The 288358-nt window shown below is 45.8% G+C and overlaps 1 protein-coding gene across 1 annotated transcript; it reads right to left on the bottom strand.

Moving 5' to 3' along the window:
* Window positions 1-49124: 49124 nt before the first annotated feature.
* AGA (aspartylglucosaminidase) lies at window positions 49125-232062 on the bottom strand. Its single transcript, XM_085641874.1, has 9 exons — window positions 231844-232062; window positions 213773-213926; window positions 183174-183286; window positions 155016-155128; window positions 137498-137615; window positions 120497-120572; window positions 105563-105670; window positions 59629-59762; window positions 49125-49813 (listed from the first exon to the last, which is right to left on the bottom strand). Exons 1-9 carry the CDS (start codon window positions 231962-231964, stop codon window positions 49713-49715), a joined length of 1038 nt encoding a protein of 345 aa, XP_085498000.1. The 5' UTR covers window positions 231965-232062; the 3' UTR covers window positions 49125-49712.
* Between the last annotated feature and the right edge of the window lie 56296 nt (window positions 232063-288358).

A 288358-nucleotide genomic window follows, 5' to 3' on the forward strand; every position in this document is an offset into this window, starting at 1 on the left:
TAAGTAGCTGCTGATTAGTGTTCCTGCGCACTGCCATGAACTTGATGATGGGGTCAGACTGCCGTCGCTGTGTGAGGTGATGACGTTTCTACGTGAGTCCTGCCCCCTGGTATTGCTCTGATTACTTTTTGTTGTGCTGATGACAACCAGATGAAGAATTATCACAACTCTTTGTGCCTCAGTTGTGGGTGCTCCGGGTTGGAGACAGCCCCAGCGTTACCTACAGTGAGACACATCATTCTACACAAAGGCTGAGTCTGGAGAGAAGCCTGAGGAGAATATTTGAAAGGAGAACAATTCCAAACCACCTCACCAGTTTGAGACTCTCAAGAAGTTGTGTATAATAGTGGATCCCAAACCACTCCACATTGTTCCAGTTCCAAGTTTTTTATGACCAGGGAAAGGAGTGCTCTACAGAGTACTGCTGAGCGACCAGAGCTGGTGTCCTCCTGACAGTCTCCCAGAGATGAGAGGACATAACCTGAAATCTACACTTTCTCTTCTAGGAGCTTAGAACTGCCCTGAAGCGTTCAGGAGCCTGTTCGCAGGAGATTAGACTGTTCAGGAGCAGAGAGGACCAGTGAGTCCAGGGGGCTGTGGGACATCAGAGAGTGAAATGCATGAGTGTGTCCTGAGGAAGCCCTGGTCTCTCATCCAGGTTCGTGGAAGAAACCGCTACTGCGTGATCATCTTGGGTCCAGCTGGGGCTGCAGATGTGATAATGGCATTGGCCTGGACAGGAGCAGCAACTGTATGACTGAACTGCTGCGATGATCATAGGCCTAGACTGAGGCTACAGCTGCTAAACTAAAGGCTCACATGGGGCCTATAACTGCTGAGATCAGTGCAAGCCCAACTGGGGTTGAAACTATCTCTAGGTCCGATTAAGAATGAACTGCCATGACCACCTTTGGCCTACCCACAGAAGACCGCCATAAACTAGTCTGCTTTGGTGCTCTGGGCCTCACAGACAGAGGCTGAGAGAGCACACTGGTGGGGAATGGCCAGGCCAGGCTTCCTAAGTAGCCCAGCAGAGTTTTGGTTCACTGCAGAAGACACAGAGGGCGGTCACCTCAACAAGAGGTGAACAAGGACTCAAAACATGCTACTTGTATCAATAGGGGGTAACACTACAAAAACTGCATGTGCATTTGGTTCTACCTTTGCTTGATTCAGACTATCTCCTGCCTTCCAAAGGGGGAGGGGGTGTAGGGCAAAGCTCAGGGGACCACCCGGTAAGTAGTAGTGGGAGCGGGGAGGGTGTAGTGCCTTCCAGAAGAATCTAATTTAAGAATTCTGACCTCTATGAATATTCGAATTGTTCTGTATTTAGTACAACTGTATGATGAAAGTACCTTCTTTGTTGAAAAAATAAGCACTGAATTGGACTTTAAATTATTGTGTCTTTGAGGATTGTTGAGCTTGAGTACTCCACACTACCTCACTACGAACCCTATGACTACTTGTCCTTGTTTCCCTGCATCAAATGCAGGATGGGGTGTACTTGGTCCAGATAGCACAGCAATTGTAGGAGAGGCCCTGGGAAAACTATTGCAACAAACCTAAACTTCTATCTCACGATTCAAACCCACTGGCCACTGCCTGCACCATGGCCTTGAACAGCGTCTGGTAATAGGCTAGTCCTATTTTGTGGCGGCTTGCTTACCCTTTTAAAAATGTTATCCATCTCTATAAAGTCTGCCCCATAGGAAGATATTTTTGAAGCAGTTAGTGATTTTTGAAAAACCACAGAATCTCTTTTTGTTATAACTAAATTATGTAAAGTAATATATGCATTTTGACTGCACTTTTTCTTTATTGCTTTTGTGAAAACAAAAGCTTAATTATATATTAAAAACCATTAGGCTTCATTTACAAATGACTGTATGGAATGTTACTTACCCTGTAAGCATCTATTCGTAGCATGTAGTGCCGTAGATTCATATGCTTAGCATTTTACTCACATCTAGATTGGGCTCGGGCGATTACAAGTTGTTTTTCTTCTAAGATGTCTTCGAGTCACAAGGTATAGTGACTCCTCCTTTCGGTGCGTATTGTGCATGTTGCTTAGCTACTTTGTCAGATAGTTTTTGGCTCATCGGGTGAGCATCAGAAACAAGCATTGGCATAGCCAATAGGTCTTGCCTTTGGGACCTTATAATTGTTTAGCTTTGGCACTAGTATGAGTGGCAGAGCAGGCATCACCACAGTACAGGCCAGCTCAGTCACGACGACTCCCAGCCATACTATGCCCTTTACATGCAGTTGATGTCTTTGATAATAATTTGTAGGCCAGTGTGTAGATTTGAATTGAAATTTATAGTTGCAAGTAAGAAAAGCATCTCTGTGACAGAGCAGTAACCTCCTGAGCTAGCTACATAAAATACTGACACCCATGCGAGGAATGAGTAGTTGTTTTCAAGCAGGGCCGACCGGCACCGTAGTGGTTCACCCCAGGACACAGAAAGGGATAAGTGGGTCTGAACAACTCTGAAAACGAAGTAGTACAGTGAGCAGACACTGCAGTGTGGCAGTTTAGAATAAATGTCATAATGAACGTGAGGCACGCTAAGTAGTGTAAAAGTATATTTTTATTAGGCAGCATTATGAACTTTCAGATTATACCTCACTCCAGGATAGGAAGCGAGAGCAGCAATTTCGTGGCCTGCCTCCGCTTACGGTCGACTGGACTTCCGGCCTGACTTTTTAATTAGTGTTGTTTCAGGTGCGTGTTAATTCTTTTTTTTTAAAAGGTGATTCACTCAGCCATGTGGGGGAGGGTGAAGGGTGCATCTTCATTACTACGATGCAAGAAGCAGCGAGCTGCACAAGATTGCACCTTTCAGTGAGCAGACGTAGTTAATACATGCATACAAGGAAACTGACTCGTAAGTAAAGTTAACCGAGCCGTGCTCCAAAACTCCCGATCCATACATGCAGGAATTGACAAAAGAAATGTGTGCGGCTGCAATACTTAGATGAGGCTGGGGCGGCCGCCGCACTGATTACAATTAAAATGTTACCTGCAGGCACGGAGCCTCCTGAAGTGGCCTGGCGGCCACCATGGTTAGAGATGAGATTAGGTGCTGCGCTGATAGATGGAATCACTCGAATGTGCGTGAACAGCTGTTCACAGCAAGGAAATGGAACGAGGAATGCAGCTACCACCCTGCGCACCGCTGCTTGCTCCCGAAAGCAAAACGCTGTGGGAGTGACCATTACAAAAGAGGTGGGACATGCACCCGCCTTTAGCCATTTGCGTGCTTTCATTATTGAAAGACCCACACAAAAGCCAATCCAATTTCTAGGAGGAGTCAGACACACACGGAGTGAACACAAGAAGCCTCGCAAAGCTGTGCATGCGCACTGGCTCAGGCTCGACCTAAAAAGGAGTAATAAAGTGAGGGAATAAAGAAAAGTCTATAATTGGGAGTGTGTAAATAAGGTTTCTAAATATCATGAAGTAATGCAACCAAAAGCTTCCGGGGAGGAGGGTGGGTGCATATGAATCTTTGCCACTACACGCTATGAATAGATGCTTACAGGGTAAGTAACATATTCCACGATCCTAACATATTGCATGTGTTGGCCGTAGATGCATATGCTTAGCATCAAATGTAATGCAGTGCTCCTCTTTGCGGTGGCTAGCGATTGGTTGAAGTACTTGTTTGAAATAATGTTTTAAGTACAGCTTGACCTACTCTTGCTTGTTGATGGGTTAACATATCAACACAGTAGTTTTTAGTAAAAGTATGTGGGTTATTCCTTGTTGCTGCTGTACAAATATCCTCTAAAGGGATATTTCCTAGGAAAGCCATAGTGGTTCCTTGTTTACTTGTGTAATGAGCCCTTGGTGGCATTGTAAGCACCCTTTTGACTTTCTGAATGCATCTGACTATCCATCTAGCAATTCCAGCTTTCGATATTGGTGCCCCCTGGTGAGGTTTGTTCAAAGCAACTAAAAGCTGTTGTGTTTTTCGAAAACATTTTGTTTTGTCAATGTAGAACATGATAGCCCTTTTAACATCTGATGTATGTAGGGCTCACTCTGCTACTGTGTCTGGGTTAGGAAAAAACTCTGGTAACTCTATGGTCTGACTTGTGTGAAAGGTCGAGACCACTTTAGGTAGAAATTTTGGATCAGTTCGTAGTTCTACTTTGTTTGAGTACATTTTAAAGAAAAGTTCTTGCAGAGTGAGTGTCTGTAATTCAGTAATACTTCTGAAAGAAGCAATTTCCACTAGAAATTTGAGTTGACATGAATAAAGTGGTTCCAATGGTGGCCCCATAAGTCTGGTAAGGACATTGTTTAGGTTCCAGGTTGGGGCTGGTGAAGTGGAGGGCGGAATAACTCTGAACTTCTTCCATGAATGCAAAACAAAAAATTGGAGCTGCACCACTGACAAATAAGCTTCTGTAAATGCAATACATATGTTCATTTTCTTCTTAATTGATATTTGTTCTGTTCATAAAAAACCATCAGCCAACCCGTTTCATCCTTTCTACCATAGGACTTCTTCAGGCCTGTGAATTATTATTATTATTTTTTTACGAGATATATACACAAAATAAAATAACATTCCAGACATCACTGACTACATTAATATGTACAGGAACATATATATATACATATATATATATATATATATATATCTACTGGCGGTCGCAAGTAGATAGTTATAGTTAGGACCGTGTTTCCATAGGAAATCAGCAACATTCTATTTGGAATAACTTTGGCGCCGGTTGACGAATCTTCGCAAATTTTTCAAAATAGGTGGGGCGCTCCGCTCCTACCCTGAAAGTCTCGGGGGGGATTCGTCAAGTGGGGGCTGAGAAAAAAGGGGGGTCCCAAAACGCGTTTTCTCCATGCAATTTTCCATAGGGACCTTTAGTCCAAGGTACAGCCCGAACGGCTGAACAGAATTACTTGAAATTTGGCAAAGAGGTAGTCCTCAGGTCAGGCATGTGCCTTTTGCATATATGGTGTCAATCTGTTCAGTAGTTCCTGAGATAATCAAAAGTAAAATCACATACATATCTGGGCGGAGCCTAACCACACATCTCATCGTGAGATCTGATTGGCTGTCAGTACTTCATCCAAGAAGTGTTGGCAGCCATCTTGGGACCAATATACATGATAGCACCTCATTAAAAAGCATTGCAGTTAATAGAAGGTTTTAAGACTTTAGTTACATTATAAATCATTTGTTGATGGTACCATACTCATTTTAGGAATTGTGGTGTGTTCTAAGGTGATTTTACCATGTGAAAAAGCCTTCTGCTGTGATATCACGAACCATGTTTGAGAGAAAACTATTTTCTCATACTTTTCCCACAGAGGTTTGGAAGGTGATCTATAAGCTAAACTGAGAGCATATTTTCAGTAAATTCACATTATCTTTCTCAGTCATGTAAGAATGAAGTCTGACATTCTCAGTAAAACATGTACATCCAACAAGGGCAGAGACTGTCAGTTGATTCCTTTGTGTTCTACTGCAGCTTCCCAGAGTGCTCTAAAGAACAACTAGAGCGCTAACAGTCTTACTTATGACTACAGCATGGCACACCTGAAGCCATCTTGATTGGAATAAAGTGGTAACACTTAAAACATTTAATTTACAAAGGAACAAAATGAGGGGGTTCATTTTGCCATATAAATTATGATTAGTGCTGCAGAAAGAAAAACTAGGGCACATTTTGACTTCTGAAATCCTCTTTTATTTCATTAAAACATTCTGACATGCAGACTGAAACATGCACTTTGAATACCAGCAGCAGACTTGCCCGGTGAGCAGTAGCTTTACTACAGTGATCTATGAGCAACTAGAGTGCTAAAATTCAGAATTTATGGAAAATGTGTGACACATCTGAATGCCTTCTTGATGGAATCAAAGTAAAAAACTGAAAGTATTTCCTACTGAGGAGACTGCAGTAAATGAGGAAATTAGGAAACTTCATAACAAATAAATCTCCCAAGATGGCCACCAGAGACAAAAGAGCCCAAATGTAGCCCAAATATCACCCAGATGTAGCCCAAGTATAGCCCAATGACAGAATGTCCCAGAGTGTTCTTAAGAACAACTAGAGCGCTAACAGTCTTACTTATGACAAAAGTATGGCACACCTGAAGCCATCTTGATTGGAATAAAGTGGTAACACTTAAAACATTTAATTTACAAAGGAACAAAATGAGGGGGTTCATTTTGCCAAATAAATTATGATTAGTGCTGCAGAAAGAAAAACTACTACAGTGATCTAATGAGCAACTAGAGTGCTAACATTCAGAATTTATGGCAAATGTGTGACATATCTGAATACCTTCTTGATGAGGAAATTAGGAAACTTCATAACAAATAAATCTTCTAAAATGGCCACCAGAGACAAAAGAGCCCAAATGTAGCCCAAATATCACCCAGATGTAGCCCAATGACACAAGTGTGCAAAACACTTATTTTTTTGTATTTGCAGTTTTATATAGTGCAGACTTGTCAGGTATTGGAGTGCTTTACATGAACATTGGTTACATCACACAAGATCAAATTCATTTTGGTTGTAGACATAGGGAGATTAACCCTTTCCGTGCTCATGACGGAACCACTCCGTCATGAGCCACGGGTGCTGTGTGCTCATGACGGAGTGGTTCCGTCATGCTGAGGCCGTTGGCGGCCGCTCCGCCCACGCGGCGCTAATTCCCCGCCTGTGCGGGCGATTAGCGCAGTGGGCGGAGACGTGGGGGAACCACTCCGTCATGAGCACAGCTCACCCGTGGCTCGTGACGGAGTGGTTCCGTCATGAGCACAGCGCCACCGCAACTGCCCCCAAACCCACCGAGCGCCGCGGCGGAATTCCTGCCGCGGCGAAGGGGTTAAGCGATTTGACCAGAATCACAGAATGTTGAGCTGAAGCAGAAACTCCAACCTGGTTCCCCAGTTGCAAAGTCTGCAGCTCTGGAAGTAACACCACACCCTCTCCCCTTGGATGCAACATTTAATCAAGTGGTCAACTGGATAAAAAAACGAAGATTACAAATAATTTAAAAGTTCTTTGTCGCTATTTGAAAACTCAGAAAATATGTCCTCATTTTAGTTTTTTAGAGCACTAACCATAATTTTGATGCAAATAAGACCCTCTCATATATGTAATTTCTAAAGGAAATGCTCTAGGCATTACAGTTTTGATTACATCAAGATGACGTCAGGCATTCCACACTTTTGTAATAAATATAGAATGTTAGCAATCTAGTTGTTCATTGGGATACTGTTGAGAGGCAGAGGCCAGGGGCACGGACTTGAAAATTGAAGGCAGGTAGGAGAGTGCAGAGGCAACAATTTGACCACACTAGGCAGGCAGGAAGGGCAGTGGCAGCACAACAGACTATGGAGGGCAGTGGAAAGGGGGGCAGGGGCAACAAACTAACAATACAGGACTGGCAAGAGAGGCTGTGGCAATATAATAGACCATTGTGGGCAGAAGGAAGAGGCAGTGGTCATACAACCATACATGCCAACAGACCCGTTTCAGCCAGGAAACGTCCAATGTTTTTAAGCTCAAATGGGCTTTACTTGATCTGTTTCCTGTCTACAATCTTCTCTTTTTCAATGTAACTCAAAGGGGAAAATCAATACCCTAGTTTTATTTGAAAATCTCCCTCTTACCAAGTTCAAGTTCAAAATGTTCGCAAGTATGGTACATTGGATCATGGTAGGCAGGAGGAATTGGGGTAGGGACATGGACTCGGATAACAGAGGACAGGAGGGACATTGAGAGGTGCACCAAACTGACCCTACAGGGCAGGTATCAGGGTTTGCAGCAGCATAATACACCACACAGGGCATGCGGGACGGGAGTGCAGCACAACAATCCATAGAAAGCAATAGGGAGGGGACAGGACCATGCACATGGACAACAGAGGGGAAAGAGGCAATGGCAGCTAGCTGACCATAATGGACCGACAGGAGAGAAAGCTGCAGCATAACAGACCATAAAGGGCAGGAGGGACGGATCAGGGGCATTACAATGGAACCGACAAGCCAGGAGGGAGGAAATAGGGGTCTGCACATGGAAACAGAGGGCTGGGGGCAAGGGGGCAGGGCAGGAGCAGCAAGATGACCATGGAGGTCAGGCAGGATGGGCACTAGAAACAAGACACACCATGGAGAGCAACAGTGAGACTATGATGGCATACACACAGACCATGGAGGGAAAGTGGGAGGGGGTCAGGAGCAGCTAGCTGACCACACAGGGAAGGTGGGAGGGGCCATGGCAGCACAGAAGACCATGCATGGCAAGCGGGAGAGTTAGTGGCAGCACAATGGCTATGATGGGCAAGAAGGAGGGTGCAGGGGCATGCACAAAGGACCATGGAGGATAGAAGGGAGGGTCAGGACCTGGGCACAGACAACAGAGTTCAGGGGAAGGGGCCTCACAATAGACCGCGCGGGGCAGGCAGGAGGAGCAGTTGCAGCACAACAGACCAGGGAGGGCAGAAGGGTGTGGCAGTAAAATGGACCATGGAGGACAGGAGGAAGGGGATAGGGGCATGGCATGTGGACAGGCAGGGTGGAGGTGGCAGGGACAGGTTACAGTCATCTGACAATGCTAGGCAGGTGGTAGGGGAGTGGCAGCTCAACAGAACACTCAGAGTAGATAGGAGTGGCAGGTCCATGGAACATGGTGGTCAAAAAGGATGGAGCAGGGGCATGCACAAAGACATCGGAGGGCAGGGGGAAGGAGAATAGGGGCAGCAAGCAAAGCACAGAGGCTATGCAGGAGGTCAATGATGGGCCATAGAATTGGGCAATGGAGGGCAGGATGAGTGGACTGGTACATCATGCTAAATGCAGGGTAGTGGCAGCACATCAGACCATGCATGGCAGGAGGGAGGAGGCTAGTCCATGGATTCAGACAACAGAGGATAGGGAGGAGGTGGATGGGGCAGCAAGCTAACTGTTCATAGAAGGTGGGTATTAGGAACTTTATTGTTTTTAAAATGTGTGTCTGTGCGAACTACTTAAAATATGAACAAGTATGCATCATAATCTCACTTTTATTCAGGAAGAAGAGGACGTTTGGGACTGTGACTCCGGGCTCACTTGGCAGAAACATCTCCTGACCCTCCACCCCCCATCGCAAAATGTAATGCCCGTGAAAAGGGTAGGTGGACGCAGTGTTATATAGAACATAGTCCTGAGAGCACGATTAAAAATGAAAACTAGATATAGTATATGGTATAAACTATGCACCAAAAAGTGTGATATAAGATGAACCGGGGCGTGAAATATAATATGCAATACATTGTGCGCAATGACAGATTCATTGGAGAGCGCGAGATAGCACAGGCACTAGCGCTTGCTATGAGATATGCGCCTTGGAGTGTAATATGCACAGGGCAGTGTTGTGTAACCTAAGTAGTCTCTAAAGTTGTAATATAAAATATGTGCTGGGTAGTGTAACATTGCATATGCACTGTGACAAAGATATGGATCCCAGATTGTAATATGTATGGCATAGCGCTGTGCTTTATAACATAGGCATCGAGGAAGGCACGTTAGATGGGGCAATATAACCCGTGCGAAGGCAAGTGTGGCATGACATATTCACGGGGTGGTGTTACAGTGCACATGGGCTAGAGAGTGTCATAGCATACGCACTAGCTGGTGGAATACAACACAGAGGTGTGTGGCACTCGGCGGGCACTGGTGGGTGTAACACAGCATTGGGCTCAGCCAGGAGCACGCTGTGACTCTCAAGTGAGGTTTGTCTCCTTTCCAGAGTGTAAAATAAAAAGTATTACACATCCGGCGGTGGATGTGTGTTTTAGTAACCGTGAAGGGGTTTCTTGCATAGTTTGGTCGAATTTTTGTCGAATCCCCTTTGAATGGCTTGGTGTGCATGTGTATTAAATGTGCCCGTCAATAGCTACCCATGTTTGTATAAATAAACGACAAGGGTGTCTAATTGGAGAGTACCCACCAGCGGGGGCGCCGGGATTAGGCACGGTAGGGTGTCAGACATGTCAGAGCTTCACTAGTGGTGTGAATACATTCTACGTGGATTCATTGTATGCATAGTCGCCTTTTAATGAATATCACGCAAATTGTCATGGTGATAGGTACATACGGTTTGTCCAGCATGTCCTAGGTGTTTCTATAAATATATATTTTTTTTAAAAAATAAAAAACAAAGGCCGGCCCCGGGGGATGGGGTCCCCGGGGCCATAAGTGGCCTGAGGAGGGGGGCAACACAGCCCCCCTCTGAAGAATAAAAAAATGTAAAAAAGGCCATGACCTGGGGGTTGGGGTCCCCGGGGCCGATTAAGGCCTTGGGAGGGCCAACTTAATTTTTTTCAACAAAAAAAATTAGGGTGCAGGCCCTGGGGGATGGGGTCCCCAGGGCTAATAAATTAGCATAAGAAAGAGGGCCACACAGCCCTCCTTCTTAAAAATAAATAAATAAAAGACCGGCATCGCGCCGGAGGCCACGCCCCCTCCTTGCAGCACTCTGCAAACGCGCCCCCTGGCCAGTTGTAAGTTGAGGAATTAATTCCCCTTCAATACTGAGGGTCCCTGAGGGCCAACTAGCCCAACAGGTATCTCCAGTATGCGCCAGGGAGCTGCGTTGCAGACAGGTGTTCTGAGGCCACGCCCCTTTTTACACCTCCATGCAACGCAGCTCTGTGGCGCTTACTGGAGGTACCTAGTGGGCTACTTTGACCCTAGAGACCCTTAGGATTCAAGGGGACTTAATCTCTCAACTCAGAACGCCCACAGGCCCTGTGGCGCGTTTTTAAGTTGGGGAAATAATTCCCTTTCAATCCTGAGGGACCCTGGGGTCCAACTAGCCCACCAGGTGCTTCCAATAAGCACCACTGCTCTGCGTTGCAGAGAGGTGGTGCAGGCCGTGCCACTTTTTACACCTCTCTGCAACGCAGCTCTGTGGCGCTTACTGGAGGTACCTAGTGGTCTAGTTGGACCCTAGGGAGCCTCAGGATTCAAGGGGACTTAATCTCCCAACTTAAAACGGCTACAGGGCGTGTTTACACAGTGGGGAAGGGAGGGGACGGGGCATGAGGTGACGTGTTCAAACACGCCCTGTGGTGCGTTTTAAGAGGTAGTTTTAATCCCCTGCCCTATTATATACTAGGGGCTTACAGAGGAGGTCATGCTAATCACAGGGGGACCCCAACACATAGTGTGCCCTAGTGTATGTAGGTGTTTTCACTGTATTCTGAGTGTCTTTTAACATAGCACTGGCTCTAGGACTGGTTAGTCAGACTCAGTTACCACCAGTATCCGTCTGAAAAAGTTGAGGGTACAGGATGATTTTGCAACAAGGCTTGTTTCTGCTCTTCTGTTTGTTCTTTCTGCACGTTATACTTCTTCCTGCACTTTTCTTCGTCTTTGAGGACTTCTGTTGCTTCTTTCTGCATTTCTTTTTTTTATTTCTGTGCGTTTTTCCTTCTTAGTTCACATGTCCTATCTCTGTAGGCATAGCTAGAAATTAGCATTTAAAAAACCTTTGAAATTCACTGAAAAAAACATAGCTTTCAGGCACGTTATAGCTAGGAATTAGCATTTAAAAAACCTTAGAAATTCACTAAAAAACCATAGGTTTCAGGGGCGTTATAGTTAGCTGGACTTTTTACTCGTACAAAACCATAGAAATTCCCCCGTTATAGTTAGTTCAGCTAACTATAACTCGCGCGCCCGCAATGCACTGCTGATGACGTCACATATTACATCACTCATGACATGGTCAGTGACATCACTCATGACATCATCCTTGTGATAGAGTGGCAGACCTCCTTTCCCCCTAATATAACCTTTGATACACACATTCAAAAATAGAAATTAAAATATTCAAAACAATGGACATACCAATACCAGTTACAACAACCTATTCAGTAATTGTAAGATCCACATCCACTCATTCACCAACAGTCCTATACAGTCACTCATACATGTACTCACTCATCATATGTACTCATACACCTATACATCCTGTTACACAACGCCACTCATCCATAAAGTTACTCACACACATAGTCACTCATGCTAATAAAGAATCAAACATCCGTTTACCTGCATATACAGTTATACACACACCACCACACTTACTTCTACAGAAACTTACACATACTTAGTCTTTTTAACAATCACTTATAGAAACACATACTTATTCATACAGCAACTCTTTCAATCTCTCACTCTCACATATACTCACTTATATACACCAATAGTCACATATACTAGTTTAAAACATGTAGTTACTCATAGAGACACTATTGAGACAGTCATTCACTCACTAACACACCCATGCACACACTCATCCACCCATACAGTCCTGCACACATGCTGTCTTCAACACATACAAACAGTGAATCACTCATTCATGCACCTATGCACTACGTAATACCCCCCACCGAACAATACAGACATCAGACACTTATACTGATACTCAAAAAACCAACTAATAACCTATATAAACACTCATGTAGCTACTCACCAACCCATGCAGCCACTTATACACAAAGTGAGATACTGATACAGATATTTACATATTTAAACATTACTCACTAAGCCATGTTTTCACTAAGATACACTTAATCAGTCAGTTATACAATCAATTTTTCAAAAACAAATCATCCATTTAGACACTTATATACCCATTTATTCTTCCATCGACCTTGAGATATACATATATAAAACATATGTAATTTTCAGAAAAACACACATTCACTGGATGATGTCATCAGTGATGTCATTTGAGATGTCATCAGTGATGTCACTGACCATGTCATGAGTGATGTAATATGTGACGTCATCAGCAGTGCATTGCGGGAGCGCGAGTTATAGTTAGCTGAACTAACTATAACGGGGGAATTTCTATGGTTTTGTATGAGTGAAAAGTCCAGCTAACTATAACGCCCCTGAAACCTATGGTTTTTTCAGTGAATATATATATATATATATATATATATATACACAAAGAGACAAACCATAAAACATAATACAATGCACAATATACATATAAATATCACCTAGAGCAATATAAGTCCTTGGTCTATAAGCCCACTTGGGACCATACCCATTTAAGAGAGACAGCAAATGACAGGACAACTTAATTGTGTAGCAACAGTGCTTGGCTTAAAAACATGCATAGGGCAATGTGTACCCAAAGGGGTATCCATACACAATAATAGTACGAACACATTGTGTTCACCTATGCCCCCTTTGCCCTGGTGTGTGTGGTTCACCTATCCATGACCCGGTTCATATACAATGCTTTCAGGTGTGGGATAGTTTCGAGCATTTCTGGTTACTATCATGAGCACCTATGGTCCCTTCGCCCTTGTGCCCATGGTTCACCCATCCATGACCCGGTTCATATTCAATGCTTTCAGGGGTGGTACGGTTTTTCTCTGCTTTGTTTTGTATGGTTGATTATCTCATATATTGTAGAAATTCATGTCTGAATTTGTTTCCTTAGGTTATACGTTAGCCATCATTTACTAGGTTTTATTTCTTTTGTAGGTGCATATGATCGGGTGGAGATTCTCCACCATTGAGTGCTAGCCACAATTGGACTGGCACGTTCAAATCTGACACATGGTTATTAGACCACGTGGTCGACCTATATATTCTTCTGTTTGTCCATTGGATCACTAGAATTATTTCATCCTCTGTTGGAAGTGCTTTTCCTACATTTATACAGGTAGGCAGCACACTTGGGGTTGTTGATGGTTGTGATTCACACATTATGACTCTAAAGAATATACCCTCTCTGTTTTCAACATTAAGGTGTTGTGTTTCCCCCTCTAGAGGACAGCAGTGGATACATATATTGGAAAGTGCCCTTATCTTATGGTGCATTCTAGTGATTTTGCCTGGCGCTTCACAATAACATTGGTATGTCTCCTGTCACCTGACAGACCTCCTGAGGCGGAAGCCGGGAGTTAGAACTAACGCTCTATTGCTTATTTAAAACTGTGTATTGCTGCTTGTTTTAAAAACCCCATTTTCCCCTCCTCCCTTCCCTCACGTTTTTCAGGGCACCTACCTGCCTGTGGAGACGCCGCGCAGCCGATCTGAACGCTGCCGCGGTCCAAACATCTAAGGGAATCTTGCCGCCATTGCCTGCTCGATCGCGGAGGCCACGCCCCCCTTGAGGCCACGCCTCTCCCCCTTTGACGCTAGTCACAGCCTTATAAAAATGTGCCTTCCTTGGAAGCGCAGCGGACGAGCGCAGCGGGCGCGACGATGGCGCGCCGAAGGCGCGCCTAAGGCAAGCCCGTCTGCGCCCGTCCGCGCCAAGGTAGGGCCATGGGCCCCATATGCTGTCGGTTTTGATCCTTTACATCAGGGTCAGCTTCCGGCAGGGCCTCCTTACTCTAGAGAGGTGCTGATCCAAATAGGTAAACAATTTGCCGACAAAGGAATACTTTCTTTATCACCCTCCTCTTGCCCCCGAGCTGTTCTCTGTGATGATGTTTTGTACTGTGGGCTATTAAACGTCAGGTCTCTGCCCAAACACTGCACAGAGATCCAGCTTCTGATTGACTCACATGTACTTGACATCCTCTTCATGACAGAAACCTGGACGCGTCCGGACTGTCTGGTCGATCCGGGATTCGCCTGCCCCCCCCGGGTTGAAATTTATTCACATTCCTAGGCCCATTGGTAGAGGCGGAGGCGTGGGAGTCATTTTCAGAGCCTCTTGTAGCATCAAAATCCTTTCTCTTGACCCGATTTTGGGCACCGAGCTATTAGGACTCTCAATTCAGACCCACGCCGGTGGCATCGTCACAGGGATTTTGTGCTATCGTCCACCAGGGGCTTTCAGCCTTCAGCAGCAACAAGCACTTATCACTACCCTAACCAATATCGCCTTATCTCATCAGAAGCTGCTGATACTAGGCGATTTTAATCTATGGCAAAACGGCTGCCTTGATTTAGCTCTCAAGAACCTATTTTCTACCTGTGACAGCTTCGGCCTCTCTCAGCTGATCGCCAATGCCACCCATAGAGCAGGGCATAGGCTTGACCTAATATTTGCGGCACCTGACTTGGTGGTTATGGGTGAAACCCTGCCAATGGATTGGACTGATCATTCACTGGTTAAATTCTTACTCCACAAATCGACTGACCCTTTCAAGGCCCCTGCTCCGGCCAAGGAAATTAAATGCAGAAACTGGAGGGCTCTCTCATGTGCTCATCCGTCCGGGGAACTGTTCCATCTGCAACATCTTTTTGATGTGAACAAAAGCACAGTCAACAACTACCAATCTCTCGTCTCTAGGATCTCTAGGGTGGTCGACACCCACGCCCCCCTTAAAAACCGGACCTGTAGGGGCAAAGACCCTGCCCCCTGGTTCAATGCCGACCTAAAACTGCTTAAACTGGAATGCAAACAAGCAGAGAGAAGGTGGAGACGTGATTACAATAAAACTTGCAAAGACACGTGGAAAACCAAGGTCCACGCATACAAAACCCTCATCAAAAAATCTAAAGCTGACCATTACGCCTCCCTGATCTGTAACACCACCAACAATGCCAGGAGCATTTTCAGCATCCTAAACAGCGTCACTAATCCGGAGTCCTGTAAAAATGCGATCATCCCGTCCCAAGATCTTTGTGACAATCTGGCCATCTTCTTCAAGGAGAAAATCGAACTTATCCTTCATGATCTGGATACTCCTCTTAATGCTGGAAACCCCCCTCCCTCGAACACTGTCACCCTGGAGAATCCAGCACCTCACTTAAATGTGTCTCCAGAAGATTTCCTTTGCAAGTTTCCACCGCTAACACTCGAACTTTTCACTAAGATAGCTAGAGGGATCGTGTCTGGGTCTCTCACCAAACCAAAGGAGTCAGTATGGGAGCTTCAGTTGCTCCCACAATAGCCAACATCTATATGGCCTTGTTCGAGAAGAAATATATCTACAATGAAGTGGCTCCATTTTTCGAGTCTGTTTCCCATTGGTCCAGATACATTGATGACATCTTTTTGATCTGGACCGATGGGGAAGTTACTCTTGGAGAATTTTTGCTGTGGATAAATCTAACAGACCCAAACCTCAAATTCACAGCCCACACTAGTACACAACAGGTTGAATTTTTGGACATTCTAATAAAACATAAATCGGGAAAATTGGAAGTTGAGTTATTCACTAAACCAACAGCAAAAAATACTCTTCTTCATTTTAATAGTTTCCACCCACGGTCCCAAAAAGATAGCATTCCATTTTCACAATTCCTCAGAGTACGCCGCAATTGTACCAACCTGGCGGATTATGATACCCAAGCAGAAAAAATGAAAGAAAAATTCCTACTCCGTGGCTACCCGCGGAGACTAATCAGAGAATCCTATAAACGAGCACGTTTTTTTGATAGAGACCATTTGCTCACAAATAACACACGCAAAAAGAAAGATCAACTAGTCTGTATCACCAGACACTCCACTCTAAATGCCACCGTGAAGCAAATAATAAATGCCAACTGGCACATTTTAAATAGCCACCCTGAAACAGATAACAAAATTGCCAAACCTCTATTTGCACACCGAAGAAATAAAAATCTTAAGGACATGATCGTGCACTCTAGGTTTAAATCAGACACTCCTTTCATCCAAAAAACCATTGATGGCAAGAAACCAGTTAAAGGCACCGTGAGATGCTCCGCATGTAAATCATGCGCCCAGGTTTCAGAAGGTGAAACCTTAATGCATAACAACTACAAGATTCAAGCATCTGAACTATGGAATTGCAAAACACAGAATGTGATTTATCTCATTCTGTGCCCATGTAATCTAGGCTATGTCGGTGAAACATCCAGAGCAGCCCACATCTGCATAGCCGAACATCGCTCTGCCATCCGTAATGAAAAATTGTCTGCACCTCTAGTTAAACACTACTTGGATGCAAGACATAAACCAGAAGAAATCAAATGGAGAATTTTAGAAAAAATTCACATTCCGGAGAACAGAGGTGGCGAGAAGGTACGCAAGAAAAGGGAAGTTTTCTGGATTTTTGTCCTGAATACATTCCAATGCGGCCTTAACAACGATTTGCCATGGGAAAATGCCATTGGATAGGGTTATTTTCCATATCGTTTATTTATCTCTTCTGTCCCCCTAATTATACTATGAAGATCATCTCTATTCTTATATAATGTTAATGCCCCACTCGCTAATCCTATACATACCACATATACCACTTTTCACCAATAACATAATAAGTTAGTAATTATCCCACCCTATCTACACCATAGAGTCTAACCACAAATTAAAATGCTAAATTTTATAGTATCCATTGAATATACAACATTATTGTCGGTTTTCAGAAACTATAAACTATGAAACTATAAGCTTCATTGCATCCATTTTTTCATTATATGGTCTTCGTTTATCTATCTAACTACAAGATATCACTGCTAATATACGCAGATAACGTACTTTCAATAAATAAAGTTTCATCTAATAAAAGTAAATATTCACGCTTTTACGTAAAAAGTCACGTATTCCGTGACGTGTAACATACAGATCGAAGTCTTTATGTATCTTTTCGTCCTTTTTGGACGCAACTACACTAGCACACCCGTCACGTACGCGACGTACCGCCCTATTGGTTAAAACCCTACCCTTAGCCCTTCCGACATCAATGGCCGATACCTTTCGAAAGCAGCGTAGAAGAGAGTGAGGCACGTCCCACCTCCTGCGAGGATCTTTTATCAATAGGTAAGCGTTTGCTGAACCTTCCTGCTCTTTGTCACGCCGTTAGAAACATATATAAATTAGAATTGAAGGTCCCGTATCCGTTGATAATCATCACTAAACCCATTTGTTTTTTATCTGCATACTAGGGACATGCATATATTAGTAACATCACCGCCAGATTAAAATATCAAAGCCTCTCCATGCTTGTCATAAGTATCTTCTCACAACCATGTTAAGAGGAACGGTTTCAAAAAAGAAATAACACTGCTTTGTTTTAAGTAGTTCTGCCTGCCGCCATCAGGGTGGTTTGACAATGTATAATTATATCACCAAAGATATATTTATAACATAAGATATATCGCTAGACTAAATCTCTTTGGTTTTTTTTGCTAAATAGTAAAAGTATCATGTAATCTATCCGCCTAAACTTCATTATTTAGACCTTCTGGAGCAAAGAAAGAAAAAAAGAAAGAAGGAAAAAGGTCAAAAAGGAAGATATACACTTCAACATATTAAAGAAATCAATATAAGATATCACATACTGTTTGCTACCCTCGCCTCCGCATTTTACCGGGTAGGCACTCATCTCCCTCTTTTTTCTATTCCTTAATCATTATTATCACACAAATAATGTGATCAATATGCCAAATTATAAAAACGTTCATAATTATATCTCTGTAGAAACCATCGGTGTAATTGTTGCTTCATCAGTTGCTTGTGGAATACATCCTAGCTACCACAGTATCTCAGCTGATAAAAGTATCAGTTAAAAGGTAATTTATTGACATTATCTCACTAAAAAACATAGTCATTTCACCAGTAGCTAACTCTAATAACTCCGTTACCTCCTTTTTTTACTTATTTTCTAGTGACTACTTTATCAGCAAGCACTAGACCTCAACATTTTCTTGACCTTCTTACTCTCATTATCTCTATGAGTAAGTTTACCTATTTGTCTTTGTTGGTCATCTTGTGTCTACCACCCCTTCCACAAATGGTGATCATTATCTACTCTTGGGAATTTCAGACAATCTGTCATTAAACAGGTCTGTCTATCGTTAGTCTTACTAGAACTCTATCATTATTACTATGTTCATTTCACTTTGTTCACCTTGGACATTCTGTCCAAAGCACTTTTCACTTCTGTGCCTAGTCACCATTATCATCTATCCCCTACTACGTGGCGTATTCTCCATACCCACTTTAGCATGTAGTTGATGAAATTGGAAGAGCTAATTTTAATCCTATAGCCAAACACTTTGGTAACTATGTTATCTATATAATCATACTGTTCTATATTCTAAGCCAGTGTACCTTTGATTTTCAGGAAACATTGTGTGGCTTTCCTGACGAAGGCGCTATTGCGCCGAAACGCGCGTCGAAGATAATCTATTGCCGCAATTTTATACATCTTGAATGCTCACATTTTGGTTCATCCTCATCATTTTAGTTTGTGTTTATTGAATAACCTTTTTTTTACGTCATTGTATTTGCATTTCAATTTATATTTTGTTAAAGTTCTGTTCTTTTATAAAATCTGTGTATATTTTTTAGAAATTGTATTGTGTTTTAGTTTTATGTTAATGTAAACATAAAACATGATTTTATACTGACAACAATAATAAAAATGTTTTAATCTTCACTATTGTATGGTACACTGGTTCTTATCTAAAGTCTCTCTAATGTTTTCAGTTCTATATTATTTGACCTAGTGGCTGATACCTATATCTATTGTGTTTGCCTAGGAATATACTCTTCACTGTGGGTCTCCACTGGACCCAGTACCCCCGAAAATTTGGAAAGAATTTGAAACTGAACTTTTCCCCCCGCTCCATCTAATTTGTCAGCAATCCTTGATGACCGGCTCTGTCCCTATCCACTGGAAACGAGCGCTAGTCTCCCCTCTACTGAAGAAACCTTCCCTGGACCCTGACTGCTCAAAAAGTTACAGGCCCATCTCATTGCTGCCGTTCCCTGCTAAGATAGTGGAACGGGTGGTTAGCAACACCCTTTCCAACTACCTGGAACGGCATACACTATTGGATGGGGCCCAATTCGGTTTCCGGCCTGCTCATGGCACCGAAACTGCCCTTATTATCGCCTTGAACGAACTTCAAAGGCGAGCAGACAGAAGTCAGGCATCATTTTTGATACTGCTCGATATGTCTGCCGCCTTTGACACGGTGAACCACAAGATCTTATTGAGTCGCCTCTGGGAGGTGGGAGTGAGGGATACGGCACTGCAGTGGTTCCACTCTTTTTTGCAGGACAGGCAACAAGCAGTTTCTCTACCTCCTTTCCAATCTACTTTTTCCCCGGTAACGCACGGAGTCCCTCAGGGCTCGGCCATTAGTCCTATACTTTTTAATATTTACCTTAGGCCACTTATTCTCTTGATCAATAGCTTCGGCATCCAAACCATTAACTACGCTGATGACACGCAGATAATCCTCTCCTTGGAAGGAGAGGACTCTATCTCTATAGAGACCTTACACAATTGCCTGCGGGAGACATCAAGGTGGCTGAAGATGAATTCACTTCAGTTTAACGCAGGGAAAACCGAGGTGCTTTTTAACAGTGGCTCGAGGACTCCCTGTCTGTTCCCCAGCAACTTCTGGCCCCCGGAAACAGCTGCTAAGGTACAGCCTGCAGTCTCTGTCCGCAATCTAGGGGTCATGCTTGACCACCAGCTCAGCATGGAGACCCATGTTCAGAAAACCTCTGCCTGTTGTTATGCCATACTGCGCTCTTTAAGGAAAGTTCTACCCCTCCTACCCACCCAGGCTCGCGCACAAGTAGTCAGATGCACTATCCTGAGCAGGTTGGACTACTGCAATGCCCTCCTGCTCGGGGCCCCGGAGTATCTATTAGACAGGCTACAAAGAGTCCAGTCTGCGGCTGCAAAACTTGCCTTGGGGCTCCCGTCTAGATCCCATGGACCATCCGCCTTGGCACATCTACACTGGCTTCCCCTTAGACAGAGAGTGCAATTTAAGGCCCTCTGTATTGTCTTTAGGGCTCTCCACGGTTCCGGTCCTGCCCCTCTTCAATCCATGTTTGTGTGGTACGCTCCTACCAGAAAACTCCGCTCCTCGGATGCCAAACTGGTGGTCACCCCCAGATTCAAGAAGGTCAGATCTGGAGGTAGATCTTTCGAGGTGACTGCCGCTAGACTCTGGAACTCCCTCCCCGCCGACATTAGACATACCGATGACCTGCTTCCTTTTAGAAAAAAGGTTAAAACATGGCTCTTCCCGGGCTAGCCCTAGCCTCCCTGTTTCTTCCCCCCCCCCCCCCCCTCCTCCTCAGACTGTCAGCGCCAGGATGCCTGCCACGGCGACAGTTCGCGCTCTACAAATTCTTAAAATAAATAAATAAATAAATTGTGTACATTTTCTTAAGTTCATGATATGGTCTCCCTTTTTGGTTCGGGTCACTTATGGTGTGGTGCAATCCTTGCTTACTTTCTCTCTATTGCCTGTGTTGGGAGTTACACGGATGGATTGGTCACATTAGACTTAAGACATGGGTGGTTCTGGCTCATAGGCTCTCTAGCGTGTTTTGTGACATGCTGGATTCTACAAGACAGTTGTGTTCTTGTGTAAATATGGTGTCAGAATGTGTTCTTACTATTATTGTGTATGGATACCCTTTTGGGTACACATTGCCCTATACATTTTTTTAAAAGCCAAGCACTTTTTTGCTACACGATTAAGTTGTCCTGTCATTTGGTGTCTCTCTTGTATTGGTATGGTCCCAAATGGGCTTATAGACCAATGATTTATATTGCTCTAGGTGATATTTATATGTATATAGTGTATTGTATTGTGTTTGATGGTTTGTCTCTTTGTATATGTGCCCCTTTACATATTAATGTAGTCAGTGATGTTTGGAATGTTTTTTTTTAAATTTAGTTTGTGTATATATCTCATGTAAAAAAAAATATTTTTAATTCACAGCCCTGAAGAAGTCCTATGGTAGAAAGGATGAAACGCATTGGCTGAGGGTTTTTTATGTGTGAAACTGTTCTGCTGAGATGTTTTGTCCTTTTTGGGAATGAGACAATAAAGAGAGTATACTCCGTGCCTCTGATGTTGTAAGGGTACTATTTCTATTGCCCCTTTGTAGGAAAGTAGGATGTGCTTCTTAGGGTTACCCCCACGTTTTGCTTGAAGTGATACTGTTGTTGACTGGTCTGACTGGGATCCTGCTAATCAGGACCCCAGGCTATCTGCTTTCTCCCTACATTGTTGTTTTTAGTACTTAGGTACATCCAAGATTGGATACTGGGGTTCCCTTATAAGTTCCTAGTATATGGTACTCGGGGCATAGGGACCCCAGAAGCCTCCCATGGGCTGAAGCAGGTATTATGCCACCCAGGAGAGACCATTCAAAATGGAACTACATGCCTGCCATTGCAGCATGTGTAAGTTGGTCCATTCACCACTTACTAAAGATACTAGGTTTCCTATATCTAAGGGTCACTGCACATAAAACCTCTAAGTCACCCCTATAGCAGGCCTTATCAATCCTGAAGGTAGGGTGCTTGGTTCTATGTAAGAGGCTGACCCTGCATGAGCAAAACACCCCTGCAGCCTACAGAGTCCTTTCTCCGGGGTTGTCAGTGAAGCAGCCATATACTATATTGAGGGGCACCGCGTAATCGCGCGATGACCATCTAAACAAGCATTGGCATAGCCAATAGGTCTCGCCTTTGGAACCTTATAAGTGTTTAGCCATGCAACAGTTGATGTTGTTGGATAACTAAACACTTATAAGGTCCCAAACGCGAGACCTATTGACTATGCCAATGCTTGTTTAATGGAGGTGCTGGGAGACAATAAAAGAACTTGTACATCAAGTGGGGATTTACGGTTACACAGTTACAATAATTTCACATGTCTAAAATTGCATTTAAAATATTTATTAATTAACTAATAATTAATTAACATATAACTTTTTACGGCCAGGGAGAATAATGCAACTATACTTTCTTAAAATAAAGTACACCTTCCATTGTCATGGACATATTTCAAGACACCGGTCAGCCTGGATGGGGGCGGGGGTGTCTCAATGCCTACAATGCTGAGATTGCACCATGTGTTTTTTGGCTCTGTTTCTAAAAATGTTTTGGTTTTCTTCCAAAGTGGGAGTTTTGTTACAGAAAAATAAACAGGCAATGGCAGACAGGTCAGTGGTTTGCACTTGCAGTGCAAGCTGTGCCTTTGCCCACCGGAACCCTCTACCCTTAAATCAGAGACAACCTCAAGTTTGGCAACAGTTTGTTTGCTGCATGCCCCTCAGTTTGCACTGCTGAGCCATTTGTGAATCCGGGGCAATTTGTACTCCTGAACAAATGACTTCTCTTTAGTGGGATAAAGAACTTCAGGGGCAAATCATACTTTTGCAATCTAGTCCCAAAATATATCAGTTTTGTCCCTAGGTGACATTCAGCTAACTTAGGAGGCCATTACTGCTTTACGGTTTCTGATTGTTAGTTCTAGAACCTGGAACACAGATTTCTGAGATACAGAGATGGAAGATTGTAGAAGAAATACAAAAAAAAATACTCTTTACAAATGCCTGGCAAGTGTTCAGTACCCCACAGTGTGACTGAACAGACTGATGAAATACATCACTGGGTCGATATATCTTTTGAGGATTTTTGTGTGGAATCTGGCAGGGCCAAAGCAGCATGTATTCCTTCCGAGGTCAACAAATCGAGTAAGCTCATGTTAGGAACCTGTAACACCTGTTACTTAAAGCGCTACAAAATAGATCAATGTTAGCATAAAACCTATAAACAAGCTATTCATTGTTTGTGAAGTCTGCTCCATTGAGCCTAAATTAATATTGTTATGAAAAAAAAGAACTGCAAAGTACAATTCAGAGGCGACAGAAATAATTTACAAAAATAGAACGGAGAGTGAATAAAAGGATAAAGCAGACTGGGTATGCAGTGTGCCTTTGCTAAATCCTGTTGTACCTTGATGTTTTCAGTTGCTGTATTTGTGTTGAAGGGTGGGTAGAAGCAGCGACGGGCGCAGCTTATGTTTAAGGAAAACCCTGTATTTGTGTGGGAGGGCAGAAGCAGTGACTGGCGCAGAGCCACCATTTTTAAATAGTTACCAGACCCAACCCCCGTAGTCCAGCCACCCGCTGCTCATGTAAAGATAAATCCACGCGGCTCACAACATCTCACCTCGCACAAGTTTTTGCAGAGCTCAAACAAGCTGATCATTTTTCTTTCTGGAGAGCGCGGAATGCGGGCAGTGTACACTATGATCAGGAAACATCGCCCGTGAAGCACGTTGTACATGCAAATAGAATCAACAAGCAAAAGCGAAAGCACAGCGCGCCCTGTATTTGTGTGGGAGGGCGGAAGCAGTGACGGGTGCAGAGCCACCATTTTAAAATAAAGTTACCAGACCCACCCCCTGTAGTCCAAAGTTAACATCATTTATTAGAGTAGATAGTGCAGCGATATTCTTCAAAGTGAGGCGCAACGCGGGCCGGATCGGTCTGCGTGCGCGTTAAAGAGATGGTGTGGGACGGATGGCGGAGGGGCCGTGGAAGCGGGGATGTCGAACAGTGTAATAACAAGCGAAGGGGCGATAACACTCTCCTCATCCTCGCCGGGGTCTGCAGAGGTGAACGCGCGGGCATCCGCACTTTTAATTGGATTTTGATGGGTCTACGGAGGCCGAGATGCGACAGAAACTAAAAGAGTACCGAGAAGCGGTGTTCTCAGAGGGCGGGAGCAGAGTTTGCAGTTTCCAGACCTGGTGTCGCTAGCACAATCACAGCCTGTGTCGTCTTGGCTTTGTGACCGGTATCTCATCTCGCTTGTGAGAGAGAAGGGGGAGGAGGAGGTGAGCCCGTGAGAGGTGCGCGCATGCGCTGGGGAGATCAGTCTGCTCTTTTTGGAAGCACATACTCGTGCTTGTGGCGCGCTCCCGCAAGGTGGATGCCGCCACAAAAACGAGTATGTGCTTCGAAAAAGAGCAGAACAACGGCTAAAGTTCCTCCTAAGCAGCGCATGCGCGCTGCGTAGGTGAAACCTAAAAATGGCTGTAACGAATCCTATCAGGTTTGGTATCAAACATGTTGGAATCATACCGTCACAACGTAAACGGTGTGGGAGGTATGATTGCAAGTACTGGAAGAGCCCTCCGTTGGGCTCTCAGTGTTCCCGGTGCCAGCCTGCTTGACCCAGAGAGCACAAAATGGTTGCTGCCGACCAGAGACACGATTCTGTACTCCTGCTGCTGAGCCAAGCTTGATCAGGGGAAGGCAGAACAATAGGCTTCCTGTCACAGGGAGGTGTGACCACCTCCTAGACAAGATTTAGTGTTTTGGGAAAGGGTGGGTGCGCTTGCCAGCGCCACTCCATCTGCATGAGTGTCACATTTGGTGTCCCTGTGCATAGTCCAGTTCAAACCAGTCCTGGGGGCCGTTGGCTCCCGCTCTGGCGCGAAACTGGACAAAGGACATGGAAGTAACCTCCCCCCCTGTCCAGACCCTCCCCTGGGAGGGTCCCCAGAATCTTCCCAACCCTTTCCTTAGGGTACTTAAGGGCTTACCTGGGTTTAGGTCCCTAGATTCGACGTGGGATAAGATTCAGAATGGAAACTACTGCACTTCTACCGTCTGTGCACTTTGGACTTCGCTGAAATTATTTTGGGCCTGACTTAGTCTCTCTTCCAGTCTGCTGCATCGGCTGTGCCCGTGCATCATACAGGAACCTTCCAGGTCTGTGAAACATCAAGGACTACCGAAGTAATCACCCTTGGAGTGAAGGAGTCACTCCCCTGCATTCGCAAGCACCACAACTAAGTTGACTGGTCTGCAGATCCCGAGCTCCTCCGGACTCCGTGGGCTCTACAACACAGGTGGTGGTTTTCCCTAGCTCCCGAGGCCTGCTCTACCCTCTCACCAAGTTTGAGGCCAGTAGTCCTCCTGGGGGGTTGCAATAACCAAACCCCTGAATACTGCATCCCCTTTACAGTTGCAAAGGCTTGTTGATATCTTTGCAAGAAGATCTTCAGGCTCCAAGTAGCCCCAAACTCGAGCACCTCCAGTGACCAGAATCTTCGGCCACACCATGCCGTGTGCATTGTGGCCTGCATCTTTTGGTGAGCAGCTTGAGGTCCTCTTGACACTCCTGTGCCTCCAGCCTGTGGGTCCATTTGAGGGTCACCTTTGCTTTCCTTGGGCTCCCCTGATTACTCGGCGCCAGCCCTGACTTCCCTGCTTGTGGTGAGTCTATTGGACCTTGCTGGTCCCAAACATGCACCTTCTTGACTTTCTGCGTGGGTTGCATTTGCCAAGGTTCGTTGGTGCTCCGGCGTACACCGACTCCTCAGCACTTGACATCCTTCATGGGACAGCTCGTATACGGGTCCTGGTTGTCCTCAACGTCATCTGGTCCTCGCAGCTGCTGAGTCAAGGTCACCGTCATCTTACAAGAAGCACCCGACATCGGAGGGCATCCGTCTTCCAAGTCTCCTGGTCACCCCTGAGTGACATAGACTCTGTCCCCTCTGCTTTCAGGTACTCCTCTTCAAGAATTCACGTTTGGATTCCTCCGGACACTGTCTCCTCTTCCAGCAGCAGAACTTTCCTGAAATCCTCCATTGGGTTCGACAGCAGTTTCTGACGCCATTTCACACCTATGCACCCGGCTTCCCTGGAATAGGTAACTTGGGTACCACGGTATCCAAGGGTGGGGTGGCTCTCCAACCATCTGTCTTCAACGGGTTTCTTCAGGGTCCACTGGGAATCTTTAAAAATCCAACTGTGACTTGCACATAGACCTGTACAGAGCACGGGGTTGTGTTCACACACTGCACACGCTCTCCATGGGGTCCCTATCGCCTTACCTTGGGTGGTTCTGTGGGTCCCCAGCAATTCTATGTCCTCTCAACATTGTCTTGACTCGAGTCGTGGTTCTTATACCACTTTCTTATATGGTTTGTTCCCCCCCTGGGGCCCACTGTGTATTAGTGCGATTTACTGTGATTTCTTTGCTTTAGTATTGTGTGCTTTGTGTCTATCTCCGTGTGGGAGATACTTTAACGTACTAGATAGTGTTATATAATAAATACATATTTTTTCATAAGTACTTTGTGTGGTTCTTTTTCCTTTAATCTATACTCTAAGATTGCATTCTGGTAAAACAGGTTGCTTTACACTCCTCCAAGACTAAACCTGAAGGCTGCTCTCCACAGCTACCACTTGGATAGCTTTCTAAGGTTGTCTGAGACCTCTTAAATCACCATAAGGGTTGTCTGGGCTGGTGTAAGGTGCCCACTTACATTAGTGGACATCATATACCAGGCCCGCTTCTCACACCCTTTTTGAAGGATAGAAAGATCCTCGTAAGTGTAAGATGTTCCTTTGGCATATTTTGTGGTTTTGGTGGAATTGTGGGTGGGGTTTGTTTGAGCACTAATCAATACCCATCTTTCATTATGGATAGCACCCATTGCTCTGTGGTGATATGTTGCCATTGCAGGTAGAACTTTTGTAACCTTCCCCAGAAAAGGTTTTGGTAGTGGTTGAGCGTCCGCTACCCTAATTTTTATAATTATTTTATGGAAAGAGTGTGCTGTTTATTGCCACTGCCGAAGTCAGTGAAGGACCCTCCTCTGATTGCACCTCTGTATTGACCCCTACGAAATAAACAATGGTGTTATGTTTGTAGTTCCCCCATTGCTTTAGCAGTTTCAGTGTCTGTTTTTACCTTCTCTAGCATTTCATTCACTTGTGATCCAAATAGATTTTGCCCATCAAAAGGTAAATTGAGCAGGTGCTGTTGTACATCTGTTTTAAAACCGAAGACTCTGAGCCATGCATGGTGTCTGATGAGGATACTGGTGTTAACTTCGCCGACGCTAGTGTCCGCGAAGTCTAAGGCACATTGTATAGTGGCATTAGATTTGGCCTTGCCTCATTCTGCCAATTGTGTTGCATGCTGTTAGTATTGATTAGGGAGGTATTGCAGTAGTTCCTGCATTTCATCCCATGTGGCCCGAATGTATCGAGAGAGTAGCCCCACAGAATTAGCAATAAGTATATGGTTGGCTGCTTGTGCTGCAACACGTTTACCTGCAGCATCATGTTTTCTACTCTCCATCTGTAGGAGGCACATCAGTTGTGTCTTGTCAATTCACTGGTTGTTGAGGCCCAACTACGCTCCCTCCGCTGCCGAAGTGTTTTCTTTGACCGGAACGCTAAACACACCTCCCAGGAGGCCTCTTCGTGCTCTGGTGACAAACCTAGATTGCACATTTCATGGTGGTTTTGCCGGGAGTGCTTAGCATGGCAATTAAGGCAAAAGCTGAAGGGCGTGTTTTCCATTCCTTGTGGAGGTAGTCCTGTAGAACGGAGACAAACATGCTGTTGAATGCTGGGCCTGAGCCCGGGTAGGCGCCGTGAAGTGATCAAAAACACCCACTGCCCTCGTTTGGATATGAAATGTGTTGGACTGGAGAGAAAAATCTGAGCACCTGCAAAGACATCTGTGAGGAATGAAGCTTCAGTCCCAGAGTTGCTATATCGACATCCAAACCAGATGGCAGGAAAAAAACAATCTAACAAATGAGCCAAGCAACATGTGCAACACATACCTCGTGAATCGAAAATTTGTTTGAAGAAAAAAATCTTGTAATCGTCCGAGACCAACACTAGATGTCAGGATAATGCTAGTCATATGTATCTACGGCCAACACATGCTACGAATATGTATTTGTGCTTCTAAATGCACATTTGATCTTTCATCGTAGGTTTCATTTTGTGAGAAACTGACCCAAGTTAAACTTGGAGGTCCACATTTCATAGTTACATCTTTGATTCAGGTTGTTATTCAGATAAAAACAAATCCTTCCTTTCTGATGAATACTTTTAAAAGCAGGTTCACCTTAGAATATCGAATAGGCACCAGACTGGATCTGTAGATTTTTTTTGTAGCAGTGCTCCAGCACACTACTGGATGGCATCATGCGGCTCTGCTCTGACTCCATACCACCCTGGAAGTGACAGAGCAGAAATGCATACAAGCACCACCTGTGCTCGGTGAAGTCATTTCCTTTCCATGCCTTCCAACAAGGATCTGGAGGTCTGCTCCAGACTTTGTCAAATTTGCTGACAAGTCCAAACTTTCCAGTTTGCTAGGTAAGGTTGTCCTCAATGAAAACAGGATTCCAGCCATGCTGGAACTGCAAGCTGCCAATGTTGGTGACTCACCCCCACAAAGCCTTTGTGCCTTGGCTGAGGACACAATGCGAAGTTGTGTGATAAGTGTGCCGCATGCACCCAAAGGAGATTAGAGATTGGGAGGGAAAGTTGTATGTCGCAAAACACAAGAAAAATCTGCAACCTTCACAAAGATTCTGCTCCAGATCACAGCTAGAAGTCCTCGAACTCCTCTTTGCCTGCTACAAGAGGCACCAAACCACTTTAGTTTGCCCTAACTTCCCAGTGGGAGACAGGATCCAGCACATCCTCTCTGGTTGACAATCCATTACATCCCACAGATGGGTCTTTCAAATTGTTCAAGCAAGCTATGTCCTACTTTTTCCTTCCTCTGCCCCCAATATTCCTCCCACACCAGAATGAATTTGCTCACCAAGCGTACCATAGAGAGGCAAGTGAGATCGTTGGTCGCTGCCCCTCTTCTGAGGTCAGGGTCCTGTATTCTTGCACATTGGCACTGGCTGCTAAAGGAAGGTCTGCCTCAATCAGAACAATGGCGGGTCTTTTAACAACATTGGGTTTCAGTCTGTACGAGCCGTAGTCGCATCGGATTCCCTCAGAATGATATTCATTGGAGTGATCCTGAACATGAAGGAGTTCAAGACCTTTTCCCTGCAGCAACAAGTCTAGGACAGTTGGACTTTGTTCTGTGGCAGGTCACTATCTGTTTGCCACCCAGAGCTGACAGTGGCTGCTGGGTTGCGTGCAGGCCAGAGGGCTGTGGTCTACAGAGGATTGCTGGCTCCCAAAGAACCTACTGGTATGTGGTTTTGCAACAAGAAGGGTGAGGTGCTGGGTCCTGTGCGCCTCTGGAAGTGGCTAGAACACCAGGGTATCTTTCTGGTTTGCAACCATTTGACAGGGTCTCTGAATGGCTGAGTGGACAAACAGCGCATATGTTGTCTGGCAGATCATGAGTGGTGTATGTATTCCGAGGTGGCACAGGGTGTCTTGAACCAGTGAGAGAAATTCGGACTAGATCTTCTGGTTGGAATGGAACACAAGAATGAGACCTGAAGATCAAGAACGACCAGACACAAGTCATCCTGGTGGATCTGCATTAGGTCAGGAGAGTGTGGGGCCCAGTCTGCTAGAACTTGTTGGCTTAAGGGGTGCCTGTCCTTCGCATCTGCAACTATGGTGTCGGTGCATAAGTTCATCAAACATTACTGCCTTGACAGCCAGATCCAGCAGGAAGGACACTTTGCCTACTCAGTTCTGCAAGACTTCTTGGTCCGAGCCCACTCCACAGACCTTCCACCTTAGGGAGGTACTACTTTGGTTTTTATTCTAAGGCGAGGAATCTGCAGTTAGAAGTATCAGAAAGCCAATGTATTTACATTCGACAACAGCCTTTCTGATGGACACGAACCACAGATTCCTCGCTGTCCTTACTTCTCCTTGTTCAGTGGATGGCTTCTTTTTAACATTTTAGAAGGTCTCTAGTTAGTATTCTGCCCCCTGTGACTCCTCGGCGAGGTGTTGCGGGGGGTGAAGGAGGCCCCACAAGAAGTTTACTAAGTGAGTGGAGAGGAAACCAGAGACTGATCTTAAAATGGCAGCCGTTTCACTCCCTTGGAGCATCGACACGGTAGGCTCCCCATGAGTCCCTTGGAAAAGGTGGGGTGGTTCCTGAGGAGTCCCAGGCCCAAGCCTGCCACAAAGGGTTTAGACCACTGCAGTTTGAAGAGAAGAGAAAACCACTCAATACCTGACCCTAAGATGGTCCCCAGAAGTAGCCTCCTCCACTATTGAGCCACAATTCAGCAAGCTTTTAGGACAGGACGCATTGGGAAAGTTCAGGGGGGCAGCAAGACATCTTGCAAGGGCGCGCTATGAACCCCACAAAGGAGAGATACGGTGCGGGGGTGAGCTAAGAGAAAGAGACAACCTCATCTATGCCGTGACATAAGAGCGCCCAGCTGAGCTTCCGAGAGAGATACGTCTGCAGGGAGACTGCTCCGGCGTATGTAAGGGAGGAGCACTCCGAAGCACCCTGGGTCCCCCTACCACTGGGACTGTGCTCAAATGCCCCACACTCACCACTGCTGCTGGAAATGGGGAAGATCTGTGGACTTTGAAAATGTCCCTTCCACCTCTCCTCTCTCCGCTCTTGAACAGGGAGCAAGCTGGACGATGAGGCGGACGGCGTTTCTCAGCAACACCGTGACCAGTGCTCTTAATGGAACCTGGACGATGCCCCCTGGGCAGAAACCATAACTGTCTGTACTTACCGCGGTGCCCGAGCAACCTTGGCTGATGCCCGCTGTCCTCTGCAGCTGTAGAGGAGTTTGGCTCTGGTTCACCCCTCGGCAGGCACATACCCAGCCGGACATCGGACATTGTTTTCCTCGCGTCCCCGATGTATTTCCTACCTGCATTCCTCACCCCTGTTTTCCATTCCCCCTCTACCTTTTCACTCCTCATAAGACGTGTTTACGCACTAATAACTCACATTATTGTGTAATTCTTATTTCTTTTTCTCCTATGTCTATACCTGTCTATGTTAATTATGTAACCTGTAACTCAGTGATCCACATGTAAAGCGTTCTGATACCTCTGGGTCTAGCCAGCACTATATAAAACTTTGCAAATAAATAAAATGAACAATTGTTCATGCTCCGCACCAGAGTGCTCAGAAATTGTAAAGGCAAGAAAATTATGTTAACATACAGACGTGACGCTTGTATTCAGCTCCGCTCCATCACTTTCGGGGGACATGGAGTCAGTGCAAATCTACATGACATCACCCAGCGGTGCATGGGAGCATTTTTCAGGATCCAGCCTGGTGGATATTCTATGGTGAGGAATCTGTGGTTAGATAAAGTATCTACCAGAAGGAATATGCTACTTACCAGTATGCATCTGTTCTTGGCATGTAGAGCTGCAGATCTACACACTTGTGCATAGATCGCCATCTGGTGTTGGGTCCGGATGTTTGCAGTTTGTTTTTCCTCTTGGAAAGTCTTTGGAAGTCACGAGTTCGGTGACTCCTCCCTTGGATTGTATAGCGCATGGGCTTCGGCTCCATCCTCAGATTGTTTTTCGCCAGCAGGGAAAGATGGAGCGTAGTAATAACAGTGAAGATGCCCATGTGTGTGTTATCTAAATAAGATAAGCTGGAACAAATGCAGGTAGCCGGGGAGGCGGGTGGGCGTGTGTAGATCTGCAGCTCTACATGCCAAGAACAGATGCATACTGGTAAGTAGCATATTCCGTTCGAGGCATATGAGCTGCAGATTACACACTTGTGCATAGATTATATAGAAGTACCTACCGTTAGCGGCGACCACCCGCATCTGTTCCAGTGGTTTGAAATAATGTTTTGAGTACAGCCTGGCCCACACTAGCTTGTTGCTTAGTTTGCACATCTACACAATAGTGTTTGGTGAAAGTGTGCGGTGTTGACCATGTAGCTGCTTTGCAGATATCATCTAATGGGACGTTCCCTAGAAAAGCCATTGAAGCCCCTATTTTACGTGTAGAGTGGGCTTTAGGGGGAACGGATAGCGTTCGTTTTGCTTTATGGTAGCAAATTTGAATACATTTGACAATCCACCTAGCTATCCCTGATTTGGAGATGGGGTTGCCCTTGTGTGGTGGAGAGAAAGAGACAGACAGTTGTTGGGTCTTACGGAAGAGTTGTGTTCTCTCGATGTAGTAGAGTAAGGCTCGTTTGACATCTAGTGTGTGAAGAGTTCTTTCTGCAACAGTTTGTGGTTGCGAGAAGAATACTGGTAGTTTTACAGATTGGTTTAGGAGAAAAGGAGAAATGCCTTTGGGGAGGAATTTTGGGTTGGTACGGAGAACCACCTTATTATGGTGCATTTGTAGAAAAGGTTCTTGAATAGTAAATGCTTGTATCTCACTGACCCTTTTGAGGGAAGTGATGGCTATAAGAAAAGCGGTTTTCCATGTTAGGAATGGAAGTTCACATTTGTGTAGGGGTTCAAAAGGAGGTCCCATTAGTCTGGTGAGAACAATATTTAAATTCCACACAGGTGAGGGTGGCAGTCTGGGGGTAATTATTCTTTTAAGGCCTTCCATGAAGGCTTTAATGGCAGGTACTCGAAAGAGTGAGAGATGTTGCCTGTTTTGTAGGTAAGCTGCTATGGCTGCGAGGTGTAGTCGAATGGACGTATAGGCTAGATTGCACCTTTGTAGGTGGAGTAAGTAGCCTATGATGTGTTGAATGGACACATCTAGTGGATTGATGGTGTTGTTATGACAATAGATAACAAAACGTTTCCACTTGGCGGCGTAGCACGCTCTAGTGGTAGGGTGCCTAGCTTACTTGATGACGTTCATACAGTCAGGAGGAAGATTTAGGTATCCGAATTCTAGGATTTCAGGAGCCAGATCGCAAGGTTGAGCTGAGCTGGGTCCGGGTGTGTGATCTCTCCATGGTTCTGGGTTAAGAGGTGTGGAGAGAGGCGTAATTTTTGATGTGGTACTACCGATAGCTCCAGTAGTGTGGTGTACCACGGTTGTCTGGCCCAAGTTGGCGCTACTAATATTAGTGTGAGGCAGTGCTGTTGTAGTTTGCGCACTACTAATGGAATTAATGGGAGAGGCGGAAAAGCGTACGCAAATCTGCCTGACCAGTTCATCCATATCGCATTGCCTTTGGACAATGGGTGTGGGTATCTGGCGGCGAAGCTTGGGCATTTTTTGTTTTCGTGGGTGGCGAAGAGGTCTATCTGTGGATGCCCCCACATTTGAAAGTATGGGTGAAGAACTTGCGGGTGAAGTTCCCACTCATGGAGTTGTTGTGTTTGTCTGCTGAGTAGATCTGCTATAGTGTTTTGTACTCCTGGGACATGCTGGGCTAGGAGAAAGATTTTCTGGGGTATGGCCCATCTCCATATGCTCTGTGCTAATTGAGAGAGCTGTGGAGAGTGTGTCCCGCCTTGTTTTTTAATATAATACATGGCTGTCATGTTGTCTGTGCGGATCAGGACTGCTTTGCCCAAAATTTGTGTCTGAAAGGATTTTAGGGCTAGGAAGATCGCTAGTAACTCCAGATGATTGATATGGAGTAGCTTCTGTTGAGGTGACCACTTGCCTTGCACGGTGATGTGTAATAGATGAGCTCCCCAGCCGGAGAGCGATGCGTCTGTTGTTAGTACTACCTGTGGAACCGGGTCCAGGAACGGTCGACCTTTGGAAAGGTTTGTGGTAGCCCACCACTGCAGAGAGCGATGGGTACGACCGTCTACCAACACCAGATCTGTTAATTGACCCTGGGCCTGGTTCCATTGGTGCGCCAAGCACTCTTGGAGAGGACGCATCTGGAGTCTTGCGTGAGGTACTATGAAGATGCAAGAGGCCATCATCCCTATTAGTTGCATGAACATCCGAGCTGGAAGGGGTTGTTGTGCTATAAATTTTGCGCGCAGAGCCTGGATGCTTGCAATGCTGGCAGGATTGGGGTAGGTGAGCGCTTTTGAGGTGTCTATAGTGGCACCTAGATATTGTTTTATGTGGGATGGGTGGAGATGGGACTTTTCGTGGTTTACTGTGAAGCCCAGCTGATGAAGTAGCTGGAGGGTGGTGTGTGTGTGTTGTCCACACTGATTGTATGAACTGGCTTTTACTAGCCAGTCGTCTAGGTAAGGGAAGACATGAATGTGTTGTCTTCGCAGATGTGCTGCCACCACTGCTAGGCACACTGTGAATACTCGTGGTGCGGTTGTGACTCCGAACGGGAGCACTTTGAATTGGTAGTGGTGGCCGTCCACTCCGAATCTGAGGTACTTCCTGTGGGCCTTGTGCACTGGAATGTGGAAGTAAGCATCTTTTAGGTCCAAAGTGGTGAGGAAGTCGTTTTGGGAAAGTAGCGGAAGTACCTGCTGAAGCGTTACCATATGAAAGTGGTCTGAGTGTATGTATGTGTTTAGGGGGCGAAGGTCTAGGATGGGCCGTAGAGTTTCGTCCCTTTTTGGTATGAGAAAATACAGGGAGTAGACCCCCATATTTTGTTGGTTGGTTGGAACATGTTCTATTGCCTCCTTGTCTAGGAGGGAGATTACCTCCTGCTTGAGTAGCCGTAGATGTTCTGGTGACATCGGGTGTTGTTTGGGGGGGGTAGATGTTAGTTCTAGGCAGTAGTCTGACCGAATTATTTGTGTTACCCATTTGTCTGAGGTCATGGTAGTCCAGACCGGAAGGAAATGTTGGAGTCTGCCCCCGACCGGAGTGTGATGGTCTGGGGCAAGTGGAGGGAAGTCATTGGGGAGGCGCGGTGGCAGAGCGGGCGGTATTTGTTTTGCCTCTGCCTTTGTTATTGTTGCCCCTGTAGCCGCCTCTTTGGTAACCTCTTGTAAACGTGGACTGAGTAGGGGATTTGTATGCAGTGGAAGCAGAGTCTGAGGAGTAGCCTCTGGATGTGCTGCGAAAGGAAGAGCGGCGAAAGGAGTGTCTGGGAGGGTGGGATTGTAAGGCTCCCATGGATTTTGCCGTGTCCGTGTCCTTTTTCATTTTCTCCAAGGCGTCATCCACTTTGGGGCCAAACAGATGTTCCTGGTCAAAGGGATGGTTAAGGATGGAGGCTTGTACCTCTGGTTTAAAACCTGATATCCTTAGCCAGGCATGGCGGCGGAGAAGGACACTAGTATTGATAGCCCTAGAGGCTGTGTCTGCTGCGTCTAAGGCACAACGTATGGAGGTATTAGTAATGGTTTTGCCTTCCTGAATGAGTTCGTTGTCCCTAGCTTTATATTTATCAGGGAGATGGTTCATTATGGCTTCCAATTCGTCATAATGGGCCCTGTCATATCTGGCGAGTAGCGCCTGTGTATTGGCGATACGCCATATGTTGGCAGCTTGGGATGCAGTACGCTTGCCAGATGCGTCCAAGAGTTTTGACTCTTTGTCAGGTGGTGGTGCTTCGCCTGATGCCTGGAAGTTGGCCCTTTTACGTGCGGTGGAGGCTACTAGAGAATCTAGTGGCGCAGGCCCTCTAATGTAGGAGGGATCTGTAGGGGCAGATTTATATTTCATCTCGATGCGCGGGTTAATGACCCTGGCTCTGACTGGGTCCTTAAAGACCTCTGGCGCATGCTTTATAACGCCTTTGAGCATAGGCAATATGGAGGTGGTCCTATGTGTGGTGTCGAATGTATCAAGGAGGAAATCCTCCTCCACGGGGTCGGTGTGTAGATCTACCCCGTGATAGTGTGCTGCCCTTTGCAATAGATGGTTGAACCCCAATGAGTCTTCTGGTGGAGAAGGTCTGGAAGGGTAAAGATCGTCCTGTGGGACGTTAGGGACATTAGGGATATTATAATCGTCCCATGGGTCTGGGTATCCTGTGGAGGTGGGGTCCCCTGTAGGTAGATCTTGGGGTGCATCCCCTATGTCATCATATGGATCTCCCTGATCATCATCATCCGGAGATGGAGTTGGGGAATGATGAGGTGGGGGTGGAGAGGGCGGTGGAGGAGGTGGGGAAGTTAGTCTGAAAGGGGAGGTAGCAGAGTCCTTCCTCTTTGGAGGTGGAGGCAGAGCCGGTTTCTCCAATTGTCTCTTTTTGATAGAGAGCATTAAATGCTCAGTTTTGGGATCCTTGGTTAATGTTTTTTGTAAGGGATCCGGTGTAAAAAGTTCTGGTGAGGCTGGTTGGTCCGTCGGCGTCGAAGGCGTCGGGCCGTAGGTTTCTTATGTTTTTCTGTGCCGGTTCGCTGTTTGGAACCATGCTTAGGAAGATCTGGTTGTTTGGTAGGCGCCGAGATGGGTTTTGGCTTCGAAGTATCGGTGCCGGTGGCCTTGTGTGCTTTGGTCGGTATCGAAGATGGTGTCGGTACCGAAGAGCTGGGTTTCGACCCAGAGTGTTTCGGTGCGGGGCTCGGTGTCGAGATGGAGGCCGGTTTCTTTTTCGGTGCCGAAGAGTGTTTATCGGCACTGACGGTGGGCTGGCTCGAGCCCGAGCCGCCGGAAGACTTACTTGGATTCTTTACTGGGCCTGAAGGTGCGGTGTATGAAGCAGTATCTCTGGTCTTGCCTAGCCCCGGAGGCGAAGGCATGACCGAAGCCTTTTTTGGTGCCGGCGAGGGTGTGGGGGGGGGGGGGGTAGATTAGTACTTGCGACCCTCTGTGCCGGAGTGATGTCCTCCATGTCTGAGTCGTCGGCTTCGGAGGCGCTGACGAGTCCCTCGTCGGTGTGAGGCTGTTCTGGAGCGTCGACACCTTCTCCGAAGATGTCGTCCGGAATCGTTGTCGAGGAGTGTGCCATGGTTCTTCTGGCTCTTCGGTCTCCAATAGGACCGGAAGGACTTGCACGCCGGACAGTCTCGAGCCTCGTGTTCAGGGGAGAGGCAGAGATTGCATACCTCGTGGAGATCGGTGTGGGGGAATTTGGACCCACATCGAGGGCACCTTGTAAATGGAGTACTTTCCATTAGCCAGGACCGAAGCTTGGATAGGCCCGAAGGCCGTCGTCGACGACTGGAACTGAAGGTCTGTGCCCATGAGAAGTCGCGTCGAGTGGGGAGATCACGTTCGAAACAATACCGCGAATTGGGGTGAGGATTGCGCGTCGATCGTCGAACTGGAAGCTGTTCGGAACCGGAGCTCGACGATTACATCCGAGCCCGATGGCGGAAAAAACCAATATGAGGATGGAGCCGAAGCCCATGCGCAATACGATCCAAGGGAGGAGTCACCGAACTCGTGACTTCCAAAGACTTTCCAAGAGGAAAAACAAACTGCAAACATCCGGGCCCAACACCAGATGGCGATCTATGCACAAGTGTGTAATCTGCAGCTCATATGCCTCGAACACATGCTTTTGGGAGTGGCCTGGAATAATACCATTCTGATTGTTAATTTTTGGATGGATAGAGGCGAGATCTGGCAATGCTAGATATGGAGCGTTATGTGGCAGGGGTGACACAATATGAGCCTGATATACTGCTATTTTCTGGCTCGCTTCTGGAGAGAACCTTAGCTGCCAAAAATGTAGATCTAAGGAAGCTCAAGCATATACAAAATGAAAAGAATTATGTTGATGGAAAAATTGTTATGCAAAGAATGATTAATTAGAGACTGGAAAAGTGGTAACAGTTTAGCAGGAGGGTGAACAAGCAGATGTGCCATTGAGGCATGGTCTGACAGGTACCAAGTTTTGAAAAAATTATATTTTGCCTTTGTTTTAAAATTTGAACTTACCAGAGTCTAAAAATAGAAATTGCTACAAAATTCCAAGCTTCTTTAATTAATACTCCCTTTTACATTTTGTTATAGAACTGCAAACAAGTAGCAGCACCTTTTAGTTTTCCATTCAAGTACATAGCAAAGAAGATCAGCAGAGGGAGTAACGATAAGCCATATTTTCAATCCTGTTGAGGCATCATCCCCTACTGTGAGGCCCAAATCCCCTACTCACTGACCCCATATCTTTTTAGCTTTCTGGAGACATCCTCTGGCTTTACAGATTTGTAGTTCCAGTACAATGCACGTCCAGACCTGCTCTGTACTTGGGACCATTTGGAACCTCCTTTGTGCAGAGCCCCATTTTGCCAGAACAAAACCTGTAAACACTTAATACCTGCTGAGCACCAGATTTTATAGGGTCTTTAACAATGCTCTTTAAGGGGTGAGAATACTAGGTCTAACCGTTCTATAGCTTCCTGGAAAGCCCTAATAAGTCTATAATTCCAGACTGTGAAACAAAATCTCCATTTGTTTGATATCTAAAGCCTGTTGGTGAGGATTCTCTGTGCATGTGCCTTAGCCACTGACTTGTAAAGTAGACCATGTAGAAACTAGAAAACTATGATGCAATATACAAGTAAAGTGATTCCCAAGGCCTCCTGCCAAACTATGGTGCATATTTACAAGGCCCCTGCGACACTCCGGTGACGCATAACGCTGATTCATATTTACAAAGCCATACTGCATGGCTTTTCATGGTTTTCTAAATGTGGTCCCCTTTCACGCATTACTGTGCATGAAAGGGGCATTCCATAGGTGTTGCTGTGGGTGTTCCCACGCAATACTCATGGATTCTGACGCTTTATCAGATTTACAAGGTTTCTTAAACCTGGGAATGCGTCAGATTCTAACGCCTCCCCAGGAGAGGCATTAAAGTGGCACAATGAGGAGAAATACCTTTATTTCTACTAGGTTTTTGCTCTTTCTATGAGTGCTGCAACACACATAGGGGAAAAACGCAATCAATGATTATTTTTGTACAAGAATGTGTCCCTTCCAGCACAAAAACAATCATGCCTGTGTTGGCGCCGGGCATCCAATTGTGCACCAGCATGAAGGAAAGCACAGGAAATAGTTGTATTGCTGTAAACACGAGGCATCCCTGCACTTTTGTAATGACGCAGCTCGGCGCAATGTCAGGTCAAAATTCCTTCCTGAGAGAAGGAATATGTAATCCTAGGTGAGGTTATCAACATCAATAAGAAGAATGGCCAAGGGATCTAAGAACTTGTATGCTAGAGCCACAGCATTAGACACATACTAACAAAAAAACGTGTTGTGTTGTATATTGCTGCTTTTATCTTGGTGGACAAGACACTTTCATTGTTAAGAGGGTGTTCGCAAGTGCCTTGGCTAGTACCTTCATCTTTGTGTTATTACATTATGAGACACAACAGTTTGCTTTAAAAGTACAGTGATCCACATAAACCTCTGGGAAACTCTCCTTTATGCGATGCAGTAGGCATTGCATGCAAGCGCTTGGTGCCGATGAAGCATTTGAAGAATTCTTCTGAAATACCATAAGGGATTGAAGTTTTTCTGGTTAACAGTTGACAAACAGCTTCAGAAATTTCTTCCACCACGAGTTGACCATCCAGCAAGCATTGTACAGCCAGAGTGAGCTTGGCTATAGGTAGGGAGTCCATAAAAGTAGCACGTTTCTCTGAACAGGTGGCCGTATTTGTACCATATAATATTTAGAAGGCAATGGCAGACAAATGTGGTCTTGGTATTGGCTGTTACAAGACTGCTATGCGTTTAGCCAACCCCCCTTTCCAAAATATGTCTTCCTCCCTCTAGCTCAGTCAATGCAAGTTTCCTTAACATGATCCTACTCATGGAGGGAATTCCATTGTTCCTAGCTTCATTAAAGAGGTGCTGGTGATACTGGAGCTTCTACTTCAGTAGCTGCAAGAATGTCGCTGATGCAGAGGGTGAGGCATATACATTCATAACTGTTATGCACGCATAATACCTGATCACTATATATCAGTCAAGCCACCTGTGTGATACCTGAAATGGGAACTAAGACTTTAGCAGCACTGCTCCTCCTTTGGAACCATATCTGAAATATGCATGATATAGGGGCATATTATCAAGCCAGGCGATAAAATTATCGCCGTTTTAGCAGCAGAAAACTGCCGCTAAAACGGCGATAATGGGCTTGATAATATGCCGCAGAGAATTCCAATTAAAGTCCATGTTAGATGTCCTTCACATCTAACATGGGCTTTAATTGGAATTCCATAGAGCATATTATCAAGCCCATTATCGCCGTTTTTGCTGCTAAAGCTGCGATAATGTTATCGCCTGGCTTGATAATATGCCCCATACTGATTTAAAATGCATATCTACAAATAAACGTACAAATTTCAGAGAGCGTGTTTCTCCTAGATCAGTAAAACCCCCGGGCCACACTGACTTTTAATACTACGTCTCTTAACTGTGTCTAAGAGGCTTTTAACATTCCAAGAGAGATACTATAACTGTTAGAAATGGGGGTCTCTAGTTGGCACAGGTATGCACCTGTGACAAGCGGGGACTCAATTCTAAGTCAGGATAAGGGGATCACCCTTTCAAATAACCCCTGCTCACCCTTTAGGTAGTGTGGCGCAAGCAGTCTAGACTATTCTCAGGGCGCTATAGGTTAAGCATTTGTGAACACATACAGTAATGGAATGACACACCACAAATGGACACCAGTCAAGGTTTATATCAAAAATAGTTCTCTTTATATAAGGCTTAGCACAAGACCAGAATAACGATTAAAATGACCACAGTATTATTGTAAAGTTCAATGTTCTTGCAAAAAGGCTTAAAATGCAAAAATATGCTTCTGTTACTCAATTCTGCTTCTTTTCAGGCTTTGTACGGTTCGTACCTGGGTGTACGACTCGTCCGCATTAAAAACAAAGAAAGTACGAGTCAAACAATCGGTGCGGACTCCGGGATCCGGGACGTGCACACTGCAGTGCGAACAGAACAAAGTACCTTAAGTTCGGACAGTGCGGGACAAGTTGATGGGTCCGGGTCGTAGTTCGGCAGCGTACTCAGTCAGGTCCGGTCGCGGCGTTGGTAAGGGACCTTCAGGGGTACGTGCGGATGATCCGGATCAGCTTGCAGAGTCCGTGGCGTTAGCGGTCGGGCCGTACCTTCGGTGCAGATCAGCGGCGACACTTCTCGGCGCCGTACAGCGTACGGGGAGGATCAGCGTACTGCGGCTTCTCGGCTCTGAGTACGGCACGGTGCAGTACGTTGGCAGTGTACGGACCGTACCTGCGGGACAGCGAAGCTTGAGTCCGGCGTACAGGGTTCGGCAGCCAGGGATGTACGTCTCGAATCGGCGGGGAAGGTTAGGTGCAATGCAGCCGGGAGGGATACGGTGCGTACTAACGCTTTTGGGTCAGCGTAGACACACGGTGCCGGGCGGCAAAGACACGGCTTCGCGGCGGATGTAGTACGAGGCGTACTGGGGCCAAATCCAGCGGGAAACATTTAAGAATTGTCCAGGCAACTCAGTTTTTGAAGGGAGATGAGTCCAATGGTCCTGGGACTCAGTTCAGGGGGCAGGCTCTCTTCCAAGCCCTTGGAAATAGATGAAAAACAAAGTACAAAGTCTTTTTCAGTCTTTTCCTCTCCTTTCTCAGCAAGGCACCAACTGCAGGCCAATCCCCCAGGTCAGGGAAAGTTACTCCTCCTTCAGCTTCTTCCAGGTCCTTCTAGTCAGGCAGAGTTCCTTCGTGGTTCAATCAGGATCTGATTTCTTAGGAGCAGGCCTCCTACATTTATACTCAGTTTCTTTTGTCTTTACAGGCCAGGGGGGCCTTTGCATAATCCCAGTCCAGTTCTTTTCAGTGAGGAGCACTTTGTTGTTGAGACTCTGGCTTCTTCTTTCAGCAGGCAGGGCAGAGACATCAGACGCTCCCCAGGGGGTGGAGCCAGCATTGTGGAGGCAGAGCACTGTCCTATTCAGAGTCAAGGTGCACTCCTCTCACCCATCCTGGTGTAATCTTTCTATTCACCACCTGGCAGCCCCAGCCTGTCTCCTGGAACTTCCCAGCCCTGTCACTCAAGCTACACACAAAGAAGATAGCCCTCCCCTCCAGAGGAGGACTGAAATGGTTAAGCAAGCAAATGCTAACTTTCTAAAAGTAGCATTTTCAAACACAGGATATAAAATAAACTTTACTAAAAGATGTATTTTATTATTCTGAGTTCAGGCATACTAAACACGAATTTCTACCAGGCTTCCTGAGCCTGCTAGGATTATAGAGTGTTATAATCTAGCAGCCCATTCTGGCCTATGGAGAGCAGGTAGCCTTCAATAGTGAAAAACGAAAATGGCTGTAATTCACTATTAGGACATGCCACACACCTCAGGGCATGTCTTACCTTATCCTTACAATGCACCCTGCCCTAGGGCCTACCATAGGGGTGACTAATATGAAGGTAAGGGAAGGTTTAGGGGCTGGCAAGTGGGGACACTTGCCCAGTCAGCATGACAGTACCAGACTGCATGCAGGTTCTGCAATGGCAGACCTTAGACACATTTTACCCCGCTGCTTCTGTGGGTGGCACAACCAGTGCTGCAAGCCCACTAGCAGCATTTGGAAATACAAGCCCTTGGCACCCCTGGTGCACTCTACTAGGGACTGATAGTAAACCAAATAAGCCAAACATGGAAGTCAATTCACATAATACATTTTACCATAGGGAGCACTTGCACTGTGGCACTGGATGGCAGAGGCACAGTGCCCTGAGCAGCTAACACCAGCACAAAAATACATTGAGGCACAAACAAAAATGGAAGGGTGACCCACGCCAACGGTGCCAGGTCTAACAATAACTTTCTAGAGTTAATCTCCTATAGTGTGTTAGCCATTCTACTTATACTGGTTGGGGAAAAACAATGTAATGAAAGTGCTGCTTATCGTATGTGGATTCAAACAAAGGTTGTGCAAACCTAAATTAAGCAATCTCTAATCATTCCTTTAACAAAGCTTCTGATATACTTCTAACCGAGGATTCTTCACTTTTTTAATATTACCCAGGTGTTTGAGAGGATCTGAAAAGTTTGAGCAGCACCTCTGCGTGCCAGTAGGTGGCACTGTGCGACTCCACACTGACACCGTTCCGCTCCAGAAATGACGCGTGAGGCCAATATAGACATCACTTCCTTTCTTGACGAGCCTCCAGATATGGATCAGGAGCTACCTCTTGTCTCTTTGAGACAGTTTTTCTACCTATATTTTACAGTGCACAAAGGAAATGTCACCACCCCAGACAACAGGATTCAAAGCCTCCCCCAGGATACAATCGGAGCGTTTGCCCTTAGCTCCAGTTAGACCCTCTGAAACAGTCATCCGGCCTTCTCCAGCATCCATACTGACTCCTTCTTGGATTCCACGACTGATGCCGGTTTCTGGAACACCTACCCCATTGATACCAGAGGACAAGGTGTTCATTGTGCTCTCCGAGTTGGCACACCTACAATCTCCACTGAGGCCGTGCTCTGTTTCTGCTGAGCCTTCAGCCTCGGACCCGCTTTATGTCCCTCCACCACGTTACATTTATTGTTTGGACAGATTCCAATAACCACTATGATGCAGGTGATAAAATTGGCCAACTCTACTAACAACTGGTATGGTGACCTCCAAGATGCAAGTGGCCTTGACATCTCTACTGATTCTTACCCCATCTCACCCCCTGGTCTAGTCACTGACGAAATTGCCTCCTTTGCCACGGTCATGCAGAGGGCAGCCAACGTTCTTGACTTCTAGCTCCCCACCTTTGTGGTCAAATCTAATGTTCTAACAAAAGTAAAATGTCTACCTTCTGGGTCACTATCAATGTTCCGAAGTCATACCGCACTCCTTCTCAGACTTCACCTTCATTGCAGCCATTCTGGACACTGTTCAATTTCAAGCCTTACCACTAGAAAGGAAACTGCAACACTTTCAAGCAATGATCCTGATTTGTCAGCCTATGTCCTGGATTTCAGTGTGGTTGACTGAGGCTGCTGGGAATGATGCCTTCCTGCACCCAGCAGGTCAAGTAGGATCTGCGGGCTCAATGGACCCAACATCAAGGGCACCTCTATGATCACATCCATATTTCAGAGGAGACTGCAAACGGTCTTTAGTGGTGTTTGCTGGACTGCAATTGGGTCCCTGCCCCACCCAGAGCTGACAAGGAGTATGGATGTCTCATTTCTGGGCAGGGGCGACCACCTGGGAAAGGTGGAGATCAGAGGTCTCTAGTCTTGGGCAAAGTTCCTGCTCCTTTTAAATCTCCTGGAGCTGAGGTCCATCTGCTTGGCACTGAAAGCCTTCCTTCTATCCATCATGGGGAGGCTTGTACAGGTGCTTATGCACAACACCACCGCCGTCTGGTATTGAAACAAGCAGGGTGGAGAGGGGTCCTGGGCCCTATGCCAGGAGGCACTAAGCCTCTTGAAATGGCTGAACCATCAAGGGATTTTCATGGTTCAAAACCACCTTGCAGGCTCTTTGAATTTCAGGGTAGTCTAGCTCAGATGTTGACTCCTAACATATCACGAGTGGCAGTTGCATCCGGAGGTGATACAAGCTCTTCTGCACATGGGGAGTACTTTGGCTTGATTTATTCACCACTGCAGAGAACCCACAATGTCAACAGTTTTGTGCATTAGTTTCCAATGTGCCCCTTGCTAGGACACTCATTTTTCCTAGGGTGAAACATGTGCCTCCTGTATGCCTTCCCACTGATAGCTCTTCTGCCCAGAAACCTGAAGGAGATTAGGATTGACCAGACACATATCATCCTCATGGCCCCGGACTTAGAATGGTGTGTTTAGTACAGAGCTCTCGGGCTTGAGCATCTGTCCTCCAAGGCTGCCCCTCTAGAAGGACCTGCTGTCACAGCAATGGAGCAGGGTTCTGCACCCGGGTCTTCGCAATCTCCACCTTTGTGCTTGGAGATTGAGCGGTGACCACCTCTGGAGGTGGATGATGTCATCTTGGCAGCCAGGCGTCCCGCTACAACACCTGTATAAACCTGTTGGGACTAATGTATGGATTGGTGCAGTACATGCCAGATTGACCCCCCTTCAGCCCAAGTTATCTGATACTTTGTTGTTTGTTTTGCCCTAGCTCAGCAAGGCTTTGCTCTGGGCACAAATAAAGGGTACCTTTCAGCTCTTTTGGCATTTTTTACCATTGCCAGACCAAACATCATTATTTAAATCACCAGTTAAAAGGCATATAACACATTTCCTCCCTCTCTTTTTGTCATGCTTCAGTGGGACCCTAACTTGGTCCTCACATATTTGATCTGCACTCTGTTTGAGTAGCTTCACAGCTGTCCTTTGTGGTTTCTGAAACATCAAAACAACGTTTCTCATCACCATCACATCAGCATGGCAAATGTGTAAGTCTCAGGCTCTCTGCATTAACCTGCTGCACATCACCTTCCCACGCGAACCGGTTCTGTGGATGCAAGCATCTTTCTTGCTGAAAGATGTGATGCCGTTTCACATCAGTCAAACCATCACCCTGCTACTGTTCTATCCCATCCGTGTCACCCATCCAAAGAGGAGAGACTATTGACTGGACTCCAAAACAACACTAAGCTTTTACATCAATTGTATCACCGGCCCACCCATCTTCCCTGTTTTGTGAATTGAACTCTATTCACTGCTAAGAGCCCAAGCCTATGAAAGTGCATATTGGAAATTTGCTGTTAGGGCTCTGTAGCTGGGGGCAGACTCGAAAGCAACTGATGTCAGTGAGCTGGGATGGGTCGCCTATATAGGCCCCACAAGTCATTTACAAGCGGAATGGTATCTGGCATCATTGCGGAACCGCACCGCACTGCCTACCAGCACAAGGGTACGACTCAAAAGTTTTCAGATCCAGCCTGACCCCTGGGGAATATTCAAAAGGTGAGGAATTTGAGGCTAGAAAAAGTCTCTGCTAGAGAGAGTTTTACCAAAGGTAAATAACCTGTTCATTATTTCGATAACTATAGGGGTCTGGCCCATCCCCCGTACAGAATAGCCAGCTGCATTTTGTCCCCTGGTTCCAAACCTTGATGCCTGTCAAACAATCAACAGCAAAAATATTATACTTAAAAACCCTGCTCCCATATTTGGCAATATGTGTCCAAATGAATATAATGGCCACATTACTTATTTAGTTTCAGTTTGTTCCAGTAGTCTGCCAGGAAGAACTTCTGGGCAGGAGCAGGTCTGATGTAGAGAACACCTCTCCACTTGTCATGCATTTCTCGTTATTCTCCTGCTCATCAGTGGCGGCTCCTTCATAGGGGCGTTTGGGCGTCACCCCCCTGCTTTCTCGCAGTGCGAGAAGGCAGAAACATAAAATGGTAAAAACTACCATTTTATGTTTCTGCTTCTCGCACTGCGAGAAAGCAGAAGTGCCTGGTTGGGGGACGGAAGGGTGGGCGGTCGTGCTTGAAGGCAGGGGGGGGGGGGGGGGGGAGTGGCTTACCCACTGTTGTGGGTACTGACTGTTTGGTCGCCCCTGGAGCCGATGAAAACAGCCAGTACCCACAACACTGGGTAAGCCACTCCCCCCCCCCCCCCTGCCCTCCAAAGCGACTGTCCACTCTCCCTTGTTCTCTACGCGGGAGAAAATGACGCGGCTGGGGCGCTCTCCCCTGCGCCTCAGCAGCGTCGTGATTGGCGGAGGCAGAGGGAGGGAGGCTTCCGTTCCTGATGACGAGGTCACGAGGAGAGCTGCAGGAATTGACGTAGGACGGCGGGAGTCGGACCCGGACCCATCCATAAGTTGAGTAAGTACTTTTTTATTTGATAATTTTATTTAATTAAACCCCTCCCGCTTCCCACCATTCCCCCGCGACAACCCCATTTCCACCCCCCCCCACCCGCCCATAATTCCGGCCGTGACTGGGTGTGCGCAGTCTATTTGCAATTCGCATATGTATCGTAGAATGCATGTTATGGAATACATATCACGTGGAGGACGTTTGTAACTTTTTTGTTTTCATATTCAGATACTTGTATGTGTTTTTGTATGAGAGGGATTGGATGTGTGAAATCGTGAAATAATGTTCTTGCAGGTTCTCTCACCCTACGTCAATACTTTTGAATATTCACATAGTAATGTAGAAAAGGACCATAAAAACAGCATTTTCGGTACCTTTTTTGGAAAGAGGTCAGACAAGGTCGCTGTGAAGGTGCCGAGTAGCTGAGAAGGGGGTGGGAGTAGATTTGGTGCAAGGGGAAGCAGCACACCAAAAGAAAGGCAAACATTTGAATTGTGCTTGTCTCAACAAGAGTCTGATGGGCTTCTCTTGCAGAAACTCTCCCCTGGTACGAGATAAAACACATAGCAGAATATTCTTAGCACAGGAATTACTTTCAAAGGAAGGGAAACATACATTGGTTCTGCAAAAAGATGTTCTTACAAGACGTATGTCATCTATATTGTATAGGCGGGAAAGAAGCAGCCATTCCTTCCACACACAAGGGATCATGCGGCATCCTGAAAGCAAAACATGCTTGTTTAAGTGGAATAACACGATGTGCATGTAGCTGGAATTAAAGATGTGCACTTTTTTAACAAAGAATGTCACTTTAAAATATCCCATAATACCTGCTCATTACATAAGCAGATACCTATGTCATTAGCATATGAAATCTCTTTATTGATGTGATGTCATAACTACTCTTTCACAATTGCGTTATCAATTTCTTGCTTTCTCAAATTTACTTGGAATGCACCATTTGTCCACTCTTTTATTTAATTAAAAAAAAAAAAAACTCTTATGGTGGTCGGGGGTGCTCGCTACGCTTGCTCGCCACCGGGCAACCATACAGAGGTTTTACGCCGCACTACTTTCAAATGTCACCAGCCGCCACTGCTGCTCATGTCAATTATTTATTGGCTGCAAAGGTGAACTCCGACTGGTAGGAGGAGGGAATCCACTGCCTAGGATGTCAGAGATGCGGAAGGGACAACATTCATGTGCAAGTGAAGCTCAGTTGGGTTTTGTTGCTGAATGCAGCATAGTAACACCCCTTGTGGAGGGGGCTCAACCAACAGGAATGTCAAACGGTCTACTGAACCTCTCAGCAAGGCAGGTGGTTAGTCACTTTCGTGTGGTTACTCCCTATGTAATTTTCAAAAAAGGCCCATCCGTAGGGGAAGCGAGGGGGCATTAACTTATCCACAAATGTCCGATTCCGAGGTCTCTAAGAAACGCTACTCCCTCGGGGTTATGGCTACTAGACACCTTCAGCTGATTTTCACAAAACAGAGTGGGTAGAGCACGAGCAGTCCGCTCCTAGTAAAGGATATTCCTTTCCAGACAGCTCCATTTTGTGATGCTGGTTTGCTGCAGGCTTTACAACAACGTCTCACCAGCAGCAGGAATACTAACTTCCTGCAGCATAAGTCCAGATGAAACTCTTCCGCAACTGCGCTGTCTGTAGATGAGGATGCATAGGCCTTTGTCACTCGAAGTTGCAGCACAGAAATGCCATTACAAGCTTTGGCGCTGCCTCTCTTGCTGCATTCCTCGCAGCACCCCAACATCAGCCAGAGAGAAATACCATATCCTGCCACTTTTCCAACACTAGGATTGGGCCTGGCTTCAGGTCTGTCACCTTTCACCAATCTGCAAGGACTCTTGTTCACTTCTCACATGGTCCAAACATCAACAAGGTGCCTCTGGTGCAATGGGCAGCCCACATTCATTCTGAGGACACCATTCTAGCACAGCGAAGCTGATGATAAAATAGGATCCCAATGTCATCATGGTTGTGCATAATGGGCAGGATTTAGAAGCATGTCTGATCGCGAGGTCTGTTAATATGCATCTGCCATCCTGGCTGCTTCGTCCATGCGCCTTACAAAATTCCAATCCTATATTGTGTTATCATTTTGTACAACCCAGTAAAAAAGGAGGGAAACGCCTGGTGCCTTTAGCAGTTTTAATAATGTTTCTATATCCGTGGCAACGACATTAGTTTGGACTTTGGATCATTCATCAACAAAGGAATTATTTTTCAGAAGAACAATAAATTACTATTTAAGGGAAATTGTTGATTGTACAGAGCATGAATTTATCCACTACAGACCTGCAATTAAATTACTACACATTCCCTGAGTGTAGGTGGCTAAAACACAATTAAATCCGTGCACATCACTGACCTACCTCTCGTAAGCTATCTCAGGCCCAGTTGGGACCCAGCGAATAGCATTTACACGGTATTTGCTGCCTTTGTGGGGCATGTCAGCAACGTTCAAGTTGGACTTTCTTGCTTATAAGCCTTAAATCATTTACAAAGAATGAACATGATTTCTGTACGGAATGTATGAGCAAATGGACTACAACTGATGAAACTCACAGCAGTTTCACTACAAGGACATTGAAAATTAGCAAACAAACAGTAAAAGCGGTATTTTAAGTTATACGAAGATATACAATTGGCAATTTTAAATGTGCTTTTCTCAAAAGCGCTAGATTTGCAGTTGCCAAGACCATGATAATTGGTATTTTGTTTCTTAAATGCAGTCCACCACTTGCTCTACTGCTTTATGTAGCGAAGAAGTGTAAACCATAAAATGAAACTGCTTGAATCCTGGAGCTTTACTGCAGGCAGCACCTGAAATAACGAAAATAAGAAAATGGTATGGTCAACAACTACTATGTATTTTTTCGTAAGACTCCATCTTTAACACTACTACATCGATGAATCATTTTCTTCTGCAATCTATTTCATCTAAAACTAGGAATATTCACTATTTTACTTTGAAGCAGAAATCCAATGTCTCATTGATCATGCAGCATTTACATGACTTGTGCAGCACACTTATCAAGTCCTTTAAAGTGCAACTAAAAACTGCGCAGTTTAAATTAGCAAAAGTGAAACCTGTTACTGAATAGAGTAAGGAGTTCATCTAACTTTCAATCAAACCCAGAACTCTGAAGTGAAGGACCAAAGGAAAAATATGAATTGTATGCTAATAAACCGCACAGATTTGATAATTATACTCTCTAAAGATTGGTAATAAGAAAAAAAAAGAGCATTTTGTCTGTTCTCAAATTGCCTTGAAGTTGTGCAGCAGTCAATTTAAAGTACCCGTGTGCACATCCACGACAAGATTGATCGTTTCGCCCGAGTCAGAAAATAAATAGAAGACTCATTCATATACTACGTCAAGCCGACGTTTTTACATTAGTTAATAGCTTTTAATGCCGAAATACCTGAACACATCATTTCCAAAACTAAACGCATACTTGCCAGAAGTATCTTAGTTACTAACTAAATAAACATATAGTACAGATGTTTTAGGGCCACATCTGGGTGCACTGTAGCTATAGTAGCAGAACATACACAGAATGTTGCGGGACAGCTAAACGCACAGACACACATGCAGCACTTTTCTAACACCCTGAAAATCCCTCTACGCCCCCTGCCCCCCACCATGGTCAACACTGCATTGAATGAATTTACAAGGCTCCATAGCCCCAATTAAATGGTAACACGTTAATATAACTGTTAATGTTATTTAATTAATATATAGAATTGCACATATAGTATCTGTTGAAACAATAATGTCATGTTGTCAGACTCCTTCCGAACCTGAACCTCCAGGGAGGCAGTGTGGGATGCTCAAACTCAGAGCTCAACAATCAACCCACAAACACAATGTAGTTAATGTTGAGTCCAGAGCTTGCATTTGTAAGAAAGTACTTTAATCACACAGTTGAATGTAATGCTACTCCAGTAATCATATACTTAATTAGGGTCTCCTGGTTCTACTTCCTGTGGATGCTACACCCATCCTGCTTCCAGTGTCCCCTCCTAAGGCTCTCCCCAGGTCCTGGGTCCCCTTGGTTCAAGGACCATCAGAAGAAGCGTGAATTCGGCTCAGAGTCTCATTCAACCGTCCCAGGGAAAGACATATGGGCAAGCTTCGCCTAGAAATGTCCTCACCTTTCGCATCAATGTCTGCAGGTCCACCCCTCAAACCAGTGTTCAGGGAGTCTAAACAACAGCTTCTTGGTAACCAAAAGGCCTCATAGCCTATTTATCGGAGCCCTGTCTCTACTCCCATCACTTAATTGTCCAGATCACCTCCCTTGTGCTGCAGGAATACAAGTGATAATCGTCCACTGTCTTGGAACACAGTCCTCAACCTCCACTTGGGTTAGACAAGGCTGGGGGTATACAAAACTACCAAAGAGATCTTCGTCATTATGAAAGGATTCTCATCACTTTCCTAGATTCCTGGAAACAACCCCACCAACCTACGGCTCCTCAGAAAAACCTTCAGCAGACCCTCTGACCTTGAACAACTACAGGCCCATATCAGGCCCATATCCCCCCCTCCTCTAGCCAGCCAAGTTCCCATAGATTCTCATCAACACCACACTGGCCAATTAACTTAGTGTGAATAACTCCCTATAGTCTGGCTTATTCAAGTGCTACACTGGCAATACACATAACCATACGAACATGTAGTGAGGATGTCAGCAGAAGGTCCTGGGCAAGCGCATAGCAGCAGATCTCTACACAGGTGGGGCAGTAGGCCCCAACCCCAGTGACCCACATACAAATGTTTGGTCATACTTCTGATTCAGTTAACCACAGGATGATGCTGCTGCCACAGCTCTATATTTTAAACCCACGATAAGGAGAGGAGTCCACTGTCAACAATAAGGACAAAGGTAGTGCGCCACTGCAGATCACAGGACAGATCCAAGACCTCCTGTAGTCAGGAAAAGGCCTAAGTATATGCGCACAAATATAGATTAGCGTGACACTAGGGGCAAAGTAAAAAGTCAGGATACCAGATATACACACATATGTTCACTCAGGTTAGGGGAACCTGCCTGTGTACCAAGCAGGGTATACACCCGTTCAAACACCCTTCTAAATAGCTGAGTACCAGTCACCCAAGGCCTGCAAAACATTTTAGGTCAATACTTGCAAAATAAACTGTCTCAATAAATATGCCAGACTCCAAATGAGAACAAGTAAGTCACCAGCATTTAGCCAAGCAATTCTGTATATATGGTTTTACACATGTTGCATTAAACATTGGTCTCATTATGTTATAATAAGTTGGGAGCAATTTTTTTTTTCCTTTTTTTGACTTTCATGTTTCACAATGTTATGTTTATGTGATTATTGAAATGTATAGTCTTTCTGATGTATTTTTTTGTTGTCACTGTATTGTTATATGTTGAGTGTTGGTTCTGTACTTACATTAAATTATTGCATTATTTGTTCTTTTTCTTCTTTGTGTGGTGCTCACCTATTTTGAATCCCAAGCATGTACAGCTATTTTCACAACTACATGTACTATGAATTCTGATTTTATATGTACAAAAAATAGAATATATAAAAATCTTTTGTATTGAAAATGAATAAAATATAAATAATTTTCTGGTCTGGCTTATGTACATTTTAAATATATGGCCTTGTAAATTTAGATTTGGAGAAGTTTTTGTTTTGTTTGTTCACGTGATTATTCCCTGCCTTCTTCTCCAATCATATAGTTAGCCAAGGACCCCCTCTGTTATTTTGATGAGAGGGTGAAAGGCCACAGCTTGTAAGACTGGTTGTTCAACCTCACGTTTTCCTTTGATCCAGCAGGTTCCCTGTGGTTTTTGGCTTCGTTTGTGGGGAGGGGGGGGGGGGGGGGGGGGAGGCATAATCAGAGAAAATAAACATGCTCCAAATCTAGTGCTTTCTGAAAACACCCTTTGTATAAAATAATCTCCACATCCCACTTACCCATTACCCAAGTTTTGGCTAGTGGCAGCATCTCAATAGATATGGGTGGAGAAACTGCACCCAATGGGCAGAGCCAACTGCCTTCTTCCCCCAGAGTAAATTATATCCAGTGACCCCTGCATTCAGGAAATTCTTAAACTTTAGAAAGAAGAGGAAAAAAACAGTTAACGTCTATGATCATTATCTGTATGGATATTACAATAATCATTATAACATGGGAACGAGCCGGGGTGGCGGAAGGGGGGTGGGGAGAGAATGATGAGCTCAATCATCTCTGGTGCTCATGTAGTTACTGTTACCCGTGGAAAAGTGTTAACATTTTTTTTAACTGAATAGAATTAGTCTACTGCCCACAGAATCAGAAAACCTCAATGCTTTCTCCCTCTTGTGCCTTCATCCTCCACCTGTCTCGCGGGGTTTACGTGACATATAGCCATCAACACATACAATACAACATGGGAGGAAGCTATTTCCTTTGTGGAGGCAAAAGCTGTCCAAAAATGTTTAACGATAAATACAGTGGCAGTTGGTGACCCACAAAAATTATGAGTCAACATAAATAAAATTAAACATGCAAAAAAAATATACATTTAAAAATGAAAATAAAATTAACTTACCTTCTTAGCCTGCAACACGTCCTCAGTGTTCTTCGGCCGACTCCAGACACTTCCAGCGCGAGGTCTCGCAGCTCCTTATCCAATCCAGACACTGCTCTCATGTTGCATGAGAAAAGTGTCTGGATTGGCAGGAGCAGGCTTTTTCATCGCTCCAAAGAGCACTGAAGGCCTGTGCCTGCTCTCCAATCCCACTGCCTATGACACTGCCTAGAGCGGTTGAATTAAGCATGACCATTTGGCTGTAATAATGTAGCCGGCCAAACCGACATGCGCAATTCACACAAAAAGGGCCACTCATCATTGCTGCCAATCAGCAGCAATGACGCACTCTTCTCGCCCTGCCCTCTTCATTCGGCAGAAAGCTTGGAAATAAAATGGTAATACAAGGATTGTATTACCATTTTATTTTTCCAGCTTTCTGCCGTACAGAGGGGGCAGGACGGGACATGCTGAGCAAGGACTGATTTACCACTCCCACCCAATAACGTGCCAACTGTGGTCATCTGGTCAAGCTGGACCAGGACAAAGTCACAAGTTCAGGCCGACCACGATGGAGTGTGGGCCACTACAAAGACCAATTTAGGGCCAGCTGAACAAAGTACCTTGTGCGCAGTTTTCGCAGCGTTGCTTTGCCAGGCTTCGTGTCATTCAGCGTCAGTTTTGAGAAGTTCGAGGTCCACGATAATATTTCATCCATCAGGGGAGTCTCACTGCGCCAGTTCCGCTGAAGCTGTACACCAAGGTTTATGATGCTATGCATAGAGTGACGTCTGTTCTGATGGTCTGGCAGTTGGGTGGCGAGGTTTTGTGTCAAACAGGAAGCGAGGTCCTGCAGGGCTCCATGTCGAATTCGATGAAATTTGTAGCTGTGTGACGGGGCTTAGCATCGCATTTAGCGACTGCCACAGCTAGGCTGGCAAGGCACCTCTATCCCTACTTCCAAGGGTCTATGACTGGAGGGGCACCACTGGTGGGGGGGGGGGGGAGAAAGGACTCACTGCATGCAGAGTCTAATTGCAGGGTTCATGAGAGTTGGAGTCTTTTATGTCCCTGAAGCTGGATCAGGAATCCAGCCAACTAGCACTTGGGGTCCCTCAGGTGATCCTGGGTTCAATATGAATGTCCAGTCCTTTTCACGCAGGCAGCAGAGCAGCAGTCCCTTTTGCAGCAGAGCAGCACATCAGTTTGTCTGTGTATTCCACAGGTCCAGAGGTGTACTTAAGAGATGAGTAAGAGGTTCCAATATTTATACCTGGTGCCAGATTTGACGTAGAAGTTTCTAGAGAACTCAACCTCAAAAGGTGCTTAAAATTTCTTGCCTCCCTACCCTGGCCCCAGCTTGTCTAAGGGCACAATAGACTGGAGTAAAACCCTTTGTGACTGTACTGAGGCAGAGTATTTGTGATTTGCAAGTGTGGTAGGTGACAGCTCCAATACCCTTATCAAGTCAGAGACGGACCATCCTGCCAACACCTATACCGACCTTTTCTCACTGTCTGGGAGCGATACACAAAGATCAACTGCCAGCTACATCTCGTCATGGATACAGGCTGCATGCACCAAATGGTAAGGACAAGAAAATGTCAACTTTCTAAAAGTGGGCATTGTCAGAATTGTTACTTAAAATCCAACTTCACCATTAAAGAGGGTTTAAAATTAAAAACGTTTAGACACAAAACTCAATATTCCTACTTGCTCCCAATTGAAAGTTATCACTTATTAAAAGTAATAAGGCAACCTAATGTTATCCTATAGGAGAGGTGAGCCTTGCAGTAGTGCAAATAATTTTACGTTTTTGCTACAAGGACATGTGAAACTTAAAAGTACAGGTCCAACTTTTTAAATAGACTGCACCCAGCCCTTAAATGGAAGGTGTGGGCCTGGTAAAAGGTTTATTTTGCCAGGTTAAATTGGCCCATCAGGCTGCAATGGTAGGAGTGAGAAATGTTTTTAAAGGGCTACTTAAGTGGGTGGCACAATGAGTGCTGAAGGCCCACTAGAAGCTTTTAATTTACAGGCCCTGGGTGCATGTAGTACCAGTTTACTGGGGACTTACAATTAAATTAAATGTGCCAATTGGGTGTTAGCCAGTTTTATCATGGCTAGCAGTGGTAAATTGTGCAGTCCTAAGGCCAACTTACCTGGGCTCAGAAAACAGGAGGGTAAAGGCAAATACGTTAGGGGACGGCCCTGCAGAGAGGGCCATGTCCAACAGGAAAGAACTGAAAATTCAACTCTGTTATCGCTAGATTGCACTAGAACATCCCTCTCCCTGGACTCACGCCACAAGGTACTCTGTTATGGACTACATCGTAACTGGACCCGAGCAGGTCTCGTCGTGCTTTGGGGGCACCCAGGGCTGGCTGCCTTGAGCAACTGAAGAACAATTGTTTTGGTGCAGAACAAAGTAAAGAGTCGACATGGCACACATCCCTGTGTGCCATGCCTACAACCACCTGCCCTGGCATTGGTCAGCCACCCTTCCAGCTGGGTCTACTATACCAGTGGTGAGGGTACAGGTGCAAGTGCCCTGTACCCCTACAGTGTCTAAGACAATTCTTAAACATTTTAAGTGCAGTAATGCCATTAAGAGTATATGGTACTGGGAGTTTGTCATTACGAACCCCACAGCACCATAATGGCTTTACTGAAAACTGGGAAGTTTGGTAACAAACTTCTCAGCACATTAAACTCACACTGATGCCAGTGTGGGATTTAATGAAAAATGCACACAGAGAGCATCTTAGAGATGCCCCCTGAAAAAAAACCTAACACTAGTGTCCAGGCGGAGTGGCTGCTCGCCAGCAGTCACCACCAGACATGTTTCTGGACCCCTGGGCCGAGGGCCTGCTGCTCACGGGGGCCTGAAACAATGCATATCCTGGGAAGAGGTGCCAAGCCTCCTCTCAGGATGGGCAGGGTCCACGAATGGGAAGCTTAAAAGGCTTCCCGCCTTTGTGAGCTTCCCCAGGCCATTTGCTGCTTCCAGCAACTGGCCCCCACCAGTTCTGACCCCCACTTTGGGCGGGAGAATCGACAGGAAAACCAAGTGAGAAAGGGAGGTGTACCCACCTTTGCCAACTCCACCCCTCAGGTAGGGGAGGCGAAGTGTAGCACAACTTTCAGTCCCCGCCATCTTGCAGATGGGGGACCCAGCCAACCAGAGAGAGGCATCTGCCCCCCTCCCACTGGAAGGTGGCATAATAGGGGGTGTACCCACCCCAAGGAAGGGACCCATTGGTCCCTACATTTACCTACCTGTAACGCCCCTAAATCTAGTATTTATGGGCAACCCCGAACCTCAGACAAGAACCGACCAAGAAGAAAGGAAGAAGAAGGACCAAAGAAGCCATGCTAAAGCGATGAAGAGGAGGACACCCACTGACTTGGCCCCAGCCCTACCAGCCTGTCCCCACCTTGAACCTGTAGAAGTGAGATCCCGGTGTGTCCTACAGCCAGCAACTTCATGAACCCTAAGGACCTGCCCTGTCTTCCACAAGAAAGACTTTGTCTCCCGTGAGCACTGGATTTGCTCACCCACAGACTGACTCCAGCCATATCTGTGAGTCTGCACCATTCTGCACCAGACGCCCATGGCCCGAGTTGGAGTGGTCCAACACCACGAGGTGGTCTCCCCGGCAATCCTAACCCAAGATCTGGTGATCTCTGACCTGCCTCAAATCTCCCAGCGAAGCCTGCAGCCTCTTTCTGGAGGATCCCCCAAAGGAAAACCTGATGCCTAAAGAAACCCCTGCATCTGAAGTCCCACGGCCTTGGGTGGCCCAAACGACGGTGTCCCAGCATCCCCAGGCATCCAAACTTACCTCTCCAACCGGTGGTCACCTCCAGAACATCTTCGGCCCAGAGTCTGCAGTCTTGGTTAAACCGGAGTATCTCTTGAAATCAACAGGGCACCCGACATCAAACCAGCACCCTGTACCCAGCTGCCGCTGAGGGTATACCTTGGGTGCTAAATCGGATCTCCCTTTGCCCTGAGCTAAACTCCAGAAGCTTTGCTCCCACAAACTTGTGGCCTGCTCGTGAGCAGCCACCAACCGGAGGTCTCCTATCCCCCACTGGATATCATTGGTCCTCAGCACTCTGCACCCAGCTGCCCTAGTGCCGCTGATTTTGCTTTGAGGCTTCATCCTTGGCCCAGGGGGAACTCTAGTTCAATCCCCAGAATACCAACTCCCACAACAAAGTACTTACCTGTTAACCTGTAACTTAACTTAATTTCTCTCCATAGGAATACATGGACTGTTTTTCCTTGAGAAATGTTTTAAGTGTGGAGCTGGTTTTGTATGGAACCTTGAAAAACTGCAAATAACTAAAATTTGCTTACTTACCTTTTCTCTAGGAAATGTCCCAGAGTGATATCTAGGTGTATCACACCCAGTAGAAAAAGTAATCCAGAAAGCAATCTGTAAAGTAATCAAAGAGTGAATTCCACTTTATTTAAAAGATTTACAAACCTGTAACAAAGTCATTTTCATTTAGCTTGCTCATATTGTTCAACCGGCCTTGATAAATATCAAATACACTTACCTGTGCCCGGCTTGCTTGGTTCTAGGAAATAAATACAACTAAATATTATTTTTATACAAATCAAATTGGTCGGAGTTCAGTCTTTGAGTGTGTGACATCATTTGCTGATTGAGTGTTTACAACACATGCTTAACACTACCCTCTGATAAAGACTTACTGCTCACCCACACAACTACAAATAGAGAGTAAGGTGCTATCTACTTTTACCTCTGCCTAGCTTTGGGGTTCCACTGGACTCTGTGCATACCATACCTTATTTTGGTATAGTATACACAGAGCCAGCTTCCTACAGGGTGCAGTTATTGTACTCCTTCTTGGTGCCAAGAAGGGAAGCGCTAGCCAATCAAAGGTCTGCCACTTTCAAAATTTAGAGCCATTCTCATATCTTGCAGCACAAGATTTACAATGTCTACAGTTTCTGAGCAGAGTGTCAAGTCTGGTATTTTCTGACTGATCCTAGGCGTGTTCTGTATTGGGCTCAGGCAAACACACCATCTGTTGCATTGCAGTCTGCCACCTCTTCCAGTTTCCATAAGAAATTGAAACAGCACACCAAATGGTTTGGGGAAATTTAAATCTGGGCAAAAAAATTTACCCTGGAAAAGGAATGGACTTGAGTCCACCTTCCACCTATTAGATACTAAGGTTTCAGGAAGGGCAGGAAAGATGTATGGGCAGCTGGGAATGGCCAAGATGGGTGTAGCCAGTTTACATACAGAAAACAAACATCTGCTGCGTGCACGTGTCCAAACATGCCATCTTTCAACAGCCCACCAGTGGATCACACAACCCATCCCCCATACATGCTCCAGTTATGAGGCGGTCTATTAACTGAGACAAGCCAGATGCAGGACTATAAAAAAAAAGAAAATGTTTAAGTTTAGGCAATCAAAAATTAAACTCTACAGCACCTCAAAAATGAATCTGTGTGTGAAGACTGGCAGAAAAGTGTTGGTAAGCTGCAGATAAAAAAATTCCTTAGACCTAGTGAGTCAGTAAGGAGCAAGGTGTAGAATGTTGTTGAGAACAGTTACTGCATGAAATGGTGAAGTTTCATTTTATTTGTTAGCTCTTCTAGCAGACACTACTTCTTCCCAATCAGGTTGGGGACAAAGGCCAGTATTCCCATTCAGTACATAAGCATCCTTAAAAAGAACCAAGCTCTGAACTGTATTGCATTTAAACCTTTTAGTATGTTGGAAACCAGCATGCAAGGAGGTGGCAAGAGTGGAGAAAAATCCACGTGATGGTGCGAGAAGATGCAAGGAGACACTACCATGTGTTACCCTCAGTCCGTACTCCAGGAGAAATTAGAGTTGCAAAGGAATGCCCTACAGCTGTCAACATGATGGTGCAGCACCTCAGATTTTGAAAAGTCTTCTCCAGGGTAAGTATATGACTTTGATCCTCCTAAAGCGCTAACAATAACAACCCCACTGGAGTGCATATAAAATAGTAGACATTGATCGTACAGGAAACTAAACATCCAAATGTAAATTGAAAACATACCATAGCTCCCAGTTGTATTGGCACAGATGACTGCCCCAAAAAATTCTGGAACATGCTTCTGGATCCTGGAAATAACTTTCTGACAAGCAGTGGTGGGGTCTGTTCCTGAGCTCATATATTCTACTGCTTGGTAACTAATTTATGGAAAAAAGACAGATTACTACATGGTGAATGTTTTAGTTTAATCTTATTATAGTACAGTCAACAACAACAAAAATATCTAATCTAATACTATAGGTGTAAATCCCTTAAGAACAACAACTGCAGGATTGTGTATTCATTGACACCTACTTGGGAAGAATCACATAAGATCTTTGTGTGCTTCAGGGAAGCTGTATATTGTCAGCAATTACAGAGTTTGACAAATCATGATTAAATTAAAAGTCCCTGCTTTCACAGACTTTGTAAAAATTATTTCAGGTGTCACCATGACATACCATAAATGGCATTCAATATACACACCGTGGATGGATTAAAAGGTGAGTAGATCTGCCGGAATTCAAACTTCTGAGCTGTGGTGTCCTGCTTGTCAGGGAAACCTGTAGAGGTCACTGAATTGCAGCGTCATGAGGGATCCCTAGATGCTGGTGGAACCAGATGATGCGTGCTGAGCTTTTAACTACATCTGCTCATGATAGGGGCATACATGTTTATACTGCACTTATAATAAACCCTCTCATAGCCGAGGTCAAGCTACCCGTCTGCATGCTACTTCATCAACTTATTTTACAACGTGACCCACAGGTTGTAAAGAGCTCTAGTCAGTCGCCAAAAGTATTACATTGTCAAGCAGCCTCCCTTAAGCCTTCCAGTATATATTCAGTACTTTTCAGTGATTGCCAACAACTTAGTGATTGGAAAAGGCCTAGTTTATCTTTCATAAGTATACAAACAATATGCAGACCTACTTATAAATACAGAGTGGGAAGCCCACGTTTTTTTTGTAGATATTTTCATGAGGTCGCTCAGTGAATGTGGTACAATTGCCTCTGCCTCAATAATATGTAACACCTATATATTTAGATCTACTGATCAATAACATGGTCTTTGTTTATTCTGTTAACGTACCCTCATTGTATTTTATTTATCCACGTTACACCTTCAGTCTTTGAGTTCACACTGGGAAGAACTCTAGCATTTCACCATTTGGGTGGCCTGAGTCTTTGAGTTCTTTGGGTACCAGTGGAAAAACTGGGATCTTGTGCATCCTCTACTGAACAAGCGGCATCCCTTGTATCTAGATCACTTTGATACTGAAATTCCACTTTTCAGGGAGTTGTTTTCCGTGGTAATATCGGTTTGTAGTACAATTAGGAGCAACATAATGTTTCCAGCAGAGCTGGTCAATAAGAAGCTTGCAAAAAGGCAGTGCTGCGCTTTATGTTGTGATGAACTGTTGGACATCAAGTTCCGAGATTGCATGCTAGTGTACAAACCATCATATATTATGAGAACACATCACTAGCCTCCATGTGCAGGTCAGATGCAGAAATTCAGAAGCCGAATTGAATTCTAAACTGTTACAACACACTTGTCACACAAGAGACATTTTGAGAGACTCCTTGAGGAGGGACTTCTTATGGTCGTGCATATTGTTCTGTATCTTTTAAGGAGTTCTTTTGCTATGTTTCCTTAAAAGAAGCATTTAGTATGTGAATTAGTTTTGTAAATTTACCTTTGACCCTGTCCTCAGGTAGGTCGCCCCCCCAGCCGCCACACGGTCCTCCCGTGACGCTGCCCTCGCTGCTCGCTGGCTAGACCGCCTGCTCCTGCTTGCCTGTGAGTCCGCCACTGTTTCTGCCCTTTGTGCCTCCGTGTCCCTCTCCCCCGTTTTGCCTTCTGTACCCCTTCTCATTGTTGCCTTGTTTTGACCTTTGTGCCCTGTATCCCTCTCCCCGTTTTGCCTTCTGTGCCCCTTCTCATTGTTGCCTTGTTTTGACCTTTGTGCCCCGTAACCCTCTCCCCCGTTTTGCCTTCTGTACCCCTTACCCCCTTTCTCCGCTCGCCTCGGTGTCCATTCCTGCCGCTGCGTCCCTGCGGCCCCGCCCCCCCGCTGTCCCATTTGCCACCCCGCTCCCGCCTCCCAGCTGCTCCTCCCTCCCACAGCCCCTCATATGGAGGCCGCGCAGCGGTGAAGGGAGCGACCTTTGACCCTGTCCTCAGGTAGGTCGCCCCCCCCAGCCGCCACACGGTCCTCCCGTGACACTGCCCTCGCTGGCTAGACCGCCTGCTCCTGCTGGCCTGTGAGTCCGCCACTGTTTCTGCCCTTTGTGCCTGCGTGTCCCTCTCCCCCGTTTTGCCTTCTGTACCCCTTCTCATTGGTACCTTGTTTTGACCTTTGTGCCCCGTATCCCTCTCCCCGTTTAGCCTTCTGTGCCCCTTCTCATTGTTGCCTTGTTTTGACCTTTGTGCTCCGTAACCCTCTCCCCCGTTTTGCCTTCTGTACCCCTTACCCACTTTCCCCGCTCGCCTCGGTGTCCATTCCCGCTGCTGCGTCCCTGCGGCCCCGCCCCCCGCTGTCCCATTCGCCACCCCGCTCCCGCCTCCCAGCTGCTCCTCCCTCCCACAGCCCCTCATATGGAGGCCGCGCAGCATACGCACGCAGTGGGCGCTCCCATGGCACGCCAAAGGCGCGCCTAAGGCAAGCCCGTCCACGCCTGGACCGCGACCAGCGCCAGAACCCCTGGCTCTCGCTGCACCCAGAGGACCCGACTGAGATACAACTCCGCCGCCCTCAACGCACTCAACTCCGAACGACCACCCGACTGCTACCAAGCCACCCCGAGGCGCACCCACGGACCCTTCAGCTGCCAAACCTGCAAATTCACCTGCCTCCGAACCTGCACCTCGCCCGCCAGAACAGGCGCTAACAAAAACCACCTCCAGTGCATCCTGCTCAACACCCCCTCCGTCCACAAGCACGCCGTCAAACTCTGGGACCTCCTCGACACAACAGCGCCGGACGTCACCTACCTCACGGAAACCTGGATGAACGCCTCCTCAGCGCCCGACATCGCCATAGCCATCCCTGACGGCTATAAGATCACCCGGAGGGACCGCGCCAACCGAGCCGGAGGCGGCATCGCCATTGTCTACAGAAACACCATCAGCATCACGACCAACACCGACAACACCCTCACCGCCGCCGAGCTCCTTCACTTCCAGATACACACCGACCCCATGACCACCCTCAGAGGCACCCTCATCTACAGACCCCCGGGACCACGCACACAATTCAGCGAAGCCATCGCAGACTGCATCAGTCCGCTCACCCTCGCCTCCTCCAACTACATCCTACTAGGGGACCTCAACTTCCACCTGGAGAACACCAAGGACAACAACACCACCACCCTGGTAGACAACCTCGCCAACATCGGACTCAAGCAACTGGTCAACACCCCCACCCACTACGCCGGCCACACGCTTGACCCCATCTTCTCCTCCAGCAACCACATCTCCTTCAGCCACACCACCGGACTTCACTGGACCGATCACAGCTGCGTCCACTTCAACTTCAAGAAAACCATGACCCACCACCACCCACAGCAAGCTCCGCGCAGATGCTGGAGCAAGATCACCACTGACCAGCTCACCACCTCCCTGAGCCAAAACCAACCCGCCAACACCACATTCCCCAACGAAGCAGCCCGCAACCTCACACAGTGGATCACCAACTGCGCCGACGCCCTTGCTCCACTGATAAACCCCCCAAGCAACCCCGACAGCAAGAAAGCCTCATAGTTCACCGACGATCTCAAGAACTCCAAGAAATCCTGCCGTACCCTCGAAAAAGCCTGGCGCCACGACCAATCAACACAAAACATGACCGCCCTCAAGAACGCCATCCGCCAACACCACCAACTGATCCGCACCACCAAAAAACATCTTTCAGAGACCGACTGGACAACAATGCCCACAACAGCAAGGAACTCTTCAGCATCGTCAAAGAGCTCTCCAACCCCGGCGCCAGCAACACCGACATCACGCCATCGCAAGACCTCTGCGACTCCCTCGCCACGTTCTTCCACCGCAAGATCGCCAATATACACAACAGCTTTGGCGCCCAGACTACGCACCCATCCACCGAACCAACGCCCCCCACCACCACCTTCTGCACCTGGAACCCCGTCAGCACGGATGACACCACCCACATGATGAACACCATCCACTCCGGCTCCCCAGCCGACCCCTGCCCACACCACATCTTTAACAAAGCCGACTCCATCATTGCACCCCAACTCCGGGACATCATTAACAACTCCTTCGCAGCCGCCACATTCCCGGAGAGCTGGAAGCATGCGGAGATCAGCGCCCTCCTGAAGAAACCCACCGCGGACCCCACAGACCTCAAGAACTTCCACCCCATCTCGCTCCTCCCCTTCCCCGCTAAGGTCATCGAGAAAACAGTCAACAAGCAGCTGACCACCTTCCTCGAGTCAAACAGCTCCCTCGTCCCATCACAGTCCGGATTCCGAGCAAACCACAGCACCGAGACCGCCCTCATCGCAGCCACCAACGACATCAGGACTAGGGGTGGGCGGAATTTGCGAAAGTGACTTTCGCAAATTATCGAGGAAATGTTAAAAATCTCAGCAAACACGTGGAAATATCGCGAAGATGCAGAAGTTTTTTTCCCGCCCGTTCGCGGTATTTTCTGCGTGGTCGCGGCTCGCCAACTTACCCATGCGGTTGCTCGCGGGCGCGGCCATCTTGTTTTCACTTTTCTCGCAGTGCATGATCACGAGAAGAAAGACGTGATCGCGCGACGCAGGACGTTACTGCGGGTGCGAACTGTCACGAGACAGCGCAAATGGCTACCAACAATCCAACATCTCGTGGAGAACGCGACCGGATCGGGAAAACTTGTCGGCGAACGCGGAGATTCAGGTAAGGCGATCGCGCGCGTGTGAGAATGTATTATTTTACAGCGCGAGCAAGAAACAAATTACCGCTAAGCTGCGGAATGCGGAAATTTTGACATTTTCGCGCTCTCCGCGGAACGCGAAAATGTCAAATTATCGCAATTTCGGTGAGCGGAACGGAAATTTAGCCCAGGCCTAATCAGGACCCTGCTTGACAATGGTGAAACTGCCGCCCTCATCCTCCTAGACCTGTCGGCCGCATTTGACACTGTCTGCCACCATACCCTGACAACCCGCCTCCACCACGCCGGGATCCAAGGAAAGGCCCTGGAATGGATCACCTCGTTCCTCTCCGACCGAACTCAGAGAGTCCGGCTCCCGCCCTTCCGCGCAGTGGCCACCAAGATCATCTGCGGTGTACCCCAAGGATCATCGCTCAGCCCTACCCTCTTCAATGTCTACATGAGCCCCCTCGCAGCCATCGCACGCAAACACAACCTCAACATCATCTCCTACGCCGACGACACCCAGCTGATCCTCTCCCTCACCAACGACCCCACCACCGCCAAAGCCAGCCTCCAGGAAGGAATGAAAGAGGTCGCAGAATGGATGAAGCTCAGCCGGCTGAAACTGAACTCAGACAAGACAGAAGTCCTCATCCTCGGACCTTCCCCCTCCGCCTGGGATGACTCCTGGTGGCCCACGGCCCTGGGCACCGCCCCCAAGCCCACGGACCACGCACGCAACCTGGGCTTCATCCTGGACTCCTCCCTCACAATGTCCAAGCAAGTCAACGCCGTCACTTCCTCCTGCTTCAACACCCTCCGCATGCTTAGAAAGATCTTCCGGTGGATCCCCACTGGAACCAGGAAGACGGTCACCCAGGCCCTCTTCACTAGCCGACTGGACTACTGGAACACCCTATACGCTGGGAACACCGCCAAACTACAGAAAAGACTCCAGCGCATACAGAACGCATCGGCACGCCTCATCCTGGACATTCCCCGACACAGCCACATCTCGGCTCACCTGAGAGACCTGCACTGGCTCCCCGTCAGCAAGAGGATCACGTTCAGAATCCTCACCCACGCACACAAGGCTCTCCACGACATGGGCCCCGAATACCTAAACACCCGCCTCACGTTCTACACACCCACCCGCCAGCTCCGCTCCGCCAGCCTCGCCCTCGCCACCATCCCATGGATTTGCAGAACCACCACCGGAGGAAGGTCCTTCTCCTACCTGGCGGCCAAGACGTGGAATTCCCTCCCCACCCACCTACGTCTGACCCAGGACCATCTCTCCTTCAGGAAGCTCCTCAAGACCTGGCTCTTCGAGCAGTAGCGACTCCTCTCTCCCCCCCCCCCCCCCAACAGCAGCTTGAGACCCTCGCGGGTGAGTAGCGCGCTTTATAAATGTTCTGGATTGATTGATTGATTGATTGATTGATATGTGGTTTCACTATATATGAATATGACAAACTATTTTGATGTTGGGAAAATGGCATGGTTGGAGTTTAGACTAAAGATAGCGAATTACTTTGTTGACTGGCATTGTGGTTTGGCACTGGGGCCGGCTGTAGTTGAGGGCCAAAGTTGCTGCTATGGGTTGAGGCGCCAACGTCTGAACTGAATGCCGAATGCCGAATGCCAAGGCAATGTTATCCACTTGATTGGGCCCTCCGAGCATCTGTGAATGGTAGTACGAACTGATGTGTGTGCCCAACTAACGTTCATTTTGATGACTTCCAACAATAATTAGTTGCAACAAGGTGACTTGGAGGCTCTAACTGTGCTGTCTGCTGAATTTCCCCGAGAGGTATGGGGTCACTGATATGGTAACTTATGCTGACCTTCATTCAGCACCTGGGAGTGATCTGTGGAATGTGCAGTGCCAGTGACTAGTTGCTGAAAGGATTGCTATATAGGTAGTTGATTGCCGGATAGCTATGATTTGTGTAGTGGGGAGTCTGGTACCAAGTTTTCAGACCTTGGGCTGCACCACCAGATAAGAGCAACGAGGCCCTCGCGCCTCCTAATAATACCCATAACCCTTCGCTGTGTTCACAGATGGTCTCTGGTACAACTAAGGGCAGACTTGTTTATCCAACGTTGTGTAGCAAACAAAGCGCTTTCCTTGCTGAGGCCTGGTATTCATCTTATAGGACAGGGTTCTTCCCTGAGTCAGTTACAGAACGTCCTGTGGGGCAACATATGGATGCCACCTTAGCAACCTTTTGTAAATCGCTCGTACAATGGGAGCATATTGTTTTGTCTGCTACTGAGACTCTCTGCTGGATACTTTTTGCCCCTTGGAGCATCACAAATGGCTTTTTGGGCTCGGCTTGAGTGGAGGTTCTGAATCCTTCTACTGCTAATCATCTTGGGTCCTGACATTGGCCAGAGGAACTTTCTGATTGGGTAGTGATAATACTTGCAGAGAGGAAGGTTCTGTATCCCTACTGGACGTCCAAGCAGGACACATATGGTTTCCTAATATGTATTGGGTCAAACACTTCGGTTTACTTGAAGTCTCAATAAAGTGAATTTGTTATTGTAACTCAGTTAAACTATTGCCCCAGAGGCCAGGGGACTTTCATGCCCTTCTATAATTGCGTACTGAGCTAATGTATGACACTACTTGGTGACATAGACCATTTTCAATCTTGCATCGCTGGTTTGGACTTGAACACAGTGTTTTTAAAGGTAAACATTTTTGGGAATTTCCTACAGCTCGATGTAACTAGCCAAGCACAGTATTTCAGTTCTATGAATGCGCTTAGACGTACCAACTATGGTAAGAAGACATGATACAGATATCTGAACATCATCGAAAATAATATACGATTAAATATAATAATCAAAGGCACGGAGACATGAACAGGGTTTGGCATAGCTGCCTCAAATCTTTTGAGAAGCACAGCACTCAAGCCGAATCTGACTGGAAATAACTCTGAACTTGATGTATTACATACACATTGCATTGTATTATGATCTTAAATTGCTACTTATGTGGGCCGCTTGTGTGGATTAAAACTATGACTGCTGTTTGTTAGTTTGTATAATTAATACAAATATCTTAAAGAAGTATATATGGAAAACAGGAAACGGATTTGTAGGGTATTATTCAGCAAAGAAAAAATGATGAAGAAATAGTAACAAAGACTTGTCTACTAAATGGTCATCCAGATCTGATTATACAAATCATTGACATAATGAATATTGTTTGCATCTGAAAGAAACACATAGGGATAGATTCCTTACCTCAGAATATTCCCAGGCATCAGACTGGATCCGGAATGTTTCGTCAGTAGTACCCATGCGCGTCGGTAGGTGGCGTTGTGTGGCTCCGCGTCCGTCGTTGGCGTCGTGGTCGCCAAGAAGACGTCGCGGGCGCTACTTAGACGCCGCCCATGAGGGCTGGCGTCAGTTCTTTCTTTTTCCACGCCAGCATGCGCAGATCCGGGATGAGCAGGTACCCTTAGTCATTTTTTGACTAACTTTTTGACGCTCTTTGTCTCCCTTTTTTCTATTGAGTCTTCGACTTCTGGTGCAGTTAGGATGCCCGGTTTTATGTGCTGCTAGGACTGTCACCGCATGATGTCGGTGACGGGTCCGCACCGTGTGTGTCTTTTCTGCCTGGGGCGCGACCACGTCACCAAGTCGTGCCCCGACTGCCGGGCAATGGCGCCGAAGTCTTTGCGGGAGCGGTCCCGAAAGCTGCTGGAGGCCCGGCAGTTGGCTCCGCGCCGTTCAAGGTCTCGGTCCCATGGGAGGTCGAGGGAACGTGCACGGAGTCATCATCATCGGTCTTCCGGTTCCAAGTCTTCTCACTCGGGGTCAGGTAAGGCGAAGCACAAGAAGTCGAAGAAACGTCATCATTCTCTGACTACCCCTCGCCGGTCACACGACGTGGCTGAGGGTGCGGGTGGTGCCTCCCCCATGGCTCCGGCAGAGCCTGTGGTGTCGCCGCTGGTCTACCCGCTCTTTCCAGGTTCGTGGGCGACTCTGGCCCAGATACAGGAGTTCCTGTCGGCCATGGCTTGCCTCTTTGGGCCGTCGAGTCCCGCTGGTGCGCCTTCGGGCCCGCAGTCCCGACCGGGGGTCCTCGCGTTCCATCGCCGGCGCCTCCGGCGTCTTTTCCGGCTCCGGACCCCAGCGCCGCAGGACCCCCGTGGATCCAAGACTGGATCCCGGTCGATGCCGGTTGACCTCATAACACCTCTACCGACGTCAACCCCACCGGCACCACTTCCGATGTTGCCCGCTCCTCGGGACGACATCAACCCCAGTTTCAGCCCCGAAGGGGACGCAGCGGCGGGCCGGCGTCGATCGATGCCGTTCTTGATGTCGCTCGGAGTTTTTTATCCCCATGTCCCTATTCCTTATTTTCAGCCTGTAGAACGGCCTGAGGAGGAAGGAGAGGACAGGGAGGGGTTGGAGGACCCTCTCGCAGCTGATTGAGAGTATGAACAGGACTGGGCAGAGGAATTGGGGGACGCCAGTGGTCTGGATACCTCACCAGACCTTGGCATGCTGTCTCCTCCTACCGTGGCTACGGAGGAGGGTGCTAGTTATGCTGTGGTGTTGCGTAGGGCGGCCGAGGCCCTACACTTCGAGCTCCCTATTGTGGCCGTCAGGCCTAACCTTCTGACAGAAGTGCTTCAGCCAGCAGCTACTTCTGCGGAACCGCTGCTCCCCTTCAATGAAGCACTTTTCAACGTTCTTTTGGGCACCTGGTCCAGGCCCACCACAGGGGCTCCTGTGGATAGGAACGTGGCCCAACGCCATGGCCCGGCTCCGTGTGACCTCATTTTCCTCTCCCAACACCCCACCCCCGAGAGCTTGGTTGTCCAAGCCTCTGCTTCTCTGACCGCCTTCCCTTCCGCACCTTTAGATAGGGAATCCAAGAAACTGGATCAGTTTGGGAAGAAGATTTTTTCTTCCGCCAGTACTGCGCTGCGGTCTGTGAGCACTGCATGCCTCTTCGGCTGTTATTCCCACTGTGTGTGGAATATGGTGGAGAAGGTGGTGCCCCAGTGTCCGGAGGAGGCCCGAACAGCTCTCTCCAAGGCTGTTACAGAGGGGAGAGATGCAGCAAAATTCATGATCCGTTGTGGCCTAGACACCGCCGACTCACTGGGCAGATCGATTGCAATGACGGTGGCGAACCGATGCCACACCTGGTTGCGGACAACTGTATTTTCGGTGTATGTCCAAACAACACTTATGGACATGCCCTTTGATGGCCGTCTCCTCTTTGTCAACAAAGCAGACCACACGTTGGAGAGTTTCAAGGACTCACAGGCTACGGCCAAGTCCTTAGGACTCTCAGCAGTCCGCCCTCCTCCGACATCTGCTTTTCGCTCCTTTCGTGGTACCGGAAGGGGCGACCCACAGCGTTCGCAACAGGGCCACAAGCCTGTGCAGCAACAATCCCAGCGCAGACGTGGGTTCCGCTGTGGCGGACCAAGGGGCCAGCGGGCGGGTCAGTCGACCTCCACCTTCCTAGTCCAAACTTTCAGGCCCATCAAACGCCAGTGGACGGCAGGATTCGCCATCACCTTCCCCACTGGGGCACCATCACATCGGACAGGTGGGTTTTATAGATAATCCGAAGGGGCTACTCCCTCCCCTTCGAGACTACTCCTCCAGCCATGCCAACTCAGTACCACCGCATGACGGGGGATCACTCGGTGCTTCTTCAGCAGGAAGTTGTGGCCTTCTTGGCCAAGAGGACCATCGAGCATGTTCCGATGCCAGAAGTAGGTTGTGGTTGTTATTCCCACTACTTTCTGTTGCCAAGGAAGGGCAAGAACCTGCGTCCTATCTTAGACCTCCGGAACGTCAATCACTTCCTCCGCAAAGAGAAGTTCAAGATGCTCACTTTGGCTCAGGTATTGTCTGCTCTCGACCCACAAGACTGGATGGTAGCGCTGGACTTGCAGGATGCTTACTTCTACATCCCAGTCCTGCGGGCCCACCGGCGTTACCTGCGGTTCACGGTAGGCCACAAGCACTTTCAGTTCACCATGCTCCCTTTTGGCCTTACCAGCACCCCTTGGGTGTTCACGAAAGTGATGGCGGTGGTTGCAGCCCATCTGCGCAGATCAGGGGTTTCAGTCTTCCCCTATCTCGACGACTGGTTGTTGAAGGAGGGCTCGCCATTAGACAGTCGTCTCCCACCTTCAGACTACGGCTGACCTCCTGCATTTGCTGGGGTTCTCCATCAATATGCTGAATTTGCACCCGATTCCATCTCAGCAGCTTCTCTTCATCGGAGCGGTTCTGGACACGGCGCAGTTTCGGGTCTATCCTCCCAAATAGCGAGTCCGGGATATTCGGGCTCTGATTCTGATCTTACAGCCCTTGTCCCAGGTTTCGGTCAGGGTGACCCTGAGGCTGCTGGGCCATATGCATCCTGCTGATCGATCATGCCAGATGGCATATGCGGGCTCTGCAGTGGGACCTGAAGTTCCAGTGGGCGCAGCATCAGGGGAACCTGTCCGATGACGTCCAGATCTAGGAGCGCACTGCAAGACAGTTGCAGTGGTGGCTCATGGACCGGCGTTGGGTCGACGGCAGATCCCTCTCCCTTCCCCAACCGGAGTTCACAGTGGTGACGGATGCGTCCCTCCTGGGATGGGGCGGCCACATGAGAGAGGCGGAGATCAGAGGCCTCTGGTCTCCGGCGGAGTCTAAGCTCCATATCAACCTTCTGGTGCTTCGGGCAATCAGACTTGCACTGAAGGCATTCCTTCCCTCTGTCAAGGGGAGAGTAGTGCAGCTGTTCACAGACAACACCACCGCCATGTGGTACTGCAACAAGCAAGGCGGGGTGGGGTCATGGGCCCTTTGTCAGGAGGTTCTGCGCCTCTGGACATGGCTGGAACATCAGGGCATTTTCCTGGTGGTTCAACACCTGGCAGGTTCTCTGAACGCCAGGGCGGACGAACTCAGCCGCAGGTGCATGATGGATCACGAATGGCGTCTTCACTCGGAGGTGGCGCAAGGTCTCTTTCAGAAATACGGAGAGCCTTGGTTAGATCTATTCGCCACCGAAGAGAACGCGCAATGTCATCAGTTCTGCGCGTTGGAATTTCCAAGGCGGCACTCCCTCAGCGACGCTTTTTGTCGCGATTGGAGTTGCGGCCTGTTGTACACCTTTCCGCCTTCTGCCCAGAGTGCTGAAGAAGATCGGGTGCGACCGGGCACAAGTCATCCTTGTGGCCCCGGACTGGGCTCGAAGAGTATGGTATCCCGAGCTACTCAGTATGAGCATCGATCCCCCGATCCGACTCCCTCTTCGGGAGAATCTTCTGTCGCAGCAGTACCATGAGTGAGGTACCATTTTTATCAGAAGACTTTGGGGAAGGTGGGGTGGGTGAACTTTTGTGGAGCCACGCAGATTCCAGAACTTTTCATCACAGAAATGTGAGAAAAATGTATATTTTTTTACGAAGATTTAGGTCCGGAAGGGATCCTGGGTAAAAGAACCTAGTATGAGTCAGTCAAGTCACCCTGTCCTGGATTCCCCTGGGTGTCTAGTTTAAAAAAATGTATAGGTTTGCTAGGTTTCTCTAGGTGCTGACTGAGGTAGGGTTCAAAATCCACAGCTAGGCACTTTGCAAAAAAAGGGTCAGTTTTCACTGTAAAAATGTGTTGTGTCCACGTTGCGTTTTGGGCCGTTTCCTTTCACGGGCACAAGGCCTACCCACACAAGTGAGGTACTATTTTTATCGGGAGACCTAGGGGAATACAGGATTGTAGAGCAACTGTTATTACCTATAGACTTTCTATGCATTTCTGCCTTCCAAGTGTAAGACCATGTGTAAAAAAATAAGTCGCTTTGAAAAATGTCCTATAATTCACATGCTCGTATGGGTATCCACAATTTCGGAGATGTGCAAATAACTACTGCTTCTAAACATTATATTTTCTTACCATTTCGGAAATACATAGGTGTCCTTGATATCTATTTTTCACTCTTTATATTTTACCAAATGCATTGTTATATACCCGGTACACAATGAAAAACCATTTCAAGACGCAGCTCAGTTATTGGTTCTGGGTTCCTCGGGTTCTTGGTGAACTTACAAGTCCTATATATCCCAACAACCAGAAGGGTGCAGCGGATGTAACAGTATATTGCTTTAAAAAAATCTGTCAGACTGATTAGAAGTTACAGGTGAAAACGTTGGCACAAATGGCTGTTTTTTTCATCAACTCATTTTCAATTTTTCTTATTTTCAATTGTTAGTTTCTATAATTAAAAAAACCTTGAAGGATCTACACATATGACCCCTTGCTGAATTCCGAATTTTGTCTACTTTTCAGAAATGTGTAGCTTTCCGGGATCTATTATTGCTTTCACACCCATTTCTAACACTAACTGGAAGGTGGTTGAAAGCACAAAAGGTAGCAAAAATAGGCTATGTTTCAGTAAAATGCCAAAACTGTGTAAAAAAACTTGTTTTTTTGACAAAAGTCTACCTGTCCCTGAAAGCTGGGAAGATGGTAATTTCAGCACCACAAAGCCTTGTTGATATAATTTGCATGGAAAAGAGACACACGCTTTCTTCTGCAGCACTTTTTCCAAATTGTTTCCCCCTAAAAAAACACAAAATTTAGCTGTATTTTGGCCCTGGGTACCTAAAAAATCCCCATGATGTTGGAAGAAAGGGACGCAAATTTGGCGTGGATACCTTATGTGGACAAAAAGTTACAGGGGCCTATGTGCGAACTATACCAAATAGCCCCAAAAAAAGGCTTAGCACAGGGGGGAAAAGGCCTAGCAGCGAAACGGTTAAAGCTGTTGACTGCATGGTCATTCAGGTCATTCCAGTGGAGGTTTAAGTCCCCAAGGAAGATCTAGGTCACTTGAAGGTCATCATTGGTTGAGAGGACTTCCTTTATTTGTTCAATGAAAGGCAAATACATATTTTGCATTTAGCTTTTTCTTCTAAGTAGTATTCTTTCCTCCAAATCCGCTCCTGTTTTCTACAGGCTTGAGGCACAACTTCCGTGTAGAAGCTAATCATACTACTAAGTCTACCATGTAACAAGATGAAGCGACATGATAATTTGGATTACCTGAAATAAAAGGAGTAAAATGTGAAAAGATTTGGTACATTCAACTTCCTTAAGTTTGTTAAACACGTAGTTCCAGGACAGACCACGATTCGGGCTGCACGCTAGTAATGTTGAATTTATGGATGAACTGTGAATATTTAAAATACACGGAGTGCACTTGTCTAAACCTCTTTCAATGTTCCATATTTTCAAAATATGTAGGCAAGTAGTCAGCTAGTGTTTAAGTAAGACTGCCTGTTCTTTATCCATGTCCAAGTTTTGAAGGTGCAGTGAAGGGGCGCCGTTAGATAGTAGTATAATATCAAACACGACCGCACGCATAATGGTCAGTCCAAGCTAACTGCAGGGAGTCAATTACTTTCACTTGAGGGTTGCTAGTAAACAACCCATGAATGATTAAATGAGAAATGTATAATGTGCAAACACCTGCCCAAGGGCGTCTTTGTGCTAAATAGACGGGTATGGCTACAGAAATGGTTAACCTTGTAGAGACTATTGATACCTTAAGGGAAAAACTCCGCTCCAAATCTTGAGAGAATAGCCAGGTTTTCAAGACTTTTCTAAAAATAGTGAGGGAGCAGCTTTGAGTTCCAAAGGTAGGCTATTCCAGATCATAGCTGTGGTCCTAAAGAAGCACTTTCCGCCCCAGGTTGTTCCCCTGAAGGGAAGGACTACATGGTTCATAGCTGACCCTGATCGTATGGTCCTCCCTGGGATATGCCATTTGAGCTAATCTTTGAACTGAGATGGCCTTAGTCCCTGCAATGATTTGTAGGCCAGACAGAGTGCTTTAAACCTAATACATTGTTTGACTCAAAGCCAGTGAACTTACCTAATGGCTCCTCTAGATGATTCAAATTTAGGATTATTATTATTATTTTTTAAATCGAGACGCCACATTCTGCAATGTCTGAAGCTTCTTCAAAGATCCTACTGATAGATTTAGATATAGGCTATTACAGCATTCAAGTCTTGAAAGTACAAGCAAGATGATTACTGTTTTTAGAAGATCTGACAGCAAGAATATTTCAATTTGTTTAACGAGCCTCAAGGAAAAAAAGGAGGCAGATAAAACTTGTTCACTGGATCTTTGAGCTTCAGTTTCCCATCAAGCAGAAATCCAAAATGTTTCACTTTGAATACTGGTTCTGGGAGAGAGCCCATTTCAGGAGGCCACGATTCGGGCGTCCAAAATGATGGATGATTACCAAAAAGGATAACCTCGGTTTTCGCTGAGTTTAGCTTCAGGCAATTATTATCCATCCATTTACTAATATCGCTCATGCAGGTTCTAAAGGCGTGACCCAAGTTATTCTCGTGTTTCACGAGTGACACCACAATTTGTGTGTCAACTGCGTAAGAGGCTAGGGAAAGACCAGATGTTTAATGAGTTTAGCTAGCGGCGTGACCTATAGATTGATCTTGGGCTCAGTGAGGAGCCCTGTGGGACTCTGCAAGGCAGGGAGAAGGGCTTGGAGGTTGACTTACCTAGTACCACTCTCTGTTGCCTGTTCACTAGGAAGCAGATTAAGTGCAGTACCCTCTATTCCCAGCTTCTGCATACGGTCAACCAAAATATCATGGTTGACCGTATCGAACACCATGGAGAGATCCAATAAAATCAAAGCTGCAGTCCCTCCTCTATCCAGAGTTTCTCGAAATTCCTCAGTGGCTACCACCAAGGCGGATTCTGTGCTATGATTTTTTCTGAACCTGAATTGGGTGTCATCCAACAGACGGTTCTCTTCAATATATTCAGATAGCTGCTCATTTATTAATTTCTCCACCAACTTAGCGGCAAAAGGAAGTCTGGAAATTGGGCGATCGTTATTCAAGTACAGGGCGTTAAGATTATCCTTTTAAGAAGAGGCAGAACAGAGGCAGATTTCCAGTGCACGGGAAAAGCACCCTCCGTAAACATTATATTGAAAATCTGCACAAGATGTTGTGCCACTTGCACTGGGATCATATGCATTATTTTTGGCAGACCTGGTAGACTAAAGGGATTTAACTCCTGAGCTGTTCTTCAGAAGGTACCTTAAAAGCCGAAAACCTAGATTAACCCATCACTGTATTTGGAATTTGAACCTCTGACTGTATAGATGTCCTGCCTGCAGAAAATGTACAAATAATTGCTACTTTCTCTTGAAAAAAGCAGGCAAGAACATCACAAAAATCTTGACTATTTACTGCGGAATTAGGATTGACTGGTATTACCAGTTTTTTTATGAACTTAAAAAGGGGTTTCATTAGCATCATATTCTAATTTTATCTGCTCAGAGTAATCAAGCGTTTTAGTAGCTTGGATTCATTTTTTATGTTCCGCTAATTTAAAGTTTGTAGGTTAATCTTTCTTCGGACTCAGTTTTTCCTCCACTTCTGTTCTTGCCTACGACATTGATGTCTTAAAAACCTCATTGTACCACGTCTGGGATACTTTCTTTGTCATAGTTTTTAATTTGCCCGGGGATAGAGCGTCTAAGGCCGAGCCTAACCAAATGGAAAGGTTTTCAACACTCTGATCTAGATTACAGGCCGGTTGCCAGGGTGAAGTTGTAAGTATGGCTTCCAACTCAGCCGGCTGAATTCTGTGCCAGGCTCTTCCTGGAGTTTGTTGAACTACAGGTCTGTGCGATGATGTCTCCAGAATTTTTATCTGCCTTTTAACTGCCCAGTGTTCAGACCATGTGAGCAGAAGAGAAGGTAGTATATTAATGGAGGGATGATTAGAAAAGAAAGCGTCTAACATATGTCCAGCCCTTTGCGTCGGTCCTCTGGATAATAAAGATAGTCCGAGACCGTTTATAATATCAATCAGTTTTGTGGAGTCCGAATTAGTCTCCTTTTCCAGATGAAAATTAAAGTCATCCAACACTGAGAAGTTGGAGCTGAATATGGATGATTCAAGGGTCACACTGAGCTTATCCGCAAATCCGGCTCTGGGACCTGGCGGGCAGTAGATTAACAATTTAAAGGGCTCTATGTTGGACAATTGCACAGGAAATACTAAGGCGTCAAAGTCAGACGCTGTTGAAGGTGTAAGGAATATGCTACTTACCAGTATGCATCTGTTCTTGGCATGTAGAGCTGCAGAGCCACACACTTAGGATAAGATCGCCATCTGGTGGGCTTGGATGATTGCAGGTTGTTGTTGTCTTCGGAAGAAGCCTTTTGGTCACGAGATAGGGGACTCCTCCTCTGGACAACAGTGCGCATGGGCATCCACTCCATCCTCAGATTGTTTTTCGCCATGATGGGAAATGATGGTGTATAGAATAAAGAGAAAGGATGTCCATGTGTAATGTCTAATTAAGACAATGTTGGAACAGATACAGGTCCCGGGGAGGTGGGTGGGCGTGTGTGGCTCTGCAGCTCTACATGCCAAGAACAGATGCATACTGGTAAGTAGCATATTCCGTTCGAGGCATATGAGCTGCAGATCACACACTTAGGATAGACTATATAGCAGCGTCTCCCCTAGCGGTGGTCACCTGTATCTGTTGCAGCAGTTTGGAATAGAGTTTTTAGGACAGCTTGGCCTACGGAAGCTTGTTGTTTGGATTGCACATCAACACAGTAATGTTTAGTGAAGGTGTGTGTGGTAGACCATGTGGTTGCTTTGCAAATATCTTCTAAGGGAATGTTCCCTAAGAATGCCATGGAAGCCCCTATTTTACGTGTGGAGTGCGCTCTAGGGGGAACTGTAAGAGTGCGTTTAGCTTTTTGGTAACATATTTGGATACATTTAACTATCCACCTGGCTATACCTGATTTTGAAATGGGGTTGCCTTTATGTGGTGGGGAGAAAGCAACAAACAGTTGTTTGGTTTTGCGAAAAGCTTTGGTTCTGTCGATGTAATAAAGCAAGGCTCTTTTAACATCTAAGGTATGAAGGGCTCTCTCAGCTACTGAGTCTGGATTAGGGAAGAAGACTGGCAGCTCGACTGATTGGTTAAGATGGAAAGGGGAAATGACTTTTGGTAGGAATTTTGGGTTTGTCCTAAGAACCACTTTGTTACGATGTAGTTGTAGAAATGGTTTTTCAATAGTTAACCCCTTCCATGCCCATGACGGAACGGTTCCGTCATGAGCATCGGTTGCGCTGTGCTCATGACGGAACCGTTCCGTCATGGGCCCGCCCGCGCTCGAACCCTTCAGCACCGCGGGGGAATTCCCGCAGCGCTGAAGGGGTTAAGGCCTGTATCTCACTTACCCTTCGCAGGGATGTGATTCCGATAAGGAAAGCCACTTTCCATGTAAGGAATTGCAGTTCGCATTTATGCATAGGCTCAAATGGAGGGCCCATGAGCCTTGTTAGAACAATATTTAGATTCCACACTGGGGAAGGTGGTAATGTTGGAGGAATAATTCTTTTGAGACCTTCCATGAAGGCTTTGATAGCTGGTACCTTAAATAGTGACAAGTGTTGTCGATTTTGTAAGTAGGCTGCTAACGCTGCTAGGTGTAGACGTATGGAGGAATACGCTAAATTGCATCTTTGCAAGTGTAGTACATAGCAAATAATGTTTTGGATGGAAGCATCCAGTGGGCGTATATTATTGTTAGTGCAGTAAATGGCAAATCTTTTCCATTTTGCAGCATAACATGCCCTAGTAGTAGGTCTTCTAGCTTCTTTTATGATATTCATACAGTCTGGTGGGAGATTGAGGTAACCGAACTCTAAGACTTCAGGAGCCAGATCGCCAAGTTCAGTTGCTGTGGGTGTCCGATTTCTCCATGGTTCTGGGTTAATAAGGCCGGGGAAAGGCGTAGTTTTTGATGTGGAACTAGCGATAGTTCCAGAAGTGTCGTGAACCAGGGTTGACGTGCCCAAGTGGGAGCTACTAGAATCAGTTTTAGAGACTGTTGTTTGAGCTTGCGTACCACAAATGGAATGAGTGGGAGAGGCGGAAAAGCGTACGCAAATCTGCCTGACCAGTTCATCCATATTGCATTGCCCTTCGACTGTGGGTGTGGAAACCTGGCGGCGAAGGTTGGGCATTTTGCATTTTCGTGTGTGGCGAACAGGTCTATGTCTGGTTGGCCCCATTTTTGGAAGAATGGGAGTAGGACTTTGTGGTGTAATTCCCATTCGTGGATTTGCTGTATCTGTCGACTTAGGAGATCGGCAACCTGGTTGTGAACCCCTGGAAGGTGTTCCGCTAGCAGGTAGATGTTTTGGGGAATTGCCCATCTCCAGATGTTCTGTGCGAGTTGGGACAGTTGGAGAGACTGTGTCCCCCCCCTGTTTTTGTATGTAATACATGGTCGTCATGTTGTCTGTGCGGATGAGGACAGTTTTGTTCCTTAGATGTACCTGAAAGGATTTCAGTGCTAGGAACACCGCTAGAAGTTCTAGGTGATTGATATGGAGCAGTTTTTGTTGAGTGGTCCATCTGCCCTGAGTGGTGTGTTGAAGAAGATGGACTCCCCACCCTGTGAGAGATGCGTCGGTTGTCAGCACGACTTGTGGAAGAGGCTCTAAGAACGGTCGCCCTTTGGACAGGTTGATGGTGTTCCACCATTTCAGTGAGCGAAGTGAGCGACTGTTCACTAACACCAGATCAGTAAGTTGTCCGTGAGCCTAGTTCCACTGTTGTGCTAGACATTCGTGCAAGGGACGCATTTGAAGTCGTGCGTGGGGCACAATGGAGATGCATGACCCCATCATGCCTAACAGTTGCATAAACACTCTTGCTGGAAGAGAGTGTTGAGTTTGAAATTTTAAGATGAGGTTTTGTATGTTGGCTATCCTGGCTGTGCTGGGATAAGCTATGGCCTTGGAAGTATTTATGGTGGCTCCCAGATATTGATGTATGTGGGAGGGTTGCAGTTGAGAATTGGGATAGTTGATGGTAAATCCCAAGTTGTGTAAGGTTTGAATAGTGCGGTGAGTGTGGAGAACGCATTTGTCGAAAGTATTGGCTTTTATGAGCCAATCGTCGAGATACGGGAAGACAAGGATTTGTTGTCTCCTGAGGTGCGCTGCCACAACTGCTAAGCATTTGGTGAATACCCTGGGTGCAGTTGTTACTCCGAATGGGAGGACCGTAAACTGATAGTGCTGTCCATCTACCACAAATCTTAGGTACTTCCTGTGAGCAAGATGCATGGGGATGTGAAAGTATGCGTCCTTGAGGTCCAATGTGGCAAGGAAGTCGTCTTGTTGAAGTAGTGGGAGGACTTGTTGGAGAGTGATCATATGGAAGTGATCTGAGTGTATGTACTGATTTAGTAGTCTGAGGTCGAGTATGGGTCCTAAGGTCTCGTCCTTTTTGGGAATTAGGAAGTATAGAGAATATACTCCTGTACCCTGATGTTGGAGTGGAACTGGTTCTATAGCGTGTTTTTGAAGCAAGGACCGAATTTCTTGTTTGAGGAGTGTAAGATGGTGTGGTGACATTGGACGGTGTTTGGGTGGTATGTGTGGGGGGGTGTTTGTGAGTTCGAGGCAGTAACCAAACTGGATAATTTGTCTTACCCACTATTCTGTTGTAATGGAATTCCAGACAGGTAGGAACTATTGGAGTCTTCCCCCGACCGGAGTGGAATGGTCTGGGGGGAGTGGAGGCAAGTCACTGTTTAGTGGCTGGAGAGGTGAGGGTATTGGTATTGCCCCCAACCTCGGCCCTTGGTGTTGTTTCCCCTATATCCTCCTCTAAAATATCCTCTGTTAGGGGATGTTTGTGCGGAGGTTTTGAAAGTGGAAGAGGTGTCTGTTCCAACATTTTTGGAGGCTCCCCTATAGAAGGAGCGTTGAAAGGAGCCTCGGGGTTGTGGAGACTGTAATGCTCCCATTGATTTAGCAGTCTCGTTATCTTTTTCCATCTTCTCAAGTGCAGTATCTACTGCGGGCCCAAATAGTTGCTCTTGGTTGAATGGTTGACCAAGTATTGTTGTTTGTACTTCCGGCTTGAAGCCTGAAATACGTAGCCATGCATGGCGTCTAAATAGTATGCTTGTGTTGACCGCCCTAGAAGCAGTGTCCGCGGCGTCTAGTGCACATTTGATTGATGCGTTAGATATGAGTCTTCCCTCTTGGATGAGGTCATTGGCCTGGGATTTGTACTGATCTGGCAGGTGTTGTAAAAGATCTTCAAACTGATCATAATGATCCTTATCATATCGGGCTAATAGGGCTTGTGTGTTGGCAATATGCCAATGGTTAGCAGCTTGTGCTGCAACTCTTTTGCCCGAGGCCTCTAATAGCTTGGACTCTTTATATGGGGGCGGTGTGTCTCCTGTTGTTTGGGAATTAGCCCGCTTTCTTGCGTTTGAAACTACTAAAGAGTCTAGAGGGAGCTGTGCTTTAATGTACGCGGGATCTTGTGGGGCAGGTCTATATTTTGTTTCAATTCGGGGGTTAAGAACCCTAGCTCTGACAGGGTCTTTAAAAACCTCTGTGGCGTGTTTTATGACTCCCTTAATCATGGGCAAGATCTGAACTGATTTTTGGGACTGTTCGAATGTGTCTAGAAGAAAGTCTTCTTCGGGTGTATCTGAGTGCATGGTGACACCATGGAAAAGTGCCGCCCTGTTTATCAGCTTCCCAAACCCTAGGTGGTCATCTGGAGGGGAGGGTTTGGAGGGGTATGTAGTGGGATCAGGAATATCAGGTAAAGGGTAAGCCCAGTCATCTAAGGGTGCCGTATCCGGGAGTGTGAAAGGATCATTAGGATCATTAAGGTCATCCGGATCACCTCCTCCCCTTAAGTTATCATGATCATCCTGTGGAGGTGGTGTATGTGAAGGAGATGGTAGAGGAGAAGGAGATGGGGGCAGGGGGGTGGGATGAGAGGTGATATAGGAGAGGAAGGACGAATGGGTGAGGTGGCGAAGTCCTTCTTCTTTATGGGAGCTGGAGGAGGTGTTATGTTCAGCTTCCTTTTCTTGTATGGCACAGCGGTGACATGTCTGGTTTTTGGATTGATATAAATCCTTTTTTGCGGATCAGGGCGAAAAAGTTCTTCATTGTCCGAAAGTGGCTTTGGTGCCGACTTTTTCGGTTCCGATCTATGTTTTGGATGATCGGTAGAGTCTTTTTGGACTTTTTTCGGTGCCGATGATGGTTTCGGTGCCGGCGGGGATTTCGGTGCCGAAGAACGTTTCGGTGCCGGTGGAGATTTCGGCCTCGATGGTTTCGGAGCCTGCTTCGGTGCCGAGAGGTGTTGGGTCTTCGGTGCCGAAGGTATTGTGGGCACAATAACATGTGGTTTGCTCAAGCCCGAGCCACCTGTAGGCTTATATTTCTTCGGAGCCGAGCCCGAGGGCAGGGCTTCTGAAGACGATTTTCGGTCGCGACTGGGGCCAGCTGGCGGAGTCTTGACCAATGCCTTTTTTGGGGGGGTTGGGGTAGGGGCACTGGTACTCACTCGTTGCCCCGGAGGGATGAGGTCATCAGAATCGTCCGCTTCGGTTACGATTTGGAGGTCTTCGGAATCGTCTTCCGGGACATCCTGGGCAAAGATGTCCTCTGGTTCTGGAGCTGGTCTGGCCATGATATGGCGTTGAGCTCGTCGGTCCCGGAATGTTTTCTTGGATCGGAATGCGGCGCAGGCTGGACAGCTGGATTTGTTATGTTCCGGCGAGAGGCACAGGTTGCAAACCTCGTGGTAGTCACTGTGGGGGAAGTTTGCTCCACATTGGGGGCATTTTTTAAAAGGTGTCCTTTCCATGAGCCGTATCCGGAACCGGTCCGATTGGATTTAGACGTCGAGTTGTAAAGGTTTTTCGTTTCAAAGCTGGATTTTCAGAAGTTTTCAGCCGGAGTGGAAAAGTTCATTCGAACCCAATGGCGGAAAAAAACAAATCGAGGATGGAGTGGATGCCCATGCGCATTGTTGTCCAGAGGAGGAGTCGCCTATCTCGTGACCAAACGGCTTCTTCCGAAGACAACAACAACCTGCAATCATCCGAGCCCAACACCAGATGGCGATCTTATCCTAAGTGTGTGAACTGCAGGTCATATGCCTCGAACAAGTAGCTTTAAAATGATTGATAAAAAAACTGCCAAACCACCTCCCTTTTTTTTAGCCTGTCCAGCCGATAGTCATCGTATCCTGAAGGAGTAGCAGCGATAATTTCAGGGCCTGAGTTCAAATCTTTCCATGTTTCATAACAAACACAATGTCTGTGTGCTGCCCCTGAACTAGTTCATAAAATTCTAAATGATGCTTCACTAAGAACCAAGTGTATGTCCAGCTAAGTGCTTGGGCTCGCAAACTATTTCGGAAAGGCCAAAACTGCTGTGTGGACGCGCTTCTTGCCCCATTAAATATCCCTTGAATTGAGGTGGGTGTGGCTAAATTCCGGCGCTTTGCAGAGCGATCAAGTGAAAAACAGGTAGGGCAAATTACAACATAATTAGCGTCCAACTACCCCGCCAGGCTCTCCTGTGAGGGATGAGTACTGGTAAAGAAACGTAAACCAATTAAAAGGGAGAAAGCAGCAACTCATAAAATTATTAAAACATCGGGTAAAAACCCTTCCTATTATGGTGCCTGACTAAGGAGGAGCCAGACACCTCCTCAAAGCGCAAAAGTCGAGCAATACAAGGAAAACAAAGGGCTCCATCCAATCGTGCTCAACAGAGCTGCGAAGAAGCACTTCCTGCCTCATTACATCCCCCTCGAAATGAGGTGGGCGAGGCCTAATGCCGGCGCTTTGCAGCATGATCAGGTGAAAAACAAGAACGGGGAAATTATAACATGACCAGGGTCCAGCTACCCTACTATCTTCTTGCCAGACTCCCCTGTGAAGAATGAGTAGTGGTAAAGGAACATTGTAGCAAATTTAAAAGGAGAAAGCAGCAACTCAAAGTTATTAAAAGCTGGGTAAAAACCCCTTCTAATATGGCACCCCACTAAGAAGCCAGGCACCTCCTCAAAGTGCACGAGTCATGCACTTCAAGGAAAGAAAATGGTGATTTAATCCTGCTCAACATAGCTTAGTCAGAAACGCTGCCCTAGTCTGCAACATCAGTTTATCTGGGGGGAAAAGAGATGTATGATGACGGAACGGACAGAGCTTGTAGCTCACTCGTGTGGAGAGCTGAAGTTATTGCAATGAGAAAGATAGTCTTCAGAGTTAGCAGACGTAAAAGGACAGCTGTGCATTGGCTTGAATGGGGTGTACATCAGAAATGTGAGAACCAAATTAGGATCTCACTGTAGCATCACATAGGGATTAGGAGAAAGCATATGGCACAAACCCTTCAGAAAACACATCGCAACATGTGAGTTAATATGGATGATTGGGTCCAGTAAAGGTAAAAGAAGGTCTAAAGGGCAGACAAATAACCTTTTACAATGCCAACAGCAAGTCCTTGCTTGGCTAAAGTCAACACAAAAAAGAAAACAACCACAAGCTTTGCCTTCAATAGGTATTGAAAGACCCACATCAGGTAATTAACCTATTCCAGTGCCCTGCACAAACAGATTTCATAGATGGTTGCCTGGCTGCTAGAAAGGTATCCAAGAGTTTGGGAAGGGGTCGAATGCAGCCAAATGTCACCACTGAATCTCCACACAAAAAGGTGTAGGTTGCACAGGGCCTAGATGCAAGGCCGGGCCCTGCTGCTGTGACAGAAGATCTTCCGAAATAGACAGCCTGATGGGAGGACACATGCTCATTCCCAGAAGTTCCAGGTACCACACTCTTCTGGTCCACTCCAGAGGCACTAGGATGACTTGGGCCCAGCCGATCGTGGCCCTCTTAGGGACTCAAAGCAGAAGAGACAGCCTTCTTAGAAACTCCAGAGCACAAAAGTGTGGACATTGAGAGTTCTCAGAGGTTCAAAGCGATGAAGCCAGTGTTCTCCAAATTGATGGAAGACGCCCTGTGACACCTCAGGGTGTAACTGCCATTTGTGATTTTCTAAGGTGCTGACTGGTGGTTTAAATCTGGCCAGGTGTTCAGAACCAGGAAGATGCCCTGACTCCTCAACCAGCTCCATAGGTGCACAGCCTCTTGACACAGAGCCTGGAAACTCACTCTGCTCTGCTTGTTGAAATATCACATGGTGGTGGAGTGTTCTCTGAGGACCTGAACCAGCCTCCCTTGGATGGATGGTAGGAAGGCCTTCAACACCAAGCAATGGCACAAAACTCCAACAGGTTGATGTGGAGCTGGGTCTCTGCTGGAGAACAGAGTATTCTAATCTCCAACTCCTCCAGATAACCTTACCAAACCAGCAGTATGGAGTCTGTTGCCACTGTCAGGGTGAGGTAAAGAAAGAGAGGTCTGCAACTGGTCCAATTGTAGTCAAGCAGCCATCACTACAGATCATTTACAGTCTCCTGTAACACTTGGATTGAAACGGACAGGTTCATATGGTGTTGAGCCCACTGAAACTTCAGATCTCCACTGCAAAGTCTACATGGGTCATCTGGCATTGTCGAAACACAGGACGCAGAAGCCCAAGAAGTCTCAGAGCCACACTCTTTCAGACCAGGGACCAAGGCTGAAATATCAGGATCATAGTCCCAATGTCCTGGGCTTTTTGAACAGGAGGGAAGGCTCGATACTGCACCATAACCAGAATGGCGCAGTGGAACAGGAGCCTCTGCAAAGGAATCAGGAGTGATTCTGGCACTTTGATTGAGAAATTAAAAAATGTTAGAGTGTTTGCTGTCTAGAAGTGGTCTATGACTGACTGTGGCAAGCCAGCCGTAAGCAGCCAGTCGAGGTAAAAGACTGGTATACCCAACCTCTGAAAATGTGGTGTAGCCAACACATTCATTTTTGTGAACACCCAAGGGGGGCTGGTGAGGCAAAATGGGAGGGTGGGAAATGGAAAATGCTCCTGGCACTAATTGAACAGCCTGTGGGACTTTAAGAAGGAAACATGAAATAAGTGTCCTGCATATACAGCATTACCATCCACTCACCTGGATCCAGGGCAGATAGAACCTGAGCCAGCATGAGCATCCTGCATTTGTGCTCCGTCAGGAAGAAGTTGAGGGCAAAGATGTAAAATAGGATAAGGCCTCCACACTCACTCAGCACCAGAAAGTAAGAGAAGTAACATCCAGTTCCTACTTGGGAGGCCATGTCTCCTTTGGCCAAAAGAGCCTGGACTTTCAGCCACATAATGGAATAATGGTCGTCCGAAAGCAGCTCTAGTGTGGGAGGAAAATTCAGTGGGTTAGATAGGAGTGGCAGGTCATACCATGTTGCCCTATTTGGAGAACCCATTTGTTGAATGTAATGTTATGCACTCTTGTAGGTAACGACTAACCAACAAGGTGGCCATGTGCCGCTGAGGGCAAACTAAATCAGCTTGGATGCTGAAGAGGAAAGGGCAGGGGACGGGACAGGGTGCTGCTCCTGATAGCCTGGACGTTGTCAGCTGCATCCTCCATCTTGGCATAAAAGGATTGGGGAGTTCTGTTGCATAGGTGAAGGCCTTGCTGTGCTCTTTAAAATAAACAACTTCCGAATTCTCAAAAGAGGAGAAACTGCTGTGGATACTGCTGCAGGGTCGCAGAAAGGCTACGGGAAACTCACTGTGGGGCTGCTTTCTTTGTAGTGCTCCAGTACAGAGTGTGTCATATCTCTGAAGAGAAGAGTGCCATTAAATGCCATATACCTGAATGATGATTGGATGTCACCGAAAAACCTGTGAATCTCACCACATGTGGTTTCGAAGCACCATGCTGGAACCTTCTGCCCTGCGTAAGCAGTCAGCAATGTCCAGCCTAGAGAGATTTACATTCTTCCCTGGATCTTGGCCATCCTGTATGAGTGGTCCTAAACTGGAGCAAAATCCGTCAGGGACTGTTGCCAAGATCTCGCCTCCCATATCCCACAATGCATGTGAGTATCTTCCTAAAAGGCAGCAGCCTTAGACAGCGGGGCAAGACTGGCAGAAGAGAACATCTGTTTCCCAAATGTCTTCAACTCTGTCAGGAGTTGTAGGAAACACATTTGGGTTCAGCCTGCTTGTATATGCCCAGACAACCAGGGTTTTAGACATACAATGAAGAGCAAGAAAGGCAGGTTCTCCTGGGAGAGGTCTGTGGCGTCTAGCTACTTGTCTATTCACCAGCAGGAAAGAGCAAGGTTTGGCACTGCTTACCATTAGCATGTACAGGGCTGCTTCCTTGAAAGTTAGAAGTGGTTCAGTAGATGCCTGTACAGTCTGCAGAAGTCTGCCAACAAATTAGTCTTGGTCTGAATGGATGATAGCTGTGGGTTCAAAACTTCAGCTGATAGACCTGAGGGGAACTCAACCAAATATTATGATTGCCAATGTTAAAACTCTTCCCCCTTAAATAACCGTTGGTGTCGGTGAGACCAGGGTTGCGATGCGAAGCGGGCGGTGCTCTCTGCGGTGCCAACAGGTCATGGAGCCTGCAGGGACGTTGTTGACACCGTCAGGTTGCTCATTCTTCTGTTGCAGCACAAAACACACAGTTCCCAGTACTAGTAGCAGATGATCTTCAAGTCTTTGCTGTTCCTGAGACTTCTTGAACAGAAGGCAAGCTCTATCTCAAGCCCTTGGAGGAACTCGGGAAAATAAGTTGCAGAATGTCCAGTCTAGGCCTTTCACTGGCAAAGACCGAAGTAGCAACCTCAGGCCAACACAGCAAAACACACAGCAAAGTGTTAGTTCCTCCTAACAGCTTCTCCAGTTCTTCCTCTTGGTAGGCTCCTTAGTCCAAAAGAGTTCTAAAGTCCTGGGGTCAGGGTTCCAATATTTATACTACTTTTCCATTTGACGTTTTAGGCAGAAAGTCTTTGAGTTCAGTGAAAACCAGTTATGTCCTCCCTGCCCCAGCTTCACTACAGGAGGTGGAGACAGCATTGTGCAGAGCAGACAAAGTCTATTTAGGTGCTAGGGAAAACTCCTCCCACTAAATGCAGAAAAGGTCTATTCAGCCTGGCTAGGAGTCACCAAGGGAAGGCAGGACACACCTCAACACCCCCTTATCTGGTGTTAATGCACATCCCTAGCTCCTGTCACTCCAAAACCAGCCGGTGAATACACAAACAGGCAGACTCACACAGGATTGTTAAGTAAGAAAATGCACTCTTTCTAAAAATGTTAAACGTTAGGGGGTTGGGCCCTTAATAGCAACCACCATGGACCTCTGTCAACATTCTAACCAACAAAAAGATACGTGGCTGTGTGAATTAAATACACTCTACTTTGAAAACAGAACACATTACTCAATAACCGTGACCTTTGAGGAAAATGCTACTTACCCAGTATGCATCTGTTCTCAGCATGTAGAGCTGTAGAATCTCATGCTATGCATAGATCGCCATCTAGTTTTGGGTCCGGATGTTTGCACGTGGTAGGTGACTCCTCCTTTAGGTGATAGTGCGCATGGTCATCGACTCCATCTTCAGATTGTTTTCCAAAGAGGGTGAGAGAATGTAGTAGTAAAGAATAGAGGTGTCCATACGTATGTGTATGTATAATGACAAGAGAACTACAGCAGCTACAGGTATCCAGGGAGGTGGGTGGGCGCAGGCGCATGAGATTCAACAGCTCTAAATGCCGAGAACAGATGCATACTGGGTAAGTAGCATTTTCCGTTCGAGGCATGTGAGCTGTAGATCACATGCTATGCATAGACAATACAGCAGTCTCCCCAAAGCGGTGGCTATCCTGTAACTGATGGAGTTGTCTGAAACAGCGTTTTAAGTACTGCTTGGCCCACATTAGCTTTTTGTCTGGCTAACACATCTACACAATAGTGCTTGGTGAATGTGTGTGGTGTGGACCATGTTGCAGCTTTGCAGATGTCAGTAATAGGGATGTTCCCTAAGAAAGCCATAGTAGCCCCTAGTTTAAGAGTGGAATGTGCTCTAGGGGCTACCGTTAGAGTCCTTTTGGCTTTTGCATAGCAAATCTGAATACATTTAACGATCCACCTAGCAATACCCGATTTGGATATAGGATTGCCCTTGTGAGGTGGTGCAAAAGCGACAAAGAGTTGTTTGGTCTTACAAAAAGATTTTGTTCTCTCAGTGTAATACAACAGTGCTCTTCTAACATCTAAGGTGTGTAGAGCTCGTTCTGCAACGGAATCAGGTTGAGCGAAGAAAACAGGTAATTCAACCAACTGATTTATGTGAAATGCAGATACTACCTAAATATTAGGAATTTGGGGTTGGTATGAAGAACTACTTTATCTTTGTGTAGCTGGAAAAAAAGTTCTTCTATGGTTAGTGCCTGTAGTTCACCCACTCTCCTTAAAGAAGTGATTGCAATGAGGAAAGCTGTTTGCCAAGTGAGGAACTGTAGTTTACATTTGTGCATAGATTCAAATGGTGGGCCCATTAACCTTGTGAGGACTATATTAAGATTCCACACTGGGGCAGGTGGAAGTCTTGGTGGTATAACTCTTTTTAGTCCTTCCATAAAGGCTTTGATTACAGGCACTCTAAAGAGCGATAAATATTGTCTATTTTGAAGATAGGCTGCTATTGCAGCGAGATGCAGTCTGATGGATGTATAGGCCAACGCTGACAGCTGCAAATGTGACAGGTAGCAAAGAATGTTTTGTATAGAAGCATCAAGAGGGTTGATGTTATTGTTATTGCAATAGATAACAAATCTCTTCCATTTGGCTGCGTAGCAGGCTCTTGTGGTAGGCCTTCTGGCCTCCTTAATATTGTTCATACAGTCTGTTGGAAGTTTCAGATAACCAAACTCTGACTTCAGGAGGCAGATTGCAAGGTTCAATTGTTTGGGATCTGGGTGTTTGATTTCTCCATGGCTCTGTGCGAGGAGACTGGGAGTTAAATGTAATTTTTGATGCGGTACCAGAGAGAGTTCCAACAGGGTTGTGAACCATGGTTGATGTGCCCAAGTTGGAGCTACTAGCATTAGTGCGAGAGATGTTTGCCTGAGTTTCCGAACCACTGCTGGAATGAGTGGGAGAGGCGGAAAGGCATAAGCAAATATCCCTGACCAGGTCATCCATAGAGCATTGCCTTTGGATAACGGGTGTGGGTACCTGGAGACGAAGCTTTGGCATTTTGCGTTTTGGGGTGTTGCAAACGGATCAATGTGAGGGACTACCTAAGCTTGGAAGTATGGGAGGAGAACTTGAAGATGAAGTTCCCATTTGTGTATTTGATACCTCTGCCTGCTGAGGAGGTCCGCAATCTGGTTGTTCACTCCTGGGAGGTGTTCCGCTAGGAGTTAGATTTTGTGGTGAATAGCCCACCTCCAGATGTCTTGGGCTAAGTGGGACAGCTGGAGAGTGTGTCTCCCCCCCCCCCCCCTGTTTTTGTATGTAATACATAGCTGTCACGTTGTCAGTCGAACCAAAACAGCTTTGCCAGACAGGTGATCTTGAAAAGCTTTGAGAGCTAGAAAGATTGCCATCAGCTCTAAATGATTGATGTGGAGCATCATTTGCTGTTGACTCCATAGGCCTTGTACTGTGTGTTGCTGAATATGGGCTCCCCAGCCACTACGGGACTCGTCCGCTGTTCGTACTGTCTGTGGAACCGGGTCTATGAAGGGCCGTCCTTTTGACAAATTTTGTGTGTTCCACCACTGCAGAGAGCGAGGAGTACGGCCGCTTACCAACACTAGATCGGCTAATAGACCGTGAGATTGGTTGCACTGACTGGCTAAGCATTCTTGAAGTGGACGCATGTGCAACCTGGCATGGGGAACGATCATGATGCAAGACACCATCATTCCCAGCAGTTGCATATAAACTCGAGCTGGAAGTGATTGGTTGGTCTGAAACTGAAGAACTAACGCCTGAATGTTTCGAATTCTGGCCTCGATGGGAAACGCTAGATTTTTTTGAGTATCTAAAGTGGCTCCTAGGTAGTTCTGAGTTTTGGCTGGCTGCTGATGTGATTTTAACACATTGACTGTAAACCCCAGTTGGTGAAGTAACAGAATGGTTATAGAAGTATACTTGAGGCATTGTTGGTACATACTTGCTTTGATGAGCCGGTCGTCTAGGTACGGGAAGACATGAATGCTTTGTCTTACAGATGAGCAGCTACTACCACCAGACACTTTGTGAAGACTCTGGGGGCAGTGGTGACTCCAAATGGGAGTACTTTGAACTGATAATGTTGACCTGTTACCACAAACCTGAGGAATTTGCGGTGAGCAGGGTGGATTGAAATATGAAAGTAGGCGTACTTTAAGTCTAGAGTAGACAGAAAGTGGCCTTTTTGCAAAAGAGGTATTACTTGTCGAAGTGTTACCATGTAGAAATGGTCTGATTGTATGTGAAAATGTAGTTCTCTGAGATCTAATATTGGTCTGAGAGAGCCGTCCTTTTTGGGAATCAGGAAGTAAAAGGAATACACGCCCGACCCTTGGTGTTGTAGTGTACGGGCTCTACGGCTCCTTTTAGTAGTAGGGACTGCACCTCTTGTTTAAGGAGGTGTAGATGATCTGGTGAAAGTTTGTGTGACTTTGCGGGAATGTTTGGAGGAGTGTTGATGAACTCCAGGCAGTAACCAGAACGGATAATCTGTAGAACCCACTTGTCTGTTATTGACTGCCCCTTTGGAGGGAAATCTGACAGTCTTCCCCCGACATGTGTTAAGTGGTCAGGGGGAACTATGGGCAAGTCACTGCTTTGTATTGGAGGGGGAGGTGAGTGTGCTAGAACCTCTACCCCTGCCTTTGCCGTTGTTCCCTCTGAAGTAATTTTTAGAGCCTGAGGGTTGGTTATTGCCCCTATAGGTGGATGCAGTTTCCGAGGAAGTATTTTTGGACCCTGCCCAGTAGAAAGAGCGCCAAAAGGAAGCAGAGCCTTGTGTATACTGAAGGGCTCCCATAGATTTAGCCACTTCAGTATCTTTCTTCATCTTTTCAAGTGAAGAATCTACCACTGGCACAAAAAGGTGTTCTTTATCAGAAGATGTGTTCAATATGGCGGTCTGAACCTCAGGTTTGAACCCAGATATATGTAGCCCGGCGTGTCTTCTCAAAAGGACACTAGTACTTACCGCTCTGGCAGATGTGTGCAGCATCTAAGGAGCACCTAATTTGGTTGTTGAAATTAATTGTCCCTCACGTACCAGGTCTTGCGCTTTAGATTTATGTTCTTGGGGTAGAAATTGGATGAGTTGTTCCATTTCATCCCAATGCGCACAGTCGTATCTGGCAAGCAACGCTTGTGAATTAGATATGTGCAAGAAGTTGGCTGCCTGGGAGGCTACCCTTTTTCCTGAAGCATCGAGAAGCTTTGACTCCTTATCTGGGGGTGGAGCGTCTCCAGTTCTTTGGGAGTTTGAGCTTTTGCGTGCTGCATTGGATACTACCAACGAGTCTAAGGGTAATTGTCCTTTTATGTACACTGGTTCAGTTGGTGCAGGCTTATATTTTTTATCCTCCAGGGGTAATGATACGTGCCCTGACAGGATCCTTAAATATGTCCATTACATGCCTGGTCATTCCTTTCAGCATGGGTAACATATGTGTTGACTTTTGTGTGCTGTTCAATGTTTCAAAAAAGAAATCCTCTAGAAGGGATTCTTTGTGGAGCTGCACCCCATGGTAATTGCCAGCCCTGCCTAGCAATGCAATATAGCCTACACTGTCTGGTGGAGAGGGCCTGGTAGGATATAGGTCAGGATCATTGTCTGTGGGTGAGTCAGTGTTGTAGTCGTCCCAGGCATCTGTAGGTCCTGGCTGACCATCATCATCATCCCCATCACCCTGATTGTCAGGTGTATGTGCCGGTGAAGTTAGCACAGGTGTAAACTGAGGAGAAGGTAGTGATGGAAGAGTAAGAGAAGGAGAGGAAGGGTTAGTTCCAAGAGTTCTCTTCTTTAAGTGAATATGATATTCCTCTTCAGTATCAGTTTGCCTCTTTAAAGTCACTTTAGTGGTAATGTGTCCAGTGTTAGGATGTATGTACAATACTTTCTGTTTCGGGTCCGGTTTTCTGAGCGGATCGCCAAAACTGTGCTTTTCAGGTGATTTGGGTGCATCAGTCTGTTTCGGCGCTGAAGTTTTTGATGCCGACGGCTTCGGGGTTGGTGTCTTCGGATCCAAAGTATTTTCGGTGCCGAGTAAGGAGGTTCGGAGCCGGACTTGGGCTTCGATCCCGAAAGCTTAGGCTCGGTGCCCGACTTGGAATGGGGCTTTTCGGAGCCTGAAGGCTTTTTGGAAGGCTTCGGTGCCGAGCCGGTAGGCCGGGTGTCAGAAGCGTGGTCTCGGTGTCGACTGGGGCCTGAGGGCGCGGGTTGGTCTGGAGCCTTCTTTTTGGTTTGATCTGGGAGTCGGGGCGAAGAAGGGACTGTACTTACAGTACATTGTCCATGCAGGATGTCTTCATCCTGGTCGAAGCCGTCCTCTGAACCGGTGATCGGATCCTGTTCCTCCTCAGCCCCGATAGCATCGCCAACTTCTTTTTCCGAATCCGGTTCGAAGAGGTCCAGAATGGAGCCTGTGTTTTGGCTCTGCATGTCACGTCGTTGAGCCCGACGGTCGCAAATCGTCTTTTTGGTGCGGAAAGCCTTGCACGCGTCTCAGTCCTGTTCTCTGTGTTCTGATGATAAACACAGGTTGCACACTTCGTGTGAGTCGGTGCGCGGGTATTTCGCGTGGCACCGAGGGCAGAATTTAAAGGGAGTTCATTTCATCGACTGTAAGTCAAATCGAGGCGGTTAGGCCAGACGGCCTACCACGAGCTCTCTGATCGAAAAAGGGTTTTTCTCGAAACACGATACTCAAAGGATGGAATACGCGATCGGAAACAATACCGTCGATGAGGAGTGTTCTACGCACCGAGGCAAACCGAAGGGTCGGTGTTGGAGCGCAGCGAGTAACATCCGAACCTGATGGCGGAAAAAAAACAATCTGAAGATGGAGTCGATGACCATGCGCACTATCACCTAAAGGAGGAGTCACCTACCTTGTGACTAGGAAGACTTCTTCGAAGAAAAACAAAGTGCAAATATCTGTACCCAACACTAGATGGAGATCTATGCAAAGCATGTGATCTACAGCTCACATGCCTCGAACATTCATATTCCATATAGCCACATAGATTTACACAATTTCATAAGCGTGAAAAGGGGGGACAGCTCCACTCTTATTCAGGATTCTCATATTCAAAACATTGTGCGCAAATGAAACATCTCAAAAATATTAAAAGTACTAAACATAACCACGAAAGACAAAACAATGCTGTGACACTTGTTCAACCAGTCCTAAAAGTAATAACCAGAGGGTTATGTTTTTCTTGGCCGTCTTGGGATGAACAGTGGGGTTCCATCACCATCTAATAAGGTACCACAAAAATTAATTTGAATAAAGTCTTAATTATTGTCCATAATGATGCAAGTAATATGGAATCCCCATGGTGGGTGTGGGTGTGTGTATGTATATATATATTCACTGAAAAAACCATAGGTTTCACACATGTTATAGTTAGCGGAAATTTTACTGATAAAAAACCAATGAAATTCCCCCGTTATAGTTAGTGCAGGCAACTATAACTCACGCGACCGCAATCCTCTGCTGATGCTAATACTGTATTTAGACACTTATTTGCCCATGTCTTCTTCCATACATTTTTAGCTATACATATATTACAAATATTTTTTTTTCATAAAGACACATATGTCATCAGCAGAAGATTGCGGTCGCGTGAGTTATAGTTGCCTGCACTAACTATAACGGGGGAATTTCATTGGTTTTTTATCAGTAAAATTTCCGCTAACTATAACATGTGTGAAACCTATGGTTTTTTCAGTGAATTTGCAAGGTTTTTTAAATGCTAATTCCTAACTATAACGTGTGTGAAACCTATGGTTTTTTCAGTGAATTTGTACGTTTTTTTAAATGCTAAGTTACTTTACGCCATTCGTGGCGTGCGCGCCCACTTAACGCAGTTCGTTCCGTGCGCGCACGGTGCGCTTCGCGCACCGTGCGCGCACAGTGAGCACGCGGTGCGCTTCGCGCACCGCGCGCCCACTTTACGCAGTTAGTGCCGTGCACGCACGGTGGGCACGCGGTGCGATGACAAAGCAAGAAAGCACGTCAACAAATCTGTTTCTGCTTTCCTCCGTGACTATGGTTGTACAAGCTTTATTCGAGATGTTTCTCATAAAAGCACAGCATAAAAACATTTGTAGATTAAAAAACAAGATATTTACAGATACAAATTCATATAACACAGCATAAAACACATCAAAGGTTAAAAAAAAAAAAAACTAGATATTTACAGATAAAAAATCCATATTGGCGTTCTGTGCAGCTCATACAATATTGGCATAAAAATGTATACATTTAACAAGTAATTTTACATTTTGGGCCAAAGAAAAATAAAAGAAAACCTGATTAACTGGTCCCGCTCATTAAACGTTGCCTAATGGCCCAGGCCCAACCCAAGTATTTGGCTACCCCAATGACTATTGATTCATGGGTTGCTGTACACATAATTCTTAAAGCCACAGTGCTATCACGTGTCCCAGGTTTTTACATACAGGGGAGAGCCATAGTCTCCTGGGTGATGCGTAAGCTTTGCATACAAATAGAAAGTGACCTACACTCTCCTCTGCTTTACCACATGCTGGGCATAACCTATTACACGACTTTTGCCAGCGTGACGTTAGTTTTTTTAAAGGAATAGAGCCGGATCTTAGCTGGAAGACTAGCTTCCTATCCATTGGTACCGTAATAGTATCCCAATAATTTTCTAGAATGGGAAAAATTTTTGTCTCCAAGAAATGGCCAGCCATAGAGTCGGACCTGACGCCGTTCAGCAAATTGCCACCCACCCAATCCCAATAACGGGATTTGAGGTCTTCTTTGCTTGGAAACTCCTCACCCGCTGGGTTATTCCAAAGATTGGAAAGCCCCAGGTCAATTAGCATTGCCCTTAGATTTTTAAGCCAAGTTATCTTATGAAAAATGTCTTCCTTAATTATCCAGAGAAAACCCTCTGCATATTGCCTAATCTCTGGAGTTGTCCAAAGGCGCCTCCAGTAGAGAGCAGGGCGCAATCGCGCTCTATCGGTGATTGGGCGTTTACCCAACTCCAGAAACAATGGTATTAGGGGGGTGCTCTGAGGAAGTCCTGTAATCCCTCTGAGGAACTTATTCTCGGATATCTGTAAGGCCGCAAGATTCTCCCAGGCCCATAACTCCGTGCCATATAAAGTGGCACCTAAGACCTTGGCATCATACACTATAAGTGCAGGTTTAATCGGCTTTGTTTTTGATTTGCGGTGTTCTCCCCTCAGGGCACCTGAAACTTGTTGATGCTTGATGACCACTTTTTCCAAATGATGCGACCAGCCAGCGCTCTCTGCTATCTGGACCCCCAAATATGTAAACTCCTTTACAATGTCTAACTTACAATTATTTAGGGTTACCTTGGGATAGATTCTATGGTTTGGGGTAAAGGCCATTAATTTTGTTTTCCCCACGTTTACCTCAAGCCCGTGCTCCGTGCAAAATGCATCAAAAATATTTAATGCACGTTGCAACCCTGCAGGGGTTTTTGACAAGATGAGAGTATCATCAGCGAACATCAGGATCGGAACCCTGGCGTCCGCTAACGAGGGTGCGTCTACGCTTGCTTCCAACATTCGCCCAACAATCCCATTAATAAATAATGAGAAGAGTAAGGGAGCCATGGAGCAGCCTTGTCGGACACCCCTTTCCACGGGAAAGTCCGAAGTAAACTCGCCGTTCCCACCCCACTGTATTCTTGCGAAATTGGATTCGTGGAGACGCATAATTAATGTAAGCAAATCAATAGGAATACCCATTTTTTGCAAGACCAACCATAGTTTAAACCTGGGGACTAAATCAAATGCCGCCCGTAGGTCGACAAACGCGACATATAGGCATCCTCTTCCCAATAGAACCGTCTTCCACCGCAATATAGTGAAGCGGAAGACCTGATCAATGGTACTGGTAGCTCGTCTAAATCCTGCTTGGTATATGGAAAGGGCATTATTGGCATCAACCCAGTCCATAAGCTGGTTTGCAACCATTCTTCCCACTACTTTTTGTATGGTTGCTATTAAGCTTATGGGCCTATAGTTGGCCGGCGATGAACGATCTCTCTTCTTATGGATGGGAATAATAATTGCACCTTTCCAAAGGTCGGGGACCACCGCGCCCTTGGCTAGGGCATTTGCTACTAAAAAAATGTACCTCGCCCATCTCGTCATGTCATATTTAAAAATATCCGGGGGTATCCCATCTAACCCTGGGGCTCTCCCGCTTTTCACAGATCTAATCGCGATTTCTACTTCTTTGGGGGAGAAAATGTTGTCAATAGCATAGACTGGCGCTATGCCTTCACCTAACCCTGGATGCATAACTTCGGCATATTGTGGTCTGAAGTAGTCAACCCAGGCTTCTTCAGCTACATTATTATCCGGCTTTACTGGGCCACCTCCTCTGCCCCACTTAATAATTTTCCAAAAGGACCACGAGTCCTTCTTGATAGAGGCCTCTTTCAACTCGGCCCAGTGGTCTTCATCCCATTTCTTCTTTGCTTGGAAAATGGCCAATTTGTACTGTTTCCTTGCGTCTTTTATTGCGACGCGGTCCCTGTTCCTTATAGCTTGTCCCAGTACTAGACGTGCTGATCTACATTGGTGATTGAACCACCTACCCACTTCCTGGGTTTTATTCCCTTTCTTACTCTTTGTCAAAAAACATGGTTTAAGAAGGGAAAATAACTTATTATGGATATCGGTGATATCCCTAACCCCAGGAACTGTTGGATCAACCGCCTCCATAGCAATAATTGCGCTATCAACCACATTGTTGATGTAGGTCATAGTTTCTTCGTTAGCCAATACCCTTGGCCATTTCAACCTACGTTCGTCATTACTCATGACTGGGATCTGATCGTTCTTTAAAAACAAATTTCCCACTCCTGGGTTCCACCACCTATGAGTCACACAAAGGGGATTATGATCGCTTTCTATTCTGGGTCTAATGGCCATATCAATAACCCCCTGCCACAACTGAAGACTACATATTATGTAATCAATTCTGCTTCTGCTATTACCATTATCAAAGGTGCAGCTACCCTCCTTGTCCCCTGTAGTTCTCCCATTCAATGCTCTTAGACCATGTTCCATACAGATAGCATTTAGTAATAGGATGTCTTTTGTCCACCTTGGTACGGGGTTTAAACACAAGGATGGTACTCCCCATAGGTTATCCTCGTCCATCCCTAGGGGATCACTTGTAGAATCTAAAGGTTCAAAAGTCCTATTAAGATCCCCGGCTATTATTACCCTGCTATCTTGGGACTTTGTCTCTAAGCAGGCAGACAACAGTTCTAAGGTCGAGGAATTGGTTGTGTTACTGCCTCTTATATAAACATTATACAGGTCCAAAGATGGACCCTTATCTGCTGAGATTCTTATCAGTTGTAAATCGCTACTTCCCAGGTCCAATATTTTAATTGTAATGGCCAAATCTTGTTTTACCCATACAGTAAGACCTCCCTTGGGCCGACCCCTACCACCTTTCGATGCTGGTATCGAAAAGTTTAAATAGCCACAACAGAACAGGGGGTCGCAGGCCCAGGTTTCTTGGAAGCAACATACATCGAACCCACAGATATATTCTACCCAGAGTTGGGAGTCTAGCTTGCTACTCAGCCCTGCCACATTCCAGGATACAAGCGTACCAAAGCTGAACTCCGACCCGTCATGATTATTAGTGTAGGAAGACACTCCGGAAATCATTGAGCCTTTGGTGTTAGTAGCTACCTTCCCCAGATTGTCAATGGGATCAGGAGGGTTCACAGTACTAACATTTGTATTTTCCATCCCGGTACCTCCCTCTACAACAAAATTCCCCTTCGCTGTGTAATCAGCAGTTAAGATTGTGTCACTAAAACTAACATGATCTTCACGGGCCCCCTTGGACTCATTATTAATCCCTCCAATACTACTACTCCACTCTCTAGTAGTTTGTCAATATCCCCACCCTGAGTCCAACCGTCCAACTTGGAGATTATGACTAGTACATGTGGAGTGATTCTGGCCTACTAATAAAGCTGGTATGGAAGTAATTGGCCATGATATAGCAGACGGATTCAGGGGTTCCTTACGCAGGCTAGTCAGTGCGCTGGATGGACGGGGGTAGAAGAAGGTGAGATCTACGATTCTAATATCACCCTTGTTTTCCCCCCATCCCTGCCGAGTTATCCATCCCGCCACCCTAGGATCTTGAAAGTTGACCACAACACAGTCCCCACCCAAGCTTTTTGATGTGTACCCTATCCAGTCTATTCTCCTTACGCCTATGATTAACCCATCAAGATCTCCTGGGAGAGGTCTATTCTCCCTTAACCAGTGCATGGTTTTATTTTTAAGCATCTGGAAGGTTTCTCTCTGCCCTATGGGGAGTGATGGGACGTTTGTAAGGACTGCTACATAGGGGAAGGAATCCGGAGTAAGGTTTACTGGGGGTTTTCTGTGGTGTGGCTTTGCCACGGGAGGTGGGATTAATTTGGAAACTATAGGATCAGGACAGGGTGCAGGTTTCGACACCAACTGAATATTAGTTGGTTGAGTTGGAACTAAAACTTTACCTGCTGGGAGACATACATTGTCCCCTGTCCCAACCGCAGGATTGTTAAGAACTAACTGCTTATTGGTTATTGTTGTGGGAACTAAAGCTTTACCCACTAGAGAACGCACGGTAACCCCTAAACCAGCCACAGGTGATGGATTTTGGGGCTGAAATGCCACCACCTGGGGTGGATTTGTGGTATTAGTAGTAGTAGTGTTAGGCTGGAGTTGGACAGGGCCTAAATATACCAAATCAGTAGATTTGGTAGTTGTTTTCACAATGGTATTACTTGTCTTCGGGGGTGAAGGAGAGCTGTTTTGCAACCTTCTACCCTTATCTTGAGTGACAAGGTTAGTATTATCTTGGGGCTTTATACTTGAAACCACCCTGACATTAGATTTAATCAGTGATTTTGTAGAATACAAATTATCTAGTGTTGCCTGCTCAAAGTGGTTTAACCTATCAGAGAGCTTGGCAATTCTATTCTCTATCGGGATAAGTATTAGTCTGAGTAACCTTTCTAGCTCGGGGAGCAGGTTAGCAGATGATAACAATTTATCGTTGCTTGATACAGTAGCCTCAAGACAAGTTTTCTCGTGTGAGTCTAAAATACCCAAGGGAACATGGTTTAAGTTCTGAACACTTCCTCTACCGCGATTTTCTTCAATAACAGCCTCTCTTATACCCACAATTTTGTGTAACTTCCTTTGCTTAAAAGGGGGTTTGACCACATTTTTGCATTTTCTTTGTGGGGCTAATCTTTTCCTCTTAGACCCAAGCTTAGGTCGGGTCGGAATAACCTGAGCATCTGGTTCAGGAAGCAATATGGGACTGTTGTGACTCCCACTGGATCTGTTCACATCTGTAGCAGTTTCCTCATTTTGTGTCTGTCCTTCAGATTGTTCGTTGGCAACTGGAAAGTTTACTGAAGATAATGGAGTCACCAGAGTGGGATATGTTTGAGTTAAAAACTTGTCCGTTGAATTTTTGAGCAGTTCAATTGATTATCTGCGCTCTGCGCGCCTCTCGGCCAAGGTTAACTCTTTATCGATTAAAGATGAACGATTAAAAAAATATTTATCTAAAGGGCCTATAGCCAATAGACCAATCTCAGTCGGTAAGGTAGTTGGACGGGCGCTGGCTATACTTGTTGTGGCAGACATTGCCCTACTTCACGCCAATACAGGGTACAAAGAGATTCACTTACTATAAAGGGAACTATAACTATAGCCCCCGGCAAGCTCCGTCGCACTCCCGCACAACGTATTCACGTGTTAATTTATAACACCAACAGAGGCTACCCGGTTGTTGGGGTCGGGGGCAGGGAGGGAGAGCAGGCCAGGTGAAACAGGCGGGGTTACTGGGACTCCTAGGAACTATGGTCCCAGCCCCCTTGCTCGCAGCCCTCTGCCCCTATCCTTCCCCTGCTACAGCTAGCAGCCCACAACGAAGAGCACCCCTCTGTGAGGCGGGACCTGTGCAACGTGTTCAGCCAAGCGTCAAACACAATACAAGGAATCCACGTGTGATCTAGGAAGCACAGGCAACAAATGTGCTTTTGTCCGGGTGACCCTGTTGTATTTCTGACTTCTACTTACACGTGGGGAAGAACACAACAAGAACCTGCGGCGTTATGTTTGGCAATGTAGGCTGTTGATTTTGCCGAGATCTGTGGCCCGGCCCCGTCTCCTCTGGCCTCTGAGGGCCACAGAGGGCCCGCCCTTTGTCCGGGCGTAGTCCGGCGCGTCCCGCTCGCGTACCGCGAAGCGGATGCCGTCAGGACTTAAGTAGGGCGTCACAACATTGTGGCAAGTGGGTGGGGAGATGCACAGGTGCAGCAACGCACGGGCTCCTGGGAATCGGAGTCCCGTGTAGTGCCTTCTCTCCGTCCTAGTTCGGCCACTCGCGGCCACAAACGGCAAGCAGAGCCCCTCCTAGGGCGACAGCACAGCAGGCAGCAGCAACGCTCCAGGTAGGTGTAGGACGAAGCGGGACCCGCGCCAGCGGGTTCCGCGAGGCTTTTTCAACCTTCTGTGGCAAGTGGGTGGGGAGATGCACAGGTGCAGCAACGCACGGGCTCCTGGGAATCGGAGTCCCGTGTAGTGCCTTCTCTCCGTCCTAGTTCGGCCACTCGCGGCCACAAACGGCAAGCAGAGCCCCTCCTAGGGCGACAGCACAGCAGGCAGCAGCAACGCTCCAGGTAGGTGTAGGACGAAGCGGGACCATGGTATGGGTGCCATTTACCACAACAACTTGCGTTATGACATGCAAGACATTTATAGAGGAGATGGTGTGCACTTCAATGATGAAGGGAACAGAGTCTTCCTCTTGAACCTTAGACTCTGCATCGGTACTTACTTGTAGGTACCACTAAAAAATCATTTCATAAACACAACGGCTCTTTTTAGAGCCCCCTAATATCTAAACACTTAAATCTGATTTTCATTTTTTTTTTTTTTTTTCTACCGTACGCTTACCGTAAGCTTACCGTACGCGTACCCCGTGATTTTTTTTAAAATCAATAAATGTTTTCTTTGTACTTTACAGTCCTTCTTTGACCCCCTCACAAATGTAAGGGGGTCTGTAACTCTCCTCATTGCCCCCTTTTCTTGTTTTCACTCTTTTTTTTCTGAGTGAAATACACAAAATGGCGGCCGCCGCTTCCTGGTTTCGGCCGATTCGAATGTTTACTAAGATCTAAGAGCCAATCAGAATCGCGCTCGCGCACGCCACCGTACGCTTACGGTAAGCGTACGGTAAGCGTACCGTAAGCGGGCTCAGATATATATATTGATTTAAAGGCTATTTTCTCAGAATCTACGGAACAGATTTACACCAAACCTACAAAAGGCACTTCCTTGACCTAGGGACTACCTCTCTGCCAAATTTCGAGTAATTCTGTTCAGCCGTTCGGGCTGTAGCTCGTTCTAAAGGTCCTATGGAAAAATGCATGGGGAAAACGCGTTTTGGGACCCCCCTTTTATCTCAGCCCCCGCTTGACGGATCCCCCCGAGACTTTCAGGGTAGGAGCGGAGCGTAGCGCCCCACCTATTTTGAGAAATTCGCGAGGATTCATCGACCGGCGCCAAAGTTATTCAAAATAGAATGTTGAGGTTTTCCTATGGAAAAGGGGTCCTAACTATAACTACCTACTGGCGACCGCCAGTAGGTAATATATACATACATACATACACACACACAAAATGGATGGACCCAATGTAGGAATCCAATGTAGGAATCCAGATGTACAGATGACTCACTATGAGGCATGCTTGATTGCACTATTCACTATGCAAGACTTTAGCATTTTTCACAGTGTATTCATGCCCATGTGAAATGACTTGCCTAGGATCCAGATGTCAAATCGACCGACTCAATTGCTGCACATGTATATAATCATTAGCACTTTCTCACGTTCTGGATGAGTTGGCTGCAGATTAGCCATCATTTCCATTTTTAAAGTTATTGTTTTGTTTGCCTTTTATTTTGTGTTTTTTTTTTTCCAGTTTATATACCTGACAGTGGGAACCGCAAGTACGGCTGCACCTCTGTACTCACAGCACACCTGAGCTTTTGTGTTTCCATTTTAGTATCAGCATGGCACCACATGTACCTGTAGAATATTTCCACTAGAAAATGTATATCGGTCCAGCTGATCTCAGATCATTATATTCTCTTATTCCGGAATTACCATTTGTCTGTGTTCCTATTGTAATATCAGCAAGGGACCACATGCACCCATATAAAATTTCCATTAGAAAATCTCTACCGGTTCAGCAGCTATACGAATAGCATCAGGACTTGATTTCCTTTGAATTTGCAATGTATTAACATATCCGCGATTACGGCGTACGATTTCCACAGGCCCGTGAGACCTCTGGCACCTAAGGCACCTAAAAATCCTTCATCTGTTTCGCCAAATACATCACGTCTTTTTATCATTAGCACTTTCTCACGAACTGGATGAGTTGGCTGCAGATTAGTCGTCATTTCAATTTTTAATGTTATTGTTTTATATGCCTTTTATGTTGTGTTTTATTTTTCCAGATGATATACCAGACAATGGGAACCGTCAGTACGGCTGCACCACTGCACTCATAGCACACCTTAGCGTGTGTGCTGATAATTTCACGTGGTCTTCTCAATTCTGACACTTCACACTCTTGGTCCTGAAGAAAGTTTCAGTACCTCAGTCGAGGCTGAAACATGTCAACCATTCTATGAGGATAAGGAAGAGCAATAAAATCTTCATAGTATCCTCTCCACCTTTTTAACCGTGCCCTAGGAGCTCAGGAATAAAACTGTGTTAGAGGAGCCTATGGGTACTTTTGATCTGCACCAAAATTCACCTCTCACACAAAAAACAACCCGCTCCGCTGTAATTCAGGTGTCGAAGCACAGCTGGGTTGCCTACGGCAGCACAGCTGGGAACCCAATGATGAAGCACGCCACCAACTAGGATGGTGGGTGAGGGTTCTTCTTAAAAACCTAATGGTTTTTTCAAATCCTGTGCATGACATTGATTCACTTGTATATCTTGATAACTACATTGGGTCTGTTCATTTTGTTTTTTATTGATCTAATCTGGGAATAAGGATGTACCCCTTTTTTTCCTCGCTCTCTCTTTGTTTTCCCTTCTGCAAATATATACAGGTTGTCGTCATAACAATATCCGACATCATCCCCAACATGTCCATTGCCATCTCCGAGGTTATGCCAGCTTTGATCAGACTCTGATCCAAATAGGCTTTGGAGTACTTGTAGGTGAGTCTCCAGCAGGGGTAGAGTCCTTTCTGTGTCAGAATGAGGTTGGACCAGTTGTGTCAGGACTGGTGCATTCTGTGACTTGGTTCGGACTTTGTTCACAGTCAAATAAAATAATCGATATTTCCTCTGGAACATGGAGGCATAGGGGCCAGAGTTGATGTGGCAGGATCTGGCGTGTACTGTTGTGGCAGGTTTGAAGTCAGGGTGGGTGTCATCCCCAAAGTCGGGTCATACCCCGCAGCAGGATCAAGAGGCACAGATGGCGTTGAGAATAGATCTGACAGTAAGGCTTCCTCGGATCCATGGGGCCCGAAGGTGTGCCAGAGGGATTCAGAAAGGTCCCACCAATCTTCAATTTGGCCTCTTTAAAACCCTATATCTGTTCTCATGTCACCTACGGACACAGGGGTTCATGTTGCATCGGGCTAAGTTGGGGAATCAGTTCCTTGGTAAAACACAGAGATCAAGAGGTACCTTGACATCCCTGTGACTTCTTAGGATGAAATTGGTGGGACGGGGAAGAATCTTGCTTTGTTTTTGTGTTTGTTGTTGGGCTTTGACTTACCACGGCCGGGACCTGCACACTTTCTTTCAGTGTTCAGCGACAGAGTATGACTTTCTCATCCCGGATCACCTTGGTGTTCATTCAGGAGCAATCCTTGCAAGACCTGGAGTCATGTGACAACCCTAGCCCCAACCAGAGACAGGCTATGTGGTGATCCTCCATAAACATCTGTTTGAGACTAGGCATAAACCCTGTAGTTTTAGGTGGGGATGTGTTCCCTCGCACGCTTATTAAAATATTTTAAAGGAGAAATTTATCAAAGAGGGAGGTAAAGATTTGGGAACGGGATCGGCACCCACGTCAGAATGCACAGAAAGTAATTGATGTCAGTTTGCATCGGTGGCAATTATATGGGGCTACGGCGTTCTTTCTGGGCAGGGTGAAGCAGCCACAAGCCACACGAAGCGACCTGCTGACGCATGGGAGAAGTGTATGACAAATCTTCTGTTCCAGTCTGACACTTCAGGGAATTAACGAGGTGATGAATCTGCGGTTAGTATCCATCAGAATGATCGAAGTACCTGCTTTAATCTAATGATCCTAATACTTACAAAATAAAAAATAAAAAACAAGTTGAAAAAACTTGCCTATGAAGGAGGTGTAGCAAGTCATAATGTGAGGACTGAAAGGTTGAAGACAAAGGGAAAACAAAATCTCCACTGCAGTAGTAGAGACAAATTTGCCATTAGGATAAACTTCAATATTTGGTGGAAGTATGAAAGGAAATGAATAATTCTAGGGTACTGGGTACTGGTATAGCCTCCCTCTCACGATCAAAACCTTGCGAACTATACTTCGAGATACGTTACTTTTTATGTGAGTAAATAAAATGATAGAGTTGTCTTATTTGGAAAGACCTGTAGTGGTGTTCTAACAATCAGTTTGTAAGATGCAAAGATTTATATTACCCTTGAAGTAAAAAAAAAAGGCAACATTTGTATTGTACCCTCGTGCAATTGTATAGGAAGTAAAATATAAAGCGTTCAGTGGCATTTGGGGATACCATATGTAGTTAACTGTGGAACAAGAAGGATTTTACTGCAAAACATGAATATAAGCAAATACAAGATCTAATTGTTAAAAGTGTGCAAGAATACCAATATTTCAGAATATCCGAACATACCAACATAAGACTTAGACAAACCTGGGCAAAAACCGCATCATGACATCACCATCCCCTGTGGCTGCAGCCGCTCCAGCTGTGCTATCTGCGTAGGCTCCTGAACCAGCAATTGGAGAGTCTCCTACACGGCTGAACAAAAATAAAATAACAAATATGGGGTGCTCTTGAATTACATGGCTACGAATCGAAGTCCTAACAGCATCATGCTTTCAGTAAATTAAATTCAGGTCTCTCTGGCTAAGGCAGTTCTCTCTTTGCATTTAGTAGCCACTGAGTAACAAATTTGGTGACAGTTTTGAAAAGTCTATAAAAAAAATATAACTGGATGGGGTGGGGAAACTAGGGCGAAAAATAGCATCTCTTGAGTAACAGATGCTATAGTTTGCCACCTAAACAGCGTGCACATGGTTCTAATACAGAATGCTTCAAATTACTTTGATATTATTCCATACATTCTGCACATCTGACTTATCACAGAAATGAATATGCTACTTACCAGTATGCATCTGTTCTTGGCATGTAGGGCTGCTGACATTCATATCTGTGCATAGATCGCCGCCTAGTGTTGGGTCCGGATGTTTGCACGTTGTTGTCCTGGAAGAGTCTTCGAGGTATCCTGGGATAGGCGACTCCTCCCCTGGACTACAGTGCGCATGGGCATCCTCTCCATCCTCAGATTGTTTTTCGCCATTGTGGCAGTGATGGAGTAGATACAGAAAGTGATGGCCATGCTTACAGTAATTCTGAGAGCTGCAGCTGCTACAGGCGCCGGGGAGGAGGGAGGGCGATATGAATGTCAGCAGCCCTACATGCCAAGAACAGATGCATACTGGTAAGTAGCATATTCAGTTCGAGGCATGTGGGCTGCTGAATTCATATCTGTGCATAGAATGTATAGCAGTGCCCTCTATTAGCGGTGGCTACCAGTGCCAGCTGCGGCGGTCTGAAAAAGGGTTTTGAGAACAGCCTGTCCTACAGCTGCCTGCTGTTTTGATTGCACATATACACAATAGTGTTTGGTAAATGTGTGTGTGGTGGACCAGGTGGCTGCTCTACATATATCATACAGGGGAATATTTCCTAGAAAAGCCATTGAGGCCCCTAACTTACGTGTTGAGTGGGCTCGTGGGGGAATAGTTAATGTGCGTTTTGCCTTTTGATAACAAATTTGAATACACTTAACTATCCATCTGGCTATCCCTGCTTTGGAGATGGCGTTACCCTTGTGGTGTGGGGCAAAGGCAACGAACAGTTGTTTTGTCTTCCTAAAGGGTTTAGTCCTGTCGATGTAGTACATGAGGGCCCTCCTTACGTCTAGTGTATGGAGTGCTCGTTCCGCGACAGTTTGTGGGTTTTGGAAGAAAACGGGCAGTTCAATAGTTTGATTCATGTGGAACTGCGAGATTACCTTGGGCATGAATTTGGGGTTGGTACGTAGTACGACCCTGTTGGCGTGAACCTGTATAAATGGCTCTTGAACTGTTAGTGCCTGGAGTTCACTAACCCTTCTTAAAGAAGTGATTGCTACCAGGAAAGCTACTTTCCAGGTGAGGAATTGAATCTCGCATGAGTGGAGAGGTTCAAAGGGTGGACCCATCAGGCGTGTGAGGACCAGGTTGAGGTTCCACATTGGAGCCGGTGGGTGGCTTGGTGGAATGACTCGTTTGAGTCCTTCCAAGAATGCTTTGATGGCAGGCACTCTGAATAGTGAGAGGTGCTGCCTGGTTTGCAGATAGGCTGATATTGCGGTCAAATGGACACGTATAGAGGTGTACGCCAGATTGCATCGGTATAGGTGTAAGAGGTAACAAATGATGTTTTGGATGGATGCGTCCAGCGGGTTAATGTCAATATTACTGCAATAAATGACGAACCTTTTCCATTTGGCTGCATAGCAAGCTCTTGTAGTGGGTCTCCTGGCCTCCTTGATGATGTCCATACAGTCAGGTGGCAGGTTGAGGTAGCCAAACTCTAGGACTTCAGGAGCCAGATTGCCAGGTTCAGCTGTTGCGGATCTGGGTGCTGAATCTCTCCATGGTTCTGCGTCAAATGCGCGGGTTTGATCCGCAGCCTTTGATGCGGCACCACGGAAAGTTCGAGGAAGGTGGTGTATCATGGCTGGCGTGCCCACGTAGGAGCAACTAGGATGAGTGTCAGGGAGTGTTGTCTGAGTTTGCGAGCCACCAGCGGTATCAACGGCGCTGGGGGAAAAGCGTACGCAAATCTGCCGGACCAGTTCATCCATATCGCATTGCCCTGCGACTGCGGATGTGGGAACCTGGCGGCAAAGCTTTGGCATTTTGCGTTTTCGCTTGTGGCGAAGAGGTCTATCTCTGGATGACCCCACTGCTGGAAGTACGGTTGGAGTACTGATGGGTGTAACTCCCACTCGTGCATCTGGTGGCTGTGTCTGCTGAGCAGATCCGCCATCTGGTTGTCCTTGCCCGGGAGGTGCTCTGCCATGAGGAACATGTTCCTCTGAATGGCCCACTTCCACATGCTCTGAGCCAGATGAGACAACTGTGGAGAGTGTGTTCCTCCCTGCTTCTGTATGTAGTACATGGCAGTGATGTTGTCCGTCCGGATCAACACGACTTTGTTGCACAGATGTACTTTGAATGCCTTCATGGCCAGGAAGATTGCCATCAGTTCCAGAAGGTTGATGTGCATCTTCTTCTGTTGTGTCGTCCATAGTCCCTGCACTGTGTAGTGGAGTACATGAGCTCCCCATCCCTGGAGAGACGCGTCCGCTGTCAGTACTATTTGTGGAACAGGCTCTTGGAACGGTCGGCCCTTGCAAAGGTTTTGAGGATTCCACCAATGCAGAGAGTTGTATGCCCGACCGCTCACCAACACTAGGTCTTTCAACTGTCCTTGAGCCTGATTCCACTGACGTGCTAAGCACTCCTGAAGCGGGCGCATATGTAATCTCGCGTGTGGGACTATGAAGATGCAGGAGGCAATCATGCCTATCAACTGCATGAACACTCGTGCTGGAAGTGAGTGTTGGGGTTTGAACCTGGAGATCAGCATTTGCATGCTGTTGATCCCCACTAAATTTGGCTGAGCTGTGGCCGCCAGAGTGTCTATAGTCGCACCTAGGTACTGTTGTACGTGTGCGGGCTGGAGATGGGATTTTGGGTAATTTAGTGAGAACCCCAGACTGTGAAGGAGGTGAATGGTGCGGGATATGTGGCTGGCACATTGCTGGGCTGACTTCGCTTGAACGAGCCAGTCGTCCGGGTAAGGGTAGACGTGTATGTGCTGCCTCCGTAGATGTGCCGCCACAGTAGCTAGGCACTTTGTAAACACCCTTGGTGCCGTTGTCACGCCGATGGGAAGGACTCTGAATTAGTAGTGCTGTCCTTGAACAGTGAACCTGAGGTATTTTTTGTGTGATGGGTGAATGGGTATGTGGAAATACGCATCCTTGAGGTCCAGTGTGGCTAGAAAGTCTCCCTGCTTGAGCAGCGGGAGGACTTGCTGGAGAGTGAGCATGTGAAAATGCTCGGAAAGAATGTATCTGTTTAGGGGTCTCAGGTCTAATATAGGTCTGAGTGACCCGTCCTTCTTCGGTATTAAAAAGTACAGGGAGTACACCCCCGTACCTTGCTCGTGGACGGGTACGACCTCTATTGCGCCTTTTAGAAGCATGCTTTGCACCTCCTGCTGTAAGAGCGTTAAGTGCTCTGAGGACATAGGACGGTTTCTTGGAGGAATTGTGGGTGGAGTGGAGGTTAGCTCTAGACAGTAACCGTATTTGACAATATCTTTGACCCACCTGTCCGTGGTGATGGAGTTCCACGTGGACAGGAACCTTTGTAGCCTTCCCCCGACAGGTGTTATGTGGTCGGGAGGAAGGGAGAGGGTGTCACTGCTTGTTCTTGGGGGAGGATCTGGTGTTGCCGTAGCCGCGTCCTCTTCCCTTTGTACTGGAGCCACGATATCCACCCCGGGTGTTTTTATCGTAGGTGGTTTGTGTATTGCCCTTGTTGTATGTCTGCTGTGACCCCTGTCCTCTACCTGCTCCTCTATTTCCGGGGCGACGAAAGGAGCTGCTCCGAAAGGACTGAGTCTGGAGAGCCCCCATGGACTTTGCGGTGTCCGTGTCCTTTTTTATTTTCTCAAGGGTGGTGTCAACGTCCGGTCCGAATAAATAGTCGGGGTTGACAGGCTGGTTGAGTATATTATTTTGCACCTCAGGTTTGAATCCGGAGATTCGCAACCAGGCATGTCGTCGCAGCATGACGCTTGTGTTAATGGCCCTGGCAGCCGTGTCTGCGGCATCTAGTGCACACTTGATGGAAGCATTTGTGAGTAGCTGTCCCTCTCTGATAAGAATTTCTGCACCTTCTTTGTACTGGTCAGGGAGATGTTGGAGTAGTTGCTCCAATGTGTCATAGTGCGCTCTATCGTAGCGAGCGAGGAGCGCTTGAGTGTTGGCTATGCGCCATATGTTGGCAGCCTGGGCGGCAACTCGCTTGCCAGAGGTCTCTAACACCTTGGACTCTTTGTCCGGGGGAGGAGCGTCACCTGTCGTCTGCGAGTGTGCCCTCTTGCGAGCATTCGCTACGACAATGGAGTCTAGTGGTAATTGGCCTCTGATGTAAGTAGGGTCCCCAGGCGCCGATCTGTATTTCTTATCGATCCTGGGGTTTATCACTCGTGCCCTGGTGGGTTCTTTGAAGATGTCCTTGGCTGGTTTGAGGACCCCTTTCAACATGGGCAGAGTTTTTACATGTCTTTCTGAGGATGCGAAGGTGTCCATAAGAAAGTCGTCTTCGATGGTGTCAGAGTGAAGCTGCACTCCATGATTATTTGCGGCACGTTCGATAAGAGCGTTGAACGCTGCAGTGTCCTCTGTGGGAGATGTTTTCGCCCCATAGAGTTGTGGGTCCTGTGCATCTAGAGGTGCACCTGGATCTACAGGGTCGCCCCAAGTTTGATCAGGGTCCTGTTGGTAATCAGGGTCTATGTCTCCGTGGTAGGGGACTTGGTCACCCATGTAGTCCTCCAACACATCCGTGTCGGAGTGTGTGGGAGAGAATGATTGTGGATCCTGGTAGGACGAGTGGTAAGATTCGCTTAGGAGAGGTTCTGAGTCCACAGGCAGCTTCCTTTTTAGTGGGATCCGGAAAGGGTCCAAAGGTGGCTCCGAAGTTATCCTCCGTTCGTGGATAACCATCCTGCCGGTGTTGGCGTCGATGACATGTGACGGAGACGCCTCAGCAGGTGTAGTTGTGGTGTGGGTGACCCGTGTCCTGAGTTGGAATATTTTTGGGATCGTGGACAGAGGCAGGCCAAAAGTAATGTTGGCTGGCGCCGAAGAGGCTGCTGGAGCTTTTATTGGGCCGGAGCCCGACGTGTCCTGGAGGACCGTTTTGGTTTTGCTGCTTTGTGCTGCAACAGGTCGCACTTGGAGCGCCTTTGAGGCTTTCGCGCCGACCAGGTCTGTAGAGGCGGTCGTCGACTTTTTCGGCGCCGGCGGGTCATCGAGTCGAGGGGCGGGAATGACCGTCGACGTCTTCGATGCATGAGGCTTTGGTGTTGCCGTGGAAGCGATGTGAGACGCAGCCGGCAGTGTGACCTTTGGTGTCGGAGTCGATGGCGTTGACGCCGGGAGCCGATCAGGTTTGTTGGCACCGAAGGCCTTTTTCCGTATGCCGACTCCGACGTCAGCCGCTTCGAGTTCGGCACCGAAGTCTGGCTTGGTGCGCTCGGTGCCGACGCGTTTCGCTGGCGTCGAAGGTGTGGAAGACCTCGATCCGACCAGCGCCACTTTTGGTTTCGGTTTCGATTGAACCAGTGCAGCTTTCGGTTTCGGTTTGGAAGAAGGGAAACCAGCCGGTTTAGGTAATAATGGCTGCCGCTGAACGTCCGAGGCCGGGCCCGAGGGCGGGGCCGAAGAACTGCGGGATAGGTCTCGGGTAAGGCCCGAAGGCGATCCCTCGACCGGAGCCATAGACTGTGGCACTGGGCTCTCTTCAGTCTGAACGGGTAGGCCTTGCTCGTCATTGGAGCTACTCTCTTCGGCCCCTAAGGCCTCATCGTAGTCTCCTACCTCGGTGTCGTCTTCATCTCTGCGAAAGAGTGATTCGTCGACGTCGTTCGATCCGGAGTCATGTTCGGAAACGGGACTGGAGGGTAGGATCTCCAATTCTTCGACATCTTCGGTCTCGGCGTTGAAGATGTCTGCCGGGGCCGGTGCCGCGTGCTGCGCTTCGAGTCTTGCCGCTCGTCGATTCCGTAGAGTCTTCTTGGAACGGAACCGGGCACAGGCCATGCATGTCGATTCGTCGTGATCCGGCGAAAGGCATTTGTTGCACACCGGATGGACGTCGATGTGGGGATATTTCGCATTGCATACCGGACATCTCTTGAACGGTGTCCTCGATTCCATCGTCGATGTCGTCGATGGGCAGGTAAGAAGCGAAAAGTCGGTGCTGAAAGTTGTTAAACTAACAAAGGAGTATCGAAACCGATCGAGAAAACAGTACCGACGCGAACTAAAGGCCTTTTGGCCTCGATAAAGTTTTTCCTAACTTGAGTTAAGATAGCACATCCGAACCCAATGGCGGAAAAAAACAATCTGAGGATGGAGAGGATGCCCATGCGCACTGTAGTCCATGGGAGGAGTCACCTATCCCAGGATACCTCGAAGACTCTTCCAGGACAACAACGTGCAAACATCCGGACCCAACACTAGGCGGCGATCTATGCACAGATATGAATTCAGCAGCCCACATGCCTCGAACATGGACCTCGTCATACAAACACGATTGAATCATCATCACACTTTCTTCAGCTAATCCATGCCCTCAACAAAAGGGTCACTGGTATGCCTTACAAAGCTGCCACAAAATGACTACTAAAATCCAAACACATTGTCAACACAGCAAATATCAAACGGAAAAGGAATTGAAGCAAGATCTGAAGAAGGGCAGTCACAATGTATCTGAGTTAGGATGGTGGATTTGGATTATAGTAGCGTACTTTAGGTCCCGTGCGGGAGAGGACCCACCCACTATTCCATAGGTAGGTGAAAGCATCTTTTGCCTGGTTTATCATAGCCCCACTGTGGATCTTCTACAGCCGTATGCTGCACCAGCTGCGAGTACAGAAAGCTATCTTGTCTCTTCAAAGGCTTTAGGTCATAGCAACCAACCAGAACTTCACACGATAAGCAAAGTCAGCCAATACCGATCACGCAAGAAGGTAGAACCAGGTCTGAAAGGAGAGAGGATTCAAAATCTAAACAGCGTGATCTTAACTAGCTCAAATTTCCATACCACAGCAAAAGCACTTGGGGTATTTCCTAAGTAATGTACCAATGCAAAGTCACAAATCTGTAGCTCAGTGCCTAAGGTGACACATCCCTCTGATTGTCCTCAAATTGTTAACTGCATGGGGAGCTGCCTAGCACAGTAACGGGTTCCTATAAGCCCCCCTCTCACTCTTATTTACTTATCACTTCCTGGTTTCTGAAATATGATGTTAAAGGCACAGTACAACACCACACTGTAAATAAAACATCTCCACTTCAAGCTGCTCCAGCTACAATAGCAGTCTTTTCTCAGAAGTGTCCCACTTCTCCTTGGAGTCAGGTTGACCCTATGTCAAATATGCCAAAAATAATTACTACAGTCCTCATTTGTAGCCATAAGCACATGTATAAGCCAGAGGTTAAAGAAGACATCAAGGCTACTCACCTAGGACACAAGCAGAAGACAAAGACCACTAATCATTGGTGGTTTACAATCTCCCTGTCCAAATCTCAAAGTGCTCTCACACCCAATATTTTTATTCTTGTCCGGGTTTACTAACCGTACACCATAATGTGTATATGTTGTATTGCCACATTTATATAGCGCTTACTAGCCCTATGTGAAGTGCTGAAATGCTTGCTTACATCGATTGCATACTACAATGTGTAGGGTGTGTGGTTGGATGTGTGTTGTCTTTGTTTTGATTCTGTGTGGGAGGTGCATTTATTGTGTTATGGCACGCAGTGCTGATAGATGAAGTGTGAGAGGTAGCGGTACGGGTTATCTTGGAACGCCTGCAAGCCTGGGCAGAAGAGAACTCGGTCCTATCTGACATACAATATGGATTTAGAGAAGGTTTGGGGACGAATGAGCAGAGCTTAAATTTGGCCTTATTGGTGGGTAAATATGTGAGAGTCAAGAAAGGCCGTCTCTATGTGGCATTTGTTGACCTTACAGCGGGCTTTGACTCAGTAAGACATGACAGGTTGTCGGAGGTTCTCGGAGTTGTTGGGGTTGATCCTCATATTATTCTCTTTTTAAGGCGCTTGTATAGTGGTGCAATGGCGAGCGTGCGTTTTGGTATGGCAGGCGAGCTCACATCTGCCTTTCCTGTTAAAAGGGGGGGGTTCGGCAAGGCTGTGTGCAGGCCCCCTTTCTTTTTAATCTGTATACTAATGGACTGTGCCCAGCTCTCCTTAGGAACTATCAAGATTTCCCTTACGTGAACGGACGTCCTATACCTGCTCTCCTCTACGCGGATGATGCAGTATTAATGTCAAGAACTCAAATAGGTCTCCAGAGGACCCTAGATAGTTTTACTGTTTTTATGAAGGATCTTGGCCTTACTATTAATATTTCTAAGACTTTCACAATGAGTTGTGGCCGTGGGTGTCAGAGGATAAAAAGTATGTTTGTGGACAGGCAAAAAATTGGTACAGACGAAAAGTTTTTCCTACCTAGGTATTTTATTCAATCAAGGTGACTTGTGGGCTCAAGCTATTCTTGCAAAAAAACTGGCATTTATCAAGACAACAGCTACCTTGGTATCTTTTTCGAGAAAGCTAGGTAGGAAGCCGCCAAGTGAGCAGATTCAAATTTAGAACACCAAATGCACTGCTAATGCAATGTATGGGGCGGGAGTATGGAGTTTTGCTAATACCCTCCCTATACAAACTGTGGAAATAATTTCTTAAGATACATTTTATTGGTGCCAGCCAACTCACCTTCTTATGCCTGTCACGCCGAGCTGGGCCTTCCTCTCATCTCCGATCATATTAAACTAGAACCAATTCTACTGTGGCACAGGATCAGGTCAAAGGACCAGCCTAAGCTAAATAGGGAGATCATACAGGATTGCTTTAATCTGGAAGGGGCTTTAAAGATCCCATGGGTAAAGTATGTGTGTGATTTTATGAACGGTATTGGGCACTCAGAATACTTTACTGACCCTAGGTCCTTACAGGCAATCCCCAGAAAGGAGTGTCTTCAACTATTGGTTACAATAAGAATGACAGGAGAAATTTTAAAACCCAGTGTAAGGCAACATCAGTTAATTATAACCACGTCATTTATGGAACCTTAACTTACATTTGCATCTGGCGGTTTCAACAGGCGGTTATTAACTTGGTTTAGGCTGGACATCGTCCACAGACTTGTGATCTTCCCAAATGTTAATGACTGGTCTCGGGATTTGACTCCGTGTCCGTGTGACAACCATTCTACCCAGTCCACCATTCATTTGGTTTTATTTTGTAAATTTTATGTATCTTGAGGAAAGCGCGGATCTTACCGCTTTTAAAACAGGGTTTACGGCAATGCCGCCCTGCATTAATTAGACTACAGTTTCTGGAGGACGAACAAACTGCCTGGTGTTTAGCCATGTTCTTTAAGAAGGTACTCCTCCAAAGGAAATCCATTATAACGAATGAATTATGGGCATTTGATATTTTTATGGTTTCACCACTGTAGTTTCAATATTAACTGATATTTTAATATATCAATGTATGGAAGGAGTGGGCAAGTACTCTGTCAACAATAAATTATTGTAGTCCAAAGAAATTATTTTCTGAAGTCCAAGAAATTTCTTCCAAAAAGATTCTTTTATTCTTCCAAATTATTTTCAAGTTGGTGCTCCAACATATTCTAACCATTGGTGACTAACTTACCGTCTCACATAAGGGACACTATGGATGTTGTAAACAAATTGCAAGATATTAAATGAGAACAGGGTATGAGTCTAGTCACACTAGATGTGGTCGGACTCTACACTTGTATTGATCATGTGAGAGGTGTGGAGGCATTGAATTATTTTCTAAGCAGTCGCAGTGCAAGTTTGAGGGACCACTCTATGATGCTAGTGGAAATGAGTCAATTAATATTGAACAATAATTTTTTTCTTTTTGAGGATGAGTGGTTTCATCAGATTAGGGGGACAACGATGGGTTCCAGGTTTGCTCCCTCTTATGCCAACCTCTTTATGGGTTGGTATGAGAGGGAGCATGCCTGGGGTCGGAATGCTTCAGAATGGACAGATTATATTCTGTTTTGGGTCCGCTTTATTGATGATGTTTTAATGATTTGGAGAGGAAACACCGAGAAACTGAATGAGTATTTGCTAGATCTCAATTGTAATAATTTTAATATTACTTTTAAGATGGGATGCAGCTCAGAAAGGATACATTTTCTGGAATGTGGAATTATTCATTCATTATTCATTGATGGGGACTCCATCAATAGTAAATTATTCAGAAAAAGCACTGCTACTAATTCTTTACTGAGGGCTGAAAGTGCCCATCCAGTTTCAGTGATTGGAGGGATCCCTTATGGGAGATGGTGAGGATACGCAGGAATTGTAGTTTACAAACGGATTCATTAAGGCGTTGGACAATCTCCACAAACGATTATCAGAGAGGATATTCCAAAAATATTCTCCATAAAGCCAGGAGCAGGATAATGTAGGTTGAGAGAAATACTACTTTAGTACAGAAAGACAGAAGCAGCTCTGCCGAGCGAATATCATTTGTGACAACCTATTGTTCCCAAAAAAATGTCATTTTTAAGGCTCTGAGAAGAAATCGGGGTCTATTAAGAGGTGTACCGGGTTTAATCAATGTTATTGGGGATAAACCTGGGGTGGTATACAAACATAGTCCAACTATAAGAGAAATGATCACAAGGAATTATATTGAACCTGTAGTAAATGTGAAATTGAATTGGTTGCCTAAACCACCGAATGGTTTCTTTACTTGTGGATCTTGTAATGTGTGTGATATGGGCATCAATAAGATCAAAAATGTTATGTATAACACTATGAAAAGATATATTATTAAGGAATTCATCAATTGCAACAGCATGGGCGTTATCTAAGCCATAATATGCGCTTGTGGAAAGATCTATATCGGTAGTACTAAGCGTAGTTTAAAGCTTAGGATACAGGAACATAGAAGATCCATAATGAATCATGATAACAGATCCCTCTGTATTTGCATATTAAAGAGAAACATCCGTGGGGGAACAGTATTAAGTTCCATGGTATGCAGAGAATTTTACCAGGAAAAAGAGGAGGTAATTGGGAACTCAGGATTAGACAAAATGAAGCTAGATGGATAAGTCGTTGTAGATCGATGGAGCTGGGGCTTAACAGTGATACAGAGCTCCACTACTTTTTGGAATGATGGAATCAATAGTATATGCATAAATGTGGGTCTGTATTTGTATGACGGTTTGGACATAGGGTTACTTCGTACCATCATTTGTGGATTTTTTTCATGTGTCAAATAAGACAGTGTATACTTTAAATTTGGAAGTGATAGCAACCTGGGATACGCATACAGTAAGAAGGTGCAGTTTAATTAGCTTGGACCATTCAGTATTCTCGAGGAGTTATTTATTTAGAGAATAAGATTAGTGGTTTATACTTTGTAAGCATCTACGATTGACTAATTGTATACCACTGCAGTGGTCTTAATATTGGATTTATCAATTGAGGTTAAAAAACAAAGCACACAGGATCCCTGTTCCCAAGGGTAGCAAGTAATATATATGCCTGATTTGATGGGCCACCGGCATTAGGAAGCACTCATGGATTAGTGTAAAGCCTTGACGAACTCGCAATTAGTGGTGCTGAACTGTAAAAGTTATTGGATAATATTATTGTTCTGTTGAAGTAAATATATGGGAATACGCTGGATTTGCGCGGCCGCTCCCATGCGGACTGGGCAGGAAGCACTAATGGATTCATTAAGTTAAAGACACAGCGCATTACGATCATGATGGATTGTGAGAATGCTTGAGAATAGTAAGGATGTGGGATACTGATCTGATTGGCCAATGGTATGAGGACCGAGTAGGAAGCACTCGTGTTACGCAAATTGCAGGTTTAGGGAGTGGGAAATATGATTGGCCAACAATCTTTGTTGGGAACGTTCTACGCACCAGTATAGCTGTTCAATGGCGAAGGCTGAATAATGAATTTGATTGGTTGACAACGTACGGACCAGAGAGGAAACTGTTTATGTTAATTAAGGAGGGGAATGGCAGGACACGTGATTGGCTGAATAATAGTATATAAAGGAAAAGTAAAAGACACAAGGTAATAGCGGTGTTATTCGAAAGGAGGTGGAGGCCACGAGGAACCCAGTGCCAGAATAGAAGGTATGAGGATATAACTGAAGATTTGGTTGTTTCAGGATGATGCTCTGTCTAATTAGGTTCAGAAAGGAATACTGATTTGGTCCTTCTGTGTCATGTTTTAGGACTCTATATGTGGAGAATACCCTCTATTTAACTAGAACGGACATAGAATGAGGTGAGGATTAAGGATGGGAAACGGAGGCTACTGTAGTAAATAGTAATATGGGAATAATATGATTATTATGTTATTTCTTATTTAGAAAGCTTTTAAATTGATTGAAAAACAAAGACTGGGATGATACTGGCACTAATCCAGAACTAATATTTCACACCACCGCGGTAATATTTAGGAGGTATGCGATAGATTATCTTATCGTAAAAAGAATTAACGATACTAAGGATGAAATGGGACAGCCAATTATAATAAAGTCTAGGAATAATGAATTATATTAAAATAAATTGCAATTAGAAAATTGACAATCATATTTTATCCTATTTAGATAACGTTTAATTTGATGAGAACTAAATAACAGACCTGGATGATACTGATATCCTTCCAAGATTGGTATTTAAAGCCGTTGTGTCATTATTTAGGAGGTATGTGACAGGTCAATATATTGAAACGAAAATGAGAGATTATTATAATCAAAATTGGATAGAGAATTGTAATAAAGTACATGAGTATGAATATTCTTTCAGATCATTTTGTGTGATCTAAATCTCAGCATGACAAATTAACATGTTATTCTTTTCAATATTATGTGATTATGGTTTTGGGTAAATTCTTCAAAAATAAGATTGTCATTTAGGCAGGATATAGAGGTAAATTCTTCAAATTTAAGATTGTCATATAGGCAGGATGTGTAGGTTATAGATGTACTTGATAACATTAATTTGACTGTAAGCAGGAATTGGGTTATAGAGACGTATGATTTACTCATTAGTGATAATTTCTTTTTTATTCTTGCAGCCCTGATGAGGTCCCAAGGGGAACGAAACGCGTTGGCTGTGTTTATATGTAACTAAGATTGTGTTTGGACTTCTAGAATGTGTTGGAGCACCAACTTGAAAATAATTTGAAAGAATAAAATAATCTTTTTGGAAGAAATTTCTTGGACTTCAGAAAATAATTTCTTTGGACTACAATAATTTATTGTTGACAGAGTACTTGTCCACTCCTTCCATACATTGATATATTGTTTGTTCCAGAGTGTTTTTTTTACGGTGGGCCACTGGAGGTGGAGTGGAATATATACGTTCAGTATTATTGTATCAATTTTATATTCTTCAGTGCACACATATTGGACCCTCATCATTTTGGATGTTTGATATTTTAATATTTTTATATGAATGCTGTTTTTACAATGTGTGTAATTCTGTGATAATACGTATTTTTATGTGCTTTTATGATTGTTAAAACATCAGTCGAATAAAGCTTTCCTTGACTTGACTTGAGATAGATGCACAGTTTATGGTTTCAGCTTTGAGCAGCTCTGCAGGTCCCTTTTCTGTATTTCTTAGATGGTTACTGTACTGGCCTGCCCATTCTGAGATCTAAGGTTTAAAGTGTATGGTCCCGAGCAAGCATAGGTTAAAGGAACAATTGGTGGAGAGATCTGCTGGGATGGACTTAGTTAATGTCATCTCAAATCGGATTGTCATTGTGAGAGTGCAATAAGTGACTGTAGTATGTTGCTGAACCAGACCTGCAGTGTTAGACAAAATTACAGTCTTCCTTTGGCCAGCGGTATGTGGCAGATCTCTTCAATTATTTAGTGCCTGTTCAGTTGGTGATGTGTGATTTATTACTGTGGACTGGTATAGTACTGGGAGATGGATATGACCCTTAGCAATTTTGTGTTATGTGAGTGTAAGAGTGTCACGCAGCACAAGGGAATCATTAACCAGCCTGTTTGAACTACAGAGTGTTAAGGTATTAGTTTTACAGTGGGTTACATATTGTATTGGAATTGAGTATATATCGTGTCCGAAGCCAACAGTTCTGGTGTCTGGTACATTTCATATTTTAACTTTGGGAAGGAATGATGGGAAGTTGTCTCTCTCCTTCTGGAAAAATGATTTGCTAAGTGAGATTAGATGCAGAATTTGAATAACTGAAGTTTTTCCTGTTGTTTTGAAAAGCAAATGCGTCTATCTGATATTTGAACTAGATTCTCTCTTCTGCTGCTGTAGATTATTTAATGGTTCACAGTAATGAGGTTCTGTTACCTTGACAGACTGAGACTATGATATACTATGAATCATTGATGTATTTATTATTTGGATGTTTGAAGCGGCATTCGCATTTTGGAACACTTTATTAAACTTTAAGATAAAGTAATTGCCAGTGCCCTTACAACAGTGTTTTTTCCGATAAAAAAGACTATTTTGTGGTAATTTACTGTAGTATTCTAACAATTAATAAAACATCTCAAGGCAGCCTCGTCATTGAATCTGGTCACTAGGCATCATATTTTAAGTCAAGGTAATACAGTTTCTTTGTAGGTCCATGTTGTTTTCTAGGTGTTAAAATTAGGTGGATGCTTATACCCCTTACCCTGGAACTTTGTGCGTTTGCCCGTTGGTAGATGTCCCAGCTGCAATATTTCCAGCTTTATCAATCACAATCATGCCTGCAAAGTTAAAGAAATATAAGTTTTAAAAACAGATCTCATGTGTGATCGATAAGAACTAATGCTCATATCTAAACAATTGTGCACACAATACTTTCAAGTAAGTATGCAAAACATATCTGCAGAAGCAATTTATCTTTTTCTTTTTTTTTTAAATTGGAAACAGTAGCTATTTAAGTCAGCGGATGGAACTTACCACTCTGAAAATCTGCTGTTATGGGAGATTGTATGGAATCGTACATTTAGAATGCCCTACAGGAGGGGTTGCACACAGACAAAATGTACACATAATCTTAACTTTATGGTAAGCAAACCTTAGTGCATTTCACACCCAAATCGACCACTTATCTTTAGTATCAAAAAGACCGGAGTGCATTAGCACACCCAGAGTAAAAAGCACCAAAACACTGCCATAGTGTCTGGGGATACAGCGGTAGGGAATTCTCCATCTGAGAAGTTCTCCGGTGGAGAAATCTAAAACGTAAAGTAAAGTAACACTTTGATTTGAAGATCGGCTCCGTTGATTAAAAAAAGGGCTGCATGAGAAGTAAAGTGGCAAAACATGCATGAAGACAACAAGTAAATATGACAATTCAAGCACTTAGGTGGATCAGCCACATCTGTAACACCACCAATCTAGTCATCAACCCTTACAATCCACCCACATGTAACACAGGGTAAGGATGTGCAGTATCTCTGTGACTTTAAGGGTTTCAACAATTGTACGAAACGGCCTGCTACAGTACCAATTCAGTGAAGGATGGAGAAAGTTTTGAAAGGTACAGCTGAATTCCTTATGTAGCAATTATACATTTTGTCAGTGGGCTCAGAACAGCTATATTGTATAGCTTTTGGGATAATAGATTCACAAAACAAGATGCAAAGCTCTGCTAGACCATACGTCCTATAAAGTCTTTGCTGCAATCCCAATTCCCCACACAGCTGGAGCTCAGAGTCCTACAAGAAAGGTAGGTAATGGAGGGAAATGTAAAAGGTACTGGTAGCATTCATTACTGCATGCTCTGCTATCTCAAATAAAATGTGTAGCACGGTTCTGTCAAGGTAGATGGAATGTGGGTATATTCCTGAGGTGTACCTAACCTACTGCAGGTTCTCCGCTGAGGATTGAATTCCAATTTTTGTGAACACATAAGGTGCATACTAGTCTCCAAGTGGTCGCTTTGTAGATACAAATTAAAGAGAAATTAAGAAAAGCAGCATTAGGTAGATGCTTTGTTCCTTGTAGAGTGAGCTCTCAAATACCTTATAAGCACGCATATTGATTTCTGATTGCACAATAATCAATGCATTAAATTAAACAACCCCCTTGATATGAACCGCTTATTAGTAGGGTTTCCTAAAGTTTCCTGGGCTTAGGAGGCCAAAGAGTTGCATGGATCTCCTAGTATTCAAGGTCCTCTCAAAGGCCTTACTAAAAAGAATATCCTTCTCTGCGATGACTTCTATATGGGGCCCCATCCTCACATGCTTATGTGTTATGATCTTTTTAGGCTTGTACAAATAAGGCATCTGCGAGCCAACAAGTGTGGCTTCAAACAGGTACACAACACAAGGGCACTTGACATACAGCATCAACAGTGTTTTATCAGTATAGAGTAAGCCTGGGACTTCAAGGTGGCCTAGTCTCATCTTTATTGCTTTTCATTAGGGATAGAGCCTACTCATCCAATTACTGGGCTATCAGATGTTTCCTCAGTACTCTATTCTTTCTTATGCAACGATGCATTTTCCACTTCAGACCAGTATGTTACAGCTTTACACTACTTGGCCAATGGAGCTTTCCGTTATGAAGTAATGTCTCATTTAGCCAATTGTAGGGCCAGATACACTGGTTTACGTGCTTTAGGTCTTTTAAAAAGCTACAAAATACACACTTCATCATTCAGCTGATCCATATGTTCAGTCATATTTGAAAGTACCACTGTGCCCACTGCCAAAACTCCTCAATTTCAGGACATTCCCATTTCACATGCATAAAACCAGCTTGTGACTGTGAAATCATGGAGACCCCAGGGTATATCCTACTGATCCTACGTAGAGTTAGGTAGGCCCTATGTAGCATATTAAGGTGAATATATTTAAACCTGGTGTTGTGTGATAATTTGTGTTGATAGTTTATGGATCTTTGCTATTATTCATCATTAAATGCCACTAATCTAGGTTTCCCACTTACCTCCAAGGATACACCAGTGTGCTCTATTAGTGCATTTTACAGCCAACTGACAAATTTTTTTTGCCCCACAGAGTAAAGGGCTTGTATCAGCAGGTGTGTTTGCCGCTCATTTGGATTGGTCGTCCAGTGTCTATTTTTAGGTTTGTGCCTTCTCCTGTGCCTTAAAATTGGTCCTCTATAAAGCTCGCATTCCTACTCCAACGTTTGAAGCACGGCCATTGTACCTGCTCTAAATAAATCTTCCACTATTGTGATTCGGGTTTCTTCCCAAGGTCCTACATCTCTTGCAAGGATCCATCCTGTTGGCGAGGGGATACCCATAATAGGTAGAGCCAGGGCATACGGTGACATCGCTTGTGAGGGATGCATGACAGAACTATGCATACAGTTGTAATGCATGCCTTTACAAGGCGGACATTATAACACATAACCTACCACCAATTTGTTTTTTTATAACACATTTACCTTTACCACGCATGCCTTTACAGCGAATTTTGTTGTAAAAGCATGAATGGTAAAGACATATGCGTGGTAAAGGTTTTACAAGTAAATATGAGTATTTTACTAGTAAGAATAAACTCTTTCTATATATCTATATCTATATTTACCAAAGCCCGAGATGCACATAGACACTTTAATAACTGTGTGCTTGTTTACTTTCATTGTATTCCGCACTTTACTTCAATTATATGTGGAGAAATTCAGCAAGTTAAAAATTGCTGACTTTGTTTTATATAGAAATCGATGAGATGATTAAATGATAGGATACATTTTTGAAATTTTAGATATGTTGAGTGAGTACAATTTCTATTGAAATCAAATTGGGCTTGTATCTTAACCAGGTCATGAATGATGTAATATGTGAAGTCATCAGCAGTGTATTGCGGGGGCGCGAGTTATAGTTAGCTGAACTAGCTATAACACCGGAATTTCTATGGTTTTGTACGAGTGAAATGTCCAACTAACTAGAACGTTCCTGAAACCTATGGTTTTTTCAATCTATATCTATATCTATATATATATCTATATATATATATTTATATTATCTACTGGCGGTCGCCAGTAGATAGTTATAGTTAGGACCGTGTTTCCATAGGAAATCCGCAACATTCTATTTGGAATAGCTTTGGCGCCGGTTGACGAATCCTCGCGAAATTTTCAAAATAGGTGGGGCGCTCCGCTCCTACCCTGAAAGTCTCGGGGGGATTCGTCAAGCGGGGGCTGAGAAAAAAGGGGGGTCCCAAAACGCGTTTTCCCCATGCAATTTTCCATAGGGACCTTTAGTCCAAGGTACAGCCCAAACGGCTGAACAGAATTACTTGAAATATGGCAGAGAGGTAGTCCTCAGCTCAGGGATGTGCCTTTTGCATATACGGAGTCAATCTGTTCAGTAGTTCCTGAGAAAATCAAAAGTAAAATCATATACATATGTGGGCGGAGCCTAACCACACATCTCATCCTGAGATCTGATTGGCTGTCAGCACTTCATCCAAGAAGTGTTGGCAGCCATCTTGGGACCAATATACATGATAGCACCTCATTAAAAAGCATTGCAGTTAATAGAAGGTTTTAAGACTTTAGTTACATTATAAATCATTTGTTGATGGTACCATACTCATTTTAGGAATTGTGGTATGTTCGAAGGTGATTTCACCATGTGAAAAAGCCTTCTGCTGGGATATCATGATTGAGAGAAAAATATTTTCTCATGCTTTTCCCACAGAGGTTTGGAAGGTGATCTATAAGCTAAACTGAGAGCTTATTTTCTGTAAATTCACATTATCTTTCTCAGTCATGTGAGAATGAAGTCTGCCATTCTCAGTAAAACATGTACATCCAACAAGGGCAGAGACTGTCAGTTGATTCCTTTGTGTTCTACTGCAGCTTCCCAGAGTGTTCCAAAGAACAACTAGAGCGCTAACAGTCCTACTTATGATAAACGTATGGCACACCTGAAGCCATCTTTCTTGGATTAAAGTGGTAACTCTTAAAACATTTAATTTAAAAAGGAACAAAATGAGGGGGTTCATTTTTCCATAAAGTATGATTAGTGCTGCAGAAAGAAAAATTAGGGCACATTTTGAGTGACTTCTCACATTCTCTTCTATTTCATTAAAAAATTCTGACATGCAGACTGAAACATGCACTTTCAATACCAGCAGCAGTTTTCCCTGGTGAGCAGTAGCTTTACTACAGTGATCTAATGAGCAAAAAGAGTGCTAACATTCTGAATTTATGGCAAATGTGTGACACATCTGAATGCCTTCTTGATGGAATCAAAGTAAAAAACTGAAAGTATTTCCTACTGAGGAGACTGCAGTAAATGAGGAAATTAGGAAACTTCATAACAAATAAGTCCTCCAAGATGGCCACCAGAGACAAAAGCGCCCAAATGTAGCCCAGATATCACCCAGATGTAGCCCAAGTATAGCCCAATGACAGAATGTCCCAGAGTGTTCTTAAAAACAACTAGAGCGCTTACTGTCTTCATTATGACAAAAGTATGGCACACCTGAAGCCATCTTGATTGGAATAAACTGGTAACACTTAAAACATTTAATTTGAAAAGGAACACAATGAGGGGGTTCATTTTGCCATAGAAATTATGATTAATGCTGAAGAAAGAAAATGAGGGCACATTTTGAGTGACTTCTCAAATCCTCTTCTATTTCATTAAAAAAATTCTGACATGCAGACTGAAACATGCACTTTTAATACCAGGAGCAGACTTCCATGGTGAACAGTAGTTTTACTACAGTGATCTAATGAGCAACTAGAGTGCTAACATTCAGAATTTATGGCAAATGTGTGACATATCTGAATACCTTCATGATGGAATCAAAGTAAAAAACCGAAAGCATTTCCTGCTGAGGAGACTGCAGTACATGAGGAAATTAGGAAACTTCATAACAAATAAATCTCCCCAAATGGCCACCGGAGACAAAAGAGCCCAAATGTAGCCCAACATCACCCAGATGTAGCCCAAATATAGCCCAATGACATAAGTGTGCAAAACACTTATTATTTTGTGTTTTTGCAGTGTTATATAGTGCAGACTTGTCAGGTATTGGAATGCTTTACATGAGCATTGGTTACATCACACAAGAACAAATTCATTTTGGTTGTAGACATCAGGAGACTAAGTGATTTGACCAGAATCACAGAATGTCGAGCTGAAGCAGAAACTCCAACCTGGTTCCCCAGTTGCAAAGTCTGCAGTTCTGGAAGTAACACCACATCCTCTCCCCTAAGTGCAACATTTAATCAAGTGGTCAACTGGATAAAAAAACATAAAGGTAACAAATAATTTAAAAGTGCTTTGTCGCTATTTGAAAACTCAGAAAATATGTCCTTATTTTTGTCTTTTAGAGCACTAACCATAATTTTGATGCCAATAAGACCCTCTCATATATGTAATTTCTAAAGGAAATGCTCTAGGTATTACAGTTTTGATTACATCAAGATGACATCAGGCGTTCCACACTTTTGTAATAAATATAGAATGTTAGCAATCTAGTTGTTCATTAGGATACTGTTGAGAGGCAGAGGCCAGGGGCACGGACTCTGAAAATTGAAGGCAGGTAGGAGGGTGCAAAGGCAACAATTTAACCACACTGAGCAGGCAGGAAGGGCCTTGGCAGCACAACAGACTATGGAGGGCAGTGGGAAGGGGGGCAGGGGCAACAAACCAACAATACAGGACTTGCAAGAGAGGCTGTGGCAATGTAATAGACCATTGTGGGCAGAAGGAAGTACAACCATACATGCCAACAGACCCGATTCAGCCAGGAAACGTCCAATGTTTTTAAGCTCAAACGGGCTTTATTTGATCTGTCTCCTGTCTACAATCTCCTCTTTTTCAATGCAACTCAAAGGAAAAAATCAATACCCCAGTTTTTTTTCAAAATCTCCCTCTTACCAAGTTCAAAATGTTCGCAAGTATGGTACATTGGATCATGGAAGGAAATGGGGTAGGGACATGGACTTGGATAACAGAGGACAGGAGGGACATGGAGAGGTGCACTAAACTGACCCTGCAGGGCAGGCATCAGGGTTTGCAGCAGCACAATACACCACACAGGGCATGCGGGACGGGAGTGCAGCACAACAATCCATAGAAAGCAAGAGCGAGGGGACAGGACCATGCACATGGACAACAGAGAACAGAGGGGCAAGAGGCAATGGTAGCTAGCTGACCATAATGGACAGACAGGAGAGAAAGCTGCAGCATAACAGACCATAAAGGGCAGGAGGGACGGATCAGGGGCATTACAATGGAACAGACAAGCCAGGAGGGAGGGAGTAGGGGTCTGCACATGTAAACAGAAGGCTGGGGGCAAGGGGGCAGGGCAGGAGCAGCAAGATAGCCATGGAGGTCAGGCAGGATGGGCACTAGAAGCAAGACACACCATGAAGAGCAACAGTGAGACTGTGATGGCATACACACAGACCATGGAGGGAAGGTGGGAGGGGGTCAGGGGCAGCTAACTGACCACACAGGGAAGGTGGGAGGGGCCATGGCAGCACAGAAGACCATGCATGGCAAGTGGGAGGGTTAGTGGCAGCACAATGGCTATGATGGGCAAGAAGGAGGGTACAGGGGCATGCACAAAGGACGATGGAGGATAGAAGGGAGGGTCAGGACCTGTGCACAGACAAGAAAGTTCAGGGGAAGGGGCCTCACAACAGACCGCATGGGGCAGGCAGGAGGAGCAGTTGCAGCACAACAGACCAGGGAGGGCAGAAGGGTGTGGCAGTACAATGGACCATGTAGGACAGGAGGAAGAGGATAGGGGCATGGCATGTGGACAGGCAGGGTGGAGGTGGCAGGGACAGGTTACAGTCATCTGACAATGCTAGGCAGGTGGGAGGGGAGTGGCAACTCAACAGAACACTCAGAGTAGATAGGAGTGGCAGGTCCATGGAACATGGTGGGCAAAAAGGATGGAGCAGGGACATGCACAAAGACATCGGAGGGCAGGGGGAAGGAGAATAGGGGCAGCAAGCTAAGCACAGAGTTTAAGCAGGAGGTCAATAATGGGGCATAGAATTAGGCAATGGAGGGCAGGAGGAGTGGACTGGTACATCATACTAAATTGAGGGCAGTGGCAGCACATCAGACCATGCATGGCAGGAGGGAGGAGGCTAGTCCATGGATTCACACAACAGAGGATAGGGAGGAGGGGGATGGGGCAGCAAGCTAACTGTTCAGAGAAGGCGGTTTATTAGGAACTTTATTGTTTTTAAAACGTGTGTCTGTGCAAACTACTTAAAATATGAACAAGTATGCAGCATAATCTCACTTTTATTCAGGAAGAAGAGGACGTTTGTGACTGTGACTGCGGGCTCACTTGGCAGAAACACCCCCTGACCCTCCACCCCCTATCACAAAATGTAATGCCCGTGAAAAGGGTAGGTGAACACAGTGTTATATAGAACATAGTCCTGAGAGCACGATTGAAAATGAAAACTAGATATAGTGTATGGTATAAACTATGCACCAAAAAGTGTGATATAAGATGAACCGGGCGTGAAATATAATATGCAATACATTGTGCGCAATGACAGATTCATTGGAGAGCGCGAGATAGCACAGGCACTAGCGCGTGCTATGCGATATGCGCCTTGGGAGTGTAATATGCACAGGGCAGTGTTGTGTAACCTAACTAGTCTCTAAGTTTTGTTATATAAAATATGTGCTGGGGAGTGTAACGTTGCATATGCACTGTGACAAAGATATGGATCCCAGATTGTAATATGTATGGCATAGCACTGTGCGTTATAACATAGGCATCGAGGAAGGCACGTTAGATGGGGCAATATAACCCGTGCAAAGACAAGTGTGGCATGACATATTCACGGGGTGGTGTTACAGTGCACATGGGCTAGAGAGCGTCATAGCATATGCACTAGCTAGTGGAATACAACAGAGGTGTGTGGCACTCAGCAGGCAATGGTGGGTGTGACACAGCATTAGGCTCTGCCAGGAGCGCGCTGTGACTCAAGTGATGTTCGTCCCCTTTCCAGAGAGTAAAATAAAAAGTATTACACATCCGGCAGTGGATGTGTGTTTTATTAACCGTGAGGGGGGTTTCTTGCATAGTTTTGGTCGAATTTTTGTCAAATCCCCTTTGAATGGCTTGGTGTGCATGTGTATTAAATGTGCCCGTCAATAGCTACCCATGTTTGTATAAATAAACGACAAGGGTGTCTACCGGGATTAGGCACGGTAGGGCATCAGACATGTCAGAGCTTCACTAGTGGTGTAAATACATTCCACGTGGATTCATTGTATGCATAGTTGCCTTTTAATGAATATCACGCAAATCGTCATGGTGATAGGTACGTACGGTTTGTCCAGCATGTCTATAAATATATATTTTTTAAAAATAATAAAAAACAGTGGCCGGCCCTGAGGATTGGGGTCAAAAATATATAATTAGGAGACAGGCCCTGGGGGATGGGGTCATCAGGGCCAATAAATTAGAATAAAAAGGGGAACCACACAGCCCCCCTTCTTAAAAAATTAAAATAAATAAAAGACTGGCATCGCGCCGGAGGCCACGCCCCCTCCTTGCAGCACTCTGCAAACGCGCCCCCTGGCGAGTTGTAAGTTGGGGAATTAATTCCTCTTCAATACTGAAGGTCCCTGAGGGCCAACTAGCCCAACAGGCATCTCCAATATGCGCCAGGGAGCTGCGTTGCAGACAGGTGTTCTGAGGCCAAGCCCCTTTTTACACCTCTCTGCAACGCAGCTCTGTGGCGCTTACTGGAGGTACCTAGTGGTCTAGTTTGACCCTAGGGACCCTTAGGATTCAAGGGGACTTAATCACTCAACTTAGAACAGCCACAGGGCGCGTTTACACAGTGGTGAAGGGAGGGGACGGGGCCTACGGCACGTTTTAAATTGGGGATATAATTTCCCTTCAATCCTGAGGGCCCTTGGGGGCTAACTAGCCCACCAAGTGCCTCCAGTAAGCGCCACTGAGCTGCATTGCAGAGAGGTGGTCCAGGCCGTGCCATTTATTACACGTCTCTGCATCGCAGCTCTGTGGCACTTACTGGAGGTACCTAGTGGGCTAGTTGGACCCTAGGGACCCTCAGGATTCAAATGAACTTAATCTCCCAACTAAAAACGGCCACAGGGCGTGTTTACACAGTGGTGAAGGGAGGGGACGGGGCCTGAGTTAACATGTGCAAAAACGCCCTGTGGCCTGTTTTAAGAGGTAGTTTTAATCCCCCTGCCCTATTATATACTAGGGGCTTACAGAGGAGGTCATGCTAATCACAGGGGGACCCCAACGCATAATGTTCCCTAGTGTATGTAGGTGTTTTCACTGTATTCTAAGTGTCTTTTGACATAGCACTGGCTCTTGGACTGGTTAGTCAGACTCAGTTACCACCAGTAATGAGTGATGTCATCAGTGATGTCATGAGTGATGTCACTGACCATGTCATGAGTGATGTAATATGTGACGTCATCAGCAGTGCATTGCGGGCGCGCTAGTTCTAGTTAGCTGAACTAACTATAATGGGGGAATTTCAATGGTTTTGTACGAGTGAAAAGTCCAGCTAACTAGAACGCCCCTGAAACCTATGGTTTTTTCAGTGAATTTCTAAGGTTTTTTAAATGCTAATTCCTAACTATAACGTGCCTGAAACCTATGATTTTTTCAGTGAATTTCAAAGGTTTTTTAAATGCTAATTTCTAACTATGCCTACAGACATAGGACATGTGAAGAAAGAAGAAAAAACGCACAGAAAGAAAAAAAAGAAATGCAGAAAGAAGCAACAGAAGTCCTCAAAGACGAAGAAAAGTGCAGGTAGAAGGATTACATGCAGAAAGAACAAACAGAAGACCAGAAAGAAGCCTTGTTGCAAAATCATCCTGTACCCTCAACTTTTTCAGACGGATACTGGTGGTAACTGAGTCTAACTAACCAGTCCTAGAGCCAGTGCTATGTTAAAAGACACTCAGAATACAGTGAAAACACCTACATACACTAGGGAACACTATGCATTGGGGTCCCCCTGTGATTAGCATGACCTCCTCTGTAAGCCCCTAGTATATAATAGGGCAGGGGATTAAAACTACCTCTTAAAACGCGCCACAGGGCGTGTTTGCACACGTCACCTCAGGCCCCGTCCCCTCCCTTCCCCACTTTATAAACACGCCCTGTGGCCGTTTTAAGTTGGGATATTAAGTCCCCTTGAATCCTGAGGGTCCCTAGGGTCCAACTAGACCACTATGTACCTCCTAAGCGCTACAGAGCTGCGTTGCAGAGAGGTGTAAAAAGGGGCGTGGCCTCAGAACACCTGTCTGCAACGCAGCTCCCTGGTGCATACTGGAGATACCTGTTGGGCTAGTTGGCCCTCAGGGACCCTCAGTATTGAAGGGGAATTAATTCCCCAACTTACAACTGGCCAGGGGGCGCGTTTGCAGAGTGCTGCAAGGAGGGTGTGTGGTCTCCAGCGCAATGCCGGTCTTTTATTTATTTTATTTTATTAAGAAGGAGGGCTGTGTGGCCCCCCTTCTTTTTCTAATGTATTGGCCCTGGGGACCCCATCCCCCAGGGCCTGCACCCTAATTTTTTTAGTTGAAGAAAAAAAAAATTGGGAAGGGGGCCGCGTGGCCCCCCTTCCAAGGCCTTTATCTGCCCCGGGGACCCCAACCCCCAGGTCATGGCCTTTTTTTTATTTTTATTCTTTAGGAGGGGGGCTGCGTTGCTCCCCTCCTCAGGCCACTTATGGCCCCGGGAACCCCATCCCCAGGGGCCGGCCTTTGTTTTTTGTTATTTAAAAAAAATATATATTTATAGAAACACCTAGGACATGCTGGACAAACCGTGTGTACCTATCACCATGATATTCATTAAAAGGCGACTATGCATACAATGAATCCACGTGGAATGTATTTACACCGCTAGTGAAGCTCTGACACCCTACCGTGCCTAATCCCGGTGCCCCCGCCGGTGGGTACAGTCCAAGTAGACACCCTTGTTGTTTATTTATACAAACATGGGTAGCTATTGACAGGCACATTTAATACACATGCACACCAAGCCATTCAAAGGGAATTCGACAGAAATTCGACCGAACTATGCAAGAAACCCCCCTCACGGTTAATAAAACACACATACACCGCCGGATGTGTAATACTTTTTCTTTTACTCTCTGGAAAGGAGACGAACCTCACTTGAGAGTCACAGCGTGCTCCTGGCTGAGCCCAAAGCTGTGTTGCACCCACCAGTACCCGCCGAGTGCCACACACCTCAGTGTTGTATTCCATCAGCTAGTGTGTATGCTATGACACTCTCTAGCCAATGTGCACTGTAACACCACCCCGTGAATATGTCATGCCACACTTGCCTTCGCACGGTTTATATTGCGCCATCTAACGTGCCTTCCTCGATGCCTATGTTATAACGCACAGCGCTATGCCATACATATTACAATCTGGGATCCATATCTTTGTCACTGTGCATATGCAACGTTACACTCCCCAGCACATATTTTATATTTCAACTTTAGAGACTACTTAGGGTACACAACACTGCCCTGTGCATATTACACTCCAAGGCGCATATCCCATAGCACGCGCTAGTGCCTGTGCTATCTCGCGCTCTCCAATGAATCTGTCATTGCGCACAATGTATTGCATATTATATTTCACACCCCGGTTCATCTTATTTCACACTTTTTGGTGCATAGTTTATACCATGTACTATATCTAGTTTTCATTTTCAATCGTGCTCTCAGGACTATGTTCTATATAACACTGTGTTCACCTACCCTTTTCACGGGCATTACATTTTGCGATAGGGGGGTGGAGTGTCAGGGGTTGTTTCTGCCAAGTGAGCCCGGAGTCAGTCACAAACGTCCTCTTCTTCCTGAATAAAAGTGAGATTATGCTGCATACTTGTTCATATTTTAAGTAGTTCGCACAGACACACATTTTAAAAACAATACAGTTCCTAATACCCACCTTCTCTGAACAGTTAGCTTGCTGCCCCATCCACCTCCTCCCTATCCTCTGTTGTCTGAATCCATGGACTAGCCTCCTTCCTCCTGCCATGCATGGTCTGATGTGCTGCCACTGCCCTCCATTTAGCAGGATGTACCAGTCCACTCCTCCTGCCCTCCATTGCTCAATTATATGGCCCATCATTGACCTCCTGCTTAGCCTCTGTGCTTAGCTTGCTGCCCCTATTCTCTTTCCCCCTGCCCTCCGATGTCTTTGTGCATGCCCCTGCTCCATCCTTTTTGCCCACCATGTTCCATGGACCTGCCACTCCCATCTACTCTGAGTGTTCTGATGAGCTGCCACTCCCCTCCCACCTGCCTAGCATTGTCAGATGACTGTAACCGGTCCCTGCCACCTCCACCCTGCCTGTCCACATGCCATGCCCCTATCCCCTTCCTCCTGTCCTCCATGGTCCATTTTACTGCCACACCCTTCTGCCCTCCCTGGTCTGTTGTGCTGCAACTGCTCTTCCTGCCTGCCCCGCACGGTCTGTTGTGAGGCCCCTTCCCCTGAACTCTCTTGTCTGTGCCCAGGTCCTGACCCTCCCTTCTATCCTCCATGGTCCTTTGTGCATGCCCCTGCACCCTCCTTCTTGCCCATCATAGCCATTGTGCTGCCACTAACCCTCCCGCTTGCCATGCATGGTCTTCTGTGCTACTATGGCCCCTCCCACCTTCCCTGTGTGGTCAGCTAGCTGCCCCTGACCCCTCCCACCTTCCCTCCATGGTCTGTGTGTATGCCATCATAGTCTCACTGTTGCTCTCCATGGTGTGTCTGGTTTCTAGTGCCCATCCTGCCTGACCTCCATGGTCATCTTGCTGCTCCTGCCCTGCCCCCTTGCCCCCAGCCCTTTGTTTCCATGTGCAGACCCCTATTCCCTCCCTGCAGGCTTGTCTGTTCCATTGTAATGCCCCTGCTCCGTCCCTCCTGCCCTTTGTGGTCTGTTATGCTGCAGCTTTCTCTCCTGTCTGTCCATTATGGTCAGCTAGCTACCATTGCCTCTTTCCCCTCTGTTCTCTGTTGTCCATGTACATGGTCCTGTCCCCTCCCTATTGCTTTCTATGGATTGTTGTGCTGCACTCCCGTCCCGCATGCCCTGTGTGGTGTATTGTGCTGCTGCAAACCCTGATGCCTGCCCTGTAGGGTCAGTTTGGTGCACCTCTCCATGTCCCTCCTGTCCTCTGTTATCCGAGTCCATGTCCCTACCCCAATTCCTCCTGCCTACCATGATCCAATGTACCATACTTGCGAACATTTTGAACTTGGTAAGAGGGAGATTTTGAAAAAAAACTGGGGTATTGATTTTCCCCTTTGAGTTACATTGAAAAAGAGGAGATTGTACACAGGAGACAGATCAAATAAAGCCCATTTGAGCTTAAAAACATTGGGCGTTTCCTGGATGAAACGGGTCTGTTGGCATGTATGGTTGTACTACCACTGCCTCTTCCTTCTGCCCACAATTGTCTATTATATTGCCACAGCCTCTCTTGCCAGTCCTGTATTGTTGGTTTGTTGCCCCTGCCCCCCTTTCCACTGCCCTCCATAGTCTGTTGTGCTGCCACTGCCCTTCCTGCCTGCCCAGTGTGGTCAAATTGTTCCCTCTGCACCCTGCTACCTGCCTTCAATTTTCAGAGTCCGTGCCCCTGGCCTCTGCCTCTCAACAGTATCCCAATGAACAACTAGATTGCTAACATTCTATATTTATTACAAAAGTGTGGAACGCCTGACGTCATCTTGATGTAATCTAAACTGTAATACCTAGAGCATTTCCTTTAGAAATTACATATATGAGAGGGTCTTATTTGCATCCAAATTATGGTTAGTGCTCTAAAAAACTAAAATGAGGACATATTTTCTGTGTTTTCAAACAGCGACAAAGAACTTTAAATTATTTGTAATCTTTATGTTTTTTTATCCAGTTGACCACTTGATTAAATGTTGCACTTAGGGGAGAGGATGTGGTGTTACTTCCAGAGCTGCAGACTTTGCAACTGGGGAACCAGGTTGGAGTTTCTGCTTCAGCTCAACATTCTGTGATTCTGGTCAAATCACCTAATCTCCCCATGTCTACAACCAAAATTAATTTGATCTTGTGTGATGTAACCAATGCTCATGTAAAGCACTCCAATACCTGACAAGTCTGCACTATATAAAACTGCAAATACACAAAAAATAAGTGTTTTGCACACTTCTGTCATTGGGCTACATGTGGGCTACATCTGGGTGATATTTGTGCTACATTTGGGCTCTTTTGTCTCTGGTAGCCTTCTTTGGAGATTTATTGGTTATGAAGTTTCCTAATTTCCTCATTTACTTCAGTCTCCTCAGTAGGAAATACTTTGTTTTTTACTTTGGTTCCATCAAGAAGGCATTCAGATGTGTCACACATTTGCCATAAATTCTGAATGTTAGCACTCTAGTTGCTCATTAGATCACTGTAGTAAAGCTTCTGCTCACCAGGGAAGTCTGCTGCTGGTATTCAAAGTGCATGTTTCAGTCTACATGTCAGAATTTTTTTATGAAATAGAAGAGGATTTGAGAAGTCAAAATGTGCCCGAATTTTTCTTTCTGCAGCACTAATCATAATTTATATGGCAAAATGAACCCCCTCATTTTGTTCCTTTGTAAATTAAATGTTTTAAGTGTTACCACTTTATTCCAATCAAGATGGCTTCAGGTGTGCCATACTTTTGTCATAAGTAAGACTGTTAGCGCTCTAGTTGTTCTTTAGAACACTCTGGGAAGCTGCAGTAGAACACAAAGGAATCAACTGACAGTCTCTGCCCTTGTTGGATGTACATGTTTTACTGAGAATGTCAGACTTCATTCTCACATGACTGAGAAAGATAATGTGAATTTACAGAAAATATGCTCTCAGTTTAGCTTATAGATCACCTTCCAAACCTCTGTGGGAAAAGCATGAGAAAATAGTTTTCTCTCAAACATGATTCATGATATCAGAGCAGAAGGCTTTTTTCACATGGTAAAATCACCTTAGAACAATTCCTAAAATGAGTATGGTACCATCAACAAATGATTTATAATGTAACTAAAGTCTTAAAACCTTCTATTAACTGCAATGCTTTTGAATGAGGTGCTATCATGTATATTGGTCCCAAGATGGCTGCCAACACTTCTTGAATGAAGTACTGACAGCCAATCAGATCTCACTATGAGATGTGTGGTTAGGCTCCGCCCAGATATATCTATCTTTTTAACTCTAATTTTCTCAGGAACTACTGATCGGATTTACACCATTTAAGCAAAAGGCACGAGTCTCAACTGAGGACTATCTCTTTGCCAAACTTGGTGTAATTCCGTTCAGCAGCTCGGGCTGCAGCTGCGTCAACAGGTCCTATGGGAAAATGCATGGGGGAAACGCGCTTTGGGACCCCCCTTTTTTCTCGGCCCCCGCTTGATGAATCACCGTGAAATGGTAGGAGCAGACCGGAGCTGGCCAAAAGTTTGGAAAATTTCGCGAAGATTCGTCAATCGGCGCCAAAGTTATTCCAAATAGAATGTTGCGGATTTCCTAAGGAAAATAGGTCCTAACTATAACTACCTACTCGCGACTGCCAGTAGGATATAGATATATATATATATATCAGCTCCTGTCTTGAAAGTTTTAGGGTGATTCGTCAAGTGCGGACCGAGAAAAAAGGGGGGGGGTCCAAAAACACGTTCTCCCCATGTAAATTTCCATAGGAAACTTTAGACAAAGCTACAGCCCGAACTGCTGAATGGAATTACACCAAATTTGTCAAAAAGATAGGTCTTGGTTCAGAAAGAGCCCTTTTTAGTTAAACGGCGTAAATCTGTTCAGTAGTTCTTGAGATATTAGCAAAAAGAAAAATATCGATATCTGAGCACAGAGGAGGATTCGCAACCCCTCCCGGGCATGAGCTTCACTCTGATTGGCTGCCAACACTCCAAACCAGGAAGTGTTGGCAGCCATCTTGTGACTCGAGTCACAAGAAGACAGTGAAAAAGAGGTTAAAAAGAGGAAAAGGGGGCAGTGTAGAAACACCCTGACCCCCAAGGCCTGCTCAGGGGGGTCCCACAAGGACCACCAAGGCCAAAAAAAGCATTTATTTATTTTTTTAAACTGCAGAATTTGCGTTGGGCTCGCGAATCCTGCCGAAAAAATAAAATGAAGCGCGGGCTCCCGTTCTTCATTTTAATGAGGCCCCCCAGGTGGGCCAGGCCCTGGGGGCAATGCCTAAAAAAAAAATTGCGGCGGCCCCCCGCAGCCCTGGGGACCGCAACCTCCCCGGGGCTCTGTTTAAAAAAAAAAAAAGAAATGTGGTCACGACTCGGGGTCCACCACCTACCCGGGGTTTTCAAAATGAAGGGAAGCCCTTGATGGCCCTGGAGACCCACGGCCGGCTCCTACAATGTCCCTGGCCCACCCCCAGGACATTGCTGTTTGCAACGATAGGGCGGGTGCGCAGCTCCCACCCTGTCATTGCAAACTCTGCTTTGCTTCATTGAAGCGAGAGCAGGAAAACCTGCTCTCGCTTCAATGAAGCAAAGCAGGATTGATTTTGAGCAAGGGGAGCTGCATGTCAGCATGTACAGTTACTTAAGTAACAAGGTCCAGACATCAGGAGTGATATGTGGCAAAGGAAAATCCATGTAGTAAAGGGTTAGAAAACAAAATAAAGCAAAAGTTGACACTTCATGTTTTAAAGAAAGAAGTATATTTACCAATCGTGTCATGATTATGTACATTTATGGTTCGTCGTGACCATTTCCATTCTCTTCCTGGGAATACTTTAGCTGGCTTGTATGGTCCACATGACTTTGAAGCATCTGGTATTACATTCTGCAATCAAAGGTTTCATATCTTTAAAGTGATATCAACGGGTGGCCAAAGAAAAACTTCTTTTTAATCTCAAAGTTTTGTAATCCTCTCTATAGTCTAGTTACCTAAAACTGATTTATTTGCCTTGGCTCCAATTGTTTTCATTTTTGCTTATTAATTTAACTAGTTTAAAAATCAACAAAGGTCCTCCCTTATCATGTTACAGCCCTGCTTGGCCGAATCAACCCATACCCTCATAATGAAGCACATGTGAATGGCGAAGGTGCAGTGTTGTACAAGGGCAAGTCATGGCACAATTGACCAGTTAGGCTGGTTTGGAAATCAGGCCTACATCCCTCTGTAAACTCGTATAGTGACATAAAAAAACTTCTATGCTTTCTTATGTTTGTCATAAATAAAAGTTTTAAAAAACGTAGGTACATACCATGAAGAAAAGAAATCCAGAAGGAAAATTAAGCACTTTACTGGACAAAAGGAGCATTTCTCGATGTGCAGTCACATTCTCATGCAGATCACATCACTCTAAACACGCTATCATTACAATGGCTCACCCGTAAAACTTTGGGTCTGGTCGATACGGGTCTTCATGAAAGGGTGTCACACTACCTGCTCAGGCTGGTGTTACTTTACCAGCCAGCCAGACACCTACAAGTCAGCTACATAAAATAGGCTAGCTATCGGCCTGGTGTGATACAAATGTGCCGGGGCAAATCTCTGCACGTACAAGGCTCCTGCAATGTACCTCCCTAATGTTCTATTTTCACAGACGCAGAACTGTGAAATTCCCGAAAATCCTGAAAGTTCATCTGTTCCAATAGCAATTTAGACTTGACTCTATCTAAAGGCCTCACCAGTTTGTACCTAATGATACGAATAGTCATTTTCTATGTCTCAATCATGGGCAGTTTTACCGGTCTGTTGGCATGACCTATTGTTTGTAATACACACACGTACTTAGAATAGGCTTTGGATCTGCCTCTTGCTTAAGATTAGGTTTTGTGATCTATCTTAGTTGTCTGCTTTTAATGTGATGCCTTTCCTCCCTATGTTTTTCCAACGCCCTCCCCAGGAACAGTTCGGTCTCGTGTTGTGATTAAATGAGTTGTATCCTTCCATGTCTGAGGTCTGGCAGTCTTTATGTCACTGAGGAACATCCACATACAATATCCTCACACAACATAAACAGGCATACTATGCTTTGCATCAGCTCTGTTCAGTCATTGGCTTGCTTGGTCAAACCCCCCTCAGGCATTTTCTCAATTGTTGACCCTCCGGTTTTGGATCAGCAAACAAAGAAGTTTACTTTCTTAACATGTTGGTCATTGATGACTAGTACAAAAACTAATCCTATCACAAATATGTACACAAGCCTCATTGTGTGATCTCTAGTTTGTGTGCTTACTTCGCAACAGAAGCAGCCAGCTCTGGTATATCTCATCCTCTCTTCCTGCACCACAGCCAGAGATTGCTCCTGGTACATGCTACGATGGACTAACCCGCCCACCTATCCAAAGATGAAGAACACCAGTGACTGAACAGGAACTCCGTTCCTACACTCTGGCTAGATCACTTCTTTAAAGGCAGGTGCTGTCAACACCGATGCTGTGCTTATTACATTGGTAGGTGGTCATTGCTGCTGCTTCTGCAGCAAATGGCAGCAGTGTTCTTCAGGCGAGCACCATACCTTTGAATGTGCTGAATACTTTATCAGGATTACTCTGATTATCCATCCATGTATCTTTACTAACTGAAATGAGGCGGTCACACCGCCCCAGAGGCAAGCACATACAATGTCTGTATTTTATTACACAACATGAATGGGGGGCCAATTTCCTTACTTGCCCTTGCTAGCCTAATGTGAACTGGTCACACAGTAGGTAGCACCTGCTACTCCATAAAGCGTTCTTGGATGGTTCGAGAGAACTATGTTGCATTCAAATAGGGATGGTACGCAAAATAATGTGTTTCTCTGTGTGTATCCTTTCCCAGCAAAATCTAGCCAGGGAAATCAAAGTCCCCTCAGCAGTGGAAAAGACAGTGGGCCCCGCCACAAATCTAGTGTTTTGGGGTATTATGATTGACTCAGTTGCGGGCGCGTGCAGGCTGACAGAAGCTAAGGTTACTGAAATAAGGGAGGAGATCAGGACACTGTGCAGTAAAGAAAAGGCAACCTTCTGAGAATTGCAGAGCGTGATTGCCAAGCTTAACTTCGCCGTGAGGATAATACCAGCAGGGCGCATGTTTGCAAGGTACATGATCAGACTGACTGCAGGTCTAAGGGAGAAGCACCACCAAATTAGGTTTAACGCACTATTTATTTGGCAGGAAGGTTGGGTCGCTGCCAAGCAGATAGCGCTCTTCAAGGATGCAGCTGGCTTGTTTTGGGTCTATACTAGGTAAAGAATGGTGCGCAGGGCAGTAGACCAAGAAATGGCATGAGCTTGGCATTACCAACAACATGACCTTCCTCAAGCTATCCCCCATAGTGGTAGCCTTGTCAGTATAGAGAGAGATGCTGCAGGATATGAAGCTCATGCTTTGGTCTCACAACATGGGAGTGGTTCAGGCTATAAAAGGCACAGCCACCTGTTCGGATGTACTGAGACTGATGAGGCGCCTGACTAGGTTGCAGCTTAATGGAAACCTTGACATTAGGGCATGGCATGTCCCAGGGATGAAGAACTCATTGGCAGATGCACGCTCTCATTCTCAGATAGGCAAATTCAGAAGGCTAGCGCCTGACGCCCAGCAGAGAATGACACCTTTTCCAGAACACTTATGGGAGCTGGTTTATTGGGCTTGTCCTTACTAATCAATCATGCACTCACACCCGGCACAGCAAAACGGTGTGATAAATACATCACCACGGTAATGCAGGTGGGTGGGCTCCAGTCTCTAGGAGACCCAGAAGTCACAGCCAGGGCAATGGAGCACTTCATCAAATGGGCCTACCAGCAGAAAAAGATGGAAACCTAGGCGCAGGCTCACTTGGAAGCAGTGGCCCATTTCTCTAAGCTGAGAACAGGCAGGGATCCCAAAGCCTCCCATTATACCAAGACAGCCATGAAGGTTTGGAAGTGCCTGGAGGGAAAATGCAGGACAGTAGGCATCCCATAGATTTTCATACACTGGTCTGGTTGATTGACGCTTTGGAAACAGTGTCAGATGGTCCATTTGAGTTCTCCCTGTACAGGGCAGCTTTTATGACAGCTTTTTTGGGGCATTCCGGGTGAGCGAACTCGTGGCCCCAGCGAAGAAAGAAGCAGAGAAAATTGCTTGCAAGCCACTGACATTAAGGTTGCAGCTGACAAAATTCGATTGCTTCTCAGACAATCCATGACGGACCAGTAGGGCAAGGGAGTATGGGTGCAATTCCACTGCATAGGTATTGCCCAGATGGCCTGCGGGTGGGGGGCCGCTGTTTCTACACATGAATGGGGACCTGTTGAGTAGATTCCAGTTTACAGCAGTCATGCGCAAAGCTCTGGGGCAGATGGGCCTTCCACCCTCTGAATTTGGGTCCCGTTCATTTAAGATAGAGGCAGCCACGACAGCAGCACAGCACGGGTTACCTGAAGCCGGCATCAAGGAAGTGGGCAGGTGGCGCTCCAAGGCATACAAAACATACACAAGACCTAAAATCCTGTGAATAGGCAAAAGGCCCGGCCACGACATAACAACCGACAGATATATTTTTTTGTTGCCTTTTGACAGGGGCTTATCCCAGAGTAGTTTGGGTGGTCCGGCACTCCTTAATTCACAGGATGCAGGCATGGTGGAACCGCCTGGCTGCCACATACATCACATGGAGCTACCCAAGGATAAAATGAGGCCAGCTTTCCGCAACACTGGACAGACTACGTGCGTCAGCTGCCAGGCACCCCGATATCTTAATCATACACTTTGGGGGAAACAACCTCGAACAGCTGGGGAGGAAGATCTCCTCAATGGCATCAGGCAGGGACTAATGGAGGCGGCAAGGTCTTTTGGCACCACAACCATAATCTGGTCAGAAATCATCCCCAGGCTCACATTCGCGCAGGGTCATGTCCAACAGAGTGGTCGACAACTCTAGGAGGAAGCTGAATATAATAGTTATCAAATTTTGCAAGCAATGGGCTTGGTGAACGACTGGCATGGCCTGATACACTTGAGATGCCTAGAATTGTACACCCTGACAGGGTCCACCTGTCTGATGATGGAATGAGTGTGTTTTGGGCTCAGTTGTTGACAGCAACAAAAAAAAAAAAAAGAGGAACAACCCAAGGGGGGGAGCTGCCTGGAGACGTGAGCCTCACTGCTGGTGTGGCCGTAAAGAGTGGAAGCATTAGTTGGTTTAGGTGGCCCACTGGTAAGGCTGTAGGCTAAACAAAGGTCTCTCAATTGGGGATGCCCTACAGCAGGGTGAATGGGAGCCAACAAGGGGAGCGAGTGAAGCATGGCACTCACATTCCAGATCCGCCGAACGTATGGCAGAGCACAAAAAGCAACAGTAAGACTACCACCTTCACAAACAGAATTAAAGTAACAGGAAACCTAATGACCCCCAAAGCGGCATGTATGATTGCTTCAACGACGAAATGTGCCGTAAAGGTCAAATAGGTGGGAGGACTGATGGAGATGTGACAACTCTGATTTATCGACCTAACAGTGATTTATGATCTTTCATGTGTAAATGATTTACGATCCAGTTACAATGATTAATGATGCCTTTTGATTTATGATGATTAGAGAAATGTTTATGGCCCGTCAGTATGATTTATAACCGGGCCACGTGATGATGCATGCTGAATAATAGATTGTGTCCAATTTTTCCATAATCTAATACACTAGACTAGTGTGAACAATAGGTTTCATTGTTATTTTCATTATAATAATTGCGCAGTCACAGACTAGATTGGGGCAAGTGCAGGGGTTATTCTAATGCAGCAGGAGTCTCCGGATTCACCAACAACCTCAGAAATTCGGACCTCAATATTTTCCAGGAACAAAATAAATCAGCCGAAAAACTGCTGTTCTTAGTTACATCAAGTCATCACTCCATCCATCCATGTATACATCTAAGCATTCAGTATCCCAAACATCTAGTCTTCCATGTTTCCCCTCACAATCATACATTCTTTGATAATTCACAGTCAAGTATAGGTAATCTGATTTGTTGTATGCCTGCACGTGTTTTGCCTATTTGTCAATCTATGTGTTGCTTGTATGCAATTGTCTGTATATTTGGCTAAGCAACTGCAGGAGTAGTTTTATGTGAATGGGTGCCTGCTTCTGAATATGTGCGAGTCAATGTTTGATGGTAGATGCTTGAACACATTTGTTGTGTGCATTTGTGTGTGTTTGGATATAATCAAATATCATTTATAAAGCGCTTGGTTACAACAACGGTGTGTCCCTGCGCTAGGATCATAGACTCAGAGGAGAAAAAGAAGCACAGATGTTACAGATTGGTGTAGAATCAGAGAGAGAGCGGCAACCAAGGTTAAGACGGAAATAGCCAGGTTTTCAGTTGTTTACGAAAGGTATGTTCTACGGATTCAGATCTCACCATTATAGGCAGGGTGTTCCATTTTTTGCATCATGATAGCTGAATGAGTGAGCTCCCGTTCTGGCTTTTTGAAGTTCAGGATCCTTGGCCAGGTGGGTTCCTCTTGATCTGAGATTGAGAGTGGGAGTATAGGGTGTGAGAAAGAATCGGAGACAGCTAGGGTTCTTATTCCACCAAATTCTGTGGCAGTAGCACATGGCCTAGGAGAAAATTCTCTTCTCTACAGGCAGCCAATGAAGGGAGGTCAGAGCCATAGAGGCCGAGGACCTTCTAAGGAGATTAAGAACTAAGTGTGCAGCAGCATTATGAATGCAGTAAAGTTTTGTAAGACTGCCTTTGGATGCTTCTAAATATAGGATATTGCCATAGTCCAATTGAGATGTGACTAAGGCATAAACAATACTTTTCCTGGCTGCTATGGGTAAAAGATTAATAAGTTTCCTTAGGATCTTTAGAACTACAAAGCACTTGCCAGCAACTTGGCTAATTTGGTTATCGAAAGAATTTCAAATAGAACCATAGCCCCAAATTATTTTTTTCCGTTTTTTTTTTGGGGGGGGGGGGGGGGGGGAGATAGATTTGCCGCAAGGACTCAGGCTACCAAGCTGAGGTCCAGATCGAGGGAACTTTCCCAACTGTCAGTACCTCAGTTTTATTGCCATTAAGTTTTAGGCAATGATTGGACATCCAAGAAGCTAGCTCCTCTAGACAGAATGAGACGCAGGTGGCTGTAGCCTCGGTGTCCGGGGAAAGGGTGGCAATTAGCGGTGTGTCGTCTGCATAAGACATTGGGTATTTCCACAATGTACACAAGGGGACCAATATAGAGATTAAAAAAGGTGGGGCTCAAGATCAAACGCTGTGGAACTCCTTGCATAAGGGGCATGCTTTCTTGCAGAAAGGGATTCTGAGCGACCTGAAAACTTCGCTCAGAAAGGAACAATCGTAGCCAGCGCAAAGCTAGACGTCCCACACTGCACTGGTTTAGCCTTTGGAGGAGTAAGTTGTGCGATACAGTATCAAAGGCTGCGCTTAAGTCCAGTAGAACTAGTGCAGCTGTTTATCATGCATCCGCACACTTTCTCAAAGTTTCAGTGGCCAGAGGAGAGCAGATTCTGTAGAATAAGAGGCTCGGAACCCTCACTGGGTTGGATGGTATAGGTACTTTGCGGCAATGTACATGTTAGTTAATTATTCACCACTTTCTCTGTGATTTTGGCAGATAAAGGTAGTAAGGAAATAGGACCTACGTTTTCTAGTGCCGTGTGGTCAGAAGAAGGTTTCTTCTAAAGTGGAAGAACTATCGCCTGCTTCCACTACAGAGGAATGTCGCCAGCGCAGAAAGAGTGTGATGTGCTGTTGAATATATGGGAGGTTAATTTCCTTCCCCTTCATCAAATTCTTAGGTGGAGCAGGGTGCGAGGGGCAACCTGACTCAATACCCAACGCTATGTTCTGCAGCTCCTCCAAGTTCGGAGCCATACATTCATCAAGACCACTCTCGCTAACAGGTTTTTCCAGGAAGAGGTCAAGATTGAGGGGTCTGCGCGGTTCTAGAGGAAATGTATTATAGATGGTTGCTACTTTGGACAAAAAATCGTGTGCAATCATATTGCAATTCTCAGCAGATGAATGCGGTTGTTTGCTCCATTGAGGAAAATATTTCAGGATTGAAAAAATTGCTTTAGATGAATTATTGGCAGGTTCTATTTTTTCTGTATAAAAGTCACATCTAGTTTTTCTAATAAGTGCATGATACTTTTAAAGTCCCGCTTTAGGGGAGTACTCTTTCCTCCAATTAGGTTCCAAATATTTACATGCTTTTTTTTGGCTAAGTCAAGATCTTTGGTAAACCAAGGAGAGGAGTTCTGCACCCTGGGATTTTTTTATTTCCGATTGTCCATGGTGCAGCTTCCTCTAGGGCTTCCGATATCCAATTTTCAATTTGAGAGTTGGCTAGAGTGACATCCACCCTTAACTTCAGGGCAGTACACAATAGCGACATGGCAAATATTTCAGGGTTAAATATGTTCCACTTTCTTCTCATAGTCCTCAGATTGGGCATGTTATTAGGAGAAGTCCTGAAGAGCTGCACAGAGAAAGGCACCCCATAATGGTCCGACCAAGGAACTATTAAAGGTGTTGTAACTTTAATCATGTGAAAGTTATTGAATATGGGATCTAAGGTGTGGCCTAGTTGGTGAGTCGGGGAACGCACTCTTTGAGTGAGATTCATGGTGTCCAGCTCCCTGCATAGAGTTAGTACTTTGGGATTGGACTCATCGTCAAAGTGTAGATTAAGATTACCTAAAACTATCACATTTTTATGGTGTAGGGAAGGTTGGACAATGTTCTCAGCCAAACTAGCAATGAATTGTGTTGCAAGGCCTGGTGGGCGATGGATCAGAAAGCCCATTAGGGCAAAGGTTTCTGCTAGAAAGAGAGAGAAAAAGATAGCTTCACAGTTGTCAATATCAGTAGCTTTAATGGTACATTTCAGAGCTAGCTTATGAATAATGGCTATCCCTCCAACTCTTTTATGGGGTAGTCTTGTCGAACAATCCTGTAGCCTAACGGGATCGCATCCAGAATAACTGGTGCTGAGGATTCACTGAGCCAGGTTTCAGTCAGAAACAAGGCATCAGGTTGCTTTCCCATAATTAAATCAAAAATGTCATTCTTATGTTTGGTCACAGAATGGCAGTTGATCAGTAAGAACTGAGAGTTGTAGTCCTTAGGCCTAATGGGCTTGTTGTATGCGAGACTATAGTCGCAATTGGAGCATTTCAGTTTAGGAGGGCCCATCATGAGATTGAGGACACACACTTCGATGGTTTTAGGAACTAGACTCAAGTAGGTCAGATGAGTATCTGAACCCAAGTTGGGTAGTAAAACCAGCAGGGATTCTGGCCCCAGCCGGACACAGACCGGTGCAAATGGCCTTGCATTTGGCGCATCAGCTGCGCGTCCGCGCCGAGGCCATGCACAAATAGTCCAACTCCAGGTGCTTGGCCAATCCCCACCAATTCGGTGTGAGTAGCATGGGGGGATGAAAGCACTCACCATGCCCTACATTTGTGAGCTGGAACAGGTAAGGTTATCGTAAGCAGAGAAAAAAATGGAGCCAGGCAACTCCAGCACTTAGGTGCTACAAGGTAAGAAAAGCTAACGTAATATGAAAAGGGAGCCAGGCACCTCCCCACATTAAGTGCTACAAGGAAACTAAAAACAGTAAAACACTCCAGTCCGAGTGGTGTGAGCACTCGGATGGGAGTGGGATAAGGTTAGTACCGATCGCTCCTACCGGAGCTCGTGATTATATGGTTTGCATGATTGTTTGCATACATATGAGCGCCTGCATGTTGTGTCCTTCGCGTGCATGCATTACATTAGAGCAAGACCTATTGTCTTTGCTAATGCCTGATGGATTCTCAGTTTGCCTGATGCACTTTAATCCAACATGACAGCTCCTGTACATTAAAGCACTTAGAGTAAAATAACCATCATTAGCCAAGCCTCTAGGCCTCGTCATAAACTAAGCCTGTAGGTCTGGCTTATAATTAAAAATGGATGCTAGATCTATTGGATTTTCATTCAAAAGTCTTTATTCGGTTTGAAACAACCCATAAAAGCACAGATAAAATACAGTCAATGCTTGTATTTAGCAATCTGCAGAGGGCATGCGTTTCCTTCCTCGTTTCCGCGCTTATATCTGTATTCCCCTGCATGGACTCACTCTACTCCCTTCCCTCACTTCCTGAAGCTTCAAGCCAGGGTTTACATTTTTATTTTATTCACTTATTTATTTATTTTTACGAGGGACTGGCATCTTCAAATTTCCGTCAGCCATTCACTTCCTTCTTTTGTTTTCATTTACACTTTAAAAAAAAACTACTATTTTAATATGGCTGTGATTTAATAAAAGTGTAATCACAGAGAAACTCCACGGTGCGTGGAAAAGGGAACAAGAGCACAGGGTTCTAGGAGCTAGCAGCCTCCAATATTAACTGTTTACCACAAAAAGAGCTGCTCCTAGTATAGTGACCCTATTGAAGCTACAATAGCATTGTGAGTGAGGGCACCACACAAAAAGTGACGGACTGGTCTCACATACCACCTGGTGTCATGCTTCATCATTGACCAGTCCTCGCCCTAGAGGGCGGGCATGCACCTGATGACAGGGATGCACTTCTAAACTAAGTGGGGGCCCGTGAGGATGTGAGTGAGGATAAAAATCATTATAGTTATTTCAAATAAATTTTAATGTGACTAATAACTATATGATATTAAAACCAGTGGACGGTGTATGGGGAAATTTATTGTCCCCTAGCCGTCGTGTAAGTGATCAACATGTTTCTGCCGTGTTGGCTCCGTTCTTACCAACTGGTTACAAGAAAATACCACTGTGCGGGTGTGGCCTGTGCCACTCTCCACTTCAAGAACGGCTGCAATTGTGAAGCCTAAATAGAAAAGTGCAATAAATTATATAGAAAAGTGCAATAAATTATATACATTGCTGTAACGACAAGCATGGGTCACGAGAACATATATATATGCTTTTTTTTAAACAATACATGCATTGGTTCAGTTAAGGTGAGTGACTACTCATGTGACATGTGACACTCTATATGTGTACACAGTTACCAAAACATTAGTAGAGTGAGAAAAATCTCAATTTCCTTATCCTAAATGCAACAACTACTTTCCCCATGGGGGGGGGGGGGGGAGGGGGAGGGAAAACTCCTGTTGTCAGCCCTGAAAGGGAAAACTATAGACCACATTCTACGGGAATGGTAGTTTAACATTGGAGGCTAACCCCCCACATAAAGACAAAAACGCACAGACACAAACACCAACACAGTCATGCATTACAAGATCTTGTAAGCGAAAATACAGACATTATCTGTCTGTTCAATCACACTCTTACTGCCTCAGGAAAGTTTTCCTCGTGCGTCCTATGCGGCTGCTCCCTGTCCTCCCGAATGTTAGAGTGAGGGAGGGGTGCTGCCGACTTTATAGTGCGGTCTATTCCGTTAATTGTTGTCAATTATGTCGGTGTTTGCCGAAAGTATGTGTGGTTTCCGGTGTCCCCAAGTTCTAAGAGGCTTCTCTGCTCTTTTCTGGAATTCATTTTTAAATTTACTGATCGCGTGTTACTCACTTAACAAATCTATTTTAAAGAGTGTATATATTTTAGCTTGCTTTTTTATTTGTGTTTTCCACCTCGCCGTGAGACTGGCGTCGCTCTGAGGCTGCTCACTTACCTGCCCTGACACCACGCTGCTGTTGCTGGGCGCTGGCTACTGTTTACTCGATTTACCTGAGCCGCCATCTTGAGCAGGGTAAGGCTGCCGGTCTAGTTGTCCCTCCCTCCCGCCCTCCCAGGATACTTTAGGCTGTGATTAGTGCCCCGCGTTGCATTTGCTTTTTCTCCCCTGAGGCGGAAGCCGGGGGTTCTCTGCTCTTTTCTGGAATTCATTTTTAAATTTACTGATTGCGTGTTACTCACTTAACAAATCGATTTTAAAGAGTGTATATATTTTAGCTTGCTTTTTTATTTGTCTTTTCCACCTCGCCGTGAGACTGGTGTCGCTCTGAGGCTGCTCACTTACCTGCCCCGACACCACGCTGCTGTTGCTGGGCGCTGGCTACTGCTTCCTCGATTTACTTCAGCCGCCATCTTGAGTAGGGTAAGGCTGCCGGTCTAGTTGTCCGTCCCTCCCTCCCACCCTCCTCCTAACATGTATAAGACCAGTGGATCATCCCGTCCGCGCAGCGGGCGGGCACAGCGGGCGCGCCGGCGGCGCGCCGAAGGCAAGCCCGTCTGCGCCCATCCACGGCCGGCCGGGGCTCGGGGCCAGGACCCCTGTCCCGGTTATCTCTACTGCCAGTAACGAAAGCAGACCTATCCATTATACCACCCATGATCTACTGGCTCTCCGCCACAAGGTTGCAGATAGCTGTCGCCATACTATGTCAGTAGACTCATCTTCACCTCACTGCGCTACCTGCCACTTTACCACCCGTGGTTGGAGTAACAACGAGTTGACGCTGATTAATATGAAACTTATATTATTAAACTGCAGATCATTGAAAAAGCACAAACAGGAAAGACATGATCTGGTATTGGATAGGGATCTCGATGTGCTCTTTTTAACAGAGACATGGTTAGATGATGCCTCTACCCCAGAGACTTTGGAAGCTGTTCCTGTAAACTACTGCTTGCTCAGACTTGACAGAGAAAAGCAGAAAGGGGGGGGGGGCTTGGCTATAATCTATAAAAACAATCTACAATGCAGCTTAGAGATGGCCACATTGTCCAACTGTGTAGGTGGTTTTTTCACTATCAAAGTTAATCCTAAAACTATAATTAATGGACTCCTCTTGTATCGGCCTCCTGGCAAGTCCTCACAATTTAGTAATCAACTTACAGAGCTTATTACTCAGCAGGCACTGCGGTACAAGAAATTTCTTATTTTGGGAGATCTTAACTTTCACTTCGAGGATCCCAACTGTAAGGAGGCACAAGGAGTAGTAGATATACTTAAATCCTTGACACTTAAACTTCTATCTACCTCTCCGTCACATCAACTAGGTCATCTCTTACACCCTGTTTTTGCTAACTGGGAGGGGATCACAGTTGCCACACCGATTCAAATAACATGGTCAGATCATTTCATCATTCCTATTGAGGTAGTAATTGCCCAACAAAAAGACAGACTGACCAAGCTCAAGCCCCAAAAACGCAGAGATTGGAGAAAGTTCACGCCGGATGACTTTAAATCCGCCTTACTAAAAGATCTTCCTCCGCTTAGTGATACTCTGCTTATGGCATGGAATGACTATGAGACATGGATGTCTAGTGCTCTTGACTCTGTAGCACCATGGACACTAAAGCCACCTGCTAGAAAAATCCAAACTGCCCCTTGGTTTTCTAAAGAACTTATAGTAGCTAAGGCCAAATGTAAAAATCTAGAACGTGGATGGAGAAAACATTATGCTCCGGAAGACATGCTGAATTATAAAAGAGAATTAAAAATATATCACAAACTCTTAAGAGCAGCCAAAGGCGCTTATTTTAAGGAACGTATTGAATTTGCAAAGAATCCCACTAAAGAGCTTTTCTCTATTTACAAAGATCTTACCGTTCCTATTAGATTGGAGGCCCACGATACCTGCTCCAATGAGTTATGTGATGATATTGCGGACTTTTTTGTGAAGAAAGTAGACGCAATACATGCCACCTTTGCTGATAACATGCCAACTAAATACACGATAGTGAGAAATGACCCTGCCTCCAAACCCCTCCTGACATGTTTTAAAGTCCCTGAGAGGCAGGATCTGCTCCCTATCATAAACAGCATCCAGTCTGGCTCCCCATCTGATGTGATCTCTCCTAAGCGTTGTAAGGGAGTTTTAGAAGGTATGACTGATCAGATTGAACACCTTATCACCTTATCTTTTCAGGAGTGCTATGTGCCAGATGTATGGAAAACGGCTCAAGTTATTCTCTTGAAGAAAAAAGCTACCATGCATATTTCCCAGCTACAAAATCTTCGCCCTATTTCCCTTCTCCCTTTCTGTGCGAAAGTGGTAGAGAAGGTAGTAAATATACAAATTATGAAATTTGTTGAAGAGAACTTCCTTCTCCATTCAACACAGTCAGGGTTTAGAGCGGGCCACTCTACGGAATCAGCGGTTCTCTTCTCCACAGAATGTCTGAGCCAACTAGTAGATGAGGGGCAGACGGCAGCATTGGTTTTACTTGATCTAAGTGCAGCCTTCGACACCGTGCTGCACTCAACGCTGCTGTCTCGCCTCTCAGACATGGGAGTGGAGGGATCTGCACTGGAATGGATAAAATCCTTTTTAGAAAACAGGAGCTTCCAGGTGCATTGTCCCCCTTATAAATCCTCCCTTAGAACACTCAGACATGGAGTTCCTCAGGGCTCCAGTCTGAGCCCTACGTTGTTCAATCTTTATATGGAGCCTTTAGCTCACATTGTGGAAGCTTTTGGAGTGGATATCGTCACATATGCTGACGATACCCAATTAATAATTAAACTCACTCACAATCAGGCAGAGGCGGCCACTAATTTTTCAAACTGCATGCTCTCTGTGGCAGGGTGGATGAACAACAACTGTTTGCCCCTTAATGGCGACAAAACTGAACTTCTAGTGGTTGGTAAATCCCCCTCCGCCTGGTCGCAGGCCTGGTGGCCAACGGAACTAGGGGTAATTCCCCATCCGGTGAAGTCTGTCAGAAACCTAGGGATCATGTTGGACACGGAGCTTTCCTTTAAGCATCAGATTAGCAAAATCACGGGAAAATGCTTTGGAATACTCAAAACACTCCGTAAAGTTCTCGATCTCCTCCCCATCAGTGCTAGAAAAACACTTATTCATGCCTTAGTCACGCCTCATTTAGACTATGGCAATGCTCTTCTCCTAGGCCTTAGCAAAAAAGGTATCCACCAACTGCAGTGCGTCCAAAACGCAGCTGCGCGACTGGTGCTAAACCTCCCACGCAGAGCCATCAGGTAAAATGGCACTATCTGAACTCCATTGGCTCCCTATTGAGGAGCGTATTAGGTTCAAGGCTCTCTGTTTTGCTCATTGCATTGCCCAGGGAAAAGGCCCTGGCTATTTGCGAAACCTTCTTACTCCCCATCGCCCCATTCGTAATCTTAGATCTGCCGGAGCAATGTTGTTCCAACTTCCTCGCGTTCGCAGGACCAAGATGGGAGGTGGTTCCTTTAGGTTTCTAGCCAGCAAACACTGGAACAGGCTTCCTCTTGATCTACGCATGGAGCCCTCCGAAACAAGATTCAGATCAAAACTGTAAACTCACCTATTCCCACGTAAATAATAGCCTTTTATTTCCAGTAATCCAGGCGTGCCCCGGACCTTGGTCTTTCGAGGAGCAGCAGCATCTGTCAGCGCGGGGACACACTGTTCTAGTGTAACCAGGCGCTTTAGAAATGGTTTTATTATTATTATTATTTAAGACCCAATCGTGCCGGCGAGTGCCTGATTGAGAAATGGCCGCGGTGCGCAAGGGCTGGGGGTCAGACATGCCCTTGTAAGGGGGTCCGGGGTGGGGTGAGGCTAAAAATGGGAGGCGAAGTAATATGGAAATCTCCGTGATTGGCTAGAGGTTTGCGCATGGATGTTAATGCAGCATGAAGTCAAGTGTGGGCTCAGTTGTAATCGAGCGGTGCCCTTACACTGTAACCATCCAATGTAATTTATATCATTTTCGCTAAACTTTCTGTACACTCATCTGGATGAGCTGTTTACCATCTACAAACACAAATAACCTTAGCATAGTTGCCAAGGTTTCAGATTACTCTGTGTGACATTTTCATAATGTCAGTGTAATTATGAGTGACATTTCAACGACTGAGTGACATTTTCTCACGAGCAAAATCAAGCAATGAAGACGAGGAAAACATATAAATATCAGAAATTACACTAATTTGAGAAACTTCAAGTTAGCTGCTGCAAAGCATAAGAAATAATTTAACAACTTTCATGCTTCTATATATATGCTTATAGAGCGCCCAAATCACCCCATAAGTGTATCTCAGCGCTAGGACCGCCTAAATGAGCTGGTGAGGACTGATAAGAACAGCGAGGTTTTCAACAGTTTTCTGAAAGCCAGGTAATCCGTGCATTGAAGCAAGTGAAAAGGGAGTTGGTTCCAGTAGTGTGAGGCCAGATGGTAAAAGGACTTACCATCTTGGCGTTTTTTTTTTTAACTTGGAGCAGGGATTTGGCTCCGGAGCGTAGAGAGGTCTGGAGGGAACGTAGTTACCAAATTTATCATTTAGGTAGCTGGGGCCTAGTCTGTTTACGGCTTTATATGCCATACAGCAGATTTTAAATTTGATCCTTTTCCGTAATGGTAACCAATGTAGTTTTTTGCAGCAAAGGGACGGAAGTGGTTCTTGGGGGGACATTGGTCACCAGTCGGGCCGCGGTGTTCTGGACCACTTGGAGTCTGTTTACAACTTTCATTTATCAGACACTAGCCAAAATTGTGGGAAATAGAAAAAGTGGTCTGGAAGATGTTCATAATTTAATTATAATCAGTTGAGAGACTGAGACTGCAGCTGGCGACATGAGCAGCAAGCACGGCTGCATTGGAAAGCTGACAGTGGGAGGCACTCATTTAGGCCATGAATAGATAATGGAATCTCCAAAGCATACTTTAACCATTTGTGAAGTGAATAGCGGATTTGTTTTTGTTGAATTTAAAAAAAAATGCTACGGGCATTAGAATGTTAAGCTGCACCTATTTAACAACCAGGATGACACCTGAACAAAAGCATAGCTGATAGCGCAAGGCACTGAGATGGATCCAGCTGGAACTTAATATAAAAAACTTGCTCACCCAAAACACAACAGTTGACTGGAATAAGACATGGTGCTCTTATTCGGTGCCCCTCCTGGACCTGAACCAACAAACAAAGAAACAAACCAGCAAAAAAAAGAAACAAACACACACACGTCAGTGGTCGTGGGCCCAAGCTCACAGTTGGAAAAACAAAAAAAACAAAAAAAATGTACTTGGAAGTCTCTGCATGCAGCCACAGTAAAGCTTTTGTCTGCTAACTGCCTCAATGCTGGACCACGTCGCACTGGTAACTCTGAGACTCTCAAGGGTCTTCAGAACTTGGAAATAATTTGTGTTATCAACACACTGACACGCACACTCGGGTGGGTGCAGTGGCTGGTAACTACTTACTGTCGATATTCAACTTTTGTAGCAAGAAACTGTGACTGGGTCAGTGCCTCTGCAAGGCAACAGGTTCTGAGCATGAGCCACCCCCCGCGGCAATCAGTTTGGTGTGCTGTTGCCTCCTTAGGCCAGGCTGGCTGTCCTCAGGTAGTCCTGTCTGTCCTGGCGGAGGCTGCAACCGGGTCAGTCATGACTCCATGATCACGCCCACTCTCTCTTAGATCGCAATAATTGAATTGACCGTGGGCAGCTGCCATAACAAGATATTACAGCAACTGTGCAGGCTGCCGGGCCGGTGTGAGCAGTGCAGGCAGCGCTGCGAGCCGAGCGCCATAATTGTTGCCTTCACCGTCCACAAACCAGCAGCCAACCACCTTCCTCACAAACTCCCTGCTCTGGCAGCAGGACGTTACATCCCCGTGGTGACAAGGCCACACTTATGTATCAGACAACCTGACCGGGCCTCATGAAGTCAGGCTGTCTGACTCACAGGTGCATGGCGCAGAAGGAATCCTGATGGTAGCTACATTGTAGCAGCAGTGAGCCTGCCAGGAGCCTTAGCTCAGCTGCGAGATCACAAAGACTGCTGGAGCAGCGCACGCAGGTCACAGGCGACGCGCTGCCAGCTGCCACATACTCCATAACGGTTTGAAGTGCTTCATTGACACAAACAGCTGAGACACTATGCACACGCGTGACAATGCATTTCAGAGTGGTGATGCGGAGCACCACAGTGAAATACGTAATCCTAACACCTGATGCGTGGTACTGGGCAGGACTACCTTTGGTCTTTGGTCAAAAATGATTTTCCAAGCATTTTATGGAGCAGAGACGACATATTGGTTTCTCAAAATCACCATAAAAAGTCAAGGTGAGATAAATTCGAGGTCGAAAGTCTGAGGTTAGTTGTTTTTAATTCGGAAATGTTTCATGGGAACAATGTTGACTGAACAACATCTATCCAAGTGCCAACTTTTAAAATGACAACACTGAATCTTCGAGAACATATGCACCACTAAGGTAAGATCAGAATTTGTGAGTTTTTTGTACAGTGTCTCAAATATTCCCTAATGTTTGCACTTACAGAATCTAGAACATACAGTACCTTACGGGCATTTGGCTGGCAGTTTTCACTCAGCCACTTTGAGTATATCGAAAGGGAACGATTGGTGGTCAAATCTTCACTCAGAAATCCCATACTTTGTGCAAAGATGGATGCTAATGAAGAAAAACAAAAACACTAATTACAATACACGTTTACATCATAAGGATTTAATTTATCTTTGGCGTTTTCATTCGGACGTCAGCATGAATATTAGTGGAGCGAGGCAGACATTCGAGTAACGATGTCTGGCAGTGACTTCGCAATTATAATTCTAATTTTAAAATGATGCAATTACCATTATAGTATATCAATGCTGGCTTCTGGGGAGAAAACAAAAAGAACCATTCAAAGATTACGTGAGCAAAATGAGGTCCTGGTTAAGGTTTGTAAAGACAATAATTTAAAGCAGAAGCAGTTTCTGTAACATTTTTATATTAGTCACAGAAGTAAGCCCTACACTCATTTCACCTCAAAATGGTTCTTCCTCAAAGCAGCAATACGCGATGCATTAACAATGCCTCTACGTTTAGTTAAGCTCATCATGGATTATATGTTAGATGATGTAAACCAAACTATACAATATAATGATAGTTTAAGTCAGAGAGGAGGTGCTTGACCATACAGAGGGATAATACAGCCATGCTAGTGCCTTTACGAGGTCAATGATCTCATAGTGGACTTCCAATGTCATATCTAATGAATAATTGAGTGTATTGCATGTCAAACAACATATAGGTTTCCATCCTTCACAGGGTTCAAAAGTTGTTCGAGATCAGGTTTGAGTAGCTCATGGAATTTTGTTTAAGGTCTTGCTTTAGCGGTCTCACTAGACACAAGCATCAATAGAATATATAAATAGAAACATACCTACCTATATACATGCATAGAGGGGCTTTGGGTCAGCTCTCTTTATCCATCTTGAGGTGTTCAACTGTAATTAACATTTTGCTTCAGCCCACCACTCAATACAGCAGGATGCAATGCAAGCCTGGTTCTAGCAGATGGGCCAGGTCCACCCAACCATGACCTTAGGCTCTCCCAGTCAGTAGGAGAGGCCATGTGTACTTTGTTTACATTATAAATCAGTCAGGGGTAGCATTGTCAACTTTCCAAAAGAAAAATACTGTGCATTTATTGTAATTGTAAGTGTGTGCAAAGGCCTGTAGATGATACTAAATAGTACTATAAATAAAATCGAATGTAATTCATTTGTAACATGAATTTTCTATTTACTTTGTTCATTTGTCAGGAATCATCGCAGCTCTATAACACATATAAAGTGTTTCCATTTATATTTGCTGTTTGATGTGTGTACAGATAAGGGCATAAAATACTGGCTTTAGGTGATTTTGCATATTTTTATACCAGCAAGGAGATGAAAAATAACACATTTTAAAGTGCATTGTTTTTTTAATTACTGTTCTAAGTATGCACTGGAATGGGGGAAAATGCGTTCTTTAGGTGATTTTCTCTTTTTTGGTACTGGCTGAGGCATTAAAATATTCATGTTTTGACATTGTCACCCCCCCCCCCCCCTTTTTATATGGCTGACAACAGATTTGTAAGTGAGCCAGTCACATTAATGTGCATCTTTTAGGACTACCAGAGTGGTAAAAAAAAGACCAATGGAAACTTACGTTGAGGCGCACATACATAACTTATTTCCTGATTAATGAGTCGGTGACTGGGGACACTGCATTTAGAAAGAACATAAGGACATAGGTTCCTCCCCCACCACTCCCAAGTACACAGGCATGGCCAATAATGATACTCATGTAGCTACTCAAAGACGAGATTAGACTCCTGCCTGTGTCCTAGAACATGGGAGACGTCCGGCAAGAGACTTCATTTCTTCTTTGACTTCACACACAAGATGCAGAGGCTAACAAGCATCGTCAAAGCCAATAGTTCTGAATTGGCCACCAGCCTTCTGGCTTTGTTTTGCCATGGTTTTTGCAAAACCTGGTTTGGGAATATATAAAAATTTAAAAAATCATCTGCTACAGGCAACAAATCTTTTTTTGTGTCACAAAAAAAAGAGAAATCACACATTACCATAGCACTCCCTGGCATTGAAGGCAACTACTTTTTGTGTGAATGTGTTCCTTGTGAAAGGGTAGCATGCTGTAAGCTGTAGTGAAGTCACCACGTAGCTGAAGAGGGCTAGTACAATGCCCTCTAAGGCTTACTGGAGTGGGTGGAAGAAAAACGTGAATGACACCAACCACAGACTAATGTATGCAGTCTGGCTGAAACCCCTATAAGTAGCTATGCTATACACATTATTTAATACAATCAAAAGGTCTTGGTTAACACATACCTATAAAATGTAATCAGTCTGGCATTGGCTGCAAGCCTTTTGCCTTTGAGAAAGAAACAGACAAAGAAAGCAGGCAAGAAGGAAACTGAAAGAAGGAAGGAAAGCGAAAGATGGAATGAAAGAGAAAGAAGGAAGGTGATACAAGGAAGGAAGGCAAAAGAAGAAAGGAAGGAATGCGGAAGAAAGGAAGGAATGCGAAAGAAGGCAGGAATGCGAAAGGAGGAAGGCGAAAGAAGAAATGTTGCATACATGGAAATAAGGAGTGTGTTAGTGGACTGCACTACACTAAGAGTGCACTTTAAACCCAGCACATCATTCTTTCACATCTCAAACCAGGGGAAATTGTTCCTGGATACTGAGTCCACTGGCCAGAATGACCCTATACTTCATTGTTCATATGCCTGTTAGAGATGCAGGGTTGATTTTCAACAGGCATTACTGAGGAAAGAGAAGAGAGCCTCTTCCACGGGATGCAAATCAGGAGCAGGAGTTCAAGTGCTACATCAGTCATAAACATAGATGAAAGCTGTAGGTACCAACCGCCACTGCTGCATTCCAGTTAGGTAGTGGTTGACAGCCTCAAGTGATGCCTGTTGGTGACATCTGTATTAACAAGTAGGCAGGTGTAGATTTAATTTGGCCAGGCTGATCACCACGGTCTGTTAACGCTGTTTTGTCTGCTTTGGTGCCCATTATATCATGCACTTGCTCACCATACTTACATTGCTTATGGGTCTCGTATATTGTTCTTTTTTATTTATAACTGTTGATTAATTTTTATGCTCATCTGTTTATTATCATATCACAATATGAAAAGGTTCTTTTAATCTATATATTCGTATAAAGTTTAGCGTCATCATATATGACTAAATGAATTGTAAGCAAAACATGATAAAATCATTTCCCTTCATTTTTTCTCCCATTCCGTCACTAATCACACAACTGTTTCCCACAAAAGCTGTGAGAATTTCTGTAAAACATTTTTTTAGCTGTCTCAGGGAGAAAGGATCCTTTTGATTTCCAAGCAACTTGTTGTTTCTGCATCAAGGATACTGACCAAACACACTGGATTCTCATAAACAGAAACTGCTCTTTGTTATATCCTATACTTCCTAGTCCTGGCTGCCCAGCCTGCATGAGTATGATGTCATAGAATGTTGGGTGTGTGTGCATGCTTTGAATGAGTGATCAGTTGGACTGAGTGGGGCTGAGCAGCAGGATGCTGCTCCCGGTGGGGCACCCTGTACCATCTTACCTGAATCAATAAATCTACTTAACTACATCCCTGGCTCCTGGCCTACATACAACGACAGCACTTTCATCAGTTACAAAAATGGCGACGATTTTTAAAGAACCACGCGTGAAGAGCCTAGAAATTACACAAGGAACTTGAGAAGATGGCCAGAGTCTGAAAACAAGCCTGGAAACTAAGCCTGCGCAACGCCTTGGATGCCCCACCGGTGTCTTTTACAACAGACAGTCCACAGAGGTATGTGTTGGGCGTTAGACATTAAGTGGCTTGAGTGGCTTGAAACCTGCCTACAGTACATTTTCGTGTTGATCTTAAACCAATCTACATCATTGGAAATGCAGCAAACCGGCTGTGTAGATTTTTGAAACCATGCATGGATGTTGGAAAATTGACTGGGTGAGTGCATTTTAAAAGCATTCTGAAATCGGGGGCATGAGTCGGGTCCCGTGAAGTGTTTGGCAGGATGATGTCAGATGATCATCTGAACACTAAATGAAAAACAGAGATGCTCGGAGTTGCACCCTAAACAAAAAGAATTTCACGCTCGCATTTAGGTTGATGTGCTGTGACAGTCGGAGTGCAGGACTGACTTGTAGCAGAGGAGACAACGGAGAGAAATTGTGCTTTCGTGAGTTTATCTAAGGGCATCTGGAAGTCGGGGGGGCATCCCGAGGAAGTTTGGCAAAACTTCATATTAACAAGGAGGATAGGTGAGCCTCGCGCATTTACTTAGAAGCTGGCTTGTATGAATTGTGACGGACTGATTAGCATTTAAAAAAAAAAGAAAGACCAAGACGTGAGTTAAATTGTTTTCTTTCAACTCGATGCATAAATTTTACCGTTTCATGCGCTATTATTCAAGAGATTAAAACGAACTTTGGCAGAACGTGACTGAGCAAGTTTGTGATGATTCAAACTTACATGAACGCGTGGACTGGAACTTCGGAGCGAATTCTGCAGGCCAACATTCTCCAGAGGATTCTGCTTCCACCACACTGTGATCCGTAGCACGTTCGGCGTGAGTTGCCAATTATTGTCGTCATCACGTGGAAGTCGTCATGGTAACGTTCGGAATGTAAAGCTGTCCGGCCTACCTATCTACGGCATGCCGGGTGCGGCAAACTAACGGAGAAAACGTCCGAATGCGGAAGATGCCTGTGCGTGGTCTGGGAAATTTCAAGGTGACTGCTCCTGCTAGAAGGCGGTGGCGCATGAGCAACGAACTGTGGTATCTTCCAAAGTGATCATTTTCCAACACTTGCACCGCGCTATAGTGACTCGTGATAGTCGATCTGTGGACCCATACTTTGAACTAATGAATTGCTTCCAGCAAGCCTGATTTCTAGTTTTTCCCTTTCACCTTGCGGGCTGGAAGTAAATTTATTTTGGTGCATACTATTAGTAAATTTAGGACGTGCCACTCATGTGGTAGTGAGTTATACGTGTGTGCGGCAAAAGTGAATGGTACGTGTGAGTGGTATGGAAGGTTATTTTGCCTTGTGTGTTGTTTTATGTCGTTCTGTGAATATTCCGGTATTTGGTTGTGCTAAGTTCGTGAGTGAATCTTCAGTGCGGAGTGATTGCACAATGGATATGTGCATATTTTATCTATAAGGTACACATACATTTCCAGGTGTACAGTGTTTTCTTTTGTGCTAGTACCTTGTCCATTTCTAGATGTAGCCTGTGTAGTATTTATTTTGTTTTGCCTCGCACATCATGGTTGCGTTGGCAGTGTCCCTCGCACGTCATGGTTGCGTTGGCAGTGTCCCTTGCACGTCATGGTTGCGTTGGCAGTGTCCCTCGCACGTCATGGTTGTGTTAGGAATGTGTTTTGACTCGCACGTCAAGGTTGCGTTGGCAGTGTCCCTCGCACGTCAGGGTTGCGTTGGGAATGTCTTTCACACGTCAGGGTTGTGTTGGGAATGTGTTTTGCCTCGCACGTCAAGATTGCGTTGGCAGTCTCCCTCGCACGTCAAGGTTGCGTTGGGAATGTCCCTCACACATCAGGGTTGTGTTGGGAAGGTGCTTTGCCTCGCATGTCAGGGTTGCATTGGCAGAGTACTCAAGAATTAGTGTTGTAGTTGTCGTGTGCATTATTTTTTATCTTTTGTCTCGCACGTCAAGGTTGCGTTGGTAGTGCACTAGCTATATAAACTGTAATGTTCGGCATGCATTAAATTTTTGTTCTCCCTTACAAATCATTTATTGTGCGTTATTACATCTATACTGGAACATGTGCACGTTTTGCTTTTTCTTTTCATGTTCTTTAGCAGAGGGAGATAGGTGTGTTGTGGTGTTCTCCAGTGTGTACTGGGTAAGTGTGTGGATTGCAATTTCTGAAACTTTTGCAATTTGTTTTGATTGCACCATACCTGAAACATGTGCAGTTTTTTTAAATGTGACCTTACATGTTTCGTTACCATTCTATATTGAAGAACACAATTATATATGCTAGTAATGGAATGTGATATTTTCATTCAATTTGCTTCTTGTTGTTTTAATTGTTTCTAAAGGAAGGAGATACGTTATATCCTATACTTCCTAGTCCTGGCTGCTCAGCCTGCATGAGTATGATGTCATAGAATGTTGGGTGTGTGTGCATGCTTTGAATGAGGTTCTTTTAATCTATATATTCGTATAAAGTTTAGTGTCATCATATATGACTAAATGAATTGTAAGCAAAACATGATAAAATCATTTCCCTTCATTTTTTCTCCCATTCCGTTACTAATCACACAACTGTTTCCCACAAAAGCTGTGAGAATTTCTGTAAAACATTTTTTTAGCTGTCTCAGGGAGAAAGGATCCTTTTGATTTCCAAGCAACTTGTTGTTTCTGCATCAAGGATACTGACCAAACACACTGGATTCTCATAAACAGAAACTGCTCTTTGTTATATCCTATACTTCCTAGTCCTGGCTGCCCAGTCTGCATGAGTATGATGTCATAGAATGTTGGGTGTGTGTGCATGCTTTGAATGAGTCATCAGTTGGATTGAGTGGGGCTGAGCAGCAGGATGCTGCTCCCGGTGGGGCACCCTGTACCATCTTACCTGAATCAATAAATCTACTTAACTACATCCCTGGCTCCTGGTCTACATACAACGACAGCACTTTCATCAGTTACAAAACACTTGAAGGCTCCAGGCCGCCTACTTTCGGATTTTAGGCAAGCTACAAATATAATGCGCCATTCACAACAGCTGGCTTACAGTGATAATGGTTATCAGCCAAGATTAGGTGAGAAGGAAATTCACATAATGCAAAACGGGGTCTGCTTCTATATAATTTACTATTTTATCATTGACAACAAACAGGTTTCAGTTGTAATATTGTTGCATATTCTCTGCACTTTTAATAAAACCTAATAAAATGCAAGGTCAATGTTTTTGGGTGAGCTCTCCTGAGAGAAAGGGTTAAAGGAACTCCCCTAAACATCCATGACTCTGACCACTAATGTTACCTCTTAAATGAAACTACCTCTGGGTAAGTTCAGTAGGGGATCGTGGGAAACCACCTGCCGGGTCTGAATGGAAACTGCAACTCCCGAAGGCCAAGGGAAATCTACCAGGTGTGCTCAGGTACTCCGCGATAGAGCAGAGCATTGGTTGCTAAAGTGCGATTACGAAATTGGGAGTGTGAGAAGTAGACACATGTTGTGAAGGCTGGATAAGATACAGTGAAAAAACAGAAATCCTACACCATTTAGAGGGCTGTTATGAAGATGGGGTGGCCCTTTCATGTTATGTTTGCCTAGACTTGGAATGGGGCTGAAATGTACATTCAGCAATTTTAAAGGCTGTAACAATCATGTTAAAAGACCAGGCATAGCTCAGTAATTCAGGCGAGAAGGGGTCGGGAGATCTTTTTGCAACTCTTCAGGACAAGGGGTAGCCTTAAATACTTCTCTTCTTAATCGCACAACACAAAAGAGGAACACGAAAGGTGAATGGGAAAGGCACCTGCACTGCAGATGATTAAGGGATATGGGTGCAGCTATGTAGCATCTTTGACATCTGCCCTGCATAACTCGGGTGTTAAAACAGTCCTTTTCTAGCAAGCGTCTCACCTGGCACCTTAAAAGCGCTAAGGTGCCTTTTGTGCTTGTTATAGGTTAAACAAAGTTTGATGACTGATTACCATGTATGGAGCCAAATGTGAGAGCACACAGCCAATTGAGGTGATCAGTAATATGGCACAACCGAACTCAAACTAGATGATATGGACAGTCAATCTGAATAGGCCTACTGAAAGTCTGCGTGCTAAAGCCTTGAAAACATGGTAGGCCAGATTCTAATAGCTACCATGTGCACCAAGATTGTGTGAAATCAATGTAAAGTTTACCAAAGTTTGGAGGTCTGGAGACACTTGGGCTTATCGTAGAAGTCACTCACACCAATTCGGAGCGAATGAACACAGAGAGCTCTGACTTTTCTTGCTTTCAAAAACAAAGGAAAAATGTGTTTCTATCATACATTCGAGTTGATTTGGTCTCCTCTTTTTATTACATTTGTTGATTTGAATTAGCACCTTTCTTTTCCCCTCATTTTCAATTAATGTCACAACCATATATGCATAGGTTGGACACACGTTTGTACCGTAAGCCTTTTTGCTAAGGACAGGTGGGGCACGATACCGGACGTCAGCAGATAATTGCCCCTTACCTACTATAACCACTTATGGTGTCATGTGTTCTTCCTAATCATCATGCATCCCCCTTTTAGATAGGGGTCTTGGGGTTGTGATCTATACATTGTATTTCCTCTGCTCAACATAAGCTAGTTGATCGATCTCTTTCTGGGTGACTTACAGATTTACACATTGGCTGGTCTGTTTCAAGTCATTATTAATTCAAACACTGTTAGATATGTCTTTTATGTTTCCCTACAGGTATTACCGGTGAATATACTGGTTCTACATGGATCACTGGTGTTGTATTAATAATTTCTTTACACTTGAAACATCATAACTTTCACACCAGTAGCCCACTCGAGATCCTTAAGAAAGCCACAACACTCAATAGGTCACTGGCTGAAACATGTTGATCTGAGCATACTACGACAGGATCTAATGTTTTCTGTCGTACTTCTTGTTTTTAATCCTAGCACATGTGGCTAGTTTTACATTACTTTACTTCCTGCACTGCACCCCTCACTACACTCTGTCAGCTCACAGTGGGTTTTAGTAATGACCCCTCTCATGAAAACATCCCTGAGCTCCTCCCTCACAGCTAGGGGGTTGAAACCCGCATCATGACTAGGTTTCATGATGCGAGGAGGATTCACAGTGATGAAGCATGCCACCTCTGGTGGGTGAGGGAAACTGTCCTCTAAAAAGGGACGCCTTCTTCATAGCCAGCCTTTGTCGTCCCCCAGCAACTTTTTGATAGACCAGAGGGTTCTTGTGAGCTTTGTTATTGGAATTGGGTGTGTACCCTCACTGGTCTTTAAAATCCCCTCTGGCCCTCTGTGTGTGGACACGTTTTTCAACACATGCCATGGATGGTAAACGGTTCAAAGACACCATGAGGAAGAAAATCTTCATTTAAAGAAAATGTGGGCACCACAGAATAGTTCCTATCCATCAGGGAGGTCTTTAAGCTGTATGTCATTGGGTAAACAGCTCCAGCAAATTTGACCTCACCAGGAATACTCAAACAAACGGCAGCGGATATAAAAGCATCTGAAGACAGGCCGCCATCTGATGAAGATTCTCAGATCGGTGAATAATTTACATTTCTACATGGTTAGTCTACTTGATACACACACAACAACTAGGGCAATCCTATGGTGCAAAGTGGAAGGCCAAATTATAATTGGAGGGAGGTAAATCTGGACGTAGTGCGAATGGCTTCCAAACACAGGCTGGTGTGGCCGCTGCCATATAGGAAAATGTGAGTGACATGGAATGTGAGAAAGTGGCTCTGTATATACTGTTCCCTAATAGGTGCAGGGTGTACAGAGTCCACAGTCCCCCAGAGGCTGATAGAGGTCAAAGTCAGGTATGACCTTACTCTCAAAGGTAGTAGCTTGGTCGAGCAGTAAGGCAGTACCAGAGGACAGTGTAAAGCATTTATTGTACACACTCAGTCATCAAATGGTTTCACACACTCAATAACTGAACTCTAGGCCAATGATTTATATATATAAAATATATGCTTGTTTTATTTTTAGAACCACAAAGGGAGTAAAAATATACTTTCTCAGAATGAGAGGTTGAATATAAATACTTTTGTCTTAGGCAATAAATTTGTGTAAACAGTCACAGTTGGTTGCAATAAACAATCCTATTTCCTAAACATAACAATGCATTGAGCTCAATGGTAAATTCAGGTTATTTGTAATAAATTACTTTTCAGATTACTTTTGGAATTCCAGGTCTGGCTCCTAGAACCAGCCTGGGGTCAGTATTCAGAATCAAGTGATGAAAGTCGACTTAATAACTGTAATGATTTTTAAATAATATTTGGCTATTTCAAAAGTTAGCACTTAGAAAATATTTCACAGAAAACATTCAATGGATCTCTATGGCAAGAAATTCAAATCGCAGGTAGAGTACTTTATCGTTACTTTAGTAATCCAGGACTGGGTGCCTAGACCCAGGACTGGGGTCCTTATCAAAAGCAGGTAAGTAATTTCGTTTGCAGAAATGGTACGATTTTAAAAGAATATTTCAAATTTGCAAAAGTAGACACTTAGAAGAAATTTCACAGAAAAGCAGACAATGGTTTCCTATGGGAGAAAAATGAGTTAGAGGTAAGTATAGTTGTGAACACTTTTCAGAGTCAGGGCTGGGCACCAAGATCCAGCACTGGGAGCTCACCTAGGAGCAGGTGAGTAAATTCGTTTTTGTCACTTGGCTGATTTTTGGTGAATTTTTGCAGTTTTGAAAAGTTCACACTTAGAAGATTTTTGAAGAAAAAGTCAGTCAATGTTACCCTATGAGGAAAACGAAGTTAGCGGTTTAAGGGTAAGTACTCGACTGGTAGTGTTGAAATTCCGGGCATGGACTCAGGGGTCCCCCAGTGTCAGGTAGGTACAGTTGGTTCACCCTCAGCGGTTTCAGGACGGCCGGGTGCAGAGAGAGTTGGGCCCAATGTTATCCTATGAGGGATAGGGGGGCCTTGGTTGGTGGCTGCTGTCTGGCAAGCCACGCGGCTGTGGGAGCTGGGCTCCTGGTCACTTACTCAGGGCAAGTGGGGACGTAGGTTAGTGTAGAGAGTGCACTGCCAGGGCCACTCGGGCGGCTGGGTGCAGGGTGCTTTTGAGCCTTCGGGCGCTCAATGGAAGTCAATGGGAATATTCCGGTTTGGAAAAAGGCTGCAAGCTCGGGGATGAGGATGCTTCAGATGCCACCACCACTTCGAGAGGTAAGTGGGGTAGTTGTAGGTTAGGTGGGTACCCCGGGATTGGGCACAGGGGGCCGCAGGGCGCCGGGTGCAGGGGTGCCTTTTGATGTCGGGAATCTTACCCTCTTGTTGATCGCGGTTGGGGTGGCACTCTGTCCTGAGGCTGCAGACTTCTTCCGGAATGTCGAGGGGGGTCCTTGGGTGCCGGACTCGGGGTCACAGTCGCCGTGGGGTCGTCCTCAGGGTCTTTGTTCACTCCGGCACTGGCCAGGCTTGGCTGGTGCAGAGTGTGCTGGGTTCGCGGTTCCGGGCTGCTGCCAGGGGTTAGAGATAGGTTTCTGAGTAGAGCCTCTACTCATGGGAGTCCCAGGGGCCTTAGAGTTCAAAGGTAGCCAGGTCCTCTGGGGTTTTTGAGGTTGCTGGCCACAAGAGATGCCGCGCTGGAGCAGGAGCAGGTTCGAGGGTCGACAGGCCGGTAGGGCTGGGGCCAAAGCAGTTGGTGTCTTCCTCTTTTTAGCAGCTGCAGGGCAGGTCTTTGTTCTTCTTGCTCTTCTTGTAGTTTCGAATCTGGGATCTGGGGAAGGAAGGTTCAGGGGGCCCCTAAATACTAGATTTAGGGGCGTTACAGGTAGGTGAAGGCCAGGGACCAATGGGTCCTTGTCCTGGGGTGGGTACACCCCCTATCCTGCCTCTCTCCTGTGGGAGGAGGGCAGTAGCCTAATCCTGATAGGGTAGGGCCTCCCATCTTCAAGATGGCGAGAGCCCGGAGATGTGCTTCACCTCGCCTCCCCCACCTGAGGGGTGGGGTGGGCAGGCTGGCACATCCCCTGTCCTTATATGGGGTTTCCGGCCAAGCTTCCTGCCAGAGTGGGGGGTGCAGTGGCCTGGGGAAACTCCAACTGGCGGCATGCCTTTGAAGCTTCCCTTTGCTCATCCTGGGGGAGGAGATTTCTCACCTCACCCAGGATGTGCATTGTTGCAGGCCCGGGAGAGCAGGGGCTCTCCCACCCAGGGGTCCAGCAACGTGTCTGCTGTGTGGCAGCCTGGGCAGCCTCAGAGCAGACGTGGATTGTAGGTTAGCTGTAAGGGGGCATCTCTAAGATGCCCTCTGGGGTGCTTAGTACATTAAATCCCACACTGGCATCAGTGTGGGTTTAATGTGCTGAGAAGTTTGATACCAAACTTCCCAGTCTTCAGTGTTGCCATTATGGTGCTGTGGAGTTCGTGTTTGACGAGCTCTCAGCACCATGTACTTGTAAAAGGCAGCACTGTACTTACAGTGCCCAGGAATGGACCTGGGTACTGTAGGGGCACAGGGCTCCTGCTCCTGTGCCCACACCATAGGCATAAGGCACCCAGCCAGAGGGGTGGCTGACATATGCCTTGGCAGTATAGGTAATGGGCATGGCACACAGAGATGTGTGCCATGTCGACTCTTTGTTTTGTCCTGCACCCAGACACTCAGCCTGCAAAGGCAGTGTGTGTGTGTAAGGGTACAGGGCCTCTAAGGGTGGCACAATGAGTGCTGCAGCCCTTAGAGGCCTTCCCTGGTCACAAGGCCCTGGGTACCTAGGGTACCATTTACCAGGGGCTGACATGTGGCCAGGGTTTGCCAATTGGGAGTTTGTGTGTTTTAAGGAAGGAACATAGGCCCTGGGCACCTGATTGGCAGGAGCCCAGGGCACAACAAGGAAAAGTGCATCAGCTATTAGGCAAAAAAAGGGGGGGGTTACTGCAACAGAAACCCACTTTCTCACACAAGCCCCCCCCCAGCCCAAAGGCCAGGAGACTTCTGCCAAAGCTGGGAGAGTCTACCTAGTCTTTCAGGCGAGGAAGAGTTGGGGAAGTGGTTTGAAAGTTGCAGGGCCTACTCTGCCTTACATCCTTCTGCCTAGGTCAGTCCCTTTGGGGAGCTGGCCTGTCTTATTAGTTTCAGGACCTAACTCCCAAGGCTCCTCTCCTTGTCTTTTACTGTCCTGGTCCCATCTTTCTATTTTGGGTTTAGAGGTGTATACCTCGGTAGTTTCTAACTTAGCCAGGGCTAGGCCCAGCTTACCCACAGAGGCTACCCACAGCTTGAGCAACCCCACCATGACCAATAAGGTCAGGGGGCCTGACTTGCTATTTGGCAGGGGGTTAGGCCACCATGCCAAGGATAGGGCTGCCATAAAGGCTAACACCCAGCAGAGGCTGCTGACAGCTGTCAGTGCCCAGAACCACACCTTTAGCTCCTGACTGGCAAGTGAGGGGGCTATTTTATAGTTCTCTTTGGGTCCTGGCTGTTGGTCTGTTTGAGGATAGGGGGTCCCTACTCTTGGTAGGGAACACCCCTCCTCTACCCCTTGTTCTGCCACCTGAGGAGCCACTAATTCAGGCTGGACAGTTGCCTGACTAGTCAGGTCTTGCTGTTGGCTAGGGGGGGCTTTACCAGTGCCATTGTGGGAGTTTTCCCTTACTGGGATAGAATCTCCCTGGCTCTCTGGACCTGTGGCTAACAGTTGCCCACCTTTCCTACCCTGTTTCTTCTCACTCTTTTGGGACTCAGCTGCACTGACTGCAGGTTGAGCCCCCACAGGTTCTTTGGGTGAGGCCTGGCATTGGGCCAGCACCTCTCTTTGGCTCAGTTCCACATCTAAGTGATCATTCCCCAAGAGACAATCAAGGGGGAGGTTTTTACTGACTATCACTTTCCTCCATCTAAGGGACCCAGCTGTGGCTAGGGGCACTATAGCCACAGGCCTAACAGTGACTCCCCCTGGGACAGTTCTTACCCTTCTTGTTTCCCCTGAGACATATTGGTGTGGGAATACCAACCTGTCATGTACCACAGTGTGACTGGCACAGGTATCTCTCAGGGCAGTGGCTGGGATTCCATTCACCAGTAGGTGGTGGAAGTGTCTACTTCCTTCTGGGATCTCCAGCTTGCTTCTTGGGCCCATTCCCCAGTTGAAAGCTAGGAGGACTTCCTCATCTGAGGACCCTCCCTCCCAAGCTACACTGGCAACCCCTGGGGCTGCACTAGTCACCCCTGGAGCTGTACTAGGAACCTTATTTTTAGGACAGCTAGAGTCCTGGGTGTGGTGTCCAGCCTTCTGACAGTTGAAACACCATATTCTGTTGGGATCCCAATTCTTACCTTGGTACCCTGGTTTAGTTTGTGAGGTGTCTTTGGGCCCACCCTCCTGGTCAGGTTCTTGGGGGGCTACCTGGGACTCCTTTCTTTTATCCACAAGGGGTTCACTCTCTTTCTTCTGGGGAGGTTTTGGGACCCCTTGGTTCTGGTCCCTCCCAGTGAACGTCCTAGTCACCCTAGTCTTGACCCAGTGGTCTGCTCTTTTTCCCAATTCTTGGGGGGATTTTAGACCTAGGTCTACCAAATGCTGATGCAACTTTTCATTTGTGCAGTTACTCAAAATATGTTCCTTCATGAATAAATTGTACAATCCAGTAAAATCCTGCACACCATGTCCAGCTAACCAACCATCCAGTGTCTTCACTGAGAAATCTACAAAGTCAATCCAGGACTGGGTCTGGGTTTTGTGAGCCCCCCTGAATCTAATTCTATACTCCTCAGTGGTGAATCCAAATCCCTCAATCAGAGCTTTCTTCATGAGGTCATAGGATCCTGCTTCTGGCCCAGAGAGAGTCAGAAGCCTGTCCCTGCAGTTACCAGAGAACAGTTCCCACAGGAGTGCCCCCCAGAGAGGTTTCTTTACTTTCCTGATATCACAAGCCCTCTCAAAGGCTGTGAACCATTTGGTGATATCATCACCTTCCTCAAATTTAGGGACAATCCCTTTGGGGATTTTAAGGTCAGAAGTTTCCTCCCTATCCTTGTTTTTATTATTGCTGCCACCATTGATGGGTGCTAAACCCATCTCTCTCCTTTCCTTTTCTAGAGCCAGGAGCCTGGACTCTAGATCTATTCTTTTGGCCAGCCTCATAAGGCTGTCCTCTTCACTGGGGGGGACCCCCAGTGTTGTCTCTGGGACCAGAGCCACCTGTGTGGTCTCTAGGTGCCCAGATGCTATGTCTTGAGTTGGAGGGTATGGGTGCCATCTCCTCCCTAGGGAATAGTATGGGGAGGTTGCTGTCCTCCTCCCCTGTTTCCCTTTCCTCATCTGACTGGCCATCACCATGTTCAGATGGGTGGTCTTTAGCATACTCAGCCAGGAGCTCCTGGAGCCCTTGTTTGGTTGGATGCTGACCCATTTGTAAATTTTTGAGTTTACATAAGGACCTCAATTCCTTGAAAGACAAGTGTAAGTAAGGTGTGAGGTCGAGCTCCTCCACCAGGTCCATGTTATTATTATCACTAATAGCTGGGTTTGTTTGAGACATTCTAACCTGACAGTTCTAACCCTCTACCCTGACTATAGTGACTTTTATTTTTCTAAAATTCTAATGGGACTTAAGCAAGGCCCTAGCAAGACTTTTAGTAATTTTGGAAAAACCAATCAGAATTCTAAAGGCAATTTTTAAGAGTTCTGTCGTGTGATCAGATGGTAACCAAGTAGTCCAACAAATGCAAGTTTGTATCCCACCGCTGATCCACCAATGTGAGAAAGTGGCTCTGTATATACTGTTCCCTAATAGGTGCAGGGTGTACAGAGTCCACAGTCCCCCAGAGGCTGATAGAGGTCAAAGTTAGGTATGACCTTACTCTCAAAAGTGGTAGCTTGGTCGAGCAGTAAGGCAGTACCAGAGGACAGTGTAAAGCATTTATTGTACACACTCAGTCAGCAAATGGTTTCACACACTCAATAACTGAACTCTAGGCCAATGATTTATATATATAAAATATATGCTTGTTTTATTTTTAGAACCACAAAGGGAGTAAAAATATACTTTCTCAGAATGAGAGGTTGAATATAAATACTTTTGTCTTAGGCAATAAATTTGTGTAAACAGTCACAGTTGGTTGCAATAAACAATCCTATTTCCTAAACATAACAATGCATTGAGCTCAATGGTAAATTCAGGTTATTTGTAATAAATTACTTTTCAGATTACTTTTGGAATTCCAGGTCTGGCTCCTAGAACCAGCCTGGGGTCAGTATTCAGAATCAAGTGATGAAAGTCGACTTAATAACTGTAATGATTTTTAAATAATATTTGGCTATTTCAAAAGTTAGCACTTAGAAAATATTTCACAGAAAACATTCAATGGATCTCTATGGCAAGAAATTCAAATTGCAGGTAGAGTACTTTATCGTTACTTTAGTAATCCAGGACTGGGTGCCTAGACCCAGGACTGGGATCCTTATCAAAAGCAGGTAAGTAATTTCGTTTGCAGAAATGGTACGATTTTAAAAGAATATTTCAAATTTGCAAAAGTAGACACTTAGAAGAAATTTCACAGAAAAGCAGACAATGGTTTCCTATGGGAGAAAAATGAGTTAGAGGTAAGTATAGTTGTGAACACTTTTCAGAGTCAGGGCTGGGCACCAAGATCCAGCACTGGGAGCTCACCTAGGAGCAGGTGAGTAAATTCGTTTTTGTCACTTGGCTGATTTTTGGTGAATTTTTGCAGTTTTGAAAAGTTCACACTTAGAAGATTTTTGAAGAAAAAGTCAGTCAATGTTACCCTATGAGGAAAACGAAGTTAGCGGTTTAAGGGTAAGTACTCGACTGGTAGTGTTGAAATTCCGGGCATGGACTCAGGGGTCCCCCAGTGTCAGGTAGGTACAGTTGGTTCACCCTCAGCGGTTTCAGGACGGCCGGGTGCAGAGAGAGTTGGGCCCAATGTTATCCTATGAGGGATAGGGGGGCCTTGGTTGGTGGCTGCTGTCTGGCAAGCCACGCGGCTGTGGGAGCTGGGCTCCTGGTCACTTACTCAGGGCAAGTGGGGACGTAGGTTAGTGTAGAGAGTGCACTGCCAGGGCCACTCGGGCGGCTGGGTGCAGGGTGCTTTTGAGCCTTCGGGCGCTCAATGGAAGTCAATGGGAATATTCCGGTTTGGAAAAAGGCTGCAAGCTCGGGGATGAGGATGCTTCAGATGCCACCACCACTTCGAGAGGTAAGTGGGGTAGTTGTAGGTTAGGTGGGTACCCCGGGATTGGGCACAGGGGGCCGCAGGGCGCCGGGTGCAGGGGTGCCTTTTGATGTCGGGAATCTTACCCTCTTGTTGATCGCGGTTGGGGTGGCACTCTGTCCTGAGGCTGCAGACTTCTTCCGGAATGTCGAGGGGGGTCCTTGGGTGCCGGACTCGGGGTCACAGTCGCCGTGGGGTCGTCCTCAGGGTCTTTGTTCACTCCGGCACTGGCCAGGCTTGGCTGGTGCAGAGTGTGCTGGGTTCGCGGTTCCGGGCTGCTGCCAGGGGTTAGAGATAGGTTTCTGAGTAGAGCCTCTACTCATGGGAGTCCCAGGGGCCTTAGAGTTCAAAGGTAGCCAGGTCCTCTGGGGTTTTTGAGGTTGCTGGCCACAAGAGATGCCGCGCTGGAGCAGGAGCAGGTTCGAGGGTCGACAGGCCGGTAGGGCTGGGGCCAAAGCAGTTGGTGTCTTCCTCTTTTTAGCAGCTGCAGGGCAGGTCTTTGTTCTTCTTGCTCTTCTTGTAGTTTCGAATCTGGGATCTGGGGAAGGAAGGTTCAGGGGGCCCCTAAATACTAGATTTAGGGGCGTTACAGGTAGGTGAAGGCCAGGGACCAATGGGTCCTTGTCCTGGGGTGGGTACACCCCCTATCCTGCCTCTCTCCTGTGGGAGGAGGGCAGTAGCCTAATCCTGATAGGGTAGGGCCTCCCATCTTCAAGATGGCGAGAGCCCGGAGATGTGCTTCACCTCGCCTCCCCCACCTGAGGGGTGGGGTGGGCAGGCTGGCACATCCCCTGTCCTTATATGGGGTTTCCGGCCAAGCTTCCTGCCAGAGTGGGGGGTGCAGTGGCCTGGGGAAACTCCAACTGGCGGCATGCCTTTGAAGCTTCCCTTTGCTCATCCTGGGGGAGGAGATTTCTCACCTCACCCAGGATGTGCATTGTTGCAGGCCCGGGAGAGCAGGGGCTCTCCCACCCAGGGGTCCAGCAACGTGTCTGCTGTGTGGCAGCCTGGGCAGCCTCAGAGCAGACGTGGATTGTAGGTTAGCTGTAAGGGGGCATCTCTAAGATGCCCTCTGGGGTGCTTAGTACATTAAATCCCACACTGGCATCAGTGTGGGTTTAATGTGCTGAGAAGTTTGATACCAAACTTCCCAGTCTTCAGTGTTGCCATTATGGTGCTGTGGAGTTCGTGTTTGACGAGCTCTCAGCACCATGTACTTGTAAAAGGCAGCACTGTACTTACAGTGCCCAGGAATGGACCTGGGTACTGTAGGGGCACAGGGCTCCTGCTCCTGTGCCCACACCATAGGCATAAGGCACCCAGCCAGAGGGGTGGCTGACATATGCCTTGGCAGTATAGGTAATGGGCATGGCACACAGAGATGTGTGCCATGTCGACTCTTTGTTTTGTCCTGCACCCAGACACTCAGCCTGCAAAGGCAGTGTGTGTGTGTAAGGGTACAGGGCCTCTAAGGGTGGCACAATGAGTGCTGCAGCCCTTAGAGGCCTTCCCTGGTCACAAGGCCCTGGGTACCTAGGGTACCATTTACCAGGGGCTGACATGTGGCCAGGGTTTGCCAATTGGGAGTTTGTGTGTTTTAAGGAAGGAACATAGGCCCTGGGCACCTGATTGGCAGGAGCCCAGGGCACAACAAGGAAAAGTGCATCAGCTATTAGGCAAAAAAAGGGGGGGTTACTGCAACAGAAACCCACTTTCTCACACAAGCCCCCCCCAGCCCAAAGGCCAGGAGACTTCTGCCAAAGCTGGGAGAGTCTACCTAGTCTTTCAGGCGAGGAAGAGTTGGGGAAGTGGTTTGAAAGTTGCAGGGCCTACTCTGCCTTACATCCTTCTGCCTAGGTCAGTCCCTTTGGGGAGCTGGCCTGTCTTATTAGTTTCAGGACCTAACTCCCAAGGCTCCTCTCCTTGTCTTTTACTGTCCTGGTCCCATCTTTCTATTTTGGGTTTAGAGGTGTATACCTCGGTAGTTTCTAACTTAGCCAGGGCTAGGCCCAGCTTACCCACAGAGGCTACCCACAGCTTGAGCAACCCCACCATGACCAATAAGGTCAGGGGGCCTGACTTGCTATTTGGCAGGGGGTTAGGCCACCATGCCAAGGATAGGGCTGCCATAAAGGCTAACACCCAGCAGAGGCTGCTGACAGCTGTCAGTGCCCAGAACCACACCTTTAGCTCCTGACTGGCAAGTGAGGGGGCTATTTTATAGTTCTCTTTGGGTCCTGGCTGTTGGTCTGTTTGAGGATAGGGGGTCCCTACTCTTGGTAGGGAACACCCCTCCTCTACCCCTTGTTCTGCCACCTGAGGAGCCACTAATTCAGGCTGGACAGTTGCCTGACTAGTCAGGTCTTGCTGTTGGCTAGGGGGGGCTTTACCAGTGCCATTGTGGGAGTTTTCCCTTACTGGGATAGAATCTCCCTGGCTCTCTGGACCTGTGGCTAACAGTTGCCCACCTTTCCTACCCTGTTTCTTCTCACTCTTTTGGGACTCAGCTGCACTGACTGCAGGTTGAGCCCCCACAGGTTCTTTGGGTGAGGCCTGGCATTGGGCCAGCACCTCTCTTTGGCTCAGTTCCACATCTAAGTGATCATTCCCCAAGAGACAATCAAGGGGGAGGTTTTTACTGACTATCACTTTCCTCCATCTAAGGGACCCAGCTGTGGCTAGGGGCACTATAGCCACAGGCCTAACAGTGACTCCCCCTGGGACAGTTCTTACCCTTCTTGTTTCCCCTGAGACATATTGGTGTGGGAATACCAACCTGTCATGTACCACAGTGTGACTGGCACAGGTATCTCTCAGGGCAGTGGCTGGGATTCCATTCACCAGTAGGTGGTGGAAGTGTCTACTTCCTTCTGGGATCTCCAGCTTGCTTCTTGGGCCCATTCCCCAGTTGAAAGCTAGGAGGACTTCCTCATCTGAGGACCCTCCCTCCCAAGCTACACTGGCAACCCCTGGGGCTGCACTAGTCACCCCTGGAGCTGTACTAGGAACCTTATTTTTAGGACAGCTAGAGTCCTGGGTGTGGTGTCCAGCCTTCTGACAGTTGAAACACCATATTCTGTTGGGATCCCAATTCTTACCTTGGTACCCTGGTTTAGTTTGTGAGGTGTCTTTGGGCCCACCCTCCTGGTCAGGTTCTTGGGGGGCTACCTGGGACTCCTTTCTTTTATCCACAAGGGGTTCACTCTCTTTCTTCTGGGGAGGTTTTGGGACCCCTTGGTTCTGGTCCCTCCCAGTGAACGTCCTAGTCACCCTAGTCTTGACCCAGTGGTCTGCTCTTTTTCCCAATTCTTGGGGGGATTTTAGACCTAGGTCTACCAAATGCTGATGCAACTTTTCATTTGTGCAGTTACTCAAAATATGTTCCTTCATGAATAAATTGTACAATCCAGTAAAATCCTGCACACCATGTCCAGCTAACCAACCATCCAGTGTCTTCACTGAGAAATCTACAAAGTCAATCCAGGACTGGGTCTGGGTTTTGTGAGCCCCCCTGAATCTAATTCTATACTCCTCAGTGGTGAATCCAAATCCCTCAATCAGAGCTTTCTTCATGAGGTCATAGGATCCTGCTTCTGGCCCAGAGAGAGTCAGAAGCCTGTCCCTGCAGTTACCAGAGAACAGTTCCCACAGGAGTGCCCCCCAGAGAGGTTTCTTTACTTTCCTGATATCACAAGCCCTCTCAAAGGCTGTGAACCATTTGGTGATATCATCACCTTCCTCAAATTTAGGGACAATCCCTTTGGGGATTTTAAGGTCAGAAGTTTCCTCCCTATCCTTGTTTTTATTATTGCTGCCACCATTGATGGGTGCTAAACCCATCTCTCTCCTTTCCTTTTCTAGAGCCAGGAGCCTGGACTCTAGATCTATTCTTTTGGCCAGCCTCATAAGGCTGTCCTCTTCACTGGGGGGACCCCCAGTGTTGTCTCTGGGACCAGAGCCACCTGTGTGGTCTCTAGGTGCCCAGATGCTATGTCTTGAGTTGGAGGGTATGGGTGCCATCTCCTCCCTAGGGAATAGTATGGGGAGGTTGCTGTCCTCCTCCCCTGTTTCCCTTTCCTCATCTGACTGGCCATCACCATGTTCAGATGGGTGGTCTTTAGCATACTCAGCCAGGAGCTCCTGGAGCCCTTGTTTGGTTGGATGCTGACCCATTTGTAAATTTTTGAGTTTACATAAGGACCTCAATTCCTTGAAAGACAAGTGTAAGTAAGGTGTGAGGTCGAGCTCCTCCACCAGGTCCATGTTATTATTATCACTAATAGCTGGGTTTGTTTGAGACATTCTAACCTGACAGTTCTAACCCTCTACCCTGACTATAGTGACTTTTATTTTTCTAAAATTCTAATGGGACTTAAGCAAGGCCCTAGCAAGACTTTTAGTAATTTTGGAAAAACCAATCAGAATTCTAAAGGCAATTTTTAAGAGTTCTGTCGTGTGATCAGATGGTAACCAAGTAGTCCAACAAATGCAAGTTTGTATCCCACCGCTGATCCACCAATGTGAGAAAGTGGCTCTGTATATACTGTTCCCTAATAGGTGCAGGGTGTACAGAGTCCACAGTCCCCCAGAGGCTGATAGAGGTCAAAGTTAGGTATGACCTTACTCTCAAAAGTGGTAGCTTGGTCGAGCAGTAAGGCAGTACCAGAGGACAGTGTAAAGCATTTATTGTACACACTCAGTCAGCAAATGGTTTCACACACTCAATAACTGAACTCTAGGCCAATGATTTATATATATAAAATATATGCTTGTTTTATTTTTAGAACCACAAAGGGAGTAAAAATATACTTTCTCAGAATGAGAGGTTGAATATAAATACTTTTGTCTTAGGCAATAAATTTGTGTAAACAGTCACAGTTGGTTGCAATAAACAATCCTATTTCCTAAACATAACAATGCATTGAGCTCAATGGTAAATTCAGGTTATTTGTAATAAATTACTTTTCAGATTACTTTTGGAATTCCAGGTCTGGCTCCTAGAACCAGCCTGGGGTCAGTATTCAGAATCAAGTGATGAAAGTCGACTTAATAACTGTAATGATTTTTAAATAATATTTGGCTATTTCAAAAGTTAGCACTTAGAAAATATTTCACAGAAAACATTCAATGGATCTCTATGGCAAGAAATTCAAATTGCAGGTAGAGTACTTTATCGTTACTTTAGTAATCCAGGACTGGGTGCCTAGACCCAGGACTGGGATCCTTATCAAAAGCAGGTAAGTAATTTCGTTTGCAGAAATGGTACGATTTTAAAAGAATATTTCAAATTTGCAAAAGTAGACACTTAGAAGAAATTTCACAGAAAAGCAGACAATGGTTTCCTATGGGAGAAAAATGAGTTAGAGGTAAGTATAGTTGTGAACACTTTTCAGAGTCAGGGCTGGGCACCAAGATCCAGCACTGGGAGCTCACCTAGGAGCAGGTGAGTAAATTCGTTTTTGTCACTTGGCTGATTTTTGGTGAATTTTTGCAGTTTTGAAAAGTTCACACTTAGAAGATTTTTGAAGAAAAAGTCAGTCAATGTTACCCTATGAGGAAAACGAAGTTAGCGGTTTAAGGGTAAGTACTCGACTGGTAGTGTTGAAATTCCGGGCATGGACTCAGGGGTCCCCCAGTGTCAGGTAGGTACAGTTGGTTCACCCTCAGCGGTTTCAGGACGGCCGGGTGCAGAGAGAGTTGGGCCCAATGTTATCCTATGAGGGATAGGGGGGCCTTGGTTGGTGGCTGCTGTCTGGCAAGCCACGCGGCTGTGGGAGCTGGGCTCCTGGTCACTTACTCAGGGCAAGTGGGGACGTAGGTTAGTGTAGAGAGTGCACTGCCAGGGCCACTCGGGCGGCTGGGTGCAGGGTGCTTTTGAGCCTTCGGGCGCTCAATGGAAGTCAATGGGAATATTCCGGTTTGGAAAAAGGCTGCAAGCTCGGGGATGAGGATGCTTCAGATGCCACCACCACTTCGAGAGGTAAGTGGGGTAGTTGTAGGTTAGGTGGGTACCCCGGGATTGGGCACAGGGGGCCGCAGGGCGCCGGGGTGCCTTTTGATGTCGGGAATCTTACCCTCTTGTTGATCGCGGTTGGGGTGGCACTCTGTCCTGAGGCTGCAGACTTCTTCCGGAATGTCGAGGGGGGTCCTTGGGTGCCGGACTCGGGGTCACAGTCGCCGTGGGGTCGTCCTCAGGGTCTTTGTTCACTCCGGCACTGGCCAGGCTTGGCTGGTGCAGAGTGTGCTGGGTTCGCGGTTCCGGGCTGCTGCCAGGGGTTAGAGATAGGTTTCTGAGTAGAGCCTCTACTCATGGGAGTCCCAGGGGCCTTAGAGTTCAAAGGTAGCCAGGTCCTCTGGGGTTTTTGAGGTTGCTGGCCACAAGAGATGCCGCGCTGGAGCAGGAGCAGGTTCGAGGGTCGACAGGCCGGTAGGGCTGGGGCCAAAGCAGTTGGTGTCTTCCTCTTTTTAGCAGCTGCAGGGCAGGTCTTTGTTCTTCTTGCTCTTCTTGTAGTTTCGAATCTGGGATCTGGGGAAGGAAGGTTCAGGGGGCCCCTAAATACTAGATTTAGGGGCGTTACAGGTAGGTGAAGGCCAGGGACCAATGGGTCCTTGTCCTGGGGTGGGTACACCCCCTATCCTGCCTCTCTCCTGTGGGAGGAGGGCAGTAGCCTAATCCTGATAGGGTAGGGCCTCCCATCTTCAAGATGGCGAGAGCCCGGAGATGTGCTTCACCTCGCCTCCCCCACCTGAGGGGTGGGGTGGGCAGGCTGGCACATCCCCTGTCCTTGTATGGGGTTTCCGGCCAAGCTTCCTGCCAGAGTGGGGGGTTGCAGTGGCCTGGGGAAACTCCAACTGGCGGCATGCCTTTGAAGCTTCCCTTTGCTCATCCTGGGGGAGGAGATTTCTCACCTCACCCAGGATGTGCATTGTTGCAGGCCCGGGAGAGCAGGGGCTCTCCCACCCAGGGGTCCAGCAACGTGTCTGCTGTGTGGCAGCCTGGGCAGCCTCAGAGCAGACGTGGATTGTAGGTTAGCTGTAAGGGGGCATCTCTAAGATGCCCTCTGGGGTGCTTAGTACATTAAATCCCACACTGGCATCAGTGTGGGTTTAATGTGCTGAGAAGTTTGATACCAAACTTCCCAGTCTTCAGTGTTGCCATTATGGTGCTGTGGAGTTCGTGTTTGACGAGCTCTCAGCACCATGTACTTGTAAAAGGCAGCACTGTACTTACAGTGCCCAGGAATGGACCTGGGTACTGTAGGGGCACAGGGCTCCTGCTCCTGTGCCCACACCATAGGCATAAGGCACCCAGCCAGAGGGGTGGCTGACATATGCCTTGGCAGTATAGGTAATGGGCATGGCACACAGAGATGTGTGCCATGTCGACTCTTTGTTTTGTCCTGCACCCAGACACTCAGCCTGCAAAGGCAGTGTGTGTGTGTAAGGGTACAGGGCCTCTAAGGGTGGCACAATGAGTGCTGCAGCCCTTAGAGGCCTTCCCTGGTCACAAGGCCCTGGGTACCTAGGGTACCATTTACCAGGGGCTGACATGTGGCCAGGGTTTGCCAATTGGGAGTTTGTGTGTTTTAAGGAAGGAACATAGGCCCTGGGCACCTGATTGGCAGGAGCCCAGGGCACAACAAGGAAAAGTGCATCAGCTATTAGGCAAAAAAAGGGGGGGTTACTGCAACAGAAACCCACTTTCTCACACATGGCAATTTTGGATAATAAGTCAATTGGATATAAACAGGGAATACTGCTGATAAAACAAAACTCTATAATTACACTGCAGCGGTACTGGGTTGGAAGACAGCGAAAAAAATATTGACCAGCATCACTCTCTTGGCATCAACAGGATGCTCACAGTGTTCCCTGCTGCTCATCCAGCATCTGGTAACTTTGTTTAATGACGCAATCAAGAAAGGCAACCTTTCTAAAACTATACGAAATGCAGAGATTGCGTTACACATGAGCTAGTTAAGGACCATGACTACTAATTAACTGCAACACCAAAATCCTAGATTAAGTGACATTTAATATCCTTGAAGTTGAAACACTGTTGTTAAAGCACTCGGACCAAACTGAGTTGGTGTTTGACAGGCACCCTGTATACAACTTAAACAGTAAAAATTAAGTAATTGAAAAGGGAAAGCAAGGCTAGTGTGATCGTTCTACCACAACATTTAGCTCAATGATTTGGGCTTGAATATATCTGGTTATGGGGAAGAGGGGTTTGGGAATGGGTCTGTTTAGAAGTGCCATGGTATAACATAACATCCAAATACCAGATTGCCATCAAATAGGCATTGAAACTGATTTCTTCAACAAGACACTGTGTTTATGTGCAGTGTGGATTGTGTCTTCCAAGAAGACACAGCAAACGCTCCACTAGACTGCGGTTGTCCTCTGTATGGTCTTGTGGATCTGACATTTCCGATGACATTTTCAGCTATAGTGCTCTATAGCCAACCTTGGAGCATCTAAGGAAAGCATATTTACCCCAAGACATGTCATAGCCCTGCTGGATAACACGACTGACCAAAACCATGTATTTGACTGTGGCAGTCCTGCCCAAAGACATACTGATCAATGGATGCAACCTTGACTGAAATGTCCAGCCTATCACTTCACAAATTCACATACTATGACCTTTCACTTTTTAATTTCTTTAGAGTAATTTAGAAATTGCATATTCCCCAACTCGCAATCTATAAACTGTTCTACCGAGAATATGTATAACGAGTTCACTGTATGACCAGAACTATGGATTTTTAAGGGGCACCCTTCTCGATGCTCCTGGCTTTCTACTTTGGGATAAATATTCAACAACTTTGAACAAATAGTTTTGTTTGTATTTGTATCGACCAAAGAAGAAACACTGGCAACACAACTCTAGATGTTTCCATCTTTTCCAGAGCATTGCAACTTTTGTCATTTTACAGCTCGGCATGGATTGCACCAGCTAACCCTATGCTTAAAGACTTTGCTGTATAAATAGCAAATACTTTGTACCCTTCTACCTCGGCATGGATGGCACTGTGGCAATTCTATGCTTAAACATTTAGAGTTAGAAAAACAGCTGTTTGAGGTGAGCAGATTTTACAGTACTGCTGTTCTTGTAGGAGTTGTTCTCCATCTAAACCTGGGAACTATCTAGAGTTCTCTGCTTTGTTTTTGCATGATTTATGCAGCACTGGGTGCTCACTTGTGCCTGGACAAAGCTAAACCTCTCAGAAGAGCTGAAATGACAGCGAAACATGTGTCACAGGTTGCTTTTATTCATTACAGGATGGCTTAGATGGTGTTTTACCAATTCAAAACCTTAATACTGTGCCTGGAGTGGTAAAAGGCTTTTGTCATTTTACAGCTTGACGTGGATGGCACTAGCTTGCCCTATTTTTAAAGGCTTTGCTGTATAAATGGCAAAAAACCTTGTCCCTTACTAGCTCAACGTGGATGACACTGTGCCAATCCTTTGATGAAAAGCTTTGCTAGAAAACAGTAATTTGAGCAGATTTTAGAGAGTCCCTGGTATTGTAGGGTGCTCTATATAGAAGTTGCTCTCCACCTAAACTTGCAAACTATCCTGAGTTTTTTTTCACTTATTTTTCCTCTCTCGCTCTCTCTCCCCCATCCCCTCCATTCCCCCACCACCCGCCCACTTAATTCAGATTTGATAGTGGGAAACAATGGGTCTAGTTGGTTCCTCAGGACCCATGGGTATCCCTACCACTAAAACATTTTGACTGTGCCATGATGAGCCGCAGGGGTCTGCCTTTTGTAACTTCCTGTGTACTTTCCTTAGATACTAGCACATTCCCGTTGGTACATTACACTTTGGCGGCAAGTAGGAGCTGCAACAGGTCAACTGGCAGATTCTCCAAAGAACACTTTCTGAGCGGGAAACCAGACTTTTGCCACCATGAGACTATCAATTGTCTTCAGGGTTGGAATTCCAGTTCATTTTGGGGTCGTCGTTTATTTGGTGTTCAAATTAGTGCCCCTTAGACACCAGAGCAAATCACAATCTGTCTAGCATCTGTGTTCAATTGACTGCTGGCATTAAACAAAGCTGATGTAAAAGAATAGAATTCCCCGAAACTTTTCCTCGTGGTATACTACTGCCCATAGACATGGTAAAGTTAGTCACCTGGCCTCTCGAGTCAAAAAACACAGTAGGTTAAAAAAACACAAGGAGAAAGGCACATTTTAAGGGATGCAACTTATTTGTGAAAAGTAATGTAAGAGCAAGGAGTGGTTGAAATGTTGGTTTTAACCATGGCAGTTCAAAACAAATTTTTGTGTGGGTGTTACAGAATTTACCCCAGAGCAAGGGAGGACAGAGTTGAAGTGTTTCCTATAGGTGTTGCTGGCTGTCTCGTCGGAGTAAGTGGCAAAAGTAGATTAGAAAGAACAAGGTGCTCAGATAGATATTTTTTTTCTCGACTTTGCAACAACATGGAAAGAAAGAATGGCTGTCACTCTGAACTACGCAGTGAGGCTTCAGAAGAGAACCTTTTATATGAAGCCACAGAACTGTATACTAAGGGAATTCACAAGATGGTATCTAATTTTAGCACATCGAGTGCGACTTCCATCTATAGTTTGTCGTGTTCTGTCCTTTTTCAGGAACCTCTCCGGGGTACTAAGTCGTCTCTGGAGCGTTTCAGCATGGCAAAGCCATTGTAGTTAGACCACCAAAAGTAGCTTAAGTCGAGGAGGTCCAGGGTTAAGATCTACCTTGTGAAAGGGTAATACAAACCATTTTAACCCAGAATACATAAGGTCCTCTTCTGCACGCTGCATGTAAATTTTCACAACTGAAAATTATGACCAGCGTGTTTTTTAATACAATTAAAATGCTATACCTTCATTTCTTGTCTTTAACACATCTGTGCGTACATTGCTCGCTTTACTGTTTGATTTATGTTGCTTAACTGTGCCTACCATCTTCTGATGAAGAGAAGCCTTGTGCTCGGTCTGCTGCAGCATCATCTGCAAGTGACTGCAGGGAGCAATTACTCTGTACTTATGCGAGCTGCCAGTTCTACATATGAAGGGACTTTACCTTTACGGATGACATTTCTATCAATAACGTTTGTTGTACCATTAACAAGATTAACAATACAGATAAATGACACACCAAAGTGTGTTAAAGAGTAAAGTTTTCAAATTAATATAACCCAACAGAATATCAGGTACCTGATTCGCCCACTAAAAATGTGTGTTTTGTATGTTCCATCACGGCTCGAGCTACGCCAATGGCATTCTTTATTCTTCTGAGATTTGCTACAGCCCCAACTTCCATCGTATTTCTGGAATACATAAAAAGCGGCATAATTATTAATAGCACAGCAGTATTGAAGTAAATATTCAAACAATAGCCATTGATCATGAACTGTCAAAGGCTAAAAACTTAGGACGTTCCTTAGAGAGTTTCCAAATCTAGAGAAGGAGAACTCATTGACTTAGTTTCAATATATAAAACAAGCACTGGCGAAGCCAACAGACGTTACATTTGCAAATACTTGTTTGCTCCAAGTATTGGCTATGCCAATGCCTGTAGATTTTTGCTGCAAACAATGGAAAGGTAAATACCAGCGTCGGGTATCTTCTACTTTTAAAAAAAACAACAATTAATCTTCCAAGGGCTGGCACGTTGCCTTCTTTGAAGAATATCAATGCTTGAAGCGCTTATCAACAAGTATTAGCAAAACCAAAAGAACGAAGGCTAGCTGGGCACATTGTGCACAGGGGGTAAAGGAAGTGGGAGCAGGATGATCCAGGGAGCAGAGGGCAGTTACTGCCATTACCACAGGGAAGTGCTCTAAGCCCGGCCCCCTCACAAAGCCCAATGAGAAAAAGGCCATTTAACTTTCCATGAAATGCCATAGCTTTAAAGATAACCCACCCCACCAGTCACACGCTGTCTGTAGGTGAGACCTAATGAAACAAGCATTGAAAATGCAATAGGTCTCGCCTTTGATTAAGTTAAAGCCATTTGCTTTGCTAACGGTATTGTATAGCAAAGCACATGGCTTTAATTTATTGAAAGGCGAGACCTATTGCATTTTTAATGTTTGTTGACTACTGCTTTTGTTTCTATTTCTTTACTGAATCCAGTTCGTAAAGTGAAACGGCTCAAGCTCCATATTTAATAACTTACCTAATTTAGTTGCTTGCGGGCTGCTTCTGTAGCGTCCATAGAGGCAGGCGCAGACGGCTGATGCCATCGCACGTGCAGTTTACAGTGCGTGCATGACCCGCCCTGACCCACCAAGCTTGATGGTGCGAGGTTGGCGCACCAAATGTGAACATGCTGCAGTGCGGCTGCGTGAGCCCAGCCTCCCTCTTTGAGGCAGAGGACCCATTTTAATAAAGGCCTGGCACCGGTGCACTGAGCCAGCCTTTGCGGTGCAAAGGCAGCGGGTTATTATCATTATTTAAATACTCCTCTGCCTCGGAGACTGTCTCCAGCCAATGCGTGCCTGTTGTGACACTGCATGTTAATATGCTGAGGCAGTCTGCATTGTGCTGAGGGTGCCCCGTGGACCTCGAGGCCCCCCACCCGCACTGCGGGGGCTACGGAGCCTATGTTACGCCTCTGCAGGGAGGACCTGGCCTGGCAGTCCGGGCTGGACAGTTCCCATTGGGCGCAGCCAGGTTAAGACTTATTTGCATATGGTTGAGTCCAGACTGGAATGGCGTGATGAGCAAAAAAACTATGTATTTAGGCCCAGATGTCGGTACTGGGGGTGCATGGTTGACATTGTAAAGCATTCTGTCAATCAATTGTACTTTTCCAAAAGTGACACTTGCAGCATCACCAGACACTCATTGTCAACGAGGGCAACTTTGAGCATCCTAAGGCACTTCTGGGCAAAAAGCAACCTTTGTATTATCCACAGACACTCATTGTCCCTAGGCTGAACTCATAACATCCCGAGATATCCACTGTTGGTCACTGTCTGAAACTGGCACCTGCAGGATCCTAGGTTGCCCACTGTCAGAAACGGACTTTCATAATATCACAACATCACAAGCCTGAAAGCTGCACATGTAATACACCAAGCAATACAAATGCCTGACAGTGGAAATGACCTCAAACAACATGCACTGCGAGATGTTTTTATGTTACACTTTCTAAGAAGGAACCTTCTAACATCCAAAAGCACCCAGTGTCAGAAATGGACCCTGTTAACTTCCTCGACATTGTCCGGGTCGGCTAGTAACTTTGAAAATCGGTGGGGTGCAGCGCTGAAAAACTTACCAAGATGCTGCTGGCTGGTGTTGAAAGGGGCACGATCTCCACACGCCTTCCCTTTATAGTGCAAGCGTCTAGACCAGCCCTATATGTAAATGGGACTGAGGCTGCCGCACAGGCAAAAACTGCACAAAAAATTGGATACCGCGGTGCACAATTGACCCACTGCACCGATCCCTGCCTGTGTTCCCAATGTGTACAGATCATATTCTGAACTCACTATGTGAAGGTGCTTTCACATGATGTAATGCAGAAAAAGAAGGCGATGGGTAGTACATTATTTGCCCAATTTCACACAATTTGGTTAAGTGGGGAAGCCGTGATTAATCCCACTTTACACTTTTTTAGCACAATGAGATTTGCCAGGATTCTGAGTAGAGGCTGGACCCAGGTCGTCGGGGGACAGCGGCCATCCAAAAACAGCAGCCCAGTGAAAGTTCGGCTCGGGTTTCCATGGGGACTCACCGCAGTCTGGCTCGAGCTTGCAGTGACTAGCACACCCGCGCACTAGCACTGGTGGAGAGCACACTGAAGGGAAGTTGAAGCCACAAGCGGAAGTTCGGACACAAACAAGCCCAGGGCTGAGGGGGTAAACCTCAAGGCGTCGCATCGCCCAGATTCGAATAATGGTTGATGGGTGACGCGGGCTCAAGGAGCGGGTGTAGGGGGGTGCAAGTGGGTCTGAAGAGTGAGGTCATCTTTTGGGTCTACTCTCATTTGGCCAATCACCGCATTGTATTTTGTTCGGGTCTGGAGAGATGCAGCCCAGTATCGACGAGCTGGAGTCGAGCCAGACATTTCTTCAAGGGGCCGCAGGGAATGACAGGATGAGTCGAGCTGCTGAGGGGTGCCCTGAAGCCCGCACTGATGCAAGATCTCGGGCACCGCTTCCCCAGGCGTTACACACCCGCGTTTACTACCAGCACATATGGGAACCATGTAAAACATGTAACAAGTATATGTGGCCAGTGCAGCACACCACGGGCGGCAGGGAGACCAGTAGAGAACGGGGCCGGTGGGTGGGTGAAAGTTAAAGGGGGAGGCATTAAAGGGTTAAGAAAGTTTACCGATCCATTGAGAACATGCAGGGGGTGCGGCTGAGAGCGGGGAATGAGTAAGGAGGCGCATGCTCCAGGCGTGAAGTCAGTGTGGCTGCAGGACCTGCTCGACTGCAAGGAGGCGGGGGAACTATTAGTCAGGGTGGCATGTTTACATACACCCCAGATGAGACAAGGCAGCGTGGCCAAGAAAAGTTACAGCCTTGTATAGCACAACTGGTGTTCATGTAAAGCACTCTGATACCCAATACCTTCGGGTGAAGTTCGTGCTATAAAAACAAGGCAGCGTGAAGAGTTGCCATGAAAATGGAAAGCTTGGAATAAAGATGGTGTTGGACTGTCCGTACGCGCATGCTGTTAGGTTTGGACAAATGGTGAGAGCAGCCATCTTTGTCCATCCCTACGCGTGCATGCAAAGCCTTACGAGAATCGATTGCAAAAGGCACTCACATGGCGAGAGCAGCGCCTGCGCTGCTATTGCCAGGCTACACCTAAAAACAACAAGAATTAGGCAAACATGATTGCAGCAGAGGAGTAAAGTAAACAATTAACACAATGTATTGCTAACATTCATGATTTTCAGTTTACAACTATAACACATAGCTACTCTATTAAGCGGGAGAAGAATGCTGTGGAGAAATACAAATTTTAAAAAACGAATTCAGCACAAAGACATTATGAACATAGAGAAGATAAAAGTAAATGTACACATTTCAGCTATGTTCAACACTCCGTCCATCATCCCCTTTGGTTTTGCTTTGTTCGCCATAAGTTGGCAGGGTATGCCCAGACGTGGGTCCCTTGCTCACTTTGCCACTGGATTCAAGCTAGCCTGGCTGAGGACGGCTAATTAGCCAGAAACCGGTCCCAGGATGCTTGCTTCCGGTCCAGGGAAGATATAGCTTGGCAGTTCGGGCTGGACTGTTCCCATGAGGCACAGGGTCAGACTGATTTGCATATGGCCATATCTGAACTGGGTCACTCCGTCCATCATCCCCTTTGGTTTTGCACTTTTCAGTTAAGCACAGTTAACAGAGTAAGGGGGGGGGGCTGGGAGACAAATCTTGTGCAATTATACTGGAGACGTTTATGTTTCAGACAAGTGAGCAATTTTTCGCAGCGAGTAAAGCATGGGGGAATTTTGGGTGAGGTGAACAACTTGTCAATGTTCTTATTAAAGGCAAGTTTGGCAATGTACCTTATTTGTACCAAATGTGTTTTCACATAAGAAGAAATTAAGTTTGTAAGCAGAGTACAAGTCAAGTACAACATTAGTATTTCAGCATAATTTTATGGGTTAGCACCTTATTTCCTATGACAAACGACAATGTGCGTCATGGTTAGAACAAAATAAAAAGGTTGCAATGTCCTTATTCTCTCCTTCTACCAATAAGAAGAATGGTGTTGCTATTTTATGTCACAAGAGATTAAAATGTAAAGTTGTGCTCCAAGAAATAGATTCTAATTAATTCTATACCCCGAACTGTATTTAATGTTTATGGCCCTACACAACCCGATTTACTTTTCTGGCCCTCAATTACGAACATATGCATTCAACATAGAGATGACTTCTTCATTCTCGGTGGTGATTGTAACCAGATTGTAGACCCCTTTCTTGATCGTAAGTCAACTGTTCGGTTCACACCTCACAAACAATTTCTGGACACTATTTCTCAAGCGCATCTCACTGATTCTTGGAGACTTTCTCACCCCGACACCCTTGACTACTCCTTTTTCTCTCCTCCTCATGCAGCTTTCTCTCGCCTTGATTACATTTTTCTTTCTCCCTCCTTATCTCAAAACCTATTATCTTCCTCTATTGAATCTATACTCATCTCGGACCATGCCCCTATTGTAACGGATCTTGACTTACTTCTCCCGGATCCCAAGTCTTCTCGTTGGTGCTTTAATAATTCTCTTCTTGCTGATCCTCTTTTCTCCTCTTCTTTTCGCTCTTTTGCTAACGATTTCTTTTTGTTTAACGAAGATCCTAGCATCCCTCCCCACCTTCTCTGGGACTCTTTAAAAGCCACAGCACGCGGGTTTATTATTGACTTTGTTTCCAAGAAGAAGAAACACTTTCTTCAGAAGCAGAAGACTATACTAGCTCGTATTAAATCTTTGGAACATGAGTTCTATATTTCTCCTAATAAGTCCATCTCTCCGGAACTTATCCGTACTAAGTTAGAATTCAATAAAACTACTACTGATAATGCTGAATCGATACTTCTTCGTAGTAGTGCTCGTTACTATAGCGGATATATTTTATCGTACTCTCAATACGCCAGAATCTTCTCCCACTCCCTCTCTTATTCAAGCTTATTTTGAGAAACTCCCTAACCCCTCGACTTCTCATCTTAATTTTCCAGATCTTGAAGTTGACCTTTCTCTGCTGCTTTGAATATTCTCACCAAAGGTAAAACACCAGGCCCAGATGGTTTTTCAGTTGAATTCTATTTACATTTTTCTGATCTTTTACTTCCCAGGCTCTTAACTATCTTTCAGTCGTTTTATTTGTCTGGTAAGGCAGAGGGTACATTTCAAGAAGCTACCATTTGTCTCATTCCTAAAGATGGCTGTGACCCCAAATTTTGTAAGAACTATCGCCCAATCTCTTTAGTTAATGTGGACTATAAGTTGTTTACTAAAGTACTTGCTTTGCGCTTAGATCCCTTTATGCCCCACCTCATTGGTAAAGAGCAATGTGGATTTGTTAAAGGCCAACTTACCTCTGATAATTCTCGCCTTTTCCTTTATGTTTTGAATAAGGTTTCATCCCTTTCTATTCCTTTAGCAGCTATCTCTGTTGATGCAGAGAAAGCCTTTGACAGAGTTGATTGGTCTTTCTTGTTTGCTTCATTGCGTTGGCATGGTTTTGGCCCTCATTTTATCTCTCTTATTTCTCTGCTATATTCTGCTCCTAAAGCTTCGGTTCTGGTTAATGGTCAGGTTTCCTCATATTTTCCTCTCCAACGGGGTGTTCGTCAAGGTTGCCCCTTATCTCCACTTCTTTTTGTTCTAGCCCTTGAACCCTTTTTGTCCTCTATCCGTAACAATGACTCCATCTTAGGTTTTCCTTATGGTAATAGTCAATTGAAACTCTCTACGTATGCAGATGACATTCCTTTATTCATTTCTGCTCCAGAAACATCTATTCCTCCTTTACTGTCTGAATTTGCCTCATTCTCGCAGGTCTCAGGATACAAAATTAATTCAGATAAAACTGAAATTCTTCCTCTTACTAAATTTTGCCTCCCCCATTTCTTCTCATCTACTGGGTTTGCTTGGAATAGCTAGAAAATTAAATACTTAGGAATCTGGTTTTCTAATTCTATTTCCTCTTCAATTAATCTGAACATGTCCGCGGTTTTATATCGAATTGAACAATTATTCTTCTCCTGGAACCCCTTTTTCTCTCTTGGTGGGGACGAATGGACTCGATTAAGATGATGATAGCCCCTATTTCAATATACATTTTTTCCATGTTGCCCGTTCATATCCCTGAAATTTATTTTAAACAAATCGATTCTTGTTTGTCAAAATTTCTTTGGAACAACAAGAAATCTAGAATTTCTTTAGCACTTCTTCGTAAATCCGAACCTAATGGTGGTGTCAATTTCCCAGACTTTCGTCTCTATCACAAATCCTTTTCCCTACGTCAGGCTTCTAAATGGCTTACGTCAGTTGTTTCTCCTTTCACTCCTCTTTGGCTTCTCATCGAACAAACATTGTTGTTGCCTTTTTCCCTTGGAGAAATTGTACGCTTCTCTGCCAAAGCTCCACACACTTCATTTCCTTTATTTAAATATACCTCTTCTCTTTTAAAACCTCTGCTTAGTACTACACCTAATAGTCGTGAATCCTTTTTGAATTCCACTATCTGGTACAATTCGCTTATCCTTCTAAATAATAGACCCCATCTTTTGGAAATCTTGGAGGTCAAAGGGCATCCTATGGGTTAATCAGCTTTTTGACGAATGCCTCCATGCTCCTTTCCCCAATTTCAGATATCCTTTCATTGTCCTTGCTCCTTTTTGCAAAAGTTTGTTACTCTGATGACAGTTATTCTTGATCTTTTTTATTCCCTTCCCTCTTCCCCCACTTCTGTTTCCCAAACTCCTCTTCTCAAAATCCTTTCTACCCTTCCCAAAGCCTCTCTCATTTATAAATTCTTATCTCTTAATCCAGATCGTCTTAAATCTAAATTGGAACTATCTTGGGAGGCAGATTTGGGATGTGTTTGGTCCGTTGCTCTCTGGAACAAGCTTTGGTCCAGATCTTTGAAAATTTCTCGTTCTGCTTCTCTTACTCAATCTATATTCTATCTGTATCACAGACTATATCTTTCTCCGCTTTCTCTAGCCCGTTTCTCTTCCTCTTCTGAGTCCAATTGTTGGACATGTTCTTCTCCTAATGCTGATCTTCTTCATCTCTTTTTTCTATGTCCTACAGTTTCTCAATTCTGGGGTACTGTTTGGCTGTATATCTCTCGTATTTTCACACACTCATCTCCGTATTCGACACCTACTCTTTCTTGGTAGCTTATCTGACTCTTTAGATCTTCCTCTACACTCTCATGGTCTCTTTGACCTTATGCTTGCTCTTGCCTTTCAACATATCACCTCTAATTGGAAATCCCTTACAAAGCTCTCCATACGCTGTTGGTTGAATTCGCTATGTCATTTTCACAGGCTGGATATTGCTTTTGCTTCCTCCTGCAACCCCACGCATTATAGGGATCTCTTCTGGTTTCCTCTTACCTCATACTTAGATCGGATGACCAGGAAGAATTTATCACACGTCACCTCGGAAAATCTTAAACCGCCTTGAGGAGATTACATCTTTTTCTCCTATATTAAATTACAGGATTTCTCTCTTATTATAGTCTTCCTTTTAAGCTGAGCATTGTTTATTGTTTTGTCTACAGCACTCATTTCAATACATAGTTTATATTTGTATATTGCAATGTAACATTTTTCCCCTTTTTCCCCTTTTTTTCTTTATCCGCTTTCATTCCCTTCTCTTCCTTTTTCCCCTCTCCCTTAAAATTTTACAAAATGCTCTTGCCCTTTTCTATATGATATTAGCTTGATTAATGTTCTTTCATTTCCATTTTGTTTATTCCTTATGTTTCTGCTGATATCTCTTTGTATTAATATATTCTTGAATAAGGCTTTTCAAACTGAAAAAAGGTTGTAATGTAAATGTAATAACATGAAAAACAGCATTGTTTTGGCAGAGTAGTCAGTGAAGTAGAAGATCAGCAGTCAAAAGGTTAACTAACCTCTCATTGCCCGTGGCGCAGTAAGGCTCTGGCGGATCACTGCTTCAGGGTGCTGGCACAGAACATTTGGTGAAAGAGGAGCAACAAGCTGCCGTGCCTACACTGGGGCCTGCCAGCAGTGCGCGCGGGTAGAGGCAAGTGACATTGGAGGCCAGAGAGTGTGCCCAGGCAGCGCCGTGGAGGTGGGGTGGGGCTTCGGTCCTGACGAGAGGTGATGCTTGCGAATGTGCAGTTGGTGGTGGGCTGAAAACAAAATTCCGGCCTACAGGGCAATTTCAATGGGGGTGAGACATGCAGGATTGTAGAGACTGCATGGGGGCCCAGAGGTGCAGCACGGATAAGGAGAGCTCCCCCTTTGGTTATATACTGTTTGCATGCTCAGCAGTGGACTCCCCTCCGCCCCCCACCCCCCTCCAACCCTTTCCCAACTGGAAACAAGTCTGTACTGCCAGGTGCCTAGATTGTCTGCACTACATGTTTATGCTCAAACGGGTGTGCTTTATTTGCTGCTCTGCTGGATAGTCTTGGAGAGTCGGCATCTGAGGGGTGCACAAGCCTCCTAATCTTGTAGCAGACTGTGGGCTGGGGTTGTTGGTCTGCCCCTGTCCCCCCTTAGAGTACTGTTGGTCTGGGCTGAGATCCTGAAGCTGCATAGTTGCCAACTGCGGAGACATTCTACGGGCGCTGTACAGTTCAACTGCTAGCTTGAGATCCTGGGCGGCGGAGCCCGGTCGGAAGAGGTTGGTCACTGTTGCAAATGGCCCTTTTTGCAGGGTTATCCCCAAACTTTTTGCTTTTTCCTCCTATTTTTCCCTGACCTGTTTGTGTTAGTTTTAGGACTCTGGCCACTTTACCACTGCTAATCAGTGCTAAAGTGCACATGCTCTCTGTGTAAATTGTGTTACAGATTGGTGTTTCCATGATTGTATATTTGATTTACCTGTTAGCCCCTAGTAAAGTGTGCACTGCGTGTGCCAGGGCGGGTGAATCAAATGCTACCCGGGGGCCTGCAGCACTGGTTGTGCCACCCCCGTGAGTAGCCCTGGAAACGGTAACTCAGACCAGCCATGGCAGAATCTGTGCGCAAGTTGCAACTGCCATGTTGACATGGCCAGTGCACACACTGGCCGGTCCCTAAGCTTCCCTTTTCTTACATGCCAGACATCCCTCAGGTAGGCCCAAGGTACCCTTGTGGGCAGGGTGCAGTGTATGTGAAAGGTAGGGCATGCCCTGGGTGTGTGTGGCATGTCCTAATAGTGAATTACAGCCAATTTTGTTTTTCACTATTGCTGAATAGACCTGGGCTGCGATTGGGGAAGGGGAAGGAGATTTCCTTGAACCTCAAAGGGCCTGGTCTGCCTCGGACAAGGCCGTCTCCACCTCCTGCCAGGAATTCACACCAGAGATGGCCAAACTGGTTCTGGCTGGGCACAGACACCCTCTGCCTGAAAGATCAAAGGATTTTTGGGCATAAATACTGGGTCCCAGACCCCTGATCTTTAGAACTCATCTGGAACAAGAAGACTGCCAAGAAGAAGAGCCGGAGAAGCTGCGAAAAGGGTGCTTTGCTGGGATGACCTGCAGTGGCTGCTTCTGTCGTGGGCAGTGAAAGGCCTGGACTGGACTGGACTGGACTTTCTGCAACCTAATATGTGAGTATCTCCAAGGGCTTCAGGTAGAGCTTGCCCCCTGGTCACAAAGTCTCAGGAACAGCAAAGACTTCAAGTTCTTCGACCCGCAACACTAGGGACTGTGTGTTTTGTGCTACAAACCAAAGAACACCAACTCGACGACGTCTACGACGCCGCTGCCGACTCCGTGACCTGAAGCCACCACAGAGGGCACCGCCGCAATGTCGCACCGCAACCCTGGTCTCACCGACGACGCCTGTTGATGCCGCCACCGAGCCTCTGCTTGCACCGCAACCTGTGGACACCACACTCTGGACCGCCTTGCTTCATGCTGAAGTTTTGGCACCGCAGAGAGCACCGCCGCACCACGACCCTGGTCTCACCGACGACGCCTGTTGACGCCACCACCGAGCCGCTGCTTGCACCGCGACCTGTGGGCAGCGCACTTCGCACCACCTTGCTTCACGAGGACGCCTTGGCCTTCCTGACGCCGCCACTTTCCGCAGAGATCGACGCCGCTGCTTGCACCATGGTTCAGGGGTACCGCTCGTAAGTTACACGACGCACCACCCTCATCCCACACCGCATCCTTGGCCCACTGACGCCAGCACCATCGCCCGCCGATGACAGCGCTTCAGCAACAACGACGCCGCTGCTTGCACCATGACCTGCTAGCACCGTGGCGAGCACCGCCTTCATCTCGCACCACGACCCTGGTCTCACCGACGATGCCATCTGACGCCGTCACCGAGCCGCTGCGCGCACCGCGACCTGGGGGCACCACATGCCGCACCGCTGTGCTTCGCAACGCAGCACCCGACGCCTGCCGGCGCCAGCACTCCTGATTCCAACAGAGAGGAGCTCGACCTGCAACGCAAGTAACTTCAAGGGCCCAGACGACTCCTGCACCGACATCGAGAACAGACGCCTGCGGACGCCGTCTACTTGGAGACCCGACCCAGAGGTCACCAGCGCCCTGCATTTCTAAAAGATACTGTTTGCGGATCTTCCCGACACCGTAGCTGGCGTGTGACACCGCGGCCAGCCTGAACAGTTTTGGATTTGTGTGCTCACGACGCTGTTGTAGCCCGGACCAAGCTATCCACACAAGGAACTCTTTTTAATCCGTGTATTTTTGAACTGTGAACTTTTAAGTATAGTATGGTGGATTTTTTTTTATTGTTTTTGGGTCTTGTTTTAATTATATAAAAATATATAAAAATATTGGATATTTTTCTAAACTGGTGTGGTGTCCTTTTGTAGTGCGTACACTGTATTACTGTTGGTTATGTGCAAATGCTTTACACACTGCCTCTAAGATAAGCCTGGCTGGCTGCTCGTGCCAAGCTACCAAGGGGGTGAGCAGGGGTTATTTTAGACATGTAACTCCCTTATCCTGACTAGAGTGGCGGTTTTTGCCTGGCTTTGGCCCACCCCCTAGCCTGCCAAAAATCCCATTTCTAACAGTCACTCTTACAGCATATACGACAGGCCTACTCCCCAACGGAGGATGGGCAAGGACAGACAGACGAGGGGCAAGCAACAAACGAAAAGAGATGCAGTGCAGGCATAACTTGAGGTCATGGCAGTCAACGTGAATCTGCTCTGAACAGACCTAGGCAAGGTGGCTGAAATTTTTTTATTGGAAACACAGAACCAGGTCACGGAAATGCAGAAGAGCTATCCCATCTGAAGGCAGTGGTTACTGCACACAAACCGCGCTCAAGAAATTGGGAGGCATAGTTGAAAGGTGTGGAGGGGAACTCCAGTAGGTGTAATCTCAGATTTGTGAGATTCCCTGAAGGCGCTGAGGGAGGTAAACTGGAGGGCGTCCTGGAGGAGTGGATCACAATGGCGATCCCAGACGCAAACCTGTCAAAATTCTTTGCCGTGGAGAGTGCATACAGATGCTTGGCCCCGTCACCGCAGCCGGGGGCTCCTCCCAGGACTGTAACTGCTAGATTTCTCAACTACAGAGAACTTGACGAAGTCCTACAAACAGTCAAAAAGATGGGGGGCCCAAAGTTTGAAAACCACATCATCTGGATTACACCAGGGCTGTTCAGCTGCAATGACAATCATCTAACAGTGTCAAGCAATGGTTTTAAAATGCATGCTGTTGTATCCTGCCTAGTTGAAAGTGATGCTGGAGAGTCTCTCTCACTTCTTTGCAACACAAACTTGACGAAGTCCTACAGACAGTCCAAAAGATGGGGGACCCAAAGTTTGAAAACCACATCATCTGCATCTTCCTGGATTACACCAGGGCTGTTCAGCTGCAATGACAATCCTTTAACAGTGTCAAGCAAAAGCTAACAGCAATGGTATTAAAATGCATGCTGCTGTAGCCTGCCTAGTTGAAAGTGATGCTGGAGAGCCTCTCTCACTCCTTTGCAACACCCAAAGAGACATGGGATTGGTTGGAGATCTGGGGCAGCGGTCACATTCCTGTGACACCATCGAGACGGGACGTACCCCGGGGGGAGAAGCAGGCGCAGATGACGTTCGTGATCCCGTGCAAGGGTGGTGGTGCTTCCGGATGGAACACTGGACCTGGAGACACAGTGCCAGAAAAGGGAGTAGGCCAGGTCGCAGGTAGAGACAGTCACCTCGGCTGTGCCCTCCGGTACAGACCCAGATTTGTTGGACGACACTAGCCATCCAGTGGGGGATACTGCAGCGGCCTGAGCGGCGCAGTGGGGTAGTTCCTGAGCCTTAATGAGAGCACCCCCAACGCAGTCTACTGAAAGAGACGCTGACCTGTCCTGTAGGGGAGTGGGCACCGGACAAGGTGCTGTGTAACAAAGAGAGCACTTGCCGCCCTGCTGCGGAAGTGAGTATTCAATCGGGATTGTTGGGGTTCCAGGGTTCACTTAAGCTCTGTTGGGGCCAGGACTAGAGACATACACTTGTTGGCCCGACCTCTCCTCCCTCTCTTTCTGGTATTCTGTCCTTTGTTTTCTTGTGTAGAGTGTGAGTGTAAGGCACACAGGAGCAGAACATCGAACAGGACACTCTCGCAGAGGTCAGTAGCTTGACCGTTCCTACTCCTTAGCAATAGTTCAAGGTCAAGGTCCTACACTATCTCCCATACACACTGAAATTCCACAGAAGTTGTTAGATTGGGAGGGCGGGTAAGTTCAAATGACCGGGCAGACACTAGTTGTGGTATGGGTTGTTTACAGGGGTGGGTGATGGGGAGCTGTTTGGAGGTTACAGTTAAAGTTTGTGCGGCAACACTTGCATATTGCATTTTGTGGGGGCTGGCAGGGAATGAGTAGGAAGGGAGGGGTTAAGGGGATACCCACCTTTTAGATGCAAAAGTCAAGAAACTCCATGAAAAAATGGCGGGGGGATTGTATTCCTCCATCTATTCCTCCTATGCCCGAGAGGTATCCATATGGGTGGCCCCGGCTGTACCATTCCAGATGAAGGGAAAGGTGGCTGATTTAGCTGGACGGTATGTGCCGCTACATGGTATACTAGACGGATGGAAGCTTTGCATGCTTTATGAAAGTGCCCCAAATACAGATGTTGAAGAGTTCTTCGGGGCTCTAGAAATTGAGTTACAACCCTACGTTGGTCTGCCTATTATTTGAGCGGGGGATTTTAACTGTGTTAGATGGTCGATGGGACTGTCCAGGATGAGCACGAACCCTTGTATGGTGGTGGGGTTGCGTGAAACCATGACTAGACTAGTCCACTCACGGTGCACACAGTAGGTTGGATCGGTTCTTCCTTACTAATGAGGGTGTCCTTAAGACCCAAAATCCCTTTGTGGAGGTTTAGACCTGATGAGCTGGGGGACCCGGAATATACTATTGATATGGCGGAAGCCTTCCAAGGCTTCTTTGCTACAAATTGGAACACCGCACCGTTTGTGCGGAGTGGGGAACTTTAAAAGGTGGTCATCAGAAGTGTAAGCCTTGGCATCAGAAGAAAGTGGGAGTTGGGAGAAGGGGAGGAGTGCCCCGCGAGACTGCAGCGGTGGGCCCTGGGAACGGAGGTGGGAGATAGGCCGCTAGCAGATCCACACAGGAAGGTGGCGCATATCTGGGACAGACTAAACTACTATGCCTGGCGAGACTATAGGCACCCTAAGTGATACTTGGGAAACTCATATCAAATCCCTGTACAAATCAGCTGTTCATATGCATCATCAAAAGAATTTGGAACATGTACGGACATTACAAAAGAAGAAATATCAAAGTTACCAAAAAGCTCTCATTGGTTCAAAGCAGCTGGACCAAATGGGAGAAAGAAAGAAAGAAAGAAAGAAAGAAAGAAAGAAAGAAAGAAAGAAAGAAAGAAAGAAAGAAAGAAAGAAAGAAAGAAAGAAAGAAAGAAACAAACAAACAAAGACCAATGTTACTGCATTTGCTAAATCATCTGTAGGACATCTGATGAGCGAAGTGTGAAGAAGCAATTTTTAGTGCCAAAAAAACCAGTAGAGAAAAAGAAACAAAAGTGCTGTTTGTGGAATACCACGAGTGCAAAGAAACGGGCCAGAAAAAGAGGACTGCTGAGATCATTCACATACCTGATGGCAATACTTTGACCACAACCAGACTAGATGGAAAACCTAGACTGCATGTATTGGATAAGGACAAGAAACAGCTAGAACCCAGCAGGGGCATTTACGAGATGTTTTATGGAGTGCCATCAGCTCGTTTAGCGGACAATTTTGTGTGGGTAGGATCAACCAGTTTTAACTCTGTTGCTCAGGGACTCCGTCTTTGGTCTCTCATACATTGTGGTATTCCCATTAGTTTTCGATGGAATCAAGACCTTAGGGGTTATGAACAAGGTCGTTGAGGAGGAGTCCCTCATCAGGTGAATGTGGCTGCAGTTAACAGTATGACGAACTGACAACAGACTAGCGTGATAAACAAAAAGAAAAACCTAATTCAGTTATATATGAAGCAGACTTCGATGAATGCAACAACATCGCCACACTACAGGTCCCAAGAAGTCTGTTATACATGCACCACATACACATTAGTAGCATGCAGCTTTTCAGTGTATCCTAGCCATAGCAGATTACCAGATAATTCTGCTAATTAGGTCAGTTAAAAAAAGAGACAGATCGGGAGAGGTATATGTTATGATGGATGTTTGTATCACCACACTATGACCGAACTCATCTGCAGGTGAGACAATCTGCGTGAAATCCTGGCACTCTGTGAATAAAGAAGCAAAAATAGAACAATTGAGAGGTTTTTTGTTTTTGCAAAGAGTACAGTGAAAACCCTTGTTGCTTATTAACAAAATGTTCAGCCACAAAATGTGTATACTGTAGGGACAAAAGTTGTCACTTAGAAGCTGTACCACTATACCTCGTTCAAAGTTCTCTCAATGTACTGTTTTTCCCACTGGACTAAATATGCGAGTCTACTGGAGGTGCGCCATGTTTGACGGAGATGAAGAGCAAACCCTAGACTCTACTGGTCAGGTGACACGCCCAAACATGTACCCCCAGACATAGTCATGGGTGGCGAGTGATTCTAAGGGCAAAGTCCTTTTTAGGTCGAGCCTGGGCAGCGCATGCGCTTCTCTGCAAGTTATGCTTTACTGGAGTTATGTACTTGAAGCTCCGCCTACTCTCCGCCCATATTGGTCATTGGCTTGTGTCATTGTCCTTCGTAAATGCTGGCTTCATATTTATTAGGCTTGTTAGTCCCTCCTTAGTACCGCCTTGTCTTCATTCGTAACCTTCCATGAGGACTGGCCCTTTTACTTCGGTTACACGGTACATCTTCTTTAGTATGTAAACACTATTTTCTTTAATGAGTTCTTCTTACTGGAAGAGGGTCTCTTGTGCCAAGTTGTGACCACTGGCTTGTTTAACTCATAGCCAACGGGGAGCCCTTCAGGGGCCATGGGAGACAGAAGGGGGCAACTCAGCAATGCCTTCAAGCAGATCGAATGCAATAGGTCTCGCATTTGCAAGAGTTTAAGCTATTGGCATTGTAAGTGACAATGACTTTTATTTAGTTTTTAAAAACCAAAACAAATAAAAAGGCACTGTTATTTACAATGCCAACAGCTCAAACGCGCGTAAATGCAAGAACTATTGCATTGCAGAGGCTTATACGGATACCTCCCGACAGGAAGTTGCCCAGCCGCCTCTGCACTGTGAAATCCTTGGATGCTCAATACCCCTTCCAATTGAGTCTTTACATTACCCCCATTAGTATACATTGTACTGCGTGTGCCATGTTACACGTGTGCTGGAAAAACGTGTACAGATGAATAGGATCATATAAAGGACATGTTGAATCCCTGAACAAATGGTGGTTTCCCTTCAGGTGGCCTTTGTCTTTCAAAGTGAATAAGACACTCTGCTAGTGCAGGTCAGGTGAAGTGTATAAGCAACCACTTGACTGTTCTTGATGGCTGCAGTACTACCTCCTGTTTTCTTCCAGTCAGTTTGTCTGTAACAATACCAATGCTTGCGCCATCTTACTGTGGAGTTTGGAGCATCACTTAAAAACCAAACGGGGTTCACTGAGGATATTCCCTTGGCCTGCTGAAACCAGCCCCACTCGGCTATTTAGTGAAGAAAAAAAAAAATTAGAAACGAGTCAAAAAGTGAAAGAGCCTATTAAACGCACTATGTTCTGAGTGAAGAAGTTGTTGCTTTGTGAAGAAAGCTTTTGTTTCGGCTGGTCCTGGCTTCCCTACAGGGACTGCAAAGCTGGATAAACATATATCCCTTCCAGACAGTAGTTGATCTTAGCCTGGAAATGTTAGCCAGTTAAAACATGCAGTTTGTTGCTGCTTTTGTCTAGGTCAGCGCTAAGGCTAGATTGAGGAACCCTGGTTGCTGGAACCAGACCCGGAAGAAGAGGAAACTGGATGGACATCTGTGAAGAAATGAGTTGGACTTGACCAGGAAAACAAAGAGCAATGACCAGCTAACTGAAGCCTGAATGGAATTTGTCTCCAACGCATGAGATACCTAGGAGTAATTAGCACTTTTGTAGTCAGCCAGCAGGAATGGGTAACAAAGCATCCATCGCCAGAGGGCAAAGATTTTCAGAAATGCATTTCAGTGCCCGTATTATGGATATGGTGCATTGTCCGACTAGGGGTCACAGTGCACACTTACATTTGTGGAATAGGCGCAGACTATGGCAGTGTACCCAATCACAGAAAATATGGTGTCCCAAGCGGAAGTGCAAACCTGTGTCTGCACTAGGAACAGCGCATTACCTCCTCGTTAGTCTTCCTCGCCACATGACTAACAAAGTGAGCTTCAGCTCCACACCATAACCCACCAAAGCAAAAAAGTCAGCCTCCCATCCCTTCCCAATATGGCCGACCCATTACACCCTTGGCCTCTATAGGAGGCGGGCTGGCCCAACCCATCAGCCTGTTTTTTTTAGTTCTGCTCACGTCTCTACAGATGAGTCAGTTAAGTGGTGCCTGTACGTGGGACTCAGGTTGGAGGTCCTGCTCTAGCAGACCCTAGAATCTTGGGCTCATTTTCCCCTCCTTTCCCCCGGTGTTCTGGCCGGTTGGGCTCTGCTCCAGCTGGCCAAGAGTTTACGGGGGGGGGTGTACGGATTGGGATGGAGGCTCCCTCTGCCCTGTGCCCGGTTTGTCGCCGCCCGCCTGCCTTCCGTGGCGCTGTGGCAGGCGGCGGCTGTGCTGGATTGTTTATGCCCGCTCTTTGATCGCACTGCCCGCCTGCCCCTCGGGGCGTTGCGGCAGGCGACGGCAGTGCTACACACCGAAGGATGGATTATTTCCATGTCTTGGCTTTCAAATGCAGTCAGGGCGGCTTTTGTGAGACTGGATAGATTTCCCACTCAGGTCCTTCTGATTACCTAGCGGGCCTCGGTGTGCCGCCTGCTGAGCGTGGTCCCGGCCCCCGGGGCCGGGTGCGAGAGGGCTGCACGTTGGAGCCGATGGAATGGTCCTGCTAGGCTCAGCTTAAAATATAATGATTTAAATCAGCGCACCCTGCCCTGATCATTCGCTGACATTGCTTTCCTTCTCAATTGGTAGGAAGGCCGGCACTCTGCCGTGCCTCCACTCGTTGGGCTCCCTGTACGGCCAGTCCTTTGGTGTACTCCCTCTGCCCTGTGTCCGGTTTGTCGCCGCCCGCCTGCCTTCCATGGCACTGCGGCAGGTGGTGGCTGTGCTTGATGCCTGCTCTTTGATCGTGCCGCCCGCCTGCCTCTCAAGGCGTTGCGGCGAGCGAAGGCAGTGCTACAGGCCGGAGGTTGGATTATTTCCGTCTCACGGCTCTCAAATGCAGTCAGGGCGGCGTTTTTGAGACCTCTATTGCAGGCCTGCCTTTTGTAGCTCCTTGTGGTGGATAGATATCCCGCTCAGGTCCTTTTCCATGACCTAGCAGGCCTCGGTAGGCTGCCTGCTGAGCGTGGTCCCGGCCCCCGGGGCCGGGTGCAAGTGGGCTGCGCGTTGGAGCAGAGGGAATGGTCCTGCTCGGCTCAGCTTAAAATATAATGATTTAATCAGTGCACCCTGCCCTAATCATTCGCTGAGCTTTCCTTCACAATTGATGGGTTACCGGGGTGGGCGCACATCCTCCCTGGTTCCGCGCGCTGCTGCTTTTGCCTCTGGCAATTCTGGTCCCGTGGTTGCATTCACTCACCCGTTCCTCGGTCCGGGGGTGTGTGGGTTGCAGGTGTCCCTGGAGTGGCGCCGGTCCTTGGTGGGCTCACTGTCCTGCGTGTGGCTTTCGGGGTGGTTAGTGGTTTGCGGTGTCTTGCACACACGCATGCGCGCTAGGTACTTATCGCGCCACGGCACTATTCACATGGTTTACGGCAGAGTGGGGGAGCAGGTTGGGTTTGACACCAGCCTGTCATGTTGTTTATTGGTATGAACCTGGGGTTGCTTTTCTGGGCTCTCTTTTGATTCTGGTGGGTCTTTGTTTTCCCTTGTGTGACCTAGTGGTTTCGATACTGCGTCTATGCCCAGTCACCATGACCTGGTGGTTAGGGGTGCTGACTATTGCTCCTACAGTTGTGTGTTCCTAAACCTTGGTGTTCACGGGCTGTGGTTGCTCCGTCGGTTTGTGCAGCGGCATCAGGATGCCATATGTCCACTGTAACGTGCGATTCATGTCGCTACATTGGGCCCTTCTCACTCTTTCTTTGTTCTGAGTGTGTGTTGTAGGGTTCCATTGGGCTGGTGGCTTAGTGGTCTATTGCGTCCACTGCGGGCACCTGTGTTTGACCTCTTGGTCACAGGTTCTACTCCCAGCGGGTCCACTCAACCTTTTCGTCCTTCTGGGGTCGTGATAAGGTGTACCATTGTGTTTGGTGACTGTAGACATCTGTTATTCAGCGCCGAGTTGCTCATGGGTGGACTTCACTGATACACTTTGTGGTACTACACATTTGTAGGGGTGCATCTTTGATTGCCTTTCATGTACGTGCTGGTGGTGGTCCATGCTTCGACTATTTGGGTGTTGCAAGGGCACAGCATCATTGTTTGCTGTGATGTCCCAGTCTCCTTTGTCCATTCCGGGCTTTGGGCCTGCCGTCCTTATGACTCCTGTTTCCCGGCTGCTCTCCGTTGTTGTGCGGGGTCTGTCCCGGTCGATACCTTGTTGGCCCTCCTCCGGGGGTTTCCGGGGGCTGTGGGATGCGGCGTGTCTGATGGGGGCGGGCTGCAGTTGGCACCTGCCCGTCCGTCTCTGGGCTGCGTCGGTGGTCTCCTGGTGGTCTCTTGCTTCTGTTTCTGCTCCTGGAGGGCTCGCCCTGTCTTGTCCAGGGCCACGGTTTTCCCGCTCCCTCCACCTCCTGCTCCCTGTCTTGGCGGCCATGTTTCTCCTCGCCTCCTGGGGGTCGGGGCTTTGTTGTGGTCCTTTCTGTTGCCTCTCCTCTCTTCCTGGATGGCACGGTTCCTTGGGTCCTGCCCTCTGCCAGGCCTCTCCGGTTGACGGTTATTGGGCTCCCCTGCTCCTGTCCATGGAGCTGTGGCTCTTTGGACCTTCTATGGTGGGTCCTGTTCATCGGGTTTCGTTTGGCCCCCGGGAGTTCCACCGGGGTTGTCTGCCTTGGTAGGGGCCTTCCTGGGGACGTGTTTTGGGTCTTGTTGACTGGCGGGGTTTCCCCTGTCTGTCCTTTGCGGGTCCTCCTCTTCTTGTTGGTCTCGGTGCCTCTGGCCCTTCCTTGGTTCCTTTCTATTGCCCCGGTGATTCCCTTCCCGCCCTGTCTCCTGGTGCGGCCTGTGGTCTTTCTGTTCTGGTGCCTCCTTCCCGAGTGTTGGCGGCTTTTGCCATCCTAGGGGGCATGCTTGGTCGGTGGGTTCCCCTGATGGCGGGTTTCCCGTCTGGCTTCTGTTTGCCGTTCCTTGGCTTCTCTGGGGTTTTCCCCTGCTATTCTGGAAGGTTTGTCCCCTGCCTCGTGCTCCGGAGTGTTCGCGGGGTTCGCCCCTGTTGACTTTTTGGCACAATGGTTCTGTCCTTGCCTGGGTCGCTTTTGGCTCCGTCTTGACATGGCTTGGGCTCGTTTCGCCCTGCCCTTCTGTCCTTCCCGCCTTTGGTGTGTTTCTGCCTGTGGTTTTTTCTCCCTGTGCGCTCCATTTCCTGTCGGTCCTTCGTTGTTTGGCTGGGCAGGGCAGGGCCTGGTTGTTGGCTGGCTGGCTGGCTGCATGGCTGCCTGGGTGCTCGCTTCGGCTGCTCGCATCCTTCTTTTGGGACGTTCCTGGGACGGGTTGCTTGGTCCCTGTGCGGGGCAGTCTCGGGCTGCCGTGCTGCATTTCCCTTCCTTCCGAACGTCGGCGGCCCTATGGGCTTTCTGCTTTTTGCTGTTGGCCGGTTGGGTTCCCTTGGTGGCCGGGTCTCTTCAGTGTCGTTTCCGGCACCTTCCTGGGTCCATTTTGCCTTGTGCCTGTCTGGGTTCCCTCCTTGGTGTCGCGATCCCTTCCGAGGGGTCCTTTGTGTGACGGGGGTCTGTGTCACACTTGTTACTCTTCTTGCGGGTGTGCTTACCCTAGTTTTTTTGGTTGTTCGGTCGGCGTGCTGGTTTCATTTGCACCCCTTTCCGTTCTTGCGGCTCTTGCCAGTCTGTTTGATTGCGTCTTGTTCCGCTGCGGCGTTCCTCTGGTTGGTTTTGGCTCTCTAACGGGTGGTGATCCACCTTGCGGTGTGGCTGTGTTTGTCGGACTGCGTCTCTTTCTGCTGTGGCTTTTTTTGTGGGGTCACTGTGGTGGGGATGCCCTCTGTTCATCCAGTTCCTCTCTCTGGGCTTTTGCTCCCCTCTCACTTTTGGCTGTCCGTTGGGCAGTCTTGGTGTGTTTGGGCCAGCTTGCTGCTTTCTGTTCTGGGCCCTGTTTGCTGTTGCTTTTGACTCCATGCTGTCTGGTTCTGTGCCTTCTCTGTCCTCCTTCGGCTTTTGCTTGGGGCGGATTTTCTGGCAGCACTTCGTGTCTCTGGGGTCCGGGTTTTCAGCCTTCCCGGTGTCTTCTGTCCCGGGCTGGTTCTTCCTGCTCGTGGTTACCTCTCTCTTGGGTGGTCCTTCCACTTGTCTGGTCTGTTGGGTTTGCCCTCTTTCGTGGGCGTCCCATTCCGGTCTGTTGGATTCTTGTGAGTTTCCAGAAACCACTTGGCTTTGGTATGTGCTCACTTTGTTAGTCATGTGGCGAGGAAGACTAACAAGGAGGTAATGCCCCGGTTACTTACTGGTAATCTTCATTACTCAGAGTATAGTCTTCCTCGCCACATGAGTTCCCATCCCTCCCTCCCTGTCTGGCTATCGGCTTCATGTTTGTGCTTGGTAGTTTCAGGCGGATGGGTTGGGCCGGCCCACCTCTTATAGAGGTCAAGGGTGTAATGGGTCGGCCATATTGGGAAGGGATGGGAGGCATGGGAGGCTGACTTTTTTGCTTTGGAGGGTTCTGGTGTGGAGCTGAAGCTCACTTTGTTAGTCATGTGGCGAGGAAGACTATACTCGGAGTAATGAAGATTACCGGTAAGTAACCGGGGCATTAGTGAACGATGCACCAGCTGTTTAAAGCCGCGGCTGTGACTTTCTTTGTGTAAGCAGCAACCTGGTCTGCTTTAGAAAGTGGATTAGAGATCCCCTGCAGGCACTCGCATGAGGGCAGGGATGAATGCCTAGGGATACCTGGTACTCCCTTTCTTCCAATTCCGAGGGGCATCCTCGGGGGTGTACCAATGTGCAACACTTCTATGTAACAGTGTTAGTGCATCTCCCAACAGCTCCTTTGCCTCAACACCAGGGTCTCTAATACAGGGCAGGCACAGAAGAAATGTGTGTCCTCATTTGCATGGGCGTCACCCCAATGCAAATGAGGGAATGCCCCCTCCTAAATCGCAGCAGTGCAAAAAATGCGATACCAAATGTACCTGGGGAAGCATGACGTGGGTGCAAACGCCCACTGAATCCTGAGACACTTACTGTAATAAAGTCTATGACTTGAAATGCAGTGAGGCATTCCCATCTCCGACCTGCCGGTTAAAATTCCAGACTACTTGAGAGTCATATATATGCCATGTTTCAGCCATAGAAAGACCCCGTCTGAGGCTGGCCATCCAGAATCCAGAACCATTGGAAAGGTAAAGCTATCCCTTACGGTAAAGGACATATCAATAGTTTTAACTGAAGTAAAAGCAAAGCTCTATATTACAGTTCCCTGGTCCCAAATAGTGAGATTGAGGATTGGTAACGTGTGTCTGGTCCTGAGGATGTCCCTGTCAGTAGTAAATCTGGACTGTAGGAGAGTAGGATCTGCTTTACATGGGTACCCCCACTTTTTGCTGGTGTTTCACTGTTTTTCGACCTTAGTCTGGCTGTGGCCCTGCTAATCAGGACCACAGCCTAGCTGCTTCCTCTCTAAAATGGTTTCCATGTACATTAGGTACATATCTAATTGGATTCTGGAGTGTCTTAAAACCCCTAGTATATGGTATACTATGTACCTAAGGCATAGGTACCTCAGAGGCCTACCAGGGGCTGCAGCATGTATTATGCCACCCCTGGGAAGCACTCCAAAATGACACCACAGGTCTGCTACTGCAACCTGGGTAAGGGTGTGCTTGCACCCCTTACTGTGGTATAGGCTACCTATATCACTACCTTATACAGAAACATATAAACCTATAAGCCACTCCTATGGCAGGCCTTGACAATCCTGAAGGCAGAGGGCTTGGTTTTATGTGAGAGGGTGCCCAAGCATGAGCTGAGCCCCTCTGCAGCATTCGGAAATACTTCCTTATGGCTGTTCTGTGATACAATAAGTCGGTTGCGCCACTCAACTGAGTGGAGTCCCCCGGGCTCCTATGCCCCTCGACTTTCTATTATAATAATGCTAAAAGAAAACTTTAAAGAAACTTGTGTGTGAATAAAACACCATGAAACATCAACCTATGTAGAACTTTTGATTACTTTATTGAAACCCAATTGAGGGGCATAAGAGCCCGGGGGACTCTACTCAGTTGAGTGGCGCAACAGACTTATTGTATCACATTACGCTCTTTGGTCAGAGAGCGATTCCCCGAGGACCCGACAACTATACAAACATTTGAACTTTCAAATAGCAGTGCGTCCAGCTAAATACCCCCATGTTCTGTGATACAAACATCTGGTGGACTGCCACCAGTATACTGGATGCACAGCAAAATGTAACATATTAATATATCAATTGATTGATCTGAAAAATTAAAAAAGACAAACAGTTTCAATTGACAATATTTATCTGAAAATAATTGGTCTCTTATCCAACAGATTATTATTGATCCTCAATAAGAAGCTCTCTTAAAGTTGTGCATACATGGGCCAGTTTCCAAGTGCGACCGCTCATGGCTCCTTGGCGATCACTAGCCCGTTGGCTAGCAGGTCCCCACAAAGGCAACTCCACTTCTAACTGTGCTTTTCTGGTTGCTCCAGACTGGTGCTTACTTACCCTCGCTGGGTGAGTCCATCAGACCTTGCTGGTCTGCACCGCAGTCCTTTCTCTGATTTCCTGAAACTTGCCGTTGCCAAGGCTGGTTGGGTCCTTTCTGGTCGCCGACACTGCAGCACTCGACAAACTTCGTGGGACAGCTCGAATCCGGCTCGTGGACTTAGTCGACGCCTCCTGGACCTCGTGGCTGAAGACTCAAGACACTCGACAACTCACCTGAAGCACCGGACATCTGTGGGCATTGGTCCATCCTGCCCTAGGTCACTGACAAGTGACCCAGACTCTGTCCCCTCTGCTTTCAGGTTCCTTACATCCTGGATCCAGGCTTGGATCTCTCCGGACACTTCTCTTCTCGGCAGCATCAGTTCTTTGCAGGCTTCCATTGGAATCGATGACGCGACCCGACACCAAAAGACACCTATTCACCCGGCTTCCCTGGGTGAGGTAACTCAAGTACTCCGGTACTCTCGAGGGTGCTAGCCCTAGAACTGTCTAAGTCCAAAAGGGTTTGGTCCTAGTTCGATTTGAAGTGTCCCTAATCTTTAAAATTCCAACCGCGAAATTCCCCATAGAAAGTAATAGGAACCCGCGGCTGTGTTTCCACACTGCACACGGCTCCCGTGGGTCCCCGACGTCCCTACCTTGGGTGGTTCCTTGGGGTCCCAGCGATTTTAGAGGTGATAGGCACCTTGCCTATCTCAGTCGTTGTTCTCATACCACTATTTTAGTATATGGTTTGGTACGCGCCTAGGGCCCAAACGTGTATTTGTGCTTTTACTGTTGCTTAAATTCTTGTAACTGAAGTACTTCGAACTCCAGTCTCATAAAGAGACTAGAGGGGTGTGATTTATCTTTAATACATATATTTTGAATATATACCTGGTGTGGTTGTCTTTTCATTTGATCATTCAAGAGATTATAGACTGGTAAAACAAGCTGCTTTACATTCCTTCAAGACTTAGCCTGAAGGCTGTTCTCCATAGCTACCACTAGGATAGCTTACACATAAGGTTGTCTTTAACCTATCACCATAAGGGGTTGTTTGGACTGATACAAGGTGCCCACTAGAACTAGTGGACAGCATATATCAGGCCATCTTCTCACATGGACCACGACCAGCAAGCATTAAGATCTAGACAGCTGAGGTTATTTTGCATTGGGGTGTGGTGGGGGTGTAGGGAGGTGGGAGATTTTTTTCAGTGCTAGTTCCGTTACAGTACTACTGACCCTGCACCGATTTGAGATCACTTCCCCCACTAACTTGTCTCTCCAAAACTACACTGATTGGGTGACCGTAAACAGAAAACGCAGTGTAGGGTTCATAAAGCTCAGTCGTTACACTTGTATCCTGTCCAATTAGTTAACATTGGACACAATTCGTCATGTTGTTCAAAAGGACAGCGCTGTGCCAATTTAAGCAGTAATATTTTGTTAGGCAGCAACATGCATCAAAAAAGGTAAAAAACTACACCAGAATATGAATTTGGAATCTAAGGAATCTGCGTAACCAATGACCTTTATTTAGAACTTGAGCCAATTGGTTAAATTGTGATCAATGGTTAGTGGCTCACCCATGCTCTAGAGATATACAGAGGTTCCGAGGTACAATGCCTACTTCTAGCAAATTAGTAAACGGGTAGAATTTAGAGTCCTGCACATTAACTCAATGGGTATCAACTTTTAGTTTAGTCCAGAGAAAACAATTTTAACAGCATGCAACACAAACTATAGCATGAAGAAATCCCTTTCTCAAAATATCTTAAGCCCAAAAATAAATTATCAATGAATAAAAAAATAACAGCGACGGCTTGGAAACAAATTTAAAAAAAAGCTTTAACAACATTCAGTCGAGCTGTTATCAAGGACAATGTATTGATGTGTCTGAAGCACATTAAAACACATGGACATCAAACTCGTGAATATTATGAGCGGCACAGGTCCTCTGTAACCCACTCATCAGCTTAAGGTGACCGCACTTTGGGCCTGTACTGCGAAAGAATCACGTACTGCTGTATTCTGCACGTCCCACCTGTCAAGACGAAAGACAAACACAGACATAAAGTCCTAGCCCATATACAGGCTACAGCGCCATGAAGTGCGATGCCCTGTTCAATCACTTTGTTATGGCCCTTCTAAAAGAACGCTCCTTTCAGTCTGTTAGTAATGGAATTGCTAGGGGTCAGGCAGTAAAGTTTAATGCATCATCTGCGAGGACAGCCTTGGCTTGAACGTTATAGTGTGAAAAGGTGACCATTGTCCAGGCCAGTTATGTCAAACAACTAAAACTACCCAAAATTGTCCAAGAATTAAAGAAACACCATGACAGGAATGAAAAAGGTTTATCCAATATTTTACTACAGTATCGAAGAAAGGCAGCAACGGGAAGAAAATAAAGTATTTCCCTCTGAAAGGAATCAAACATTAGCAAAGCCAGTAGGTCTAGGCCCGGCGGTGCTAGAGCCTTGACCCCGTAAGGGATGAGAATGGGTTGAGTGGTAGTATGTAGCTAAAGAATGGAGGGGGAGCCTAGTGCCCGCATCTATGCTAAAGAGGATGGTCATTCTTTGATTTGGGTTTCCCTTTGGTAAAACGAATACAATTATTGAGGGGATGAGAACCCAGTAAGTTTGCACTTGTCTATCGTCTTGCGCATAGCCTGAGTTTGTGGGCATGAGTGAGACTGTTTTGCCACACCATTTGTATTAAATTGAATTGAACAGTGTATACATCACTTGAGGTTGAGAACAGGTTGAAATGTATTCACATATCTTCACAGGTATACGGACAGCAACGGACTGTGCCGGTGTGGGACTTACGATTGAAGGACACTACCTTAAACGGTGGGATGCCGGTATGACTATTGTGAGCTACCACCCGGTAAATATACTATGAACCCTGTGTCATATATATTACCTTTGACAAATCGGTCTGTAGATGCGATGTAGGATGTCCTGACAGGTTGGTAGTTTTAATTTGTTCTTTGTTTATCAGTCACCCGTGGTCTAAATTTGAAATTCAGTGAGGTGAAGTTTTGTCCGAGCCCTGATGAAATTGCTGTAACGGAAGATAGGCAATGAAACATGTTGGCCCATTTTAAAGTGGTCTGAAACATGCAGTTTGCTTTTAAACTTGAGTAGGCTCACAGCATGGAATAAAACTAGGATCTTGTACATGCGAGTCATAACTCGATTTTAGTTCGAGAAAAGTGGTTATTCTCTCTCACATTGCGGGGTCTTTTCTGACACAAATATGCTACTGTGCATATTCTTTAATTGTTTTTCACCTCTTATGCTTTACACTGAAAACTTTTTCTTTTCTTTACACGGGTATGAAAGTTACCGATGATGAGAAACGTCGGCAAACTGGTGAGTACCTACCAGCAGCTACCCTGGTGATGCTTACGTGAGGTACTTTCTCACCTTCACACAATTTATTTGTACACACCTTTCAAGAGGGGGTACATATACATGGGGTGGACTGGTAAATGTGTATCTGAAAGATTTTTGTGGGACATTTTTGACTGGATATGACTGGCAATTGACTAAAGCCAGCGGTTGGGTGGAGAAAGCAGTACCCCACCCCCAGCTCTGAAGAAATTTTAATATGTCCTAAGCAGTCAGGTCTGTTTTGTTTGTAGTTGCCTGGTGTCACTGTACCTGCTGCATCAATGGCCAGTTAACCTTGGTCCCCACTCTCCCAACTAGAGATGGGGGACCCAATGAAAGCTTGACCTGTGCTTGTGCCTGAAGCCTGGCTCTGGCTCAGCTCGAGGCACTCTTGGAACTTCGAGCCCATAACGAGTCAAGCTTTCATGTACCTTCTGCCTGCCACCCTGAAACTACCTAGGATTTGACATTCCGGCGAGAGCTTCCAACTCTGGAACAGAACAAACTAGGTTTGAGTCTCTGCATTGGATCAACAGCCTGTGATTCTGGGTAAATCTTCAGTGTCTAAAAGGAATTAATGTGATCTTGTGTAATGTAACTGGTGTTCACGTAAAGCACTTCAATACTTGTCGAGTTAACACTAAATAAAAACTGCAGAAAACTGCACAAAGAGCTAAAAACAAAGCATTAACATAAAGGAGAGACAAAGATATAGCCATTTAGTGGCTGGTTTATACAAAGCAAAACTTATAACCTGGATAAATTGGAGCTTCCCCATTTAAACTGTGCGATCTTGGGAAAATATTTGATTTCACCAAAACGCGTTTTTCTTTATATTTGAGCAAGAAAGCACATTCAAATACATGAATCAGAAAAACAACTATACAAAAACCTATTGTGTTTGATTTAATAGACTAATGTTGCTCTATAATAATCTGGGCAATATACAGGGTGCATGAGACAAATGTCTTGACCGTTGGTCCACTATTAGCTCTGACACCAGAGATCGAGAGCAGGAATGACCTAGCTCATGTTTAAAAACTATAACTTTCAATAAGTACTTCTCAGTGGAGAGCTATATTGTGACATATTAATGCCAAAGCTTCCATGTGTTCAAGAAATACACTTTTTGAAGAGACTGTATACTCATTTTCGGGGCTCGGCTCGTACATGCGCACTAACAGCCACGCCAGAGTCTTAACTCGGCTCTGCAGCTCTCCCTGTTAATTTGTTGGCTCTCTCACCTCTACCCTCAAAACACACCACCTAATTTCACTTTTAAAGACAGTCCTGGTCACAGGCAGAAGTCTTGCAGAGCTTCTCCTTCTCAACCAAGCCCGACTGGCTGCTTAACAGTTGACAATTTCTGGAGTCTCAAGCTACCCTTCTTATAATCCATTTCCTTTCACCAAATGTGATTCAAAGTCTGAGTATTTGATGTTTGTCAGGGGCATGCTTCCTCCAAAAACCAATCTGTTACAGCAGGAGCTTCTCCAAATCCGATAGCCCCACAGCACAGTCTATTAGAGTGATTAGAGGTTCCCACCTGGAATTCAGCCAAAGTGAAATGTGTATCAAAAGGTTACCCCAGGGTCCCAGCCCTACACTTTATGATTTTATCAGCCCCTTATCATTCCGGAGATGTGCCCAGGCCCCTTCCCAGTGACAAAGAGAACCCTTTGAAGTGTACTGGAGAGCCTGGCTCTACCTGCCTCCAGTGTGACCCCACCCAGCTTACAGTAATGCAGCAATACAGACATCTGTCTGGGAATTCCTCTTCCTTCCCTCCCCATGTTTCTCCACTCAACCCATGGCCTCCAAAAATAGAATTCAGAGTCTACCATGTATTGTACCATTCACAGGCACACATAAACCCAGCATGTCTATATATAATGTAATGTAAGAGATGGAGGATTTGTAGAGTGCTGCTTGTCCCACCGTGAGGGTATCTAGGCGCTGAGTAGGTGTGTGGTGAGGTTGGGTCCGAGTACTGGCAGTCTCAATGGTCCCGCAAGAAGGCTAATTGATAAGCCAGGTCTTTAGCTTCTTAAGAAATTCAAGAAATGAGGAGGAGGCCTTGATAAGTTGGGAGAGGTCATTACAGAATTTGGCAGCTTCGTACGAGAACAGACCCCCCGCTCTGCTTCTGTAGATGCAGGGTGTGAGTGAGAGTGATACTGAGAAAGGTTGTCTAGCAGGTTGGTTGAAGTGAAGCTGGTGATTGGGATATGCAGGTACCATGTTGTGCAGTGACTTTAACAATTATTTGAGAAGTTTGAACTGGCACACATTTGTATAAGGAGCTAGTGGAGCTCGGAGGAGTCGCGTGAGATTGGTGTTGGATGTCAAGGACACGTCTGGCGGCAGTGTTTTAGATGGTCTGATGTCTACGAAGAAGTTAGGTTAGAAAGCCAGGGTACAGTGTGTTGTTTTGGTCCAATCTGCTTGTAATTAGGGCCTGCATGACAGTATGTCTGGTGCCAAGTGGGAGCTATTTGAAGATTTTACATACCATGCGGAGGATGTGGAAGCATGCAGAGGTGACGGCTTTGACGTGGGACATTATGGTGAGGTTGGAGTCCAGAATGCGGCCTGGGTTCCTAGCGTAGTTGGTGGAGTAGGTGTGGGTCTGTGTTGAGCGGCCCACCAGGTGGAGTCCCAAGGTGAGCTCTTATTCCCAAAGATGAGCACTTCAGTTTTGTCGGTGTTGAGCCTGAAGCAGTTCTCTTTCATCCAACTGGCCATGCTTTCTTTGAAGTTTGTCTTGGAGGTGTCACTGTTGTCTGAGAAAAATGAGCAAGTGTCGTCAGCATATGAGATGCTGCTGATTCCATCCAATCTGATTATGTTAGCCGGAGAAGTCATGTACATGTTGAAAAGTGTGGGGTAGAGTGATGAATCCTGTGGGACTCGCAGATGCCGATGAGTCCATCACATTGTGTCCACGAAGGGCTTGGCAACGTGTGGGTGTGGACTTATTAGGATCATACCATATATTAACCAGCCACATGAGGTACTTCATGGTAATGATTGATCATCTGTCAAGATGGGTTGAGGTAGAACCAGTTTGTGAGCCTACTACAAGGAAAAGGATTGATTGCTTCCAGAAACGTTTTGCTAGAGAATAGATTCCAGGAGAGATCATGACTGATAATGGCGTTCAGTTTACTCCTGTATAAATGACTTCATTTTTAAACAGATGTGCCATAAAGCATGCGAGAATACCACTATTTCATCCCCAAAGTAACTGGAAGGTAGAAGAAAAGTGCTCACCCATTCATAATCATGGCATCTAAAGTCGTCTCTCCGCGTTCATCGGGGCTGCCACCAAAACCCACAGAACCATCACACTGGTCGATCTCACACTGGCCACAGCCCATCTCCACTGCATCCAGCGAAGACCCTCCGGACTGCAAGACGCTCCATGCTGAATTCAATGCAAACAGAAAAAAGCTCATATCTTGCAAGGTTACTAAATCATTGAAAATAATTAAACCAATCTTTTGGTGTTTTACAACCTACAGAATACGTTGGTGAAAAAAGTATAACACTGTCAATTAAGTTCTTGTTTCACTTTCCAGTCTTTCTAGGTACAGACCAGCAAGTGGAGAAACGGAAATGATGTAAACACAGGACTGCAACATTGATGTAGTCGATTGAAAATACACTGCACACCATTTAATAAAATATAAACTGGTTTATTTTCAATTAGAGAATGAAGGCTTTACGCAAAGACAGGCTAGAAGGAGAGCATTATTTTACCATTTCAGAACTATAGCTTAAATTAAAACAGTACATTTTTTAACAGGTTTTGGTAATAACTATGCTAAAGCACAGGCCATTTCATTTTGGATTAGACTGTCAGAGGTCTAGCACTTGGTACAACATGGTAAGAGTATATGTATCTAGGCTCCACAACATTTGGATTAGGCACCAGCATGGACACTAACATGCTGGCTATATTAGGGTTAGTCCAGTCTACAAAATTAGTGTGCAGAGAATGGAGGTGAGATGTAAGCTTTGGGCAGGTAAATAAGCAGGGAGGACATCCCTACTTTGCTCCCATGCTTAGGACCCACTGCCTGTGTCTGTAAGGTCCCAATAAATGAAAGAAGCAAGTCTAGTGGAAGAAGTCAGTGAAAACAGGACAAGGTCCTAACCGCAAAGGTCCTTCTACATTTCTGTGCTGTTGCGGACCTCCCACAACCAGACCGATACTAAATGATGGCCTTCTCCTCCATTCTACACCCAAGCAACAGAATCCTTGAGCTGGCCACCCGGATACGTGGGGCAGCTATTACCCTTTTACACTGAACTTTGATGTGCAATAGTGGGGGTCATCAGCTGTCCACCATTAAATGTTGTTGAGCGCATGTGTGGCCAGGTAGCTGTGAACCCAAGGAATGATGGACAGGTGAATATGTGCTTAGGGTCAGATCGTGAATTTATCCAGATGTAGGATCTTCTCCCTCTCTCTCCTGGTGATGGGCCATTGAAGGGGTCTTTCTCTTACTCCTGTGCTCCATAGTGGTGAATCCGTGGAGGGGCCACGTCTAATACATGGGGGTCAGGGGAGGTTGGCTGTGAGCAGTGGGGTCTGCACTGATGGTAAATGGCACTACCAGTTGATGTAGAAATCCATTTATGTGTTGAGGGTAGGAATATTAGATCTTAGCTTTTAATCACGTTACATGAGACTAGTTACCATGTGCAGCTCTCCATGCTCTTAAGGGCCTCTCCATTCAATCACTCTTTTCTACCCCTTGAAATCCCCAACTCCTGCCTCCTCCCTACAGGAAGCCATACTTGTTCTGTCAAAACACACAAATGCAGTAACTAAACATGGTGTCTCTTCGCGACTATGGTCCAGTACCTTCAGACAACTGGTGTTATAGAATGACAGCATTAAAGCATCTTCTCATGTACTCTTTTCTCACATTAGTGCTGGTAACATATTAACTTGATTAACACAATTTTTTGCCTTTGCTAAATGGCTGCTATCTTATCTAGGTGTCCAGGTGATTTATAATGCCATTATGTTACAACCATTGCTCAGCTAACAGCACTTTCCATAATACGTTACATGCACCAGTCCCAAAGTAGCCTGTCAACAGGTTTGCATGCAAGTACAACCTAGAGAGCAAAGCGAAGACGGGTGTGGTGTATTTGAGTTGAAAATAACACATCATTAAAAGACCACGTGAATTATTGCCAATCTCTGTCCAATACAAATACCCAAATCATTTCAGGAATTTACAGACTTGTCTAAAGGGTGTCCAGGGATACAAAAAATAAAGTTACAGATACACGGGGAAAGAGAGACTATGGGAGACATAAGTTACTAGGATAAAGCTGTCCTTTACAAATTACAACTAGAAGGAGACAGCACACTAAAGCATCAGTCTAGCATCACACGTGCCACTAACCTGGCTCAATGGCATTCCAAACCCCAACTTTTATACAACACCAAGTGACGTGGATTTACCCTGAATGTCAACATCATCATCAAGGAAAACATTTCCAAGAAAACAGAGACAGTCTGGTACTATCTCTCTCTAGTAAAGAAAGCAAAAATGTCCCTCCCAGAAAGACTTCAGAACTGCTGTTCCAAGTCTTCAGGCTCTCGCAGTGGGAGGGTGGCAAGAACCTGCTTAATGGTCTCCGAGGCTCCACGCTGCCTTCCCCTAACAGTATCCTACACACCCCATTACAACTCATCCTGGGCCTGAACAAACATGATCACATGCCACCATTCCTTTGGATCCCAACAAGCTCCCCTACCAGACCACGACATCTTAGAAACCAGCTGCATCATTTACAAAACAATCCTAATTAGCACGCTGCATATCTGGCTGATGAGCTAATCACCTACAGCGGCTATCGGCATACCCGTAGACAGGACGCCATCAGACTGGAGCAAAGTGTAAAAATGAAGAAAAAAAAAAATAGGTTATGTAACAAATTCCCTGTATCTATACAGGCCTTCCCAATCCTACTCCAATTTAGGAAGGAGCGGAAGACCCAAGCATCCTAGGACCAGTTTCGGGGTGTCACCCCTCTTCAGCCACGATAGCTGGAATGGCATGGTGAGCAAAAAAACGATGGATTTAGGCCCGTACTGGGGTGAATGTATGACATTGTTCTGTATTCTGTCCATCAACTGTTGTTTTTGCATTTGTTACCCCGAGTGGGACGGGTATGCTCAGACGTGAGTCCCGTGCTCTCCATGCCACTGGAATCGAGCTATCCTGGCTGAAGAGGGGTGAAACCCCGAAACCGGTCCTAGGATGCTTATTTCCAGTCCATTCACTTTAAGCTACTCTGTACTGCTCCAGTTCCAAGCTCTTGCCTGATTACATTTCTCCCCATGTTCTGCATAGGAACTTGAGATTGAATTCTTGGTCTCTTCTTAAGTTACCTCACTTCGAAAAACACGTAACATTAATGTCAAGGTGGGACTTTCAGAGTTTCTAATCCCCGTTTTAGAAGCAATTTTCCACTTCTGTTTCTGCCAACAGTAGAGTTTATAACGTTTCGTAAGTGTCTGAAAATGGTTTGTTTGCCAAGTCTTTATTTGCGTGCCCAAAAGCTATGAGTGTGGTTTGTCTATTTCCTCATCACCTCTTCCAGTTTGTTCCCACTGCTATGTTAACAGTCTGGCCTTGGAGCCATGATGTCGTAACCGTAAGAATGCTTTATAACTACATGAAAACATTTGTTAGAAATGTCCTGCTGCTCCAATAAATAAATCAATAAATAAAATAAAAGTGGTGTCCCTACATCGAACCCAACTCAGTCTATGCCTTCAGGGTGCCTATCTCATTGTTCATCTCAAGAGAGACCAAGAAATAGTTGCTCTTCTCATCCTACTATATGGGGTCCAATTCCACCGGCAGGTGGACGTGGGGCCTTGAATCTGGAATCATTTAAACCCTCTCTCTAGCACTTCCGGTTCTAGAGATATCGCAGGTTAAATCTGTGGTCAAGTGTAATGTAAAACTGACCAATTGGCAGTTAGTACTTGGTTCAAGAGTCAGCACAGTTGGTGCTTCAGTCACACAGGTAACCACGCCAACCAAATATTTTGACCACAGTCGGGCATACATGATCCGAAAGTTTAAAGTACCCTTGGGAGCTGATCTACTAATTTCATCCGCACCGCAGTTAAAAGTAAAGGTTCTGGCTGTATTCTTGAACAGTACCTTGAGTTCATTTAAACAGAAATGTCCCCAACAGGATCCTAGTGACTGGATATTGAGTGTTCAGACTATCAGGCACCCAGAAGCACTTAAATACGTATTTGGTGGAACCCTGCTTGGTGAGATTTTGGGCTCAACATTTGTTGAGGTGGCGACTTTTAAAATAGACTTGGACTATTTTTATGGATGACAACTTTTATTCAACCTTTTGGTACTAGAGCAACAGACTATGGTCCAGAATAGCATATTTGTTCCCTTTAGAAGGACTTTAGCTTTCATTGTGAACTTGAGATCTGAGCCCACTGGAGAGCCCCAAGTCAATCTAAACCAAGCTCCAGAGGATACCACTGTCCGTGGGGTATATAAAAACAAATCTATTACCTAGGGCGAAGAAGCAATAAAATATACTTGGGGTTTCTATGTAGGTTAGTATATTTTAGTTTTCATTGTAGCTTTAACTGAACTATTTAGTTATCTGTTAACAAATTATTTTGTTTCTATATCAAACACCCTCACAGACTCTGGACTAAACCTTGACTGCTTACTATCGTTTTCCTAGAAGAGTAAAATGCTTTGTGGGAGTACACTGACTGCCCAATTGAAGCGTACAAGCATTGTAGCCCTGGGACACAGATGGTACACAGCAATACCCATACTGGGTACTCCGGTCTATCATCTCTTCCTATTGTCCCAATAGATCCCTGCGTTCCGGGAATAAGCATCTGGCAGTTGTTCCCAGGATAAAAAGGTCCCGGATGGGGGACGTCGGTTTTCCTACAATGCGGCGAAATTGTGGAATCAGCTACCTAATCATATCCGTCTTGAGATTAACTACATGTCTTTTCGAGACCTTCTTAAAACCTTTCTGTTTCCTTGAATACTAGCTGTAGTTCTTGGATGGCTCTGCTCCTAGCACTAGGAGGCCTTCTGGTAGCCATGTGCTATAGACATGCAAATTCATCTTCATCATCTTAGTGCTCAGTAAACACGGACTGTTCCAGAAACGCAAAATAAGTCTCACATCAACGCTGGATATGAAATGCATGACCACATATACCTAAGAAAATGTTTGACTCCCAACGCCCACAGGAGTACAACGTGACACTGAAGATATATAGTTGGCAAAACGTTACCAAATCAGCAACCTAGCCTGCTCATCACACATCTAACAACCAACCAGTACAAGTTAGCCCTAATCATTAATACATCAAACCTATGTAAGTGGCTAGCAATACCCGAATTGAAACAAGAGGCACAGGCACAACGATAACATTTACCCTACTCAAGGGAACTAAAGAACTACATCCATGGGTACAGGAATCCATACTCCGATTACACAATGAAGATCCAGACGGGTTTAGACACATTTTCTTTCTCCCTCTAGCCAATACAGACCATTATTAAGCGGGGCTTTAAGTGGAGCAGGTACTGCCAGTGCTCGGCACTGGCAGTAATTAATAACCAACATTGAAAATGATCCCTATCATCAGGCCCTGTATTTATGATTTTTGTATAACAATTGAATACACTGATCTCCTCAACAATGTCTGCAAAAACCATTAAGGTAATCAAAGTTAGTGAAGCATTCACCATCCTATTTCACATACTTTACTTAATTTCCATGGAATATGTGCCTCCATTTCCTATGAGTATTTTGTTTTAACAGATGATTATATGGCTTTGTTTTCCCTACAACATTTGAGTCACATATAGAGCATACTAGGTGGCACAGCTCAGATTTAAGCAGTTATGGCTGAAAGTAGTGCGAGTTTCTCAAAGTGTTTCTCACTGTCATAAAAGGTGTTCACACTAGATGCTCATACAAACGTATAGCCCATATACAGAGCAAATGTCACAAGTGTGGCATTTTAAGTATGAATTTATGGAGACATGTGTTAAAGGGTACACAGCTTCCCGAATATTAACAGCACCAACAAGACAAAGCAAGGGCATGCAGAACGAGAGAGCGAAATTATAAAAATCAAAAAGGAACGAGGAGTGAAACATGAAAATGGCGGTATTAAAGAAAGATACGTGGGGCGATAGAGTGGAAGTCACTAACACAGAGAGAGAGATTGTAGAACAAGTAATGAGACTGGAATAATGGTAGTAGTTACTTATTTCTCTGATACGGAATACAAATTGCTTTAGAAATGGGATTTCTGGTTGGCTAGGGCAAACGCCATAGCCAGGCAGAAACCACCACTCTATTCAGGGCAAGGGAGTTACACACCAAAGATAACCCCTGCTCCCCCCCTTGGTAGCTTGGCACGAGCAGTCAGGCTTATCCCAGAGGCAGTGTGTAAAGCGTGTGCGCAACACACTCACACAGCAGCGACACATTAGGCACACCCCAAAAGAAACTCCACACAAGGTTATATAAAACAATAGCCTTTGTAGTACTCATGAAACACATTAGAATGCAATAACATACATACACTGTGCCACCTGGTACTAGGTATTACTTTACAGGGGATTATATACATAACAGGGCCAATCGGGCCACTGTCAGAACCCTTAGAACACACAAGTAGGGAAAATAAAAACAATCAGTACCTACTAGCAATATTGCACTTAGCACATTGTGATGCAAAACATACTCAGCAACAGTGCACCATAGTGAACACATCTCATGAGGCATGAACATGGAGCCACCTAACAGTAACCAGCACCATCAGCAGTGGTGCACACATTAGGGAAAAGCATTAGGCAGAAAATCACATCAACATGGTTACTAGAGTACACCCTCATAAGCTACACACATTATAAATGTCCCATGCTCCCCTCAGGCATTAATCTCAACCATGGTACTAAGCTTGGCCCACCAGATGCATTATCATCAGGGCACCTTAGTACCCTTTCTGTGGGGCCCCACCTATGACAACAAGTACGTCATGCCCCCAATCAGGACACACTCATGTGGGGGCCCTGTCCTGGGCTCACACCGCAATGCCCTCTACTCCAAAGCAAGGGCTCTGCCACTTGCATGTCCCTTCATGAGGCTTCCACTACACACGTGCTCGCATGCTCTGTGAAGGGCAGTAATCACCTTCCAGCAAGCCCCTTGGCTGCCGATGCAGCCGAAACAGTGCTCCCACCACTCGAAAAAGGGGGGGGCGCTCTGCACTTAAAGGAAATATCGGCGCGGTCCCTCACCGGGCCTCCTACCGGTACCGCTACTTCGTCTTTCTGGCCAGAGGCTCCGTCTCCACTTAGGGCCAGTTCACTTGTTGAGGACCAGCCTCTCCCTCTACCAGGAGGGGGAAGGCGGGAAGTTGAGAAATTGGAGCCCACTGGCCTCCAGCACAGGCTCACTGCTGGCCCGGCTCACCACAACCGCAGGAACTACGCAGGGTTCTCCCTCTCCTTATGGGAGCCCCGCCCACAGTCAGGCATCTGGTGCCTGGCTTCCTGCCTCGCCGATTCTCAGAGCGAAGTCTCCGTTGCTCCCTCTACTCAGGCCCAGGTAACAGAAGGAAAAACGCCTACCATGCGCTTTCAGCAATGCAAAGTCTCCGTTGCTCTTTTCCTCTGGAGGGAGGCGACCCCGCCCACAGTCAGGCTTTGCTCCTGCGTGTCTTCCGCCCTCAGGCACCTGCATACAGAGCGAAGTCTCCGCAATACCTCGACCCTCTCAGCAGCTTCAGAAGCTGCGGGCCCGATCCACAGAAGTAGAGCGCACACCCTGCGCTTGTATCAACCACAGGTCAAGAGGAAAATCGAAGCACCCAGCATTCGATACTGCGGTGGAGCCAGTCTCCCTGAATTGGGGCTGAATGTAAAAGTGCTCCCCACGCGCTGTGGCAACGCAAGCCCAGGCCACAGGGCTCAACACACAGGACTCCCACAGCGCTCTCAGGCCAGGTCCCAGGCAATGAACAAAGCACATCGCTCGGTCCAGAGTCCCACAAGGCGCCCGGTCCAAACCAGTTCTGGGGGCACTCCAACATTTGTTTATCGTGCACAATAGTCCCCACTGACAGAGTAGATCCTGGCCCCAGACACACCACAGGGGGGCAGAGCCGGCATAGTACAAGGCAGGCACAGACCTATTCAGGGTCAGGGACTACTCCTTACTCCTACTCCAAATGTAGATCTGCCTAGTCAGCCTAGCGCTGACTCACCCAGCCCCTCTGGAGCCACTGCACCTCCCCCGCCCGTCACTCCAGGGCCACACATACAATACACATCAGGCAGACACAAAGACACATAGCACACAGAAATGCCCACTTCTAAAAGTGGCATTTATAAAATAGTGATAATAAATCTGCGCACACCATTATGCAGCATTTATTACCACTATTCCAAACATATCCTCTCTACTCCTCTCAGGTCAGGAATTACCACTGAAGCACATATCAGGGAATCACCAATGCATTCCTATGAGAGGGCAGCCTCACAGTAGTAAGAAACTAACTGGCACATGCATCAACAAAGACTTTTGCGATTCCTTAATTGCGATTTTTAAGGAATCGCAATTAAGGAATTGCAAAAGCCTATGCATGTAGTAATCGCTATAAAAATAGCGATTCCTACAAATTCCTTAATTGCGACTCGCAAATTGCGAGCCGCAATTAAGGAATGCCGTCCCAATCATTCCTATGGGCCTCCAGGCCCATAGGAATGATTTGGAGATTGCATGAGCAAATTGCGAGTACCAGTAGGTACTCGCAAATTGCTCATGCAATTTCAAGGGTGCAAGGGTGTCAAAATGACACCCTATTGCACCCCTGAAATTGATCTGTGCACATATGTTGCACACACACATGCTCTAAGGGCATGTGTGTGCGCAACATGAAACTTTGAAAAATGCACAAAAGTGCATTTTTCAAAGTTTTTGCAAATTACCATGAAGTTCAACTTCATGGTAATTTGCTCCCCCTATTAGCGAAATCGCTAATATTTTAACTTTAATGCATTGCATTTAAGGAATCTCAATTTGGGATTCCTTAAATGCAATCGCAATTTAAGGAATCGCTATTTAGAGATTCCTTAAATTGCGATTTTTGCATTTGGGATGATGCATCCCAAATGCAAAAATACCGGTCGCAAAGGGGCAGATTCTGCTAATCTGCCCGTTTGCGACCAGTTTTCTCGTTGATGCATGTGGCCCTAAAATGGCTGTTTGTCACTACCAGGACATGCCACACAGTTAAGGCACATGTCCTACCTTTTACCTACATTGCACCCTGCCCATGGGGCTAGCTAGGGCCTACCTTATGGGCAACTTATATGTAGATAATGGGGAGTCACAGACGTGGCACCCACTTTATGTGCCACGTCACGGGGCAGTTAACTACACGCGCAAGGCCCTACTATGTTAGGGGCCTGAGACAGGTTTGAAAGGCTACTTTGGTGGGTGGCGCAATCAGCGCTGCAAGCCCACCAGAAGCATTCAATTTACTTGCCCTGGGTATCTGAGATATCACTTTACAAGGGACTGATAGGTAAATTAAATATGCCAAACAGGTGTAGACCAATCTTACCATGTTTTACCATAGAGAGCACATGCACTATACACTGGACAGCAGTTATAAAGTGCCCAAAGTCCTACAACCACCAACACCAGGTCAGAACAAATACCAGGAGGCAGGCAAAAAGTGCAGGGATGACACTGCAAAAAGGGCCAAGGCCAACAGATACATTAACAGAGAACAAAGACAGAGGTTCCAAAATACTAAGCATTTAATGGCCTTGTAGAAAGAAATGACGTTTTCCAGTAAGAGTGCTTGTAATCACACCTTATCCATTAGGTCAAACACCTAAATAAACAATGAAATAGTCAGCCTGCAAGACAACTCTGTGAATAAAATGCTCATTGATAAAACAAGCAAGTTAGGTACACAAATCCATATAAAGAAAATGTATATTCCACTACCAATATTGATAGGTGCTTTACATATAAAGATGTTTTATCAATATAGAATGCAATTATGAAACCTGTATGTCTTGTACGGAGGTCGAGGTCTCAACAATTACATGCAGCAGGTTATTACCAAGGCCTTTGCTGCTTCGGGTAATGTTTTACCTTCATTTTTAGATCTCGCCTAAGCCATCCCATGCACTGCTCTGGCGAGACATTTAGTGTGTGGGCTTTTAAAACCCGACCACAGCTTTTTGGGTGGCATAGAGCGTGCGGTTACGCGCACAATGACGAGCAGAGGCGCCATCTGGCTTTCCTCTCTCGTCATGGTGCGCACACATAGCATAGCTCGCGGCACCCTTACAGCGCGCTATCACTTTCGCGGCCGCTCACTTTCATTTTCTTACCGCGGCCGCATCGCTTTCATTCAGTTTCGTACCGCGACTGTAGCATGCAGCGGCGTGCAAGTCTGTATTTTCCACCCCATTGCTCGTTTTCTCCATCTCTTTCACATGCTGGTTTATTTTTCTGTTCTTTTCATTATGTTTGAGCGGGCTGGATTTTGTTAAGCTAGAATGTTTTTCTGTTGTTAAACTTTGATTTGAAACGGCACAGCTGCCTCCGCGGTGCAGCTGCAGCGCCCCACTGTCCTGCCCACATGTTTTATGGGTGCATCCTACAGCTGATCACGGCCTTTGCCCTACAATCGGTTGCGATGTGCTCTTCCTCCAAAATACCAGAATTGCATAGTCCCGTTAGCACAGCGCGAGCTAGCCTGCAGCCTTCATTATGTGTGAGTGGGATGGATTTTGTTACGCTTTAATGTTTTTCTGTTGTTAACTTTGATTTGGAATGGCACCACTGCCTCGGTGGTGCAGCCTCAGCACCCCACTGTCCCGCCAACATGTTTTATGGATGAATCCTACAGCTGATCACGGCCATTGCCCTGCAATCAGTTGCGATGTGGTCCTCCCCCAAAATACCAGAACTGCATAGTCCCGTCCATACAGCACCTTGGCAGTACCTTCGATCGCACCCACCGGCTCATATTTCTGGCAACTGCAGCCAGATCAATGCCAACAGTAACAGCAGCCACAAACCCATTTCACCAACAACATGCAGCTTTTTAAGACCAAGGGCAACAAGCCCAAATATGTGCATGACAAAAGGGGCATAGCATAACACCAAAGCCCAGCGCCACAGCCAGGCGGTTTCCATTCTGTTTTGAAATGCTGTGAGCAGCATTCATATATGGAAGAGAAGGTGAAAACAGACTCCATAAAAAGAGAAACTCTTTACTAGTGGGGCTTTCTTTGTAATCAGAGAAAGCATATGGGGGTTCTGAGGTTTACTGATCAGCACTTCCTCTGTGTCTCATATACAGCATGGACCGGCCTACGTACAGGCTGCAGGGCCGAAACAGGAGGGTTTACTGCTCAGCACTTACCTCTGTCTCGCCGCACACAGAGCTATGCTACTGCTGGAGGGCCCAGGCCAAGCCCAACTGAAAACGTGTTATCGTGCATCTCGCCTTCGCCCAGCCTGCTGCTCCCCTTCTCGGCTCACCAGTTCTCCTTCCCTTCCCTCCCCTCCTCTTTCTGGTTCATTTGACCCTTTCCCTCTTATACACTAAATCCCTCGCCACCTTTCTGTCACCAAGTTCTCCTTTGATTGTTTTCTCCCCTCCTTGCTGCCTCATTTTAGTCCCATCTTCTTTGTCTCTCTCACTTCCTCACTTTTCTCACCCAGTTTCTCTCTCCTCACTTCTAGCTTCTAATCGTCTTGGCTCCTTCGCTCTCTGCCCCCACAGCCTCCATCTTGCTCCTCTCGTCCGTGCAAGCCCCTTCAATAAAGGCTTCAAACCTGTTTGGACCTGTGAAGCAAACATTACACTAGGGTTTGTCTTCTGGGAGGCAAGCTGGACAAAACCGAGCCAGCATGCTGCAGACTGATCCAATCAGCATTAGTGCTGTGTCGTCCTTCCGACAGGTAGGCCAAGCTGCACAAGAGCTGTACTCAGGTGACTGGGAGTTGTGTTCGATTGAATAAACTGGGTCTGTTTCGCAAGAACCATGGACTCTGTCGGAGAATTGAGCCTTAAGAGCTAATAGGTTTTAGCAGAATTTTGTCAGCTTCCCGAGAGCTTTACCAGAATAGTTTTTTTTGCAGTTTTATATAGCGGAACTCAACCCGAAGGTATTGGAGCACTTTATATAAGCACCAGTAACAACACCAAAAGACACATTCATTTTTGTTAGACACAGGGCATTAAGTCATTTTCCTAAAATTACATGATGATTAAGCCGACGCCGAGACTCGAAGTGTGCATCTCTGGCCCTTACGCCACATCCTCTAATGAAAGTTAAAAGGTTACCCATGATATCCCAGAGGCAGGGTCGGATTGAGATCACAATTAGGTCTGGGCACTCCCAAAACAAGCATTTGCAGTGCAATAGGTCTTGAGTTACTGAAAGTTTATGCTATTAACGTTGATAATAGTAATGCAATACCAATAGCTCATATTTTCAGGAATGCGAGACCTATTGCATTGCAAATGCTTATTAAGTCTTGTCTACTAGACAGAGCAAGTGGTTTGTTGGCATAAAGACCGATTGCCAGCTTACAGTGGGCTTAGAGCCCGCCTACTGTTGGTTTTACTGTCACCCTCATTTGCTTGCATTTCATTTGTTAACTTGTGTGGGCTTTCATTCCTCTTTTTGTGCTTGTCCCTCCCCGGGATCCTGGACATATTACTCGTGTCCTTCCACGGCTTGCTTTTCAAGCACTACTTTTTTCTTTTTAACTCAGAACTCCATGAGAGTGCATGTATTTTCAGCTGTCTCCCTCATGTACTTTTCTCCCCTGGCCATACTCCAGTTTGTTCTCTGTCACCCATGTGCTTGTCCAAAGTGTACCTCTTCGCTGTGTTGCTTTCTCGCCCGTGCTTTTCCCCACCCACTCCACGTTGTTCACTCTCACCTATTGCTTCTCCCACCGGTCCTCCATGTTGCTTCCATCCCTGTCCCTCTCCATGCTGCTTCTGATAAAGCATGATTTAAAAAATCCCAATACACAATACATATTGATTGAAGGCAAGAAAAGTTGAAAGTGCACTTTGCTTATATTAGACACAGTGACACATGAAACTGAGAGCGTAGTAGAAGTACCGTAAAAGCGTGCTTTAAAAAGTGAGATGAAGAAAACACACAAAGTAATACGAATACATATAAACGAAGTTGAACTAATACATTTCTTAAGTACATGTTGCTTATTAACATCTACTGATGAAATTGTGATATTAAGTGAAGCGGCCTTGTGTTTATGCTTTCTGTTAGAAGGCACCATTTAGAAAAGTCGGTGCAAAAACGTGTAAAATTAGATACGATCTTGAAACTTTAAATAACAATACTAGAGATTTTAACATTAATGAAAAGTATAAAACAAATTTTGTGATGTGAATTTAGAAAATTATACACTTATATTAACGTTGAGATAAACTGTGGTAATAGGGTATTTCTAACATAAGCTATTTTCATGTAATAATGTTTGATGAGAGTTCTAAATATTCTCTCTATTTTAATTGATTTAATTACATTATACTTGATGATGATCTGGAGTTTATTTTATTTAAAATGTGTAACCCTAGCTTAAAGGCTCTTTCGAAAATGCTTTTTCTCCAGTGCTAACCTTTCTCCCTGACTTTGCACAATATCCCATTTACAACTAGTGAAATGTTGCTATATTTGTCCTGTACATGTCCCAATCTCTAGCAACTCAAAAAGATGTTGACGGAATGCTGAGCATGGTCAAACATTCACCCCCATTTACAAATCTGGGTTAAATCCATCATTTTTAGCTCACCATACCATTTGGACCCAACCATATGCAAATCAGTCTTGACCCTGCTCCCCAAGGAACCAGTCCAGCCTGAACTGCCAAGCCAGGCCCTCCTTGGGCTGGGAACAAGCATTGTGGGACCGGTTTCAGGGTATCACCCCATATCAGGCAGGCTAGCTTGAATCCAGTGGCACACTCTGGGCATACCATTACCACTTAGGGTGATTATAGCAACACAAAAAGATGATGGACGGAATGCTGAACATTGTCTGTCAAACATTCAACCCCAGTCACAGATCTGGGTTATATCGATCGTTTTTTTGCTCACCATGCCACCTCAGTTTGGACTGCAGGGTTTATACTGATGTTAGGCCTATGTGGACTTCCAAATCTCTTGTTTTTTTTCATGGCCAGCACAGAAAAGTATCTCACTGTTGCAAGTGTCTTAGTTGACGTTATGTGAATCTGAACATACGATGATGGTGTGATGCTACATCACCGTGACCTTTTAGAGACTTTATAAAAGACAAAACCCCAAAGAAGGGGCAACACCATATTTTTCTTTTCTCCATGCGAGAGGATGCTATGTTGATCGAGTTTTGAGAACTCGATCTTACTTTTGGGACTGCCTAGCTGATGCTACAGTCAGTAGCTGATGGACTCAAACCTTCTTTGTCAAACCATTTTCATTTTTCCATTATCTTTATTTCCTTGTTCTATGCTAGTGGACTCGCCCTTAATGAACTTTGAAATGTAACCCTTTACCTTTCTTCCAGGGGTCTGAGCTTTTAAAAAACAAACTATCCCTTCTGCCTTAATGGTGGTGGGACTCTAACTCTGTAATACGGATTCTAATAATTACCTTCCAATAAAGCCTGCCTAGATATTTAGAGCTGGAGTAGCAACGTTTTCTCTATTCTTATCTTGATAAGGCCACATATGTGTGTGTACATTTGTCCTCAAGTATCCACATAATACAATTATAATCAATATACGTACTGCACTAGTATAGTAAGTGCAGTATTTTAAATGAGTATGTGCATGAACTATTTTTCAATTAGGAACAGCTGAATCATCGCCAAAATTCACCTATAAGCTAAGATTGTATTGGGGTCGAGGTAAAATGAATTTGAGGCAGTGCATTCTCCATACGTTAAGAATTAATTATTCATGAGAGCGTTGGTGTTGTGCCTATAACATGGTCAGTTGCTGCTCTAATAAATAAAAGTGTAATCGTGTGCAAGTGCGATATAGATGAATAACCTTATTTGCATTAGTGTATTTTACAGGATTGTATGTGCGTTGCACAATGATATGCTTTTGAAAGTAACTTGCTGAGTTGGCGTGACTGTGGTTCTTAAGCTTACAGTTAGGACATTTAACATTGACCGTTAAAATGTTGTTTGCAATGTACTTTTCCATTGCGCAGGTGCAGACCGAAGCATTCTTAGTGAAAAAAATGTGTATTTTAAGATAGTGAGGCGAGGAAGAATTGGCAAGGCCTATTACATTTAATGAGAAGAACAAAGGAGTGCTACCAGTTGGTGATATCTGTTGAAGGTAGGAATTCAAGGACGTCTCAGTAGCGAAGATTGGAAAATGAGCGTAATATACCAGGCGCTAGAACTCTTCATGAGAAATGGAAATATTGAGGTTGAATAAAGTGAGGTCATGTGTCTTGAACTTTCTGTGCATTTCTTATTAGTGAACTTACCTTGTACTCAGAGAGATGTCTTTTAGACTTCGAGAGGTACAGTGTCTCCTGACTTCTGATTGTGTGGCTTTATTCTATACATGAGCTTTAGCTTACAGAAATTCTTCAGAAGTTCTGATGCTGACACCAATTCTTCCTTCTAGATTAATAGGGTTTCCTTAACTCTTAGTTTAGTGTAGAGATAGTTAGATACTGCAATTCTTTCCCATGTATGGGGAGAAGGATCAAAACCATTCGTCCACTCATCAGACTTTGTTCTTAATCTTTTGCATTGCAATCACAGAAATCTTGGATTTGTTCTTTGCTGTTGAGGACCAATGTTGTATGTCGGTTTGATCCTCCTTTAATAATTCTCTGTATTTACAGTATGCTTTTGCATCTGATTTATATTACCTTAGCTTTGAGTATATAATAAATCCTTTTTCAAGGACCGCCACCACACCGTCAAACCCGCATGAGAACCACCCGCCGTACTATGACTTTCTTAGTCAGCGGGCGGTTTCTTTGGTGTTCCCACTGCGGTGCCTATAAAATAGGCACCGCAATATGATCATCAAAGGAGTTTCCAGCATGGCATGGACTGTAAAGTCCATGCCGTGCTGGAACAGGGTGTGCATGCACACAGGGGGGCACATGTGGTGCCCTCCTGTGTGCATCAACAAGACTGAGGCACACCTGTAGGGCCCCCTTTCTTTCCTCACCGCCACTGTTTTAATGGAGGAAAGACGTCCCTGAAATAAGTGGCGGTGAGGAAAGTTGCAATATGCTTGGCAGGAGTGGGGTGGTCCTGCCAAGGATATTACCGGCTCAAGACTGCCACGCCACCCCCAGGGAACAGCAGTTCCCTGGCAGGGTCTGTGATCACAGGGCGGCACGACCGCCAAGATCAGAATGCAGCGGCCGGAAGACTGCCACTGCCACCCCACCACGAGTCTGGCGGTCCGAGGAACACCAGACTCATAATTAGGCCCTTAATGTGCTGTCAAACAGTTTATGGATCTAAACTTGCCTGTTACCCCTTCTCTTCTCAGGCTACAAAAAAGGACCATTTACTTAAAGAAAATTGAAAGGTTGGCCCAGAGCTTTAAAGCCGCTTTTATACAAGCTGTTGTATTCTTAACAGAGATGTTTAAAAGAGTACTTATTGCCATGAATTTTTAATACAATAACCAAATTAATAGAATACCTGTCTGAGTCTGAGTCTATTATTGAATCCTGTTGGTTCTTCCATTTGAAATTTAAAGGTTGGCCCAGAGCGTTACCGCCGCTTTTATACAGGCTGTGGTATTCTTAACTGAAATGTTTAAAAGAGTACTTATTGCCATGAATTTTGAATCTTTATTACAATAACCAAATTAATCAAATACCTTTCTGAGCCTATTATTGAATCCTGTTGGTTCTTCCATTTGAACCGTGCTGTTTACTGAAGGTTGAATGTGTTGTAGACAGAAACAGTGAGCTCTGTCAGAACACCAGGTATTACTTCTTCTGTTTTGCATTGCAGTTCTTTTGGTCTGTGTAATTCTAACTCGAGTTAACTTCTTCAGGCGGTTGGGTCTTTCTGTTGCCCTTCTCTATTTTTGACAGTATGGTTTTAAGAGTGATCTATCTAAATCTGGTCTCAAATTTGTGAGTTGGCTGCCTAGTAATGCTCCTCAGTGTACAGCTAATGAGGTGTTTGGCCACCCTAACTTCCACCCCTCCTATCGGCGGAGAAAGATTCATCAGAGGGTCATTGTCTCTGTGGTATATGGAAATGCTGCAGTTTCTCTGATCGTAAAAGGCCCAGTATGGTTGAAGTAATAAGGACAGTAAGTGCATGATAATAAAATGTTACTGCGCTTCCGCTGCAACACTTCCAGCCCCCCCAACTTCCTTCCATCCATCTCTCCGCCCTTCGTGTTGCTTCCCATCACCTGCTCCCTCCGCAATGTTTCCTCCACCTAAGCCCTATGTTGCTTCCCCCGCCCACGTCATTTGTGATGCTTCCCCCACACTTTACAAAAACAAGTAGATTATTTTTAATTACCAATACAACTTAGAGAATAAAAAGGCGCTTGTAGCTGGATGGTGCTGCGTCTACACAATGACATGGCCACTAAATCATAGCACCATTTTTTATTTGTTTCTTTAGCCATGCTGTCGGCTTAGCCAATGCTTGTTTAGTTAACGAATGAAGACTCCACTGCACAGCCATATTAGTTTACAGAAGAACAGTTAAGCAATTTACAATAATACGCATCTACCAGTAGACCACGATATGTACACAATAACATTGAAAGCAAACTTCCACTGCCTGTCAATCTGAGTCCCAGTCTCATGCAGGGCGCACTTTCCTATAAAAGCTAGAAAGTAGCAAGAGAGCGTCTGCGGTACTAAGGAACGTATGTAATATGCACATTAAGATTCTTGGGTTGTCTGTTCCAGCATTAGTTTTAAAAACTGGATTTGCACTCAATGGTTTATTTCGCTGGTCTCGGACTTACAAGTTATTGTACCAACGCCAGCAGTCTGCTGGAACGGAGTAAGGCACTAAGGAACAGCTCATCGGAAGATCGCAAGGAGTACACGGGCAGATGAAGGGATGCCTTCTAGCGTAGGGCGTCAGTTAGTAAGGGGAGATCAATGTGTAGGAGGTGTAAGTAAATTGGGCGTTGTGAGAGCTAAAGCTTGTATCGAGTGCGCTGTTAGGCAGCGCTCGCCTAGATATGCAGCAGAGTGCCGGTGTTACCTTTCTCCGTGGCTGAACTGAAGGCTCCGGCTCCCCATGTGTTAATAACCAGAGGCAAAGTTGCTGAAGCTGTGCTGCAGGCGGCAGTGAAAATGCAGACGAGAACGTGAAACAAAAGCATCCCAGAGACTTCTGTGCGCGCAGCTTACAGATGCAGCAGCCGTGAGCATTAGGCTTCACGTGACACTTCAGCCCGGAAGACAGGCGCGAGCGAGTCATAGACACAAAAGAAGGTCCAGTTCAACAGCCACAAGGACTGAAAGAAGAAAGCGCCACCACCAGTGCTCTAATTGGCTCAAAATGATTGCGGAACCACCAAGCATTTGCAATGCAATCAGTCTCGCCTTTGGGACTTTATAAGTTATAACGAAGCTGACATTTTTTGTGCAACGTGATACGCAGCTACCAGGGACAGACAGCGCGAGGAAAAGCTGTGTGCCCCTTTCCTTTCATAAATACATTCTTACGCTCCATAGAACGTTATCTAAATGTGACAGCCCTTGGAAAAAAAAGGCATGCAGTCTAATGTCGAGGTGTTTGGAAAACAGCCTTGCCTGGAGACTACATGACATTGTCTGAGAGCGGTGAAGGGTAATTGGGGGCACTTTGAGTGGCCTGGGTCTACTTCACTTCTTAAAATTGGCATCCATCCTCGAGTGGGCCGCATGTTCGCATTTGGCGATGCAGCGCGCGCAACGACATTCGTTTTATTTATTTATATGTTTACTTACCTCTAATCAGCCATAATCCGTAGTTTATTACCCCCCACCCTGCCCCTCAGGCACGTCAGCGCCCAGCAGCACTCCCACCACGGGCCGCTACTGTGGACTACACCTGCACTGAGTTCACCAGATGACATCTAACAGTAGTCATTGTGGCTCCTGTGTCTCTCTGAGCCTCCACCTTCTTCAAATTGATGGTGACCTGCTGCCTATACTTCTTGATATTGTCAGAAATGTGAGCCTTTGGCACAATCTCAACCCTCACCTAGGGATTCTAGGGCCACCTCTGTAATCCTCCAGAGTTAACTGGAGCAACCTCCTTCCCCAACACTACATTGGCCATTCCCTGGGCAGTTCCACCAGTAGGGTGCTTCTTCCTGCAGTGGCACATGGGATTCCCCTTTAAAGTTCCCATGTTGGTAACACTCAGGAGTATTATCCTGGCTGTTCCCAAATGGAATTTATCACTTATTAATTAATAAGGTAAACCATTGTTAGTCTATGGGAGGCCAGCCTTGCCACAGTGACAAATAACTTTAGGGGGTTTTCACTGCCAGGAAATGTAGAATGTGGAATATACACACCCTACTTTTTAAAACCATGCACCCTGCCCTATGAGCATTAAGGGCCTACTTTAGGGATGACTTATGAATATTAAAAACAAAGGTTTAGGTCTGGCAAAGAGCTTATTTTGCAAAGTCAAACTGGCAGTTTTAAAATCACAGACATGCTGCATTGACAAGCCTGGGACATGTTTTACACTGCTACTTTAGTGGGTGCCATAATGAGTCCTGCAGCCCACTAGTAACATTCAATTTGCAGGCACTGGGTACATTTAGTGCCATATACAAGGGGCTTATAAGTACATTAAAATGTGCCACATAGGTGAATGTCAATTTTACCATGTTTGCAAGGGAGAGCACAAGCACTTCCCACTGGTTAGCAGGAGTAAAGTGTGCAGAGCCCTGAAGCCAACAAAAACGGGGTCAGCAAAAATAGGTAAGTGACAGCAGAAATCTGGGGTAATACCACACACATGATTTCCATTCATTTTCAACATGCCATTATTGAGAGTTCAATTTTAGATTGATATTATGTTACGCTACAGAGCTTTTATATAGCACACCATTTTCAACGGCACTATGCCGCTGTTTGAGTTAGGGAGTGTGGGACTTGGCCCTTCCTGGCTAAAGTTCCCTAAACTTTTTGCTTTTCCCCTAGACCTTTTTTCTGACATGTGTTTCCAACTTAGATGCTTTGGACACTTTGCCACTGCTAAACAGTGTCAAAGTGCAAGTGCTCCCTGTGAAGAGTGTAATGGAGTTTGGCTGTCCATTATTGATATGTTTGCTTTACTAGCAAAGTCCCTAGTAAAATGCACTATGTGTGCTAGGGCTAGTAATGCAAATGCTACTGGTGGGCCTGCAGCCCTTATTGTGCCACCCACTCAAGTAGCCTTGAAAAGGGAACTGAGGCCTACCATTGCAGGGCCTGCGCGCAGTTTCCTAAACTGCCATATTGTTCTGGTAAGTGCACGCAATTACCAGATCCTGCCCTTCCCTTTCCATACACATCAGGCACCCCTATGGTAGGTCTAGGGTACCCCTGGAAAGGGTGCAGTGCATGTGAAAGGTGGGACATGTAACAAGGTGTGTACCATGTCCTGGCAGTGAAACAATCTCCATTTCGTTTTCACTGCTGAAAGGCCTTCCTGCCCATTAGAAAAGAATGGAAAGGCTGTGTAATATGTTTCGCAGCCTATCTTCCCAAAGGCTTAAGATGGAAAGGTGAAGTTTAGTATGCCTGAACTCACCCTGCAATAACACATCTTTTTCTAAAAATAGTTTTTGCATTATGTGTTTGTAAGCCGCTCTTTCAGAAGTGGCTGGGTTTTTGTGTTTAAACCATTTCTGTGTGTCTCTGCCTGGTTGTGGATTGACTGGCTGGATTTGAAAGCAATAGGATCTGGGGAATGTCTTGACCCAGGGGAGGAGGTCAGCCAGCACAGGCTGACCTGCATCTGGAGTGTGTAGGGGGAGGAGTAGGCCTAGAGGTGAAGAGGCCTGGGCGGGTGCTATAGAACAATTGTCCCATCTCCTGCTGAGTGATTGAGAATCCAGACCCCCAGTAATCAAAGGAAGAAGGTGTCACTGGTAGGGAGGCACCCAGAACTGGTTTGAGCAGGGGTCAGTGCCCCCTATAACACAAAGACTTTAAAGCCATTGAGGGGTATAACTATGCAAGCTGAAGCCCCTCAACTTTGGAGAATGGCTTGATCAAGTGTGAACAAGACTGGAGCTACTTCGTGGATCAAGAGGAACCTGTGCCAAGGAAGAAGCAACTGAAGACACTGATGGATAGGACTGCTCTTGTTATGTGATCTGGGGCTGGCCTGCAGTTTGCTGTTTCAACTAATGAAAGGCTGTAGGGACTTTGCTGTGTGCTGTGTCCTGAAGTAACTATCCCCAAGGGCCCGAGGTGAGCTGGCTCCCTGTTTGGAAACACAGGAACACAAAAGTTTCCAGAGAAGACTCTCAGATACCCTGTGGGTGCGTGTGCTCTGTCTAGCTTGAGACCTTTGCAAGTTGTGCCCTGTGATCTTGGGCACCAGGAGTTCCAAATGAGACTCAGAGATGCGGTGTGCGTGTGCTTTGTCTAGCCTGAGTCCTTCGAGAAGATCGTCCTGTGAACGTGTGTACCGGGGAGCCAAGTAAGTCTCAGCGACGCAGTGTGCATGTGCTTGGGGGCAGCCTGAGACTTTCGTGTGGATTGGCCTGTGATCATGTACACCAGAAGGTCAAGTGTGTCTCAGCAACGCTGTGTCCGTGTGCTGTTTGCAGCCTCAGACCCTCGCTGGAGGTGCTCTGTGATCGGGGGCAACGGAAGATAAAGTGTGTCTCAGCGACGCTATGTGCGTGTACTTTCCACTGCCTGAGACCTGCACAAGAGGTGCCCTGTGATCGGGGGCACCGAAAGATGAAGTGTGCCTCAGCGATGCTGTGTGCGTGTACTTTTTACCAGCTGAGACCTGCGACAATTGTGCCCTGTGATCGTGGGCACCTGAAGATCAAGTGTATCTCTGCGACGCTGCGTGCGTGTGTCTCTGTGACGCTGCGTGCGTGTGCCGTGCGCAGCCTGAGACCCTCGTGAGGAGTTGTCTGGTTATCATTCACCTGGAGTTCCCGTGAGTCTCATCGACTCTGAGTGCAGGTGTAGTGTGCAGATTGGGATCTTCCCATTGCCCGGAAATTCAGAGAAATTGCATCGGAGGCCCAAGTCGCTGGACAAGGAGAGGAGAGTGGGTTTGTGCCCCAGGTAACGTGTGTCGACTCCTGGGGCGGGGCGCGGGCTCGAAGGGAGACACTGTCAGCCACGCTCTCTGTCCTACAGCGCGAGCCTCTGCTTTGGCTCGGATTGAGGCCCGTGTGCCAAGGGAGTGGCAGCACCGGGGCCTGAGTGCGAAGCTGCATTTACTGTGTTCTATCTTACCCATGTGGGGGGGACAACTGTGACTGGAGACTAACTGCAAGCCAGCACGAGTGGCGGAGAGACTGCCGGAGGCACCGTGAACGGTGCCAGAGTAACTTACGTATTGCATTACTTCTGCATAAACGAAGTATGTGATGATTGTATAATGCATTGCTTTATTTCTGCACAACGGACTGCCTGTTTTTTTCGTCTTGCCCATTGCATTAGTTTGCCTAACGAACTGCCAGATAGGTGTGTTACGCATTGCACTAGGTTGTCATAACAAGCTGCCTGATAGATGTGTTACGCTCTTATTCCTGCATCACGATCTGCCGGATTGTCGTATTACACATTGCATTAGTGTTGCATACCCAACTGCCGGATATATGTGTTCCACATTGCATTAGTTTCACATAACGAACTGTCTGATAACTGTATTGCACATTGCATTGCTTTTTCCTAACAGAGTACCTGAAAAGGGACCGTACGCATTGCATTACGGGGGCATAGCAGTTTACCACGTTGTTGCTTTACGCATTGCATTACAGTGACAGTACAAATCGCCAGATAGCCGTATGACGATCTGCATTATTCTTATGTTGTGGGTCTTGCATAACGAACTGCATATTACGATATTAGGATTACGTTGGATTGTTTAGTTAATAATAATAGGCCGGGGGGGCATTACTAAGCCTAAGCTAAGATGGCCACAGGGACAGAGGTCTGAAGAAGAGCTCCAGGGGTACGGGATCACGAATTCGTGAAACTCCCTATGCCCCCCCCCCACCCGCAACCCCTATGACAACGGTGGCTCACCTCATCTCCGGGCTCACCAGATCTCAACCACCAAGAAGGTGACCGGAATTGTGCTGTTGACACTGCCGGGACTGTCATTTCTACGACTCGCTACCTCCAATGGCAAATCTGAAGCCTCGGAGGCGAGCGATCGGCCACGGGCTCAACAATGAACGAGCCGCGGTGACCAGCTCCATTCCAGAAGAGGACACCGAGCGCAGGCATCCAAGGGAGGGAGGAGCCCCCCCTCCCATCTAAGACGTCCACCAAACCACTCCTCCAGTGTCCCGCTGCAACGGGAGACGGGGGGGGGCAGTTTCAGGAACAGGAGACGTGGTCCACGAGGCCTGTCCCCTTGATGAAGACGCCATGCCTGACGCCATGCCTGGACCTAAGATGGCGGATCAGGAGATGATATCGAGCACATTCATCTGAGAGAGCGAGGAGCCCCCTCCCGACTAAGACGGCTGTCCAGCACACTTCTCCAGTCCTCCAGTCCGGATAACTACACCGGTTAGTACCCAAGAAACTAAATTAACCCTCACTGCAGCCGCCTTGCCTGTCCCTAAAATGGCAGAGCAAGTCCCGCTCTAATAGCCTGCACCAGAAAGCCCTCCAGAAGAGCCTCACCTCTCCCCGGGTCCCTGATTAATCACCACTGTCCCGCTGTAAAGGGAGACGGGGGCTGCCTCAGAAACAGGCGACGCGGTCCACAGACCATACGATGCCTGCCCCCTAGAGGAAGAAGCCATGCCTGTACCCAATATGGCGGCTCCAGGCCCGATCTAACAGTCACTCACCGGAATCCAGCAAAATCAATAAGGGGAATCTCCTGAGAGTTATTCCAGAAGGAGACTCCACCCTCAAAATACATCCCATCTGACCTGTGTTTTCAACCACCACTGAGGTTGTGGCTAAATTTGTTGTGATAAATTGTGCCCATAAGCTGTATTAAAGAAAAGAGTAAACGCCTTGCCCCAAGATGGCGGTACATCCCGTCAACACCTTGCCCAAATAAAACATCGCAAGGGTAGCAACTGAGAGAAAACTAATGAGAAACCCCACCCAGTATTTTGACAACTGAGCAGGTACTCTCAATGAGAAAATTATAGATAAAATTAGGGTAATCTCCAGATGCCACTAAGCCACTATGAGAAATACAAACATCGAACACCACCCATTCCCTACTCCTCTAGGATCATAAACTGAGTAGAGCTCGGGGTAACTATCCACCTATCCAACTGAGACAAAATGCCACCTGCCACCTCAACCTCCCTCTGTGACTCTCCACCTAATTGCATGAAACCTCATGGCCCTAACTCCTTCTCCATCATCTTCTCTCCCAACCCTACACTAAAGGCAAAAAGAAACTTCAAGCACAGAATAATCAGACAACACCCAGAAACACTTTTCGCTGACTTATACCACTGCTCCTTCAAAGGCCAGTTGAAAATGGATCTCATTTTCCATACTGAAAGCCCTGCGAAGTGGAACTCCATTTTTTAGATCGCACCTTCTCATATCCAAAACAACTAACACTCCCTTCAGCTGCAAACTGACGTTCTCAATCCCAAACCGCCCTACACTACTCTCACCCAAGCAACCCCCATCGCAAGACAGTCTGACCCCCACCGAGAACTCACATAATAATCTCACGACTTCCGCCAAAATCAACACCGTCTCCCCCTGATACACAAATCTCACCTCCCTCTACCACTTTAATGCGCACAATACTGACCCCCATCCCACAACTAATCGGAGTTATATCGCAGATAACACTCTCAAACCCCCTGCTGACCAACCACTCACCCCCCTCCACAATATGCTTCGCCCAACAAACAACTAGCGTAACTGACCCTCAGTCAAGGACTCTGAACCCCCTCCCTCTGCCAGCACGCAATAGGCGGCCTCCTGATTAATGTCATGCTCTTTCACACCTCTTTGCCTTGCCCACCCAAAGGGACAACATAGGTAACTCCTATGCCAATAGCCAATCTCCCAGCGACAAGCTCTCTCCCACCCTGATCAGGACAGCCAATCTCTGACTCCCCCTCTGCTATGGAGAGACTGGCCAAGTTGGAAAGCCAGATAGAAATGGTAATTATGGACCTCAAAAAACTCCTACTGATACTCAACGCTCCCTAGGCGTCTATCCATGCCCACACCCTACATCCACACTTACCAACACCAAAATCTCAACTCCTCCCAAAGCTCAATGGCACAACTGGAACACAACCCCTCTCTTGAACCAGCCACAGAGACCCAAAAGAACAAGAGCCGCAATGTCCATAAAAGAGGCGATTGATCTTGCCATCTCCTATGGTACTGACTCCACTGTCACCCCAAGCTCCAAGATCCAGGTCATCGCTGGACTTGGAAGAGACCGCCCCCCACTAGAACCTCAAGACCTCCAGCCTTCCTCACCAATATCCCCAGGGCCCTTCCTGAAAAGAAACTCAATAACAATGGGAAGACCAACTGCATGCTCAAAAATTGCAGATCGGCCACCAAGCATGCTTCAGAACTGGTTGAAACGACCCTTACCCATGACATTGACATCGCGTTCATCACTGAGACTTGGCTGAATGAGCTCTCTTCCCCAAACTTTGGCATGCTTGTGTCCCCAGGCTACTCAATTGTCAATAAAGACAGAAAAAAACAGCGGGGAGGGGGTATCACTATCATACACAAGAGCAACATCTGCGTAATGGAACCTGACTCCTTCAAATACAACACGTTTGAGTACTTAACAGCCACCTTTAAGACAGGGGACAACAAACCACTATATTGCCATCTCCTTTACCACCCACCAGGCAACACCACCTCATTCGGAGAACACCTGTCCGACTTGATAACATACTGCTCACTCCGGGATTCCAACAACATTATACTAGGTGACCTCAACCTGCACTGGGAGGATGAACACAACCCATTGATCCAATCCCTAAATGAACTGTTACTCAACAACAACCTTACCAAAATTGCACAGAACAAATGCAAGAAATAATTTTTAGAATAGATGTCAAACCAGTATATATATATATATATATATATATATATATATATATATATATATATATATATATATATATTACCTACTGGCGGTCGCCAGTAGGTAGTTATAGTTAGGACCCCTTTTCCATAGGAAATCCGCAACATTCTATTTTGAATAACTTTGGCGCCGGTCGACGAATCCTCGCGAATTTCTCAAAATAGGTGGGGCGCTACGCTCCGCTCCTACCCTGAAAGTCTCGGGGGGATCCGTCAAGCGGGGGCTGAGATAAAAGGGGGGTCCCAAAACGCGTTTTTCCCATGCATTTTTCCATAGGACCTTTAGAACGAGCTACAGCCCGAACGGCTGAACAGAATTACTCGAAATTTGGCAGAGAGGTAGTCCCTAGGTCAAGGAAGTGCCTTTTGTAGGTTTGGTGTAAATCTGTTCAGTAGATTCTGAGAAAATAGCCTTTAAATCAATATATATATCTGAGCCCGCTTACGGTACGCTTACCGTACGCTTACCGTACGCGTACGGTGGCGTGCGCGAGCGCGATTCTGATTGGCTCTTAGATCTTAGTAAACATTCGAATCGGCCGAAACCAGGAAGCGGCGGCCGCCATTTTGTGTATTTCACTCTGAAAAAAAGAGTGAAAACAAGAAAAGGGGGCAAAGAGGAGAGTTACAGACCCCCTTACATTTGTGAGGGGGTCAAAGAAGGACTGTAAAGTACAAAAAAAACATTTATTGTTTTTTTAAAAAATCACGGGGTACGCGTACGGTGAGCTTACGGTAAGCGTACGGAAGAAAAATGGCGTGCGCGAGCGAGATTCTGATTGGCACTTAGATCTTAGTAAACATTCGAATCGGCCGAAACCAGGAAGCGGCGGCCGCCATTTTGTGTATTTCACTCTGAAAAAAAAGAGTGAAAACAAGAAAAGGGGGCAATGAGGAGAGTTACAGACCCCCTAACATTTGTAAGGGGGTCAAAGAAGGACAGAAAAGTACAAAAAAACCATTTATTGATTTTTAAAAAAATCACGGGGTACGCGTACGGTAAGCGTACGGTAAAAAAAAATAAAAATAAATAAATGAAATGCAGAATTAAGAGTTTAGATATTAGGGAGCTCTAAAAAGAGCTGTTGTGTTTATGAAGTCATTTTTTTAGTGGTACCTACAAGTAAGTACCGATGCAGAGTCTAAGGTTCAAGAGGAAGACTCTGTTCCCTTCATCATTGAAGTGCACACCATCTCCTCTATAAATGTCTTGCATGTCATAACGCAAGTTGTTGTGGTAAATGGCACCCATACCATAGTCACGGAGGAAAGCAGAAACAGATTTGTTGACGTGCTTTCTTGCTTTGTCAATCTGCGGACAGAAATGATTGGACCAGTTCCATTTTTGCCTTTGGCATATGTTAGAAAACACAAAGGCAGTTTTAGGGAAAAGTGAAAACAGTTGTGCAAAGGTGTCCTTCATAAGCATTTCCAGACCTACCCCAGTCAAAGTGCCTAGGTCATTGCCACCACAGTGCACTATTATGAGGTCAGGGTGTTGGATTTGCATGAAGGATTTCACCAATGGCATCAATTGGTGCCACTTTAACCCTCTCTGACCAATCCATTTAATGTCTACATTTGGCAAAGCAAGGTCTCTCACCATATCTGTTTTCTCTGCAAACTTTTCACTCCAGAAGACATAGCTGTGCCCTACAATCCACACTGTGAACATCTTCAAAGGAGAACTGGATGCACTCAGGAGGTGTCTTTCAGTAGAATGGCAATAAGAAAAGAAAGACAGTTTGGAAATGGAGGCATACATATTTTTTTCAAAACAAAAAGAACTGATTGGCTGTTTCATACCATTCTAGAATAAAAACTAGGCTGTATGTGTAAATTAATAGAAGCATGTTTTGTATTGGTACAAAAAAATGTGTAACCAAAGAACAGTACTATGGATTTGCTGTTAGGTTTGAAAAGTCAAGCACTCTTGCTCTGTGGAATTGAAACATTGTGTGGCGAACTTCTGACCTAACTCCACACAGCAGTGTTCCATGAGCTGTTGCTATGGTAGCAGGCAGAAGTCAAGTTGGGGGAAGGGTACTAGGCAGAAGTCAAGTTGGGGGCAGGGTACTTTTGGAAAAGGGTTGGTTTTCAACCAATAGAAATGTGTGATTACATTTGAAAAAAAGGGGGAAGCACTGAGATTTGAAACTTACATGTATATGTGTGGAAAAATAGAGGGAAAGTTTGCCATTATCTGGTTCTGCTGAGAGGAGAGAGGTGAACACAACAGAGATCCTGGCTCTGATAATCTGCTGTTTGAGTGCCACATTTCTTTCACAACTAACTAATTTTAAAGGTGAGTTATGAGTTTGAGAGGGGATGTATGTGGTAAATTAAGAAATGAATAATAGAAATGCAATTCTTTTTGTTGAAGTTGTGTTTATTATTTTCTGTTTTGGGAGAAATTTAAATGTGAGGAACATGTAAAATGATATGGACTATGTTTTCACAATAAATTAAGGTGTACTGGAAAAAAAAAGAATAGTTTAAGGGTTTGAGGTTGGACTCAGTAATGCAAATACATTCAGCATCACTAAGGCTGGTTGCCCTTGCTGGAATGTAGGCAGCCACCCAGGTTACACATGGTGGTGGTCTGAAAAAGCAGTTTGGACATGTGCATTTAAGAAAATTAAAAAAGTGGTTTCATAATGTGTCAGTCTGTAAAAGTGATTTTCACTTGCCAAAAAAAAAGAGCAGTAAGTGTGCTTTCAAATTGGCAAAGAAATTTCGTTTTGTGACTAATGTGAAAACATGACTCTGTGTGCAAAGAGGAATTATAGGCAGAGATTTATTGCGTATTGCTCTGGTGATTTCACAGTTGCATTAGATGGAAAGGGGGAGCGATTTTTTGGGGGGAAGAAGCAGACTCTTAGCACACACCCATCTGCTTGCCATGTATAATCATGCACAGTATTTACAAGCGAGTGGGGTTTTCAGGTTTCAGTCTGTAATGCAAATACATTCAGCATCACTATTAATACTTTTTTCTTTTTTTTCAGATTGATATAGAAAAATTTCGAAAACTAGAACCATTTTTAAAGCTATTTTTTTAAAAAACAAATGAATAAATATTTTTTTGAGTGAGTATGGTAAGTCAATAATAATAATTGTAGTCTCTCAAGGACCTTGTAATGTGATAATTGATTTTTAGTGTTTTAAAAAAAAAAAAAAAAAAAGTACGCGCACCGTACGCGTACGGTAAAAAAAAAAAAAAAAAGTTTTTAAAAACATATGTAAAAAAAAGATGAAAGATAAGGTTGGCTCTTAAAAGAACCGTTGTGTTCATGCAGGGACAGAGGAAAGAAAGCATGGGAAAATTATTCAAAGCGACAAATGTGCTGATCTATTTTGTTGTTCACTAGGGAAACACTGGTCTCCCTATGGCAAATTAGATCTTGACAAAAGGTGCATCGAATATCAACCCTTCGAAATCGAGGGTTCATTTCCAGAGGGCCAGCAAAAGGAGATTCTCCCCCCACAGATGAAGGGCTCACCTGACCTGCAGAAGAAGGAGTCAGCTCTGCAGATGATGGTCCAGGCTGAGCTGCTGTGGATGTACTTGCTTGTCTTTCTGAAGAGTTACCTCCAAAAAGATGACCATGTGTCCTTCTGTGTACATCCTGGAGGTGTCTCTTCATGGTATGATTCCCAAAGGAATACTTCCTGTCAGGATTACCTCTAGAAAGTACACGCTTACACAGCTTGCAAGTTACTAAGGGTGCATTCACCTTTTGCTGGCCTTCAGGAAAAGTAAAATAATCCCATACATAAGAGGGCTTTTGTTTCCTCGCTCTCTGCCTCAAGACAGTGCTGCTAGTGCTAGCCTCACTCTCAGAAGAGCTCTGCTGTTCTGCCATCGTATCACAAAGACAACCCAGCTCCTTCTCCTAAGGGATCACAAGCAGAAATGAGGGGAATGGGTGTGGTGTAGGAGAGTTCTAGAACTGAAAGTAGTTTCAACCAATCAAAAGTTGTGTTTCATGATCACATGACCTACCGTACGCTTACGGTACGCTTACAGTACGCTTACGGCAAAAGTGCGCATGCGCGTAAAAAAGACACGTGCTTGCGCGCATGCGCATAACAGTCACTCCCCGACACTTCCGCGTAACGTGCGCGTGTAGCGTACACGCGTACGCGTCCCACGCGGAGTACGCGCGGCTACGCAAATTGCGTAACTATACGCAAGCAGCGTAAAAAAATTACGGGCGTTGCGTAAACCGTACGCTTACCGTGAGCTTACGGTACGCGTACTAAAAAAATAATAAAAAAAATAGAAAAAAAGTACTGCTAATAAATTTTACATGTTTATTTTAAAAAATATATTAAAAAAACATATTAAAGAATTTTAAAAATTTAATCATAGTCTTTATAAAAGGTAAGAAAATTAAAATAAAAATATGTTAGAAAAAATAGAAGAAAAAAAAAAAAATTAGCATTTAAAAAACCTTGCAAATTCACTGAAAAAACCATGGGTTTCACACACGTTATAGTTAGGACTTAGCATTTAAAAAACCTTAGAAATTCAGTGAAAAAACCATAGGTTTCACACACGTTATAGTTAGGAATTAGCATTTAAAAAACCTTAGAAATTCAGTGAAAAAAACCATAGGTTTCACACATGTTATAGTTAGCTGGACATTTTACTCGTAAAAAACCATTGAAATTGCCCCGTTATAGTTAGTTCAGCTAACTATAACTCGCGCGCCCGCAATGCACTGCTGATGACGTCACATATTACATCACTCATGACATGGTCAGTGACATCACTCATGACATCACTGATGACATCTCAAATGACATCACTGATGACATCATCCTTGTGATAGAGTGGCAGACCTCCTCTCACCCTAATATAACCTTTGATACACACATACAAAAATAGAGACTAAAATTTACAAAAGAATGGACATACCAATAACAGTTACAACAACCTCTTCAGTAATTCTAAGATCCACATACACATCCATTCATTCACCAACAGTTCAATACAGTCACTCATACATGTACTCACTTATCATATGTACTCATACACCTATACATCCTGTAACACAATGCCACTTATCCATAGAGCTACTCACACACATAGTCACCCATGCTAATAAAGAATAAAACATACATTTACTTGCATATACAGTTATTCACACACCACCACACTTACTTCTACGGAAACTTACACATACTTAGTCTTTTAAACAATCACTTATAGAAACACATACTTATTCATACAGGAACTCTTCCAATGTCTCACTCTCACATATACTCACTTATTTACACCAATAGTCACATATACTAGTTTAAAACATATGTAGTTACTCATAAAGACACTATTGAGACAGTCATTCACTCACTAACACACCCATACACACACTCATCCACCCATGCAGTCCTGCACACATGCTCTGATCAACACATACAAACAGTGAGTCAATCATTCATGCACCTATGCACTACGTAATACCCCCCACCGAACCATGCAGACACTCAGACTGATACTCAAAAAACCAACTAATATCCTATATAGACACCCATGTAGATACTCACCAACCCATGCAGCCACTTATACACAAAGTGAGAGACTGATACAGATATTTATATATTTAAACATTAATCACTAAGCCATGTATTCACTATGATACACTTAATCAGTCAGTTACACAATCAATTTTTCAATAAGAAATCATCCATTTAGACAGTAATATACCCATTTATTCTTTCATCGACCTTGAGATATACATATATAAAACATATTTAATTTTCAGAAAAACACACATTCACTGGATGGTGTCATCAGTGATGTCATTTGAGATGTCATCAGTGATGTCATGAGTGATGTCACTGACCATGTCATGAGTGATGTAATATGTGACGTCATCAGCAGTGCATTGCGGGCGCGCGAGTTATAGTTAGCTGAACTAACTATAACGGGGCAATTTCAATGGTTTTTTACGAGTAAAATGTCCAGCTAACTATAACATGTGTGAAACCTATGGTTTTTTTCACTGAATTTCTAAGGTTTTTTAAATGCTAATTCCTAACTATAACGAGTGTGAAACCTATGGTTTTTTCACTGAATTTCTAAGGTTTTTTAAATGCTAAGTCCTAACTATAACGTGTGTGAAACCCATGGTTTTTTCAGTGAATATATATATATATATATATATATATATATATATATATATATATATATATATATATATATATAGATATATATATATATCCATATATATATATATAGATATAGATATATATATATATTTCTTATCAAAGTTTATCAACAACACTTTTTTATCAATACATATATATATTGATACATATTGTTAATTATTCATAAAACAGCAAGAATCATTCTAGGTTGTCATACTTCATGTAATTGTTTGTAAAAAACAGCAGCACGGACATATATAAAGTATTAATATTCCATTATTTCAAAGAATTACGTGCTCAATGGTCAAAAGATAACAATATTGTGATGATGTGCAGAAACTGGCGGTATGTTGTCCGACTACGCGCGTTTCGGCAAGGCCTTCGTCAGGACTCTGTCACAGTAATCACTAAGGGCCATATGTAGGTAGCCCAATACCGGTCGGTAACGGCCGATTTTCGGTAATTATACCGTTACCGACCGGTATTTAGGCTTTTGATATGTAGGGGGATCATTTCTGTATTCGGTATTTTACCGAATCGGTAAAATTACCGAATCGGTAATTTTACCGATTTGGTAAATACCGAATACAGAAATGAGATGTAGAGGGAGTGTGTGGTGGGTGTGGGGATTCGTTATTTACCACCAACTTAAAGTTGGTGGTAAATGACGAATGACTCAGTAAATGCATTTTTTGGCCCTTAGATGTGTGCAATGTGGCAGACACACATGCCCTCGGGGCATGTATGTGTGCCACATGTGCACACATGCAGGAATCAGAGGTGCAACAGGGTGTCAATGTGACACCCTGCCACCCTTGATTGAGCTCCCCCCATTACCGATTCGGTATTTACCGATTCGGTAATGGTAACTGGCTTCCCATTGATTCCTATGGGCCTCCTGGCCCATAGGAATCAATGAGATACAGGTTACCATTACCGAATCGGTAAATACAGATTCTAAAATACCGACACTTACCGATTCGGTATTTTTTTACCTACATTACATTTACCGATTCATAAATACCGAATCGGTAAAATTCGGTATTTAAGAATCGGTAAATGTAATTTACCTAAATAAGGCCCTTAATGAAGTAATGGACAACATCAATGACTAGAATTAAGATGCCTGCTATTTTATGTGGATAAAAAATCTTCTGTTAAGAGGACAGATAACAGGAAATGTTACTTTGGTTAAGGACATTGTGACTCTTGTTGGTGTTGAAACAATGAAAAATAGCCCAAGAAATCCGAAACAAACTGAAAATAATTTTTGGGGAAAAGTAAACAAGCATCAGTGCACAGATGTCTTAGAAGTTGGAAAACATGGCATGCATGCAGCATAACTCTAAGGTAGTGATATATACATTTTAAAAGATGCTCGTCAATGAGATAAATAGTGAAAGTAGAGTAAAAGACCACTTGTACTCCTCGTGACTAGCCAGGTTAGCCCTATGTCCCTAGTGTGTTGATAATAAAGGCATACCTATTGTTCGATCAATGGTTGAGGCTCAGCAAAGGACTATGAACATACAGGATCTCAGATATAAGTATGTAGACAGGATCACCCTTTCCTAAATGTGTAAGGAGAGGAGATATAAGTACATACTGTTTACAGACTATAGCCCACTAAAGTAATGAAGGGATGACAGCTTTGAAATAGAATTACCTTTCAAATCTCGGTATGCTTATGGAGTGAAAGAAACCCCTGTTCTTTCTTGCATGTCGAGGGGTTGAATAAAGTAGACTGATGGGTAAGAACTCTTCCAAATACATAGAAATAAACAGAAATAAAAGAAGGAAGAGATATATTAATCATGACGAATCTCCATTGCATTACTAGATAGTGTTTATCAGATTGTTAGGGTGAGAGTTTGAATCTTTACCTGTCCTGAACTGGCCCAATCGCACAACAAATGGCACTAACTGGATGGAAAGAGTAACTACTTCTTATCCGGAAGAATACGATAAGCAGCAATGTCCCGCCTAACTCCGATTTGGAACACGTGCCACACATAGACCACTTCACATCTCTTAATCGAAGAAAAATCAGGATTATCTACTTTTCAGGAGAGCGGTAATGTTCTTGCCCCCTACTCTGAACTTGAGAGTACAATGTTACGTCTAGAGCAGGTAGCAAGTCTCGGACCATGGGAACAAGGTTCCTTGGGCTTGCTCATGCCCAACTCCTGTCACCACACAGCTACCACTGCCACTCTCCAAGTTAAAACCCCTGAGACTCTCAAATAGCCTTACACTTTTATGAAGCCTGTTCACAAAATCGTTTTTGACTATGTAACATAGTACATCAGTGGTACCACATTATGTATTCCAAATGCAATTGACAAACCTGTGGCTGGAGATTTCTGCCCAAGCCTGCACTTTCTCCTTTGTGCGGAGTTCTCTGCCATGATCCATGAGAACTCCAATTGTGGAGTTCTTCATTTGAGAAGGAAATATTGGAGGTATAAAAGGGAGTGGAAGGAAAATGGGGAATATCTACTCCAAAATGGGTGGAATTAAAGGAAATTCTAGGAGGGGGCTAAAAAGGGACTTGCAAGTACTAAAACAGACCCACTGATTAGTAAGACAAAATTTCACCCTTTTGTACTCAAGTACTACTTGCAAAACAGGCTCAAATGTACACTAATCAATCCTTGACGTAAGTCAAGCACCACACAAGGCCAATCACTGGTTCTGCAAGGCAGGGAATAGTACTAACACCACACATAGGGAAAATAGGAAAATAAAGCAAGGCTTTACATCAATGTTATTAATAGTTTTTAGTTTTTGAAGTAAAATTATTTAATAGAGCTTTTAAGTCTATCTTCAACTAACAGACAATACATTTTGCTACAACGCTTTATTCACATTCAACACAATTTCTACTGCATCTGGGAAGTGAACAGTGAGGACTGCACAACATCCTTCAACAGTTGAAAGTCATTACATTCTGCCCACTTTAAAAAGCAATCACCAGACTAAAACATGCTTTTTTTCACAGTGAATATTGATGTTGCCTTGCTCCTCATTCAGAGGAAAGAGAGATATTTTACATGTAGGTTTTAGCATCTTTGGGATGTGCAGAGAAGCAGACATTGCTTTATACCACTTCTTTAGATGTGATCCTTGACATGATTGAACATTTGGAGCAGGGACTCATTTCGCCAACAGTCTACTCACAGGCTATCATTGCATATGTCAGAATCCTGGCCACTGGATCCAGAGGGTCAAAGGGATACCATGGTCATCTCGCAGTCAAGCTAATCATGGTACTGGCAACAGGCACTCTGATGCATAATGGGCAGCAGGGAGATTTTATGCCATTGCTCAATTCCCTTGTGTGTTAGATGTCATCCATTGCACACATCTGGCACGTCACCTGCTCTCACACAGGGAACACCATTTCTGCAAAAGGCAATCCAGCTATTACATCAACCTGCATGGTATATGTGATGCTAGGTGCTGCTTCACTGATGTTTTGTAAGCTGCTTTTCCTGGGTGCACACATCACAGCTATATTTTCTGACAGTCACCGCTTGCCCATCAGTTGGTTGCTGGGTTTTTTGATGACATGTGGCTGCTAAGTATGTTTCACAAAATCACAATGGCCCTTCATTTATATACCACAAATGGTATCACAAACATAGTCACTCATAACTTCATCCCAACACAATAGACACCCATGATACTAATATTGAATGCATTTATTTATATATTTTGTGCTACACTCTCTTATAACAAATATCACATTTCTTTGTAGATGGAGATGTTGGGTAAACCATCTCTCACCTCCTTCGAATGCAAACCACACCTCTTCATCAGGGTAGAATAGGGTAGGGCACACATTTACATGCGAGGCATTAAGAAGGAAAGTGTGACATTAGTGTGGAGTTGAAATGTATTTGAAAGATAGAAGGGTTTGAGTCTTATTTGGTCTGGCATTGGGATTCCCCCGAATAGGCATACCATAAAGTTTGGCCTGGGTGCATAGTGGAGATGAAACATTCATCACGGGAAGAATCCAGGTCTGCTTCCAGGAAGACCCTGTGCCTCTTGAATCCCAGAGAACTTTTCCTTTACCTGCTTTCCCTCGTTCTACCACTTTGTTAAGTACTCCATAGTGCGTACCTCCACCCACATAGCTGCCTTCCCGATCCACTGAGGGTGTATGAAACCAGACCATGCAGCTCCCTGTAATGCCCAACAACTAAGGTAACTACAAAGTCTGTGTCCTCCTCAGTGAAGGTCCTCTTCCTGGGAATGGGTTGTTTCCCAAAGGCCATAAGGTAGCAAAACAAAGTAACACAGTTTAAGGGGAAGAAAGCGGAGTTTAGGGTGTGGATTTTATTTCTGTGCTTGCAGGATTAATTTTTGCCAGGTGTATGTGATTTAGGCCAGGTGATTTCTGTTTCCCTATACTTTCCAATCTGCTTTTTCCATTGCGGAGACAGAGACCTCCTTCTCTGTGTTGGAGATCTTAGCCTATAGGTGTCATTCAAAAATATGTCAGTAAACTTACTTGTAGTAAATTTATTGTCATGAATTTTGCTTTAAGAATCTCCACCCCTCATATTTTGAAGTAAAGACTTGTGAATTCTACCACTGAGTGGATATTTCCAGTTGCGGCTGCTCCCGCGAAGCAGCAGTTGGGCGGGTGTAAGCATGGGAGGAGGGGGGGCTCAAAAAAATGTTTTCACTTACCTGCTGGCCGGCCGCCGCCTCTCCTGCGTCCTCATCCTGGTTTCTCCAGTGCAAACATGAAGCACCCGGGCTCCCAGGCTCCCCATAGCCAATCATCACACTGCAATGCAGCGTGGTGATTGGTCTGAGCACCGTGGTTCGGCACTCAGCCAGGAAATGGGTGCCTGGGCATGTTCTCCACCCAGGCTGTAATGCAGCCTGGGTGGAGAACATGCTAAGTGCGCATGAATGTTTTGCCGGCCCAAGACGGCTGGCCAAACATTCACGTGCACTTTCAGGGAGTGTAAACCACTCCTGCCCTGCTCCGTCAGCAGAGCAGATCCGCCCCACCAAGACTCTGCCGCAGGAACAAATAAAATGATAATAACGTCCAGTTATAATTATTTGTATTTTCCTTTTTAGGTCTGGCCTGAGCCAGCTGCCCTGGCGAGACTTTTAGTAAGTGGGCTTCAGAAAATGCTACCACACGCTTTTGCTTGTGGCCTAGAGCTTGCGGTTCCGCGCGCGGGTGCACGCTTACGCTTCTGTGTTCTCCCTGCTTGGAGGGGCCCTGCTCTCCCCAGCGCGCGTGTGCGCATCACTCCGGGCTCACGTCCTGCTCCCCCTCTCACAATTACTTGTAGTAAATTTATTGTCATGAATTTTGCTTTAAGAATCTCCACCCCTCATATTTTGAAGTAAAGACTTGTGAATTCTACCACTGAGTGGATATTTCCAGTTGCGGCTGCTCCCGCGAAGCAGCAGTTGGGCGGGTGTAAGCATGGGAGGAGGGGGGGCTCAAAAAAATGTTTTCACTTACCTGCTGGCCGGCCGCCGCCTCTCCTGCGTCCTCATCCTGGTTTCTCCAGTGCAAACATGAAGCACCCGGGCTCCCAGGCTCCCCATAGCCAATCATCACACTGCAATGCAGCGTGGTGATTGGTCTGAGCACCGTGGTTCGGCACTCAGCCAGGAAATGGGTGCCTGGGCATGTTCTCCACCCAGGCTGTAATGCAGCCTGGGTGGAGAACATGCTAAGTGCGCATGAATGTTTTGCCGGCCCAAGACGGCTGGCCAAACATTCACGTGCACTTTCAGGGAGTGTAAACCACTCCTGCCCTGCTCCGTCAGCAGAGCAGATCCGCCCCACCAAGACTCTGCCGCAGGAACAAATAAAATGATAATAACGTCCAGTTATAATTATTTGTATTTTCCTTTTTAGGTCTGGCCTGAGCCAGCTGCCCTGGCGAGACTTTTAGTAAGTGGGCTTCAGAAAATGCTACCACACGCTTTTGCTTGTGGCCTAGAGCTTGCGGTTCCGCGTGCGGGTGCACGCTTACGCTTCTGTGTTCTCCCTGCTTGGAGGGGCCCTGCTCTCCCCAGCGCGCGTGTGCGCATCACTCCGGGCTCACGTCCTGCTCCCCCTCTCACAATTACCTTTCGCGGCCGCGGGGCCACCCTTGTATTTCAGTGCTTGTCTTTTATTTACTATGTGTTACTGTATCAATCTCCCTTGTGTAACTTGACACGCTATGCAAATGTGCTGCCCATTCATCCCTTCAGTACCAATGAGCTCTTCTATAAATCTGTTTTCCATGCTTGTTATAACTTTGGGTACATCACGCCCACAAACTACGGCGATGAACAAAGATGCAGACACGAATGCACGTCTTTTCGTAAGTTTGACCGACACCCGTTTTAATCGCTATTGGCACTTCACTTTTAAATAGCATTTTACTGTTTCACACTTCGCTCTTTCTTGACACTTTAATGTTTTTATTTATCACTGCGGAATCGCACTGATATGATAACCTGACTTCCAGACAGAGGTTTTGCTAACATTCCACAATGGAGATTCTGTTTGTACACGAGTTGACATTCTTTGAATGCAGCATGTTTTTGAATTATCCCAGCTTCACTGTTTCACGCTTTTTTGCACATCTGATTTATGCACACTTTAACTGGTATTGACATTTCACTTCTAGTGAGCCACTGGTTTACGTTTTCACCCACTTACGAGATTCCCTCAGCGGAATTGTACTGATTCTACTCTGCACAGGACAACTTCCCGACAGGGAGTCAGTGGGTTTATCAACTGACGTGATTCTCATTTGCACCTACTGGCATCACTTGAATCCAGCACGTTTTTTAATCATCTTGGTTTCACTGTTTTACCCCACATATAACCAAAGGAGTGTCATGTATAGTACATGCACAGCGGCGTGCCACTAGCACGAGTGTGTGCTTTGAAACAGAGAAAACAGCTACTGCTTAGCGCGTGCGCACTTCCCTCACCCCTCCCACTTGTTTACTTCTTCAAGCCTCAAGGCTCAAGCCCGCCCAGCTGAAAGAGTTGTCTCCTGTGTGTGCGCACGTGCAGTCCCCCCACCCCACCCACTTCTTCCACCCTCCCTTCATGTTATGCCCCATTTGGTTCACCCGGTCGCCCCTCTCTTGCTCTACCACAAGCTATCCCACTCATTCTTCTGCTTCTACGAACTTCTCTTGTGCTAGGCTGCCCCCTAACATCCCTATGCTTCTCTGCTCTCCCTCCTCCATCAGGTCATGCCCTTTGCCCCCTCCAGGCTCAACTTTTCCGCTCCCGTTATTGCCCTGAAGTCCTCCTGACACTTCTTTCCCCACGCTATCCCCTTTCTGCGCCTTTCATCTTCCCCCAATGTCTCCTTCTGTATTCTAAGGTCTCCTTTCCTTCTTTCTTCCTTGTTTTCTTGTTGTCTCTATAACCTGTTTCTGTTGGTGTGTTTTTGTCCCAGTTTCTGTCTCTCGTGTTTGATCGTGGACATAGAAGACTGTGTGAAGAGTTTCATCACTGTGTAGTTGGACTTGTAATTCTTATTCTGGTTTGGACCAGTTATAGCTACGTACGTGGTATGGTTCAGCGCTGCAGGTTAATTGGCGACAAGGATTCTCTTCACCCGTGTGCCAGCAGACGTGAGATGAAGGAGCTGGTTGTGTTCTGAATGCCGTGCACCCTTGACGACAACACTGAGAGAAACAGGCTTGCAGGCCATTACTTTCAAAAGCTATTTTTCATCTCTTGCTTTGATGGTAGGCCTGGGCGGTAAATTTCGTTCCGCTCGTGGAATTTGCGATATTTTGAAATTTTTGCGTTCCACGGAGAGCGCGAAAATGTCAAAAATTTCACAACCTGCCGCGAAACTGAAGTATTTTTCTTGTTCGTGCTTTAAAAATGCATTCTCGCGCGCGCGGTCGCGAATTACCGAGTCCCTGCGATCGCCGACGAGTATTCCTATCCGTTCGCGCACGCCACAAGATGTTGGATTGTTGGTAGCTGGTCGCGCTATCCCGCGAGAGTTTGCGATTGCGAACACGTCATTGCGATCGCGAACAGGAAATAAGCATCGCGAGCAAGATGGCCACACCCATTAGTGACCACATGGGCAAGTTGGAGATATATTTCCCCACGAGCACTCAAAAACACGTCGCGAACGGGCGGGAAAAGCAATCTCCGCATCTTCGCGGAAGTTTTGCATGCTTGCGGAGATTTTGCGCAATTTCGCGATAATTTGCGAAAGTCAATTTCGCAAATTCTGCCCACCCTTATTTGATGGCACATCTTCCGCGGTGCTTGTCCTGTTGAGGATTGTCTCCTGGACGCTTCGCACCTTTCCTCGGATAGCTGATTAGTTTCTAACCGCGCTGCCATTTTCTGTCCTCGCTGGAGCATAAACTCCGTCGTCAGATGACACGCCAAACTTAATTGACAGAAACAGGTTATTCGTCTTCATAAAGGGTGACACAGTTGTTCAGTGTTATCTGTGCATTTTTGCTTTTCTTTCACCCTTTTGAAATAGCATTCTGCTGACGAAAAGGTGAATTTTAAGTGAGCGAAATAAACATGCATCTTAGTAGCTCTCAGGTGATTTCTGATGCTTCTTATTTTTTGCCGTTGTGATTTAACATTTTTCGCTGTTATTTCCTGATATGGTGATAAGACGCCTCAGCCCAGCGTATTGAAATTTAAAGTTTTTTCCTCTGAAGGCTGCTATGTATGTATAAGCAGACATTTTATTTTTCAAGCAGACATTATCAGAAGCATGGCTTTGGTAGCATTATACCTGTACAGACGTGTGGATTCATATTTTGATTCACGTGTATGTTCTCTTTAGCATAGCCACCTCATAGAATTTGAATGCTGCATGCTAAAACTTTCATGAAATGTCCTTTAAATGGCACACACTGGAAAGCATCCTTGTTTTTGCTTCATACTGTTTTCCGTAATTATTTGAGCAATTATTGGCTAGTTACAAGTGAAAGTCGCCAGTACAAAGCTGGCTTCAGCAGCCTGGCCTGTCGGGGCAGGGCTGTCTTTAGCGCTGGTGGCGCCCGGTGAGACAGTCTTTGTTGCCCCCCCATGACTTCCTTCTCCACTAATTCCATCATTACTACCCTGCAGCAGCGCCTTCACTTCTCCATAGCCCGCTCTCTGACTTGTATCATTTTTTACAGCGCAACTGGTAATTCACTCATGCTCAGATCTGTGACCTGCATTGTACACATTCTTTGCGGCAGGCACATTGATGTTCTGTGCTACTTTATTACGAGTCAAACCTGCCACTAGAAACAAGCATTGGCATAGCCAATAGGTCTCGCCTTGGGGACCTTATAAGTGTTTAGCCATGCAACGGTTGATGTTGTTGCACCAAGGATGTTGTGCTGCATAACTAAATACTTATAAGATCCCAAAAGCGAGACCTATTGGCTATGCCAATGCTTGTTTTGTTCTGCGAGAAGCAGTGGGGGAACACTCCTCCATCTTAGCGGAGGATACGCCACTGGATATTTCAAAACTTCAAAACTAGTGAAACAATTTTAGAATCGCATCTTTCACAAATATTTCTTATCGATTCATATGCAAGTGAATCAGCAGCGGAAAAGGAGCACAGCATTCCAATGTGGAGAAATAATGGTACAAAAACATAAGAACAGCTGCAGTCGAGAAATCTATTCTAATGCAAAAAAAGATTCCCCATACACATAGCAGTACTCATGGCGCTGACTAAATCTAGTGGCAGGTGGCTGACAGAGTACAATACGGACTACAGAGGCAAAGATCAGCTACTTCACTAAAGAACTGGGGTACGTGGGGGTAACAATATGTGTCTGAATTCACTGAAACAATAGATTAACAAAATGTATTTTAAATGGAATGTAACAGACTTTCAAAGTACAAATTGCTCCCGATTTGTGCTAAATGACTCCCAACATGTTGAACATGAAATATCCTGGCACGGATCGAAATATCTTAATATTCAACAATTTTATTCATTAACATTAACCTAGGAATGGAATTCAGTTAACCAAATTGCCACTTAATGAAATCATGATGTGCATCTCTTGCAAATGAAGGCAGCAAATATCTGGAGTATTAACCGATGACATTAACAAGCAAAACAGGTGGCGCACGTTTCCATCAGTGAAACAGGTTGGTGATGCAGTTTATGCGCCCAAACGGACTGGCTAAGGTAATGGTTAAAATGTTTTTTGTCAATATTGAAGTTTTCATGTTGCATTTTCACAGCCCTTGTAGACATAGAAGGGAACACACGCAGAAACCATTCTTAGGAACACAAAATATGTAAAATAATGATGTAGTCCATTCCGTATTATTTTTATTGTTTGCTTTAATTTTATATACTTTTTTTTCATTCATGAGCAGCTATATATTAGTTTGGAGCAGAGAGAGAGGTGAAGGTCATGACTGCCCGTAGGTGCTCATGGCTGCCCGATAACGTTTGTAGTAGAAGATCTTTCAGGCTGGTGCATTTATTCTCTCACGTTAGTGCATATTCACCTATATGCCTGTGTTGCCTTGAGTGAGTGAGTGCAAGGGTTGGCTGCTAGCTTTTTATTTCCTGGTGTCCATTCAAAGAGTGGGAATAACTGGGATGTTAGGTTTCAAGCCAATATTGGAAATTATTTGTCTAAAGTAGTTAGGCACATACAGATTTCTTTCAAGAAAGGAGTATAAAGAGATTAGACCATACCGCTCGGGGATAAGAAAAGTATATAACCAAGAAAGAGGGTATTAAGAAGAGGATTGATGTCACCTTGGAAGATATTTTTTTAAAGAGATGTATAAAGAGTGACCATTAAGAATTAACATGCGTAAAGTGATATCGAAAATCAAAAGAAGAATTAAAACTAGGGGCCATATTATCAAGAACGGCGATAACATTATCACCGCTTTAGCGGCTGGAAACTGCAGCTAAAGCGGCGATGTGGGGCTGGATAATATGCCCTTGAGAATTCCCATAGAGGCCCAGTTTCTGGTGTGAAGGACCACAAACCTGGGCTTCTATTGGAATTCTCTAGGGCATATTATCAAGCCCCTTATCGCCGATTTAGCGGCAGTTTCCTGCCTCTAAAGCGGCGATAATGTTATCGCCGTTCTTGATAATATGGCAATTAGTGTCCATGATGGTGAGTTACCCAAAAAAATAAAGCAGATTACAGACACTAAGGAAAGATGCAGTGTAAGGCCACTGGTGAAAGCATGAATTCTGGGGTTGGAGTGATCAGAGGAAAGAATTGTGGAGAGGACTACTGAAACCAGTGGCATAGCTTCAAGGGGAGTATTTGGGGTGTGACACCCCCCAAATAAATGCATTCTTGGCTTTGTAGTTGGGGCCTGGGTCCCAGAGTCGGATCTCTTATGTCTGTGTTGATTTTTAAAGTCGTGCGCCAAGAATAAACGGCATAACAGTGACCTTTGATGTAAAACAGGACATAGAGAGAGACAGATATATACATCTGGTTGCTGAATTTCAAAATGTGAAACCAGATAAACTAGAATCAATACATGCTTCACTCCTTGTTCAAATTGTGTGATCCTAGGCAAACATTTTATTTTGCCGAGCTATCACCTATGAGAGCACATTTTAACACTTGAGTTCATGATGTGCACTGTATAGGCCCCTTTTATGTTTAATAGACTTTAATGTTGCTCCATCTATAGTAAGAATCTAATTTACATTTAGGGGTTACATGACTACTAACTTGACCCTTAGTTTACTAATGGCATTGTCATTGGGGATGAGCCATTACAGATTCTAAGTTCAGGTTTAAAAACAATCATATAATCTGCAGCAGCGGCTCCTACGCTATGGTGGAGGAGTGTCGCCTCTTCTGCCGGCAGCTGCAAAACTTGAAAAATTAAACGATAATAAAGCATGTTTATTATCGTTTTATTTTTCCCAATACCATGGCGTCTAGGGGGCAGGGCGACAGGGATGACAGCCACAGGGGGAGTGGTAAGTGCACTTTTGTCAGTGCGCATCACAGTTTGGCCGGCCATCTCAGGATGGCCAAACCGTCATGCGCACTGAAGCTGTCACCAGCCCGAGCTGCGTTGCTGTGCTGGATACAGCAGGTACAGGTGCCCAGTCTCTCAGGCAGTGCAAATCGAGGGCGCTCAGGCCAATCCTGTAGCTGCTCTCATACTGTGAGAGGAGCGTCAGGATTGGCTTCAGGCCAGTCAGGGAGCCTGAGCCAGAATAGCGGCGATGCTGCGGGATTCAGGTACGTTTTCTTTAAATTGTTTTTTGTTATGTCCCCCCAACCCGTCACTTTGCCCCGACACCAGCCACAACTGATAATCTGATTTATTAAGGTGAAACACTGCCATTTGTTAAAAAATAAACCTTTTTGAATTTTGAAGAGACTGTATCATATTGTTACATCATCTTTGATGCACACTATACATGCCAAAGGTTTTAATGGCTTGGCTCGCGCACGGACCCTTAGAGCCATGACAGACCCTTGACTCTTTCTTGGCTCGCCCTATTAATGTGCTGACCCTTCCACCTCTGTTTGTAACTTGGGCTCAGTATATGGGGCAGTCAATCCCTTGATAAAACTATTTGTAAAAGGCATGGACTGAAAACATGGAGCCCTGCCTACATGCACCTATTTGACAACTGTACCAACAAGGCTTCTTGTAGCAGAGACGAAGATGGGTGCATGTTATGTTATGTAATGTTATGTGGATTTCAAAGTGCAATATCACCCTTGAGGGTATCCTGGCACTTTGCAATTGAGTGGGCAGTGAACATAAATGTAAAATAAGTGATCCCAGGGAGGGGACTGCAGGTCGTTGTATTGTACGTGACTGTAGCAATGAGTTTCCAGGCAGCACTACCAGGCCCAGGTGGGACGGGCAGGAGCGAAATGCATTCTTGGCTTGGAATTTGGATCTAGGGACTTGAGTCAGGTCTGCTATCTGTGTGTAGGTTTGTTTTTCCTTTCTTATTTCAATATGAGCTTTCAACTTATTCAGTTTTTTGGAGTGGAAACTTAAATATATATATTTACCAAAACAAATAGTAAATCTGCAAACATAGACGTATTCCTTGAGTGGATGCAAATGTACTACTTTTTGGAATTCACAAGCATTGGCAGTAGTAGGCTTGGAAAAGTGCACCAGTCTCAGGTTTCCAGGAATGCTGCTGGCAAAGAAACGCCCAAAAGTTGAATGGATGAATGTTTGAAAATAGTCTAACCAGTGGCAAACGCTCAGGTATCGTTCCAAACCATCGTTTTTTGCCCACAGTGCCACAGTTGTCAGATGCCCGCCCAACGCAAATCAGTACTAACTGTTTTCCTCATGGAAACAGTCCATCCCAAACCTTGGTCATCTCACCCCTCCACTCTGCAGCCCACTGTGTTTTTTATTTGTGAAATTTGAGATTCACACCCCTTGAATCTCACTGACTTAGCTACACCACTGGCTGAGTGATGTCTTATTAAGTATTTATTTTACCAGAAAACCTGTTTCACTAAAGAAAATCAGATTACAAATATGAGGAGTATAGCCTCATCAGGGGTAGTCAGCACTGTATAAATGTCATCTCAGTTCAATCAGTGAAGGCAATAAAGCCAAAAATAGACACTCTAATGGAGACGTTCTGATTGTAGCTCACTAGTCCCTTTGAAATAGCAGCATTGCAGTGCTTATTTAGAATCATCATCTGTAAGTGTGTTGAGCTTGTACTGATTTGAAAAATTAAAGATCAGCAAACAGCCATATCCCCTTTAAAAACAAGCTAATGAAACTCAAAGAACTGGCACGCAAGAAGGTAACCATTCCAGACTACCCTCCCTAAAGAAATAATAATGAAAAGCTTGAAGATTAAATCATTGTTTCAGGTGATCTCAATGCAAAAATTACAGGTAGTGGTATTGCAAAAGCAGGGCCGGCTTTAGTGCAATAGCTCCCAGTCTGAAAATCTTTGATGGTGCCCTCACCCAAAAAAACCTCCTTCTCCACATCTTCCCTACTACTAGGCTCCATCAGTGACCCTCGTTTCTTGCTATGTTATCATGAGTGGAAACTGCCAATAAACAAAAACTGATCTATCTCCAGTAAGAACATTGATCACCAGATTTATCTTGGCATTTTTATTGTTTCCTAGAAATATTGGCCACACAAGACACTCTGCTGCAAGCCTTTGTTATTTCTAAGCACAACACCCCCTTAGGTCAGCACTAGGTGCGGTTGCACCAGTCAGACCACCCTAGAACCGGCCCTGTGCAAGAGTTATGGAGTGAATATGATGTAGCATGATTATTTCCAAAACAGAAGAGGGTCCCTTTCACTAGAGGTTGTAAAGTTTCAATGTATAAATGCTTGCTAGGCAAATTAATTGTAACATGCCAGGTTGCATGTCTAGATGTGTGGGGACCACCTCTACTGTAATTGTCATTCACGTGGAAGACGCCAGGTCATTCTTGGTTGAATCAGTTTATATTAGTCCTACAAATTGTAGAATACTTATACAATGTGAGTAGATGAATTATCATAAATATCAAGAATTGAGAGATACTAAGATAGGAGGGTGAGTGTGACGTCCACCACGGTACCACCACCTACCTACAGTGACCTTCCTACATGTATTAGGTTAATAAATGGTAGTAGCACTTGCTAACCAATTCTAACATTGCCTAGCTGGCCAGGAGAATGGCCTTGAGGTGATAATGAGGCCCAGGATTTCCATCTTCCAGAGCTCAAAGAGTGCTTGAGATACCATGAGCCCCATGGTAATTATAGTATTAACATATGCATCAGCACACCAGGCAAAGAGGGTATCCTGAGAAATCCTTCGCTGGTATAGAATATGCATGTGTAGTAGACACGCCAATACCCAGGATTCCCCATATGCCATGGGGGTGTCGTATGTAAGGGGAAGTAACCCTAAGGATTGCTATGGTCGAAAAGACCCTAAGAAATGCCTGTTATTTCGAAACACACTAACATTCTTGCAGTACAGATATGGTGTTCACCATCTACCCCCAGTAGGGAATTCCTTGAGGTGATACAGGTCTTCCACTTTCAGTTCTTGCACCTCTTCGCTGAATTTTTCCAGAAACAGAGCCCTTGAATCTCCCTGGGGACTTTGCATCTGAGGGTCCCTTAATAGACAACCAGGAACCGCATTTAGCAAGTGTGGAGGGGCTTTACTCTCTTCCCGGGTCCTGACCGGCTGCCATTTCCTGAGCAGTGCCCGAGGCGAGTTGATGGAGCTTCTCTGCCGAGGGCGGATGGGCCCTTGCACATAGGTGGGGCTGGAGGCGGCAGATTTGCAAGCGCTGCCCCCCCACAGACCGGAGGAGTGCAGCAAGTGGCTGCCGTTCCCTAATGGAGGTCTTGCCTGGTTTGCTTAGAGAGGTATGAGCTGCCATTTTAGGAATGCTCCACCCTGAATCACTGGAGCCCTAGGCGTGGCAACTTCCTGAGTAGAAAGATGGCAGGTAGCCTTGTCGGCTCCCACGGGGTGTTGCGTCCCCTCTGGTCATCGCCTGATCAATTACTGGTGCCCAATTACCTTGGCAGAGCTGTGACAGAGGTGGGGCATTGTCGTTCCTAATGGGGCTATTCCTGTTTCCTGTCCCGAACTGAAACTGAGGCCTGTTACTCAATCAATCAATCAATCAGGCGAATTATAAGCGCACTACTCACCCATGAGGGTCTGAAGGTGCTGGGGGGTGGGTTAGCAAATCCTGGCAGTCGAAGAGCCAGGTCTTCAGAGCCTTGCTGGAGGTGTACAGGGAAGGGGCGCTTCTGATGTCAGTGGGGAGCTTGTTCCAGGTCTTGGCCGTGATGTTGGAGAAAGATCTTCCCCCTGCTCTGGCTCTGTTGATGCGTGGGGTCTCGGCGAGCTCGAGGTTGACCAAACGGAGGTTTTTTTTGGGTACGTGGAGGGTGAATCTGTCGTTGAGGTATTGGGGTCCGGTTTTGTGTAGGCATTTGTAGGAGAGGGTGAGTATCTTGAAAGTGACTCTTTTCTCTACGGGGAGCCAGTGGAGCTTGCATAGGTGTCGACTGATGTGTTCGTGTTGAGGTATACTGAGGACGAGTCTGGCGGCGGTGTTCTGTATCGTCGAGTAGGACTTGTTGATGCCAGCGTAGAGAGCGTTTCCGTAATCTAGCCTGCTGGTGATGAGTGCGTGGGTGACTGTCTTCTTTTAACCACAAAAAGTACTCCACTGGTAAGCAAACTCATATATATGATTTGCTACAGGTAAACCTACTATAGTGATGTTGGGAAGTCCCTATGTGAAGCTGCTGGTGGTAACCCACTAGGAGGTGGGGAAGGAAATCATTCCTTTTGTATTATTTACCCTCACACACCCTAGTGGTGTCATGCTTCATCATAGGGTCACTCTGACGCCTAGAAGTCAGGGTGGGCTCGACCGTTTTTCAGGGAGCTCTTAGTGATAGATTGGCCAGGGGGGATTAAAGATTAAAAGTCCACAGACAGATCCCAGTTTCCCTTTATGCTTGGATCTGTCAGGGATATTAAAAATAAGTGCTAAGGTTAATCAGGATATTATGGTCCTAAGACTCTAGTGCAAACACGTTTCAGTCCGCTTATGCCCCTAAAGAGTGCTGGACTTTCTTCAGGGCTAGAAGTGGCGGCCTCCCTGGAATTTATCACATGCACTGGGAATTTCCCTATGCTGTTATTATAACAAAGGGCAGATAGCTGTTCCTTTCCTCGACACGACTAATTAGACATGTCAGTTACTCCATCTGAAAGAGAAAACAAATGAGACCATACATAGTGTATTATTAATAACACCTGTAGTTTCTGCTTCCCATGTGAGGTGTATTTATAGGTGACCTGTGCGTTTTTAACAAGTACACCAAGAGCATACCTCTTTCAACAAACCAATGTGTTGTGTGAAAATTACTTTGATAAAAAGATAAATCACATTCAACTAGGTGGTTCCAACTAGTGAAGTGGCAACATATGTCGCATACTGTCCATATCCTTTTTCATGTGAACATATAATCATTGTGTAGCACATAGTGTCATTCACTCAAACCAACACAACGCCACAAAATTCGCTGCACTCTTTTATTTACATATATACACATGCACATTCTCTTTATGACAACAACATTCTATGTTTCTTACCCCAGTTTAAGAGGAGTGGTGTTTAACATGAGAGCTCACGTAAACGGGGTAGCCTTATAGTCAAACACTGTGATATACGTTGATCAAGTGTAACCCATTGATTTGGGAGTTTCACAAAGGAGGGAAACAAACAATGACCACAACAGAGAAAGGAAATGAGGAAGAGGTGAGACAAAGTCAGAACCACGATTAATGCACGTTTCCAATGTCCAGGGAGCGAGCGTTTTTTCATATACCTGCCATCCGGCGTGAATGATAAATATACTTACACCATCAAAGGTCCTGCCCCACCTGAGGACCTGATCGGTGTGAGTCTCAGGGCTTTCTCGCAACTACCTGGTTGAAAACGGGCGTTTTTAAGGTCTGTGATGGCGCGAATTGCAGTGAGCAACCGGCTGTATTGTTTCTGTTGTCTGCGCGTACGACCAGCGTAACACATTTTCCTACAGCCAAGCATAATGGGAGATGTAGATGGTGCTGGGAAATGTAGTTTCCAAATAACGCGTGCTCGTAGCGCCAACGGCTTATCGCGATCCTAGTCTTTGACCGATTACACATATTATATTAGAGTGTATGGTCTCATTTGTTTTCTCTTTCAGATGGAGTAACTGACATGTCTAATTAGTCGTATCCAGGAAAGGAGCAGCTATCTGCCCTTTGCTATAATAACAGTATAGGGAAATTCCCAGTGCATGTTATAAATTCCAGGGAGGCCACCACTTCTAGCCCTGAAGAAAGTCCAGCACACTTTAGGGGCATAAGCGGACTGAAACATGTTGGAACTAGGGTCTTAGGACCACAATACCCTGATTAACCCTAGTACTTATTTTTAATATCCCTGACAGATCCAAGAATAAAGGGAAACTTGGATCTGTCTGTGGACTTTTAATCTTTAATCCCCCCTGGTCAATCTATCACTAAGAGCTCCCTGAAAAACGGTCGAGCCCACCCTGACTTCTAGGCGTCAGGGTGACCCTCTGATGAAGCATGACACCACTAGGGTGTGTGAGGGTAAATATTACATAAGGAATGATTTCCTTCCCCACCTCCTAGTGGGTTACCACCAGCAGCGTCACATAGGGACTTCCTAACATCACTATAGTAGGTTTACCTGTAGCAAATCATATATATGAGTTTGTTTACCAGAGGAGTACTTTTTGTGGTTACGTGTTAATACACGGGAGGGCGTACTCCCTAGTGTGAGTTCCTCTCGGCCCTTGTGGTATTGAGGAAAGCCTTTTTCTCAATACCAATTTGTGAATCATGACTGTCTTCCTTGCCTCGGGGGGGATCCATTTGAAAGTCTTACGGAGGATGCGAAGCGCGTTGTAGCAGCTGGAGGCTACGACGTTTACCTGTTGGTTCATGGAGAGGGAGGAGTCGAGTATGATGCCAAGGTTTTTGACGTGGTCCGTGGGGGTTGGGGGCTTCTGAGGGCAGTTGGTCACCAGGTGTTGCTCCATGCTGCTTGGGTGGTTCCGAGGATGAGGATTTATGTCTTCTCCGAGTTGAGTTTCAGGCAGTTGTTTTTCATCCAGGCTGCGACCTCCTGCATTCCTTCTTGGAAGTTGAGTCTGGTTGTGGTGGGGCCCTTGGTGAGGGAGAGGATGAGCTGGGTGTTGTCAGCGTAAGACACTATGCTGAGGCCATGCTGTCGGACAATGGCGGTGAGGGGGGCCACGTAGATGTTGAAGAGGGTTGGGCTTAGTGATGATCCCTGTGGGACTCCGCAGTTGATTTCCGTGGGTTTGGAGAGGAAAGGTGGCAGTCTGATCCTTTGGCTTCTGCCGGTGAGGAGCGAACAGATCCAGTCGAGGGCGGTGTCTTGTATGCTGGCGTTATGTAGTCTGGCCACGAGGGTGCGGTGGGAGACGGTGTCGAAGGCTGCTGACAGGTCAAGTTAGATAAGGGCTGCAGTGTGGCCTTGGTCAAGGAGGGTGCGGATGTCGTCGGTGGTGGTGAGTAGGGCAGTCTCGATGCTGTGGTTGCTGCGGAATGCGGATTGAGAAGGGTCGAGGATGGCGTTGTCTTTGATGAACCTTGTCGGTTCTGCATTGACGGTCTTCTCGGTGACCTTCGCTGCGAAGGGGAGGAGCGAGATGGGTCGGTAGTTCTTGAGGTCCGTCGGGTCTGCTGAAGGCTTCTTGAGCCTGACTTCTACGCATTTCCAGTCATTGGGGAAGGTGCCGGTCTCGAAGGTGGTGTTGATGATTCGATGCAATACCGGTGCGATGGCGGCTATGTGGTAGATGTGTGGTGCGCAGGGGTCTGTGGGGGCCCCGGAGTGAATGCGTTTCATGGTTGCGGTGGTCTTTTCAGTCGTGATCGGTGTCCAGGCGGAGATGGTCGGCAGGTTGGCGTGGCCGGAGGCCGGGCTGACTGTCGGGCGGGCTGACTGCGGGGGCAGGCGTGTGGTCGTTGAAGTTGTCGTAGAGGTTCTTTATCTTCAGGTGGAAGTAGGATCCGAGTTTGTCGCAGAGATCCTTGAAGGGGATGATGTCAGTTGCTTCGCTGCGGGGCTTGGTGAGTTCCTGCATGACGTTGAACAGTTCCTTGGAGTTGCTGGAGTTGGCGAGGATTCTGTAGTGGATGAAGATTCCTTTGGTGGTTTAGATGTGTCGATGGTATTCCGTCATCGCGTCCTTATATGTGGTGTAGTTTTCCGGACTCTTGCTGTTTCCCCAGTTCTTCTCCAGGGGCCCGATTCACAGAACTAACTTAAGACAAAATCCTAAACTTACTACTTTTGGTATTCACAGAAGTTAGGATTTTGTCTTAAGTTTGTCTTAAGTCTGTCTTAAGTCTGTCTTAAGTTTGTCTTAAGTTTGTCTTAAGTCTGTCTTAAGTCTGTCTTAAGTCAGTCTTAAGTCAGTCTTAAGTCAGTCTTAAGTCTGTCTTAAGTCTGTCTTAAGTTTGTCTTAAGTTTGTCTTAAGACAAACTTAAGACAAATCCTAACTTCTGTGAATACCAAAAGTACTAAGTTTAGGATTTTGTCTTAAGTTAGTTCTGTGAATCGGCCCCCAGGCGTCTGCAGGTGCGTCTGGTTTCTTGGAGGTCGGTGGTGAACCAGGTGGCTTTTCTGGTGCGTTGCTTGTCAGGGTTGTGTAGCAGAGTGATCAAAGTGTGGAATTCCCTGGCTACGCGGTTAGCGATGGTTGCCGCGGTGGGGTGTTGTCGCTGAGGATGGAATTGAATTGACTTTCGGTGACTCTGCTCCAGTTCCTTCCCAGGGGATGCGGGGCAGGCTCGGGTGACTTGGGTTTGTTGACGAGGAAGTTTATGCAGTATTGTCAGTCCAGGGAGGGCTGCGTGGTGTGGCTGAAGTGAACGGTTTTGCCCCCAGTGAAGATGGGGTCAAGAATGTGTCCTGCCTTGTGGGTCGGCGTGGCGACGAGTTGCTTTAGCCCGATGTTGGCGAGGTTGTCACCGAGGTTGGCGGAGTGGGGGCCGCTAGGGTTGTTGAGATGGAAGTTCAGGTCTTTGATGAGTATGTAGTCCATGGTGGCATTGGCGTGGTGTACGATGAGGTCAATGATGGTGTCGGCGAAGAGGGCCCGGGAGTGTGGAGTTAGGGCTTGTCTGGAGCTGGAAGTGCAGGTGTTCGGCGGCAGGGAAGTATTCACTGGAGGTGGTGGGGCAAAGGGAGCTTTTGCGCGCGATGTCGATGCCTCCTTGGGGTTAGTCCTTCCTCTGAATCTTGTACCCATCCGGGATGGCGGTGGCGGTGGCGATGTCAGGGGCTGAGGAGGCATTGATCCAGGTTTCTGTAAAGAAGGCGACATCGGGTGAGAGTGAGTCCTGGAGGTTCCAGATTTCCACGGCATGTCTGTGTATGGAGCGCACGTTGAGGAGGATGCATCTCAGGGCGTCGGTGGTATTGGCGGTCGGGGTGGTGGTGAAGGACTGGAGGCAGTTGTTGCATGAGAACTGGCTGTGGGTCGTGTTCGGCGTGGCCTGTTGTCAGTTGTTCCGTCTGGGGTTGAGTGCGATGAGGGTGGAAGCGTCATAGTGGTAGATGGGTTGAGATCCAGTGACGCTGGCGCTGATTGCAGTCGGGTCATGGACGGGCACAGCGGCTGCCATAAATAGGGAAAGGGAGGAACTTGCAGCTGGGAGGGGGAGCGGGAACCGGCGGGGGGGCCTCAGGGGACTCAGCGGCGGGAGAGACAAAAACAAGTTCCAAAAAACAAAGGGGCAAATGCTACAATGCAGTCAATCCTAAACAAATTAACAGAATGCTCAGATGGAAATTACAGTGGGAAAAAAGAAGAGAAATCTGGATACACATTGGGAGCAGTGGCTGTGAAGCAGGTTGAGGTGGTCTTCCTCAACATCATTTGACAGGCCCAGAGGTGAGCTCTAGGCCCATACTGTGTGGGGGGCCCTCAAACTCTTTCTTCATGAACCCCTGGGACAAGCCCCATTGATGGTTGCTTTTGACTGCAGAGGTGTGGCAGGGGTGGCCTGGGTATGACGAGGACCCCCGCAACAGGCATAGGTTGTGCCGCTGAACCATTCGCACACCTCATGGCCTTGAATCCTACTCTTGTCTATCGAGTAGCGATAAGTGTGCCGGGCCCTGGCAGTGAATGGCCAGTGGAACATTTCCCCCTTACGGTCTGAGCTCAAAATTAAGGCTCAAGAAGCCTAATGACTCGCGACGGTGCAACGGGGATCCTCGTACATGCTGGACAGGACCAGAGGTGAGCTCTGGCCCTGGGCAGTGCTGGGGTTCCCATTCAATTCAACTCTTCTTGCTTGGTCACCCAGGAGGGGCTCCTTTGATGGTCCCTTTCAACTGATGGGGTGCAGTGGCGGAGGCCTGGCTGTGATGGGTATCCCTTCTGTTAGTTGGAGGACGTGCTGTGGAACTACCTGCTCACCTCATGGCCCTGGACTCTAATCTTGTTTATTGAGATCTGGCACCAGGCCCTTACAGTGGACACTCAGTGAAGCATCACCTGCATTGTCCTCCAGCCCACTTCCAGGAGCAAAGCTTACTCTGCCCTTCCTCTAGGCCCCATGCCCGCTGGGCCACAATGCTTCCAACAGCTGCCCTCAGCCCAGCTGATTGGGGGGCGACTGGATCTAAGCGGACACACATGACCCCGCATGAATTACATCTGCCTGATTTCCCTACATTGAGATGCCAAGGGGCAAATCCTCCAGGGACAGCTCTGTCATCTCTATATGCTCCAAGCCCTCAACAGCGATCATGAATATCAAGGTTGATCCCTCTCTGCACGTCTCAGGAGCGAATGCAGCTCTGCCTATCACCCAGGACTATATAGATAAATTCCTAAATAATATAAAACTTGAAATTGGATCCCTAAATGCAGACTTTAAGGGCTGCATGCAGGATCTCTGCAGAGACATTACAGAAGTCATCATATCAGCTTTATTTCGGTCACAAGGACCATAAAAGAGTAAAATAGTATAAAAATACAATAAAAAAGATACATATTAGTCACAGCATGTTGGAATACACCAGGTAGGAGTTACGACATAGCTATGGGAAACATGTTCAAGCACAATGTTTGATTTTATGCAACAGTTACGACTGATCCACATAGCAGTTAAAAATTTCGCGACTGCGAATACTGTAGGTTCTGATAAATCAGTTTTTAAAATTCTATAAGCTGGGATGTGCTGCCTAAAGCCCAGGTTTTTTAGAAGTGGGAGGAGCCAGTGTCTCCTTGATCTTTGGTATGCTTGACAGAAGAATATAATGTGCAAGTCAGACTCAGAAGGATGGCCACATGCTGGGCATTGTGTTGCTGATTGTGATTGTGACCAACTGGCGGTATGAGCTCCTAGGGGAAGGGTGCCATAACGCCATTGTAAATAAAGTTTTCTAGTTAGCGTTGGTTCAATAGCATCTAAGACTACTTCTCGGTTATACGTGTCTTTGAATCCCAGAAAGTGCTCAGTTAAAGACCCAGCCCTAGCCTTCATGTATAGAGCACGTAAATTGTGCTCATAGTAGGCCAGTGAGATGGTTTTGCGAGAAGTCGTGCTCCTCCACAATGAGTCTTAGGCCCATGTCTAGTCTTAAAGGTAATAATGGTGTGCTAGATGGTAGGGCTGTCAGCTGCCTCAAGAAGTTATTCTCAATGATCTGTAATTTCTGGTTGGGTGTATGTCCCCAGATCTCACCCCCATATAGCCCAGCCGCCCTAGCCTGTGTTTTATAAATGTGGAGACGTGGGCCTAGTGGTTTGTAATTCAGTCCACTCGTCATCCTAGAGATGGCGCCCGTCATCTGCGTTAGCTTCAAATTTACTTTTGTCTGGTGTGAATCCCACTTCATTGATTGGTTAAAAATGACCCCCAAGTATTCGAAGGTATATACCCTCTCAAGGCTAAAAGCCCCTATCCGAGGGCTCGGTCGGGTTAAAGCGGGCGGGTTGAAGATCATATATTTAGTTTTTGTAGTATTGATCTCCAAGCCGTGCGACTTACAAAAGTCGACAAATCCATCGAGGACCCTTTGTATGCCCATGGGAGATTTGGAGAGCAGCAGGGTGTCATCTGCAAACATGATTGCTGGTACCCTGCTGCCCGCCAACCTAGGGGCATCAATATTATTTAGCTCGTTTAGGTGGCTGAAAACCCCGTTGACAAAGAGGCAGAAAAGGGTCGGTGCGAGCACACAACCCTGTCTAACCCCCCTGTCAACGGGAAAGCCTTCCGAGAGGGTTCCTCCTCTGCCACACCTTACCCTTGCAAAGTTGCCCTGATGCAATTTTTTCAAGATTACGAGAAGGTCAGCGGGGGCCACTAAGGCCGCCAGGACGGCCCATAATTTGTCCCTAGGGACTAAATCAAATGCCGCTCGCAGGTCTACGAATATCGTATATAGGCTACCCCCCTCGATTGTTACTGACTTCCAATATAAAAGGTTCAGGCGAAAGATTTGGTCCACCGTTGAGACACCCCTCCGGAAGCCCGCCTGAAAAGGACTCAATATATTGTAGTCATCAATCCAGACCTGGAGTCGGTTCAAAATTAGTCTGCCAAAGATTTTTTGTGGGACGTCTATAAGACTGATAGGTCTGTAGTTGGCTGGGAGCAGAGGTGAACCCTTTTTGTAGATAGGCATAATCTCTGCGCCCAGCCAAGTTTCAGGGACCTCCATACCGCCCAGGATGGAATTAAATATTAGGGCTAGGTAAGGTGTCCAGACGTCCGGCTCCTGCTTGAAAAGATCACCCAGGAGACCATCCAGACCAGGGGCCTTGCCTGATGCCAATCCAACGATAGCAGCTCTAACCTCCTTAGTTGTAAACAAGGGTATTTCTATGGTGTCATCAACCAGTGATAAGGGAGGAGCGACCAGTTCCCCATCCAGTAGTTGGTATATCGATTGAAAATGGTCTGACCATGCCCTAGCTGAAATGTTCGGCTCCAATGCTGTGGCCAGTTCCGTCGAACCGGTATTCACAGTTCGCCAGAATTTGCGTGAGTCGCCCCTGGCAAGTGATGCAGAGAGTGTTTCCCATTTTAGGTGTTCCCATTCTTTTTTTGCGTTGCTAGTTAGAGTTTTATAAGCAGATCTCTTGGCCCTAATTACCTCGCTTCCCACACCCGCCTTGATGGAGATCAATAGGCTTGTTTTGGCGTTGCGGCAGGTCTTATTATACCAAATTGGTCCAGCAGCGCAACCATTGGCCCTCTATGGTGCGCGGGTGAGGATTACGGATACAGACTTAGAGAGAACTCTGTGAAGCTGCCCTAATTGTTCTTGTTCACTCTGAGTTATATCACGGGCCGTGAGTGCCTGGACCTTTTCAAGTATGGGAACTACCCTCGCGTAAAGCATGGGTATCTTCTCTGGGTTAGAGATTAATCTCTCCCACTTTACTCTGCGTCTATTTTGTGTGAGGCCGAGCCCATCCTCCAAAGTCGCCCACTGTCTCAACTTAGGGTCTAGGCCAGGATGGTCGTATTCCAATTCCAGCGCATTGTGGTCACTGTCTTCCCTGGGTGACACCCGGAAGTCAATGACGCGCGGCCACAGTGCTAAGGGAACAAGTATATAGTCCAATCTTGACTCCCTACCCTTACTATTAAAGGTATGGCTAGCTGGTTTATCCGAGATTGCCCTGCCATTACATGCCCGCAAACCATATTTCATGGTTAAAGCGGTGATTTGTGTGGCAAGAGGAGTCCAAGCTCTAGGAGCCGATGCATGCAAGGGAGGTATAGACCACTCCATGTCTTTCTCCTCGGCCAAGTCCACCAATAGGCCCGGGAGGGGCTCATAGTGGGAATTGAGGTCTCCCCCGATCAAGGTGGGGGTACCCTGGGAGATGTCATCTAAAACAGCTACCAACTCCTCTATCGTGTGCGATATCTGCGAGATCTTAGTTGGTCTGGAATATACGTTGATCAGCAGAAGGCTGTTTGCGTTCGGCCATTCGAGCCGGACCACAAGAATGTCCACCGACTTTTGTGGGTGAACAACAGCCCTGCATCCCAGGTCGCTAGATACCCAAGTGGCCAAGCCTCCCGAGGGACGTCCTATGCCAGCCCATTTTGCTTGCACATCAAATGTGGCAAACCCCGCATGAGAGAGATGTTCTCTCGACCAAGTTTCTTGAAAGAGAGAGATGTCTTGGGCCTGAATATATGCGCACCAGTCCGGACAATTTACTTTATTAGCCAGACCCGCCACGTTCCAGGATAAGATCTTAAGACGGGGGCAATTGAGTCTCTCTCTAGCTAAAGTAGCAGATACAGCCTCCCCCAAATCCTGCCCTATGGATGGATCATCCCGCATACTAGCCACTTGCGGTGCAGATTCCTCGGCTAAACTGGGCATTGGGAGAGGGATTCCGGGATCTATCTCCGTGACTTGTTGTTCCCCACTGATTTTAATCTTTTCAAGTGGAGCAGCAAACCTAGCTTGTGTGTTATTAGGCCGTTTAGGCTCTAGGGTTTCCTCCCCCACTATCTTTGTTGGTCAATCCACCATGTCAAGACTACTAAATCTATTATAGGTAGAAAAATAGTCGAGGCATGGTTGCCTGGAGTGGGGGATTACACTTGGGACTCTGGGAACCTGGTTTCTTGCCCTTCTAGACACTAGTTCCCATCGATCCTCTCCCAATTCATAATTAACAGTTGGATAAGAAAAAGACAGAGGAAGAGAGTGTATTGATGACCCTTGTACCTGATGTGGCCAGCTACATATGTGAGAGACGGTGAGGGGATCTCTGAAGTTGATCAAGACACAGTCACCTTGGATTGACTTCCTAGAATTTCCTATCCAAGGGATTCGCCTCACCATCAACACCTCACTATGAATTCCTTCTGGTAATGGCCTGTTTGTAGAAAGCCAGTGAATTACCTTGTTCTTCAGGGCCCCGATGATTCTCTGGTGGAGGGATTTAATTCTGGAATACCAGCTAAGATTACAGTGTATGGTATTGCTTCTGGCGGCAAATCAATGGTTCTATAGTTTGAATCTTTGCCATTGATGCCCATAGGGGGTGCTACTATCTTCACTTGGTGGCTTAAGCCATTAGCCTTCTTTGTAAAACTAGTATTTGAAAGCTCTGGGAAGGTGGTGGTTGGCTGTTGTGATTGTGCAACTTGTGAGGTCGAACAACCAGCCTCAACTAGGGTCTCAGATATGGGAGTGTTGAAAATACCAAGTGGTTTATTACATGGGATCTGATTGGCTATGTTGGGGCCCTCAGCTACTTGTGTTATATCCTTCTGGCGATACACTAGAGCTTTTTCTATCTTTAGCAGACAACTTACAATAGGGTTAAGTAGGTCCCTCAGGAGTGCACCAATATTTAATAATGTGAGGCCCTCCTCTCTAGGAGCGACATTTGGGCTCGGGTGATCTTGAGACGGGATGTTAGAGGGTAAAAACCCTTGCTTTTGGAAACTACTCTTGGCTTTTTTAGCCGTGCTAGCTGGGTTGATCTCCTGGATAAGGGTACGTTTAGTAATCTTAGCTTTACGCCCTCCTGTAGTTAGTGCCCCTCTTTTTGTTTTTGGGATTGCTCCATCCCTGGCATGTACAGATGTTGAATCATACTGAGCAGTAAGAGTAGTAATTGACTCTCTATTAGGTATACTAGGTTCAACATTAGTGGCTGGTATAGATGCAATGGGTGGAGGGAGGGGCAATAAACTAAAGTCAGTGTGAGCAGAGAAATCACATTCGGTTGATAACATACTAGAATTACCAAGTACCAAATGCTCAGGAGTTTTACGCAATGTTGCCTCTGCCCCCTCCCCTTCCATCAATATACCATTAGATGGAGGGTCAGGGGATGTGACATGTTGAAGGGGGCACAAGGAAGATCTTCTAACCCATTCCAGCTCTTGGGAAATGCGCCTTTCTAATATGGTGATTTCGTCTATGAGAAGGGACCCCGCTTTGACAAAGTATGTGTCCAGTGTACCTTTAGTGGCCGCCAGGGCCGACGATGTTTTACTCCTAGTTGTCCTTGCAGACATCCTCGCCTGGTCAGACTCACGGGTAATGCCCTGATTGGGTAGTGATCCTCCTCCTTCCTCGTCCGCCCTCGAACGGCCTCAAACGGCCCGCTCTTTGCCCGGTCTTCGCCCTGGGCTACGACCCGCGCGCGTCCCGCTGGCGCGTGAGGGCTGGGCCTTATTAATGAGGGGGGAGGGGGCAAGAGTAGGGAAGGAGTCGGGAAGAGGTCCAGGTGCAGCTGGTAAATAATGCGCACAGCACCCTGGTTCTCGCAGTCCCGAATGCGGAGTAATCCGGCTTCCAACAGCAGCCTTCCCCCAAAGCAGAGCGCGGCGTCCTTCACAGCGAGGGAGCAGGTCTGAGAGGGAATCCCAACCGGTGAACAGCAAAGTCTGAGCCTTCGAGCGGCCCCCGCGAAGCGGGGGCCGCGAGGCGTAAAGAAGCTGGTGGGGGAGGAGTCGGGAAGAGGTCCAGGTGCAGCTGGTAAATAATGCACACAGCACCCTGGTCCTCGCAGTCCCGAATGCGGAGTAATCCGGCTTCCAACAGCAGCCTTCCCCCAAAGCAGAGCGCGGCGTCCTTCACAACGAGGAAGTAGGTCTGAGAGGGAATCCCAACCGGTGAACAGCAAAGTCTGAGCCTACGAGCGGCACCCCACAGAAGTGGGAACGCGGATAGATGATCTTGAGTGCTCTATGGACTCTCACATGTAGGACCAAGAGATGCTCTGGAACTGTATCGCTACACTGGAGGACCAACAGATTGAGCTTTAGGCCAAACAGGAAGACTTGGAGAGTAGCAGCCTCAAAAACAATATCCACTTCTGAGGAATTCCCCAGGGAGTGGAGGTAGAGACTATTCTGGCCTTTATGAGGGACTTGCTTCAAGCCATTCTGGGTGGTCTGGAAGATCAGCCCTTGATCCTGAACAGAGCTTATGACATCGCTGGTGTGGCCGGTCGACCTGACACTACCCCTGACATTTTAACCAGAGTCCACTTTTTCCACAAGAAAGACGCCATCCTGCGGGCAGTTAGAGGAAAAGTGGCTTTCATTTTCATACTCTTCAAATATTTAAAGACTTGTCTCCTTTGATGCTCAAGAAACGGAGTGACTTTCAGCTGGTAACCGAAAAGTTACAGGAGCAGGGGCTTAAGTACCAATGGACCCATTCTTTTGGTCTCCTCTTTTAGTGGCAGAGCAAACAACATCTGGTGATATCCCTGACTGAAGCCAAATGCATGCTCGGCTTGCCTGAGGGGTCCCCCGACCTTGGGTCCTCGTCTGCTCCCCTGGAAGAACATGATGGCCTGTGCCTGACCTAGAGCTCAGTTGGTGAGCGCTGTAGAGATCCCTCTAGCAAAGTGAGAGGCCTTTGTGCAGCAAAGGAGGACATTATATCCCATCTACAGCACATGAAGCAGGAATCCTCACAATCCTCCATTGGTGATGCGTGACTCTCATTGGCACTGTCTGTGCCACATTTCTTTCACAAGATGGGAGCATTTTGCCATGCTAACTATACTCTTCCTTTTGCAGGTTCTGCGGCCTCAGGGCCGGACTCCCCAATGTATGACTTATTGTACTTTGTTCTGAGTGATTGACAGTGTTTCCAAGTCCTACACTATGGTGTCAACCATTTAAACCTCTTTTCCCAGTCTCCCCTCCCCCAATTGGGGCCACACTCCACGTGGGGTGACACCCTTTCGGTATTTGATGGGGCATCCGATTGGTACGCTGACAGAGGCCATTGTTGGCCCCTGTTAGCCTGCCGTTTTTTTTTTAGTTATTGCTCCACCTTGCACACTGTACTCGCTGCTTGCCTGGTGGGTGTAGGACTGAGCCTTCTACCCCTGTGGACTTGTCTGCCTCTACAGGGGAAATCAGTAACGCTTCTGCACAGTTACATTCACAGTGGGTAAGATTTGGGGACACTCACTAGTACTAAACTATTATCCCTGAATGTGCGAGGGCTCAACTCCCCCAGCAAACAATGGCAGATATGTTGCTATCTCCTTCAGCTGAACCCGATATAATTATTTTACTAGAGAAGCATTGGTTCAAGGTAGACTGTCACCGGATGGCGCATCCGCAATACCTTTGCCAACACTGGGTGTATACTGACCCTAAAACTTGGGGGGTGGGTGTCCTCTTTAAACAGGGCCTATATTCTAAGTTGCAGCACGTGGTCATGGACCGAAGAGGGTGTTTTCTGATGGTCACAGTGGAGAGGGTTATAAACACTAAGAACCCTGAGGTCTGAAATTGCAAAAAAGAGGAAAGAAGAAAAGTGAAAAGGTGGTGTGTGAATGAGAAACAAAAGCCCAATTCACCTAGTGAAAGGGCAATCCCTCTAAGGACGTAATCCCTCACTCACCCTGGGTGACATGCTTCATCATATGGGATTCTCCTCCCAGAGAAAAATCCTAGTTTCTCTGGGGGCTACAACCCCCTCTATGAGAGGGAGGAGCTCAGGGATGTTTTGGTTTTGCACTAAAGGATAGACTAAATCCACATATGAAGAGCTAGGTGTGAGTGAGGGGTGCAGTGCTAATGAAATGATAGTGCAGTGAGAGTATGTTAAAACTAGTCACGGGACGGCAAGGAGGATTCTCTTGACACCACCGTACCGATGCTAGATTAAAAATGTGAACACCACTAGTTCAATGTAACCAATGGTGCAATGCAAAAGACAACGGTCGACATGTTTCAGCCAAAGCGCCTAAATAGGCTCGGCTTTCATCAGGACCTTGATAGCTACTGCAAGAAGGAAAGAATTGTGTGAGAACCACACAACAAAGGATACCGTGAGCACCCCAGGATTGCTTGTAGGGTGTACGTCACCTTTACAATTCAAACATCACCTAGACAAAAGAAAATCAGTGTAAGAATAAGTTGGTTCCAAATGCTAAGTAATGAAGATATAAGAATGTAATAACTTAAAGCATTGGCCACTCACCCGTGAACACTGGGTGGGAAATTAACCTCCACCTGGCAACCGCTCAGGAAGGAACACCGCTCTGAAAGAAGATGTAAGACTACTGAGGAATGGGGTACTTACATCTCATGAGCTAATGTGGTAAACATGTGAACTAAACTTCTAAAAGCGAGGGAAACTGACAAAATCACTGAATGCACAAAGTGCTAGTTAATAGAAGAACCAGGTTCTCCAACATGTTCTTATTGTGAAAAAACCAAAACAAGACACCCACATGTCATGTAAGACTAAGTATGGTGAGTCTATATTTTTAAACAAAGAGCGAAAGAACTCAAAGTACCTGACCCTCGTTTACATCATAATCGTAACGAGTGGCCAGACGTACCAATAATGAATTGTAAAACTACCGCCTTTGAAAAAACATGATATGAACTGAAAAGAGAACTGAAAAGAGAAAGGGCGGTGTAACACAGCATCAGAGCCTATCGAGACGCCTACCTCTCCGTCGGGGAACCGGGCCGGAATGAGCCTGCAGCCGGAGGTCCCGCGGGACTGGACAGCGTCTCGTAAAGAAAGATTGTGTCATCAGGATTAGGCCAATGGGAGGGCCCGTTTAAAAGACACCAAGTGGGAAGAACCAATCAATGGTGCTCTACCGCCTGTGTGCTGGTTGTCACGGTGACGGGTATGCAGCCGATGATTGTGTTTGAGCTGTCAAAAAATAGAAATGCGCGCTACAAGTAATATAGTGAATGAATAAATGCGCTCATTACCGTTGTGTGAGAACTGTACTATGGAGTGAGGGATGCTAAATGCGTATCACTCGCTCTGAAAAAATTATATTCCCAAATCGAAGAATTAACGTAAGCTCATACTATTGGGCTTAAGCTTCGTTTATTTTAAATACAACACGGAGGAGACCTAGTTAAAACAACACTAGCTCCATAAGGAAAATTGCTCCGTGAAAAAGTGCCCACATCGAGGACTAAATGTAAGCTCATGCTATTACGCTTGGGCAACAATTTATTTAAATACAACACGGAGGAAACCTAGTTAAAACAACACTAGCTCCGTGGGGAAAATTTGCAAAAATTAAAATAGAAAGTGGGTTGAATGGAAAGAAAAACAAAGCGTGCTCTGATGCCATGAACTATGGATGTCTTGGGAAAACGAGACAGCAATAGACTGTCGAGGGAGGATAGAAAAGGTCAATGTTGACTGGCAGTCTAAGTATGTAAGACATAGGGGCAAATGCTAGGTGGCCCAACAAGGAAGCTGCAGAATAAGAGAAGCAGCAACGAGTCATGCAGTATACCCTATAGGCTATTCCCATATGCAGAATGTGAGAGAAGTATGGGACCAAAAAGTAGACTTGTTATGCGAAATTCATAGGGACAGCCATGGAATATCGTCATTTAGTCCTTTAACGTGCGTGTTAAGCTTGTACACCCACCTTTGCTCACGTTTAAAGAGAAAAGAAGAGCAATCTGTCAGATGGGGAGGTATGAAAGGTTTGTCAAGGACTGTCCAGTGCAGGTCATTGGGAACATGATTGACCGCTAGAAAGTGGTTGGTAAGTTTAGTAGAAGAACGACCACACCGTATGGTACTTTTGTGTTCCAAAATACAGGTTTTTATCCGACGGGTGGTCATTCCAACATATCTTAACCCACAAGGACATGTTATAAGGTAGATCAAATTTGAGCTGTTAGAGTTACTGTGGCTTCTAAGAGTCCACGGTCTGCCTGTGCCAATGTCGATCTCTTTAGTCACAGAAGTGTGGCTGCATGCCGCACAAGAACCACATGGGTAGTGGCCCACGACCGGTGGTAGACCCCACAGAGTGTGTTGAGTGCCTGTTTGATCAGTGCGTGGGCGGGTATGGACCAATTGATCCCTGATGTTACTGCTGCGTTTGAACGCAAAAAGAGGTCTAGGCAACCCCACATCACCTATGTTCAGAATTTTCCAATTTGACAAAATGATTTTTTTAATTTGATTGGAGAATTGGCAATAGGTGTGTACACAGGTTAGCCTCCTGTCAGATGAATTGGGGACCTTAGGTTCTAAAAGAGTCTCCCGATTGTTATTTGCAGCACGTTTGGACGCTCTGCGGATCAAATGTTTGGGATAATGTCTCGCCAGTAGTTGTTTGGATAGATTGCTCGCATGTTCCTTATACTTATCATTTGTGGAGCAATTCCTTTTGAGGCGCAGAAACTGGCCAAAAGGCAGATTATCCCGCAATGCCCGTGGGTGAAAACTGTCATATTTCAAAAGGGCATTCACCGCCATGGGTTTTCTGTATAGCTCCGTACTCAAGCCACCATCAAAAGGGGTTATCAATATGTCCAGAACGGGGAGCTGAGTCTTAGAGTACTCACAGGTAAATTTCAAGAAAGGATCACAATTGTTGAGCCAATTTTTAAAAGCCAATAATGAGGATAGTGGTCCATGCCATAGTACGAACACGTCGTCTATGTACCTCTTCCATATCCTTATTTGATCTTTGTATGGATTATTGGTACTAAACACATGCTGTTCCTCAAAGACATGAACATACAGATTCGCCAGGCTGGGAGCAAAAATGCTCCCCATTGAAGTGCCTGACACCTGCAGGAACAGCTGTTCCTCAAATTGAAAAAAGTTCTCTTTCATGGCTAACTTCGCACATGACATAATGAATGAAACTGGAGTGATGGAGTCTGGTGGATTGGCCAACAGGAGAGATTCGATGACATCCAAAGTCTCATCCTGGGGAATGCATGTATAAAGTGACTCAACATCAAATGAGACTAAAAATTCTGTCTCACAGTCAAAGGATAAGTCTTTAAGTAGGATCAAAATGTCCTTAGTGTCCTTGGGGTACGTGGGCATTTTGGCCACGAAAGGACGTAAAAAATGGTCTGCGAATGCCGACAATGGTTCCAACAAGGACCCTAGTCCTGAGATGATCGGGCGACCAGGAGGAGGACTCACATTCTTGTGTACCTAGGCAGAATATAAAAATAAGGTACGATAGGCGAGGTATTGACCAGATATTGGGCTTCATTGGAGGTGATCCAACCATTGGTGCTGGCTTCATTCACCAGGACCTGAATGGTCTGTAGTAAACGTTTAGTGGGATCTTGAATGAGAGGTTGGTAGAAGTTGGTATTCCCCAACTGTCTCAAGCATTCGGTGCGATGCGCGGTGGTGTCCATGATGACTGTTGCACCACCTTTATCTGCCGGCTTGATCATGATAGTGTCGTCAGAGGTGAGAGAACGTAAGGCTAGTCGCTCTGACTTGGTAAGGTTTTGATACTGGCGGCTTTCTGAGGCACAGGTAGAAGACACCTGTGAGGTCACTGCTTTCTCAAACGTGAGTACCTGTGGAGGAACTTGACTGGGCAAGGGATTAAATGTGGATTTATTGCGCAAGCCCGTGTTCAAGTCTTGGTCATCAGGAGAGGTACTGAGATCTGTACGGAAAAAGAAATTCAAGCGGATCTTTCTAAAGAACAGAGCAAGTTCTTGGTTGATGGAAAACAAATCACCTTTGAAAGAAGGAACAAATCCTAATCCTTTATTCAAGAGGGACATTTCGTCCTGTGTCAGAACTTTACTGGATAGATTAATGACTAAGTTGTGCTCGTGCTCGGGACCACCGGAGTCTCTCTCGAGCTCGATGCCGGGGTTGCTTGTTGTTGATCTGCCCAGTGGACCTGGTTCCGTCTTCTTCCCCTTGACCGGCCTCGGCCAAACCCTAAAAAAGGCTGGTTGGAATACATTTGTGGAGGCGGGGGATAAGGACAAGGTTGTCCAAAGGGAGGAAAGGGAGGATAGTTGTATGGACCAGGAGGCCACCACTGAGGAGGATACATAGGATTAGGTGCGCCTCGCAGGTTTCTCCTGTTACCCCTACCTCTCTATTTGTTACCTCTAAGCGAGGAATCTTCACCTGAGGCAGTGTCTGACCCACTTGACCAATCGTCACTCCCTGATGTAGAGTAGTCGGACCCATACCTGCGGCCCTGGCGATTGAGTTGAGGGGGCACATAGTCAGCACTAGTGTATGGATACACCTTCTCTAGGGAAAAACGGGCCAAATCTTTTTTAAATTTATTGATCTTAGTCATCAATACCGAGTCCTTAAATTCTTTGTTGTGTTTGTTAGATTCCTCTTGTTGTTTCTTGAAAAGAGCGCCAGTAAGTGTCACTTTAATTTGTGATTCCAATGCCTGAATCTCTACCAAGACAGCATCGGCAACTCGTTTGGCAGTGCTTATGATGAGGATTAACCAGTCTCTGGTACACTTCCAAGCTATTAGGGACCAATCATTGAGGAAAATTTTGTCATCCAGGAACAATCTAGGAGCATTAGTCACAATGAGTCCTGTGGGGGCACAATTGGCTCTCAAATACTCAGTCATGATTGCTCCATGGATATACACCCGTGAGTGTGATTTTTTTAAAGTTAAAACCTTGGTCCAATCAACCTCAGCGCTGATAGAAGGGCCTTGAAAAGTATCCATAATACTTGGTGTATCTAAAATGGCCTGAGCTATGGTATCGTCAAAAGTTAAACCAAGGCGTTCTGCCATGATGATGGGAATAACTATTTTATGCAAACAAGGTAAAGTCAGTCTCAACCAAGGAATCAGAAAAATTGAGCCCACAGAGATATGTGTGTGTGCGCAACGACGCACCCGGGAGAAGAAATCAACCTGCAGAAAAAACTAATTCCGCAAACCAGTTTAGGCACTTACCATGTGCCGAACATGAGACCCACAGCCACAAGCTGTACATTAAATCTATTACAAAACGGTTTGATACCGGAGGGTCAAAGGGAACAGTTTTAAGACCGCACAGGGTTAAATCCCCAGTTAAAGTATTATAAACACTAAGAACCCTGAGGTCTGAAATTGCAAAAAAGAGGAAAGAAGAAAAGTGAAAAGGTGGTGTGTGAATGAGAAACAAAAGCCCAATTCACCTAGTGAAAGGGCAATCCCTTTAAGGACGTAATCCCTCACTCACCCTGGGTGACATGCTTCATCATATGGGATTCTCCTCCCAGAGAAAAATCCTAGTTTCTCTGGGGGCTACAACCCCCTCTATGAGAGGGAGGAGCTCAGGGATGTTTTGGTTTTGCACTAAAGGATAGACTAAATCCACATATGAAGAGCTAGGTGTGAGTGAGGGGTGCAGTGCTAATGAAATGATAGTGCAGTGAGAGTATGTTAAAACTAGTCACGGGACGGCAAGGAGGATTCTCTTGACACCACCGTACCGATGCTAGATTAAAAATGTGAACACCACTAGTTCAATGTAACCAATGGTGCAATGCAAAAGACAACGGTCGACATGTTTCAGCCAAAGCGCCTAAATAGGCTCGGCTTTCATCAGGACCTTGATAACTACTGCAAGAAGGAAAGAATTGTGTGAGAACTACACAACAAAGGATACCGTGAGCACCCCAGGATTGCTTGTAGGGTGTACGTCACCTTTACAATTCAAACATCACCTAGACAAAAGAAAATCAGTGTAAGAATAAGTTGGTTCCAAATGCTAAGTAATGAAGATATAAGAATGTAATAACTTAAAGCATTGGCCACTCACCCGTGAACACTGGGTGGGAAATTAACCTCCACCTGGCAACCGCTCAGGAAGGAACACCGCTCTGAAAGAAGATGTAAGACTACTGAGGAATGGGGTACTTACATCTCATGAGCTAATGTGGTAAACATGTGAACTAAACTTCTAAAAGCGAGGGAAACTGACAAAATCACTGAATGCACAAAGTGCTAGTTAATAGAAGAACCAGGTTCTCCAACATGTTCTTATTGTGAAAAAACCAAAACAAGACACCCACATGTCATGTAAGACTAAGTATGGTGAGTCTATATTTTTAAACAAAGAGCGAAAGAGCTCAAAGTACCTGACCCTCGTTTACATCATAATCGTAACGGGTGGCCAGACGTACCAATAATGAATTGTAAAACTACCGCCTTTGAAAAAACATGATATGAACTGAAAAGAGAACTGAAAAGAGAAAGGGCGGTGTAACACAGCATCAGAGCCTATCGAGACGCCTACCTCTCCGTCGGGGAACCGGGCCGGAATGAGCCTGCAGCCGGAGGTCCCGCGGGACTGGACAGCGTCTCGTAAAGAAAGATTGTGTCATCAGGATTAGGCCAATGGGAGGGCCCGTTTAAAAGACACCAAGTGGGAAGAACCAATCAATGGTGCTCTACCGCCTGTGTGCTGGTTGTCACGGTGACGGGTTTGCAGCCGATGATTGTGTTTGAGCTGTCAAAAAATAGAAATGCGCGCTACAAGTAATATAGTGAATGAATAAATGCGCTCATTACCGTTGTGTGAGAACTGTACTATGGAGTGAGGGATGCTAAATGCGTATCACTCGCCCTGAAAAAATTATATTCCCAAATCGAAGAATTAACGTAAGCTCATACTATTGGGCTTAAGCTTCGTTTATTTTAAATACAACACGGAGGAGACCTAGTTAAAACAACACTAGCTCCATAAGGAAAATTGCTCCGTGAAAAAGTGCCCACATCGAGGACTAAATGTAAGCTCATGCTATTACGCTTGGGCAACAATTTATTTAAATACAACACGGAGGAAACCTAGTTTAAACAACACTAGCTCCGTGGGGAAAATTTGCAAAAATTAAAATAGAAAGTGGGTTGAATGGAAAGGAAAACAAAGCGTGCTCTGATGCCATGAACTATGGATGTCTTGGGAAAACGAGACAGCAATAGACTGTCGAGGGAGGATAGAAAAGGTCAATGTTGACTGGCAGTCTAAGTATGTAAGACATAGGGGCAAATGCTAGGTGGCCCAACAAGGAAGCCGAAGAATAAGAGAAGCAGCAACGAGTCATGCAGTATACCCTATAGGCTATTCCCATATGCAGAATGTGAGAGAAGTATGGGACCAAAAAGTAGACTTGTTATGCGAAATTCATAGGGACAGCCATGGAATATCGTCATTTAGTCCTTTAACGTGCGTGTTAAGCTTGTACACCCACCTTTGCTCACGTTTAAAGAGAAAAGAAGAGCAATCTGTCAGATGGGGAGGTATGAAAGGTTTGTCAAGGACTGTCCAGTGCAGGTCATTGGGAACATGATTGACCGCTAGAAAGTGGTTGGTAAGTTTAGTAGAAGAACGACCACACCGTATGGTACTTTTGTGTTCCAAAATACTGGTTTTTATCCGACGGGTGGTCATTCCAACATATCTTAACCCACAAGGACATGTTATAAGGTAGATCAAATTTGAGCTGTTACAGTTACTGTGGCTTCTAAGAGTCCACGGTCTGCCTGTGCCAATGTCGATCTCTTTAGTCACAGAAGTGTGGCTGCATGCCGCACAAGAACCACATGGGTAGTGGCCCACGACCGGTGGTAGACCCCACAGAGTGTGTTGAGTGCCTGTTTGATCAGTGCGTGGGCGGGTATGGACCAATTGATCCCTGATGTTACTGCTGCGTTTGAACGCAAAAAGAGGTCTAGGCAACCCCACATCACCTATGTTCAGAATTTTCAATTTGACAAAATGATTTTTTTAATTTGATTGGAGAATTGGCAATAGGTGTGTACACAGGTTAGCCTCCTGTCAGATGAATTGGGGACCTTAGGTTTTAAAAGAGTTTCCTTATTGTTATTTGCAGCACGTTTGGACGCTCTGTGGATCAAATGTTTGGGATAATGTCTCGCCAGTAGTTGTTTGGATAGATTGCTCGCATGTTCCTTATACTTATCATTTGTGGAGCAATTCCTTTTGAGGCGCAGAAACTGGCCAAAAGGCAGATTATCCCGCAATGCCCGTGGGTGAAAACTGTCATATTTCAAAAGGGCATTCACCGCCATGGGTTTTCTGTATAGCTCCGTACTCAAGCCACCATCAAAAGGGGTTATCAATATGTCCAGAAAGGGGAGCTGAGTCTTAGAGTACTCACAGGTAAATTTCAAGAAAGGATCACAATTGTTGAGCCAATTTTTAAAAGCCAATAATGAGGATAGTGGTCCATGCCATAGTACGAACACGTCGTCTATGTACCTCTTCCATATCCTTATTTGATCTTTGTATGGATTATTGGTACTAAACACATGCTGTTCCTCAAAGACATGAACATACAGATTCGCCAGGCTGGGAGCAAAAATGCTCCCCATTGAAGTGCCTAACACCTGCAGGAACAGCTGTTCCTCAAATTGAAAAAAGTTCTCTTTCATGGCTAACTTCGCAAATGACATAATGAATGAAACTGGAGTGATGGAGTCTGGTGGATTGGCCAACAGGAGAGATTCGATGACATCCAAAGTCTCATCCTGGGGAATGCATGTATAAAGTGACTCAACATCAAATGAGACTAAAAATTCTGTCTCACAGTCAAAGGATAAGTCTTTAAGTAGGATCAAAATGTCCTTAGTGTCCGACATTTATCCTTTGACTGTGAGACAGAATTTTTAGTCTCATTTGATGTTGAGTCACTTTATACATGCATTCCCCAGGATGAGACTTTGGATGTCATCGAATCTCTCCTGTTGGCCAATCCACCAGACTCCATCACTCCAGTTTCATTCATTATGTCATGTGCGAAGTTAGCCATGAAAGAGAACTTTTTTCAATTTGAGGAACAGCTGTTCCTGCAGGTGTCAGGCACTTCAATGGGGAGCATTTTTGCTCCCAGCCTGGCGAATCTGTATGTTCATGTCTTTGAGGAACAGCATGTGTTTAGTACCAATAATCCATACAAAGATCAAATAAGGATATGGAAGAGGTACATAGACGACGTGTTCGTACTATGGCATGGACCACTATCCTCATTATTGGCTTTTAAAAATTGGCTCAACAATTGTGATCCTTTCTTGAAATTTACCTGTGAGTACTCTAAGACTCAGCTCCCCTTTCTGGACATATTGATAACCCCTTTTGATGGTGGCTTGAGTACGGAGCTATACAGAAAACCCATGGCGGTGAATGCCCTTTTGAAATATGACAGTTTTCACCCACGGGCATTGCGGGATAATCTGCCTTTTGGCCAGTTTCTGCGCCTCAAAAGGAATTGCTCCACAAATGATAAGTATAAGGAACATGCGAGCAATCTATCCAAACAACTACTGGCGAGACATTATCCCAAACATTTGATCCGCAGAGCGTCCAAACGTGCTGCAAATAACAATCGGGAGACTCTTTTAGAACCTAAGGTCCCCAATTCATCTGACAGGAGGCTAACCTGTGTACACACCTATTGCCAATTCTCCAATCAAATAAAAAAAATCATTTTGTCAAATTGGAAAATTCTGAACATAGGTGATGTGGGGTTGCCTAGACCTCTTTTTGCGTTCAAACGCAGCAGTAACATCAGGGATCAATTGGTCCATACCCGCCCACGCACTGATCAAACAGGCACTCAACACACTCTGTGGGGTCTACCACCGGTCGTGGGCCACTACCCATGTGGTTCTTGTGCGGCATGCAGCCACACTTCTGTGACTAAAGAGATCGACATTGGCACAGGCAGACCGTGGACTCTTAGAAGCCACAGTAACTGTAACAGCTCAAATTTGATCTACCTTATAACATGTCCTTGTGGGTTAAGATATGTTGGAATGACCACCCGTCGGATAAAAACCAGTATTTTGGAACACAAAAGTACCATACGGTGTGGTCGTTCTTCTACTAAACTTACCAACCACTTTCTAGCGGTCAATCATGTTCCCAATGACCTGCACTGGACAGTCCTTGACAAACCTTTCATACCTCCCCATCTGACAAATTGCTCTTCTTTTCTCTTTAAACGTGAGCAAAGGTGGGTGTACAAGCTTAACACGCACGTTAAAGGACTAAATGACGATATTCCATGGCTGTCCCTATGAATTTCGCATAACAAGTCTACTTTTTGGTCCCATACTTCTCTCACATTCTGCATATGGGAATAGCCTATAGGGTATACTGCATGACTCGTTGCTGCTTCTCTTATTCTGCGGCTTCCTTGTTGGGCCACCTAGCATTTGCCCCTATGTCTTACATACTTAGACTGCCAGTCAACATTGACCTTTTCTATCCTCCCTCGACAGTCTATTGCTGTCTCGTTTTCCCAAGACATCCATAGTTCATGGCATCAGAGCACGCTTTGTTTTCCTTTCCATTCAACCCACTTTCTATTTTAATTTTTGCAAATTTTCCCCACGGAGCTAGTGTTGTTTAAACTAGGTTTCCTCCGTGTTGTATTTAAATAAATTGTTGCCCAAGCGTAATAGCATGAGCTTACATTTAGTCCTCGATGTGGGCACTTTTTCACGGAGCAATTTTCCTTATGGAGCTAGTGTTGTTTTAACTAGGTCTCCTCCGTGTTGTATTTAAAATAAACGAAGCTTAAGCCCAATAGTATGAGCTTACGTTAATTCTTCGATTTGGGAATATAATTTTTTCAGAGCGAGTGATACGCATTTAGCATCCCTCACTCCATAGTACAGTTCTCACACAACGGTAATGAGCGCATTTATTCATTCACTATATTACTTGTAGCGCGCATTTCTATTTTTTGACAGCTCAAACACAATCATCGGCTGCATACCCGTCACCGTGACAACCAGCACACAGGCGGTAGAGCACCATTGATTGGTTCTTCCCACTTGGTGTCTTTTAAACGGGCCCTCCCATTGGCCTAATCCTGATGACACAATCTTTCTTTACGAGACGCTATCCAGTCCCGCGGGACCTCCGGCTGCAGGCTCATTCCGGCCCGGTTCCCCGACGGAGAGGTAGGCGTCTCGATAGGCTCTGATGCTGTGTTACACCGCCCTTTCTCTTTTCAGTTCTCTTTTCAGTTCATATCATGTTTTTTCAAAGGCGGTAGTTTTACAATTCATTATTGGTACGTCTCGCCACTCGTTACGATTATGATGTAAACGAGGGTCAGGTACTTTGAGCTCTTTTGCTCTTTGTTTAAAAATATAGACTCACCATACTTAGTCTTACATGACATGTGGGTGTCTTGTTTTGGTTTTTTCACAGTAAGAACATGTTGGAGAACCTGGTTCTTCTATTAACTAGCACTTTGTGCATTCAGTGATTTTGTCAGTTTCCCTCGCTTTTAGAAGTTTAGTTCACATGTTTACCACATTAGCTCATGGTATGTAAGTACCCCATTCCTCAGTAGTCTTACATCTTCTTTCAGAGCGGTGTTCCTTCCTGAGCGGTTGCCAGGTGGAGGTTAATTTCCCACCCAGTGTTCACGGGTGAGTGGCCAATGCTTTAAGTTATTACATTCTTATATCTTCATTACTTAGCATTTGGAACCAACTTATTCTTACACTGATTTTCTTTTGTCTAGGTGATGTTTGAATTTTAAAGGTGACGTACACCCTACAAGCAATCCTGGGGTGCTCACGGTATCCTTTGTTGTGTAGTTCTCACACAATTCTTTCCTTCTTGCAGTAGCTATCAAGGTCCTGATGAAAGCCGAGCCTATTTAGGCGCTTTGGCTGAAACATGTCGACCGTTGTCTTTTGCATTGCACCATTGGTTACATTGAACTAGTGGTGTTCACATTTTTAATCTAGCATCGGTACGGTGGTGTCAAGAGAATCCTCCTTGCCGTCCCGTGACTAGTTTTAACATACTCTCACTGCACTATCATTTCATTAGCACTGCACCCCTCACTCACACCTAGCTCTTCATATGTGGATTTAGTCTATCCTTTAGTGCAAAACCAAAACATCCCTGAGCTCCTCCCTCTCATAGAGGGGGTTGTAGCCCCCAGAGAAACTAGGATT

Source organism: Triturus cristatus, chromosome 2_2 (genome assembly GCF_964204655.1).
Source record: "Triturus cristatus chromosome 2_2, aTriCri1.1, whole genome shotgun sequence".
Classification (NCBI taxonomy): Eukaryota; Metazoa; Chordata; class Amphibia; order Caudata; family Salamandridae; genus Triturus; species Triturus cristatus.

Coding starts and splice junctions, on each gene's coding strand:
- AGA (XM_085641874.1), bottom strand. CDS start 231,964: ATGCTTTTGTTTCACGTTCTCGTCTGCATTTTCACTGCCGCCTGCAGC. Junction 155,129..183,173: donor ATTTTTAGTGGGCGAATCAG/GTACCTGATATT, acceptor TTTCTTCATTAG/CATCCATCTTTGCACAAAGT. Junction 137,616..155,015: donor GCCAGCCAAATGCCCGTAAG/GTACTGTATGTT, acceptor CTTTGATTGCAG/AATGTAATACCAGATGCTTC.